The 286,375-nt window shown below is 47.8% G+C and overlaps 4 protein-coding genes, 1 long non-coding RNA gene and 1 pseudogene across 25 annotated transcripts; 3 read left to right on the top strand and 3 right to left on the bottom strand.

Annotated features, from left to right (window-relative positions):
- Positions 1 to 2,541: 2,541 nt before the first annotated feature.
- Positions 2,542 to 57,792, bottom strand: Camkk2 (calcium/calmodulin dependent protein kinase kinase 2). Of its 4 annotated transcripts, none has more exons than XM_036171706.1 (17): positions 57,542 to 57,792; positions 42,006 to 42,530; positions 36,311 to 36,358; positions 34,772 to 34,825; positions 34,128 to 34,179; positions 31,099 to 31,232; positions 26,961 to 26,997; positions 23,473 to 23,494; positions 23,246 to 23,334; positions 21,528 to 21,727; positions 20,229 to 20,282; positions 17,933 to 18,006; positions 17,741 to 17,828; positions 16,015 to 16,143; positions 9,201 to 9,301; positions 8,718 to 8,760; positions 2,542 to 5,230 (listed from the first exon to the last, which is right to left on the bottom strand). In XM_036171706.1, exons 2-17 carry the CDS (start codon positions 42,471 to 42,473, stop codon positions 5,204 to 5,206), a joined length of 1,620 nt encoding a protein of 539 aa, XP_036027599.1. In that variant the 5' UTR covers positions 42,474 to 42,530; positions 57,542 to 57,792; the 3' UTR covers positions 2,542 to 5,203. The 4 variants fall into 4 exon arrangements, with proteins under 4 accessions (XP_036027599.1, XP_036027596.1, XP_036027597.1 ...); XM_036171703.1 differs by lacking the exon at positions 2,542 to 5,230 and adding an exon at positions 5,332 to 5,691 and having other exon boundaries at positions 57,542 to 57,791; XM_036171704.1 differs by lacking the exon at positions 2,542 to 5,230 and adding an exon at positions 5,332 to 5,691 and having other exon boundaries at positions 42,006 to 42,527; positions 57,542 to 57,791.
- A 7,350-nt stretch (positions 57,793 to 65,142) lies between these two features.
- Positions 65,143 to 96,650, bottom strand: Anapc5 (anaphase promoting complex subunit 5). Of its 3 annotated transcripts, none has more exons than XM_036171611.1 (17): positions 96,335 to 96,650; positions 91,145 to 91,224; positions 90,400 to 90,509; positions 89,397 to 89,580; positions 88,065 to 88,131; positions 82,940 to 83,041; positions 81,984 to 82,174; positions 78,823 to 78,904; positions 78,116 to 78,205; positions 76,494 to 76,675; positions 75,331 to 75,466; positions 73,696 to 73,770; positions 70,739 to 70,860; positions 69,193 to 69,300; positions 68,974 to 69,121; positions 65,955 to 66,117; positions 65,143 to 65,477 (listed from the first exon to the last, which is right to left on the bottom strand). In XM_036171611.1, the coding sequence occupies exons 1-17, from the start codon at positions 96,503 to 96,505 to the stop codon at positions 65,266 to 65,268; spliced, it is 2,223 nt and encodes a 740-aa protein (XP_036027504.1). In that variant the 5' UTR covers positions 96,506 to 96,650; the 3' UTR covers positions 65,143 to 65,265. The 3 variants fall into 3 exon arrangements, with proteins under 3 accessions (XP_036027504.1, XP_036027505.1, XP_036027506.1); XM_036171612.1 differs by having other exon boundaries at positions 76,494 to 76,636; XM_036171613.1 differs by lacking the exons at positions 90,400 to 90,509; positions 96,335 to 96,650 and having other exon boundaries at positions 91,145 to 91,196.
- Positions 96,651 to 104,263: 7,613 nt separating this feature from the next.
- LOC118572202 lies at positions 104,264 to 105,211 on the top strand (annotated as a pseudogene).
- Positions 105,212 to 116,326: 11,115 nt separating this feature from the next.
- On the top strand, positions 116,327 to 137,408 carry Rnf34 (ring finger protein 34). Of its 2 annotated transcripts, XM_036172153.1 has the most exons (6): positions 116,327 to 116,480; positions 127,688 to 127,906; positions 129,999 to 130,406; positions 134,434 to 134,550; positions 134,775 to 134,976; positions 136,308 to 137,408. In XM_036172153.1, the coding sequence occupies exons 1-6, from the start codon at positions 116,475 to 116,477 to the stop codon at positions 136,493 to 136,495; spliced, it is 1,140 nt and encodes a 379-aa protein (XP_036028046.1). In that variant the 5' UTR covers positions 116,327 to 116,474; the 3' UTR covers positions 136,496 to 137,408. The 2 variants fall into 2 exon arrangements, with proteins under 2 accessions (XP_036028046.1, XP_036028047.1); XM_036172154.1 differs by lacking the exon at positions 127,688 to 127,906.
- A 2,545-nt stretch (positions 137,409 to 139,953) lies between these two features.
- On the bottom strand, positions 139,954 to 259,528 carry Kdm2b (lysine demethylase 2B). Of its 15 annotated transcripts, none has more exons than XM_036171483.1 (23): positions 259,246 to 259,528; positions 257,857 to 258,001; positions 254,796 to 254,874; positions 252,766 to 252,812; positions 230,189 to 230,367; positions 229,782 to 229,888; positions 218,631 to 218,724; positions 217,566 to 217,719; positions 209,617 to 209,732; positions 203,767 to 203,893; positions 202,352 to 202,824; positions 194,815 to 194,901; positions 157,790 to 158,014; positions 151,825 to 151,968; positions 150,890 to 150,976; positions 150,473 to 150,739; positions 150,156 to 150,266; positions 149,594 to 149,632; positions 148,748 to 149,427; positions 148,019 to 148,182; positions 147,772 to 147,933; positions 146,516 to 146,734; positions 139,954 to 141,413 (listed from the first exon to the last, which is right to left on the bottom strand). In XM_036171483.1, the coding sequence occupies exons 2-23, from the start codon at positions 257,867 to 257,869 to the stop codon at positions 141,232 to 141,234; spliced, it is 3,756 nt and encodes a 1,251-aa protein (XP_036027376.1). In that variant the 5' UTR covers positions 257,870 to 258,001; positions 259,246 to 259,528; the 3' UTR covers positions 139,954 to 141,231. The 15 variants fall into 15 exon arrangements, with proteins under 15 accessions (XP_036027376.1, XP_036027375.1, XP_036027368.1 ...); XM_036171482.1 differs by having other exon boundaries at positions 150,473 to 150,730; XM_036171475.1 differs by having other exon boundaries at positions 259,065 to 259,504.
- A 131-nt stretch (positions 259,529 to 259,659) lies between these two features.
- Positions 259,660 to 272,606, top strand: LOC118572114. The gene is made up of 3 exons (XR_004943466.1): positions 259,660 to 260,287; positions 264,337 to 264,487; positions 272,407 to 272,606. It is a non-coding gene; the product is annotated as an uncharacterized LOC118572114 (long non-coding RNA).
- The last annotated feature ends 13,769 nt before the right edge of the window (positions 272,607 to 286,375 follow it).

Below are 286,375 nucleotides of genomic sequence, written 5' to 3'. Positions count from 1 at the left end.
GGGCTATATTGAAATGACCGAGGACCAACCATTAAAAGAAACGGCTTTTTAAAATCCTTGTCTGTGCGGTCTCTCAGCACGTGAGGTGGGAGCTCTCCTTCCGTTTATGAAAGTTGTCAACATCCAAAGGGAGCCACCGAACAAGAAGGGGTCGGGCTGGGGTGGGAGGTCCTCATGTGGTATCTGCCCAGTAATAAGCTTATGCCTAAACACAACCTTGCAGCCAAGGTCACCTCCAGGAGCGGCCAGAGTTCCTAGTCATCGTTTGGTTGCTGCCCATGGTAGACCTGTGACCAAAGGACATGTGCTTCTCAACAGCCCTGGCCTCAGCCTTCTTGCCTGTCCCCACACAGGCCACCTCTCTCCTGCCCTGTTCCTCTCCACCATCTCTGAATAAACACTCTTCTTTGGAGAGGCCCTGTCACTATCTGACTGGACAACCTTCACGGTAAACTCTTCTGTGGGCCAGTGCCGTGCTCAGAGAGGGGTCAGCTTGCTTCAGACAAGAAATTTTGGGGTTTTTTTTTGTGGTACAAGGAACTAGACTCTGGGTCTTATGTTCTACCCCTCACAGAGCTACAGCTCCAGGCCTCCTTGCTTTTGCCTAAGAACCGTGATTAACTCATTAACACAACTCATTAGGTTGTGTTGCCATGGAATGTACGTATTTTTTCCATCGCTGATATGTTCACATGAAACATCATACAATGACTACTGTTCGGGTTGGGGATTAGCTCAGTGGTAGAGCGCTTGCCTAGCAAGCGCAAGGCCCTGGGTTCGATCCTTAGCTCAAACAAACAAACAAACAAACAAACAAACAAAAAAAAAAACCCACAAAATGACTACTGTTCTATTGGGCACACAATTTCCGGGATGTGACTTACCCTCTCCCTCCTCATTAGTTTCTAAAACTCGCATCTTGAAGCAGAACTGCCTGTATCTGTCTTGCTACAAACTGGGGCTATTTCCAGCCCTGCGGCTTTCACATCATCACACTGGCCTCCTTCTGTACTGTGAAAAGTGGCCCGTCCCTCCCCTTTGTCACTAGTCAATTCACTTCCAAGGACTCAGGAGTATGATAGGTTAGGAATGTCCTATTTCTTCTGGATAAATGGCCAACCTGGGTTTTTGCTTTGAGTAGGTATGTGGGCTGGAGAGGGCCGGGTGGTTAAGAGCCTTTACTGCTCTTGCAGAGGACCTGAGTTCAGTTTCCAGCACCCACATTGGGAGGGTCACAGCTGATTATAACTCCAGCTCTGGAGGAGCTGACATCAGCCTCTTTTTTACAGGCAATCACGTATCATGTGCATATAGAGACAGACACAAGAATGATTTCTTAGGTGCTATTTAAACACAGATCAGACGGAACTGGAAGGTTTAGGAATGCTGACATGGTTACAGTATGTCCCCTCAAATTCACGCTTTAGAAACTCGATCTCTGCCGTGAGGATGAGGAGACAGGGCCTTCAGGAGCACTATTCCATCATGGAAGGGATTAAGTCCCTTATCAAAAGGGCTTGGCAGAGGGATTCACGTCTTTATGCTCTTCCCATGTTCTGAACATCATCCTGGTAGATCTGGCCCTCAGCAGACCCAGAATCTGCTGGAATGGTGATCGTGGAATTCCCTGCCTCCAGAAATTTGGGGGATTTCTATTTGCAAATCAGGCAGTTTGGGGCGCTCTGCTCCAGCACTCAGACTAAAACAAATGCTTTTGTTTGCCATCCCAAAGGCTGCACAATGATGCTACCATCTCAGGTTAGGGTGTGCGGGCGGATGTTTGGGACACGGTTTATTCCACTCACCTGCTTCATCCTGCACTCAGCTGCATCTCTTCTCACTGGCTCACCCCGGCGCCACCTCTTCAGTGGGAGCTGGGAACAGGATCCTTGCACCTCACATGCATGAGTGGGCTTCCAGGACTCCCTGAAGTCTGCATAGTGACGAAGCCTGAAGAAGAGCTTTCCCATAGCCTCAGATCCTCGGTGGCTGTTTTTGAACAGGAACTGCCTCTTGACTCAAGAGCCTCTATGCCTTTCTTTTAGGTAGACTCTCACTATGCAGCCCAGACTGGCCTTGAACTTGGAATTCTCCTGCCTCTGCCTCCTGAGGATGGGGATTATAGCCCGCATTTCTGTAGCACAGGATGGGGCTTTTTCAAAGGGAAGTTCAAAGCCAGGAAAACAATGCCTAGCCACAGGACATGGCTCAGAGCTGCTCACCTGTCCAACCTCACAGAATCCTACCTTTACCTTCAGACTTGGACTTGCCAGTGGCTATCTGGGAGCAGTTTACATGGGACCCTGGAATATGCATTCTGCCCTGCTTCCAAGAACTGTGCGTATGGCTGATCTCAGAATCATGCTTAGTGACACCATAGGACATGCCTACATCAGGGGATCTGCCAGCTGTATTAACTGTGACTTAGGCATCTGACTTGCTGTCGGCCTAAGGGAAGGACGACCAATGTAAGCAGAAACATGACAAAAGGACAGCTACGGATGGACAGACAGACGGAAGAACCCCCCAGGAGGCCCAGGCTTTGCACCATTTTGCTGTCTGTTTATTTCAAGTTTACAGAGAAGCTTATCCACCTGTGGGAAAGAAAGCAACCGCAAGCTTATCTTTTTCTCTTCGGTTCATGGACTTGTGATAAATACACAGTATTTAACTCTGTACACCCGATAAAGGAAAATGCATAGTAGAGAGGATGAGGGGCAAGAAAACAGAAGCAGAGGGCATCGGTCACCAAATAGAAAAGTCCAAAGTCCCACGAAACTTGGCCCACGAGGCTGGAGAAGAGGGGAACCGGCAATCTTCGCTAGCACCTTGGGAGCAAATGGAGGTTCTGGTTCTGCACTGGCAATGTAAAGCATGCCCTCGGGAAGATGGGCGAGGGCTGCAGGTTTAACCTGGTGTCAACTTGTACAGATGTTCTCCTAATTCTAGGAAGGTCCGGGGACAAGAGCTCTGTCCCATAGAAAGGCCAGACCAGTAGGGGGTGGCCTCTGTAGCCCCAAGTGAAGGGGCTCTGTAAGGTGCCTGGGGACCACCGGTAGCCTGTGGGATGTACGGGAGAGGCAGAAAAGACAGAGAAAAAGAGGGTGGGGCTTGTGCTTCCTTCAAGGCAAGGCCAAGGCTGCCCTTAGTTAATGGTGGATGAGCCAGCAGGAAGGAACTGTGGGCATCCTCTTGGCTGGCACAGAGGAGCTGCTGAGCCAGCCTGCCTGACAACGCTTTTGAAAACAATGTTTTTGTGCTCTAATACCCCAGTCTTGGCCGGACCTCTCACACTTTCCACGGCAGCTGGGCAGGATGGGAGAGAGGGGCTGCTCCTTTCCACAGCTTTCTTTGGTGTTTCATGGTTTAAGAAAAAAAGTCACCCATGTGGACCTCTCAACCCCGAGGTGCTACCTGATGGCCGACAACCCACTTCAGACATCTTGGATGGAAAGTTCCGTGGTGGGGAGAAAGGGCATTGCCCGGTAGAATTGTGTAAACACAAGAAGAGTTCTGCAGAGCTCCTGCACAATGCCTGCCCTCCTCAGGCAGGCCAGGGTCCAGGCAGACAGCCTGGGACTGAGCCTCAGGACCTGTTGGCTTTAACTACAAGGGCTTATTGCAAACTAGCCAAACCCCATCTGTGGCCAGAAGGGTTAGAGCTACTGGGTTATTTTTGCTTCAGTTTCAGAGGGAAAAGTGACAGGAAGTCCTTGGTCACAGAGACAATGCAAGCGGGTGAGGGGACCCCCACACACATTGGAGTCTTTACCCTAATTCTAATTGCTTAGGTGAACAGCAGGAAAAGTCTGGCTAAAATGCAGTCAGGAGCTTAAGAAACCCTATGGAAGCCAGGAGCGTCTGGCCTCTGCATGTGGCCAGGCCCTGGGGAACAGGCCTCATGCCCGTCTCTGCAGGAAGACCCTACATGGGGGCTCACCAGACAGAGACTACAGAAAGCAGCCTTCTGAGCCAGGTCATTCCAAAGCACTGGAAAGCCGAGTCTGGAAGCCCCCTTCAACTTCCTGCTTTCCTCTGTGGCCCTGGGTACTCACACCTCCACCAAAGTTCCCATATTGGCCGGAAGTCAAAAAAGGTCCACATTTGCTCTCTAGGCCCCTGGCTAGGAGAAACAAAACAAGAAGATCTTTTGCCCTGAGGAACATCCTGGGTTTTGTTGCTTTTCTCTACAATGGCACCCTGATGTCACTGTACGGTTCTCACCAAAGCTCTGATCCTATGGAGAGCCATTTGTGCCTAAACTGAGCGACAGCCCTGCCCACAGGGAAGTGTGGCCCACGGGAAGGTGGTGTCTCACTGACTCTGTCAACCAGACAGTATTTTAAGAGGAAAGAAACCTTACAGTCTCTAGAATGCGCAGGTAACAGCAGGCAAGCAAAGCTGCTAATATACAGGCACAGGTTTCACGGGCGCTCAGTCCCCATTGCACGGTGGAAGGTGTCAGGCAGCTCCTGGAAGCTCTGAGCAGTGATGTGACTTCCGAATTTCTCCAGAGTCCAGGCTAGTTAGAGACTTTGGGGCTATCCGTTGAAGTCTTCAGCCATGTAATGTACATGAACGTGTAGGCTTTCCCCCCGGAAGTTTCCGCCGTTTTACAAAGAGAAGTAAGGAGCTTAGCGGATGACCTCAGAGACCCACTTGGAGCAGCTCACATGAAGAAATGTGTTCGGTTCTCCAGACAAGCCTTTGCTGCCCAGAGCTGCTGAATGCTTTTGCGAGTGGCAAAATTCAACTCCCTCGTCCAGCATTTCAACTGCAAGCCCTTTTAGTATTCCAGACTATAATTTTACCCATTAAAAAAAAATTTAAAAAGTCTTCATTACAAATAAATACATCGTAGTTCCCTGCAGCTACTGAGGGCTAGCCCTGTTCTTCCATGGGTCTGGAAGGTGCCCCGGCTTCAGGTTTATACGGGTCCATGCTGAACCTTGGACTACCCTCTCAAGTGCAGCCCCAGCCAGCAGGAGTTTCTCCACTTGGGTCACCTCACAGCTCAAACCCCACACACATTTACTTGATTCATCTGACATGGTTCCGAATTCACAATGAAGGTTTTTTTGTTTTGTTTTGGCATAAAAATGTTTTAAAAAGCAATTGTCCCAAAATGCATGTTGGTCTGGGTTTCCAACTCCTCACACCCACTGGTCCGGCCAGCCAGCAGCCAAAGTCGACATCATGGAAGTCAAGTCCTTTTTTTTTTCTTTGTCCCCTTAGACAACAAAGGGAAAAAAAAGAAAGAAAAACCACACACACACACACACACACACACACACACACACACACACACACACCAAAAAAAGGAAAAGAAAAGAAAGAAAATGGAAAAAAAAAATCCCAAAACAAATAAACAAAAACCCAGATAACCAGAGATGACAGTCAAGGCTCTACACACGTGCTTGGTTTCCGTAGGACATGCTGCTATGGAAACGCAGGGTGCAGCAGCCCCGTGCAGGGCCAGGGCCACACAGCCAGGCATGCGAGGTCGGGTGGTCCAGGCAGTTACTCAGGCTCCATCGCCTCCTCGGGCTGCAGCGGAGGCATGCGTGGGGGGGAGCCGGGGGCCGGAACTCCCCAGCTTTCCACGCAAGGACCACCTTTCACAAGAGCGCTTCCTCCTCCCCCACGGGGGCTGGCTCGGGGCCCCGGAGGCTGTCTTCGCTGCCTTGTTTCCTGCTCACCGAACAGAAAATCAGCATTAAGGCTTGGAGAAATGATGGCAGAGCCCTGGCCGGCCCCCCACCTCGGCACGCTCCTGCTCCTGTGGGTCACATCCACTCTTTTAAATGTGCTCCCCATTTCTACTTGCTCACTTAAAATATTTCAAAGCCGACTTTGCCTCCCTTGTAAATGAAGAAGCAAGATTTACCCGCAAAGAGCAAGGAACTATAAAACGGGGCCCAAACTACTTATGGAACACCCCGAAGTGGGGTGTGCTCTCTGAGGTCTACTGTGCTCTCATCCTTATGCTCTAGGCTAGAGATGCCTGTAGGGCAGATGCTGGGACACTTTTCCTGGGGCAGTGGCTGGACCTGTATGAATCCGCCTGGCACATGGAGCCTTCAGGAAAAGCCTGCAACACTCAGCCCATCCTCAACAAACACCCAGCCCATCCTCACCACCCAGGAGGGAAGGGAGGACCACTCCCTTCTCAGAAGAGACCCTCATACCCCACTAGACCTGCCTGGCGTGCCAGCCAGATGGAGTTTCAGCAGATGGAAGGGGAGTTCTAAGGAGGAGGGGACCCAGCCCACGCTTCTTTCAAGCAGAGTACCCCCCCTTGTAGGAAGCCACTGGCCTGGCTACTCACGGCTACAGTCCAACCCTCAACAACGAGCTCCCGGCTGCACCCAAACAGGGGCCTCTGTCCCCACACAGGGAAGGCAAACTGTTGTGTCCCGGGGTTGGGGATTTAGCTCAGTGGTAGAGCGCTTGCCTAGCAAGCGCAAGGCCCTGGGTTTGGTCCTCAGCTCCGGAAAAAACAAAAAACAAAACAAAACAAAAAACCAAAAAACAACTGTTGTGTCCCTAAGGAAGAAACACCTGTGTTTGGGAACTATGTTATCTACTCTTTTATTTTTCCATTCCAGAGGTGAGGTTCCTGGAAAGGAGGCCTGCCTTCAAAGCAGCCCGGGAGCTCCCCGGATAAGCTCTACAAAGTCCCAGCCCTGGCAGGTAGCCCTAGGGTGATGCTGTGTCCGCTGACTAGGGAATAAAGGTGCATACAGCACTGAGGCAATCTTAGTCTGCGGGTATTGTCGTTTTGATCTCACTGAAAACACAGAAACAGGAGAAGACAAACCAAGAACAGACTTTGCTCAGAATCCGGTAGCCTGGGTTTTGGCAGGCCTTACCACAGAGAGAAGAGAAGGCCCATGAAAGGCTTCCATTTCTCATAACACAAACCTGAGGCTACAGGTCATCTGGGAACAAGGTGGCCAACTGTCTAACTGCTAATTTGGACACATCTCTCTGGCTCTCCTCTCAAAAACACCACGCCCAAACAACAGGTGTTCTCTTACATCACACGAGCCCCTGGCTCTGAGGATACAGGTGGCCAAAGAACATCCTTGTATAGACCAATTCCCAATGAAGAGAAAATAGTTCCCACTTGCATACAAATGTTCACAGCGGGCTCATTCGTTTGTGACAGCCAAGAGAGAAATTCCTTCCATCAATGGATCCAAATATTACTATCCATCTAAATACTACTTGGTTATGAACAGGAAGGAAGTACATGTTGTACTGTGGATAAGCCTTGAAAATATATGTGGAGAGACAGAAGGCGGACATGAAAGGCCACTTACAACAACCCTCCAGAATGGACAAATCTGTAGAAAACTGAATGTACATCAATGGATGCTGGAAACTGAGAGATCTGAGTGGAGACAGCTCAGAGGAGGAAGAAGGTGCTTTCATGGGTTGAAACTGTCCTGAGGGCGTAAGTGACTGATTATACTGCACACTTTACAACAATGAACTATGGGGTATTAAATGTCCTATCAGTAAAACTGAGCATTTCATTTGTTTGCAGTTGCAAAACCCACAGCTCTGGGGATGCTAGGCAAGCACTCTACCAGAGAGCTACGGCCTGAGCCTTGGATAAAGTTATCGTGTGTGTATGTACACGTTCACACATGTACAGAAGCCAGAGGTCAACTCTAGGCATTCTCCTCAGGTACCATCCACTTTGATTTTTGAAGCCAGGCTGACTGAACAGTGAGGTCTAGGGATCCGCTTGTCTCCACCTCCCCAGAAAACTCCCGCTACTTCCCCTGGCATTTACATGGGTCCTGGGAAATTGGACTCCAGCCTTCATGTTTGTGTGGAAATCTTTAACAACTGAATGATCTATCTGGCCCCCAATAAAGATATTTTTAGGGGGCCGGGTGGTGGTGGTGGTGCACGCCTTTAATCCCAGCACTCGGGAGGGAGACAGAGGCAGGCGGATCTTTGTGAGTTTGAGGCCAGCCTGGCCTACAGAGTGAGTTAGTTCTAGGACAGCCACAGAGCTACACAAAGAAATTCTGTCTCGAAAAACCAAAAGAAAAAAAAAAAAAAAGGGCTATTTTTAAGAAGAGAAGTGACTGACAGGAACTCCCAATAGAGTTAAGTAGCCTTATCAGGGTCAGTGCCCAGGCACTCCAGGGAGCAGGGTTACCAAACAGGTCCACCCAACAAAAAAAAGTGTTCATCTGCCCTGGAAGTTGTAAGTAGCACTGGCCTACATATGCAGGCAAGAAGGAGAAAGCCCCAACCTGCTAAGGTCAACAGACAGAATGGGACTTAGTTCTAGGTTTTTTAAGCCACCAGAATTGCAGAGGAAGCCCTAGTGAAGAGCCACAGAATGCAGCAGGCCTGATCCGTGCTGTGTGCACACTCAGAGCACAGCCCCAGGGCCACGAGAGACCTTCAGTGCCATTGACGTGCATGGTATGCAGCTCTCCAGTTGGGCCTAAAGACCTGGGTGAGTCCACAGGCATTCCGGGTGGAGCGCCATGCACCGCACGCAGCCCAGCCCACATGCATGACACGCCATGGGACCCAAGCCCCTGGATGCCCCTCACTGTAAACCCAGAGGCCCTCTGTGAGCCAGGCACAGCAGCTCAGGCTGAAGGCACATCTGCCTGGTGGAGATGCCCGCCCCCAGGTCCCAGCAGAGGGGAGGCAGAAGGCACAGGCAGGCAGACAGGCATTACCTTGGGCTCAGACAAGGGCTCCCACTCCCTGGTTGGTTTTTTTCTGGAATTGCCAGAGGAAGGGAAAAGGGAAGTGAGAAGGGACCTCCGGGGATGCCCCCCACACCCCAGAGACAGTAGACCCCTGCCTGCATCTGCCACACAGAGCCTGAACCAGGGTGGTCTTTTTAAGCAGGTGAATGGACACGGGGAGTCCCAGAGCAAGACCACGTGACTCATCCATCACAACACCCCTAAAACACTCCAGTTTCTGGGGCCAGGGATGGATACAACCTAGAATCTTCCAGCAAAAGAGTAAGTCCTCAGAGGAAAGCAGACCTTCACGGTGGGTGTACTGCCAACCGATAGATGCAGGCCGAGCTGAGGATGCTACCAGAGCAAGCCAGGGCCTACTGATGTCCCCAGTGTGTTTCTCCTGGGATGGCCCAGGCCTAGTTTCTAGTATCCCTCCCCAGGACTGGAAGGAACGTGGGGTTCACTCACGTGAGCAGGTTTCCGGGTGCTGACAAGGAATGTTCCTCCCGCCGACTACCCTCAAATGGGTTCCCGAAAGAGCGTTTCCGAATCATGGTCTTTACTAGGATCTGAGGAGGGAGAAGGAAGGAGGCCGTCATGGCTGGGCCCCAGAGGAAGCTTCCATGCACCCTCTTTTTCTCTCTGGTCCCCACCAGCTCCCTGGGCTCATGACTGTCACAGGCCCTTCCTACCCAGGAGCCACCAGGCAGAGCCATTCTGAGCCTGGGGGCGGCTAGCTTCCTGCAGCCCGCTCACTCCCTGGCTGCCCTAAGGTCCAGGCTCAGATGCGTGGCTTGTCATGATCCAGTTCCAGCCCACCCAGCCCCAAGACCCTGTGTGTCCTCTGAGCCATTGCTGGAAGTCACCCGAGACCATTCTACTCCATCCCAACAAGAAACGAGCTATTTATATCATAATTCTGGGGTAAGAGATGGTACATTTTCAAAATTGAAACCAAATTCACACAAGATAAACTCAACATTTTAAGAACCCAGAACCTCCAAGGCTACCGAAACCTACAAGATGTTCAAGCCTCTTAAATGAAGGAGTTCAGTATTTGTATATAATGTCTGCATATCCCCCAGTTTACCTTAGGCCATCTCGAGCTAACTTATAACACAGAGCATAATATGAACACTTTGTTGACAGACCTAACCAGTTAGGGCAGGACAAGTCAGGTTTACATGCTTGGTGCAAGCCCCATTTTCTTTTATCATGTATTTTTGATCAGTGGTCGGTTGAGTTTACAGATGTGGAAACCAACTGTATACAGCGGAGTGGTTTTTAGTATATCCACATCACCTGGATCCAGTTTCAGGTTTTCATCACCCGAAAGAGAAACCCCCTACCTGTCAGTAGGCATTCCCGTGTTCTTCCCCGCAAAGCCCTTAGCACCACAGACCCTCCTGTCTGTATAGATTGACCTATTCTGGGCATTTCCTGTAAATAGAACCATAATGTTACAAGCCTTTTGTGTCTGTTTCTAAATTAATTTTTTTTCTTTTTCTTTTTTCTTTTTTTTTTTTTGGTTTTTTGAGACAGAGTTTCTCTGTAGCTTTGGTGCTTGTCCTGGACTATCTCTGTAGACCAGGCTGGCCTCGAACTCACAGAGATCCACCTGCCTCTGCCTACTGAGTGCTGGGATTAAAGGCGTACACCACCACCGCCCGGCTCTAAATTAAATTTTTTTTAACATGTCATGTGTTTGAATGCTTTACTGGTATGTATGTATGTTATTGGTCATAGTCAGAAAAAAAAGCTAAACAAAGAGTCCAATTCAAAGATCTCTTTGTAAAGAAAAAAGGGGGATATGATACAGAAATGATGAAATCAAAGAGTAGAATACTGATCTATTTTAATCTTGCCAGGCGGTGGTGGCCCACGCCTTTAATCTCAGCACTCGGGAGGCAGAGGCAGGTGGAGCTTTGTGAGTTCTAGGCCAGCCTGGTCTACAGAGCGAGATCCAGGAAAGGCACCAAAGCTACACAGAGAAACCCTGTCTTGAAAAACAAAACAAAACAAAAATAGCTATTAATCTCAAAATATTTTACACTGGCATGGATTTAGTTTATTGATAGAAATTTAAAGTTAATTTTATTATACTATGTTTCTACTCTTGTTTAGGGTATTGTGTTTATGCAGTTCATTAAAAAATATAATGTATGGGGTTGGGGATTTAGCACAGTGGTAGAGCACTTCCCTAGCAAGCATAAGGCCCTGGGTTCAGTCCTCAGCTCTGGAAGAAAAAAAAATATATATATAATGTAAAAATAGGAAATATAGCCAGGTGGTGGTGGCGCATGCCTTTAATCCCAGTACTCGGGAGGCAGAGCCAGGTGGATCTCTGTGAGTTTGAGGCCAGCCTGAGCTACCAAGTGAGTTCCAGGAAAGGCGCAAAGCTATACAGAGAAACCCTGTCTCGAGAAAGAAAAAAACAAAACAAAACAAAAACAAAAAAGAAATACATATTAATAGTCATCTACAATAGTCAAACTTATAGTCATGTTAGGTATGTTTACAAGATCATACACAGATCTATTTAGATAGACAGATGGTCTTCAAACACATCAAAGATCTACAGAATATGGCGTTCAATACATCTAATAACCTAAGGCTTTTCATGGCAGTGATACATGTCTGCTCCTGACAGCACCAATCTACTTCAGAGCAGATGATGGGCATCAAAGGAATTCCATATATGGTTCATTTGTTTATGGCAAAAGCAAGTCATTTGGGCAAAGAAACTACCCTTGCCTCAATTACTGACAGTATACTGTTCAAACTGGACCACCAGGACACAAAAATTGACTGCCAAACTCTGCCAAGACAAGGCAGGGTGATCCTTCAAAATTCCCCGCTTCTCAGAAATGTCTGTCAGATATACTAGGCATGTAGGCCAGAGTTGGATGCCCCAATGTTACAGAAGAACTTTGGACAACTGTCTAGGCAGCTGATGTCTCTGTCATTAGGTAACATTATACCCTTCAGGGGTCATTGATGGAGTTAAAGACTAAATAATTAAACTTACAGTTTTCCTTAGTATCAGAACTAAGGAAATCATAAAAAAGTAAATTAGGTATAAAACGTTAGATTCACAAAGATAAGATAGATAGTATTTTCTCTAATTTTGCCAAATACAAACTGTAATTAATACTTAATAACGGTTTTTGTTATATATAATTTTACTTTGTTAAAGTTAAAACCTTTTTTAGTTAGACAAAAAGGGGGAAATGGGGCTGGAGAGGTTAAGAGCACTGTCTGTTCTTCCTGAGGCCCTGAGTTCAATTCCCAGCACCCACATGGTGGCTCACAACCATCTGTAATGAGATCTGGTGCCCCCTTCTGGCCTGCAGGTCTATAGGCAGACAGAACACTGTATACATAATAAATTTTAAAAAAAAAAAAGGTGTGCGCCACCACCGCCCAGCTTTAAAAAAAGGGGGGGGGATATTATGGAATAATCCTTCTGTACACTGTGAAAATACTTTACTATCGCTGTTAATAAAAAGCTGATTGGCTGATAGCTATGTAGGATTTTCAGGGCAAACAGAATGCTGGGAAGGAGGGTGGAGTCTTGGGAGTGTGAGCAGATACAGAGAAGCAAGATGAACATGCTGTGCTGAAAGAAGGTACTGCCACGTGGCAGAGGGTAGATAAAAAAATATGGGTTAATTTAAAATATAAGAGTTAGCTAGCTGGGCGGCAGTGGTGCATGCCTTAGAAAGCAGAGCCAGGTGGGTCTCTGTGAGTTCAAGGCCAGCCTAGTCTACAGAGCGAGATCCAAGGCAGGCACTAAAACTATACAAAGACACCCGTTTCGGGAAAAAAAAAAGTTAGCTAGTAACAAGCCTGAGCTATTGGCCGTTCATTTATAATTAATAATAAGTCTCTGAATGGTTATTTGAGAGCAGCTGCCAAGACAGAGAAACTCTGCCTACATAAGTATGTACACTGTGTACACACCTGGAGGTGCGAAGAGTGTGCCAGTTCCTATAGAATGAAGTTATGGATAAATGTAGGCTGCCACGTGGGTGCAGGTGCCCTTGGCAAGAGCAGTAAGCATTCCTAACCCCTTCAGCCCCTAAAGAAGTTTTTTTTTTAAATATATGTATAGATGTTCTGCCTGAAGAGACCAGAAGAGGGCGGTGGATCCCTTGGAACTAGAGTTACAATTGTGAGCTTCGATGTGGGTGTGGTTGGCTGAGCCATCTTTCCAGCCCCTAAGAAGGTTTTTAGAGTTTTTATTTGCGGTGTGTGGATGTGGGGGTGCACGTATGCAGAGGCAGAGGACAACCCCTGCTGCTGGGCCTTGCCTCCCACCTCTCTAGCTGTTCACTGCTGTGTGCGCCAGGCTTGTTGGCAAGGGGGTTCCAGATGATTCTCCTGTCTGCCTCACGTCTCCTCGTAAGGGTGTGCTGAGATTAGTCTGACAGTTTACACGGGTTCTGAGGCTCTGAACTCAGGTTGCTGGGCTTATGTGGCATCCCAAGCATGTGCATCTACATATAATCACACGTGCACGCACACACATATACATAGAATTCTTTCAAAATCTTCAAATGTTAGAGGAAAAATAAGCACTGACTTAGAAAAAGGTAGAACTACTCAAATGTCCATCGGCTGGAGAATGTAAAAATGGTGGCACATCTGTACAGTTGAGTATCCAGTCACCAAAGGAATGAAGCAACGCTACCACATGGGTGAGCCTGGGAAATCGGACACTAAGTGAAAGAAGCCGGACACAGAGTGCCGGAGTCCATGGACACCAAATGTCCAGCACAGATCAACAGAGGCAGAAGGCAGATCACCTACGTTGAGGGAGATGGGGAATGGGGGAATGAGGGTTTCTTCTGATGTGATGAAAACATCTCATCAGCAGGGAGATGATGGTACAGTATTGAAAATGTCCCAAATGCCAATGAACAGTTCACTCTGAAATGGTCAAAGGCAAGGAGAGTCACTTGAGAATAAAAGCCATGTCCCCAAGGCATTTATAGTGATCGACAGTCCCCTTCCTCTGGGCTCTGGTAGGGTCCTCCCACACCCTGCACTGGTCTCTGATCCCATGGGAAGGTTGCTCTCTGGGTCCATCTTTCTCAAAACGTTGGAGCCCCGAGAACCGGTACCAGCTCATCTCTGCCATCTCAAGACTGGCATGGCACTCATTATGTGAGGAATGACAGGTACTCAGAGGGGTCTAGACCTCATACTTCCCAGCACTTGCCCCTCCTCCCTGCTCTAGTTCCCCTAATATCAACCCTGCAGGCTCTTCCTGTGTTCTTGGGGTCGAGAATTAAAATAAGCAAATTTCCTTAGGCTTCAACAATGTGGGCTTTCTGGAAGTTTCTTTTTTGTTTGTTTTAAACAACTTAAAAAAAAAATTATTTATTATGTATACAGTATTCTGCCCGCATGTATGCCAGAAGAGGGCGCCAGATCTCATTACAGATGGTTGTGAGCCACCATGTGGTTGCTGGGAATTGAACTCAGGACCTCTGGAAGAGCAGCCAGTGCTCTTAACCGCCCGAGCCATCTCTCCAGCCCCTGGAAGTTTCTTGTTTGATGTTGCCTGTACTGTTCCTCGCTCAGCTGTCTACACCTCTGCTCCCTCTCAGCAGGTGATATCCTGCCACTCTGTGTTCATCCATTTCCTTCTTTTCTAACTTTTATATTACATGATTGAGTGTTTGACCTACATGTATATCTGCACACCACTTGCATGCCTGGTACCTGCAGAGGCCAAGAGGTTTCAGATCCCCTGGAACTGGAGTTACAGACAGCTGTAAGCTCTGACTACTGGGACTCCAATCTGGGTCCTCTGGAAGAGCAGCTGCTCTTAATCACTGAGACCTCTCTCCAGCCCCCTTATCCACGTCTGTAGTGGGTAGCCCTTCCAGCTTTGACCTGGAAATACCACCCTCTTTGATGCTTCGGTAACTTGTCACGCCTACAAGGCCGAGCCGAGAGAGGACCCCTGAAGACCCGAGATCCGAATGGGGGAGCTCTCTTGGTTCCTGGACCCTGGACGCTGGTGGTGTCAGACGTGGGATGGCTACCCACTACACACGTCTTCAGGGAAGCCCCTTTGGATCCATCACAGGGTCTAGTGTCCCTCCATCATCCCCATTATGACATCCGACACGCCCTCCTTGGCATGACCACCTGCCTCCCAGTGAAGGCAAAGAACATGTGGGCTGTGCTCATGGCTGTTCCCCTCCCTGAGGAACCACTTACAGATGGTTCAGGAAGCATCACTCCAGTCACATACACCTACCCCAGACCCCCAGGCCAGATGATGCTTTCCCTCAAGACAGTGGCACAGGGTCAGACCCAGCTTCCTCTCCCACTAGAGGCACAGAACGAGGTGAGTGTGGGTGAAGAGTGGACTAGGAAAGGTGAGTGGGTGTGGGTGAGTCTAGAGAGGTCATGCAGAGCCCCGGGTGGGGGAAGAAGAAACATGGATGAGTGCCCAGCCCTGGAGCCCAAGTTCTGAAGGAGGCACAGGGATAAGCAAGAGAGGGCAGGCGAGTAAAAGGAGCAGGGGCCAATTCCCAGACTCCCCGAAGGGACTCTTGAGGCTGGGGCTAATTTTGTAGAGCCTGGGGCCTACTTGTCTGCTGGGGCTGGGTCCGGCCAAACAGAACCTGGGCTTCTAAGAAGGCTATGGATGCTTAGAGCCTGAACCCTGGGCCTCCCATCTCCCTCCTGGAACCAGACACCCTCCGAGGGGGCTGCCAATGACTACTCCTTCAAGCTGCCTTCTCCCTGAGCCAGGACCCAGATTCAAGGCCATAAAAAGGAGCCCAGTGTCTCCCCAGCGAAACCCTGTGTCATACGATCGGGAAGAGCTTTCTGTCGTGTGTGGTAGGAGCTCTTGGCACTGAGAACCACCCACGTGGCAGATGTGGGACAAGCCAGGTTGCTCTAGAGTCCCTTACCAGCTGGGAACCCTGTCTTGGATGCTGCGTCTCCAGGCCCGCTGCTGACTCTGGTCTGGTTGCCCTCATCTTCCTGTCTCCTCTCCCCTAACACGCTCTGAAAGCAGGAATTCTAGAAGATCCAGGGGTATGATGCCCGCAGGGGGCTACCCATCTCTATAGAAATCTGGGAGCCCCAGGACTACCTGGGCCCTAAGAGTGGCTATGATTCAGGAGTGACTCCCAACAGGATGCTGATTCTCAGCTCCCACATCGGCTTGCTTCCCAGGCATCTGGAGTGTGCCCAGCCCGGCCTCAGGCCCTCTCAGTTCCTGCTCTCGGTCAGTGGGACCTTCCCGCCTTACCACAGTCGCCAGGCTGGGAATGTGTTTGACTGAGTTCTCGACCTCCTCTTCGGTCACCTCGACCAGCGTGCAGTTCTCCTCCTCCGAAGGCAATGGCTCGGCCCCGTGCCTCGTGACCCAAGGGTGCGTCTTCAACGAATGACAGGAGGGGTGAGGGACGGGCGCCACGGCCTCCCACAAGGCCCTGCCAGCGAGCAGTGCCCAGGAAGGGGCATGCAGGAAGGAGAGAGGCCGGGGCCTGGGTCAGGCATGCGGGAGAGCTGGTGATCCAGGCAGGGAGCGTAGGTGAGGTGAGAGGAAATGAGGAAAAGCAGAGGCAGAGAATGGGGGGTGGGGTGGGTGCCACAGAGCTGTGATGTGTGCAGAGGCAGATCTCCATCTGGTCCCTGGCCACGGCAGGAACAACCAGAATCTGGCATCAGCCTTGCCCAGCTGCCCCAGGAACACCCACTGGTCCCCAGCAACTAACTCTCCCTGACAACAGAGGCTGTGCTCTGAACAAGCGCGTTTTTTCCCATTCCACAGGACTGGAAGCAAGGTGTTACGGTGGGGCCAGATGGAAGGGCACACTCTGAAGAGCACCCGGGCCCCCTCTCTGAGGTCCGAGTCCTTATCTGCGACATTTGGACCCTCTTAAAGACACTCTTCCAGTTCAAGCGACCAGGCACCTCAGAAGCCTTGGAGCATATCTCCAGATGTCTTCCTTCCTTTCTTTCTTTCTTTTTTTTGAGCTGAGGATCGAACCCAGGGCCTTGTGCTTGCCAGGCAAGTGCTCTACCACTGAGCTAAATCCCCAACCCTTTCTTTCTTTTTAAAGACACGGTCTCACATCTCTCAGGCTGGCCTCTAACTCACTGTGTTACCTTAAACCTGATCCTGCCTCCGCACCCCCACATGCTGTGACTGTAGGCATGTGTGACCATGTCTGATTTATACAGTACTAGAAACAGAACCCGGGGCTTCATGCACGCCAGTCAATGATTCTACCAACGGAGTGACATCCCAGCCCATCTTGGGATTTTGTTTTTTGTTTTGTTTTTTTTAGGGCCAGATGTGTGTACTTGGTATTGACAGTGGAGTGTGGAGTGGCGGACAAGGCTTCTACTCAAAGCACCTTCTACTACAGAGCAGAATTCAGCAGATGGAGGTTGAACTACCCACTAACTTCCTCCCACCCTCTCTGCAGGTCCTCACCGGCCTACATCTTTGACGGGGCCAAAGAAAGAGCTTGAGAGGGCTGGAGAGATGGCCCAGCGGTTAAGAGCACTGGCTGCTCTTCCAGAGGACCCGGGTTCAATTCCCAGCACCCACATGGCAGCTCACAACTGTCTGTAATTCCAGTTCCAGGGGATCTGACACCTTCACCCCAATACACATAAAATAAAGTTTAAAAAAATATATATATTAGAGAAAGGACTTGAGGTTCAGCAGTCCGAACATGGAGCACACAGAGGCCCCTACCCCCATCACCCTTTCAGGGTGGACACCATCAGTAGGAGCTAATGGGAAAAAGCGCAGGCAGCCCAGCTGCTCGGTCACAGATGCCACAGTGGAAACAACCATCAGTCCCCGCTCCCGGCAACACTCAACAGCCCAGAGGCTCCAGGACATGGGAAGGCAGCGATGCCAGGAGGGTGTGGTGCTGAGGACAGGGCTGAGCCAAACATTTCCAAGCACAGGCCACAGGCCTCAAGTACTAGCTTCTTAGACAGCAGCAGTCAAGTACCTTGATTTCAGGCACCACAATCCTGGACTCTGGGTTCTTGTCCAGCATTCGGGTGATCAGATCTTTCAAGTCTTCGGCTATGTCAGGCCTGGGAGGGGTAGAGACACATCATGGGTAGGTCACAGAAAACTCAGGGACCGGACCGCGAAGGAATCAGAAGGAGGTGATGGTGGACAGACAGGCTCTACTCACTGGTCTGGAAACTCCAGGGCCTGGCTCTTGATCTTACTGTGCAAACACATGATCCGCTCATCCATGAAAGGGCACTGCGGAGAGGCCAGGGAGTATGGTGGTCAGTGGCTGCCACCTGTGTCCTTCAGAGAGGCCAGCTGTGCTGGGTCACTCCTCAGGGACCACAGCAGAGAAATGAACAGCAGTGGCCCAGACAGAGAGGAAGCAGGAACCAACTGCCATCCCCAAATCCGGGAAGTAACAGGAATGTCTAGCTGGTCTCCAGCCCTTACCAACCGCACCACGGACCTGCTTTGTGGATAAGCTGCAGTTTCCTACCTGCTTCCCCACCCACCTACTCAGAGAGCAGTCAGGAAGCTGCGTGTGTGTGCATGCATGTGTGTGTGCGTGCGTGCGTGTGTTATTATCAGAGTTTAGCCTGGCTCAGGTGCCATAGGAGACTCTCTGTGACTAGACATCCAATCCATGGTACCCTCTATCTGGGAATGACCTCCCCATCATCAACAGCATGGCTTGTTCTCTCCAGCCACATCCGACCAAAACTACCTGAGAGGCCTCCCTTGGCTTTCCCTGCAGCAGACCTACCTCCTTCTTGCCAAGCACATCATGCCCCAGCTGGGCACTCAGTCCTGACATCACAGTCACTGACTCCTTTCTACTGAAGCTGTAACACCAGCTCAGGGCTTCCTGGTTAGCATTCTCAGGATGTCTTTGGCACGGTAAAGATCCGCTGAACTAATGAAAACTGAAATTGGTTCTGTCTATCTTCTCAGGGATTGTAAAACGTAAGTACTGAATGGGGGGGGGGGAGGTGCAGCTCAGTGGTACAAATGGTGCTTAGTATGTACAAGGCCCTGGGTTTGACTGCCAGCTGAAGGGGGCGGGGCACAATGATAAAGAGATAGGTGGATACTATAATAGAATGGCAGATTCCAGGTGGCAGTGTTGTGGGTTTTTGCCACAGAATTCTCTCAACTTTTTTTAAAGATGTATTTATTTATTACATATACAGTATTCTGCCTACACACCAGAAGAGGACACCAGATCTCATTACAGTTGTGAGCCACCATGTTGTTGCTGGTCATTGAACTCAGGACCAGTCCTCCTAACCTCTGAGCCATCTCTCCAGCCCAAATTCTCTCAACTTTATATTAAACTAAACATTGTTCTAAAGATATATTTTTTATTTTATATATGTGTGTGTATATATTTGTATATATATGTATATGTATGTATGTGTGTGTGCATATGTATGTATATATATATGTATCTGCATGTAAGCATGTGTCACTTGCATGCAGTTCCCTTGGAGACCAGTAGAGGGAGGAAGATTCCTTGGAACTGGAGTTTGATTCTGTGAGCAATAAAAGCATGGCTCTTTCTTTTTGAGCTTGTGCTCCTGTGGAGGAAAGTTTAAGAATCTTGTTTCAAAACCAGACATAGACAGAGGCAGGTGGATCTCTGAGTTTGAGGCCAGCCTGGTCTACAAAGAGAGTTCCAGGACAGCCAGGGCTACATAGAGAAACTCTATTTAAGGAAACACAAAGACACACACACACACACACACACACACACACACACACACACACACGAAAAAAGAGGTGCCTCTGAACACGAATAATGTTGAGACAGTAGAAAAAAGAACCGGCCGGGCGGTGGTGGCGCACGCCTTTAATCCCAGCACTCAGGAGGCAGAGGCAGGTGGATCTTTGTGAGTTCAAGGCCAGCCTGGTCTACAGAGCAAGATCCAGGAAAGGCGCAAAGCTACACAGAGAAACTCTGTCTCGAAAAATAAAACAAAACAAAACAAAAACAAACAAAAAGAAAGAAAGAAAAAGGAAAGTAAAAAGAACCACAACAAGCAGACAAAATACCACTCCCTGAATCAATAATGCCCCACGGACTATGATTCCCATTCCCATTCTATCCCCAGCAATAGTGGCTAGGAACACTCTGATGAAAAGAACATCATGCCAGTATTAAGTAAGGCTGCAAAGAATGCAGTGATTGATTAGTGCTGTCTGCCTCAGGCTTCGCAATGGAGAAAGGTGGAGTGTTAGTTGTCTGTGCTCTAAACTCATCAACTCTCTAGACTCTCCATAGTCTCTGTTGATCTTTCTGTTTCATTCAAACATTTTTATATAGATGAGAACATCATCAGAGATATGGATATTACAAAGGATCGTTTTTAACTACTCATTCAGCTGTAGAGATACAATTTGCAAATAAAACTGTCTCCTTGCATGGGGACCAGCAACCTACAGCAGTCATAAGATAGGGCATGCCACCCTCTTACCTGTCCAAAGACAAAGCAGTACAATGTCACACCCATGGCCCAAACATCCAAGGCCTGCAAGAAAAAGAGAGATCAGTGTGATACACAACATGTTTTTGTAGGTCTGATAACTAAGTCTCCAACCTCCTTGGGGAACCTCCTGCCTCCTGCTGCTCCTGCTCCTGCTGCTCCTGCTGCTCCTGCTGCTCCTGCCCCTCCTGCTCCTGCCCCTGCTGCTGCTGCTCCTGCTGCTCCTGCCTCCTGCTGCCCCTGCTGCTCCTGCCTCCTGCTGTTCCTGCCTGCTCCTCCTCCTGCTGCTCCTGCTTCCTGCTGCTCCTGCTGCTCCTGCCTCCTGCTCCTGCTGCCCCTGCCGCTCCTGCCTCCTGCTGCCCCTGCTGCTCCTGCCTCCTGCCGCTCCTGCTCCTGCTCCTGCTGCTGCTCCTGCCTCCTGCTGCCCCTGCTGCTCCTGCCTCCTGCTGCTCCTGCTTCCTGCTGTCCCTGCTCCTGCTGCTCCTGCCTCCTGCTGCTCCTGCCTCCTGCTGCTCCTGCCTCCTGCTGCCCCTGCCTCCTGCTGTCCCTGCTCCTGCTGCTCCTGCCTCCTGCTGCTCCTGCCTCCTGCTGCTCCTGCCTCCTGCCGCTCCTGCCTCCTGCCGCTCCTGCCTCCTGCTGCTCCTGCCTCCTGCTGCTCCTGCTGTTCCTGCCTCCTGCTGCCCCTGCCGCTCTGCTCCTGCTGCTCCTGCTCCTCCTCCTCTTCTTTTTTTTTAATTTTCCCCAAGACAGGGTTTCTCTGTATAACCGCTCTAGCTGTCCTGGAACTTGCTTTGTAGACCAGGCTGGCCTCAAATGCACAGAGATCTACCTGCTTCTGACTCTAGAGTGCTGGGAATAAAAGCTAAATCATCTTTTCTTAATCCACACTCTTGGTGTGAAGCAAGCCCCGTCTCCTAGCCTCCTTGGTTGGGACACGACACACTGGCACAGCCAATGAAATCCTAACTCCCCCAGCCATGGTGGTTGGTCAGTTTCTTTGCAGTTGCTATTCGGAGCAAGACGTCTAGCTACTGAAGGTGATTACCCGATGGAAAGCAGTCTGGAGGTGCTGGTGCCTGGCTTACCTGCAGGGAAACCAGTTCAGGAGAAAAGAGACAAAGATGGGGAGATCCCTTGTTTGAGTTCCTGTATCTGCCTGATGAGATTCACCAGCTACGTGACCCAGTGGGCATGCTCTCTGTACATCTCTGTACATCTCTGTACTGGGTTTTTCTACTTAGAACCAAAGGACCCTGATATACAGGCAGAACTCGGCAGATCCAAACTTACCTTCCCTGAGAAGATCTTGCGTGTCTCTGAAAGCGACTCTGGTGCCATGAAGGCAGGTGTGCCTACGGTGTTGGATAGCAAGGCATCGCTGCCTTTGAACTCATTGCTCACACCAAAGTCTGCTATCTTGATGTGCCCGTCTTCTCCCACCAGGAGGTTGGAAGGTTTGATGTCCCGGTGGATGATTTTCTGGTAGTGTACTAGATGAGGAGGATACCAATGGAAGAGAGGGGGCAGGAAAAGCCCATGAGAATCTCTACTTAGCCACTCAGCCCAGCATGCCCCTGATGCCTCACCTCCCCAGCCCCAGATCCCAGCCTCCCTACACATGCTCTGACTGATAAGGGGAAAGTGTATTTAAGGACGTCTAAACCATTCTCAAAACACCAACCATCTACAGCAATTTTTAACCACCTGTCACAGCCTATTTCTGTTGAGTTTGGCTTCCAGCCAGGCACACTGAGATTTGTGACAATCCAATACAGTTTCATTTACCAATGGTCATCATGGTCAGCAAGTCAACTAAGCCAGAGCAGGCTCATCTGAAGTATAAACCACAAAACAGAACGAGGGTATTGGCTTCTCAGGGGATATAAGAAGCAGATAACCCTATGGTCTGAAAGTCCCAAGTGCCGATTCTGGGGTAATGATGAACTTGGTGGTGTAAAAAGACTAATAGAGGCCAGGTGGTGGTGGCACACGCCTTTAATCCCAGCACTCAGGAGGCAGAGCCAGGCAGAACTCTGTGAGTTCGAGGCCAGCCTGGTCTACAGAGCAAGATCCAGGACAGGCACCAAAAGTACGCAGAGAAACCCTGTCTTGAAAAACCGGGAAAAAAAAAAAGACTAATAGTCCAGGGCTTCGCTCTGTGTTAAATGTGTTTCTCATTTCTCCCAATTAACTGTCACAACCATCATCTGTGATAGGTAGGGGGTAAAAGTCACAGTGGCCAACAGGAGCCCTTCAGAACCAGAATCACTGACCGCTACAGGCTGATCCCTGGTGAGACACTTTATGTCACAGGTGAGGAAACCAGGGTACCAGGAGGAAGGAGGATCCCCACCTCGGGCTGCTGATACAAATAGAGCCCTCGCTGTAGTGTCTGGTCTGCATAGAAAGTGCTGGATTTTTAAAGCTCACTATTGGGCTGGGGAGACGGCTCCATCAGTAAAGTGCTCATAGGTATGAGAATGTGAGTTTGGTCCCCAGCACCAGTTGGGGAAAAAAAAAAAATGCTGGGCATGGTGGTATGCATCCCTAGGCCTTACTGGCCCTCATGGTGAAGTCCAGACCAAAAAAAGACTGTCTCAAAAAAAAAAAAATTTTGTCTGTCTTTGTAGTCTATCACAATATAGTAATAAAAAGGGCTGTTCTCATCATAAAAATAAATAAATAAATGTTAAAACAGGTAGAGCGCTCCCGAGGGAAGACACTGAGGTCCTCTGGCCTCCATACGCACGAGCACACGTGTGCCCACATCTACAAAAGCTCAGTGTCACTGCTCTTCATTTTTCTCTGCAGCGTGGAGGGCTTCCATTGCCAAAGCATAGCCCGCCAATCCCCTGGACCGTGTGGGAGAGACCTCTGCAGCTCACACACTCCCATGTTCCCAGCCTCCTCCGCTCTAGCGGGGAAATGAAATACTTTCCATTTACCGCCCACTAATGGGGATGCTAACTACCCCAGAGGTGAGCAGTTCCCACACAGGCCTGGCTTACAGTACTCAATGCCTTTGATCAGATCCTGGAAGTAGAATCGGGCCTGGTCTTCAGAGAGTGGCTTGAGCGTGGGCACTTCCATCACAGGCCTGAAAGGTTGACACAAACGGGTAAACAATGTAAACCAGATCCAGCTAGCCCTGGCTCACCCGCTCCCTCAGAGCCCAACTCCCCTCACTCAGCTTGAAGGTGAAGCCTGGCATTATGCCTGGGAGATAAACACTCACCCTTGGTTGACCAATTCGAACACTGTGGAGAAGAGGAGGTAAATTGTCATATTGAGACACTGAAAATCTGCCTTCCTCCTCCTCACTCACCCCCACCCTCCAGCCACCTCTCTAGATATTCCAAGCACAGAAATGAATCCTGGGAGGGGCTGAGGAGACAGACACACACAATCTACCCAACCAAAGCTGCTCAGTGTTACTGGGTGCCACTGAGGAGGCAAAGGACCTCCTGATAGCCACAGGACCCTACTTATTTCTAGAACTCAAAATAGCCAAGGAAAGCTGTACCTGCTGGTACAGGCTTGTAATCCCCACTGTTACAGGAGGCTCACAAATTCAAGGCCAGCCTGGGCTTCAGAGCAAGGTCAAGACTAGCCTAGCCAACTTAATGAGCTCCTGCCTCAAAAAGTAAGAGGAGGGCTGGGGATATAGCTCAATGATATAGTACTTGCCTAGTATACGTGAGGCCCTAGGTTTGAGCCCCAGGAATGAATGACCACACATGCATGCATTCATGTATCAGAACCAACTTTTTCAGGCTTCCAACACAGACTGAAGACCAGCTGACCTACAGGAGTCCCCAGGCGGTGGGTGTCAGACCGGTACTGCTGAGGAACCCAGCCTTACAGGCTGAGCAACTATACGGTTCTCTCCAGTGTGAAAGCCATTGGCAGTATAGATAAATCTACCATTGATGTGTGTGTGTGTACAGTCTATGGATTCCATTTTTCTAGAGACCCCTGACTAATGCAGCCCTCTAGTCACACCAGGACCCAAGCAGATCTGCTCTTGCCTTGGGCTGTGGTTACGTACTGGCCTTTCATGCCTTGGTTATTTATGTCTTAGCTTGCAATTTAAAAATTCCTCTACCTTGCTTCTCCCCACCCAAGCACCATAAATGGCGGCAGCTGAACTATTCAAACGGGTCTATATTTCAGTCACTGACACTCAGCCACTCTTGGGGTTGGGTGGTTGGTGGAAATTTGTTAGTTTTTTCATGACCAGGAACTGAACTTTGGCCTTGTACATGCCACACAAGTGCTCTGAGCTTCAGTTAATTCTTTTATTTATTTATTTATTTATTTAGGTTTTTCAAGACAGGGTTTCTCTGTAGCTTTGGAGGCTGTCCTGGAACTCGATTTGTAGACCAGCTGGCCTCTAACTCACAGAGATCCGCCTGGCTCTGCCTCCCTAGTGCTGGGATTAAAGGCGTGTGCCACCACCGCCCAGCTCTTCATTCTTATTTTTAATTACAGGTATGTATGTGCGTCTGTGTACATGTGTGCAGGTGCCCTTGAAGGCCAGAGGCATCATAGTTCCCTGGCTCTAAAGTTATAGGTGGCTGTGTACCACCTACCATGGGTGCTAGGAAGCAAACCAGGATACTCTATAAGGACAGTGCATGCTGTCTTCTGGGTTTGTTTTATCACAAAGTCTCACTATGTAGCCCTAGCTGGCTTAGAACTCACTATGTTCACTACGATGGTCTCGAACTCAGAGATCCTCGAACTCAGAGATGTGGCTGCCTCTGCCTCCCAAGTGCTGAGGTTAAAGGTGTATGCCAGCATGCCTAGCTTTTTTTTTTTTTTTTTTTTAAAGATTTATTTGGCTGGGCGGTGGTGGCACGCCTTTAATCCCAGCACTCAGGAGGCAGAGGCAGGCGGATCTCTGAATTTGAGGCCAGCTGGTCTACAAAGTGAGTTCCAGGACAGCCTCCAAAGCTACAGAGAAACCCTGTCTTGAAAAACCAAAATAAATAAATAAATAAACAAACAAACAAACAAATAAATATTGGATGAACATGGCTCCCATAGGCCCATAGGGAGCGGCACTATTAGGAGGTGTGGCTTTGTTGAAGTGGGTGTGGCTTTGTTGAAGTGGGTGTGGCTTTGTTGAAGTGGGTGTGGCTTTGTTGGCGGAGGTGTGGCTTTGTTGGCGGAAGTGTGTTATGGAGCGGGCTCTGAGGTCTCAGATGCTCAAGCCAGGCCCAGTGTCATTCTCTTCCTGTTCACTGCCCATCCTGATGTAGAACTCTGGCTACCTCTCCAGCACCATGTCTACCCTCCCGCCACCATGCTTCCCACCATGAAGTCAGTGGACTGAACCCTGGACTGTCAGCCGGCCCCAATTAAATGTTGCTGCGGTCATGGTGTCTCTTCACGGCAACAGAACACTGACTAAGACATTGTCTATAAGCATACCTGCCTGAGGTGATGTGCACTGTGTGTGTAGGAGCCTGTGGAGGCCAGGAGGCATCAGATCACCTGAAACTGGAGTTTACAGGCACGTGTGAGCCACCAGACGTAAGTACTGAGGACCCAGCTTGGGCCGTCTGGCTGAGCCATGTCTCCAGCACCTGTTTTTCTTTTAATTCCTAGAAACAGAGATGTTTTCTACCCTTTGAACACCTGGCCTTCTGTTGAAGACTTTTTAACACAGCCTCTGGCTGACCTGACACTTGCTCTGTAGACCAGGCTGGCCCGGAAATCACAGAGACAGGTCCTCCTGCCTCTGCCTCCTGAGTGCTGGGACTAAAGACATGTGCCATCACTCCTGATGTCCTCCCCATTTATAAATGAGGTCTCTGAAGACACACCTGAGCTTCTGTCTGGGAGCAGTACCCAGATCTCTGAGTGCCTCCCAGGCTCCAGACGCCCATCCCTGGCTTCCCAAACTCCCCCTTTTTACCCCTGAGTTCTCTCCCTACTTATCTAGTGCCCCCCCTTTAAGTTCTTAAAGCCTTGAGGCCTTTCCCCAGATGTAACACGGCCAAATCCCTGACATTCAGGTGTTAAATGGTCATCTCCTGTATGAGGTGGTCTGTCCACCTTCCCTGACATCACCTTAATTAATCACCCTTAAAATACCTAAAGTTCTCATGTATTCATCAACACTGTCTCTCCTGTCTGGGATATCAGCTGTGCAGGTCCTCTTTCTTATCACGCTGTCCTCAGGGCCTGGAACAGTTCTGAACATGCAACAGGTGCTCAAGAGAGGGCTGTGAGTGCTGGACAGATGGCTCAGAGGTTAAGAGCACTGGCTGCTCTTCCAGAGGTCCTGAGTTCAATTCCCAGCACCCACATGATGGCTCACAACCATCTGTAATGAGAGCTGGTGCCCTCTTCTGTACACTAAATAAATAAATAATTTTTTTTTTGGAGTTGAGGATCGAACCCAGGGCCATGCGCTTGCTAGGCAAGCACTCTACCACTGAGCTAAATCCCCAACTCCTAAATAAATCTTTTTTTTAAAAAAAGAAAAGAAAGGGCTGCAAATGAAGACCAGGAGACCCAGATGTTCAAAGTCCCAGCAAGAACGCTCTCCCATGCCCTGCTTTAAGCCAGGTAGGCAGGCTTCTGTGGGGACCAGCTGGACCAGGAAAGAAGCACCTTGTCCTTGGTGGTTCCGGGACTACAGCTATGCCGAGGGGACACCTGGGCATTGGCAGATGCAGCTACCTCAGTGTGGATAGAGGAAAGCAGTCTTACCCATGTACAGATGGTCCTCGTTGGGGTCATCCAGGACCTGATGGCACAGCCGTCCAGGGACAGGAGCAAGGAGAGAAAGAAGAGATATGAGCGAGAAGTGGAAGTGTGTGATGGTGTGTGCCCACAGGGGGGCGCACTTCCCGTCCTTCTTCCTCGGCAAGGAGGGAGACACAAATTCCCAGAGTGTGACAGCAAAGTCCACCTAGCCTCAAGGTCTGCAACACCCTGAAGAGAAGAACAGCAGGAAGGAGGAAGTCCTCCTCAAGATGTCCCCACACCTGGATGCCAATCCAGCCCATCTCCAAGGAACAGGTCCTGGTTTCGGGGTGAAAGTTCAACCCTGGTCCTGGTTTCGGGGTAAAAGTTCAACCCTGCCGGGGAGATGGTAACACACACCTTTAATCCCAGCACTCAGGAGGCACAGGCAGACGGATCTCTATGAGTCTGAGGCCAGCCTGGACTACAGAGCGAGATCCAGGACAGGCACAACGCAAAGAAACCCTGTCTCGAAAAAACAAACGGACAGACAAACAAAAAGTTCAACCCTACTTGAACTCAAGCAGCCCTCCATGAAGTGAACCCATACCTCCCCACCTTAGCAGGACATGTCTCCATGCCTGCTCCTGCCTCTGTCCGATGGGCAGGTCCCAAGATGTCCACCTTGATTGTCTTGGTGAGGTCTCATACGTGCTGGGCACATAGCGGGTACCGGAGAAACACCTGATATATAAACAGAATGGCCGCTTGGTCTTGCTAAGTTGGGTGGAGAGATCGAATGCACGGGGTCCTGGGGAGAAAAATCTACCCCACTAGGACTCAGGGCTACCTGCAGACCATGTACTCCGGGGCTTCCGCTGAGATGGTCAACTCCAGCATCGGAGAATTGAGATCACAATTGGCATCAGGAAAGAGGGTAACAGCTTGCCGCCACTGTCTCTCTTTTGAGGAGAGGCATGGGCAAGACCCTCGGCTAGACTAGGCCTCATACCTCTTCCACATCACTCACCTTCCCCAGCCACCCAACATTCACAAGACTGCAGGTACAGCTGCGCAATCCATCTCAAGGGAAAGTCAGACCCCGGGTCCACCTAGAGTTCTGGAGCCATGGGCCCAAGGCAAGGATTGGCAATAGCATCCCCCATCTCCCATAGGCAGGGATATGTTCCCCAAATATTGAGGCTCTGGGCCCTGACACATGATGTCCTCTGTTGTCTTTGCTGACCAGGAAATAGTTACAACCACTTCAAAGATCACTTTCCAAGCCCCATTCAGACAGCCAAGACCATCCTTTCCCAGGTCAGGGCAAGCTGGGCCAGAGGTGCTCCAGACTGGATCTGCCCCTCCTGGAGATTCCCAAATCACCTGGGGGGGGGGACTATTAAATGGAAACTATTTTCACTTTAAGACAACAGGGCTGGAGAGATGGCTCAGTAGTTAAAAGCACTGGCTGCTCTTCCAGAGGTCCTGAGTTCAAGTCCCAGCACCCACACCATCTAGAATGAGATCTGGTGCCCTCGTAGGTATATAGACACACAGAACACTGTATACATAGTAAATACTAAAATTAAAAAGCAGACTAAGACAACACTGGCCTTCCCCACTCTCTTTCTCTACTTGCATCCAGTGTCCAGAAGGCACAAGGTAGTACCACAGCGGGCTGAGGGCCAAAGCAGACCGAGAATCCAGATGCCTTTTAGTAAGCCAAACAGTAAGAGAGAGAGAGAGAGAGAGAGAGAGAGAGAGAGAACAACCAGCAGTAAAAGTGTCAAAATAATCCTTTTTCTTTCTTTCTTTTTTTTTTTGGTTTTTTGTTTCAGAAAACAGACAGCCCAGTCGGTAAAGTGCTTGCTTCACAAACACAAGGACGTCACTGCAGTCCCCAGAGCCCATGTAAGAGGGCTGGTGAGGGATAGAGAGATGGCTCGGGGGTAAGGGCACCCACGGTTCTTACAGAGGACGGAGTTCCGTTCCCAGCAACATCATACAGCTCACAACCAGATCTAATTCCAGTTCCAGGGGATCTGACACCTCTGGCATCAGCAAGTACGTGCACATACCCTATCACATACACATACTCAAAAATAAAATAATAAAAGCCAGGTGGTGGTGGCGAACGCCTTTGATCCCAGCACTCGGGAGGCAGAGGCAGGCGGATCTCTGTGAGTTCGAGGCCAGCCTGGGCTACAGAGTGAGTTCCAGGAAAGGTGCAAAGCTACACAGAGAAACCCTGTCTCAAAAAGAAAATTAATTAATTAATAAAATAAAGTAAATCTTTAAAAAAAAGTAATCCCAGTGCTGAGGACACAGAGACAGGTGGATGCCTGGGGCTTGCTGGCCAGACAGCCTAGCCTAGTTAGTGAACGACCCTGCCTCAAATAAACAAGTTAGACAGCACTTCCTGAGAATAGACATCCAAGACTGACTTCTGTTCTCCACATGCACGCACACACGTACACCCACCTACATAAATACACTCATGCACACACACAAACAAAATAGTTACTATTCATAAAAGATATATTCCTCTTGCTGGGCAGTGGTGGCGCACACCTTTAATCCCAGCACTCGGGAGGCTGAGGCAGGCAGATCTCTGAGTTTGAGGCCAGCCTGGTCTATAGAGTGAGTTCTAGGACAGCCAGGCTGCACAGAGAAAGTCTGTCTCAAAAAACAAAAAACAAAATTATTCTTTATCACATATATTGTTTTTCTTTTTTTTATATTTAATTTTTTTCTTATTCATTTTATATACCAACCACATATCTCCCTCTCCTCCCGCTCCTGGGTGATTACTTTTCAATGAATAGAACTTTGACAATTTACATTTTTGTTTTTTGGTTTTGTTTGTTTTGAGACAGGATCTGCAACCGGAGCTGACCTTGAACTTCTGATTTTCTTGCCTCCACCTCCATCATTGGGACTACAGGTATGAGCCACCATGTCCAGCTCTGGTTTCTATTTTAATGGGATACATATGAATAAGTGTAACCAATGAACAGCAGCACAATGAAGTCTGCTGAGGTCAAAAACAGTATGTCCCTTACAGGCTCATGTGTAAGTCCCCAACTGGCATATTGTTCTGGGTAGAGGCAGAGCTAGGTGAATTCAAAGGCATGCATCTTAAAGATATCTTCCCCCTGACTCCTATCTATCTATCTATCTATCCATCCATCCATCCATCCATCCATCCATCCATCCATCTATCTCCTTCCTAGCCACTATGTTTCTGCTCTGTGTCAAGCTCAACACAATGACACCGGAATAACATGAACTGTAAACAATCTTGAGCTGAAATCAATCTTTCTTCCTATGAAGTTGTTTTCCAGGTATTTGTTACAATGACCAAACGCTAACACCAAGTTTTCCAGAATTTAAAGTGCATCAAGCCATCTTGAGACCAAAAAAACCATGAGAACTGCTAAACTGAAGCAAAGGTTGCTAAATATAGGATGGGCTGAATCCAGCTCCTCCAGTGTTTACAAATGAAGGGTTACTATTTCGTTTGTTTGTTTTTGAGACAGGCTCTTGCTACATTGCCCTGGCTGCCTGGAATTCATTCTCTCTGCTGGGTCGACCTCGAACTCACGATCTGGCTCCTCTGCCTTCTGAGAGCTGGGATTCAAGGTTGTTAGTTATCACTGCTGTTGCTGGTCACTATCCTGTGTGTGTGTTTACACTACCACAGTGCAGATGTGGAAGTCAGAGGACAACTTGTGGAGACAGTTTCGCCCCTTCCACCTTTATGTGGGTTCTGGGGCTCGAACTCAGATCACCAGGCTTTCAGTATCAGGCATCAAGGGCCTCTGCCCACTGAGCTATCTCACAGGATTTCACTTGTTTGTATCTGGAGCTGCTTCTGTGTTCCAACTACCTGTGCACAGAGTAGAAAACCCCACCAGCTTCAAAGAGAAAGAAGTCGGCAAAGCGCAAGCCTCGGAACCCTCAGCAGCTTCAACTTTCGCATCTGTAAAATGGGAGTGATAATAAGCAGTCTTCAGGAAGTGACCTCGGGCATGAAGCAACAGCGTGAGGGTATGTGAGGCCACAAGGTCCTCAGCCTCGAGGGGTCTTAGCAATGAGGAGTTTAGATAGGAACAAAGCTGGGTCGGGCTAGGCCATCGGCCTCACCCTCCCTCCTCACCTCCACCAGCTTCACCACGTTGGGGTGGTCCAGCTTCTTGAGGATGGCGATTTCCTGGTACACCTGTTCGATGGGGCCCCTGGGCTGGATACAGCCCCCTGGGGCTGGGCGAGTCCCGCGGGGTGGGGGCCGGCCTGCAGGAAGCACAGAGTTAGGGTAGAGACCTTCTGCAGAGGCCAGCTAATTGGACAAAGAGCAACGGACTTCTGGGAGCTGGGAGCAGCCTTCTCTTCACGCTTCCCCCACTGCTAGAAATCAGGGAGATGGGAGTCCCGGCCCTCCTGCTGTTCACCGTCTATCCCTTTTTCTGGTCACATGCCCAACCCAAAAGGACCGGGGCTCACTAGGTTGGTTCAGCTAGCTTAACGTTCCCAACATCCCAGGACTGCACAAACCAGGATGTGGTGAGGCACCCCTGAAATCTTAGCGCTTGGGAGGGAGAGGCCAGAAGACTAGACGTTCAAGGTCACCCCTGACTACACACAAAGTACAAGGCCAGTGTGAGTTACACCAGATGCTGTCTCAAAACAAAACAAACAAACAAAAAACCAAAAAACAAATCCTCCGGTAAACCAATCACTTCTCTTTGGGATAAAAGAGACGTAAACGTGATCCCTCTCCTCAAGGCAGGAAATGGTTCAGATGTACCAGGAAGCCAGAGAGAAGAAAAAAAACAAAAAAACACGAGTCGATAAGAGAAAATCGAGACAGCTCTGTCAGGATGGCGTGCTACTCAGTCAGTAAGTTGTGAAAATGTGAAGCCCAACTGTGAAAACCGCTGTATCCCACATCCTGTGTGAGGAAGCCTGTAAGGCTAGGCAGAAGAGAAGACAGCTGTGACCAAGCCTGGGCCAGGAGGAGGTGCAGACTAGGCTGTTGAAAGGGGTGTGCAAGGAAGGGCGCTGAGGTAAGCCTCGGTCTGTAAAGTGACCACCACACCTGTCAGCCATCACTGGGGGCTGAGCAGGAGCATCCACGGGTTGAGACCAGCCTGTCTCAAAAACAAAAGTGAGGACCAGACACGGTGGTGGCTGGGATTACAGGCGGCTGCCACACCCACCTGCAGCCTGGCTTTTATGTGAGTTCTGGGAATCCCAACTCCATCTTAACTCTTACAGGGCAAGCTCTTTACCCACTGAGCTATCTCCCCAACTCCCAGTATTATTTTATCTATTTATTTCCGAGACAAGTCTTGCTCTCCTGAAGTTTATTATGTAGACCAGGCTATCAGTCCTACCTACTGCCTGCCAAGTGCTGGGCTTCAAGAAGTGCACTACCATGTCAGGCCCAACATTTGTTTAAAAAATTCAACATTTTAAATGTGTGAGGTTCTGTTTGTTTGGTTAGTTTTTTGAGACAAGATTTCTCTGTACTACCCTGGTTGTCCTGGAACTAATTCTGTAGCCCAGGCTGGCCTCAAACTCATAGAGATACACCTGCCTCTGCCTCCCAAGTGCTGGGATTAAAGGGTGTACACCAACACTGTTCAACTGTTTTCTTTTCTTTCTTTCTTTCTTTCTTTTTAAATTATTCTTTTTCATGGGTGTGCTTTTATGAAACAGGGTCCCATGCAGCTGTGGCCGGCCTTGTATTCCTGATCCTCCTCCCTCCAATTCCTGAGTGCTAGGTTTACAGGCAACGTGCTCCATGAATGCTGATTATTTTAGTAGTTTTTTTTTTTTCTTTTAAAGATTTATTTATTTATTATGTAAACAGAAGAGGGCACCAGATCTCATTACAGGTGGTTGTAAGCCACCATGTGGGTGCTGGGAATTGAACTCAGGACCTTTGGAAGGGCAGTCAGTGCTCTTAACCTCTGAGCCATCTCTCCAGCCCCTTTAGTAGTTTTTAGTACCATCACCACTGGATAACTGCAGAACATTTTTGTTGCTCTTTCCAGAAATCTGATTCCTCCTCCTGCTGACCTACTTTTATCCTCATGGATTTGCATCCCAGTATTTTATATAAACGGCAATATATTGTAAGTGACTTTTTGTGTCTGGTCTCTTAATATGCTTTCAACCAGGGTTGGGGATTTAGCTCAGTGGTAGAGTGCTTGCCTAGCAAGCACAAGGCCCTGGGTTCAGTCCTCAGCTCTAGGGGAAAAAAAAATTAGTGCCCTATGGTGGCTGAATACTAATCTACCAGATGCATATACATGTTAGTTACTCATCGGTCAGGGCCACTAGGGATATTTCCACTCAACGGATACTGTGAATAGTGCTGCTAGCCATGTGTACACCCAAGCTTTTGTCTCTTTTTCCTTCTCTGTGGAGAAGTTGCTGGGTCCGAAAGTGTGATGATTAACTAGAAAGAATCTAGAATCACCTGAGAGATGGCCTCTGGAGGATTACCTTGATTACATTAACTGAGGAGGGAAGGCATATCCACGGTGGGTGGCACCAGTCCCTGGCTGGGATCATGTGCTAAGTTAGTGGAGAAAAGGGGCTAAACACTACCCTTCATTCTTCTCTGCTTCCTGACTGTAGATACAATGTAACCAACTGCCTCAAGCTCCCATCTCGCAAACATCCCAAGTATGAACCAAAGTGAAGGATTTCATCCTAAAGCTGGTTTTATTAGTCTTCTATCAGAACATCAGGAAAAGAAACTAAGACATATGGTAAGCTTTTTATTTATTTATTTTGTTCATGTCCATGCTCAGCTTATTTATTTATTTAGGCATGTATATGCCACAGAATGAACGTGGAGGTCAGACGCCTTGCGGGTGTCGCTTTTCTCCTACCCTGTGATCCCTGGGGATTTAAACTCAGATCATCAGGCTTGAAGGCAAGTGCCTTTACTGATGAGCCATCTCTCTAGGCCTCAAATGCACCTTTTAACCCCTTAAATAAAAAGGAATTAGGACCCAGAGCAGGAAGTTCAGCACTGGGGGGGGGGGGGGGGGGGGAAGCACTGTGTGGGATGTAGTGTCTTCCCCGAGTGTGTCTGCTGGACATCACATTCACCCGACTCTGTCCAATCTCATCTCAGTCCCCACACCTTAGGACATAGCCCACAACACTCACGTGGAAAGCCAGCCTGCCGGATTAGCTTCTTTTTGGACAGCACTTTCATCGCCTGCAGAAGGACAGACCCCCCCAAGTCCGGTTAAAGGGAGCAGGGAGGGAGACAACGAGGCTCTCTCCTCCTCAAGCCTCCCACTGAGCTCCCAGATGCCTTGGGACAAGGCAGTGAGAGCCTAGTGACCAGCGCAGCAAGCTGGTCCTGGCCTATGCGGAGACAAAGACTCCTGGAGTTGTGCCAGGGCCAACCCTGGAGGTTCCTGGTGAGCAGACCCAGCTGGGAACCCCTAAACTCATGACTCCTGCCACTGAGTCAGACAACTGAGCCAGAGTGATGGGCTGAGAAGGGGTACGATGGCTGCTTGCCCAAAGTCATGTTGTTAATGCATGTTAGAACCAGGGTTTGAACCTACACTGGACTGACCCCAAAGCCTCAGCTCCAAGATCACTATGTCCATCTACTGCCTTGTTCTTGGGGCTATGGAAGAGGCAGAAAGGGCAGCTCAGAGCTCAGCCAATCCCTTCCCTGCCCCATTTCTCCATCTGTAAAATGGGGGCACCGCTCCCTTCTAAAGGCCCTGAAGGTAGAATGGGCGAACGCGTAGCCTAACCGTGCTAGGAGCTGTCTTTCGGATGGGGATACTCACGTAGTAAGTATTGTCGTTCTCATTGTATGCCAGCTTGACCACACCATAGGAGCCCTGGAGAAAGGAGAGGCCTGTGACACAGTAGCCAGAGCAGCGCTCTGTGCGATGAGGCTCTGACAGGCTACAGACTGTAGCTCACTGGGCCAGTGGACCCTGAGACTGCGTTCTGTTGGACTTTCCATTTCTGCAGTCTAAATCAGCTACTAACATTTAAATGGAAGGAAATAATATAAAAACCCAAATTTGAAAATCCTGGGGGGGAAAAACAAAAGAAAGCAAAAGAAAAAAAAAAAATAGCTGGACGGTGGAAACACACACCTTTCATCCCAGCACTCGGGAGGCAGAGGCAGGCGGATCTCTGTGAGTTCGAGGCCAACCTGATCTACAGAGCGAGTTCCAGGACAGCCAAGGCTACACAGAGAAACCCTGTCTCTAGGAAAAAAAAAAAAAAAAAAAAAAAGGAAGAAAAACCTGGAAAGTCTGGCCAAACACAGACCTTATTTCCATACAAAACCGGTTTACCACACGCCACCCCTCTCTCATCTCTAGCCTGCTTCACTCACAGAGCCTCATGCCATAGCCTAGCCGTTAGCCCTGGTCTTTATTGCTCTCTGAGGCCTTACAGTCGACCTTGGCCAGTGATATTACTAACACAGCCTCTGTTAGCACTTCAGATGTTAGCCCCTGCAACAATACTAACAAAAAGAAACGAAAAACAGATGGTAAGGTCTCTCGATGAGGAGGGAGGGAGAACCATGGACCGGATGGGCACTATCACCATGGCAATTTTGGATTTCTCTGGAAGTGTTCTGAACTTTTGCAGAAACGCATCTAATTTTGACATTAAATTTAAAATAAGTGAAAACATGAGGTTAGGCGTGGTGGTGAGCACTTTCAGTCCCAGCTCTTGGGAGGTGGAGGCAGGTGGATCTCTGTGAGTCTGAGGCCAGCCTGGTCTACATAGTAAGTCCTAGTCTAGCCAGGACTACATAGTGAGACCATGTCTCGAAAAAGGTATTTTTTAAAATAAGGCTGGTAAGATGGCTCACTAGGTAAAATGCTGGCCACACAATCGTGACCTCAAATCCCTAGCACTGACATAAAAAACGAGGTGTGGTATCACACACCGATCATCCCAGTGCTGGGTGGGGTAGGGGTGGGTAACCACAGAAGAATACCTGGGACCTGATGGCCAGCTAGTCTTGCAGAATCTATGAGCATCAGATTCAGTGAGAGACCGTGTCTCAAAGAATAAGGTGGAGAGGTGCTGGGGAAAGATATGCTGATGTCAACCTTGAGCACGCACACACACATGCACACACATTCACACACACACACACACATGCACACACATTCACACACACACACATGCACATGCTCGAACACACACACGACCATGAACGGTAAACCCTTTCACCCCACCAGCCTTGCTTCCAAAGGTCCCTCTCCTCTTCTCACCCAGCTCTCCTGGTTCCCTCTGGAGTGTCAGGGACACCCCTGGTCAAGGTACAAAGGCAACCCAACTCGTGGGCCATTTACCTTTCCAATTTCATCCTTCAGCGTATACTGATTGAGCTGCACACAGTCCTGGAAAACAATACGGGGCACAGGTGAGGTGACTCTCTCAGGAGCTGAAGGTGCCCGTGTCACAAATAAATGAACAAATGTAACCGGGACTCGAGTCCACAGAGAGTCCAGCAGTCAGGAGGCAGAGGCAGGAGAACCCAGACTTCAAGGCCAGCGTTGGCTACTTGGCAAGCCTGAAAGTAACCTGAGCTACCTGAGGCCCTGTTTCAAAAACCAAAACAGTAATGACTACACAATCAAGAAACACCCCCACTCTCCTGCCCAAAACATCGTTCGTATTGGAACAGGGAGATGGCTCAGGTGGTACAGTACTTGCCAGACAAGCCGGAGGACCTGAACTGGATCCCAAGAACCGACATAAACAAGGCAGGTGTAGTGATACACATCTGCGATCCCAGCCATCGGGAGGTGGAGACAGGAGGATCCCTGGGGCTCACTGGCCAGCCAGCCAAACCAACAAACCCTAGGTCCCTGTGAGAGACTGCTGTATAAGAACAAGACAGCCGGGCGGTGGTGGTGCACGCCTGTAATCCCAGCACTCGGGAGGCAGAGCCAGGCAGATCTTTGTGAGTTCGAGGACAGCCTGGTCTACAGAGAGAGATCCAGGACAGGCTCCAAAAGCTACAGAGAAACCCTGTCTCGAAAAGCCAAAAAAAAAAAAAAAAAAAAAAAAAAGAACAAGACAGCCCTCACCTGTAACTTTACAGGAGGCTGACCTCTGGTCTCCACATGCATTCCCACACACATGCACCACTGTACACATGAACACCAACATACAAAGAGTAATATATATATATATAATTTTTATTATCATAGGGGCACACACTTGGGATCAAATCCAGGCCCTCGTGCATGCTAGACAAACACTTTACCACTAAATTGCACACTCGGCTACAGAGCTAAGGTCCTGTGTCAGAGGGAGAGAGAGGGAGGGGGAGAGAGAGAGAGGAGGAGGAAAGGAGGGAGGGTGGGAGAGAGGGGAGATTCAGAAATTACATATTATACAGACTGAACAGGTTGTATTTATGTATTTAGAAATATATATATATAAAACAACTAAAGAAAAAGAGCCATGAATTGGAGAGAAAGCAGGTTGGGGGGTACATGAGAGGGGTTAGAGAGAGGAAAGGGAAGGGGGACATCATATAATTTCAAAACATAAAAGATTATTATTAGGACTGGAGAGATGGCTCAGAGGTTAAGAGCACTGGCTGTTCTTCCAGAGGTCCTGAGTTCAATTCCCAGCACCCACATGGTGACTCACAACCATCTGTAATGAGATCTGGCACCCTCTTCTGGTCTGCAGGCATACATGCAGACAGAACACTGTATACATAATAAATAAATCTTTTTAAAAAAATTATGATTAAAAATTGAGCAAAAGATCTGAACAGAAGTTTCCTTAAAGATGGATAGATGGCCAAGAAGCATGAAGAGTCACTCACTGAGGAAATGCATGTGAAAGCCAGGCCAGGCCAGCTAATAGAGACAGGTGCTAGGGAGAAGCAGAGCACACACAACTTCCCACATGGCTGCCAGAACGGAAAGTGGGCGAGCGGGCAGCATCTGCTATGTTCCAGGCTGGCCTCAAAGCTGATATTTAGATCCAGAATGTGATGGCGTATGCCTTTAATCCCAGCGCTCGGGAGGCAGAGGCAGGCGGATCTCTGTGAGTTCAAGGCCAGCCTGGTCTACAGAGTGAGTTCCAGGACAGGCAGCGCTACACAGATACACAGACCCTGCCTCAAAAAAAAGTTTGAACACAAGTAGCCTTGCATGGTGGGCAACACTTACCCCGGAAGTCATGGGTTATTTATTATTGAATGGAACGCTCAGTGCTACCTCCCTACAAATTACAGGTCAGAGAGGCTTCAGAGGCCCCTAAGACAACATGGGCTATTACCACTGCCCACCATAAGTATCGTTGAAGATACAACACACCTTGGTTAAAAACAGAGAATCAAGCTAGAACTTCCTCCCTACTGGTTAGCTTTTGCAGTACCTGAAGGTTCCATGCAAGCCTCTCTGGGGGAGAAAAGTATTCAAGGGTGTCATCCAACAGCAAACCCTGCATGCGATAATACTGACCTGTCAGGCAAGACGTGCCCATTGGCACAAGAGCAGTACAAAACTTATGAAGAGCCGGGAGGCAGTGGCGCACGCCTTTAGTCCCAGCACTCGGGAGGCAGAGCCAGGCGGACCTCTGTGAGTTCGAGGCCAGCCTGGGGTACAGAGTGAGATCTGGTCTACAGAGTGAGTTCCAGGACAGGCTCCAAAGCTACACAGAGAAACCCTGTCTTGAAAAAACAAAAACAAAAACAAACAAACAAACAAAAACTTATGAAGGAAACAGACGCTTTCTGACTGGATTTGAAGCCCACTCCACGGGAGGGAATTCAAACTTCATATTGTAAAGCTGGCCAAAAGCTCACTGCTGTGGAGGTCGTCAGCCCTACGAGGGAACCTACTACAACCGTTCTGCTGACATGTTCTCAAACTGCTGCCTGATACTTGTGTTAACACCCGTGCATTAGTGCTGTTCTCGGCCTTGGCCCTAGCCGCTTCTCCCTGCAGTGGGCAGCAGTGACCGCAGAGACTCACAACTGGTCCAGCGCCGAGACTAAGTGGCTGCTGAGTGAGAGCTCAGCCCTAAATGGGACATCCACATCGTCCCTCCCCACCAAGGCTCTGAGAATGTCTCGGAAGGGGACAGAAAACAACGGAACAGCCGGAGGGTAGGGCGGCCACTGCCAAGTGCTGTCTTCAGGATGTAAATTCACGTATTCATGAACTCTCTGCAGCTATGAGTGTTCGCTTAGCATTGCAAAGCCCGGAGCACAAGAGCCATCCAACAAGGTCAGTCAATATTCCAAAAGGCATCACTAACGGGACTTAATGGGTTACGGGGTGGGGGGGGGGGGGGGGGGGCGGGGGGGAACGGGGACACGGGACACACACGACACGACACATGAAGGGGATGGGGGATGTGTTGAGAGCGTATGGAAGGAGTGGGAAGGGACAGATGGGTGGAGAGGATTAAGATACAACGTTGACATGTATGAAACTGTCAAAGATTAAATAAAAGACATTCTGTTAGAAAAATCTGACACTGGGCTGGAGAGATGGCTCAGTGGTTAAGAGCACTGGCTGCTCTTCCAGAGGACCCCGGTTCAATTCCCAGCAACCACATGGTGGCTCACTACTCCAGGGGATCCAACACCCTTACACAGACATACATGTACGCAAAAACACTAATGAACATAAATTTAAAAAGAAAAACCTGACTGATACTTGGCTGGGCTGACCTTGAACTGCTGGTCCTCCTGCCGTCTTCTCCAGGGATTACAGAAGTTCATCACCTTGAGGAGCTAGAGGTTGAACTCCGGGCTTTGCACACGCTAATTGAGCACTCTACCAAGTGAGCCACAGCCTACCAGCTGTTTCCTTTCTTTCTTTCTTTTTGTTTTTTGTTTTGTTTTTCGAGACAGGGTTTCTCTGTAGCTTTGCGCCTTTCTTGGATCTCACTCTGTAGACCAGACTGGCCTCGAACTCAGAGAGATCCGCCTGGCTCTGCCTCCCGAGTGCTGGGATTAAAGGTGTGCGCCACCACCGCCCAGTTTTTTTTTTTTTTTTTTTTTTTTTTTTAGCTGAGGATCGAGCCCAGGGCCTTGCGCTTCCTAGGCAAGCGCTCTACCACTGAGCTAAATCCCCAGCCCGTTTCTTAGCGTATACCTTCCACAGGACCCACCATGCTTCTAGGATTACCCAAGAGAAATGGAAATGATGCTGTGTCAGGAGGAGCCGACCGAAGCAAGGCATGCTGGGTGAGCCTTTAATCCAGCCAGCAGGAGTCAGAGGCAGGTGAGGTCGAGGCCAGCCGGGATACAATGAGATCTCGTCTCAAAAAAAATTTAAATAAATAAGTAAGGCACGAAGACCAAAAACTAGAAGCTTTTGGCCTGGTTAAGCTTTTAGGCTGTTGAGCAGCACAGTTCAGCTGAGATCCATTCAGATGAGGACTCAAGAGTCTCCCAGTCTGAGGAAACCGGATCAGCTGAAGAACTGGTGAGGTGAGGAAGCTGTGGCTTGTTCTGCTTCTCTGATCTTCCAGCATTCACCCCAATACCTGGCTTTTAAGATTCCTGCTACAAATAAGTAAAATAAATCAACCACTAATATACATGTCCCTCAGCATCTGTAGGGCTGGCTGCACAGCCCTGAAGATACCAGGCACGTAAGAACTCAAAGTGCCTTCAAAAAAAACGGCACAGGGACTGGGGCTTTAGCTCAGTGGTAGAGTGCTTGCCTAGCAAGCGCAAGGCCCTGGGTTCGATCCTCAGCTCCAAAAAAGAAAAAGAAAACGGCACAGCACTGGGTTAGCACAGGCTAACCTTTATACAGTCTCCCTCACTTACATTTTGGCACTAGGAAGTTGAGACAGCCCTTCTGGCCTGGAGCTCACTATCTAGATGAAGCTGGCCTTGAACTTGCAATGATCCTCCTGTCTCTGCCTCCTGAGTTCTGGGATTACAGGTGTACCCCACCACACCCAGCCCTCTTCGCTCACATCTTAACTCCTCTGTTTTACTATGTTTGTGTTTGTGTGTCCCCACAGGTCAGGAAAGGGCATCAGGCCCTCTGGAGTTGGAGGTAAAGGTGACTGTGAGCCTCCATGGGGGTGCTGGGAATAGAACTCGGGTCCTCTGTAGGGGCAGCCATCCTCTTCCATTCAGCCATCTCTCTTGCTCCCAAACACACACTCTGAACCATTTCCAAGTTACTTACACATTTAATACAATGTCAGTGTTTTGTGAGTCATAACTCTAGGCCTCGGAGGCAGTAACTATTTAAATTATCATTCAATGACAAGAAGAGATAACCTGCACAGACTCATACAGTTGCATTTTTTTTCTTCTTCTGAATATTTTCAAGGTTGGCTGGATCTGTAGCTACCGGGGCCAAGAGTGTACCCGATGGCATGGATTAATCTCAAAATCATTATGCCGGAGAAGAAAACTGAGCTGAAATAGAGAGCTCCGGCAGTGAACCTACTTACATAAAATCCTAGAACTTGCAAACTAACCTAAAACATTATGGAAAAAAAAAAAAAAAAGGCGGTTCTGAATGCCAGGCGTGGCAGCATACACCTGTACAATGTCAGCATTCAAAGCCAGCCTGGGCTACATAGTGAGATCCTATCTCAAAGACACGAAACAAGCCGGGCAGTGGTGGCACACACCTGCAACCCCAGCACTCGGGAGGCAGAGGCAGGTGGATCTCTGTGAGTTCGAGGCCAGCCTGGCCTACAGAGCGAGTCCAGGACAGGCTCCAAAGCTACAGAGAGAAACCTTGTCTCGAAAAAACCAAAAAACCAAAAAAAAACAAACAAACAAACAAAAAGGCATGAAGTTCAGCAGCTGCTGGGAAAGGAGCAGTGGAGAAAGGTGGTTCCTGGGCCTACAGGAGACACCCTCCCTCGGTCTGCACTGCGGGAAGTTTACCCAGGGGTGGCCAAAGAGAAAAATGAATGTTTGTGCAGTTGAAATGTGAAGGGATCGTGTGTTTCGTTTCTTTTGAGACTTCACGCCTCCACTGTCCTTCAGCTCATCCCCCCCATCCCCAGCGACCCCCACCACAGCTCACGAACCTGCAAACCTGTGATGGAGACGTGGTGTGACTCCACTGTGGGCCGCCGGGGCATCCGGGGGGAGGACTGTGGGGAGCCGGCTGGTGAGCAGGACAGAGATGGGCAGACGCAGCGTCCATTCATGTCCAAGCTGCTGCCAGAGGCTGGCCCACCCTGGGACCGCTCCTGCAGGGACATCTTGCGACCAGCAAGTAGGGGCCGTGCCTCCGATTCCGAGGCATCCAGGGGCAGTTCCTGGTCATCAGCCTGCAGAGGCTGGTCTCGGGCCAGGCTGAGGTCCACACCCTGGCCTGGCTCACACTCAGTGACCACAATGAAAGATTCCATGCCCAAGTGGATGCTTAAGGATGAGAGTCCCCCCAGGGCCTCGCAGGGCTTCTGGCTTTCCCGGCTGAGACCCCCGCTGCCCAGTTCATCCTGGGGGGCCGCCCGGTCGCTGGTGGGCTGGCTAGAGACGCATGATGACATGGTGTGTGCACCAACTTCATCCGCCAGGCTGCAGCACTTCCATGGGCAGCACAGCTGCTGTAGGAAAAAAGAAAGGGTCAGCCAGGCAGGGATAGGAAAGCGAGCCGCTCCTCTGGACCGGGCTAGTGTCTGCTTTCCGTCTCCTTGAAACTTGCAGCCCAGCACGGCGGTGTAACACTTGGGAAGCTGAGGTAGGGATACCACCAGGAATTAAAGACCAGCCTGGGTGACATAGTATGCTCCAGGCTAGCCTGAGCTACAGAGCAAGACTCTGTCTCAAAATAAAAAATAAATAAATGTGCAGCCAGTTGTGGTGGTACATTCCTATAATCCCAGCCCTCAGAAGGCAGGAAGGAGGAGTTCAAGATCTGCCTGGAGGGGCTGGGGAGTTAGCTCAGTGGTAGAACATTTGCCTAGCAAGCGCAAGGCCCTGGGTTCGATCCTCAGCTCTGGGGGAAAAAAAAAAAAAGACAAGCCTTTATGGGCTGGAGAGATGGCTCAGAGGTTAAGAGTACTGACTGCTCTTCCAGAGGTCCTAAGTTCAATTCCCAGCACCCACATGGTGGCTCACAACCATCTGTCATGAGATCTGGCGCCCTCTTCTGTATACATAATAAATAAATAAATCTTTAAAAAAAAAAAAAAGATCTGCCTGGACTATACAAGAGCTGTATTTGAAAAAACAAACAAACAAACAAAAAACTATTGCAAAATAGGATGTGATATGATCTCCCAGTCCATGAAAAAAAAATGTATTCTTTGAAGGTGGGAAAGAATGTTCCATGATTAAGAACACTTGCTACTCTTCGAGAAGACCTGGGTTTGATTCCCAATACTACACCCATATGGTGGCTTACAAACATCGGTAACTCCAATTCCATGGGGAACTGATACCCTCTTCTGATCTCCAAGGACATCAGGCACACACAAGATGCACAAACACATATATGCAAAAGCATTCATACACATTTAAAAAAAAACACAACTTTTTTTTTTAAGATTAAAAAGGGTGGGGGGCTGGAGAGATGGCTCAGAGGTTAAGAGCACTGGCTGCTCTTCCAGAGGTCCTGAGCTCAGTTCCCAGCAACCACATGGTGGCTCCCAACCATCTGTAATGAGATCTGGCGCCCTCTTCTGGCCTTCAGAGATGCATGCGGGCAGAAAACATTGTATACATAATGTATCAATTTAAACAAACAAACAAAAGCAATGTACTCTTTGCATTCCTTATCACACACCATGACAAGGAACCCAAATTCAATTCCTAGAGGAAACAAGTGTAAGGAACCCCAAGAGATTCCCGATGGGCCCTACTGGGATTGGCCGCTGGCTGCAGTACCGTTCAGCAGGGGTCTGGGTCTACCACTGCCTGGCTCCCCAACCCCTCTTTTCTTTCCATCAAGCAAGAATCTACAGGGGCTGAACAGTAGCTCAGTCAGTGGCGGTGAGCTGGCCTTGCATACACAAACCCCTGGGTTTGAACCCCAACACCACGTACAATAGCATGGTGGTACTGCCTGTAATCCCAGCACTCGGAACTGGAGGCAGGAGATCAGAAATTCAACGTCATGTACTTAACTACACAATGAAATTTGAGGTCAGCTTGAAATACATGAGACTGTCATCATGGGGGGGGGGGAGCCAGGCGTGATGGCTCACACCTTTAATCCCAGAGGCAGAGGCAGGCAGATCTCTGAGTGTGGAACCAGACTGGTCTACACAGCAAGTCCCAGGAGAGACCCTGTCTCAGGAGAGAAAGAATAATTAAGTGAGGTCTCTTGATTTTTTGATGTGTGTATACATATATGTTCAGAGGTCAGAGGTCAACCTCAGTTGTCAAAGAACCTTTCTACCTTGCCAGCGGTGTGGCACACACCTTTAATCCCAGAGCTCAGAGAAACCCTGTCTTGAAAAGAAAAGAAACCAAATAAGCAAAGAAAAACCTCTCCACCTTGGTTTTTTTTGTTGGTAGTAGAGGTGGTGATTTTTAATTTTTAAAATAATAATGATAACAACTGTGATTATTATTATTGGTTTTTTGAGACAGGGTCTGGGTCTCTCTGTGTAGTCCTGGCTGTCCTGGAACTCGCTCTGTAGAGCAGGCTGGCCTCAACCTCACAGAGATCCACCTGCCTCTGCCTCTCCAGTGCTGGGATTAAAGGCATGAGCCACCACCGCCTGGCTTTAAATTATGTTATGTGTACGGCTGTTTTGCGTACATTTGTATGTGCACCACATGTCTGATGGGTGCCCAAGAGACAAAAGAGGGCACTGAAACCACATAAACTGGAATTATAGATGGTTGTGAGGTGCCATGTGAGTGCTGGGAATTGAACCCAGGTCCTTTTAACCAATGAGCCAGCTCTCCAGCCCTCCAACCTTGTTTTTGGAAACAGGGTTTCTCAGTAGAACCTGGGGTCTCCAATTAGGCCAGGCTGGCTGGTGAGCAAACCCTGAATACGAGCCTATCTCCGCGTCTCCCCTGCTCTGGGCTTGTGAGCATGTGCTGCCCTGAGTGCTGGGCTCAAGCTCAGATCACTGACTGTGGTATCTCTAAAGCTCCTGTTGACTTCTCTTTAACTAATAAAATTATCTGGGGGGTAGGGATTTAGCTCAGTGGTAGAGCACTTGCCTAGCAAGCGCAAGGTCCTGGGTTCAATCCTCAGCTCAAAAAAAAAATTATCTGGTGCTGAGGAGATGGCTCAGTAGTTAAGAGCAACTACTGCTCCTGCAGAGAACCCGGGTTTGATTCCCTGGCACCCATGCCTCTAACTCCAGTTCCAAGGGATTTGATGCCTCTGGCTGCCACAGGCACAAGACTAACACACACACACACACACACACACACACACACACACACACACACACACAGAGTTGTTTTGCTTTTTTTCAGAGCTGAGGACTGAACCCAGGGCCTTGCACTTGCTAGGCAAGCGCTCTACCACTGAGCTAAATCCCCAACCCACACACAGTTTTTGTTTGTTTGTTTGTTTGTCTGTTTTGGTTTTTCAAGACAGGGTTTCTCTGTGTAGCTTTGCACATTTCTTGGAGCTCGCTCCGTAGACCAGGCTGGCCTCGAACTCACAGAGATCCACCTGCCTCTGCCTCCCGTGTGCTGGGATTACAGGCGTGCGTCACCACTGCCCGGCCAGTTTTTTTAATTAGTAATTATCTGGACTATTTTTTACATGCTAGATAGGCTAAATGAAACCCTTCTACCTGTATCTGCCATGCTGCACTGTTCCATGCCTGAGGCAGATGTCTCCCACGGACTAGTAAGATGTCACAAGCAGCATCATGGATGTGCTACCAGACCACTGTATTGTAAGTGGGTGGGGGCTCCAGGCCAGCTCAGGCGATAGACTGAGACTTTGTCTCAAAGCAAACAGGCTGAGGAGATGGCTTAGTGGTAAGTGTGACTGTCCTACAAGCATGAGAACCTGAGTTCAAATCCCCAGGACCACCTAAGAAATCAAGATGGCTGCCTGCCTGTGGGTGTGTCCTCAAAAAGTTAAGAGACTTTCTACCTGGTCCATCCCTACGAGCACACCCAAACAGCACTAGTCACTGTAGCTGAGGGAAGTAAGTCAGCAGACAGATAAGCAAAATGTGGTCCATAAAATGGAAAACTCCGAAGCCATAAAAGGGCCAGGAGCACTAACCAACACCCATCAAAGCTGAACACATCATGCCAAGGGCAAGGCCAGTCCCAAGAGGCCCTTATGTATTGCATAATTCCGTGGAAATGAAATTTCCATACTAGGCAAATCCACGGAGGAGCCGACAGAGCACTCTGGGGGCCAGGCAGTGCAGGTTTTCATCTTGGTGAAGACGTCTCAGAACTAGACAGAAGTGGTGATTTCACAACCCCATGCATGTAGGAAATGCAATGAACTATTGATCTCAAGAGGGTTCATCTGCCGGGCATGGTAGCGCATACCTTGATTCCCAGCTTTCCAGAGACAGAGGCAGGAGGAGCTCTGGAGTTCCAGGCCATTCTGGTCTACATAGTGAGACTTTGTCTCAAATTTAAAAAGAAAAAAAAAAAGGGGAGGGTTAATTAGAGGGCTGGGGTACAGCTTGCAGCTTGACAGGATTTGAGAAGACCTCTACCCCCAGCACTGTGCCTCCTGCCCCCCAAAAGTCAATTTTATGTCACATGAACTTTCCTATCAATTTGAGAGAAAAGAGACTGACACACAGCTTCAGGTTGTCAATTCTCAGCGGCGCGGGGACAGAATATTAACCTCTGGCTCGTGTGTGTTTGACAAATTCTGGTGGACAAATGTCACAGGCACTGCTGGAGCTAAGTAAGGGCATCCACAAATGGGCCGGCAGTTAGCTGTGTGCTAATCAAGGAGGCTCTCTCCGGGTGCTGTGCAAACAGTGGGTGCTGGCTGAGATGTGAGGGGAGAAAATGGCCTCCTGGGCCACCCAGGTAGAAGAGAACTTTGAGAGGAAGGTGTAAAAGTGGCGTGCACTCGGGGCTCCCTAAAGGACCCCGCTGAGGCACGATAACGTTGCCTCGCCCTCTAGAAATCATCCATTCAGAATCTACTATGTCAGGCAAGGTGGCTGGGAATCCTCCAATCAGAAAAGCCTCGGCATTCCCAGGCCTGACTGACATGTGCCCACTCATGATCTTTAAAAAAAAAAAAAAAAAAAGTGGTAGGTTTTTCTTGTTTTTTATTAATTAAGTAATCTTTTTCAAGACATTTTCCTGTGTAGCCCTGGCTGTCCTGGAATTCACTCTGTAGACCAGGCTGGCCTCAAAACTCAGAGATCCATCTGCCTCTGCCTCCCAAGTGCTGGAACTAAAGGTACACACTACCACCTCCCGGCTGTATATTTGTTTTAAGAGAGAAAAAGAGCATGAAAGTGGGTAGGGAGGAATTGAGGGAGGGAAAAAATGATACAATTATATTGTATGGGGGTTGGGGATTTAGCTCAGTGGTAGAGCGCTTGCCTAGCAAGCGCAAGGCCCTGGGTTTGATCCTCAGCTCCAAAATATATATATAGTATGGAATTTATTTTTAAGAAAAAAAGAATACCGAGTGGTGGTGGCACACGCCTTTAATCCCAGCACTCGGGAGGCAGAGGCAGGCGGATCTCTGTGAGTTTGAGGCCAGCCTGGTCTACAGAGTGAGTTCCAGGAAAGGCGCAAAGCTACACAGAGAAACCCTGTCTGGAAAAACCAAAAAGAAAAGAAAAGAAAGAACCCACAACAAGGAGCTGAGAGGATGGTTCAGTGGGTAGGATTGCTTGCAGCATCCCAGCACACGCATTAAAAGCTGGGTGTCACCTCACGGCACCTGCAACCCCAGTGCTAGAGGGCAGAGACAGGGTCCGCACTGCTTGGTACACCACAGAAGCCATCAGAAGCTGTGGGCCTGCCCTGGCGTCCCTGTCAATGGACCAGTCTCCCCAGTCCCACACTCTGCAGTCTGGCTGCTGTTACTCTATGTATCCTTTTGTGATGCTCATCTTCCTGGCTGGAAGTCCACAGCCTGGGTCTACCCTTTTCCTAGCTTGCCTTAGCCTCTCCCGGCCTCAGTCTCCTCACCTGTAAGATGGACACTGTCCAGATGGTCATGGGGAGCAGATGAGCCCTGCAGTCAGAACACACGACCGAAGTGGTAAAAAGCTATTCCTTCAACACAGCGCCTACAAACAGTGGGGCTGCGTTCCAGACCGCTCTGGAGCGACTACTGTCCCAGTGAGCCCACCTGCTCTTGTGTGGATTCGGCCACCCTGCCCTAGCCACCCTGAGGACAGACAGGCGGCCTGACCTTCTACTCAGAACCACCTCTGTTGGGGCTACAAGTGTTCCTGAAAAGAAAACCAGACTTGGCAGGGCCTTTGAGAATCAATGGAGCTTTTTTCTTTTTCTTGCCAACAGAAAAACAATTGCTTATCGATCTCTACTCCGGGCCAAGGACACCAAGCCGTCCACCCCCAACAAAGCTGCTTTTAATCAAGTCTCCTTGGCCAGCCGGTGTCTGGCCTGGGCCTCCCTCGCCTCCACCTCCGCCTCTGACACAGGCTTGGCCTTCAAGGTCTGAAGAAGGAAGGAGGAGAACAGAAACACCCAGACACAGGCTAGGGCCGCCTGTGAAGACAGGCAGGTCCAGGTCTAGGGAAGAGACAAACGAAGGCCAGGAGGGCTGTGTAGAAGTACCCTGCCCTGTCCCGACCAGTATTCTGAATTGTTTAGGGGCCAGAGACCCTAGGAGAATCTAATGAGGCTACCAACATGTCTCTAGCAGAAAAACTGAACATAAAGACAGTAGATTTAGCATAAAAGACGGTGCTGATATTGCTCTAAGCCCAGCAGGCAGCAGGCGTGGAGTAACTGGGCTCGGTTGTGTAATTCCCGAAGGACAGGCCCTCTGCAAGGAGGGGCAGGATCCGAACACAGGATGGAAGAGGACCTTCCTACAGCGCCAGCAGTCCTGGGCTGGCCTGGCCTGGCCTAGCCCTGCAGTTCCCCATGGGTCACAAGCACTGCCCCGCCCAGAAGGCCCTCCTCCCTCCAGGGCACCCAGTGGAGGCATCAGACCCTTCCTGGAGCAGATGGAGCTAGAGCCCGGCCAGGATGAGAGGAATGTTCCTTCCTGTGCCAGAAAGCCAAGTGGCACAGGCCTACAGGAAATGCCTGGCCATTTCCATTTCCTGGGGGCCGTTTCCAACCAGCAACTACTGCCTGCCAAATGCTGAGCTGAGCTGAACCACTATGGGGCTGTACGGCAACTCAGCGGGTCAGCCTCAAAATCAGGGACCCATCTTCCTCCGAGTCCCTCAGGGTCCTTAGAGCCTCTCTTCCCTGGCACTCCGGGATATAAACAAAGGACCAAGTAAGCTCCACAGATCCTACCAAAATCAGGAATGACGTCATCCCTGCAATCAGGAAAGGACCTAAACAGCCACATCTTCTCTCGCCTGGGGAAACTGAGGCCCAAGGCCCTTAAAGGAAATTCATTCATTTGTTCTTTTAACAAGCAATTAGGGCTGAGGCTTAAATGCAGACCAGGCATGCAAGAGGCCCTGGGTTCAGTCCCCAGCACGGCAAAACCAGGTGGTATAGTGGTGCGCGCTGTGACACTCTGGAGGTAGAGGCAGGAGCATTAGAGACATTCTCACTATACTCTGGTATAGTGGTGCACGTTGTGACACTCTGGAGGTAGAGGCAGGAGCATTAGAAGCTGTTCAAGGTCTCAAGGTTCATTCTCAGTTACATAGTAAATTTTTTTATTATTATTATTATTATTTTTTTTGGAGGGGAGCAGTTTTTACAAGACAGGGTTTCATCTGGCTGTCCTGGAAATCACTTTGTAGACCAGGCTGGCCTTGAACTCAGAGATCCACCTACCAGCACTGGGATTAAAAGTGTGCACTGACGCCACCACCACCACCACCCTACACAGCAAGTTTGAAGCCAGCCAGGGTTACACAGTGAGGGCATGTCTCAAACACAGAACCAAAGGTCAAAGAAAAACTCCAGGTGACTACAGGGGAACTATTGTGTGGTTGCTGTTGCAAAGGACCGACAGCCTGCTGAAACATTTGGTTTCCTTTTGTTTTGTTTGGGAGACAGGGTTTCTCTGTGTAGTTTTGGTGCCTGTCCTGGCTCTCACTCTGTAGACCAGGCTGGCCTCGAACTCACAAAGATCCACCTGGTTCTGCCTCCCGAGTGCTGGGATTAAAGGTGTGTGCCACCACCACCAGGCAACAGATGTATATTTTTAAAAAATTGCTGATTTACCTAGAATCACACAGTACTTTCAAGCAGAGCTAAAATGGGCCAGTTTTGTTTTGTTTTGCTGAGGTGCCTGAGGTGGAACTCAGGGCCCCTGTACATGCAGAGCAAGTAACTCACCGTGGTGCTATAGCCAACAATCCTGGTCTGCATTTTCCAACAAAACAAAACCTAAAAGTTACGGGCATAGCCTTGCAGAGGTCACAAACTGTGTCCTGAGTAAAATACAGGCCGGGTCAAAAGCTTCTCAAAGAGGCATGCATAGGCCAAGTCGCTGCCTTCCTGGGAACCCGTACGAGGGTAGACCAAAGGCAGAGGCCTCCAACTGTACCAAGAACAAACACCCAGACTCGGCAGAGCAACACAGCTTGACTAACTGGAGAGTGAGGCTTTGAATTCACCACTGAATTCTCGGGCCTAGAACTTTCTAGAAGACAGCTGGCATTCAACAAATGTAAGCCGGAGGTTGCATATTCCAAACACCCCAAGGCCAGTCAGAAGGTCAGATGCTGTCTTTAGCTGGCCTAGAGTCCACATTCCTTTATTCTGGGAACACATCCTTTCACGTGAGACACCCCCATGGAGCCGACCCCATCACCACTTTCTGGGCCTCATCCATGACTCAAAACTGCCCAACTAGCCATCAACTACTCTGGCCAGGTGATGGATTCAAGAGAACATACGTGATCCAAAGCAGTCTACGGGTCTTACTCTGCGATTTTGTTTGTTAAGTGTTAAAAGGGGGGCAGGGGTCTTTCTGTTGAATTTAGTGCTGTGAGAATATCCATCACGAGGGTGTGGGGAGAACCCTGCCATAGAATGAAGTCCATCAAGAGAGAAGAACGATGGAGGATGGAAAACTGATTTGGCACCCAGATCCACCCGCGCCCGAAGCCCACGTCCCCCAGTGTTTTCGAGGACCTGAGCCAATAGAGACATCACTTCCCAAAGAACAGACTGACAGGAAGGCTCCTCCGCTAAGTTCAGCTCCTCACACCCCAAGGCAGACCAGACTGCTCCGCAGCTGCCTGGTCCCTAATAACCCAGGCAGCCTTCAGGATGATGGCTAGGCAGAAAACACCACCTACAATGTTTTGTTTGTTTATCTTAGAGAGAGAAAAAAAACCCTCAGTGATGGAGAAGACTTGAGGAGCCGGCTAACTTGGAATTTTAGAAAGGGTACAGGTGGGAACGCACACTACACAAAAATCGAAGCAAATGGCTTCTTCCGCAGCCATGCAGCCAGACTCCCTGACTGCGGACTAGAGAGACAGATGTCTCGGCAGTTAAGAGCACTTGCTGCTCTTACGGAGGCCCTGAGTTCTGATCCCAGCACCCATGCCAGGTAGCTCCAGGGCATTTGATGTTTTCTTCTAGCCTCTGTGGGCACTGGCATACAGATAGCATTTATTCACGCAAACATACACATAAATTAAGAAAATAAAAGCCAGGCAGTGGTGGCACACACCTTTAAGCCCAGCACGGGAGGCAGAGGCAAGTTAATCTTCAGTCTACAGAGAGTTCCAAGACAGCCAGGGCCACACAGAGAAACCTTGTCTTGAAACACTGAAACACCACTACCACCACCCGCCCCCTCAAAAAAAAAGAAAAGAAAGGAAAAACAAAAAAACAAAAAACTCCTTGGCACGTTTTAACTAGTACTAAAAACAAGTTACAAATTTTAATTTTTCTCTTTTTTCTTTTCTTTTGGTCTTTTGAGACAGGGTCTCTTCACATAGCCCTGGCTGTCCTGGAACTCACTCTTTAGACCAGGCTGAGTTAGAGATCCACCTGCCTCTGCCTCCCTCCCCAGTGCTGGGATTAAAAATGTGCAACACCATGATCAGCCTCAAAGTTGAACTTCATTTATTTTGTTTGTTTGTTTGTTTTTCGAGACATGCTTTCTCTGTGTAGCCTTGGCTGTCCTGGAACTCACTCTGTAGACAGGGCTGGCCTCACGGAGATCCACCTGCCTCTGCCTCCTGGGTGCTGGGATTACAGGCGTGCGCCACCACCACTAAGGCTTCAGATCAGAATTTCTAATCTCACCACGATAACTAAACTCTTTCCACTTTCCCCGTTAGCTGAAGTCCAAGGCATCATTTTTTACTAAATTTAAAAAAAAAAAAAAAAAAGGTGAATATAATTTCACATCCACACTGACATATTGTAGGAGTTTACTCACTGCCCACTGCTTCAGTGGCCGGGGGTGGCGTGAGGAGGGGGAAGACAGCTACAGTTAGAGACGCTAAAAGCCAGGGTGGGTGAGACAAGACAGGCCAGCAGGCCAGCAGGCTGATGGCTGGGCACAAACTAGAGCCAGAGGTCCAGATCCCTGCAGCCCAGGGACCAAGCCCCTGAATGACCTGAGTTTCTGAGTCCCTGCTGGCCACTTATAGGGATCTGATGGGTCACATATCATTGAGAGAACAAGACACTCCTATCTGTGGTCAAGCTTTGAAGGCCTTGAAGATACAGAAAAGGACAAACACGTGAGTGAGTACTACAGTGAGTGTTTCGGGGGAAACGGAATGTGAGGTGAGAAGCCTTATTCCTTCCTTGAACTTTTCTGACCTACTCCCTCCCCGTCTGCCACTGAAGCGAAGGAAGAGGCAGAAACAAATGGAAATTTTTTGTTTGTTTGTTTTCCCGAGACAGGGCTTCTCTGTGTGGTTTTGGTGCCTGTCCTGGATCTCGCTCTGTAGACCAGGCTGGCCTCGAACTCACAGAGATCCGCCTGGCTCTACAAATGGAATTTTAATCTGTAAGGGGAAGGAAGAGATCCACTCCATGGATGCACAGCCTGACCAGTCAGGGGTAGGAGCCCCAGCTTGGCACCACAGGCATCCCTGCCTGTTTCACCCACCCACATCTCTCTCCCTCCGTCATCCCTGCTTGTCTACAGACGGTTTAATCCACCTCCGTCCCTCTCCAGCCTCCAGCATACATGCCCCCCCCCCCCCTCCAAGCAGGGACAAGGCTGGAAACCAGGTGTATAGGGCCACCTGTCCCTCACACCAGGCCCCAGAATGGGTATCGAGGTCTGAGATGAACCTAAAGGCAATCTCTCTTTGCCAGATGCTTTGAATGCAATATTTCCAATGTCTTTTTTTTTTTGGTTTTTCAAGACAATGTTTCTCTGTGAAACAGTCCTAGCTGTCCCAGAACTCACTCTGTAGACCAGGCTGGCCTCCAACTGACAGAGATCCACCTGCCTCTGCCTCCGGAGTGCCACCACTGCCTTGTCCCAGTGTACATTTAAAAGCACAACAGAGCTGGGCAGGGAGGCAGATAAATCCAGCACTACAGAGTGAGCTCCTGGACGGCCAGGGCTATGCAGAGAAACCGTGCTCAAAAAACCAAACCAACCAAACAAACAAACAAAAACAATCCAACCAGGGACGGGATGATCCCTCCCGCCGTTCCCCCTTATCTAACCACTCCCTCCCTTTAAGTGTTTCCTAACAGAAAGAAGCACTTTGGCCTTCCCTCAGCTCCACCTCCTGCGGCCTCTCAGGGCAGAGGGCAAGATCCTGGCCTCCCCTCCTCACCCCCACTTCCTGTGGGGTCATCCATCTTTCCTTTCCAGGTTGGCATTAGCATTTTTATCTCTGTCACCGCCATCTCTCGACTATTTACAGCCACCGGGATAAAAAGAGGCACACAAAAATAGTCCCTGTACAGCTTTCAGCATGGGGTGGGTGTGGGGGCACAATAGAATCTTCTCTTTTTCCTTCCCTCCCTTTCCAAAAGGGAGAGAGACGTATGCTGGAATACAGCTCATCTGTTCCACAGGACTCCCCGGCGGCTCAGAGGCTCCCATAGGCAGCAAGGCCCAGCGCCCCTCAGCTCCCCAGAGCACAACTTCTGTTCCCAGAGCCCCCAAACGGGGGATGAAGGTTGCAGAGCCAGGCAGCACCCTGACCAGTTCCTGTCATGCCCAGGGCCTCCTTCCTGCCTTCAGTCCAAATGAACGAAACGAAACAAAACTTAGGCATTTCTCTCTGCTTAAAAATGTTCTATAAAAGGAAAATCAGCTAGGCCTGGTGGTGTACACATGCAGGAGACAGAGACAGGAAGACCAAGAGATGAAGACCAGACTGGGCTACCTAATGAGACCCCGTCTCCCAGAGCAGGGAAAGACAGAGAAGCCTTATACAAGAGACAACACAAACGTCCATCGTTAGGTCAATGAACCAAATGGAGTCCACTCAGACCATGGAATATTATTCAGCCATAAAAAAGGAATGAAGCCTAGAAGCTGTACACAAAAGACCACCTGTTCCGTAAGATGTCACTCACAGGACACAGCCACAGACAGCACACTAGTCCTAGAGACGGCAGATGTGTGGCGCCCCAGGCCTGGAGGAATACTGGGATCAGGCAGTGAGTGACTGTTTATCAGGCACACGACTTCCTTTTGAGGCAATGCAAATGCTCTGAAACTAGGTGGAGGAGAGAGATGCACACCACCCACCGCCAGTGTCCTCAACGCTGCATGAGGACTCCACCTTGGTTTTTTTAAGGGTTGGGGATGTAACTTGTAGAGAGCTTGCTTGCAAGGCAAAAGCCAAAACCCTTACCAATGTCTATCAACAAACAATCTGAACTCTATTATTTATTCACTTAATTTATCTTGAGACAGGGTCTCGCGTAGCCCAGGCTGACCTCCAACTTGCTATGCAGATGAGCACAACCTTGAACTTCTGATCTAGCTTCCATTCCACCTCACAAGTGCTGGGATTATAGGCATGCACCACCACACCCAGTTTATAGACCGCCAGGGACCAATCCAAAGGTTTCATGTGTACAGGCAAGCACCAACCTCGCCACATCCCATCTAAGGATTTTTTTTTTTTTTCAATTTTCAAAGAGAAATCCCTCACCTTCCAAGGAAGAAGTACAGGTGTGATCGGAGAGCTGAGCCACCTTGGGCTCTCTGGCCTACTAATCCAAGGCTCTGACTCAAAGGAGAAATGTCATGTAGCCCGTGTCCACATCCCCAGGACAGTGGGAAGAAATGAGATCCACAAGACCCTGGAGCCACCAGAAGGAGGCATGTCAAGGAAAAGGGGTCCCAAGGGCTGAGCAGCTGCCAGTCTGGGCTCTTCCGTAGGATGGGTTCACGGTAAGGCAAGGGTGACTGGCCACACTGGATTCCGAGCGGAAAGACCTGGTGCAGAGGTTTGACCTGCCCCACCCAGCTGTCCCTTGCCAGACAGCAGCCCTAGGCACTGTCTACATCCAGTGCACAAACTCCCTCTGTTGGGTTGGGTTCCTATTCTCTCTACCTACCCCTCCCCTCCTCAGCCCTGCTTCAAAGGCTTGGCACAAACGATGCCCCCTTCAGGAAGCCTCCGGAGTACACTCCCATCAGAACAGATTTCTCCAGAATACCCCTGGCGGCTATCTCTCCATTTCCCCAGAACTCCAGGCTCATGACATTTTTCTCAGCGTCTCCCTACTGGCATTTAGGGTAGAGACATTCTTACAGGACAATTGGCACTCCTGAGCTCCTGCCGAATAAACAACCTCATTTTGACAAACCAAAAGTCACTCCCACACATTTCAGATGCCCGCCAGGAGGGTAGGACTGCCCCCCTGAGAACTACGGCATTCTTTTTTTTTTTTTTTTTTTTGGTTCTTCGAGACAGGGTTTCTCTGTGTAGTTTTGCGCCTTTCCTGGAACTCACTCACTCTGGAGACCAGGCTGGCCTCGAACTCACAGAGATCCACCTGGCCGGGATTAAAGGCGTGCTCCACCACCGCCCGGCAGACTACGGCATTCTTATTTGCCCACTAACAACTGGGGGGAAAGACAGGCCTGGGTTCTGACAGGGCTGCAGGACCTCCTCAGGTCTATGTCCTCATATGTAGCTTAGTAAACAGGCCTGGGCTCCCCCAAGAAGGTGAGGGAAGCCTTGCTTGTCTGTGTGATCCCAGATGAGTTAAACAACCTCTCTGAGTCTTTCAATACTGAAGGAGTGTTAGGAACCTCAACCTCCTATTCTCGACCATAGTGACAAAACTCCCCAAGTAGCAGGATTCGGGGTTAAGCCTTAAATGAGATAAGGCAGGCAACAAAACAGTATCTGCCACATAGCAAGAGCTCAATAAATGTTCATTAGGGGGTGGGAGTGTGGTTCAGTGGTAGAGGGTTTGCTTAGCATTCTCCTGCCACTGGGTTCTATCCCCGGCATGGATGAAAAAAGTCACTACGATTATCCAAGGCAGGGGGGCTCATCAAATGATCGCTTTGATGAACTGGTTACGAGCAGCTGAATGTCCAGAAGGAAGATGTGGCAAACTGAACTGCTTACGCAGCACCTATTCTGAAAGTGCTTGGGAACAGTGTAGCCCCTGCCACTTCCAAAGAACAAAGGAGCTGTGGGGACACAGAGCAATCCTCCTCAGTCCTGTGGGGGCAGAGTTGGAAGGAGTAAAAAGACATCGTTAATGCCCCAGGGCACCTGAAGTTTCTACTCCGGGACTGGGAGAAATCAAAGCGCAGGCTGGGGAAGGTGGGAAGTTGCATCTAGGGTAATGAATGCGCGGCATGACCCACCCCCAGATCAGAAGGCTGCTTCTTTGCCCAAGGCACCTCAGACGTTCTCCACCCCCAGCTCCATCCCTCTGCAAAGTGCCACCTCTTCATCTCCAAGTGAGAGCAGCCCGGGAGGAGGCTGGCAGAGCTGTGAAAACACCCTGTTCCCCTAAACTGGGCAGCCAGGGGGTGGGGAGAACCTTGGCAAAACCCGGGTGACACAGGGGCACCAGCCCCAGGGCTGAGCCAGGGGAGGGCCGGAGCGTGCACTCTTCATGCACCGCGCGCTGCAGCCCAGAGGTAAATTTAGGTCAAAAGGATCAAGCCGGCCTGTGAGGTCGGGGTGGTCAGAGGGCAGACTCGGGGTCCTGGCACCTGTATCCAAACCCCTAGGGCCGGGGTCGCCCCGTGCCCTGCAGGCTGCGGGGGTGGGACGCTCCGGCGCGCTCAGGTTCCGCACCTGTCAAGCGCCAGCGGTGGCCTAGGCCGTCGCGGGGACCCGGGACCGCCCCTGCCGGCCGATCTCCGTGCGGAACTCCAGGCCGGCCCCTAGCATCGCCCGGGCCCAAGCACCGCCCCGCTCCGGAGGCCCGGGGGAAGGGGGCGCAGCCCTCCACGTGGCGGGGCGCGGGGCGGCGCACGTGGGGTCCCCTCGGGGCCCGCCTCTGGGCTGTGTCTGCCGGCGCTGCGCGCGCCCCGGGACCCGGAGACCCACGGGGCGGCTGCGTGTCCCCCCACACAGCCCGGGCCCGCTTCGGGCCAGCTCACCTGGGCTCCGCGCCGCCACCTCCCGCGCTCTGCGCCCCCGGCTCGGCTCGGCTTGGCTCGGCTCGGCTCGGTCCGGTTCGGCTCTCCGCGGGAGGAGCCGCCCGGGCTTCGGCTCGCGCGCGGCGGCGGCGGCGGCGGTGGCGGCGGCTGCGCCTCGGGCTCCGCGCTGATTGGCCGAGCACCCGGCGTGGAGCGCGCGTGCCCGCCGCAGCCTCGGCCGCGCGCCGGGTCCCGCGGAGACTTAAGTAGCACCGGGGCGGAGGCGAGGTTTGGGGGGGGTGGGGGGAGGCGGGAAGGAGGCGATCGGCGGCAGGAAAGCGAGGCCCGGCCCGCGCAGGGGCGCACAGGCCGCAAGTTTGCGAGTGGGTCTCGGTTCCTGCCAGCTGCTGCACGCCGCTTTGTTTCTGAGCGTGGGGAAGTTCCCCCAAGGCGGCGGGAAACCAGGAGGCTGTCTGGCGGTGCCCTCCCTGGATCTCGGGGCAACGCCCATTTGTGGGGGAAGCCCGTTCCGCAGCCGCCTCCCCGCTGACCACTGCTGCAGGCTCGCCCTAAAATGCATCACTCTGTTCGGCCCAGGGAAGTTCTGAGTCTCCGCAGAAGGTTGTTTAGATGCGTGTGATGAAACACATCCTGTTCTGGCCCAACACTCTTCCCCTTTTTGACGGTTTACTTTACAGACTTAAGCTCCTTTAGTCTCTCCCATTTGGCTAACAACGGAGAAGGAAAAGCGTATTTCAAGGAGTCGCTGACCTGGCGGCCTTCCGGGTGAGCGAGGGTCAGTGAACTCTCAGACTTGGATGTTCACCAGTGGCTGTCCGCAAGTCCCTGCCAGCAGCCAAGAGGGAATGGGAGTTGAGACGTCAAGCTCACTGAGGATTCAAAGCTCTTTGTCAACTGGGTCGGTTTCCAGCCCTCGTTAGTAAATTATTCCAGTGTTTCTAGGCTGCAGGGGCATTCACAAACAATTCCAAGGGCCGGACAAATACACTCAAGGACCGTTCTAATGAGATGGCCACCTCCGATATTGCTCAAGGCGCTCACATTTATTTGTTAGTCATGGCAAATAGAGCGAGACGTGATGGAATAGTACACAATAGTTAAAAGGGCTGTGTTAGATCTACTTGTACCCACAAGAAAAGAGCACAAAGACATGTAGAGTAAAGAGCAAGCTGCGGAATAAATACAGTATCACGCACAGTGTGTATTTTTAAGCCCCGCTCTTGAGTGACTGCCTGGGGAGACATGAACAAACGTCTATTCACCCAAAATAGGGCGCCAACAACAGATCAAAGACCCAGTTCTGTCCAAGCCCGGCTTGGTGGACCAATGAGTTTATTGGGCTTACTCATCTCCAGCATGGATGGTGACCTGCCAAAAGCGACATAGATGGAGTTCTCCTTCGTTTGCCTTCCCCTCCTATAGACTCTAGCGTCTCCCAGGGCCATGTGCAGCTTGGGGTGGGCACCAGAAGGAAGGAGGGAGTGACTGTAACCTCAGGTGAAGGTCTAATAATAGCCTGGGGCTTGTGAGGGTCTCTTGCAGAGGCCAGCACAGCCGCTCTGATTTCAAGAGGGTAGCAGCATGTTCTGTGATGCCCACACGGTGTATGCGTATGGACACATGCTTATGCAAAAAGATATAAAAGTCGGAGAGGGTTGGTTCATGTTAGATTCATGACAGTCTGACACCAAGAAGGAAGTAGGCAGCTAGAGGTAGAGTACTTGCCTAACATGTAGGAGGTACCAGCATGGCATAAAAATAAAGGGAGGGGGCTGGAGAGATGCTCAGTAGTTAAGAGCACCAGCTGCTCTTGCAGAGGACCTGGGTTCAATTCCAAGCACCCACATGACAAGTGGCGACCCTTTGGAACTCCCGTTCCCAGGGATCTGACGCCCTCTTCTGGCCTTCTCAGGCAGTGCATGTACAGACACACATTCATGGGCCTTTAACCCAGTACTTGGGAGGCAGGGACAGGAGGATCTCCACGAGTTCAAGGCCAGCCTAGCCTACACAGGGAGTCCCAGGGCAACCAGGACTACATAGATCCTGTTTCAAAAAAGACAAAGTAGGGTTGGGGAATTAGCTCAGTGGTAGAGTTCTTGCCTGGCAAGCGTAAGGCCCTGGGTTCGATCCTCAGCTCAAAAAAAGGAAAAGAAAAGAAGAGAAAAAAGACAAAGTAATAATAATAAATAAGATGGGTGGTGGTGGCACATGCCTTTAATCCCAGCACTCAGGAGGCAGAGGCAGGTAGCAGGATCTCTGAGTTCGAGGTCAGCCTGGTTTACAGAGCAAGTTCTAGGACAGCCAGAGCTACACAGAGAAACACTGTCTCAAAAAACTAAAAATAATAATAAATAAATAAATAAATAAATAAATAAATAAATAAAGGGAGGGAGGGAGAAAGGGAGAGGAGAGAAGGGGACACCGAGTATAGGAAGATGTTATAATATTTGTTTTAATTCAGAGCGCCACTTGTGTTGTTATTGTTCTTGTTGTTTGTTTTGGTTTTTCTAGACAGGGTCTCACTATGTGCTCCTGGCTGTCCTGAAACTCACTTTGTAGATCAAGTTGGCCTCGAACTCACAGAGATCTGCCTGCCTCTGCCTCCTGAGTACTGGGATTAAAGATGTGTGCACCACTGCCCAGCTTCACTCATAGGTTTTGACTTACCCACGAACTGTAAATTCCTGGAGTCCAAGCAGGTACCACGGGCAGAACATTTGCCTAACGCAGCACAGAGATTGAAAGGCAATGACCCTGGAGTAAGGCAGGCTTCATTCAAGCCTCAAATCCGCTAATGTCCAGCTCTGTAAGCTTGGGCTATTGACTTGATCTCTCCCAGTTCGATTTCCTCAGCCGTCAGATAAAAACAATAATAGTACCCGAGCTCACAGGCTTGGCCTGGGGTTTTAGTACAATAATGTGTGTGAAGATACTGGCTCAGCGCCTAGCACGCAAGTGCTCACCGATGCTAACTACCAATATGCTTTAGCGCAGTGCTAAAAATCCCATCCATTTATGTGCCTTTCTTATTAAAGCAAATTAGAACGAAGTGCAGAACACCGTAATTGCCTGTCATTGCCATTCAGCTCCTCGTGTGCTAGGAGCCATCCCACACAAGGAAACCATTTTCTTCCTACAGATATAAAAACAAGAGTAGGCTTCGAGTTTTCGTCTCCCCCCTCCAAGAACGTCTGAAAATCCTATTCTAGGCAAACAGATCTTGTTGTCCTGACAACACACATTGCCTGGAAAATAAGTAAACAGGGCATCCGAGTCTTTTTTTTTTTTTTTTTTTTTAAGAAAACTTAAACCCTGTGGAGATGGGGAAGGCATGGAAATCTAAGACTTTATCATTTTCTCTCCCATGTGGAGGGCTTCACAACGTCCTTACAAAGCTTTGCCCCTCCTTCCTTAGCTGGCCTGTGTTCTGCTCATGTTGTTCATGGGAATGTTCTGCTGCGTAGGCCTGAGTGTCTAGAACAAGAGAGTGGGATTCTTATCACCAATGAAGTTGATTCACGGGGTAATCTTCAACAAAACAAGAGCTAGAAGAGACCTTGAAAAGCTACGATCTCCCGGCAGTGAGATGAATAGGCTTCTAAGACCTCAATACAAACGGCATCGTAAAAGACAGCATCAGGGTTTATGAGAGCGCTCTTCATCTGTCCCTGCACACATTTGCAAGAAGAAAAACATCCGGACACGGCTGAATACTCAAAACAAGTAGAAGTAGCCCAGGCGTACGGATGAAGGCAAAGACTGCCTGGGGACAGAGGAAAAGCCTTGGCTGTAGAGGCTGCCACATCAAGGACTGGATCTTCTGTCTGGCCCTTACCAGTGACAGGGCTGACAAAGGCCAGTGTCAGGAATTCGGTCTCCTCATTGGCAAAATGGACAGGGCGCTATGCTTAAAGTGTTGGAAATGGTGTGTGAGTTTTTAGTTGTATCTGGTACATCTTGGCTACTGGGAAAAATGACAGGATTAGTCAATAGGAAAAGCATTCGCAAAAACACGGGACCTTCCAGAACAGGGTCTGGGTAATGCAGGGAGGTTAGATCCTGATTCTACAACCTGCTAGTTGCGTGACCTTGGACAAGTGACTTCAGCTCCCTACATCCTAATTTCATCTGTTAAACTGAATTAATGATATTGCCCAGTCTTTAAGACTGTTGCGCCAGGCAGTGGTGGCACACACCTTTGATCTCAGCACTCAGGAAGCAGAGGCAGGCAGATCTCTATGACTTCGAGGCCAGCCTGGTCTACAGAGTAAGTTCTAGGACAGCTAGAGCTGTTAAAAGAGAAACCCTGTCTTGAAGGAAAAATAAAAATGTATTTTTATTTATGTGCCTGCCTAAAGGCAGCCTTGTATCCCCTGGAGCTATAGTTCAATGCATTTGTGAGCTGCCAAATGTTGGGGGTGCTGGGAACTGAACTTGGGTCCCCTGGAAGAGCACCAAGTTGTCTTAACCACTGAGCCATCTTTCCAGCCCCAGAAACATAGTAATTTGTGTAAAGATTTCACAACAGGTCACTCTGTAAATGTTACCTTTTCCTCTTTCCCTTGTGGACAATTTCTGAAGGCCTCTAGGATAGACCCAAATGCTAATGACTATAAAACTTTAATTCCTTTCTCACCAGACCCCTTTCCCATTTAACCAGAAAGTCCATTCTGAGACCTCTAATGTGAATTATGGAATTATGGCATTACATAACACACACACCATCATCAGCTTCCTTCTCCTACCAAAGACTCCATTAGGGAAAAAAAAAAAAAAAAGAAAAGAAAAAGCTGGTTAATGATCACCCAGATAGTTCTGTGTTTTGGGGTCACTCTGATATTTTCACTTTCCATTTGACTTACTATCTCCTCCTGAAGACCAGCCTAGGAGGCTGAGTCACAGACAGCTGGGAACAAGGAGCTACTTGCTAGCTTTGGATTTGGGGACTTCTTCCTTGCTAAGATGAAGTCAGTCAGCTGCGAGCAGGACCAGACAGGTGGCTTTGTGGGTGAGACCAGGCACGCCTGTAATCCCAGCACTCTGGAGGCAGAGGCAGGCGGATCTCTGTGAGTTCGAGGCCAGCCTGGTCCACCCAGTAAATTTTAGGCCTGCGAGGGCTGTATGTATGGTGAGATCTCATCTCAAAAAACCAATGTTGTTGCCATTTTTATCTTCTTTATAGGAGAAAGGACATTGGAGATAAAGCCCAGATCCTCATGCACCACTGAGCTGCAGCCTAACACCAGAAATTTCTATACCAGAAACCACTCATTTTTACTTTTCATGTGGCCCTACAAGTTCCCATCAGTCCCGATTCACCTCAACAGCTCTGGGGTTTTATGCTGATGGACATGGACCTTGTTACTACGGTAACTAGTAACAAGGGCTGGTGGTATAGCTCGGTGATAAAATACATCCTCAGCATGTGTGACAATGGGTCACCCTTAGCACTGTCTTCCCACCCCACAAACAGGTATCAACCAGGTACAGCAGCACACACCTGTGTACTTAGCACTCCTGGAGACTGAGGTAGGAAGATCCCAGTTTGAGGTCAGCCTAAGCTATGTCTAAGAAAGACATAAAGGAAAAGAAACACTCTTGCTGAAGGTTTTTTAGTTTTTTTGTTTGTTTGTTTGTTTTTAACTACACAGCCATTATTGTGATGTTATTTCTACAAATACAACCTCCACAGAAAGGAAAGGAAAGATCTGAAACACCAACATTCCAATCAGTGTCTCTGAGTCTACCCTGAGCCCGTTTCCAGAGCAGCTGTCTTTGGCCAGCAAACACTCCCTGGCGGATGGAGCTGTTTTCACTGCCTCCGAGAGAAACTGTTTCTCATTAGGAAGTTTAAATTTAACAGAGGAGGAGCCAATGACAGAAGCTGCAAAATTTGGTTGGTTCCTTGTGGCTTTAGGAGAGCTGTTTGGGTGTGGGCTGCTTTGGCCTTGAAATGCGGCCTTTCCCTGTGTCAAGGGGAAGAAATTCACAAACACACTATGCCAATTGACTGTGCTTAACTGTAGGGTTGCCGTATGTAAGTCGGGGTTTGAGGGTTTCCAGGTCCTCCCAAGTTTCAGACCCTCTCCCCTACAATCATTTTCCTCGGAATTCCTAGACTTATCCCAATTTATTTACATATAGAAAATCACATGCACGAAGAACAGCAACAAAAACCAGAAAGTAGTTGGTTTTGAAATACGCCGTTGGTCTTAATATCATAAAATAAATAAACTAAAAGATACCTTCTCCTGGTCAGGCGGTGGTGGCGCACACCTTTAATCTCAGCACTCGGGAGGCAGAGGCAAGCGGATCTCTTGTGAGTTTGAGGCCAGCCAGGGCTACACAGAGAAACGCTTTCTGGAAAAACAAAAAGAAGGAAAAAGACACCGACCGTCTCCTTTTTAATCTCTGGGCAGAGACTGATACACGCTTGTCAACAACCAAGACAGAAAGCAGAGCAAACCCAAGACGCATGAAAGCCTGCAGGGGGGTGGGGACAGACGAACATGGGACTGGGCTACAGCTCAGTGGCAGAGCACTTGCCCAGCATGTGCCAGGCCCTAGGTTGGATCCTCAGCCCTGGAAAAAAACAAAAACCACAACCACAAGACCTTTTCATGAGGGGTGTGTGTATGACGTGTCAGAACCTGTGGGCATGTGCATGGCAGACAGAGGACACCTATGTAGAGTTGGTTTTCTCTGTTTTATATGGGTTTAGGAGATGGAACTCAGGATGTCCCGTCTATGTGGTAAGCTCCTTTAGCCAGGCCTAGACATTCTTTTTAGATGCAATTTTGTGGGCACATGTGAATGAGGGCTCGTGTGCTCGTGCGCACATTTTGGGGAGGGGGGTCCAACTGAGGCCAGGCACCCTCCCTGTCACTCTCCGTTTGACTGAGTCTCAGGTTCTCTCACTGGAGAGCAGCTCACAACCCTGCTGTTCTCAGCAGACAGCTTGCTTGGGCAAGCCCCTCGGCCTCCTGAGTGTTGGGACAGTCAGCAGCAGCCATGCCTCCCCCACTCTTATGTGGGTCCTCAGACTTGCATCTCCCCAGCCCTAAGTGTTATTCTCGCACTGTTTACCGTGCACGAAAAACCACCAGGTACAACAAAACCCACTGTTTAAGGGAACAGAAGGGGTGTGCATAGGCCTATGGGATGACTGTGCAGGAAGAGAGGGGAGGATTAGGTGGAACCCGCTTTTACAGGTTCCCCCACATATGCGCATATGGGTTTACATAGCCACGCCATGCATGAGCATAAATTACATGATCACGCAGGGCAGGGATTGGGTAGGACATGAGGCCCTGGGATGATGAAGCATCTTGCCTGGCTACTGGACAGCGCATGTGAGGTCATGTAGCTGAGGGAGTGGCCAGGAATTCTAACACTTAGTTTTACCTTTGGAAACAGGGTCTCACTCGCAGCACTGGCTGGCCTTGAACTCCTATGCAGACTTGGTAGATCCTGCCTCTACCTCCCAAGTGCTGGGATAGGGCCTGAGCCACCAAGCCCCTATAAGCAGATTTCTTAAGAGAATACACATGGTTCTTACAAAGACCCTGGTAATTCCACCCAGAAAGAACCCCTCAGACAAACAGACCCGAACAGTTTATTGACAGGATAACATGTTACGACCACCATTTCAGTGCAGGAAGGGACATGAACATGTCAGAGTGTGACTGGTACCCTACACTCCAGCCAGCAGGGAGTCTTTTCTAGAGATGGTTAATCAGGGGCACCCCATGGGAGGGCAGCTCCTGGTGCAGCTGCCGGAAGACCATGGCACACCGGTTCCTCTCCTGGGTCTTGCCGAGGGCATGGTACAGTCTGGCCTGGAAGTAAGCAACATCCCTGATTCGCTCTCTGCAGTCAACCTTGGCAAAGTAGTTCTTGGCTTCATTGAGATTCTCAATTGCGGCCTCCAGAGCTGACAGTGGGATGGGGGGGAAGCGGGGAGGGAAATCAACATTTAACACTTCAGGTTTCAAAACTTGCTATCCAGATTCAGCATACAGCAAATATTCTTATATTCTCCACTCATTAAAATGTGAAAAAAAAAAAAAAAAAAACCCACCACACTATGGAAAGCTTTGTCTCATTTTTGTTCTAAAAATTAAAATTAAATATTAGAATGCCAGGGTTTGAGAGATGGTTCAGTGGTTAAGAGCACTGGCTGCTCTTCCAGAGGACCCAGGTTCAATTCCCAGCACCCACATGGCAGCTCACACCTGTCTATAACTCCAGCTCCAGGGGATTCATGCACCAGGCATTCAGGTGGTGCATGCAGGAAAAATACCCATACACATAAAATAAATAAATTACAACAATTGGAACACTAGGGCGGGTGGGGGGCAGCTGGCAAAGGCTACTGCCGGCCGAGCCCGACGACCTCCACAGCTCCTACCTTCTGCTTTCTTCACAGGGTCATAGGAAGCGGCTGAAGCCACCTGGCACTTGGACACTAAGAACATGGCACGGCCTTTATCCAGGATCGCCCCATCGGCCAGGATGGGCTCAATCGCCATGTGCAGAAGAGTTAAGGCCTGTTCTGGGATTCCAAGGATGAGCTGAAAGAGAAACAGCAGACATTGCACGCCCGTGTCCTGTGCCCACTACCAAGAGCGGCTGGGTTCTCTGGCTCATCTTCTCCACGACACAGGCCAGCTCATCCTGAACGACACTCCCAGAGAATACAAGCACACCACAGTATGATTTCTAGAAGAGATGCAGCGGGGGAGTGATCATCTGTATTATGGAAAGCTTTGTCTTATTCCTTCTTTTTTATAATGTTTTATTTGGGTTTGGGTTTGTTTTATTTATGATGAGGTCTTACTATTGTAGCCTAGGCTGGACTGCAACACACTACGTAGTCTAGGCTGGCCTCACATGTGCAGCAGTTCTCCAACTGTCTCTCAAGTGGTGCGATTACAGACAGGCACCACCTAGCGCAGTTACATTAAGACTTAGCCAGACTTCTTAGGTGGTAGAAGCCTGGGAAAACTCTCACTCCCTGATCTGACCCGCAGCACCACAGAGAGGAGGGAAGAATGACACAGTCATAGTAATCTAAGCACCACAGACAAGGACTCGGCCAGGCAGTCCTAGGCCCGGGACCAGAGATGCTAAGGCAGGAGGCCACATGTTTGAGGCTAGCCTGGGCTACAGAGACTCTATCTTAAGAACAATGTACACTAGCCACGTGATGTGGTGCACACCTTTAATCCAGCACTTGTGAGGCAGAGGCAGGTGGACCTCTCTGAGTTTGAGGCCAGCCTGATCTACAGGTTCCGAAGCTACAGAGAATCCCTGTCTCGAGAAAAAAACAAAACAAAACAAAACAAAAAACGTGGCACTACTAATATAAAGATAAACATATGGTCAATTAAATACAACTCAGAGTTCAAGAATCAACCTATACATCTAGCATGAATTGATTTTCTCAGAGGTGCTAATATTATTTAGTGGGAGAAAAAGTTGGTATGCCCTACCCCCCACCCCCAAGACAGGGTTTCTCTGTGTAGTCCTGCTGAATTTTGTATACCACACATAAAAAATAATTCTAGATAATTCAAAGAACTGGTCTGGAACAATGGCTGAATCCATAAAGTGCTTGAAGGCAAGCATGAGGACCTGAGTTTGACCCCTGGAACCCCCCTCAGTATCTGTGCCTAACCCTAGCACTGAGGAGGCAAAGGCAGGGCTTGTGGGCTGCAGCCTGCCTGAATCTACGAGCTCCGGGCTCAATGGGAGGTAAGGCGGAGAACAATCGAAGAAGACAGCCAAGGTTAATGTCTGAAAACACACACACACACACACACACACACACACACACTAGTGCAGACACACTAATATACATTTAAAAATTTCAAACCCCTATATATAAGTGCTAAAACTTTAATATTTGTGAAAAAATAAGGAAAAGTCTTTATGCCGTTAGAACTGGCAACCATTTCTTAGACACAATACCAAAAGCAGGAGAAAAAAAAAATGTAAACGGCTACATGAGACCCTGTCTCAAAAAGAAAAATTGCACCGGGCGGTGGTAGCGTATGCCTTTAATCCCAGTACTCAGGAGGCAGAGCCAGGCAGATCTCTGTGAGTTCGAGGCCAGCCTGGTCTACAGAGTGAGTTCCAGGAAAGGCGCAAAGCTACACAGAGAAACCCTGTCTGGAAAAACAAAAAACAAAAAACTAAAAAAAAAAAAAAAGAAATTGCTAAAACTGAATCTATTAAAATAAAAAATTATCAATAGACATGGTCAAGAAGAGACACCTTATGATTAGAGAAGACAGGACAAGCTTGTAATCTAGCACTCCAGAGGTGCAGATCAGTTTAAAGCTGCGTAGTTCGTATGAAGCCAGCCTGGCCACATAAGTCCCTGTTTCAAAACAAACAAGTAACAAGAACTCTTATCCGACAACATCAAAATCAGACAACTCATTTAAAAAACAGGCAGTCACACCTGTAATCTTGGTACCATGGAACTGAAGCTGGAGGACAGCTCCAAGTTTGAGGCCAGCCTGGTTAATATAGTGAGTTCCCAGGCTAGCCTATGCTATATAGCAAGACTGTCTGAAAGTGGGGTAGAGGTAGCCAGGTTTTGTGACACAAAACACTTGAGAGGCAAAGACAAGTGAATCCCAAGTTTTAGGCTAGCCTGGGCTACATAGCAAGATCTTACATAGAAAAAAAAAAGGAATAAAAAACGAAAAATGATCAAAGAAGGCCTAAAGAGAAGGCTGAGTCCTTACGACGTACCACTCTTACAAAGAACCTGAGTTCAGTTCCCAGAAGCCACATGGGGCTGCTCACTACCCTGGGTCCAAGGGATCCAATGCCCACTTCTGAACTCTGAGGGCACCTGCACTCATGTGATAACCCCCCCCACACACAAACAAATAATAATGTTCACCAGCTATCTCTCTCTCTGTCTCTCTCTCTTCCCCCCACCCCTGTGTCTCACAAAGCCCCTCGGGTGTGGTGGCTGCCTGTAATTTCAGCGCTTGGGAAGCAGATGGTTCAATTGTTAAACTGCCTGCCATGAAACCAGAGGGCCATGGTTTGATTCCCAAGCAACCACATAAAAAGCTGGACAGTGACATGTGCCTGCAATCCCAGTGGCAGCTCAGTAGTTAGCCAGCCGAGCTTACATGACAAGCACAGGACCCAGTAGAGAGCCTATATAAAAAAGAAAAAAGGGGTTGGGGATTTAGCTCAGTGGTAGTGCGCTGGCCCTGGGTTCGGTCCTCAGCTCCAAAAAAAAGAAAAAAAAAAAAAAAAGAGAAACTCAACATAAGATGGACAGCTCCTAAGAAATGATATTGAAGGCTGACTTTGGCCCCCACGCACACACACGTGCACTCCATACACATAAGCATAGCACACCCTCACCACCCAGTCCCCCCAAAAAGCAGCTGGCTTACCTGGGCATAAGCCAAGTTGAGCACAGTTTCCGAGGCCAAGTACTGTAGGCGGTACTCTTTGGAGAGGGCCAGGGCCTCCAGGAGCACGGGCATGGCGATGGTCGGTGAGGAGGACCGCCAGTACAGCTCTGCCACCGAGAGGAGGACGCTGGCACAGAGAGGAGGACGGGTGAGAGGGTCCACCGCCACACCCCCGGGACAGCCCCAGAGACCGCTTACCTGATCACCATCTCCGTGTTCTTCAGCTTCTGACAGTACGTCAACAACTTCTGGAGAAGCCTGTGGGCCTCCGTCATCTGGTTCTGAGCCTGCAGGACAACGGCTTTTCTAAAGCCGTCAGAACAAGAGCAGCAATTACACAGATGTCTGCGCGCTCAACGGCGGCCATTCTGGAGCAAGGCTCCATCTCCTCAGCAAGACTGCTATCCTCTGCAGGGAAACGACTGAACTTTTGTTAAAAGAAAAGCAGGAAGGGGAGGAGGAGGAGAAACTGAAAAGCGGAAGCAGCGGCTGCCACCCCGGGTGTGATCCCAGCTTTGGGAATCAGAGACAAGAGGAGCAATTCAGAGACACCCTCAGCTACACACCAAATCGGAGGCTGGCCAGAGCTCCATGAGACCCTGCCTCGGACCAGCAATCCATGCAAGGATGTGCATGTGCACAGAGAGAAGTCTGCCTGGGCCAGCAAGAAAGCCCAACAGGCAAAGGGGCTTCGTCCAAGCCCGATGACCTGAGTTCAATCCCAGGGACCCACACAGTGGAAGAAAAGAACTAACTCCTGAAATCTGTTCTCGATCTCCACATGTGCACTATGGCACACACATGCTCACACAGGTATACACACACAAAATAAGCAAACAAAATATAATAAAAAATTTGTTAAAGTCTTGGGTTATAGCTATCAGAATCTCAGTTACTATCTCTAGGAGATATTCACTTTCTAAACTTCAATTATCTGTTTTTGTTGTTTGTGACAGGGTCTCTCTACATGATCCTGGCTATCCTGAAATTCATTATATAGACCAGGTTGTCCTAGAACTCACAGGAATCCATCTGCCTCTGCCTCCCTGGCACTAGGATTTAAGGCATGTGCTACCACACCCAGCTATTAATTATCTATTTGCTTATTTCCTAAATGAAACAGAAAAAAAGCCTAGACTTTTCCAGTTAAAGCTGAAAGTAAATTAATGCACACACAAAAGTCTAGTAAATAAAAAACTATTAAAAAATATTCGGACAGGTGGCTCAGCAGTTAAAAGCATTTGCTCCTCTTGCGGAAGAGCTGGATTCTGCTCCAGCACCCACATGGTATCCCTAACCCCAGTTATAAAGGATCTCTGACCTCCACTGGCACTAGACACTCATGAGATGCACACCCATACATTCATACAGAAGAAATAGTTAACTAGTTAACTTCATAAATTGTTCTGGAGCCAGTGAGATGGCTGAGCAGGTAGAGCACCAAGCCAGGCGACCTGAATTTGGATCTCAGAGCACATGCGAAAGCTGGGCAGTAGCACCAGGCCTGCAATCCTGGCGGAGAGAGGGAGAAGGGCATCTCTAGGAGCCCTCAGGCCAGCTGGCCCGGCAGAAACAGAGGTGAACAAGAGAGAGCCTGCTTGAAACAAGGCAAAGGGGAGGGCCAGCATCAGGCTGTCCTGACCGACACACGTGTTCTGTGGCCCTTGCTCAAGCACACAGAACGCACACAGGAGAATTTAAGCAAGGGGTTTGTTCTGTGGTGACAGCACTCCAGGTTTCTTACCTGTATACGCCCTCTATGCCATTGAGCGCTGTGATTCCTGTAACGAGTGAATCGGCCAGATGGAATTTGCCATCATTCATTGCTCTGTCAAACTGTATTTTCTGATCACACAGCATCCATAACTAAGAGACAAGAATGAAGGACAAAAAGGAAAATATGCATGTTATTGTTCAATAGCAATATCAAAGTATATTCGTTTGCTTAGCAAACATTTTAATAATTCACATAATTGTGTTTGAGATTATTTATTTGTTTTTTATTTAAAGTTACAAGCAAGAGAGGTTAGGGATTTAGCTCAGTGGCAGAGCGCTTGCCTAGCAAGTGCAAGGCCCTGGGTTCGATCCTCAGCTCCACAAAAAAAAAAAAAAAAAAAAAAAAAAAAAGTTACAAGCAAGAAAAAACGCAAAGAGAAGCCTGTGTTTGTGGTGATGGCAAACACTTGCAATCCAGCACTGGAGAAAAGAAAGCGGGAAGATCTTCGGTTCTACTCAAGTTCTCAGCAAATTCTATTTCCTTCCCGTTTTCCATACTAAACATTTGCTTTGTTGTCTGCCATTCCCATTCATACTTCCTATACTTTTATAACCCTTAAACAATACACAGAATGGGGCTCTTTGGTTTCTAATTTTGAGACAGTCTCATGCATTGGGGCTGGGCCCAAAATATCCATATAGTGCATGCAGGATGACTATGAACTTTTAAAAGATTTACTTTAGGTTTATGTGTATGAGAGTTTTTTTTTGTTTTGTTTTTGTTTTTTGAGACAGGGTTTCTCTCTGTAGCCTTGGAGCCTGCCCTGGAACTCACTCTGTAGACCAGGCTGGCCTCGAACTCACAGAGATCCGCCTGCCTCTGCCTCCCGAGTGCTGGGATTACAGGCGTGCGCCACCACGGCCCGGCTGTGTATGAGAGTTTTGCCTTTCCACACGTAAGTGTCCCCACTTGCATACCTAGCACTCCCGGAGGCCAGAAGAGGGTGTTAAGTCCTCTGGAACTGCAGTTCCAGAAGTTGTGAGCTGCCATTAGATGGTGGGAACTCAACTCAGGTCTTTTACAGCATTGGCCAGTGTTCCTTTTCTTTTGAGCTGAAGATCGAACCCAGGGCCTTGCGCTTGCCTAACTCTACCACTGAGCTAAATCCCCAACCCTGGCCAGTGTTCTTAACCTAAGGTAATCTTGCTAGAACCTGACTATGAGTGTGTGAGTGTGTGTGTGTGAGGCGGGGGTTACTAGAGACTGAACCAGGGCCTTGAAGATGCCAAGTAAGGGTTCTATCACTGAGCTTACATCCCCACCCCATGATTTTGAACTTCTCATTGTCCATCCTACCTCCAGCCCCTGAATCCTGGGATTGTAGACATCCACCATCACATCCAAGTTATGCGGTACGAGGGGCAGAACTCAAGGTTTGTGCATGCTGGGCAAGCACTCTACCCACTGAGCCACATCCCTAGCCTGAGCTTGGTTTGTTTTGTTTTTTGAGGCAGGGTCTCACTATGTATCCATGGATGGCATAGAACTCATTATATAGACCAGGTTGGCTTCACACTCAGAGATCTGTCTGTCTCTGCCTCCCATTAAAAAATATGAGAAAAGACATCCTACTGTGGAATATTATTCGAAGATGTTACATTCGTTTATGCTGTAGAACATTTGTTTAATGATACAAAGATATGTTGCATTTTAAAATAATTTTTTATGTGCATTGGTGTTTTAACTAAATGTATGTCTGCGAGGGTGTCAGATTTTAGAGTTACAGACAGTTGTGAGCTGCCATGTGGGTGCTGGGAATTGAACCCGGGGCCCGTTGGAAGAGCAGCCAGTGCTCTTAACCACTGAGCCATCTCTCCAACCCAGTGAAGCTGTGTTACTTTGCCTGTCTAAAACATCTGATGGTCTAATAAAGATCTGAATGGCCAATAGCAAGGCAGAAGAGAGGACAGCTGGGTCTGGCAGGCAGAGAGAATAAATTGAAGAGGAGCAAGAAAAGAAGGAAGAGGACTTTAGGGGCCAGCCACCCACCCCCTAGCTACACAGCAAGACACAGAGTAAGAATGAGTAAAAAGTAAAGAAAGGTGTATGGAAATAGAGAAAAATAAAAGCCCAGAGGCAGAAGATAGATGGTATGATTTAGTTAAGAAAAGCTGGCAAGAAACAAGCCAAGCTAAGGTTGGGAATTCATAAGTAAGAATAAGCTTCCATGTGTGAATTTATTTGGGAGCTGGGTGGTGCCCCCCAAAAAGTATAAAGAGTAAAAAACAAACAACTACAACATCCACTCCCCACATGTTTTTATTTTTGATTCATTTATGGATCTGTGTGTGGCTCTTGGTACGTGGTACAACTGCCTGCCGAGCATGGAAGGGGCTCTGGGAGTCCCTAGAGCTGTAGTTTCAGGTGACTGTGAGCTCCCTGACATGGGTGTTGGAAACTAAACTCAGGCCCTGTACAAGAACAGTCCATGTTCTTAACCACTGAGGCATCTCTCTAGACCAATGAGCTGCACGTAAGATAAGTAACATCATTTGTACACATCCTTTCCACTTTTCTGCAGTGCCAGGAAAGGAACTGTGGAATGCCTGGCAGATGCTCTACCATTAAACTACATATCCAGACCAACAACTTCCTTTGCAGCTCAATGTTTTTCTGAGGGAAGACTCTAAAATGCTCCACTTTAGAGGGATGCAGCTCAGATGGGAAAATGCTTGTCCAGGGTGCCTAACGCTTTGGGTTTCATCCCAATCATAACACAGCCACTGTGACAGAACATGTCTGCAATCCCAGCACTTGGGAGGGGCAGGCAAAAGTATCAGAAGTTCAACGTTATTCTTAGGTAGAGAGTTTGGAGATTGCTTGTGATATCTTTTTACCATGTCTTTAAAAAAAATCCTACTTGACATCACAGTAAAAGCATTCTTTTCAGAAATAAACCCACTGGCACAACAAAGGTATGCTACCTGGGCGTGCTGACTGTTAGGTGGGAACCGCTCCTTCAAGTGCTTTAATACTTCAGCAGCGGCGGCGAAACAACCCTAAAATAGAAAGGCGTAAGTTGATTGACATACCAAAATGGAGGCTACACCTGCTCACACTTCCAGGAGGTTCACGTGACCTACCTGAGCTTCATTAGCCAGCCAGAAGACAACAGGCACAGGGAACTGAATGTCATAGTAAGGTATCTTTTTATTTTTTTTTTTTTGTTTTTCGAGACAAGAGTTTCTCTGTGTAGCTTTGTGCCTTTCCTGGAACTCGCTTTGGAGACCAGGCTGTCCTTGAACTCACAGAGATCTGGGAGTGTTCCCGAGTGCTGGGATTAAAGGCGTGCACCACCACCACCCGGCCTGTAAGGTATCTTTTTTTTCTACATGTTCTAACAAATTTTATACTTTCTTTTCATCTTTTTTTTCATGTTAAAATGTGAACTTTAATTGTAAAAACTGTTTCCTGTAAATATAGTTATTATCAAACTCTGCACTCAACTTGGTTCAGATATATATAGAGACATGATTTATACAGATGTTATCTGTACCACAGAACAGAATCCATTCAAAAAATGGCTACACTTAGCCTCATTTTGAAGAAGACAGGGTCTCAGCTGGGTGGTGGAGGTGCATGCCTTTAATCCCAACACTCAGGAGGCAAAGGCAGGCAGATCTTTGTGAGTTGGAGGCCAGCCTGGTCCACAAATTGAGTTCCAGGACAGTTAGAGCCATTACACAGAGAAACACTGTCTTCAAAACAAAAAGAAACAAACAAAAAGACAGGGTCTCATTGTAATCTAGTCTGGCCATGACCTCCCTCTCCTTCCTGCCTCTACCTCCTAGGTCCTGGGACTACAGGTGTGCACTACTATGCCTGCTTAAAAACTGTTTTGAATTAGACTGGCAAGCAAAGCTCTTTCTAGAAAGAAAAACAAAAACTTACAATCGGACAAATTACAGCAGGCCGAGATTAAAGGCATGCGCCACCATGCCCAGCCTATTCTATTTCTTAAATACAATAGCCACAACCTCTTGGTCCCTTCACTGATGTCAAAATACTCTTCATTTAAGCTGGGTGACAGTGGCACATGCCTTTAATCCCAGCACTTGGGAGGCAGAAGCAGGCAGGTCTCTGTGAGTTCAAGGCCAGCCTGGTCTACAGAGCAAGATCCAGGAAAGGCGCAAAGCTACACAGAGAAACCTTGTCTGGGGGGATGGGGGGAGAAAGCCCTTCATTTGACGAATTTGGCACATTCCACATTTAGACCATCTCCGTGGGGGATTTCATTCTTCGGCAACCTGTACCAACCAGACCCATCCGACACACAGCTGGTGCTTTTCTCAAGCACTAAGGGAAAGAAAGGCAGAGCCTCCAGTGCCCAGAAGCAAAACTGGTCAGTTCACCTGTGTTGCAGCTGGATTTGAAATGCTCCTCCAAAGCCCACCGGTGATTAACATTTGGTGCACACCCTGGAGGCCATGTTGGGATCAGGAGGTGAGCAGACCTCCACTACCACATGCACCTGCTATGATATACCGCACCTCCTTCCAAGCTGGTTTTTCAGGAATGCTGCCACAGCACCAGATCACAAACTAACCCAAGGGACCCACCTGCTCTGCGTGTAGCTCTGCAAGGTGGCAGAGAGCGACGGCAAAGGACTCCGTGTTGTTCTGCTGGACGCCCGCATTCACTGACTCCAGACTGTTCATGCTTAGCAACATCTGGGCTTGCTGCAGGGCCATGGTGCTGGGTGGGGAGAGGGGACAGTTTCCCTTTAGGGAGCAGACCCAGGCTGCCCCTGAGCCATACTGAGAGTTCTCCTCAGTGGAGACACAAGAAAGTGAACTCTTGCGGCTCTGGATGTGTGGAGCAACTCCTCCCCATGCCAGCTCTCCAGCTTTCGGGCCGAGGAGAGGGAAGCATCCTGGGCGTGCAGGCCCCAAGGAGACGCAGAGTAGGTCCGCACAAGTGGGAGCACTCAGCACCCAGATCCCCCCTCCCCCTCCCCTCCCCGATGTTCCCTGAGGTCACGGGCTGTTAATTAGGTTTCACGGGTAAATTCAGACCCGGTGCCATCCTGGCACCGGCTGCTCTGGCAATGCAGGCAGTGGCCAGTGTCGGCAGCTGTTTCAGAGCACGCCGTGCCAAAAAATTATCTGAAATACAAAAACAAGACTGGTAAAGAGGCACTTCCTTTCATTACTGAATTCCTAGAGACAACAGGCTGTCTAGGGACGGGTGAGACGGGGCTCCAGAGGAAAGTCTGGTTCCGAAGTTTACTTCCGAACCACAGGTGGCTGAGTGGAAACCAGAGCGGCTGGAGGAGCTATTCCAGAGCAAACACTCGACAGAGACACCGTCTTGTCTACACAAGCAGTTGTGGGGAGGGACGCTGGACTTGCACAAGGAGGCCATGCAGCATGCGAACAGGAAGGAGGGGTCTCAGCTCCGGGTCAGGTGATCTAGGTTGGAGCCCCAGCTGGTCACTGGTCAGTTATACTCATGATCTTGAGATCAAATGTGCAAACCAGATGAGGGATCACCCACCGGTTATAGACAAGAGCAGCCAGAGAGAGTAAACCGTGTAGTGGGGCAGACTTTGCCAAGTTCGTGCAGCCTACAAAATGTCTCCAGATGACGAAGCATTTTCTCTAATCCCCTCCATGAACAACTTCCAAAGGGGACAACCTTGCACAGGACCAGTGTGAGAGCTCCTGCTTATCTCTAAAGGCTCCACACTTCCGTGGCTCTGGCAGTCTGCCCGGAGACCTACCTGCGGCCGTACAGCCTCCAGATGGCCGTTTTCTGTGCGATGCTGATGTCAATAAGCTCCGACAGGCTGTGTTTCCAGTGCAGCAGGTCGGAGTCCTTGAGGGCGTCCATCAGCTTGTTGGCCGTCTTCCCAGCAAAAGCTCTCTGTTGAACAAGGGACTGTATTCCCAGGGAGGCGAGGTACTAAGGGGACAGATATACCCACGACCCAAGATAGAGATTACATGACAGAATTGGTTTTGCTCTTCAGAAATGTGGTGGGTTTCACATTTCAGCACATGCACAGTGACAGCTCTGCTTAAAGGAGTTCCTACGGCCTGACCTCAACCCTGACCCATGGAGATGTGTTCCTGAAACTCTAGGGCTGGAAGAGAAGCAGAGGGTACACGGCAAAGAGCCAGGGCTTCGGCATTAGGTGACCTGGACTTAAGACACTGCCTCTGCTACTTACTGTTGACTTAGGGCCAGTCACTTAGCTTCTTAGCTAAGCCTCAGCTTCCTCATCTGTAAAATGGGCATCAAACCTATCATAAAGAATCGTGGTAAGGATTACAATGAGATAATAGAGCAAACAGTGCCGGGCACATCAGGTAACAGGAGATCAAAAAAGGATGCCTGTCATGAGCGACAAGTTATCTTCTTAACCTCTGGAATAATCTTCAAGGGTAAAAAGCTTAACCAAAACAGGCAGTTTAAATCTGTATCAAGAGTGTAGTAAGCCGTCTCTAAAGAGCTACGTCAATTCTGTCCATGTATGTTATGTTCCCTTCCCCGAAGCCATCACACAGGTGATGCACAGATGGAACAGATGTGCACTAAACTGCTCTCAATTTCACGGTCGATGATCACGGACCGACCAGACGCCAAGTCAGAACAATGTTCTTCCATCAGCAGTCAGGACCCCAAAGCCATCCTACTTTCTGCACCCAGACCCCGCCCTCTGCCTGTCACTGAGGCTACAACAAAAACAGATCTTCCTGGCAGGCTTTGCTTACTGTTTAAAACAAGGATCAGCAAACATTCTGGCAAGGGTCAGAGTAGATTTCAGTTTCCAGGCCACATTTGGTCTCTGCTTACTTGTGGCTGGCTGTCCTCCGGCCCCATCCATCTAGACGTGTAAACCTTTCTTAGCAAAGTTCATACACAGGCAGACGGAGCACCAGATTTGAAAAATAGGCTGTAGTTTACCAATCCCTGGTTTAAAATTAAGTCTTCCCAGGGCTGAGGATGTAGCTCAGCGGTAAAGCACCTGCCTAGCATGCATGTGTAAGGTTATGGGTTCTATCTCCAGCACTAAAAAAAGAAGAAAAAAGCCTTTTCTATAATTTTTCTAAGTGAAAATGTACTAACTGTTACTCAATAAACTAAAACTAAACAAAGCTCTCTTATCAAATCAGTAAGTGGAGCTCTCACAGATGTTATTAGGACAAAGAGAATAGAGAGAAACCTGCCCAAAAGAATTTAGTGGTGTGATTAATAATTCAAGTCGTAGGAAGCAAGCAAGAAGGGAAACCACATGTAGAGATACCCACTCTAAGTCTATGCTGGGTCACGGCCAAGGTGGGCGGAAGAAGAGACTCAACACCACTTACTCTAACAATCTCACAGAAAGATGAGCCTTACCGGTAACCCAAAATGTACTGCTTTCTTCACAGAATGCTCCAGCAGAACATAGCTATCGGCTCTCTTCTGCCCCAGCACATAAAGCCAGCTCTGGCAAGAGATAACCATCAAAATGTGTCATAACAATGGCAATGGCCGATGTTCCAGTGCAACATCACTGTGGACATAAGGAAGAATCTAAAGGGACAAAATAAACCCTCCCAAACACTGTCTGTCTCTTGTGACTTCTGAGTGTGAATGAAACCTGTCAGGAATAGCAAAACCTTTAGCAAAGCCAGACTGAGATAAACTTTATCTCTGCCAGCCCCCAATGGTAGGCACTTCAGAAAGAAGCATAAAGCTCCCATGTGGCATTTCACTGAGATGAGAGTCACGGGTGATTGTCAAGTGTCTCAGTACTCCATATACTTGGCAATTACGCTTTAATACACCACTATCACACCAAGTTACGAGGTATAAAACATAGTTTCATTAACGCCAGTATCGATGCAAGACTTGACTCTCTCTTTCATGGCGAGCTGTACAGATAGAAAGTGCTCAAAGCAGGACAATGAGTGACCCTGGGGCCCTGAGGGTGTCTACCTAAATAGTTTCCCCTCACCGCTAAGGACCTTTGCTCCCACTGCAAAACAACCTGGTTAAAACTGGGCCTTCAGGAGGCCAACTCAACCCGTGAGCAAAATCCCCAGACCAGAGGACGGCCTCACCAAACAGTGCTGCAGACACACGTGATCGTTGGACTCCTGGGCAATCCTAATTGCCTCCTGCAGGGCGAGCTCTGCCTGTTGACTAATGACAGACTAGACATTACCAGGCGGTTAGCGATCACAAATATACAAGCGTCAGTAGCAGGAAGTCATGTGCGAGCAGGCTCTACTGCAGCATGGCTATTTATGGACTGCTTTCCCAGTGGCTGCCCCAGCCTCAGGAGCAGGAAACAGCCACTGTGGAGGCAGGGCCAGGGGAATGTGTAGTCAAGGAAATGGCTTTCCTTGCTGCTTCTAAAATGTTTTACCCAGCCGTCCACTGCCAAGAGAACAGCAAGGAAAAGACAAGACCGCTACTTTACTTTTCATTAAGTTATTTTTTGTACTGTTAAAAACAAAATCAACAACCATAACACATTATGAGCAGTTGCTACTTTATCATCATCATTAAAAAAAATCAGTTTCCAGAAGCAATCTGAAGGCTCCTATTTCTGGTAAAATTTTCCCTGCTCACGAACAATTGTTCACTGAAAATCAAGATGGCCTCCGCAACGTCTCAATGAGCATGGCAGCCCAGCCAGCTACTCTCAGCTCCGATGAGCTAGCACCAATGAAAACCCCCCATTCTGCGACACTCCACTAACTACTACTGCGCGCTGCCCTCTTAACCTGTGTTAATTTTATTAACCACCTCCCAAGTGCACAGGCCATGCCTTCCGCTCTGGGTTTCCCAAAGGCAAATGACAGGAAGACAGCCTTACTAATACCGCCAGACCTCCACGTAAGACCCAGAAGTTCCCGACGCCGTCTGCCTCAGCAAGACATGCACACTGACTTCTCTTCCAACACCAGCAACAGCTGCACAGGTGTAATTTAACTAGGCAGTCCTGGACTTTCTTCTTAATGTCTGTTCAAATGGAAAGCCAGGTACGTCTTCACCTGTTCTTTCGAACTGCTTTCCAAGCTGAGCAGAAGGTAATGCCCTAGATCGTGGGCTACTTGAGGAAGCACACACTCACACACAGGGCCTCAGTTAGTATCACACAGTGCTAAGCTAAGGAAAGAGGAGTTGGAGAGAACCATACATCGGGACAACTTCCAACACAGAAACTCCAAAAAAGTCAAGCAAACGTTTTCAGTAAAAGAACCTGGCTTGGTGGCACAGGCCTGTGACCAGGCTAGGCTACATGGGACTGTCTCACAAAGGCTAAAACAGAGCAAGAGGCAAGCTGGTTTCACATTTGACGTGTACTGCGATACCTACTTGGTTTCCCAAGACAGAAGCAATGACCTCCTACACTGCTCAGAGTGGACGCCAGAGTTCTCACGCATGACCAGAAAATGCTGACCCTGTCACCTCCTACTTCTCCTCACATACAGAGCCAGGATGAGCACAGCTCATACCGTAAGCTCCTGCCCTGGACCCTCTCCCTGAAGTGACTATTCCCTCCAAACACAGGCACAGGCCCTTGGCTCCCCTCAGTCTGTCTCCAATCTCGGGCCAGCAGGCTGCAAGCAGGACCAACCCAGACCTGGGCACCTGTGCACGAGCACACACCTGGGGCAAGAGCCTTCCTTCTCCCAGCAACGGCAACTCTAGCAGCAGGGCTCCTGCCGGTCCAGCGTCACCCTCTGTACTACTACCTCTCTCTCCACAGTGAGCGTCAATCACAGCAGGGTTTCCTATTCTCACCTCTGTATCCCCTGACATTCACAAGGGTGCCTAGCAGGAAGTGTATGATCAGTAAACAGTCATCAAAAGTCCATCATTACGGGGCTAGGGACAGGACTGTCAGCAGAGTGTGTGCCTACTTCTAGGTTCATCTCCGCTACCATATAAGCCGTCGTGCTGGTATGCACCAGAAATCCCAGCATTAGGAGACAGAGGAAGGAAGATTACAAGTTCAAGTCACTCTTAGCTATGTAGCAAGTTGGAGGCCAGTTGGAAAACCTGAAACCCTGTTAAGAAAAAGAAAGGTCTTTCGGGCTGGAGCTGTTGCTCAGTGGTAAAGGGGTTGGTTATCTAACATCCATGGGGTCCCGGGTCCCAAATCTAGCACCCCAAGAGGAGTGAAAATCCAACCAACCGAACAAGAAACCACACTTGATCCAAAGGTTATTGAAGAAGAAAAAGGAGTTAGCTATCATAAGGTATTACATAATCGTTGGTTTGGAGTATCAGTCTGTGGCCTGAATCTCCCTGAGGACATCCTCTGGACTGAAGCACCACAATGCTTTTCTGAGGGTCTGCTCAGCAGTGTGTTTTTCTCAGACTGTGTCTGGTAACTTGCAGCCACACTTGCAATCAACCTAACCCTCCTATACGACCTTCTCTACAGGAAGGTGTCCACACACTTGCCCTGACTACAAGTTCTCATGTATTTTCCACAAAACAAAATAAACAAACAATAAAGCCAGGTATATACCAAAACAAAATCAACCAGCTTCACGGCTTCGTGAACTCATGCAAAGGCACACAGCATTTCCAGCAAGCTACGCAGTCTTCTACCAGCAGACTTAACTTTCCTTTAGCTTTTCAAATACTGAAAATAGCTTCCACAGCACCATCATTATGTCCAAAAATCCTTTTGGGAACCCTTGGCCTAATGACCTCATTTCCCCATCCCTAAATGTCTGTTGTTCTTAGAAGTAAAAAGCGCGGATCAGGCACTAAAACATGCACTACTACATAGTGACGCCAGGGGGCATACTACCAAGGAGGATTTTCATTGACTTGTGTTTCAGTGTAGAAAGGTTCACTCTGGAAGCTAGAAACAATCTAGAAAAATCTTAAATCAGTTTCTTTCTTCATTTTAAAATAAAAATTGCTTGTTGTTTTGTGACAGAGACTTCCAGGTAGCCCAGGCTGGCCTTGAGCTTGCAGCTCTCCTCGGACCTCCAACTCTTGAGTGCTGGGATTACAGGCATGTGCCACCATGCCTCAAGAGTGGTCTTTGTTCATTTCTGAGACAGGTCTCACTACAGCCCTAGCTGGCCTGGAGCTGGCTATGTCGACCAGGCTCATCTCCAGGTCAGCAATGCATATGCCTCTGCACGAGTGCATCACTACACCTGGCAATGGATTATGTTTTAAAACACACTTCAGTTAACACCGAGGAGCTGGTCTTCCACGTCCGCATGGACAGAGTCTACGAACTTACTAGTGACCGAAGCGGCAGTGCAGGGCAGCCAGGTTCAGAGCAGCGTATCTCAGGCTCCGGCCATAGCCCTCTTCCCCATTACTTTTGCCCTCAGCTCCAGTGAGAATCAGGCGGTCAAAATAATGAAGGAGGCTGTGCGTTGAGCTGAAAACATCTTGAACACGGAGGTTGTTTAAGTAGCTGAGGTAATGCTAAAACAAAAAACAATCAGTAGTCTCATGGAAGCCAGGGTTCAGCTTAATCTTTTCTTCACAGGCAAAATAAGAGATTCAAGACCCTGGGCTGCACCAGTCCACAGGCGACAAGCAGCAATCCCATTAGGTGTTTGTTCAGGCTTATCCTAGATACACAGACTACGATGGCTGTGTTAGACCCTCGAGCAACACGGAAGGGCAGCACACCTCCCCAAGTAACGAAACCCTGATCCACGTACAAATTTAAGTTAATTCTTCTAAATGTCCGACTGAAGACAGAGTAAGACTAGGAAAAATTAGCTACCAAGTTAATTCTCGCCCTTTGCTCTGAATCACAGACTTAAACCACTCTCCTAGTGGGCGGATCTGTTACTGGAAAACAAAGAGCCGTTGGACGTGAGAATGAAAGCTGATGTCAAATCGAGTATCATTAAGAAGGTCACAGAGTAACACACTCGATAGAGAATTAAATGATTGGATATTTAATTTTTAAAAGTACTCACCAAAGGGAGAAAATATTTTGCTTTAGCCCTAACATGTTTTTATGAATCAGTTACCATCTCCTGTCCAAAGCCGGCCCCACGATGAGTAGAATGCAGTGGCAGGCCTCTGCCCGAGACGGTGGGAGAGCCCTGCAACCCAGGCCTGCTCTGGCCAACAATGTCATTTCTTTTAGAACCTGGAATCTGTGTGGCTATCTGACCTACTGAACAGCACTGACCTTTCTGTGCAACCCAACAACAAATTCTGGGAAAAACTCACTGCTTCAGCAAAATCAGGATTAAATTTCAACAAGTTGTTCAATTCTTTCTGCAAGGAAGCCGGGGTGAGGGCTTTAGTCTCATCGTTCTTCAACAAAGCAGCCTGCAAATGACAATGACAACAGATTGGGAAGGGAAGGTCAACAAACAGGGAGTCCGGAGGAACTGAGGTCACCTGATGGTTGGCGCTCATCGGCCTCAGTCCCTCCTTTCTAAACACAGACTGTGGATGAACCAGCACACACAGGCCTATTCTCTTCCCCTGGACATAGCGGCTGGGCCAGCACTCCTCACCCACATGCTCCTTCCAGGCCCAGCCCACCTAAGACGGTCCCAGTTTATACTTCATCCACGTTCTATCACCCAGGCTAGGCAAGGTCTTGAAGGCCATGCTCCCTTGAGTCCTCTGCACTGCCCCTTCCTGTGGGACCGGCCAGATTATATGTAAACTGTAAACCTGAGCCCTCCCAAGACCACGGACTCATTAGACAGATGTGTATTTATTAGTCCAGACAGATGTGTTTATCCTTCTACCTCCGGCACATGCAAAGCACCTTACCATGTCCCCTGCACTGTCCTCTGCCTAGCTATTTCACAACATGCTACTGTGACAGAGATGCTCAATGGCCCCCTCCAGAGCCCAGGTTGGTCCCTAATTTGGCAGCACTGAGAAGTGCTGGGGACCTTTAAGAGGTAGGTCCCCACACACACACACACACACACACACATACCCCAAAACAATCAATCAAAACCAACAAAACGCCAGGTGGTGGTGGGGCACGCCTTTAATCCCAGCACTCAGAAGGCAGAGGCAGGCGGATCTCTGTGAGTTCGAGGCCAGCCTGGGCTATGAGTGAGTTCTAGGAAAGGTGCAGAGCTACACAGAGAAACCATGTCTCGAAAAACAAAAAAAATAAAAGAAAAACAACAACAATAACAACAAAAAAAAAAAACTAGATTAACTCATGATAAGAACCAGTCATAATAACTACTCAGATCATAAAGGGCCCTTATGAGAATTTGAGAGTTATTCTAAAATCATTGCAAAATCTCAAAGATTCGTTTAAGGATTCCCAAAACAAAACAACAAAAATAGTAGGACCCAGTGGTAGGACCCAGGTCACGGGGGCTATGCCTCAGAAGTGCCCTAGGCCATGCCCCAGTCCCACTGCTGCACAGCTGGAGATGGCCGTTTGTCTCCACAAGTCGCTGTGGTTGTGACTCTGAGAAGCCCAAACCAATGGGGCCGATCAATCTTGGGACTTAAATATCTACATCTATAAAACAAACCCCTCTTTAGCTGAGAGTAGCATATATTTCCTATTTCTTTGGAGTGGCACAAAGCTGGCCAATATGCAATATGTAAAGTAAAAAAAAAAAAAAGTTACAAATAAGTTTTGTTTTTTTTTTTTTGAAACAGAGTTTCTCTGTGTAGCTTTGCACCTTTCCTGGATCTCGCTCTGTAGCCCAGGCTGGCCTCGAACACACAGAGATCTGCCTGCCTCTGCCTCCTGAGTGCTGGGATTACAGACGTGCGCCACCACTGCCCGGCACAAATAAGTTTTTTAAAGACAGTTTTGCTATGTAGCCAGCGTAGAACTTGCTATGTAGACCATTCTGGTCTCACACTCAGAGATTTGCCTCATCTGCCTGCCAAGTGCTGGGATTAAAAAAGTGATCAACACACCCAGCCATGTTAAATGTTTGTACTTAACTGGTTATGCAGCCAATACATTCCAATTATATACAGGCGACTTTTTCTAGAAAAAATTCCCACCCACCCCCCTTTTTAAGATGGTCTCTATGTCCCCTGACTTCACTATGTATACCAGGTTGGCCTCAAACTCACATATTCCATTTTTAATTATTACCAAAAAAAGCCAAAAATATGAAAAGGCTACAAAAGAAATAAGTTAGTAGTATTATATCAGCTAATAATAAGATTATGAATAGTTTCGTGTATCTTTTTTTTTTTTTCTTGAAAGGGTCTGGCCTCAATCTTTCAATCCTCCTGCCTCATCTTCCTAAGTGCTGAGATTACCAGTAAGTATATCACCATACCTAGTTACAGTAGGATATTTTACCCTAGTATTTTCCCCCATGTGTATGTTTACAGGTATGAAGTTGTGTATAATACCCTAATCGTGCAATCTTAGCACTTGGGAGGCAGTTACAGGAGGAACAAGCGTTCCTGCGTCAATACTGAGACTTTGTCTAAAAAAAAAAAAGGTAAGAAAACAATGGTAGCTCAGCCCTGTAATCACAGCATTCAAGGAAAATCCCTGTCAGTTTGAGACCAGTCAGACCTATACAGTGAGACCCAATCTCAGCGGGGGAAAATACAAGGGCAGGGGTAGGGGAAATGGTGCTCAGCGGTTAAGAACACTGACTGCTTTTCCAGGAGCCAGGTTCAATTCCCAGTACCCACAATTCAGCTCACAAGCACCCATAAATTTGAGTTCCAGGGGATCTGCCACCCTCTTCTGGCCTTCACAGGCACTGCATGCATGTAGTTTACAAACATGCAGGCAAAACATCCACACCCATAATGAAATTAAAAATTAAGACAAAATAATGATATAATTTTACTTTCTTTTTTTAAAAAAGAGATGTATTTATTTTTATTCTGTGTGTTGCCTACAGGTCTGTTTGTACACCACATATGTGCAGTGCCCACCCACGGAGGCCAGAAGAGGGTACCAGATCCCCCGCAGCTGGCGTCATAGCCGGGTTTGAGCCGACATGTGGGTATGTTAGGAATCCATCCTGGGCCCCTGGAAGAGCAGCCAGGGCTCTTACCCACTGAGCCACCATCTCTCCAGCGCGTTCTTCTTTCCCATAATGCTGTATCATGAACTCCGTCTCATCATCAAACGCTCTTTGAACAGATTCTAAAGCAACACTGTTGGCTCTTTCACCCACATTCACTGCCGATACTCCCCCATTGTGCTGTCTGCCTTTTAATTAAGTTGGAGAATATGATGATGACATGCAGACATTAAGTTTTATGCTGAAAAACCAAGTATCTCCTGCATGGTTTCTTCCAGAGCTTTTATGTACATAAAGGCTTTCCCCACGCAGAGGCAGTTAAAACTTAATATGTAGCGCCTCCTAGTTTAATTACAGCATCACCTGTTCACACTGAACCCTTTAATTCATCTGCAGGGCACCCGAGTACGAGGAGACTCAGATGACAAACATTTCTGCCTCACAGCTAATGTAGCGAGTCCTCAATTATGAAACCAGGCTCTACAGTGAAGCAATTCTATATGAAATTCACCTGCAGGGGTAACTCAATTATTTTAGACCAGGCTATCCTGGAATTCACACAGACCTGCCAACCTCAGTCTCTCCAGTGGTGGAATGGAAGGCATATACCACCACATCTGCCAAAATTCAAATATTACATCTTTTGGTAGGCAGGAAATTATGAAAAAAACAAACAGGCCAAAAAAGTTAAGATTCTATTTTGTATTAAAATAACACAGGAGAAAATACTTAATTTATATTAGTACAATAATGAAAATCTATGGCTCTTTGGGGTGATTATGGAACCTTTAGGAGATAGAGACTTTCTGGAAGAAGTATGTCACTAGAGGCAAGCTTTTAGTCTTTACAGCCTGGCTCCAATTACACTTCACTTTTTCTGCATCATCTTTTCCTCCTGATCCAGCCACTTGCCTCCCAGTCATTATGGATTCTCCGTCTGTAACTGTAAGCCAAATACACTTTTCCTCTAATAAGTTGTTAAAAAAAAAAATCTATGGCTCAAAGCTGTAATAACACACATCTGTAACAACATACATCAGGATCTGCAACTTGAAATACATCAACAAATAAAAGACCCAAGATCAGTGCCCAACACCCACATCAGGCAGCTCACAACCACCTCTAATTCTAGCTCCAGGGGGTCTAATGTTTTCTTCTGGCCTCTGAGGGCACTGCACCCATGTGCACATACCTACACATAGACACAAATATACACATAATTTTTTTTCACTAAATTACAAAAAAAAAAAAAAAAAAAAGGTGATTTAGGCACACTGGTAATTCCAGCACTCAGGTACTTGAGAAAGGAAAACTCTGCTCTTAATGCTAGTCTAGGCTACACAGTGAACAACCCCTAGTCCTGCTCCAAAACACAAAATCTCATTTTATCTGGATGGAGCATGTTAAACATTTACAAACAGAAAAATCTAACTGTAGAACCCAGAGAGAAATTACATGGGCATTTACTATACACCCCTTTTGCTGGGTGGTGGCTGAAGCTTACAATCCGACTACTTAAAGGCCAAGAGAGGAGAACCGGCAAACGTTTGAGCCAGCCTGGGCTACAGCATGAAATCCCATCTCAGACTAACAAAAAGCAAACGGTGAGCTATGTGTGGAGGTCAGAGGAAAACTTGTGGAGGCAGCTCTCTACCTGCCATGTTAAGTCCCAGGACTGAACAGAGGTCATTCGGCTTGGTGACAGCACCTTCATACACTGAGCCACCTTGCCTGCCTTTCCATTTTTCTGTATGTTTGAAAAATGTCAAAACGACAAGGTGGGTGGGTGTGCAGCCCTCTATAATTCCAGTGCTGGAAGGTGTGAGGGATCCCCAGAGTGAGCGGGCTAGATTAGCAGCTTGGCAAGTTCTGGATTCAACTGAGAGGTCCTGCCTCAATGAATAAGGCAGAGAACTGAGTGAGACGCTGGACTTCAAACTAGGGCCTCCACACGGACATGCATACACGTGGACCCACACACATCAAACACACCAGACATACATACATATAGGGGGAATGTTAACTGGGGACACAACAGGTTGCTCTAGTGTTTGCCTAGTATGCACACGACACTGGGTTCAATCCCCTCAACACTACAAATAAATACATAGCTGCAAAAAGAAAACCACAAATCTAAATTACTAGGGTTTGGGTTGTTGGTCAGACACCATTATCAAATGAACCTGTACTATAATGATAAAAGAAGAATAAAGTGACGCAACACAGGAAGGACCCACGGGTATTACCAGGAAAGATGGACAAGAGTAACAGGCACTACACTTTGCAAATAAACTTTTATGGCAATACAGAACCACAGGACTTAGTAAAAGGAAAAAAACTCATATAAGTTAACATACCTGCTGAGAAAGAAAAAATTCTGCTTGTTTTTGGGACAGAGGACCACTGCAAGATACCTCCTCCTCTCTGGAATATGAAAGCAAAAAAATAAAAATTCAATAACAGCAAAGAATTACATGAGTGAGAAAGATAACATTTACAAATCATGTAGTCTTTGAAAGTTCAAGGTCAATTATGGTAACGTATTTGTGTAATTCCACTGCTCATGAGGCTGAGACAGGAAGATGGCAAGTTCAAGTTCAATGGGCTACATGTTAAGAAGCTACTAAAAAAAAACACATCAAAATGTAATAAAAGCAGGGATACACACACACACACCCGTAGACTCATGTTTACATGGCATTAGGACAGCTGAAACATGAAAGCAACTCAATAATTCATTGATAAACTTTAAATAAGCAAAGTGAGTGCATGCATACAAGTTATGACTCAGCCCTTTAAAAAAGGAGATTCTCAGGCTGCAGAGGTTGATCCGTGTTCGGAGCATGTGTTGCTCTTGCAGAAGACCCAGGTTTGATTCCCAGCACCGACATGGCAGCTCACAACTGTCTGAACCCAGTTCCAGAGGATCTGATGCCCTCGTGTAGAGGCTGCAGGCATCTACACATGGGTGAGCTTCAGAACACTGTGCCATGTGGCAGGAATCTTAAAAGGTCTTATTAATAAAAACAAACTGGAACCAGTTATTGGGGTGAATGCTGGAAGATCAGAGAAGCAGAACAAGCCACAGCTACCTCACCTCACCAGTTCCTCAGCTGATCCTGTTTCCTCAGACTGGAAGTTTCTGAGTCCTTATCCAAATGAATCTCAGCTGAACTGCTTCTCGAAAGCCTAAAAGCTTAACCAGCCAAATGGTTCTAGTTTCTGGTCCTCACACCTTATATACCTTTCTGTTTTCTACCATCACTCCCTAGATTAAAGGCGTGAGTCATCATGCTTGGCTGTATCCTTGAACAGATGGATTTCTGCCTCTGGAATGCTAGGATTAAAGGAGTGTGCCCCACTGCCTATCCTCATGTTTAATATTGTGGCTGTTCTGTCTGTGACCCCAGATAAGTTTATTAGGGTGCACAATATTTTGGGGGAACACAATACCACATTTTTTAAAAAAGGAAAAGGAAAAAGAGAATATAGATGTGAGGTAGATCATTGAGTCTACTCTGAGAAAAAAGATAAAGAAATAATCAAGACAAAAGACATCTTGGGTGCAGGCAGCGAGCCAACCTCCTGGGTCCCCAGGGACTGAAAAGGGACAGCCAGCTCGTACAGTCTGAAGCAAAGCGGGTAAGTTGTGTCACTGGAAAAGGCCCGGCCAGGAACACCCCAATCACCTGACAGACACGTCGAGCTCCTCTTTCTCCATCTGTCTCTCTGCATCCTCTCTATCCATATCAGCGTCTTCCACCGTCTTCTTCTCCCCATTTTGGAAGTATTGCTGGAGGGCAGTGTACAGCTTAAACACTTGACTGAAAGAAAGCTTACTGTAGGCCAAGATCATGTGGCGCAGAAACAGACCTACAAAAGAAGACCAGAGACAGATGGGAGCATTAGCTGACATCCTAACACAGGCAGTGACTACTGGCCAACTCCCCCAGGAGAATCATAGGCATTTGCAGGTGCTGCCCTCCTCCTGGAGGCTTCTTCCCGCATGCTTTACATTCAGGGCTCAGTGCTCTCCCACCTCCATCCCTTCAAGCCTCTGTTTTCTCCACCGCTGTCCAAACTCTCGGAAACCATCATATTTACTATTTGATTCTAATCAAAAACCGAGAAGTGATTAAATTCTCTGATTTACTGATTTACTCTTTACCATCGTCCCCTCTTCCCAGCACAATGTAGTCTCTGTGAGAGGAAAGTCTACATCTACCTGGGCAACAGGAGGTCAATATACAACTGATGCTGAGTAACAGAAAAACGATCATGCAACAGAGCCAGAGGCGAGGAACACAGGAACATTAGTAGAAAAGGCATCGAAGAAAGGCCATGTGTGCACGCACTCAAACGCTGAAGCAAGAGTGTGAGTTTACTTACCTCACTTCCTAAGTCTGGCTGGTGGCCCCACTAACAGTTGCACACTACGGGCAAGTGTCCGCAGGACTGTGAAAAGAGCTGGGAAACCCTAAAGACCCCAGAACCAGCTAACTACCATAGATAAAACAGAGGTGCTTTTCCACAAGCTACGGGTAAATATAGATCCAAACAGTAAATACAAACCACTACATAGCCAACAGCCCTATTCTGCTTGTTCATGTGCACCAAAGGAACGACAGATGCCCCTCGGAAAGCGGCTCCCTTCAGTGAAAACGCTCTCTGCTCTTCTGAGAAGTTTCATACCTACTACACTTGTTTTGTGAATCTCTGGTTCAGTTCCAGAAAAAGAATCTGAAAGGTCATCAAAAAACTGTTCCATATCCTTCAATTCGCCTTCAGCCATCAGTTTGATTCTGAATGAGAAAATTGGGATGCATGTTTTAGGAAGGCCCATTGAACATCCTCCACGCTTCATATTCCTGAATTACCGACAACAATTCTGATTTCAAAGTTATCTCAAGGTTTGTATAAAGCTGTGGCTTGTAAAACAAACTTTATAATCCACTAAAACGCCACTCCCAAATTCCTCAAGAACATCATATATTGCTTCCTTTATGGTCATGACATTTGTCAAAGTAAAAATGGAATTATCTAAGACAAAAGGAGGTAATTACATATAAAATAATACATCGGGGGGAAAGAACATATAAATCTTATGTCTAATGTTATCCACTTAAAAAATTTTAAATAAAGGAACTAAGGAAAACAACTCCTCAAATGAACATAACTTCATTTCTCCATGGATCCCAGCTAGCTTCCAATGTGCTTTACAGCACATTCTTCAGTTCTACAGTTCTTCCTGCCTCTACCTCCCACTGCTGGGATTACAGCTTCACCACTATGTCTAGTTTAAAGTGCCGGGGCTAGAAACCAGGCTTTGTTGGGGGGGGAGGGGGACAGTTTACCAAGAAGCCAAACACCTACCCCCTAACTATATCTTTTTGAAAGTCTTAATGACCACCCACTCCTTTGCCGAAAGAAAGTTTACCTGATCTGCACTGAATTTGCCAGCTGAGGACACGATTCTTCAATTAGCTTGTACAGCTTTGACAGTGTGATATCTGGACCCTGCATAAAGGAGAAATAGGAAGTTAGAGACAATGGCCAAAGACCTACAGACTGACTAAGAACTGCAAACAGAGTCATTTATCAATCATTCCAAACAAGAAATACAGAATCAGGATTTTCCTGATTACCTAAAACACCAAGAAATACTTCACATTTGTGGATTGTTTTTGTTTAGTCAAGGGAATGGTCTAAAAAGAAGGAAAAAGTGAACAGAATTTCTAGGACAAGGATCTCTTTCCTCTGGCACTCCCCCCCCCCCCCCACGCAGAGCTGAGGACCGAACCCAGGGCCTTGTGCTTGCTAGGCAAGTGCTCTACCACTGAGCTAAACCCCCAACCCCTCTGGCACTCTATAAACACAAACCCTGTGGCTTTTCTGAGCCTGTCTCCTTCATTAGTTAAATGTCCTTTGTGGCAAAAGTTGAGTGAACTAACACAAAGAGCTCTGTGCACTGGGAAGCACTGTACAAAGGTGGGCGTGCTAGTTCTCACCAGTAAAGACTGTATCCTTCCCAAATGCTGTGAGCCGCAGAAATATGAAGTAGGAATTCTGCTGACTATGGCAAAGGCTGGAAGAGTTAAGGACTTTTCTTTTTTTTCTTTTTGGTTTTCCGAGACAGGGTTTCTTTGTGTAGCTTTGCGCCTTTCCTGGAACTCACTTGGTAGCCCAGGTTGGCCTCAAACTCACAGAGATCCACCTGGCTCACCACTGCCTGGCCTAAAGTTTCACTGTTTACAAGTGAAGGTTTTTTTTTTTTTTTTTTTTTTTGGCTTTTCGAGACAGGGTTTCTCTGTGTAGCTTTGCGCCTTTCCTGGATCTCGCTCTGTAGACCAGGCTGGCCTCGAACTCACAAAGATCCGCCTGCCTCTGCCTCCCGAGTGCTGGGACTAAAGGCATGCACCACCACCACCTGGCTGGACTTTTCTAGAGGATAAAGCCACGACTCAAGGAGTCTCAGTGATACTGGCTTTTGACTATATTAGCTGTTTCCTGCTGTGAATCTCTTGGATGCTATTGCAGCTTTCCCACTTGATTCTTTTCCCAAGAACTTCTAACAGCGTGGCTGATCATTCTTTGGGCACAATTTCCATATAAAGTGGAGTATTTGGATAACATCCCCCAACTGTGCTGACAGCAGGCACACAGCCAGACCCCTAACTTCAGACCTTTCTGTAATTATTGTCACTAGCAACATCCAGGCAGGACCATCTACAGACCTAAGTATTTTATCTGAGATACTTCCCAGACTTTCTAAAAACAGACTGCAGATAGATAAGCATCCAGACTATCTGTTAGTTCCTAAGAGAAGGTAAAAATTTACACTGAGACAACTGCCCAGACCAGGCAGATGTGCTAATTATAATTAGCTTAACCCTCCTTTTTTCCAAGTGTTATCTCTAGTTCTAAAGATCTCCCTTTAACAAGTAACTCAGACATTTTTTGTCATCAGAGAAATGCAAATCAAAATGACTCTGAGATACCACCTTACACCTGTCAGAATGGCTATGATAAAAAACACTAATGACAGTCTATGTTGGAGAGGATGTGGAGCAAGGGGAACACTCCTCCACTGCTGGTAGGAATGCAAATTTGTACAACTACTGTGGAAATCAGTATGGCGGTTTCTCAGAAAATTGGGAATCAATCTACCTCAAGACCCAGCCATACCACTCTTGGGCATATACCCAAGAAATGCTCAATCATACCACAGAGACACATGCTCAACTATGTTCATAGAAGCATTATTCATAATAGCCAGAACCTGGGAACAACCTAGATGTCCATTAACTGAAGAATGGATAAAGAAAATGTGGTACATATACACAATGGAGCATGAATTTGCAGGCAAATGGATGGAACTAGAAAATATCATCCTGATTGAGGTAACCCAGACTCAGAAGGACAAACATGGTATGTACTCCCTCATAAGTAGATTCAAGATTTAAAGCAAAGAACAATCAGACTGCAACCCACAGATCTAGGAAGGCTACCTAGCTGGGAGAACCCTAGGATGACTGTGGCTTATAGTAAGTTTTGGTTTTACCCAATCACTGGGCAAGCTTTAGTGAAACATTTCACTATTAGGATAAGAATTTGTACTGTACCAAGTTGATGAAAGAATATGCTGGCTGTACTTTAACGAGGGGAGGCTAAAATCTTTTTATTTTTTTGTTTCATTTTTATTTATTTATTTATTTTTAAAGATTTATTTTATTTATTACATATCGTGTCCTGCCTGCATATATCCTTGCAAGCCAGAAGAGGGCACCAGATCTCATTACAGATGGTTGTAAGCCACCATGTGGTTGCTGGGAATTGAACTCAGGACCTCTGGAAGACCAGTCAGTGCTCTTAACCTCTGAGCCATCTCTCCAGCCCCCTATTTCATTTTTATTTTTTATGATTTATTTATTTTTATTTTATGTGCATTGGTGTTTTGCCTGCATGTATGTCTGTGAGGGAGTCAGATCTTGGAGTTATAGACAGTTGTGAGCTGCCATGTGGGCGCTGGGAATTGAACCTGGGTCCTCCGGAAGAGCAGTCCGTGCTCTCAACTGCTGAGCCATCTTTCCAGCCCTAAAATCTTTTTAGATTATGGATTAGCCTATAGAAAATTGTCTGCCATAAATCAAACAGTGAAGGGGAAGGTGAATAGGAATCTCACTTATTCAACTGAAGTAAAACATAGCTTTCTAAACAGATGAAGATAGGTTTCTTCTGTATCCCAGAATCTAATCAATATTTATATGTATAACTCAGCTATTATTTGTCTTTAAAGGGCTTATTGAGAAATGTTATCATTTTTACTATTTTTTACAGAGAAAATATTTTCCAGTTTCAAATAACCCTGGACTTTTGAATTATAACCTGTTTTTATGTTCAAAAAACAAAACAAAACAATTAACTCAGCACAAAAGGGGTTTTTACAGACCAGGTACATCACACTGTGACACAGGTTGCCTAGTTACCGAGTACACTCCCCCCACCCTGCCAGAAAATGGCGCAATGGAGACAAGCTTGGACAGATACGGCTCCAAAGAAAAAAGGCAGTTTTATTTTCAATCTATTAACCGAATTTAACCCTTAGTTAATTCATTCCCCATTAATCACTTCCCTTTTGGGTTGCAAATGACAGCTGACAATTACTGCTCTTTGTGTGGATCTTATCACCCCTCCTTTTGACCCTGAGGGAATTCAAGCCTGGTGACCTTGCCTTGGCCAGAGTATCGCTGATTGCATGGGTATACAACTGAAAACCTCAGAGACTTGGAGAGAACTAAGATGGAGAACCGAGACAGGGGCAAGACTAAGATGGGAGAACCAAGATAAACATAAAGAGAAGAGCAGAAAAATGGGGAGAATCAGGCAAGAAAGGAGCTGAGTATGAGAGCAGAAGAGAGAACTGACTCCGAAGAATAAATGAATGGACTAAAGAGTTTTGTGTATGTAGATTCACTTAACATCCCTTAGATTAATTCACCGCTGGTTACATCTCTTCTGGAACTCTGAGGAAAGACTATAAGGGGCTGGACCTCTATAGTCTTTGTTACCCAAACTCTGGACGGAAAACTGAACCTAGAAACAGTACCTTACGGGGTACAGGGTAACTCAACCTCAGGTTAAAAAAAAAAACTTCTGATAGCTGAAGTAAAAGCAACCTCAGCTATCACAGTTATTATCAAGATGAGGTCTAAAACTGACACACTGCAGCCATTTTAGAAAGTTAACAGTGTCCAGGCCACTTTAGAAGTGGTAACCCAGCAAATCTACTTCTTGGGAAATTGTATTTGATATACATTATTTTAAAAGAGTCTGGCCAGGAGGTGGTGGCGCACGCCTGTAATCCCAGCACTCGGGAGGCAGAGGCAGGCGGATCTCTGTGAGTTCGAGGCCAGCCTGGTCTACAGAGTGAGTCCAGGACAGGCTCCAAAAGCTACAGAGAAACCCTGTCTGGAAAAAACAACAACAACAACAAAAAGAGTCTGTATGTTAAAACAAAGACAAAAAAAAACTTTAGAAAGTAGCAATTATCAAGGTCCTTTTCAAACTACTACTTTCTGGAAAAAAAGAAAGGAAGGAAGGAAGGAAGGAAGAAAGGCGGGCAGGAGGGAACTGGAAAGCAAGGAGAACTGTCTTTCACTCCGTTAGTTGTGGTGGTTTTTTGGTTGGTGTCCCGTCCCGTCCCGTCCCCCCCCCCCCCCCCCCCGGTTTTTCAAGCAATAAAGAGTTTCTCTGTGTAGTCCTGGCTGTTCTGGAACTCATTTGTAGACCAGGCTGGCCTTGAACACACAGAGATCCACCTGCCTCTGCCTCCCTAGTGCTGGGATTAAAGGCCTGCACCATCACACCCAGCAACTCCATTAATTTTTGTTCACTGGATGTTTTTACAACACTATGTGCATCAGTGGAAAGGATAAACATGAATCAAGAAAATCAAATGATAAGTAAAGGAGTTAAGTCTAGTGGAATGTTACTAGATTAATTCTGCGTGTACTTTAAAACTAGTTGGTAGCTGGGCAAAGAACCAGAAGGAATTCCAAATGGCAAAAAAAAAAAAAAAAAAAAAATCCAATTTTTTTTTTTTTTTTTAAAAACAGAATTAAAAAGGGTCTAACGAACTTGCTCCAGTCAATGGAGCTACAATCTAAGCCTGCACAATGAAATAAAACATCTCCAGTGCCCACCACATAGAATAAAAGTTTGAGCGACACTGCTACGTCATTCTTCTATTCATGACACTCCTCTAGAGTGAGGAGCATCTACAGTTCCTCTCCTTGTTCTCCAAAGCTCGAGATTACGTGTACCCCATTTTCCAGAAGACCCACAGAAGGCCTCCCCACAGTCACTCAGGTAGGTGATACAGGAGCCTAAGGAGGCCTGCAAAAAAGAATGCATGTCAAGTACTTGCCCATAGTAGGCGCTCGACAAGCTAGAAGTTAAGCTAGAAGCATTCCCGCAATTTTTCCAGATTCCTCTAGAGCGGAGTGGAGCGAAGAACCCCTCGCCCCAACGAAGGCCCCGGGAAGCCCTTCCCCGCCCCCAGGCCCAGGGCGGGGCCTACAGAAAGCGCACAGAAATGGGCGGGCGGGAGAGGGTGGACGCCTCTCACCTGCAGCAGAGGCAGGAGCAGCTGGTTGAGCTTCCGCCGCTCCACGAGGCTGACGGCGCCTTCTCCCGTGCGGCCCATCTCGTTCAGCAGCACCAGGACCGCAATCTTATAGGGCGTCACCCAGTCCTTAATGCCAAACAAGTTGGCGTGCACGACCCCGTTGGTCATCATGGGGCTGAAGTATCGGCTCCCGTGGACGCTGGCAGTGACAGGCCCTCAAGGCCTGCCACGCGCCGCGCCCACGAGCCGCCTTACGCCATGGCAGCACCCGCCCGGCACCTCGCCCGCCCCGTACTGTTTCCCACAGCAGCGGGTCCTCCGTAGCCCGGCAGGTCTTCGACCAATCATAGACCACAAGGTAGACTGACGGCCAATCAAACTATCCAGAAGGGCAGCGAGGGGGTGGGACAAGCGTGGTGTGACCAGAAATTGGTTCCCTACAGAAACGCTCGACCAAAGTGATCAGGTTCCTAGTCGACGTGGACAGGGATCTGGTAGAAAGGAAGAGGCAAGGCTTGAGGTCAGCGACGAAGCTGCGCGTGTATTCATTTAATTTGAAAAGAGATCAAATTGCATTTCCCCCCCCCCGCCCCCTTTGGCGATACTAGAGGTTGAACACGAAGCCTCGTGTATGCCAGGGACGCTCTCAAACAAAGACCTTCATCTGAAGCTACGCCCCTCCCCTTTTTGAGCCAAAAAAGCTTGCTAAGTAGCTCAACCTGGCTTCGAACTTGTGATCGTCCTACTTGTCGACGACTTCCACAGAGGCTGAGATGATTCGAATGCTCTACCCTGCCTAAATGACATTTTTAAATAATTGTGTTAAAAACCAATGAAATTAAATAGGCATCCTTAAATTATATTTTCAAACTGGATATGGTAGTCCCTACCTCTTATACTAGCACTCAGGAGGCACGGGCAGAGGCAGACAGATCTCCAAAAGTTTGAGACCATCCTGGTCTACAAGTCTACAAAGCCATTTCCAGGCCAGCTAGGGCAGCACAGTAAGACCCTGCCTCAAAAAAAAAAAAAAAAAAAAAAAAAGTTTTTTAAATCTGTTTATCATATTGACTTTATATATATAAAAATATATATATATATATGATGTCACCATGCACCATGCAGTTTGTAGAACCTGCCTCTGCCTCCCTACATGTATCATGCCTGGCCTTATTCTGCCTTTTTTTTTTTTTTTTTTTCTCGAGACAGGAAAGCTCTGTAGCTTTGGAGCCTGTCCTGGACTAGCTCTGTAGACCAGGCTGGCCTTGAACTCACAGAGATCCATCTGCCTCTGCCTCTCAAGTGCTGGGATTACAGGCATGCGCCACCACCGCCCGGCTGGTTTTGTTGTTGTTGTTTGTTTGTTGTTTTTTGTTTTTGTTTTGTTTTGTTTTGTTTTACCATTGCTGAAGACCAAACCCAGGACCTTGCAGTGCTTTACCACTGAGCTAAATCCCCAGCCCCTTATTCTGCCTTTTAAAGAACAAGAATAAGTGTTCTTCAACATCTCACATCAGACAGCTAGGTAAGTTTGCAAGTGCCATATCATCAGTGAAACAGAAGGTCAGCTCAACTCTTTGCGGTGAATATCTGTTTCCTCCCTAATTAACTACAAAGTCCAAAGTCTGGTGAATGACGCCCCTTAAGATCAACCCCCAGCCTACAACATTTTCAGTCTGACTTTTCACAGCGCCCCTTCTATTTATCTGTATCTCAAGACACTTAGTTCTCTGGAGCTTAAATTATTATCATCAGGGATGGAGAGATTGCCCAGTAGCCAAGAGCACTTACTGCTCTTCCAGAGAACCTGAGTTTGTGTTCTGGCATCCACATCAGGTCCTTCCTCACTCTCTTAACTCCTTCTGATCTCCTCTGGCACTGCATACACATGCACATACTTCTACATAGACCAGTGGTTCTCACCCTTCCTAACCCTGTGACCCTTTAATCCAGTTCCTCATGTTGTAGTGACCCCCCCAACCATAAAATGATTTTCTTTGCTACTTCATAACTCTAGTTGTGTTACTGTTACAAATTATAATGTAAATATCTGTGTTTTCATATGGTCTTAGGCGGGCCCTGTGGAAGGATTGTTCGACACCCACCCCCAGGGGTCACGACCCAAGGTTGAGAACCCCTGACATAGACAAACACACTTGATTAAAAGTCTTTTTTTTTTTTTAAAAGCTGAGAATCGAACCCAGGGCCTTGCCCTTGCCTAGGCAAGCGCTCTACCAGTGCGCTAAATCCCTAACCCTTAAAAGATTTTTTTTTTTTTTTTAATTTGGGCCGGGCGGTGGTGGCACACGCCTGTAATCCCAGCACTCGGGAGGCAGAGGCAGGCGGATCTATGTGAGTTTGAGGCCAGCCTGGTCTACAGAGCGAGTTCCAGGACAGTCAGGGCTACACAGAGAAACCCTGTCTTGAAAAACCCTAAGTAAATAAATAAATAGTATAGGATTTGTGAAATAATGGTACTTGCTGTGTAAGCATGAAAACCTGAGTTTGAATCCTGAACATCCATATAAAAGTTGGATGTGGCTGCCCCTGCCTACAATCCCAGCGTCGAGGAGGTGGAGTCAGATAAATCCTGGGAGCTTGCTGCCACCCAGTTTAGCCTAAACTTCACGTTTCCAATCCAGCTCCGGGCTCTCTCTCTCAAGGAAATAAAGCATCAAGTGGTTGAGAAAGACAACTGATGTCTCCAGACTCCCGGCAGGCAACCCAGAGAAAGACATTTGGTTCCTATTGAATAAATTCTAACTTTCACGCAGAGTCTCATAGCTCTATCAATATGGAAATGGCTGGCTAATGAACTGGACTGCTAGAAAAACTTGATCATTAGCCTGATGAGCATGGCTAAGTATTTCCGTACCCAAAGCGCCAGACCAACTCCTCCAACTTGGCTGACCTCACGCCTCGGTGAAGGGATTTCCCATTTTCCTTTCTCCATCCAGGTTAGAGCTCACCATATGCAGCTGGAGGGATTGGTGGACACATTGATTCATTTCTAATGCAAAATCCATTGGCTTGCTTGGACCTATTTTCTATGTCTCACAGTGCCAGCCAGTGAGCTAATTCACTTTGTGATTTTCATGGCCATGATTGTGTTTCCGTACTCATCGATTTCTTTGTCTTCTTTCCTTTCGTTTGGAAATGAAGTCTCACTAGATGGCCCAGGCTGAAGCGAACTGGTAGCAATGTTCCTGTCTCAGAATTATAAGCCTTTCGAACTCTTGGCTGGTACCCTGACTTATTCTCGATATTTGACTTGATGGCATTTTCCAATAGAAGGGAAAAAAACTTATTTTAAAGTTTCAAAAACTTTTTTTTAAAAAGTCCTTTCTGTTATACTTTGCTTTGTGTTACTGCTTGGCGTTGTAAGCTGTGTGGGCTCTGATTTAAAGGTATCTTTCTGTTCTAACCTTTCCGCTTTATTTTAGTTGCCTAACTGTTAGAATGGATAGCCTACCATCCATTCCTGGTGACAGCCTTTTGGGGGTAATGTTGTGGCAAATTGGTCTGACTGTACTAATGCCTCCATGAAAGTAGCTGGTTGCCATCTTTCCCAGATCTTCAGAGGAGTAAATGCTTTTTATATCCATTCTGTAATTACAGGGTTAAAATATAAGGATGTTTGAGTTCTGTGTGTATTTTTTCTCTCTTCTGCCTTCTTGCTTACACAAGATAGTTTACTTTCCAAGGACATTGGAAGCTTGGTTATCTTAGCTAGCTCTTGCAGACTGTAACATTCTATAACTCTCAGATTTTTGTGGGAAGAAGAAAAAAAAAAATACACCGAAGAGCCTGTAGGAAGAAACAAAGGGCACTACAGTTTGCCTACACCTTTGGTAACAGACAAAACATTATTGTTTAACAATATAGGGTTGAGGATTTAGCTCAGTGGTAGAGTGCTTGCCTAGCAAGCGCAAGGCCCTGGGTTCGATCCTCAGCTCAAAAAAACAAAAAAACAAAAAAACAATATATAGAGCTGGGAGATAGCTTTGTTGCAAGTGTTTGCTTTCTAAGCCTGAGGATCTGTGTTCGATGCCCAGGACCACCATTTAAAAAACAAACAAGTAAACAAACAGAAATGGCCAGCTGAGGGTATAAAGTGATACCTGTGGATATCAAATACCCTGTGGTATTGTGTTCCCAAAAATATTGTGCAGGCTAATAAACTTATCTGGGGTCAGAGAACAGGACAGCCACAATATTAAACATGAGTATAGGCAGTGGTAGCGCGCACCTTTAATCCTAGCATTCCAGAGACAGAAATCCCTCTGGATCTCTGAGTTCAAGGCCACATTTGAAACAGCCAAGCAAGGTGACCTACCCCTTTAATCCCAGGGAGTGACGGCAGAAAGAGAAAGATATATAAGGCGTGAAGACCAGAAACTAGAAGCATTTGGCTGGTTAAGCATTCAGGCTTTGGAGCAGCACAGTTCAGCTGAAATTCATGTGGATGAGGACTCAGAAGCTTCCAGCCTGAGGAAACAGGATCAGCTGAGGAACTAGCAAGGTGAGGTAGCTGTGGCTTGTTCTGCTTCTCTGATCTTCCAGCATTCACCCCAATAACCTGTCTCAGATTTGATTTTATTAATAAGAACTTCTAACAATTCTGCTACACCCCCTTTCATGAAAACAAACAAACAACCAAAAATAGGGTCAGCAAGACGAGCAGTCCTTATCCACGGAGCACGTGGATAAAGGCACTTGCAGCCAAACCTGAAGACTCAAGTGTGATCCTGGGATCCACATGGTGGAAGAAAAGAGTGAACTCCTTCGAGCTGCGCTCTGACTCTATGTATATGCTGTGACACACACACACACACACACACACACACACACACACACACAATAAAAAAATTAAAGTTAAAAATCAACTAGGGGATGGAGAAGCAGCTCAGCAGTTAAGATCACTAGCTGCTCTTCCAGAGGATCCAAGTAGTGGTAGTGAGCTTCTCTGACCCCAGTATTCAGAGGCAGAGGCTGTTGGATTTCTGGGGCCATGCTGGTCCAGAACAGCCAGGGCTGTTACACAGAGAAACCCTGTCTGGAAAAATAAACCAAACCAAAAAAAGGACCCCTGTTTCTATTTACTGTCAGTGTATAGTGAGGACTTAAAGTAAAGCTTAATTTTCAAAGACTAACTACAATACCAATCTTCACCTTTGCTGTCCTTGCGTCTCTGCACAGCAGGCTGGGTATTCTACTTGCAAAGCATGATTATGCCTAGGCCTTTGAGTGACATGTGCCATATCTAAGTCACTTTCTACACTGGCTCCCTTGTTTTAGGAAGAAATGTATATTGGAGTAGTTATGATTTATTTGGCATTATAGGAAGCAATCTGGTGCTAAGCATTTTTAAATGGTCGTGCTAGAAAGGCTGAACTGTCAATCTTTTTTTTTTCTTTTTTTTTTTTTGGTTTTTGGAGACAGGGTTTCCCTGTGTAGCTTTGCGCCTTTCCTGGAACTGACTTGGTAGCCCAGGCTGGCCTCGAACTCACAGAGATCCACCTGCCTCTGCTTCCTGAGTGCTGGGATTAAAGGCATGCGCCGCCGCCGCCGCCGCCGCCGCCGCCGCCGCCGCCGCCGCCCAGCTGAACTGTCAATCTTAATTCAAGAACATGTATTCTGATTACAGCATGGGTGTAAACTATTGATAGTGAGAGAGAGGGGCTTGATTAACAGATCCTCTTATCCATGAGCCTTTCCTTGAAAGTTTTTGAAAATGGAAAGATCATCTAGTTTCATTTTCTATTTTATTTTATTATTATTATTATTATTATTTTGTTTTGTTTTTGTTTTTCTTTCTTTTTTTTTTTGTTTTGGTTTTTTTTTTTTTTTTTTTCAGACAGGGTTTCTCTGTGTAGCTTTGCACCTTTCCTGGAACTCACTCTGTAGACCAGGCTGGCCTCAAACACACAGAGATCCACCTGCCTCTGCCTCCCGAGTGCTGGGATTAAAGGCGTGTGCCACCACCGCCCGGCTGTATATTATTTTGTTTTTAAATGAATACATTTCAAGCCCTACAAATGGCTTGTAGTGAACTTCTGCGTTTGAGTTAAAGATTGTTAAACATAAAAAAACGAACTAATATTAGTTAATTAAAACACCCCTATTTGTATTAAAGGTCAGAATATACTGGGACCTTAATGTGAAGCCTAATTTTTTCCTTTTATATGACTTGGTATTTTGCCTGTAGGTATGTCTGTGTGAGAGTGTTGGATTCCCCTGGAACTGGAGTTACACACAGGTATGAGATGCCATGGGGGCGCTGGGAACTGAACCCATAGTCCTCTGGAAAAGCAGTCCGTGTTCTTAACTGCTGAGTCACCTCTCCGGCCCCATAAAGCCTAGTTTTGAAAGGAATAATTAACCAGTTATTGTTTTGGACAGGTGTCTCTGTGTGTCCCTGGCTGTCCCAGAACTCACTTTGTAGACCACCTGCCTCTGCCTCCCTAGGGCTGGGATCAAAGGCCTGCACCACCAAGCCTGGCTAACCAGTTCTTGTCAGGCCAAATTTACTAAAACGGTCCAAGCACTTTCATATTTCCCAGGTAAAGGGTTAGAACTCTTGCTTCTCACAATGAAAAAAGAAAAAAAAAAAGGTTTTATTTTTATTTATCACTGTAAGTGTTTGCCTGCATGTACGTGCACCACCTGCATGCCTGGTGCTTAAGGAGACCAGAAAAGGGCATCAGATGCCCTGGAATGGGAGTTACAGACAGTTGTGAGCCGTCAAGTGGGTGCTGGGAACTGACCCTGGTCCTCTGGAAGAGCAGCCAGTGCCCTTAGCGGCTGAGTCACCTCTCCAGCCCCTCATTTCAGTCTCTTAGTGGTCTACTACACATAAATTAAATTGCCAGAGAAACGCTTTAAATATCTGGCTCGTTTTAAAGTCTTTGAGAGGTATTTTATTTTTAAAGATTTACTTATTTACTATGTATGCAGCATGTATGACTGCAGGCCAGAAGAGGGCGCCAGATCTCATTACAGATGGTTGTGAGCCACCATGTGGTTGCTGGGAATTGAACTCAGGTCCTCTGGAAGAACAGCCAGTGCTCTTAACCTCTGAGCCATCTCTCCAGCCCTTGAGAGGTTTTTTATTCAATTTGTGTGGAGAAGAAAGGAGAAAAACTATCAGTATTTTCATTTGTGTCAATTAATGAATAAAAGAATGATATGGTTTTTGTTTTTGTTTTTTTTTGGTTTTTTGTTTTTGTTTTTGTTTTTCAAAACAGGGCTACTCAGTGTAATTTTGGAGCCTGTCCTGGATCTCGCTCTGTAGACCAGGCTGGCCTCGAACTCACAGAGATCCGCCTGGCTCTGCCTCCCGAGTGCTGGGATTAAAGGCGTGCACCACCACCACCGCCCGGCAAAAGAATGATTTTTTTAAAGATTTATTTATTTATTATGCATACAGAAGAGGGAGCCAGATCTCATTACAGATGGTTGTGAGCCACCATGTGGGTGCTGGGAATTGAACTCAGGACCTCTGGAAGTGCAGCCGGTGCTCTTAACCTCTGAGCCACCTCTCCAGCCCAAAGAATAATTTGTATTTGTCATTACTAGGAATAGATTATAGGGATTCATCTAGACTAGGTAGACACTCTACCACTGAGCTAGATCTCCAGTCTGATGAAAGAATGGTATTTAGTGTACAGTCGTATATATGAGTATGTGTATGTATATATAATATATAATTTGTATATGTATGTATACATGTATGTATGCATAGCCTTCATAGTCTCTATGTTGATGAACACACACATGAACAATGCTATCAAAAATACTTCTTTCAGGGGTTGGGGATTTAGCTTAGTGGTAGAGTGCTTGCCTAGCAAGCGCAAGGCCCTGGGTTCGGTCTTCAGCTCTGGGGAAAAAAAAAAACACCTTTCAGCTTCTTCTTTGGGAAAATACAAAATGGCAGACGATGCTGGAAGCCCAAGATTAAGAGCCTGTGGAGGCTTCTGTGGAGGATCCAGCAGCAGTCTTAGGGGCTGAGGTTGTGGCTGTGGCCATGGTCAAGGCCATGAGGCTTGTGGAAATAAAAGCGAAGACAAGGAGTGGATCCCCATCACCAAGCTGGGCCACCTGGTCAAGGACAGGAACCCAAGATTATTGACCCTTTCCTGGGCACATCCCTAAAAGATGAAGTTCTAGGGGCTGGAGAGATGTCTCAGAGGTTAAGAGCACTGCTTGTTCTTCCAGAGGTCCTGAGTTCAATTCCCAGCAACCACATGGTGGCTCACAACCACCTATAATGAGATCTGGTGTCCTCTTCTGTATACTAAATAAATAAATCTTTAAAAAAAAAATGAGGTTCTAAAGATCATGCCAGTTCAGGTACAGACTCGGGCTGGCCAGCAAACCAGGTTCAAGGCTTTTATCGTTATTAGGAACTACAATGGTCATGTTGGTTGGTCTTGGTGTTAAAGGCTTGAAGGAGGGAACCACTGCCATCTGAAGGGCCATCGTCTTGGCCAAGCTTTCCATTGTTCCTGTGTGGAGAGGCTACTGGGGGAACAAGATTGGCAAGCCCACACAAAGTGACAGGCCACTCTGGCTCTGTGCTAGTCTCTGTTCCCAGAGGCACTGGCATCATCTCTGTTCCTGTGCCCCAAAAAGCATTTGCTAATGGCCAGTATTGTTGACTGCTACACATCAGCCAGGGGCTACACTGCCACCCTGGGCAACTTTACCAAGGCCACCGGTGATGTCATCTCCAAGATCTACAGTTACCTGACCCCTGACCTCTGGAAGGAGACTCTGTTCACAAAGTCTCCTCAGGAATTCACTGACCATCTCATGAAAACCCACACCAGAGTCTCTGTTCAGAGGACCCAGGCTCCAGCTGTGGCTACTACATAAGGTTTGTTTTGTTTGTTTTTCAAGACAGGGTTTCTCTATATAACAGCCCTGGCTGTCCTGCAATTCACTCTGTAGACCAGGCTGGCCTCGAACTCACAGAGATCCACCTGCCTCTGCCTGGGATTAAAGGCGTGTGCCACCATGCCCAGTTTCTTACCAACAGTTTTTGACACCCTTCTCTTATTCTGGGAACTACACATGTCTGACTCAGGCAGGCATTTAAGGACAATTCAAATTTTGCTTTCACAGCAACGTGAAAAACTTGGACTTCTTTAGGAACTGGAGTTTCTGCCCCAGCTTTGAGCCGATTAAGCTCACACGCAGAAATCAAAGTATCAGGAGAAAGTTTCAAGAGCTCTATGGTTAACCCTCACTAAGCTTTCAAGGAAGGATTCGCTCCAGCCTACAATCTTCAGACCCCTCAGTTTGCAGTGAATGCCAAGTTCCCAGCCCTTGGCCACTGCAATTGTTTCTGTGATAAACACATGACCCAGGCTAGCCCAATCAAGGGCAAACAGATCAGATGGCTTTTTGTTTTATGCTAAGGGGAAAGGGACTCCCCACCCCAAGATTGCATAGTTTAATATGGGGATTGAAAAAAAAAAAAAAGAAACGTATCAAGAGTAAAAAGTTTTGAAGGTGCCACGAGCAAACACTAACGCAAAAGCAAAGGAGTAACAGACACTTCTGCCTCATCTGATGATGATGATGATGATGATGATGTGTGTGTAGTACATGTGTGTGTGGGGGTGTGCACTTGTGTTTTCACGGAGGCCAAAAGAAGGTGTTAACTATCTTTCTCTATAACTCTCCATTGGATTACCTTAAGGTAGGGCCTCTCACTGACCCTGAAGTGAGGCTGGGAGCCAGCAGGTCCCTGAGGTCCTTCTGTCTCAGCCTATGCTAGTACTGGGGTTACAGCCTCATTTGTGACCACACACATGTGGGTGCTGAGGACTTGAACCCAGGTCCTCTTGCTTGTGAGCCAAGTGTTTTTACCCACTGAGCCATCTCCTCTTTCTGAACTTGGAACTGTTTTGCCTGAATATTTGTCTGCGTGCCATGTGTGTACCTGATACCCATGAAGGCCAGAAGAGGATGACAGATCCCTTGGAACTGGGGTTACATATGATTGTAAGCCACCAGATGGCTGCTGAGAAGCATCAAGTGCTGAGCCATCTCTCCAGCCCTAATAGTTTCAATTATTGTGACCTTCCAGTTACGGCCTCCACTGCTACGATCCTAGCCTTCAGGAGGTTGACTCAGGAGGACCGTGGCTTCGAGTCCCCTTCCCATCACACACACACATACACAAAAATGTGTCACTTTAGGAGATGCAAGAGTTCAGAATGAGGATAAATAAAAGGTTGGCTTTTTTTTTTTTTAAGAACAACTTTGAGGCTTGTGTTTATTCTTATAAATGAATGCAATGGTGGGTGATCTTTTTGTCCGGTCTGCTTATCTTAGTCTAGACGTGGAATGTTCAAGGAGACTGCTCACATTTGAGCCATCTGAATGTCCCCGTCTCAAATGTTTGCCTTACTCAAACCGCAGTTGACTTAATGGTCGTGTTGCACTGTGTGTGTCTGGCTTGCCTGTAAATGAGTGTGAGCGTCAGCCTGTCTGTCTGTCTGGATTGTAAACGGTTAGCAGGGAGAGGCAGGGTCTGAGCCGATGCGCTCTGTGAATCACTTAGCAGCACACCTAATTAGGGCTCTGATGAACGTGCCGGCTATGATCTTTAGAAAGAGCCGGAGTCCCTTTTATTATCTTCTTGATCCTCCCTGAGCTTCTCAGGTGCGTGGGGGAAAGTTGACTTGCTTTCCCTTTGATAGGTTGTGAACCCCGGAAACTTAGGCTACATAGGATAATTGAGGCCTGCCAGCAGTGTGTATTGGTGAGTGTCGGAAACGTCTTCTCACATTTCATTAACTCTTGGATGGTATTCTGACACAGACTTAAAAACAACTTGAAATAAAGATGTCGTGAAATATCATTCACTGCAGGACGAACTGGCATTCTGTGTGCTGTTCAGAGGGCTGACTTTCAAACATGAGAACCCCAGAGCTTCATCTCAACTGTCACCAGCTATTGTTGGGGTGTGGTCTTCAGACTGTCATTGGGAAGTGCTAGAGATGGTACTCAGGGCCTCCTCCATCATGCCAGACAGACTCTCTCAGAGAGATACGTCCCCAGCCTCTGTTTTTCTTTTTCTTTTTCTTTTTTTTTTTTTGAGACAGGATTTCTCTGTGTAGCTTTGGTGCCTGTCCTGGAACTCACTCTGTAGACCAGGCTGGCCTCGAACTCACAGAGATCCACCTGCCTCTGCCTCCCGAGTGCTGGGATTACAGGCATGTGCCACCCCCCTATCCCCAGACTCTTTAAAAAATATTTTAATTCCATTTATCTATCTGTCATCTATGGATCTGTGTGTGTGTGTGTGTGTGTGTGTGTGTGTGTGTGTGTATGTGTGTGTGTATGTGTGTGTATGTGTATATGTGTGTGTATGTGTGTGTGTATATGTGTATATATGTGTGTGTGTGTCTGTGTGTGTGTGTGTGTTTATGTGTGTGTATATGTGTGTGTGTGTGTGTGTGTGTGTGTGTGTGTGTGTGCGCACATACCATGACCTGAGTGTGGAGGACAGAGGACAGACCGAGGGGATTGGTTTTCTCCTTCCATCACGTGAGTCCTGAAGATGGAACTTACATCATCAGGGATGGTGGCTCAGGTCCTTTACCCAGTGAGACATCTTGCTGCCCCCCACCCAGTCTCTTTTAAGTATTGTTTTGTCCCTGCCCTTTCCCCCAAAGGATTTTAAGTAGAACAGGGCAAGGTTGAATACCTGGAATAGAAATACATTCGTCCTCAGGATGGCAAGTGGTTCAGCAGTAACAAATTGGGAGGAAGCTAGAAGCAAGAGGTCTCAAAAAGCCGGGTGCTGGTGGTGCTTTAATCCTAGCACTCAGGAGGCAGAGGCAGGTGGATCTCTGTGAGTTCAAGGCCAGCCTGGGCTACAGAGTGAGTTCCAGAACAGCTAGACCTGTTACACAGAAAACACTTATCTCGGAACTCCCTCCCCCCCAAAAAAAAAGCTAGGTGTATGCACACCTGTAATCTCAGTATTGGGAGGCAGAGGCAGGAGGATAGCCATAATAAGTTCAAGGCCAGAGAAGTCTATATACCAGGTTTACATTGGCCAACCTATGTAATGAGACCCTGTTTCAAAAACGTCCTCCTCCCAAAAGAGTCTTAAAAGTATTTTTATGCTTGTATTCATATATCCATAGATCTTATCTCTGGTAGCTCCCCTCCCCTCCACCCAACTTTTTTTTTTTTTTCTGAGACAGGGTTTCTCTGTGTATCTGTGTAGCCCTGGCTGTCCTAGAACTCACTCTGTAGAGCAAGCTGGCCTCAAACTCAGAGATATGCCTGTTTCTGCCTCGTGTGTGTGTGTGTGTGTGTGTGTGTGTGTGTGTGTGTGTGTGTAGACTGAACTTAGACCTCAGAGCTTTTGAGGTAAATATCCCAGCAGTTGGGACACTGAGGCAGGTGGATTGCCATGAATATATATATATATTGAATTCTAAAAATACATGTCTGCCCAGAGCCTGTTAACACGAGCTTACTCTGAAGAAGCGCCATTGCTGATGAAAAGGTCTCAAAATGGGGTCGTTCTGGATTGTATGGTTGGGCACTAAGTCAGAAGACAGCCTAGAGGCTGGAGCCAGGCAGCCACAAGCCAGGAATTGCCTGGAACCCCCACACGCTGGGGAAAGGCAAAGAAAGATTGTTCCATCGCTGTATTAGTTTTATCTGGCTGTGACCAAATAACCTATGAAGGAAAGGTCTCATGCAGTCTCAAATTAGAACAGATACGGTCCCTCATGGTGGCGAAGACGTAACAGAAGGTGGCATCATCCATGGTAGAGGAACTTAGGGGCATGCATGGCTTTCCCACATCCATGAAAGCCATGAAGCAGAGAAGTCAGCAGGACTGGGACCCAGCCCTAGCTAGCCAGGCCCACCCACCGCTATAGCCCAAGTTGGCCAGTTAGTCACTGTGTCCACAGTCTCTTAAAACATCACCCCCCCCAGCCCCCGCTGGGATCCAAGAGTTCAAACATTACACATTCAAACCATGGGCTCTGCCAACAAGCAGTCTCAGGCTTCTGGTCTCCATTGCTGTGAGAGAATCTATTTCTGTTGTTCAAGCTACCAAACTTGTAGGTATTCAATGCAGCAGCTGTAAGAAACCAGCTGGGCGGTGGTGGCACACGCCTGTAATCCCAGCCCTCGGGAGGCAGAGCCAGGTGGATCTCTGTGAGTTCGAGGCCAGCCTGGGCTACCAAGTGAGTTCCAGGAAAGGCGCAAAGCTACACAGAGAAACTCTGTCTCAAAAAACCAAAAAGAAAAAAAAAAAAGAAAGAAAAAAGAAACCAACACAGCATTTCTGACACAGCGCTGTTCATCGTGGCAATGTAAACTCCACAAGAAGAGCTGTGTGTCCTTTTGTTTAGGGCTTGGCACCCGGAGAGGGCTGGATATGAAGAGAAAGAGCTAGGAAGTTCACGGGGAAAGTGAACTCGCCACCTGCATGGGAGGCAGATCACTTCCCAATACTGTAGTGGGCTCACACTCTCCACACACCCCTCCTGTGTGAATGGGGATTCCTGAACAAGACTGAACTTGTTTTGCAAGGTTTGCGTCTTTATGAGAAGGATAGGAACATGGGTGAACATGATCCTGCACCAGTATAGGAGGGTTGCCAGGGTTCTAACTTTCATCAGTGAATACCCAGCCTCAGGCAAGGGAGTTCAGTGGTGACTCAGTTTCCCAAGCTATGAAAAGAAGAAAGTCCTTTGCCTGCTGGGGAGGATGGGGGCGGGGGCCACCTGTAAAATCTCCCCTGCCTTCTTTCTTTGACTCTGTGGAGCACCACTACAGTTCTGTCTTTCTGTTTCGCTGGTAGAATTTTTCACTTACTCAGCGAAGCCAGTTGATAATCATGGCCTGCCTCCATTTTACAGATGGAGAAATTCTCTTCTTATAAAATAAACATTTTATTCACTCTTGCACAATCGTGCACGTATATAATACACTTTGATCATGCTCCCTTTTGTCACCTTCTCTTGTCTTCCTGCCCCTTGAAATGAACCCCTTGTACCCAGTGTCTCTTGTACCCTTTTTCATTACATTATGTATTATCTGTGTGTGTGCATGTGCACACACAAGAGAGAGTGGGCATGCACATGCCACTGCATGCACGTGGAGGTCAGAACACAGTTTATATGAGTTGGTTCTCACCTTGCAACATGTGGATTCTGGGGGGTTGAACTCAAGTCATCAGGCTTAGCAGCAAGCCCCCTTTTCCCACCCAGCCCTGATGCTGACCCCCACTGAATAGATTTTTGTTATCCATTTACAACTTTGCCACTTGCAAACTTGGGTTAAACAAGGATTTCTTTGTTGTTTTTTTTCTGTTTTTCTTTTGTGAGAAATCGTCTCGTGTATCCCAGGTTGGGATATACTGTGTAGCTGAGAATGACCTTGAATTTCTGATCCTCCTGCCTCTCCCCTCCCCAGTGCTGGGATTATAGGCCTACATCTCCACACTGGCTTTATGTACCACTGGGGACCTAAAGTAGTGCTTCCTACATGGTAGACAAACACTCTACCAATCTAACCCACACTTTACCTCAGATGAGGGGCGGATGGGGGTGGAGAGTGATACAAGTACTTCAGAAAAGGAAGCAAGAATGGAGCTGGTCATAATCCCAGCACTCGAGAGGCAGAGGCAGGCAGATCTCTGTGAGTTCGAGGCCAGCCTGGTCTACAGAGTGAGTTTCAGGATAGTCAGGGCTACACAGAGAAACCCTGTCTTGAAAAACCAAACCAAACCAAAAGCAAGAATGCAGAGAACCATTAAACTGGTTGAAGGGAACATAGGGACTCACTATTCTATCCATCTCTATCTGTCTGTCTATCTATCTATCTATCTATCTATCTATCTATCTATCTATCTATGAATAACAGGGTCTCACTATGTAGCAGTGGCTAGTCTGGAACTCACTATGTAAATCAGGCTGACCTGGAACTCACACAGATCTGTCTGCTCTAGTCTCTCAGGTGCTGAGTCATTATACTCTTTATTTCACAGGAGTTTGAATTTTTCCAAAATAAAACTAGTCTAGCAAGTTGCTAAATGACTTTGAAGAAGACTCATTTTGTCTTCCACACATGAATTCCTTTTTTTTTTTTGGAGCTGAGGACTGAACCCAGGGCCTTGTGCTTGCTAGGCAAGCGCTCTACCACTGAGCTAAATCCAACCCCGAATTCCTCTTTTTGACAGGGTCTCAGCTCTGGCTGTCCTGGAACTCACTACGTAGACCAGGCTGGCTTCAAAATCAGAGATCCCTCTGCCTCTGCCTCTGCATCCCAAGTCCTGGGATCTAAGGTGTACACACACACACCATGCCCGAACTATGAGCAATGTCCTTAAGAGGGTACAGTGATAAACTAAAAGTAGCTAGCTTTCTACCCCAGTCTTACAAACACATGATATTGAAAGAAATAGATTATTTAGGAACTGGAAAGTGTTTAGAGCAAGACGTTCTGCTGCTTCTTCAAATTATTTATTTATTTATTTATTTATTTATTTTGAGCTGAGGATCGAACCCAGGGCCTTGTGCTTGCTAGGGGAGTGCTCTACCACTGAGCTAAATCCCCAACCCTCAAATTATTTTTTTTAGTCTGCTTTGAGACAGGAGTCCCTGTATGTTCCCAGGCTGGCCTCAGACTTGCAGATTCAAAGGCTCCCCTTACCTCAGCAGCTATAACCACAGGCACAGACCACTGTATCCCAAAGTTGATTGACTTTCAGCCCTTCATAAATTCAAAGAGCCCTTGTGTACATGGGTGTGGTGGTTCATACCTGTAATTTCAGCGCTGGGGGTGTGTGTGCAGGAGAATGGCTGTGAGTTCGAGGCTAGCCTAGGTCACAGCCTAAGGTTCTATTTCTGATAACAGTTTAGGGATTGTTGAGATGGCTCAGTTGGTAGGAGAACTTAGCATGGAGCCTGAAGACCTGATGCCTAGGATGCACAGGACAGGAGAGAAGTGATTCCCACAAGTTGTCCTCTGACCTCCACAAGTGCCCTGTGTCTTGAGTGTGTCCCACCCACCCTCAACAGATCAGTAAGTAAGTAAATAAATAAATGTAGTTAAAAAAAAGACTAGGCTTGAAAGATGTTTCAGTGGGTTGAGGTGCCTGCTGTTGTGTCTGCCTGCCTGCCTGCCTATGTTCCATCCCTAGTACACACACACACACACACACACACACACACACACACACACACACACACAGGTAGGCAAGAACTTACTCCTGGAGGTTGTTCTCTGATCTCCTTAGGTGGACTCTGGTACATTCAGGCACAAGCACACACATGCACACCACATAAATAAATAAAATGTAATAAACAAAATGTAAATAAATATGTACATATAGAAAATACATGACTTTTTTCATTTACACATATATTGACACATTGCAGGTAGCCAATAAATATATTGCAGTTATATTTTTATTTATCAATGAATAGGAATTTAGTTTAAAACAAAAAGCAATAAAATATCTGAAGTCCCAGAAGCAGGGGTGGAGGCCTGAGGGTCTAGGAGTTCAAGACCAGCCTCAGCTACATATTATATTCGGACCAGCCTAGGCTGTAAGAGACCCTGTTTCACTCCTCCCCTCAAAAAAAAAAAACAACAAAAACAACAACAAAAAACAAACCACAAACAAAAACAAAAATATATACAACTGCTCAGAGAACATCCCACTATACCCTAGACAAGTAATTGAGCTACAATAAATTATCCCATGTGTCTTGACAATTCTTTTTGTTTTGTTTTGTTTTTGAGACAAGGTTTCTCTGTGTAACAACCCTGGCTGCCCTGGAACCCACTTTGTGGACCAGGCTGGCCTCGAACTCACAGAGAACTGCCTGCCTCTGCCTCCCGAGTGCTGGGATTAAAGACGTGTACCACTACTGCCCAGCATTGGCAATTCTTTTTTAATCTCTAAAATACAAAGCAGGGGCTGGAGAGATGGCTCAGAGGTGAAGAGCCCTGGCTGCTCTTCCAGAGGTCCTGAGTTCCATTCCCAGCACCCACATGGTGGCTCACAGCCATCTGTCATGAGATCTGGCGCCCTCTTCTGGCCTTCACTCTAAAATACAAAGCAGTAGTTTATCATGTTAGCAAACCAAACTTTCTCAAACTATAACTGGTTCAATTAGTACACAGTTGAGAGAAGAATGTTTTTATATGGAGAACGCAATGAAGAAACATTTTATCATGTGACAAATCTCTTTTACTGAAAGCGTGAAGTTTCAAAATCAGTATCATTAGCTCATCACTATAATTCTAACTCTGGAGACGTGGAGTCAAGAGAATTCCAAGTTTCCTTACCTATATAGCAAGTTGGAGGCCACCCTGGGATAGATACATGAGACCCCCAACTCAAAACAAAACAAAACAAAGCCCCCCAAAACCCCAAAAGGTCTTAGCACACACCTTTAATCCCATCATTTAGCAGGCACAGGCAGTCTGGTCTCTGTGAATCCAAGACCAGCCTGGTCTACATTGAGAGTTCTAGGCTGGCTGGAGTTACAGGATGAGACTATATCTCAAAAATAAGTAACAGACTAGAGAGATCACCAGTGAGTTCTCCACATCTTCAACAAGGTTTACATGTGTTTTGTTCTCTTCGACATCAGAGTAGGGGTGATATCTGTGGTGTTATCTGCAATTCTGAGACAGCTAATGATGGCCAGAATATTTTCATATTCATTCAATAACCCTTGAGGGAGAACTAGTCTTTCCACCGCCAGCAAATCCAGATGGCCTGGAGCTTACTATGTAGACCAGGCTGGCCTTAAATTCACAGAGCTCCACCTGTCTCTGCCTCCCACCTGCTGGGATCAGATGTGTATGCTACCATACCTCGCTTAATATATATATATATATATTTTGTTGTTGTTTGTCTATTCAAGACAGGGTTTCTCTGTATAGTTTTGATGCCTGTCATGGATCTCACGCTGCAGACCAGGCTGGCCTCGAACTCACAGAGATCAACATGGCTCTACCTCCCAAGTGCTGGGATTAAAGGCATGAGCCACCCAGGGCCAGCATTAATTTTTAGCTAGAAAAAAAAGTGTATGGGTAGAGGCTGGATGCCAATGTTGGCTGTTTTCTTTAATTGCTTCCTACCTGACTGAGACAAAGCCATTCATTTGCTGAGCCTGGAGCTCACCAATTAGGCTAGATTGGTTGGCCCGCCAACTCTGGGGATCCTCCTGTCTCCACCCACAGAGCGCTAGAATTAGGTGCCACCTAACCTGACTTTTATATGGGTGCCTAGGATGTAACTCAGGCACGTTGCTGATTGAGCCATCTCCTCAGCCCCATCAGCAAATGTCTACTGAATATTCTTAGCCTGGATGATAAGAATACGTACATTCTTATTAATATTTCTTATTAATAAGTACTTCCTAACAGTTTCTCTTTAATGAAGCTCAGCTGCTCCACTCACATGGGGGATGACTGGCCCTCTGTGTTTTCCCAAAGAAGGAAACTTAGGTTTACTCTAAACAAGAAATTACATTATCTCAATAGAAATCGAAGAAAAATAGGGCTGAGATAGGCCAAGGAAATAGTTCCCTACGCTTTGTTTTGTTTTTTTTTTTAGACAGTGTTTGATTATGACGAACTGGCTGGTCTGGAATTCAGAGAAGTCCACTTGCCTCTGCTTCCCCAGTCCTGGGATTAAAGGCCTGTGTCATGGTGCCCAGCTGGATGAGTGTTCCGCTAAATAGTACCTCTAAGCAGATCTGTTAGAAAGGAATAGAACAGGGCAGGAGAGATGGCTCAGTGGTTAAGAGCGCTGTTACTCTTGCTAGAGGACTTGGGTTTGGTTCCTAGTACCCACACAATGGTTCACAACCATCTATAATTCAGTTCCAGGGGATCCAACATTCTGGCTTCCTTGATCACTGTACACACATGGTGCACAGATACACACGCAGGCAAGATCATACACACAAAGAATTTTAAAGTTTTTTTTTTTTTTAGTAATAGCGGTCAGGTGGTGGTGATGAATACCTTTTATTCTAGCATTTGGGAGGCAGAGGTAGGTGGATCTGTGTGATTTTTTGAGGCCAGCCTGGGCTACTGAGCTAGTTCCAAGGCTACACAAAGAAACTCTGTCTTGGGGGGGGAGGTGCGGAGAGCAGAACTGCCGGAGTCTTTACTAAGAAGGAATTAACATCTTCAAGTCTAAAATTTCAGTTATTATTTTGAAGTGAGAGAAAGAAGTGTAGGAAAACCAACTAATTAAAGCCCTAACCCGGTGAGGCTGAAGAAATACACCATCATCATTTGCCACGTGAATTCCTTCAAAGGGGCAGGATTTGGGTAATTTTGAACATTTAAAAGGTTAATTGGGCCGAGGTGTGGTGGTACCGCATCTTTAATTCCAGCACTTGGGAGGCAGAGGCAAGCGGATCTCTGTGAGTTCGAGGCCAGCCTGGTCTACAGAGGGCAGCGAGAGAAACCCTGTTTCACCGCCCCCGCCCCCAACCCCCATAAGCTGAACAACGGCAAACAAAAGAGCAATTGAAATTCAAAAAACCTTGTGAGTGGTGCGTCCAAGCCTGCGCTACCCTCTCCTGGAAGAGACCAGAGGTTCTCACAATGTGCGAATGTGGGAATCTAGAACACTCGGTAAGCCCCGAGGCCCTGCTCGGCAGGTCGGAAAAGCCTCCAAACCAACCGCGTTTCCCAAAGGTCACCACAGTCCTTTCTGTCTTCCGGAAGGGAACCTAGTCCCTCCAAGTGGGAAGTCCATTGCGCCCCAGCGGCTTCTCCAGGGAGAGCCGCTTCGTCGGCCCCGCCCAGCCTCGCCCAGCCCCGCCCCTCTCCGCTCTCGGGGCTGCGCCCGAGGCCCCGCCCCTTCCCCGCAGTCCCATTGGCTCTGGTGACCGGCCCCCGGAAGAACTGCTTCGGATTGGTGGGCTCGGCCCGCCGCTCGGCGTCTTCCCGGGGCGTGAGCCGAGCGTGGCCACGCCCCCGACGTCGGGACGCTCAGTCGGCCTCGGGAAGCGCAGCCTCCGCCGCCTTAGAAGGAGGGAGGTCCGTTGTGTGAGCAGGCTGCAATGGTGCTGAGTTCCCGGGTAGAGCCGACCGAACCGAGGCGGTCGCGGCCATGAAGGTGAGGGGCTGGTGGAGCCGGGAGACCCTCCTCGCCTCTCCCGTGCGCCCGGAGCGCCTCCTCTGGCTCCGTCTCCGCGGTTGCCTGGCGGGTCCTAGAGAGACCACCACTGTCGGGGCGGGGGCGCCCCGACCGCTTCCAGCCGGAGAGGCCGGGCTGGCGGACCCGCCCGAGCTGCCACAGCGCCCCGCGGCGGCCTGGCCGAGGAGGAGGAGGAGGCGAGTGGCCCCCGAGGTCGCACGCAGCCCGCTGGGCCCTGTTTCCCAGGCCCTGCGCCGTTTCTCGGGGTCCCGAGCTTTTCAGACCTCGGGCCTCGGTGCTTCTGCCCACGGCCGTGCCCTCCGCCTCCCCCGAGTCCTTGAACTAACCCAGATGTCGGGGGCATCCCGAGACAGACGTCAGAGGGAGCGGTGCGGGGATTGATGAGGCCGGGCGGGGGCGAGGGGCAGGGTAACCCGGCTAGAACAGCCAGGGGTTGGGGGTCTCCCCCCACCACCCAGGAGTTCTTCCGTGGGGTTTAAACGCTGTGGCCGTGACCTAGAGCGCTAGATGCGTCTGCCTCGCCGCTAGGTACGCAGCAAGTAATTTGGCAGCCTTTCTCCCGGGTGGGAGTGAGGGCGTGGGAGTTATCACTGATAGAAGTTTCAGAAAAAGGGGAGGGGGTGTGTGTGTGATTCTGGCCTACTTTGGGGGCATTTTTTTTTTCCTCACCTTCATCACGGAGAGTTCTAAAGAGTCTGTGTGCAACCATCAATTTAGGCATCGATCCATTTGCCAAAATCAAGCCCAGTGGCGTGAGTCAGGTGATGATACCTCTCCCGACAAGAGGTGGTTGTAGTCATCTCATTGAAGAAGTGTGTGTGTTGGCTTTGGGCCGCCCGATTATCGCGACCTTCACCGAGTGTCAAAGATTGACTGTGGACCATTGAGAAGTGTCGAGTGGCTAGAGAAAGTCGGCAAGTGTTTGTCCAGTTTCCTCTTTGTATTAGTCAAGAGGGAGTAAAAGTAATTCAAAATATAGTCCCCCCTCTTTAGGAAAGAGTTTGCCAGTTAAAAGAGACAAGGTAGGCGTGGCGGCACAGGCCTGTAATCAGTGTTTGGGAGGCTGAGGCAGGAGAATTGAGGCCACCATTTGCTACAAAGCAAGTGCTTTCGTCAAAAACCAAACAACAACAACAACAACAAAAAACCCCAGACAGATAGAGCCCAAGTAGCCACATTACAAACCACAATAATATTAAGGGTGTTGGTGTGTGTATGTAAATAATTCTCAGAAGCAAGAAAAATGGTGATACCTTCATTGTTGCTTAATTGTAATCCCAGCATTTGGGAGGTACAGGCTGGAGTCAGGACAATTAGGAGTTCCAATCTAGTCATGGCTTCATAGTAAGCGTGAGTGAGGCCTGCTTGTACTATATGAGAGTCTATTTCAAAACAACAAGCCCTCTTGCTACCGGAAGCAAGGAAGATTTTTGAAATAGGTAACTTCTCTGTTTTGAGAGAGGGTCTTGCTGTGTGTCTCAGACTGGCCTGGAACTGAATATGTAGGCTGTCCTTGAACTGGTGAGTGATCCTCCTGAATGCTTGGATTGCAAATGGTCTGGAATGGATAACACTGGAACTAACTTTAAGGGTGAGGATACTGTGAGAGTTTGTAAAAAACTGTTCAAAAATGTTTTTAGGATTGTGTGTATGAGTGTATGTATTTATGTGCACTATCTGCATGCTTGGTGCTGACAGAGGTCAGAGATGGCATTAGATCCCCTGAACTGGAGTTACCAGTGGTTGTGAGATACCTTGTAGGTGCTAGGAACCCAAACTACGTCCATTGTAAGAGCAATCAATGAGTTCTCTTAACTGCTAAGTCTTCTCTCTAGCCCCTAAGGTTTTTGTTTTGTTAAGTTTTTAATTTTTATTTTATAGGTATGAATGCATCATGAGGTCTGTGCACCCTGAGCACGCCTGATACCCATGGAGTCCAGAGGAGGGTGTCAGAGCCCCTGGAACTGGGATGAAAACTAGTTGTGAGCCCCTATGTGGGTGCTGGGAATCAAGCCCTGGTCCTCTGGAAGGGCAGCCAGTGCTTTTAACCACTGAGCCATCAACCCTGTGGGAGCGTTTATTCTTTACTTCCCAGTGTAGTTATAAAATATCACTGCAACTTAGAAATATTTTTGATTTTTCAAGGTGGTTTCTCTGTGTAGCCCTGGCTGTCCTGGAACTCTCTTTGTAGACCATGCTGGCTTTGAACTCTCAGAGATCCTCCTGCCTCTGCCTCCAAAGTGCTGGTATTAAAGGTGTGTGCCACCACCACTCAGCTAGAATACTTTATTAAATTATCTGGAGGTAGCTCTGTTGCCTGAAAATCATTATCTTTGCCGTAGGAATCAAAAAACAGTCTTTATTTATCAAGGAAATTAGATTTAGAAGGAGAATTGGATGTAGGTGCTGTGCCCAAATGTTTAAATAAATTGTTCAAGAGCAAGTGGTTTTGCATTTAAGTGGAATTCTCTGTCTCTCTGTCTCTCTGTCTCTCTCTCTGTCTCTCTGTCTCTGTCTCTCTGTCTCTGTCTCTCTGTCTCTGTCTCTCTGTCTCTCTGTATCTGTCTCTCTCTTTCTGTCTCTCTCTGTCTCTCTGTCTCTGTCTCTCTGTCTCTGTCTCTCTCTCTGTCTCTGTCTTTCTCTCTCTGTTTCTGTCTCTCTCTCTCTGAGATACTAAGGACAAAGGTGAGAATAGTGCTAAGAACCAAGTATATTCCTTTTTTTCCCTGTTTTGAGACAGGGTTTCTCTGTGTAGCCCTAGCTGTCCTAGAACTCACGGAGTTCAGCCTGCGTCTGCCTCCCGAGTGCTGGGATTCAAGGCATGCGCTACAATGCCTGGCCAAATATTCTGTTTTTAAAAAGACAAAAATCATTTGTGTATCGTGTCTCACACACATAATCCCAGCTCTTGGTAGGTGGAAGCAGGAGGATTAGTTCAAGGCCATCCTCCCCTGCATAGCAAATTCAAAGCCAGCCTTGTCTGTGTGAGACCCTGTCTCAAAAAATAAAAAAGGAAAAGAAACAACCTAAATAGAGAAAGGCAACATGTTATAGAGCACATATTTAGTATTAATTTAGACAGATGGTGGCGCACGCCTCTAATCCCAGCACTTGGGAGGCAGAGGCAGGTGGATCTCTGTGAGTTCGAGGCCAGCCTGGGCTACCAAGTGAGTTCCAGGAAAGGTGCAAAGCTACACAGAGAAACCCTGTCTCCAAAAACAAAAACAAAAACAAAATAAAACAAACAAAAAAATTGTTTTGAAGCAGCAGTTTCAGTAAGAAATAATTCTAAAGTTTGCATATTAATTGTCTTTTTCTTTTCGTTCTGTAAGAAAGTTTAACTGAAATTTAAACCATTTATATCACTGTTGCTAAGATTCGAAACATTCTTTCAACACAAGGACATTGGAATTTTAGTAAATTGAAATTTGTCTAGAATTTACAACAAAAACGTGTAGTCTCTGAAGTAGATGGGTTCTTTGAGGAAGCTTTCACTGTTTCAAGAAGAGAATCCCAAGTCAGGTGTCATGGTGCAGGCCTTTGATCCCAGCACTCTGGAGGTAGAGGCGGGCAGATCTCTTGTGAGTTTGAGGCCAGCATGGTCTACAGAGCGAGTTACAGGATAGCCAGGACCCTGTCAAAACACTAAAAATATAAAGAAAGAAGAGGAGAATCTGTCTGGTTCTTTTGTAGCTTCTTAGAGTATTTGATAAAAATTAATATTTTGCATATAAAAGTGCTAAGTTCATTCTTTACTAGACAATATTTATTATTATTATTATTATTATTATTATTATTATTATTATGTTTTTTGAGACAGGGTTTTTCAGTGTAGCTTTGGAGCCTTGTCCTGGAACTCGCTCTGTAGCCCAGGCTGGCCTCAAACTCACAGAGATCCGCCTACATCTGCCTCCCGAGTGCTGGGATTAAAGGTGTGCGCCGCCACCGCCCGGCAACATTCAGACTCTTAGTTACTGAGCCATCTTTCCAGCCCTCTTGAGATTCTTCTAATTGAAGGTGAAGGACAAAAGTAGGCATTGGGGTTTTTTGTTTTGTTTTGAGATAGTGCTTCACCATGTAGCCTTGGTTAGCCTGGAACTTGCTATGTAGACCATGCTGGTTTTGAACTCAGATCCACTCACCTGTTCTCTGGAATGCTGGGATTGAAGACGTGTGCACCCAGCTACCTCAAAATAAATTTTTTTTTTTTTTTTTTGGAGCTGAGGATCGAACCCAGGGCCTTGCGCTTGCTAGGCAAGCGCTCTACCACGGAGCTAAATCCCCAACCCCTAAAAATAATTTTTAACAGTGTCTGTTCTTGACAGACTCAGTGACTGTTTTCCTGGTGTTGACGATTTCACACAAGAAAACAGAGAAGTGTGGTAGAAAATAAAAGTAGCTCCAGGATGATGGTGTACAACTTGTATCTCATCATTCAGGAGGTAGTAGCAAGAGAATCTGAGTTCAAGGCCAGACTGGTCTCCAGAACAGCCAGGACTGCACGGAAAGACTCCTCCCGTCTTGAAAGGAAAAATGAAAGAAAACAAAGTGGGGAGCAAAGAGTAAGTAAGATGAAAGAGGTCCCCATATTTCCGTAAGGGAACTAATTTGAGAGTCAGCTCAGACTGACAGCACCTCAGCTGAGCATTTCTAATCTGGCTACTTAACCTTCCTGAAGGAATTGGGGAGCTGTAAAGGGAAGTAGGAGTAGAGGCACACCCCCAACAACGAGCAAATGGAGACACATCTTGGGTGAGCACATGGCTGAGATGTTACCCAGGCTCCTGCTCAGGAATCTTGAGGATTGCTTTCTAGCCAAAACTGTTTGAGCAGGAAGAAGGAATCTTCACTCAGGCCCAGAATGTCTTGACCTTGTAAACATTGGCTCTATCAGAATCATTTGGGAGTTAAAGAAAAAATTTTGTTGCCCAAACTCTACTCTAGAGTAGCAAAATCAGAAGGCCCCTGTAAATTACATTTTTTTTTTTGCAGGCGGTGGTGGCAAAAGCCTTTAATCCCAGCACCCAGGAGGCAGGGGCAGGTGGATCTCTGTGAGTTCGTGGCCAGCCTGGTCTATAGAGCAAGTTCCAGGACAGCCAGGGCTACACAGAAAAACCCTGCCTCAAAAAAACAAAAACAAAACAAAACAAAAAACCCACAAGGGGTTGGGGATTTAGCTCAGTGGTAGAGCGCTTGCTAGGCCCTGGGTTCGGGCCTCAGCTCTGGCGGGGGGGGGGGAACACCCACAAAAACAAAACGAAAATGACGTTTGTTTATTTGTGCATGTGTATCCCACAGCACTTGTGTGGCATTTGGAGGATCCCTTGGAGTTCGTTCTCTCCTTCCACCATGTGGGTCCCAGGGATGAAGTTCAGGCAGGAATAGTTTTCAAGGCTTTGTGGTGAGTCTAAGGTGTGAGAACCACAGTCTGGGTCAGTTTCACAGATGGAGGCAATTTCTTAGCAAGTGACAGAGCAGCCACAGAGGTAGGGAGCTAAACCGCCTGCTCCCCAGAACAGGGGAGGTCAGAGTACTAAAGAAATTACTTCAGCTCTGGGGTGTCAGAAAGCACAGGGCTTAATATAGAAGTGGAAATTATGTCTCTCCTATACTCTGGGTGGGAATGAAGGAGACCGCAGACAGCTAGTGAGTGGATACAGCCCTGTCTGAACTCTGAGCTGTCACGTAGGTTGGACGGGTGCAGATGCTGTTCTCAGAGAAAGGAGCAGTGTGGGCTTACCCTGCCTGTGCTGCCAAGAGGGTTCTCTTAGTGTAAGAGCTGTTTTCTTACTGGGTGTGTTTGACTGAAGGTCTCAGATCCTAATGAGGCTACAACCTAGATTTCCCCTCTTTTCTACCTTCTGCTGTGGTTTGTGGCTGAAAACAGTACTATAGATCTGCCTTGGACTAAGGGTTATAGCACCATATTTTTGACTGGGAAGCTATGGGACTTTTGTTTTTATAATGAGATATTTAAAGTTAAATGTTTTTGTTCTCTGTGAGTTTATGTGAGTGTGTGCATGTGGATAGGCTAGAGGGAACTTTGGGGGTTGTTCCTCCTGTGTGGTGGTTTGGATGAGAATAAACCCCGTAGGCTCATAGGTTTGGGTGCTTAGTCACCTGGGATTGGCACTGTTTGAGAGGATCAGGAGGTGTGGCTGTGTTGGAAAAAGTGTGTCACTGGGGTTGGGTTTCAGGGTTTCAAAAGCTATGCCAAGTTCAGAGTCTCTCTGCCTGTGGATCAGGATGCAGCTCTGAGCTACTGCTCCAGCACCTGCCTGCTCTGAAACTGTCAGCCAGCCCCAGTTAAATGCTTTCTTCCGTAAGAGCGGTCTTGGTCATGTGTCTGTTCGCAGCGATAGAACACTGACTAAGACACTTTGTGACCTGGAAATTGCCAAGAAGGCTAGGCGGGTTGGCCAGCAAGCCCCATGGATCTGCCTGTGTCCTCCCTAGTGCTGGGATTGTAGATTCACCATATGCCCAGCTTGTTCACTAGATAGTCCAGTTATTTACTTAATATTTTGGGACAGAGCCTCCTGTAGCCCAAGCTGGTCTCAAGTTCACTACAGCTGAGAGTGACTTTGAGCTCCCAATCCTCCTGCCTCCACCTCCCAGTGCTGAGCTACAGGCTTGTGTCCTCATGGCCTCACGTGGGCTTGTGTGTTGGGTTGGGGAGGTTCTTGTGGTAGAATGTAGCTTCTTGTGCTGTGCTTGTAGGCCAGCATTTTACCAACTGAGTTATCTCCTCAGCTCTCAGTGTTCTTTTTTTTTTTTTTTTTTTTTTTTGCTCTCAAAACAGGGTTTCTCTGTAGCTTTGCGCCTTTCCTGGAACTCACTCTGTAGCCCAGGCTGGCCTCAAACTCATGGCTCTGCCTCCCAAGTGTTGGGATTAAAGGCGTGCGCCACCACAGCCTGGCTCAGTGTTCTTTTGATTATTTTCTTTCTGGAGGATGCAAAGGAAATTCCTGCTCTTCCATAGAAACATGAGGGGATGGGTCTATGTTGTTTTTATTTTATTTTTATTTTTATTTATTTATTTTTTTTGAGACAGGGTTTCCCTTTGTAGTTTTGGAGATTGCTCTGTAGACCAGGCTGCCCTGAGTGCTAGGATTAAAGGTGTGTGCTACCGCCGCCCAGCTGTGATTATATTGTTTTCTTCTAATAAAGGTATCTTCTACCTAGGAATTATACATATTTTCTCCAATAGGTTCTCTGTTTCCTCTGCTAGAACTATATAGTTTATCTTTTAATTAATATTTTTGGTGTATTTTTACACATGTGTATGTATTTAGAAGCCAGAGGTTGACATTGGGTGTCTTTTTTTTTTTTTTTAAGATTTATTTATTTATTATGTATACAGTGTTCTGCCTGCATGTGTCCTTGTAGGCCAGAAGAGGGCACCAGATCTAATTGCAAGTGGTTGTGAGCCACCATGTGGTTGCTGGGCCTTGAACTCAGGACCTCTGGAAGAGCAGATGGTGCTCTTAACCTCTGAGCCATCTCTCCAGCCCCCTTTTTTTGTTTTTGTTTTTGAGATAGGGTTTCTCTGTGTAGTTTTGGTGTTTCTCTTTGATCTCACTCTATAGACCAGGCTGGCTTTGAACTCACAGAGATCTGCCTGGCTCTGCCTCCTGAGTGCTGGGATTAAAGGTGTGCCCACCACCTGAACCACCACCTGAACCACCACCTGGCTCGGGTCTTTTTTTTTTTTAAATGACTTATTTATTATGCATACAGTATTCTGCCTGCATGTATGCCAACATGCCAGAAGAGGACATCAGATCTTATTATAGATGGTCGTTAGCCACCTTGTGGGTGCTGGGAATTGAACTCAGGACCTCTGGAAGAGCAGCCTGTGCTCTTAACCTCTGAGCCATCTCTCCAGCCTTCAGGTGCCTTTCTTGATAGCATAGCTTTCCACCATAACATTTTTTTCTTCTCTCTGTCTCTCTCTCTCTCTTTTTTTTTTTAAGATAGAAGATTTAAAAAAAAACTTTGCTGTGTGTATGGTTTTATACACCTTTAATCCCAGTACTCAGGATTTCTATGAATTGGAGGCCAGCTTGGTCTGTGTAGCTAGTTCTGGGCAAGCCAGGGTTACATAATAAGACACTGTCTCAAAAACAAAAAACCTCAAAATAAATAAATTAATAGAGCTTTCTTTGGGCCCAACATGGTAGCATGCATCTTCAATCCCAGCACTCAGGAGGCAGAGGCAGGGAAATCTCCTGAGTTCAAGTTGTCTTGGTCTACATAGAGAGTTCCAGGGTAGAAAGGACTACATGGAGAAACCCTGTCTCCAAGAGGAGAACGAGAGCGCATGTAGCTTTCTTTGGAAGACTGCTGATAAATTCTTTTCTTTTTCCTTTTTAGTTTTTTGAAATGATTTCTCTGTGTAGCCCTGACTGTCCCGGAACTTGACCTGTAGACCAGGCTGGCTTCAAACTCCCGAGTGCTGGGATCAAAGGCGTGTGCCACCATTCCCCACCAGTTTTCTTTTTTCTTGAAGGAACAATCACTGTTAGTTTTGCATCTCATGCTTTTGTGTATAAGCAAACCATGGCTCTAGAGTCTAAGATAGGAGCTCTTCATTATTTTTACTTGGCTTTTGAAAGTAGCACTATCTTGAATTACTGACGAGAAGCCATATAATCCTTAAATTAGTGATGAAGGTACTTAGGCAGTTGGACGGACCTTGTATACCACTGTCTTTCCTCTTCACTTGAACGACTTCTGGATAATGAGAACAGTATCATCATTATTAGAACTCAAAGTTGCCTTTTTAAGGTTTTTTTTTTCCTTTTTAAGCTAGTTGAGCAAATAATATTTGACAGATAAAATAAATGGAATCACATGTGGTATTGTCTGGTGATATTTAGCTAACACCTCAGGTACTTTGGCTTCTACTGTTTATCACATTGCTTAGGTTCTAGAACATGGGAGCCAGGCGGTGGTGGCACATGACTATATTCTCAGCACTCGGGAGGCAGAGGCAGGTGGATCTCTTGAGTTCAAGGCCAGTCTGGTCTACAGAGTGAGTTCCAGGACAGCCAGGGCTACACAGAGAAACCCTGTCTTCAAAAACCAAAAAGGAAAAAAAAACCTCTACTGGTCCCAAACACTGTATCTTTTATTCTTTAAGCATGGGAAAATGGCTTTGGCCTCACTTTGGAAAGTTTGTATCTATTTCTGACAGGCTTGCTTATCCCATTCTGAGACTAATAAAATAGGTACAAAGGAGCTATAGTTGTAGCTCTCTGGGACAGTGTTTGCCAAGCAGGGGTCCATTCCCAGCAACACAAAACTAAAAATAAAACAAAGATAAATTGTTATAGGTGGTATAGTGATAACCATATTCTAAATGAGAATAAAGAGGCAAGAAATAAACAAACCCCCCCCCCCCCAAAGAAAATTATTTGGAGAGGCAAGTGTCCTTTATTCTTTGTGAGGTCAAGCGTTTTGGCCATTGGAAATGATGCTTAGTGCTTTTGTCCTAAAAAACTAGAGTAGCTCTGTTTTAAAAGTGCTTTCCTGGGGCTAGAGAGATGGCTCAGAGGTTAAGAACACTGACTGCTCTTCCAGAGGTCCTGAGTTCAATTCCCAGCACCCACATGGTACCTCACAGCCATCTGTAATGAAATCTGGTGCCCTCTTCTGGCTTGCAAGGACACATGCAGGCAGAACACTGAATATGTAGTAAATAAATAAATCTTAAAAAAAAAAAAGTGCTTTCCTTAATGTCAGATGAATATATTCTTTATAAAGAATGTGGGAAATGTAGTAGAGGAGGAAAATAAATGCACGAGGTATTTTAAAATCTAGAGAGCTGCTGGTGTGTGTGGTGATGCACATTTAATCTCAGCACTCAGCTGATTTCTGGGAGTTTAAGACCTGGTCTCCATAGCAAGTTCCAGGACAACCAGGGCTGTATCAAGGGACCCTATTAAACAACAACAACAACAACAACAAAACCAACTAAACAAAAAAGCCAAACATATTTTTTTAAGATTTATTTATTTATGTATATAGAAGAGGGCGCCAGATCTCATTGCAGATGGTTGTGAGTCACCATGTGGTTGCTGGGAATTGAACTCAGGACCTCTGGAAGAGCAGTTGCTGCTCTTAACCACTGAGCCATCTCTCCAGCGCCCCCCTGTTGTTTTAACAATAAAAATTAGCATATTATACTCAACCAGTGAGACATTAGGATTAATGAGAGAGTATGGTCTTATATCTTTCTGTTAAATAGTAGCTGGAGCTATTAATAGCATGTCTCCAACGTCACATAGGACATACTTGGCTGACAGAGTCAGTGTGGTGGCTACAGGTTCCAAATTTGAGACCTGGGCTTCTAGACACTTTTGATCCCCCTGCCCAGACTGTTTCTCTTTGTAGCCTGGCTGCCCTGGAGATCGCTCTGTAGACTGACTACCTCTTCTTCCAGAGTGGTGTGACTAAAAGCGTGCCCCCCCCCCCCCCCCCCTCAGCTTCAATTTTTTTTTTTTTTTTGTCATGCATCTTTTGTTTGGAAATATGGAAAATTGTCTTTCTAAATGACTTGCAGTTTTGGTAACTTGAATGTCCCTTATTAGGGATGTTTGAAAATAGAAGTACTTCAGATTTTTGAGAAATTTGGAATATTTACCTTCAGGTAAACATTTGAAGTTTATTTAGCATTGTGTTATTGATGGCAGATTAGAGACTTCCTTTGATCTCAAGGTTACTTAAGGAAATCTTACCTCTGAAAAGTGGCAGCTCACATTCCCCCTGTCTTTATTTATTTATTTCCTTTTGAGACAGGGTCTTTCTACATAGCGTTGGCTGTCCTGGAACTCACTTCGTAGACCAGGCCTGCCTCTGCCTTCTGAGTTCTGTAATTAAAGGCATGTACCACCACTCCGGGTTTATTTTATTTTTAAACTTTATTTATGTGTTTGGATATTGTGCTGGCATATGTGTCTGTGTACCATGTGTGTGCCTGGTGCCCTGCTAGAAGAGGTCATCAGATGTCTGGGACTGGAATTACAGGCAGTTGTGAGCCAGCCTGTGGGAACTGGGAATCAAACCTGGGTCCTCTGGAGGAGCAGCCAGTGTCCTCAACCTTTGGACCATCTCTCCAGCACCTCTGCTTGGCCTTAAACTATGCACTGTGTTTCTTTCAGGCGGGTGCGACTTCTATGTGGGCTTCATGCTGTGGGCTGCTGAATGAAGTCATGGGAACTGGAGCCGTCAGGGGTCAGCAGGCAGGATTTCCGGGAAGCAGTGGCCCATTCAGATTTACACCAAGCTCTGACTTCCCCACCTACCCACCAGCAGCTACCGAAGGGCCCAATATAGTTTGCAAAGCGTGTGGCCTTTCATTTTCAGTCTTTAGGAAGAAGGTGAGTTTGAAATACTGCATACAAGTAACACGTGGGGGAAAAAGAGTCATAGCTCCTAATTCTTGGTTGTCAGTTATGTTGAGGTTGACTAGGTAATCCATTTAGTAAAACTATTAGCAGGTCCCATTTGGAAGCCTGTGCGGTAAGATTCTAGTTCTGACAGTTTCTGGTTAGTCTTTGCTGTTTTTCCTTCTCGGTGACCTTTACTTCTGAGCCCTCGTTCCCCACCATACTCTTTTTTGAAGCAAGAGATTGAATTGCTGTGCAGTTTTGTTCAGCAGCCATTGATTATAGCAAGGTACCATGGTTTAAAAACTTTGTTCCTTGGGGTTGGAGATTTAGCTCAGTGGTAGAGTGCTTGCCTAGCAAGCGCAAGGCCCTGGGTTCGATCCTCAGCTCAAAAAAAAAAAAAAAACAAAAACAAAACAAAGCTTTGTTCCTAACATTTTTTTTTTCTTTCAGAGCTGGTAATGAAGACTAAGGCCTTATTATACATGCTAGCAAGTGCCCTCTCTACCACCCCCTAGTCTCTCCACTGCTCCCTAGCCCATCCTTGACCATGTTCTTCCTTTTTTTTTTTTTTTTGGTTTTTGAGACAGGGTTTCTCTGTGTAGTTTTGGAGCCTTTCCTGGATCTCACTCTGTAGCCCAGTCTGGCCTCGAACTCACAGAGATCCACCTGCTTCTGCCTCCCGAGTGCTGGGATTAAAGGTGTGTTTGCCTTCGTGAATGTCTGTGTGAGGGTGTTAGATCCTCTGGAACTAGAGTCACAGACAGTTGTGAGCTGCCATGTGGGTGCTGGGAATTGAACTCGGGTCTTCTGGAAGAGCAGCCAGTGCTCTTAACCATTGAGCCATCTCTGCAGCCCCTGACCATATTCTTTAAAAAAAAGTGTGTGTGCATGCATGCCCCCCATGTGCATGCAGGAACACTCAGAGGCCAGAAGAGGGTGTTGAATTCCCTGGACGTGGAGTTATAGGCAGTTCTAAGCTGCCCAGTATGGGTGCTGGGAACCAAACCCAGCTCCTTTGGAAGAGCAGGAAGAACTCTTAACCTGAGCCATGTCTCCAGTTCTCTGATCATCTTTTTTTTTCTTTTTAATGGTCGTGTGTGTGTGACTCTGCAAGTGGATATTGCAGGTGTGCCTGGGGAGGCCACAGAGCATGAGATACCCTGGAACTGGAGCTGTAGGCTTTTGTGAGCCATCAGACATAGGTGCTGAGAACTAAATTTGGATCTTGTAGAAGAGCAGCAGCCAATGCTTTTAACCACTGAGTCATCTCTAGCACCAGTATTAAGTTTTAAATAAGGCAGTTGGGTGTGATTGGCTCATACCTGTAATCTCAGAACCGGAGAGGCTAAGATAGGGAGGGTCACTGCTGTAAGTTCAAGGCCAGCCTAGGCTACATAGAGTATTCTAGGCCAGTTTGATCTGCATCGAGAGGACCTGTTGGGGTGGGAGGGTGGTGATAACCTCATGTTTGTGGAGATTTTATGGAAAGCACTCAGGCTGAAACTTACAGGTCATTGTGCAGTCTGACCAGTATACTACGTTGAAGTACACGGAGGAGAGTGTTAGCTTGTGGGAGCCATGCACTGAGCAGAAGGGGACACTCCGAGTGTCCTCTTGGAGGTTCTCTTCGGAGATGGCTTAGATTGTAATTGGGCCACGTTGGCTTCAGATTTCTGCACTAGTGGGGTCTTCTGTGTCCTTGGGTTAAGTTGGAGAGGTCAGTTTCCTTTCTTTTGGTATTAAGCTTTTATCTTCCTCTTTGCTGAGGAAGTTATCCACATAGGAAAGGACCAGAGAGAGAGAGCTTTGTGCTTGTGCTTGCTGTTCCCGTGGTTCAAGTCAGCTCAGTTCCGCTAATTACACGTTTGTGTCAAGGGGTGGAAATGTTTTAATTCACTAACGCAAGAGTGTATATTTTCCGCAAGTGCTGTGTTTGAAGTCTCGTGAATCGAAGCTGCCCGAGCGGAGATTGGCTTCGTGAAACTGGCCGCTGCGGTGGGGACTGCATGCGAACCCGGGTTTCAGATTTAACACGAGAGGGTGTCCTCACAGTGCTTATGCGTGTCTGCTCTGTCCGCAGTGCGTCTGCTGTGACTGCAGGCAAGACTTCTGCTCCTTCTGCTCGGTCTCACAAGGGAACCTCCGCAGATGCTCGACATGCCACCTGCTCCAGGAGACAGCCTTCCAGCGCCCTCAGCTCATGCGGCTGAAAGTGAAGGACCTGCGGCAGTATCTCCGCCTCCGAAACATCCCCACCGACACCTGTCGGGAGAAGGCGGACTTGGTAGATCTGGTGCTGTGCCACCGTGGACTAGGTTCCGGGGATGACCTGGACTCAAGTAGCCTGAATTCCTCACGGTCCGAGACTTCTAGTTTTTTGACACAATCCTTTTTTTCAAATTATACAGCCCCCTCTGCTACTGTATCCTCCTTCCAGGGAGAGCTCGTGGACAGAGATGGGACCCTCCGGTCAGAAGTTCTGGCACAGGTAGGATGGTGTGGAGGGTGACCCCAAGAGCCTGGTGTGTCCCCAGGCATTTTAATCTCTGAGCTTTATCCCCAGGCCTGACTTTGAACTTCTGGTCTTCCCAGCGTCACCTCTTGAGTCTTGGGGTCAAAAGTGTGCATCATTATAGCCTGGTTTTAGGTGGTGCTAGGGGTTGAACCCAAGAGTTTGTATATACTTAGCAGGCACTCTTTTTAGGTTTTCAAGACAGGGTTTCTCTGTGTAGCCCTGGCTGTCCTGGAACTTGTTCAGTAGACCAGGCTGGCCTAGGACTCACAGAGATCCGCCTGACTTTGCCTCCCGAGTGCTGGGATTAAAGGCCTGTGCCACCACTGCTCAGCCTAAGCAAGCATTCTTAACAACTGAGCTATATCTCCTATTACAGAATTACTTAAATAATAAATGGCATTTATTTATTATAATTCGAATACTATCTCAGGGGCTGGAGAGATGACTCAGAGGTTAAGAGCACTGGCTGCTCTTCCAGAGGTCCTGAGTTCAATTCCCAGCCACCACATGGTGGCTCACAGCCATCTATAATAGGATATGATGCCCTCTTCTGGCATTCAGGTATACATGCAGAGCACTTGTACATAAAATATAAATACAATCTCAATAAGGTTCTTGAGCATCATAGTTGGATAACATGCAGGGCTGACAACTCAGATGGTTGTATGTGAATGACTCTGAAACGCTAATTAAACTGAGTGTTGTGGCGTAGTTCCAGCTACTAGGGAGGCAGGCATAGCAAGATCTCATGAACTCAGGAGTTTGAGGCTAGCCTGGGTAATTAGCAAGGCTCCCACATTAGAAACAACACAAAACCCCTAAGACATAATGGGCCATGGTGGTGTCCGCCTTTAATCCCAGCACTTGGGAGGCAGAGGCAGAGGCAGGTGGGTCTCTGTAGCAGGCCTTTTCAGATCTCCAGCTCCAAATAATGACACGGAGACTTATTAGTTCTGAATGCTCGGCCTTATCTTGTGCTTGTCCCATGAGCTCTTATAACTTAATTTAACCCGTTTCTCTTCACCTATGTTTGGCCTTAGGGCTTTTTACCTTTCTTTCATTCTGTATGCCCTTCTCTGTGTCTGTCTGTCTGTCTGTCTCCAGCAATCTCCTTCATTCACTTCTCAAGCGGAGCTTCCTCCTCTTCCTCATTCTCTCTGCCTGCCAGCCCTAAGTATTCTTCTACTGCCTAGCTATTGGCCATTCAGCTTTTGATTAGGCCAATCAGGTGCCTTAGGCAGCAGAGTAACACAGCTTTACATTGTTAAACAAATACAGTGTAGACAAATATAACAAACACATCTTTGCCTAGTGAAAGTAATATTACATGTACAACATAAACCTTTGTGAGTTCAAGGACAGCCTAGTCTATAGAGTGAGATCCAGGACAGCCAGGTCTACACAGAGAAACCCTGTCTCAAAAACCAAAATAACAACAACAACAAAAAAGCTTAGATATAAAATATTGAGCTGTTGCCGGGTGGTGGTGGTGGCGGCGGCGGCGGCGGCGGCGGCGGCGGCGCATGCCTTTAATCCAGCACTCGGGAGGCAGAGGCAGGCAGATCTCTGTGAGTTTGAGGCCAGCCTGGTCTATAGAGCAAGATCCAGGACAGGCACCTAAAGTACACAGAGAAACCCTGTCTGGGATATATATATACACACACACACACATTACATATATGTATGTATATGTATATATATGTATATATATCTGTTTTGAAATTGTTTCCCCCCTTTTGAGGGATGATATTATTAAAAGTAGATGTGTGCTGGGTGTAGTGGCACATACTTTGGGGGTGGGGGGCGCACTTTTGATCCCAGCAGTTGGGATACAGAAACAGGCCGATCTCTGTAAGTTGTAGGCCATCTTCGTCTACATAGTGAGTTCTAGGACAGCCAGGGCTACACAGTGAGTCTCACAACAAAAAACGGGGAGGTGAGGGGCTGGGGAGCTAGCTCAGTGGTTAAGAGCACTTAGCACTCCTGCAGAGGACCTTACTCTGCCTCCCTGGACCCACACTGCTGCTTAACTATGGTAACTCCAGTGTTGGGGGGGTCTGATGTTTTCTTCTGTGCTCCTCAGACAGTGCATGCATGCAGACAGCCACTCACATACATAATATAAAAATACATGTACATACATGCAGACAACCATTCACATAAAAATAAATCTTAGAGTCATGACTGGGCATGGTAGTGTATACTTAGATCCCAGCACTTAAGGGACAGAGGCAGGAAGATTGATTTAGCTGCTATCCAAATATTCATAACTTAGATTAAGACCAAGACCAGAGTTTTATGATTTTCTCAAATGAGAACTTGCATGATTATATAAACAGATATATCTGACTTGTACCACTTTTGGACTATATGACACCATTTGGGGGAGATGTACGTGGCACAGTAATGCAGTGTGGTACCTATAGGGTGAAATATGTGATACTGAAACCAACCTAGACTATTACATGCTGTGGTCAAAGATATCATTAAGAGTGGTGGTATACACCTACAATTCCAGCATTGGAAGATGGAGGCACGAAGGAAGTGAGTTAATACTAGCCCAGGATAGACCTTGTGTCAAAAAAAAAATATGGTGTTTAATTTTTATTTTTTAATTGGTATTTTGTCTGCATACATGTCTGTGTGAGGGTGTTGGATCCCCCAGAACTGGAGTTACAGACAGTTATGAACTGCCTGCCATGTGGGTGCTGGAAATTGAATCACTCTTAACTACTGAGACATCTCTCCAGCCCCAAAAGAAAATATTTGAAAGATGTAAAGATGGTATATAATCCAAAATGGAAGAAATTTTTGTTTTTCTAAAGAAAACTGTTGATTAGTAAGGAATTTTTTGGTGGTGGTTGGTTTTTTTTTTTTTTTTTTGAGACAAGGAAGATTGTCTCACAACTATGGTAACTCCAGTGTTTGGGGGGATCTGATGTTTTCTGTGCAGCCCTGGCTGTTCTGGAACTTTGTAGCCCAGGCTGGCATTGAACTCAGATCCACCTGCCTTTGCCTTCCAAGTGCTGGGATTCAAGGTGTGTGCCACCACTACCTGGCTTATTAAGGACTTTAACAAAAAAAATTTATTTATTGTATGTATGCCTATTTGCATTTGCTCATGCCCTGGTAGGCAAATAGATGTCAGAGGACAACTTGTTAGTATTCTTTCCACAATGTGGGTTCAAATCAGGTTGACAAGGCCGATGGCAAGCACCTGTCTGTCCTCACTGAGCCATCTCCAGTTAAATGGCCCTGATGGTGCAGGGCCACCCTGCATTCTTATTCTTAGTGGCTTTGTTTTAGGACCTCCCTTAGGCAGTCAATACTCAGACGTGTTTGACAAATTCACACATACGGAGGAATTTGTATTTTCAGGTAACTTCATGGAAGGTGAGTTCATGTAGGGCCCAACTTCTTGCGAGAGCTAACCAACATACAGTATCCAAAGAAGACACGATGTATGCTAGGCTTTGAGTTTAGTTTTATTTTTTATTACAATTTTATTTTGTGTAGATGGGTGTTTTGCTTCCATGAATGTCTGTGCACCACATGTGTGCCCTAGTGTCTATGGAGTTCAGAAGAGGGTGTTGTATGCCCTAGACTGGAGGTAAAGATGGTTGTGATCTTCCATGTAGGTGCTGGGAACTGAACCCAGGTCCTCTGCCAGAGCAGTAAGTGCTCTTAACTGCTGAGCCATCCCTCCAGACCCAGTCTGCCCCCCACCCCCATTTTGCGGCAGGGTCTCAATATGTACCCTTGCCTAGATGGCTGCCCTGGGAGTCGCTTTGTAGACCAGGTTGACTTATTACTCACAGAGATCCCCTGCCACTGTCTCCCTAAGTGCTGGGATTAAAGGAGTGCTCTGCTTGCTCCATCAACCTGCCCCTGAGGTAATCTTGAGGAAGATCAGTGGATAGTTTTTCTTGAGAAAGAAGTAAAAATTGGTAATTAGAAAAGCCTGATGATTAGTAATCAGTTGGATCTGTCGTGTACATAGGTACAAAGTGAAATAGCTTCAGCAAACACAGATGATGAAGAAGATGATGATGAAGAAGATGATGATGAAGAAGAAGATGATGATGAGCAAGAAGAAGAAGAAAACTTGGAGGAGCAGGTGAAACTCATTTAAAATGGCTTCCCTGATAAATGCGTGTGGCAAAAAGGGGAGATGCTGGACCTCCTCCAGTGAGCACAGCATGGTCTCCAGTTCAGCTGTAGAGCACTGTAAACACACTTCAGGGAGCTGAGGAGTCTGGGCAGAGCATCCGGGCTAAGGGACCAAAACCAGAGAGGCATCTGCACTTGTGGGAACAAGGGTAACGGATGCTCTCATTTCAGAACCCAGGGCTCTCGAAGAAGAAAGTGAGAGCCTCGCTGTCTGACCTGTCGAGCCTTGAGGAGGTAGAAGGGATGAGTGTGCGCCAGCTGAAGGAAATCCTGGCCCGCAACTTTGTCAACTATTCTGGCTGTTGTGAAAAGTGGGAGCTGGTAGAAAAAGTGAACCGGTTGTACAAAGAGAATGAAGAGAACCAAAAGTCATGTAGGCTTTCTTTTCCTTTTTCCCTCCCAAGTCTCCTTTCCTGAGCTTTAGAAATTGGATTGTTTCTTGTCATAATTAAGCCAGATTTAGCTAGCATGGCATGCATGTCTGTGGTCCCAGTACTCAGGGATCTAAGCCAGGAGGGCAGCTAGCTGCCAGACCCTGTCTGAAAAATAGCAGTCATTGGGGCTGCAGAAATGGCTCAGTGGTGGGGAGCGCTTGCTGCTTTTCCTGAAGACCTGGGTTCAATTCCCAGTCCCTACATGGCAGCTCACAACTGTCTGTAATTGCAGGGGTTCTGACATCCTCACACATAGACAGACACATGCAGGCAAAAACACCAATACACATAAAATAAAAAATTATTAAAATAGAAACCATTAAAAATAAAAAGATTTGGGGCTGGAGAGATGACTCAGCAGTTAAAAACTGCTGGCTGCTCTTCTAGAGTGCCTGGGTCAATTCTCAGTACCCACGTGGAGGCTCCCAACTCTGTTATTTCACTTAAGGAGACCCAGTGCTGGTATTTAAGTGGCATACAGACAAATGTAGGCAAAACACCCATAATACCTAAAATGAAATAAATCAATCTTTGAGAACAGCAGTATACCTTTTTAGTCACCGAGTCAGCTATGTAAGCCTGTACAGAGCTGCTAAGTAGTCTAGTACGTGACATAGGCTTTGAGACAACTATTGCCAGGTAAACTAGTCAGTCATTTGTTGAATCTAGTTTTTGTTATTTGTGGATTAAAGACCCTCTTACTGAAATGAGACCGTCCCATCTTCATGGCCACACAGCTGGAACATCCAGCTAAACTTACACTTGTGGCCTGACTACTTAGTGGCCCAAATGAGGAATGTGGGGTGATGACAAGGTCTCCCAGACTAGCCTCAAATTCACTCTCTAAAGATGACCTTGAACTTGTGATCCTCTTGCCTCTGCCTTTCTAAGTGCTAGGATTACAGGCATGTACTGTTGTGCCTGGTTTATGCAGTGTTGGGGATCAAAGCAAGACTTCACACACTCTGCTGCCAGTGGAGCCACATCCCCAGCCTTGGTTTCTTTCTCCTCATGACAAACCCCTTCTGTTTGGAAACAAGTAGCCAACATTTCTACTTTCTATACAACACTTTTTAGCTGGTCCTAAGCCACATATTTCTTCCAGAACCCTGAGGTAGGCATCACATCTAGCAGAAGTGGTGTAGGGAAGTTAAGGGACTTTTTTTGTGTATAGCACTGGGGTGGTTGCTCACAAGAGGGCTGCTTGGCTATGGGCACGGGAACAAGTCCAGTGGCCATGTCCAGAGCCCAGCTCTCCATTTCCTTTCAGATGGTGAACGGATGCAGCTTCAGGATGAAGAAGACAGCCTGTGCCGGATCTGCATGGATGCAGTCATTGACTGTGTCCTGCTGGAGTGTGGGCACATGGTCACCTGCACAAAATGTGGCAAGCGCATGAGTGAGTGTCCCATCTGCCGGCAGTATGTGGTGCGAGCTGTGCATGTTTTCAAGTCATGAAATTGAGGCCCCCCACATGGGACACTCCTCTGACTCTATCCCACACATTTGAGTGCATAAAAGGGACTGGAAATTTACTGTTCCAAGGCAGAAGCTATTTTTAAAAATTATTTTCCTTACCGACTGGGGACAGAAAGTTCATTCTACGTTGAAGAAACCAGGGCTGTGCCATAGGCCTGTCTGCCTGTGGACACACGGCTTTGCCAGCGTCTGCTGGGTTTTATCACTTGTCTCTCCTGAGCACTAGTTGCTGAAGTCAGACTGCTCAGTGTGGGCATTTGCTCTTGCTCTCGAGGCTACTCACCCTGTCTCTTATTTCCCCATTATCCTGCGTTTGAAACTTCTGTTCTCTTCCAAGTAAACTTGCTATTCACACTGAGCAGTGATTGCTCTGAATGTTCACTTTATTAGTCGTGTATATTTTCAATGCTAATATTTAATGAATGTAAGTTTCCACACTGTTGCTATCTCTGCATTTAAACATAATTGGGAGATAATTGCCAGGGCCTCAGATAAATATGTCAATTTTTGTTCAGATACAGCTTTTAATAGCAAGGGCTGCATCTAGCTTCTTAGAAGATTGTGTGTGCTAAATTCTTTATTAATATGTAATCAATTTACACTGTTTTGTATAGTGAAGGTGTATTTTTAGTGCTACCTGCTAGTGATTTTAACTTTAGGAATAAAATTAGATTAAAAGGCTGCTGTAGTTTCAAACTAATTTGCATTAGCATAAACAAACAGGCACCGGCATCCTGGTCTAGCACCTCTCTTCAGAAGAGATGTGAACGCCTTCAGAGACCATCTTTGTTGCTCACTTACCATAGTCGTGTTTACTGTGACAAGGTATTATTAGGTGCTCTATGGTTTACTCGTTCCTTACAATCAGTCTAAAAACGATACTGCTGCTATACTTGGATAGAGAACTCTGTTAATAGCTTTGTCTAAAATCTCAGGTACGAAGTGTGTGTATTGTATCTCTGTATACACATATATGTTTATAGTACTGAGGGCATAGCTCATGGCTAGAGATCATGCTGTTACTAGTAAGCCCCATGTTACATCACAGCACTGGGATGGAGGAGGGGACAGACGACAGATTTCAAGTCTAACTCTTAACGCTAAAAGTTTTCTTTTTCAGCTCTTTGAATACATATAGCAAATGAGAATTGGTGATCAATAATTTATGTAGAAGGGTTCTAAGGCCAGCTTGAGTCAGGGTTTGCTTTTGGTTGAGAACAGTTGTTAATTCACCTTACTTTACATTGTATGAGGTATTGTAAGTCATCTGGGTATGATGTCCAATAGATGGGATTATGTATACAAGGTATTTACAAATACTATACTATGCACATGACTTAAGCATGTGTGGATTTTGCCATCTGTGGGGCAGGGTTTTGGAGCCAGTCCATGCACAGTGAGTGAATACCAGGGATGACTGCTTACTTTTTTTGGCCGAGGGTAAATGTTTCCTCTGAAAGCTGCATATTTTAACTAGCATGCCATACCCATAACATATGTCAAATACGTTTTAAAGGTTCACAGCAGAATAGAATGAGATCTCCTTATTCTCGTCTTCACAGTAGAAAAGAATGTCATTTGAGGCACCATGGTAGTATCTTCTGCAGGCATCAGGTTCCCTTGATGGACTGGTGCCTCACTTTCTGCTCTACAAGTTCAGACTGACCGTAGCAAGTACATTCACAAAGTTATGGTCTTTCTGCTACTTTACCAGCTGTGGGGTATGATCTTGGAGCACCCGTTTGTAGCATGTGATTTACACTGGCTTCATTTGAAGTTTGTGTAAAACTATAGGGGCTCTTGAGATGGCTCAGTAGGTAAAGACACTTGCCATGATCCTTATGATCACAATTAAGACTTACTTTCCACATGGTGGAAGGACAGAACCAACTTCCTCTGACTTCCATACATGAGCCAAGGGGCATGCACATCACATATAGAAATAAACGTAACAACACAAATCTCCAGAGATTATAGGTTGTTTTAGGTTATAATCTTCTTGGTGGTTCAGTACTCCTTGGGCAATGTTGACGGTGACCTGTGTGTTAGCGATGTCATGTCTTTGCTGTGTGCATATCATGGTGTGAAGCCAGATTTTTAGCAGAGACTGTGTGTATGGGGGAAATCACCCTGAAAGCAGTTCTCAGAGAAGATAGCTTTTCTTTCCCCTTTTTTTTTTTTGGGGGGGGGGGTTTCCTCTATGTAGCCCTGGCTGTCCTGGAACTTGCTCTTGATGGACCAGGCTGGTCTCGGACTCAAGAGATCTGCCTGGCTCTGCCTCTCAAGTGCTCGGATGAAAGGCGTGTGCCCCACCACCGCCGGACAGATGGCTTTTCTAAACATCAAGGTGTAGCTGTTTGACATGGAGGTTTAGAGAACTAAAGCTGCCACAGAGATGGCCTTTACATCAGCATTAACGAACCTTCGGGCCAGTAAAGTCAAACTGCCTTTTACAAGTAAACAACAGTGTGAACCAGTCTGAATTCTGTTATGTTACTCCCCAGAGTTGAACACAGAGTCATTGTCACTAGAATTTGAGTCAAAGCAAATGCTTTAGATGAGCTCTTTCAAAACTGGAGTGTTAGCAGGGCCAAGATCTTTATTTACCCACCTTTAGAGTTATTTCTATACATGGACATCAAGTCAGAACTGTCTAAAAATGTTCTGTGACCCCAAATTCTAACACCTTATTCTTCTAGCCCCAAGGCCACTGCAGAGAATGCAACCTCTTTGAGTTGTCTCCTTGCCCCCTACATCTGGGAAACTTACAGGAAAGAGTAATGTTACGTAGCTGTGGTAGGCTGTGCACGCCTATAATCCCAGCACTCGGGAGGCAGAGGCAGGTGGATCTCTGAGTTCGAGGCCAGCCTGGTCTACAGAGCTAGTCTAGGACAAGCTCCAAAGCTACAGAGAGACCCTGCCTGGAAAAAAACAAAAAAGTAGCTGTTGGTAGCCCTAGTCTCTGCTTGGTGGGACTGTTTGGGAAGGATTAGGTGATTCACCACTCCTGCCAGGTGGTGGTGATGCACACCTTTAGTCCCATCACTTGAAAGGCAGGGACAGGTGGATCTCAGTGAATTCAAGGCCATCGTAGTTACACAGAGAAACCCTGTCTTGAGAAACAAAAACCCTCACCATTCCCAGTGTGCCTCCCAGTTGTGGATTGATCAAGATGATAGCTCTCAGCTGCTGCTGTAGCTACCTACTTCTCTCCCTGCTGCGCCTGACTGCATCATAAATCCTAACCCTCTGACGATAAGCTCAGTTAGCCTTTCTCTTGTAAGTTGCCTTGGTCCCACGTTCTGTCATGGCAGGAGAACCAGTAAAACAGATTGGCCATGCGTGGAAATTACTTCTGTGCAGTTGGTGTAGTAGGAGACATCCAGTCAGACAGCTGAGTCACTACTCCTAATATCCACAAGTGGCCATCACTGTAGCATAGTTCTTTCCCATTACCTTTATTGGTCAGAAACAAATCTCTTTCTGTAGGAGGAAAAAAAAAAATCATGTGTCTCAGGGCTGCTGCATTTCTCAGATGACAGAGAAATTACATAGTTGGGGTGAAGAGTCCATTTACCTTGGCCATTCCAATTAGATTTTTACCCCTCTCATAGAAACAGAAACCCTCAAACACCAAGAGTGGATTTTTTTTTTTTTTGTACAATTGTTTATACAAATCCAACAAAGGTAAAACTGCATCAGGGAAAGTCTAGGAAACACCACCATACAACAATGGCACTTATGGATGCAGAACTTCACAACTAGAAAATAGCCTGGTTACCAACTTCAGGGAGAACTGAACACTTCAGAGGAAGGGAAGGCCGTGGGGCACATGTCTTCTACTTGATTCATGGTATAAATCAGATCTGTGTGGATAGGACAGAAGACCTCATGCTTGGAGCAAAACCCTCCTGAGTGTAAAGGCTGAAATCTGAATTGTAAAATTAAGGAAAAGGTAAACTCTGTATTGAAACTTGGCCAAGTGTTATACCTGGACTATACACTTATCCACAACATGCTCGTGTAACTTTTGACATACAAAGTAGACTCTCAACATCCAGTTAAACATGCTTTTAAGTGGAAGGTCATAGCCCCCTGTCACACCTGGCTACATTTGTAGATGGGCTCTTTATGTTGATGAAGTACAGGTTTAAGTTCTTCCTACCTGAAGGAAAGTTGGCAATCTAAATAATAAAAACACTGGTATGCATTCAAATCTTGCATAAATAATTTTTAAACAATTTATACAAAAATAGTTCTGCATAATGTAAGATGTAACAAAACCAACTAAACAAAATGTGTCAAGACGGCTGCAGATGGTGTTGTGGTCCACTCTATGTTGACACTGGAAGCCTTGGCATTGCAAGAACAGGGTGCCCCAAACAAACTACCAACAAAAACACTAAGCTCAGGCTTCTAAGAGGATTTCTCCAAAGCTCATCTTCTTTTCCAACTGGAATGTCTTCTAAAGGCCGCCTTAGAAATGGTCCGGAAAGCAGAGCAGTTACGATGCAGAAAGAGCAAAGGGAAACATCTGGCTCACTCATCCCCAAATGGGTAGTTGAACGGCTTCTCCCTTGGCAAGACTTGCGAAACAGAACTGAGTCCCGTGGTCTCTGGTTCCGAATTCCAAGGGAAATAGAAGCCCACTTGTTTTGCAGTCCTCTCCCTCCCGGCCGTGGCCCACCCTCCATCTCGACATCCTTGTCCTGGAACTAACTTAGTTTCTGCAGGAGCTTCTCTTCCACTTGCCCAAACTGAACGCTCACAGACATTTCGGCTATGAACTGCTCACAGCCTTCCTTGGTGACTTGCTTGCAGTACCTCAGGTCAATATGACAGATATTTCCACAGCGTTTGAAGAAGGACAGGCACTGGTCAGTGACCTTATTGCAGTCTGCAGGGAAGAGAAAACCATATGAAGGGACAGAAGACACACAGCCCAAGGCCTATAAATTCAGGTATCCGGTAGCAGAGATAGAACACAGCTAGACAGTGTAGTCGAGTCCTTGATGTCCCCCAAATGGGAGGGATTTCACCTACCCAAAGCTTGATAATGTATTCTTGGAAAGTATTTGGAGTGTTTTGCCAGGCATGTGAAAATATAGTTCCATTTGCAACACTGTCCCCCAAGTCAGACTATCAGGCAGAAATCACTTGACTACAGGGCTGCCTCTTAATGTATAGTTACATACAAGATCAGTGTATCTTACAAAAAGGGTCACAATGTGTGAGGGGCTTGTCTGATGGGAATACAGTTAGGTTTGCCTCAGTATTGTCCCCTTAACTGACTATACTGTTCAGATAAATATCCTACTCAAAATGGCTAGGTTGATGAGGTGTCCCTCATGTCATCTTGGGAGCATTCTACTTCACACCCCAGTAAATTGTTGACACACAGCCCACATGTGGATTCTTGTGGTCTCCACCCTCCCCCAGTCTAGTACGGAATATCTCCAGGAAGCCTGTGCCAAAGACCAGTATGCTAGAAGGGACTGGAAAAAAGCTTTGTCCACAAAAAAAGAATTCACCATATCCTGTAGACATAAATTGTGCATTTTTAGAATTATTCTGTACTTTTCTTAACCTTACTTTGTTTTAGAATTGAATCTATAATCAACTGGCTTAAATGTTAATCAGTGTCCAAACTGAGATCAAACAAGACACATGACTTCTGGGTGGATTATATGGATGAGAAAATGGTTGTTATTTTCCTGTCGGGGATATTGATTTTGAAACTTCTGAATAAAAAAACAGGGCCAGAGGAAGGGCTTGAACTTGCCTCTACAGGATGTGCCTCCCAATGGGAGGCCTTGCCTTCTTGTGTGTGGGGGGGAGATAGGGTGTGGCTTGGGAAGAGGCCTGGGGGGTCGGGAGGAGGGAAGGGGATCTTTGATTGGTATGTAAAATAAAACAAAATTCTTAATTAAAAAAAAAAAAAAAAACGGCCAACTAATACTGTGTGCTATCAAAGGGACAGTAATCAATGCAGGCACTGACCACCTACACACTGTCAGTCCGGCAAACAGGAGTCTCTTGCCAACAACAAAGCCCTGAACATAGATATAGATGCTCACCAATTCTTGGATGCGTAATTCAAACTATGTGAGGATAACTCAATCTCACAAGCATAGTCGGAATCCAAGCACTTGGAATAAACAGTCTTAGGAAGCTGAGTAATGTGCTGAGCCACTGACATATGCAGGTGGGAAAGACTGAAGGGGCAGAACTCTGAGGACCCCAGTAAAAAGATGTTTCCAAACACCCAGTTCTTGAGTGTTGCTGCTGCTGTTTTGAGACAGGGCCTTTTCATGTAGCCCCGCCTGGTCTGGAACTGAAGATGTTCATTCCCATACCTGGTTCTGCTAATCTGCTTTATGAATCTTACTGAAAAATAAAAAATGCAAATGATGCACATGTGCAATGACTTTAAAAAGTCATTCCTTTTATAAAAAGTTGGATTCACTTTATAGAGAATAGAGATTTTGCTGGTATAAAAAGCACTTTCCACACTCCTGCATTTTTTTCTCACTATGTTATGTGAAGCCTCATATTGAATTGGGTCTTTTTTATGATATTAATTTATCCTCATTACTTTCAATCAAAGCTGGCTGGCTGTAGGCTGTCAGGGATCATCCACCGGCAGGGCAGTGCCTGTCTGCAAGGTGTGAGGTACCAGACTGTGAAGAAGTTTAATGCACAACAAGAACCAAGAGACACACAGAAAGGTCCTTCCCTTCCAATTTCCTAGGTAGAGGGGTCTTTAAGCAAAAAGCAAGACTTTCTGTTGTTTAAACTAAGAGCTGAACAGGATTCACCAAACAGCAAGTGCTGCCTGCTCAAAGGTCGACTCAGAAAAGTAGCCATCTGGAAATGCCAGCTAGTCTCACCGCTGTAAAAAGGTAAGTGCTAAGACAAGCATGCGTATAGCTAATGGCCTCGAGACACAGCAGTGTGCCAGCTGGACAGCAAAGTCCTCTGGGTGAGAGCTGCTTGTAAGAGGCCAAGGAGAGACAGGAGCTGTCAGGCTCCTGTCTAGATGTGAGAGACTGTTGTTTGCCCCCCACCCCCCCAAAGTGAGACAGACTAGAGGTAGGAGAGAGCAGTGCAGGAGCTTCAGGGGAATGAGCTATGCTCTGGAGTTGGAACTGCAGATTATCTGTTAAAAGGAGAAGGTTGTTAGAAGGGTCTACGTACACCCTAAAAAGGTTCCTAAGATGGTAAGCAAACATAAGGGTGCCATTCTGTCCAGTGCGTTTACTCCGTAACCACATTTCCATGCCGGTGAACTCACCTAGAGACCAAAACAATTGTTCTTTCATAGCAGGGAGACAAAGTACAATTACTGCAGGGAAATTTTCTTACCAAAAAATGGATAACTTAATCAAATTTATGACCTTAACCTGGAGTTCACGGGAGACAAAACTGGGTGGAGAACAAGCTAAATAATACCATGAAATTCACTAACCTCGAATGGGAAACATTTTGTAAGTGAATGGAATATGAGGAATAGAAGACTTCTTAGAAGCCAATGTTACAAGTTTCTCTTGCCTTCTAAAGGTAACTGGGGGTTCTGTTTGTGTTTGTGGTCTTGGGATAGAATCCAGGCAGGGACTTGTTAAATGTGGTAAGTGAGTGCTTTATCACTGAGATACATTCCTGGTCCCTTATCAAGGACTACTGATAACAAAACAGGGGCTGGTCAGCATGGGGCCTCAAGTCACTGTGAAAAAAGGAAGAAAAACACAAAATTGTGTGTTGGACCTGGCAAAATTCCTGTCCTATTTATACTTTAAAGACCTTTGAGCCAGGTGGATCTTTTGAGTTCGAGGCCAGCCTGGGCTACATAACGAGATCCAGGACAGGCGCAAATCTACACAGAGAAACCCTGTCTCGAAAAAAGAAAAAGAAAAAGAAAAAAAAAAATCCACACCCCAACTCCTTTTCTAAAGGATAGCAATGAAACAATCACAGGCCGTGCAGAACATCACCCAAAATCAGTAAATTCAAAGAAAATGGTAAAAACTACCGAAGTAAACTAAGAGACACAAATGGGAAAACATTCCAGGTTCCTGGGTTAGAAGACTTAAAATATTAAGATATTACCACTGTCAAAGATGTGACATCCAAGTGGTTTTTCAAAAACAGAAAGGCCCATCCTAAAATTTAGTAGTGGACTCCAAGCAGTCTGAAAAGTTTGAAGATTCATTTAAAACTCTATTACAATAGCTAAAGCAATCAAAATTGTGATGGTGACATAAGGCAAAGATTGTTATATCGTTAATAATTCTCATGTAATAAATTTATATTAATATACACGTAAATTATGAATTATAATTAATATTTTTATTATTATTTTATTGGGAGACAGGGTCTGTCTACATAGCCCTGGCTGTCCTGAAACTCACTCTGTAGTCATGCAGGAAAGGAAGTATACTCACGATACATTATTTGGCTTACTTAGTGACCAGAATGTACACGATCACAAGGTCAATATTAGCAGCTTTAAATGCAGTCACAGTAACTGGACAGAATAGTAATAAATCCTTGTGTTGTACACACATACCTGAACAGACATGGCAGCACATGCCCACTATTTAGTAATACATGGATGTAAAAACTGGATAAGAGATCAGGTCTAGGGTTGCCCCAAGGGGTAAGGATCAGAGAAAGGCCAGATCTGCCTGAGCACCTAATATGTCTAGGATGAAATGCACACGCAAAAGCAACTCTAGATCCTCCAGCCACATGGCCATCATGTGACACTTAAATTTATCATTACTTCAGTTATACTAATAGGAGATAAGTACAAAACAAGGAGAGATTAGGTACAGAGACATGGGTTAACTTTTTTGTTTGTTTTGACATGGGTTGTCATTGTGCCCCAGGATGGTCTTGAACTTGTAGTGTAGCAAAGGACTAAAATTTAGATCTTAATGTCTCCATCTTCTGGGTACTTTAGGCTATGATACATTCTCTTAAAAAAAAAAAAAAGAAAGAAAGAAAAAGAAAAAGAAAAAAGGCTGGAGAGAGGGCTCAGAGGTTAAGAGTCCTGCCTGCTCTTCTGGAGGTCCTGAGTTCAACTCCCAGCAACCACATGGTGGCTCACAACCATCTCTAGTGCAATCTGATGCCCTCTTCTGGCGTAAAGTTGTACATGCAGATAAAGCACTCATACATAAACAGTAATAAAAAAAAAATCTTAAAAAACAAAAAGGAATGCCGGTGTATGTGTACTGAGATGAAAAGATGGCCTCCGTGTCATAATGGAAAATTAAATGTAGAGGAGCTATACAAACACTCCCACATATTTCCTGAACCGCACTGCATATCCATAACAACTAGAACACAGGAAAAGATATAATCAAGCGCCTAGAACCAGATGCCAGAGCTCTATCACCTTTCAAGTCTCAACTGAGCCAGCCTCGTGCTGGTATATGGTGGTGAAATCTCACTTCAGCACAGCCCATCGCCTCCGTTAGTGGCTCGATTCCTGCTACCAAACCTTGATAGTGAGGAGGAATAGCTTCTGAGGACCCTAGGCAGAGAAGGATCCCAAACTGTCTTAAACCTCCTATCCCACCTGGTGTGTGGCGTGGATATGGATGTAAAGACAGGTAAACAAGGAAACAACGGGAATCCTAACAGCGGATCATAACGCAGTTGTCGTCAAAATGTAATTTTAGGGTTGGGGATTTAGCTCAGTGGTAGAACGCTTGCCTAGCAAGCACAAGGCCCTGGGTTCGATCCTCAGTCGTCTCCTCACCCCCACCCCCGCCAAAAAATATGTAGTTTTAGTGAGGTGAGGGGATCTGTTTTCGTTTTTGTCCTGGATCTCGCTCTGTAGACCAGGCTGGCCTCAAACTCACAGAGATCCACCTGCCTCTGTCTCTGAAGTGCTGGGATTACAGGCATGCGCCACCACCGCCCAGCTAGACAGTTCTTGATAAAATATCCAGCTCACAGCTGCCCCTCACATGCGGGGATCTCCCACCTCACCTGATAGGTTAATCTCTGTCAGAGAGTCTCGGGTGGTAGTGCCGACTGCAGTGAGCAGGTTGATGGACTGATCAGTGACGTGGTTACAGTAACTGAGGTGGAGCTTGGAGAGCAGGGGCATATGGCGGATAATGAGCCGCAGGGAGGCATCTGTGATGTCCAGACCAGCTAGGCGCAGTTCTACAATGTTCCGGAGCTTGCTCCGATTGTCCATTTGACCTGATGGGGCAGACAGGAGAGAGGCAACCAGAACATCAGCCTCAACAGAGAAATCAAGTTCTACTGCTGATGTTACTTGAAAAGGTCCCCCTGCTAGGTGGGTGCAACCTTCGATTTCAGTCATGAGGCATACCCTACCCTAAGCCAGAATTTTAGCATTAAAAATCAGAAGCTTGTCCGGCGGTGGTAGCGCACGCCTTTAATCCCAGCACTCAGGAGGCAGAGGCAGGCGGATCTCTGTGAGTTCGAGGCCAGCCTGGTCTACAGAGTGAGTTCCAGGAAAGGTGCAAAGCTACACAGGGAAACCCTGTGTTGAAAAACAAACAAACAAACAAAAAAAAAGCTTCCACATCAGAATCTGTATCTCTAGATGAATTCATGAACGTGGTTGGAGGCCCGTCTCTGAGCTGTGGTTGGCGGGACTACGTTTTATTTTAGCCCGCTGCCCTTGTCTGTGCACTCACAGCACACATGCGCCCTTTAAGCTTTGGCTGGGGTAGGGGTGTGTGCTTGTGGCCGAGGCAGCTACCTAGGAACATACTATGCTTTGAGACCTCACTCAACTACCCTACTCCTGAAGCCTCAGAAGAGAAGATTAAGGAAGCAGTCAGACTCTGGGACAGCCCCAGGACTGGAAGCGTGTAAGTAGAGGAAAATTTGCCTTTCCTTGTAACACTCATACCCGCTGGGCAGTAGTGGTGCACACCTTTAATCCAGCACTCAGGAGGCAGAGGCAGGTGGATCTCTGTGAGTTCGAGGCCAGCTTGGTCTACAGAGCAAGATCCAGGACAGCCAGGGCCACACAGAGAAACCCTGTCTCGAAAAAACACAAGAAAACACCCCACTCACACCCAAAGCAAGCTGAGAACTCTCTGCCCCAAGTGTTCCAGCAACGAGCAAAGCGAACGACACACAAACCACACGGGAGGAGGGCTGGGGAGGGCCATGTGCTCGAGACCAGAACCGGACATGTCAGTCACGCCACCTCCATGAGACAGACAGACCCCTTAGGGTACAGCTCCAGCCTGGTAACTCACCTGGCCTGTTGTCTGTGGGTGGGGAAAGGAGATCCCGCATCTGGGCATCCTTTAGTCCTTCTACCCACTGGACATCCAGGGTCCGGAGCAGGGGACAACTGGAACTACAGAGGGCTGAGACAGCGATCCATGAGCAGCCTGACAGCACCAAGTCTCGGAGCCCTAGAGATGAGAGGAGAGTATGAGGCAAGTGATACCACCCAGGCCATCATGACTGCACATCTGGGATCCTTACCCAAAAGCTTACCAGGCAACCGGTTGATGAGCCAACTCAGCTGCTTCTTGGAGATATTGGTCCAGCTGAGGTCAAGGGAGACAGGCTGTCGCCGGATGATGCCACTCAGCATCAGGGGCGTGATGGACTTGCAGTGGTTCAGGTCAATGCGGGTCCACAACCGCTTATCGCAGCACCTGAGAGCCAGGCCAGGCAGGGAACACATCATCATAGTTAGCAGCTCACCTGGAGAACCCGTGTGGCTATGGTAACTCTTCCTCACTTGCCATCTCGAGGAGAACGTTCCTTTAAGATTCAGCCCTCTGCAACCTACTTAGCATCCATCCTGCCCACATCTGGGCACCTTTGTTGATGGTCACATGGTTACATAGAAGACGCCAGCAAGAACTCTCCATAAAATCTCCTGGGCCTTACTATGCCTCCTAACGACCCCTGTGGAGACCCTGGATCCTCCTATTCATGAGGGAGGCACAGAGACTCAGTTAAAACTAGAAATCTAGAAAATGTCAGGCTGAAATTAGTGAGTACTGGTCACCGACACTCAACTTCAGCTAAAGCTAAACAAGGAACTCCACGTGGTCCTTAGTTTTCCATATTAGAAAAGCAAATGGGTGCTGCCCCTCCTGAGGCTGGACCTCTCTAACAGGAAACTAATCTCTATAAGCAACTCAAGCAATATATGCTGCCATGGACTACCCTTAGCCCCAACCTAAGCTCTACCTACACAGGGCTGTCCCTCACCAGCGGTTCCAGGTTCTGCAGACCCGCATGCAGACACACAGATCTTGGTGGCTGAGGTAGCTGAAGACTGCCATCCACACCTCCCTGTGCATGACATGGGCTGCTCCATCATCAAGGGGCAGCGAGTCAGGTGGGGGGCTGATGGGTGGCGGCCGGATCACATGACGCTCCATCTGGATGCACTTAGGTGGGGACGCAGAGGATGGGGGCCGGGAGATAACACGAGGTGGGCTGCGCAGACCAGGTCCCAGTGGGTGCCGCAGCTCCCGAGGGGTGCCGTTGAGCCCCTTGCTGAAGCGGTGGGGACGGTCGCAGTGGCTTAGGGGCCTCTTTGGCTCCTCGTTCTCGCTCTCGGGCTCTGACTTGATGGGCTGGTGGTTCTCGTGGGCCAAGGTGCTCTCTGTCTTTTGGATCTCATGGTTGAGCTCCTTGCTTAGCTCTTTGCTCAGTTCCTTGTTGGGAAGCCGCCGTTTCCGGCGCATCTTCACCTTTTTCTTCTCTTCTGGGCCTTCAGCCCCTTCAGTACTGGGCCCAGCGGTGGGTGAGCTGGAACGTGACTGGTCACTCTCCCGGGTCTTAGGAGGTGCCTCAGGCAGATCGTCCTCTGGTTCCTGCTTGAAGCGCCGAAGGGGTTTGTTGGCCAGTGCCAACCGATCCTCAGCGTTCTTCCAGGACCGCCGCTGCAGGAGAGAGGGAGAGGTGAGGATGGGTGGCTTGTGATTAACCCATGCAGTTTAGGGTATCGCCCACCCCAGACTTCCCAAGCCTATCATGGAATATGCAAGGGCCACCATGGTGTTGCCTACAGCTCCAACAGCATGTACATGAGGGAGGGGAAGACAGTACCTTTTTCCTGAAAAGTTTATCTTCTTTGCCAGGTTTTAGCTGTCATAGGGGAGAAAGGATACAGAGTTTGCTGCTGGGCTGGAGGAACATGGTCCCCTTTACACCCCACCACACCGTGAGCCCAGTCTCTTCAGCAAGGGCTAGGACATCTTCCCCACAAAGCCATGTCCTTTCACAGCTGACTAATGACAGCATAGTTCGGAGGACAGTCAACTGTTCCCACCCAGCTGACCCCCACCTGAGACAGACCAGAGATGGCAGTTGCCCATGAACAGCAGCCCTGGCTAAAGGAGCCCAGAGCTAGAGACCAGGCAGGAAGCATCTCCAGCCAAGCCCTGCGGGAGCTCCTCTGCGCCACCTTGTGGCTACTAAAGGCAAGGCCCATTAGCAGAGCAGCGCCAACAGGATCTTCCCAGCTGCAGCTCCCCCAACCAACAGAGGCTTCTCAACCTCAAGAGCGAGCTTCTCCAGCCAGGCTACAGGAGCATCTGTAGCAAGGGACCAGGGGTCCTGGGGGGTGGGGAGGGGAGGACAGCCTCGGGAGGACGGGGCGTGGGAGCACCTGCTGCTGGAAGTAAGTGAGACTGGATCTCCACCAGGGGCTGAGGCTGCTGCCTAGAGGGGGCCTCGGCGAGAAGTGAGAGGAACCGGGGGACGTTTGAAGCGTCGAGGCCTAAAGGGGGTGGGAAGAGGAGTAACTTCGCTGTTTTTTCTCTTTCTTTGGGCCAGGCTCTCAGGATTTGGGTGACCTGCTCAGGGCAGCCAGCTCTTAAGAGGCCAGGATCCCGAGTTCTAGCCATTAACTGGTCCCCACCCTCCACCCCACACCTAAGACCAGCCACACCACCCTTCTGTTGCCCAGGGCCTCCCGGTTCGTACTCGCTTGCGTCCACTCAGCTCTTGGGGCTTCTCATATTTCCGCTTCCTCCTTAGGTGCACATCATCAGACTTTCGGCGAAGGATGCTATCTGCGGGCACCTTCTTGGGGTGTTCGTCTGACCTGCGTCGGGGAGCCTCTTCACACTCACTCCTCCGTTTGGCAGGCTCCTGCCCTTCCTTGTCCCGGTTCATCTTCTGCTCCTTGAGTAGGGAGCCGGGCAGGTTGGAGGCATACTTAAAGCCAGGGCCACGCTTTTGCTTGTAGGCCAAAAAGAGAGAAGAACAATCCAACTATATATCTATGAACTTGCTCTTTCTCTCCCAGCCCGCCACACCCCACCTGACTGGCAACTGGCAAGGCCCAGCCCGTCTCTTTCTGCCAACCCGACCCAACCAGTGACTGGAGCCCGCACTCACTTTCCCGGTCTTGCCAGCATGGTTACACTTGGGACACTCCCAGCAGTTGGGAAGCTCATCGTTGACCACACCCTCTGATTCCTTAATCTGAAAGGACAGGACAGGACTCAGTGGGCAGGGAAGGGTGCCCAGAGGGTCCACAAGGATACAAAGTCTCTTCAAGGCCCAGTCTGCCTCAGCATTCCCAACCCCTCCTCCCCCAAAGCATGTCCATCTGTGTCTAGCCGAAAGGATCCACCACGTGGTTGTGTTATTTACCTTAGCTGAGCACAGGAGAAAAAGTGGAACAGTAACTACCAGGAGTGGCTGGTTTCCAAAGTTATAGATGGCACAGCACCCCCATCGGGTGGGTATGATAAGGGAATAAGGGCCAAAACAAAGGCCCTCACCCTTGCAGCCCACAGATGTGAATGAATTCTGGGATAGAGACGTGCCAGCATAGAATGGTTTCTTCCTTTCCAAGGTGGAACCAGCCACCTGAGCCAGGCAGACACAGAGGTCACCCAGAAGGCAGTCCTGCCCTAGCATATCACAGGAACCGGTTCCTGGTGCAGAGGCACAGTCGGGAAACCACCTATTGTTCAGGGCCCGCCCTCCCTGGCTCAGGCTCTTTTCTTCCAGAAGCCAGGAGTCAGGATCCTTGTTTTCTGTCTACTAAGATGCTGTGGATCCTGCTGTAGTTCTGAGTACTGGGTGTTCAGAATGAACTTAATTTATTCACTTAGGACACTATTCCAAACTCTTCCTGCCCTGGGCTTATCACCTGACACAGACTACCCTAGACCTGAGGGTCCTCTAGGAATTCAGCATGCCACCTGTATATCCTCACCACCTGAGCAGCACTCTCTAGGGAGGGAACCTAGCTGCCACATAAGCATCAGGCCCTGAAGCAGGGGGGTTGGGGTGTGGTGGTTTGGGGCCCCTAGGGATGCTACCTTCAGGCATCCAGGGTGGATGATCTCGTTGCAGATGGAGCACTCCATGAGCATGAGGTTAAACTTGCCTTCTTCCTCGTCCACTGTGTCCTCCTTCCCTGCCTCGCCACACACAAGGCACACGGCGGTGTGGGGCAGCACTGGCTGAGGACCCAAGAAACATTCAAGTCAACAGGGAGTGAAGACAGACCCCAATGGAGACTGGACCTGTCAGGAGTCAGAAAGCTGGTCCAAGCAAATCGCTGTTTACATTCTATCAGGACATCTATGTGCCAGGTACTCTCTAAGAACTAAGAATAGAGCAATGAACAAGACAGATCGAAACCTCTTATACCCCAAGCTTATCTTCTGGTAGGAGGAGGCAGACAACATGAAGAACATACTCTGTTTATGTTGACAAACTCAAGTGTAGAGTCAGGCAAGGCTCCACTTGGAAAAGACCAGAAAGAAGTATGGCCGGGCCATGGTGGCGCACACCTTTAATCCCAGCACTCGGGAGGCAGAGACAGGAGGATCTCTGTGAGTTCAAGGCCAGCCTGGGCTACAGAATGAGATCCAGGACAGGCACAAAGCTACACAGAGAAACCCTGTCCCCCCCCCCCCAAAAAAAAAACCAAACAAAAAAAACAAAAACAAAAAAGAAAAGAAGTATGTCCACAGAGGGCTGAAGTTCATCTTACCATTGGAATCAGGGCACAATCAACAGTCTGTTTCCAAGACCTTAAAAGAGGGCTGTGGGGTCATAATAAGAGCAAGACATGATTGCCTTCTGCAGCAACAGTACAAAAGCATGGGTGGGTGAAACTGTTGGGGTCTTCAGTACTAGATAGAGGCCAGGTCTTACCATCTAGGCAATTAGTCTTTGATTATTAACTTCATGAAAACCTCAACCCTTGAACACACATCCTTTTCACACAGGAAGTATGCACAAAATACTTCCCCATGCTGAGGGACTGTTATTAAAGGAAAAGTGCATGTGACTAACTTGTGAGCTCAACTAACCACCAGGTTCTCCATAGGACATCTTTTATTTTATTTTTGTCTCATCCATCCACCCACCCACCACCCATCTATCATCTGTTTGTCTGTCTAGAGTCAGGGTCTCACACTGCAGCCCAGGCTAACTGGAAACTCATGACCTACCTGCTTCAGCCTCCCCATTACTGGGACTACTGGTGTGAGCTACCATGTCTGGCTTAGAACAAAATTTTTATTTGAAAGAGTAGAAAAAATAGTAGCTGCTGTTGCATTTTCTTGAAGACTTAAAACGTGATCCTGTCATTTGCAAAAAGAAAACTGCCAATTGGTACAAATTACAAAATTCAAGAATCTAAAAGCAAATGAAGTTTTCCTTCATCTGGTAGTCTTTCCATGGCCAGGAACAAGTTTTCTTATCAGAATGATAGTAATACTATCAAATGTGATTATGTGTATCTGCATAGAGTATGCTGCAATCTTTGGGAAACTCGGCCTCAGTGGCCAGTGTGTAATGTTAGAACATAACTGGAGGAGCAAGACAACTTTTAATGTAACAGCATAAAAAAGCTGACTGATACAGGTTCAGATTCCATTTTGCAACTAACTTTAAGAAGCTACTGAAGGGTGGTGGTGGCCCATACCTTTAGTCCCAGCTCTGGGGAGGCAGAGGCAGGAGGATTGCTATAAGACCTGCCGGGTGGACAAAGCAAAGCTAATTCAAGGATAGCCAAGGTTACAAAGAAACTCTGTCTCAAAAAAAAAACAATAAATAAAAAATAAATACAAAGTGAGTTCCAGGACAGGCTCCAAAGCTACACAGAGAAACCCTGTCTCGCAAAACCAAAATAAACAAACAAATAAACCAATAAATAAATAAAAGCTGCCACCTGTGGGATTGTGAAGGCTGAAAGGAGCCAGGCTTATGGGCAGAAGTTATTACCATGTAGCTCCCTTGCCCAACTATCTGTGGGAGGCTGAATTTCCTCATCTGCCACCCAAAATATCTAACAGGCGGTATATAGAAGCAGATATGAAAATACAAGCCTTAATAAGCCAAATACAAGAGATTTATAGAAACATGAGACAATGCCACTCTTTCCGCTTACTGGTACTCATAAAAACATGTCATTTATGAACATGCTTACTTTTTTATTTTCATTTATTTTTTTATTGGTTTTTCGAGACAGGGTTTCTCTGTAGCTTTGGAGGCTGTCCTCGAACTCGCTCTGTAGACCAGGCTGGCCTCGAACTCACAGAGATCCACTTGCCTCTGCCTCCCCAGTGCTGGGATTACAGGTGTGTGCCACCACTGCCTGGCTGAACATGCTTACTTTTAAAATGAACTTAAAATATTTTTTATTTCTCAATTGTAATTTCAAATATAGTACTAGTAAACAAATAACACAGATAAACAATAGTTTTCTGGGGTCCTTATAATTTCTCAAGACCATATAATTAGAGAATTGCTATACATGATAAAGAGTGAGGTCAGGGGCCAAGGCAGATCTTCAGCCTTCTCGTGACAACTAGTGCCTAGTACACAGGGGAAGTACCATCAGTTTAAATTGCTCCACAAGGACCTTAACATAAGCTGGGATACATATATCCCACAGAGAAGTTCAGAAGCCTTTGTGAGGCTGGGAACAATGACAAACACCTTTATTCCCAGTACTTAATAGCAGAAACAGAGGCAGGTGGATTGCAATGAGTTTGAGGCCAGCCAATGCTGCACAGAGAGACCTTATCTCAAAAACAAACAAAGAGCAACCCACAATTTTAAGGAGTCTGACTGTGGAAACTGCTGGTTTGAGAAGAGTGTCACCAGGACCTTGGCACAACTGGAAGTGACCTGTGCCTAGTACCTTTGCACAAGTAGAAAGACACGGGAGCCTGTGTGATGATGTACCATCTTATCTCTGTAGAAAGACACGGGAACCTGTGTGATGATGTACCATCTTATCTCTGTAGAAAGACACGGGAACCTGTGTGATGATGTACCATCTTATCTCGGTAGATGCCTGACTAGGTGCCTCCTTGCATGGCCTTGTTAGCAGGGAAACACTTTTGACTCCTGCTTTCTCTGTCCCCACATAGCTTCTTAAATTGGCAAAGACATTGTATTCTGTAGTCCAGTCTGCTTTGGCCACTGCTGCATTCACAACAGGCTGGCCGCACACTTCTGTCAATCCTGCTTCAACCTCTTTGAGGGTTAGTCTTCCTCTACCTGTTCCCTTTACCGGCCTGTGGCCCACACGCCCCGCCCCTTCCCCAGCCCTTCTTCTGATGTGTGGAGTCCTCATCCTTGGGCCCCCTGTCTCCAGGTGGCTTCTCACAGACACTCCCCTTGCTGCCCAAGCCCACCTCCATGCCAGGGTCTGAGGAGCTTCACGTCTGGTGCCTTGGGATCAGTCTCCATCCTCAGATCTCCCCTTGCTTCTCCGGGCTGTTCCCAGCAAGCCTGCCCCATCCTCTTGAAGCCATGGCTGAGCTCCTTGTTTTATGTGCCCTGACCCACTCCCAGACTGACAATTTCCTGTGCAGTTTCTCTGACCTGGTTCACCTCATCAGTGTCCTCTCTGCCTTTTCTTGTCCTCCAAAAACCAGCCTTTGCTGCTTCGGATAATCCTGGAACACAAGTTTTCCTTGGATCTCAGCCAGCTGTCTCTATTTTCCCCGAATACCAAGGTAGCCGATGTCTCCTCATCCCACAACCCTCCTCTTTCATAAAGGCTTTTTTTTTTTTTTTTACTTTTCTAAAAAAGACAGCTCTCTATATAGCTCTGGCTGGTCTGTAACTCTATGTAGATCAAACTGGCCTTGAACTCACAGAGATTTGCCTGACTCATGAGTGCTAAGAATAATTAAAGTCATGATGTAGGTTCAACTCCCAGCACGTATTTATTTGGTGGCTGACAACTACCTGAAACTCCAGTCTCAGGGGACCTGATAACTTTTTGTGGCCTCTGTGGGCATCAGGCATACACAGTGGTGCACAGATATACACGTAGGCAAAACACGCCTACAACACATGCATATGCTGTGTACACATGCTGGCAAAACAGTCATACATCTAAAACAAAGTAAATAAATCTTAAAAAAAAATAAATAAAACCACCAAAAAACAAAAACATTTGCACTTGATTTTGAGGGATAATATGCAGAATATATAAAGAATTTCTACAACTCATCAAAACAAAAGACCAAAAAAATCCAACTTAAAGATGGGCGAAGAACGTGGAAGTAGTGAAAACGGCTAACGTACATGGAGAGGTGTTCCACATCAACCATCATTAGGGCAAGAAAATAATGTGGCCAAAGATACAGAGAAATGGAAACGTGAAATTATCTCACCCCTATGGAAATCACTCAACAACTAAAAACAGAATTATGATCCAACAGTTCCACTTCTGCCCACAGAGGCCAGATCTCAAAAAGGCGTTCCTGTTCACTGCAGCGTTACTCACAGGAGGTATGAGGTAGAAACCACTCAAATACCTACACTCAGAAGAAAAACTAAAAAAGGTATGATGTACATTTAATGTAACATTATATATCTAATATTACTCAGCATTAACAAATTTCTGAGCCAGGTGTGGTGGCACACACCTATCACCCCAGCATGTGGCTGATGCAGGAGGATTGTCTTGAGTTTGATGCCAGCAGGGCTACAAAGCCACACCATGGCACAATAAACGAACATACACACAACATTTTAAATGAAAACAATTCTGTCACGCATGACAACTGTATCTTTGAGCATATTATGCTATGTAAAATATACTCATGACACTAACCAACTTCTCTCTCTCTCTCTCTCTCTCTCTCTCTCTCTCTCACACACACACACACACACACACACACACACACACACACACACGCTATCTACAGTGGTTAAACTCTTAGAAACTGAGCCGGGCCGTGGTGGCACACGCCTGTAATCCCAGCACTCGGGAGGCAGAGGCAGGTGGATCTCTGAGTTCGAGGCCAGCCTGGTCTACAGAGCGAGTCCAGGACAGGCTCCCAAGCTACAGAGAAACCTGTCTTGAAAAACAAACAAAACAAACAAACAAAAAGAAACTGAAAATGCTGTTGTTGTGGTTTCTAGGAGTTGGAAAATGGCTGGAGTTTTGGTTTGGAAGACGGAAATGCCCTCTAGATCAGCAGCACAGACGTGCACAAAATTAGCACTGGTGTGCCATATCCTTAAAAACAGCTAAGTTGGCAAAGTTTAGGTTGTGTATGTTTTTTTAACCACAAGTGACAAACAATAAGACAGTGTGCGCACAGGGAGAAAGGGAAGGTGCCCAAGCGGGGCAGGCGGCAGCACTCAGAGAAAAAGCTCACTCACCCAATACCGTGTTGGACTTATGGACCAGTTCACCAGGGTGGAGCAATCTGGTTACCCCAGCTAAGCCAGCTTTTCAGTGGGGCAGGAGGAAGACCACTGGGCCCAGGGAGCAGGGCCTCAGGGAAGGCCAAGTCAGAGTGTGCAGAGGAAGGAACTAAAATTGAACCCTCACAAAGAAGTGTGAGGTGTCTGAGGGGCTGGCCAAGCTCTCTATTGGCCCAGCTCCCCTATGCCATGTATCATCTTCCTTGTCTAAAACAAAACTGACCTTCCACCCAAACTTCTATCTATGAAGAAAGGACAGGAAGGAAGGGCCCACAATCATATGAACTGGACCATTAATGTTGGCAACAGGGTCACAGTCAAGACAGGCTGCCCTGACCTCTTTAATAAGAGGGACTTCAAAGTACTCAGCCATTTCAAGAAGGGAAGAGTTATGGACCACCAGATGACAAATTGGAGCCTAACACATGGCAAGGCTACCCTACCCCAGTACAACCAGGGTGGCTGAAAAGAGCATCACCTGAACCCCCTCATCGCACAAGGAGCTCCTCTCGGGCAGGACAGAGCAGCAAGCTGGAAGCAGGGAGGCCCAGAGCCTGCAGGGAAGAGCCCTACCCATGCCTCCTGTGCACTCACCGCGATGCACTGCCGCATGATGCAGCTCTGCTTCATGCGTCCGGGGCCCCCAAACTTCTTCATGTCCTTGCAGAAGTGGCACTCTCCACACTCGGTCCGCAGGCAGGCCTCGCACTTGCGGCATCGCGTCCGGCGCCGGCGAGCTCCTGCTGTTGTTCGGTTGGCGGCCAACTTCACTGCTGAGGCTGGGCCCAGCTTGCCCTTAGGCCGGCCCACCACCCGGTTCTGGTGGAGAATAGACAGAACAAATGAGATGGGAGGCTCCGGGGTAGTCAAGCACCTAGGAGAGGGTGTCAGGTTGAGCTGAACACTCAAGCAAGAGAAGCCTCAGTTGGCAACCTTAACACCACAGATCAGTTGGCAACCTTAACACCACAGAAAGTGACCATATTGAGGTGGGATTCAGGGCAACTAGGTTCAAGTCAGATGAGCTCCAACTGTACGGCGGGTAAACTTTTGAAGGGAAACTTGGATACAGGCAGACATGCACAGGGAACAAATACGAAAGACACGGGAGAGCACCAGCTGACTGGCATCCTTCTGGAAGGCACGAAGTACCAGACTACAGACCAAGATCAGAAGCCAGACAAGGAAGGTTCCTCAACTTGAACCTCTGAAGCAAGCTTGGTCTCAGACTTCTGGGAGTAAAGGCCTGTAGTTGAAGCCCTCTGCCAGCACGGCTTTAGGTAACTTAACGACTACTGGATGCTCCCTGGCTGTGCTCACAACTGCCCTGACCTCCTGCCCAGAGTTCAGCGACATTTCCTGGGAAAGGGGGCACACCAGGCCACTGTCTGCTTCTGATACCTGTACCAGAACACCAGCCTTCTCTTCTCCAAACTTGGCTGAGAAACACATTGCAATGGGACCAGTTCACACACCTTTGGGGGGAAGCTCAGTGGCCCAGCACTCATGAGAGTGTTTGTCTCAAGCTGGTTGTCCTCTGAGACAAGGCACAAAGAGCTGACATCACAGGGATCTCACACAACGCTGTATGGCCGTCAGATAGATTCCTTGCCACCCAGATACCCAGGGAGAATTGAGCAGTACCCTGAAGAGGGCTCTCTGACTTCAGAAACCCTCCCTAGCTGGGCTTCAAGTGTATTCTTCCTTATGACTTGGAAAAAACAGATCAAATAGAAATAAAGCAGTGCTCAACAGCTATAGTTCTTTGCCTTAGTCCCCAGCCCCAGAGCCTCCTGGAAACCCAAGGTGCATGGTGGCCCTGCCAAGGTAACTAGTGGGGGCCACTGTCCACCAAGGCTGAGACAGGAAGGACAGCATGGAAGACCGCACTGTCTAAAGCAGTGGTTCTAACCTGGGGCCAAACAAACCTTTCACGGGGTCACCTAAGGCCATCGGAAAACAGATCTTTACAGTACGACTCATAACAGTAGGAAAATTACAGTTATGAAGTAGCAACAAAGTACTTTTATGATAGGTTGGGGGTCACAGCAGGAGGCATTGTATTAAAGGGTGGCCACAGCATTAGGAAGGTTGAGGACGGCTGGTCTAGAGCACCCTTTGTAGCTTGAGTTTACTGGCACAAGTGTAGTCCTCTGCTAGGGAGGGCACTGCTCATATTGAAACCCATTAGCCGAGCTGCCACCTAATGTTTAAAGTCACTCTTCAGGCACCTGCTTGTCCTCAGTAAACTTCTGTAGTCTGTCATACTTGACTCTACATAAGAGACATCTATCCCACAGGCCTGAAGAGCTTGCTAGCTTCCAGGGACCCCTTCCCATCACACACAATTCCCCTGACCTCAGGGGCTTTCAAGGACACCTATCCATATTAGGAAGAAAAGGAGTCTACCTTTCTCCATGAACACAACCACATCATCAGTCACTAACTTTTCTCAAACACGCTTTCCTAGCAGCCTCTAACATTCAAGGAAGTTATCAGGCCTCTCCAGGCACAGGTGCTGAGAGTAGGACTGTAATACTCCTACTCTATCTGCTCTGAACCCCAATTTACTTTTGCAGGGTTTCTGGCCCATGCACCCTCACCTCCCCTGTAATGGGAGTAACAAGGATGAGCAGGGCTCTAGTATAGAGGGGGTACCCACCCACTAATCACTTTTCCTTCAAGTAGCAGAGACCCTCTTTGTCCTTACAATGAGTCTGGGCTTCCCCCAAACACACATAAGACCGGTTAGTTCTATCATGCTCACATCTTTAGTGGGACACAATAGCCTTTATACTGTGTATGTCAAGCCAAGTTAGGTCTGCTATCAAGTAAGTACATCATAACAGTCAGTGTCCAGAGCCTTGTGAATTTGAGACTATGGACCTGAGTTCTAAGAACTCAGCAACTGCCCAAACAGCAACAACAGAACTGCTTAAAAAGCAGAGCCCAGAGGGTGTCTCCTCCTCACAGCACACTATGCCTTTTGCGGCTTCTGCCAGGGGCCAGTGTCCTCACAGCTCACACACATCAAACTCTTACAAATGTGGCAGTGACGTGAATCTTTTTCGGGAGCTCCAGGTTAGGTACAGAGAAGGGTAGCACACAATCCATCTCCAAGGGAAAAACCAAGGAGGAGAGCTTATCTTGGGCCCTTGGTAGAGGAAATTCCACAGACTGGTCTCTTCCGTGAAAAACTAAAGAAATTCAGTCCAAAGTTATGTTACATTGGATGCCAAAGGCCAGCTAGGCCAGAGAGGCTTACCTTCCTTTACTTTTCAAAGCAGACTTGCATCTAAAAGCATACTTCCTAACTAGCAGAGACATCCTGGAAAATGACAGAGTAAATGGCAGAGAACATCTTCAGAGAAACTGGTTCCCAGGATCTTGATTCCTGTCCTCTCTGTAAGTCTAGTTAGAGGAAAAGCCTTGGCTATGGTTACCAGCTGGCACGTTAAACGGAAACCAACTAGGCCAGGCGTGGTGGCGCACACCTTTAATCCCAGCACTCAGGAGGCAGAGACAAAGGAGGCAGAGACTCTGAGTTCGAGGCCAGCCTGGTCTACAGAACGAGTTCCAGGACAGCCAGGGCTGTTACACAGAAAAAGACTGTCTCTAAAAACCAAAACCAAACCAAACCAAACCAAACAAACAAAGATTAAAAAAAAAAAAAAAAAGTCAGGCAGTGGTGGCGCACGCCTTTAATCCCAGCACTCAGGAGGCAGAGCCAGGTGGATCTCTGTGAGTTCGAGGCCAGCCTGGTCTACCAAGTGAGTTCCAGGAAAGACACAAAGCTACACAGAGAAACCCTGTCTTGAAAAACCAACACACACACACACACACACACACACACACACACACACACACACACTTTAAAGGGTTCTTTCCTCAGGACCAATTCAAAAGCATCTCCCTTAAAAAGAAATGTCTCACTATGCAGCCCTGGCAGGCCTCAAACTCTAGAGAAAAGTGGAAATCCACATACAAAAGAATGAAGACAGGACCCTACCTCACACTACATATAAAAGACAAGCCCCCAAACGGATCAGAACCCTAGGCAAGAGTTAACAGAATGACAAGTGTGCAAGGCCCCGGGTTCGATCCTCAGCTAAAAAAAAAAAACAACAACAACAAAAAAAAAAAAAAAAAAAAAAAAAACACCTCTAAAAAATACCTGCATATCATCTAAGCAGTAAAGGGCTAGGATAGAGGAATAAAGAATTTTTAAATTTAATTTATTATTTTTATTTATTTATATGTATACAGTATTCTGGCTGCATATGTCCCTGCAGGCCAGAAGAGGGCATCATTACAGATGGTTATGAGCCACCATGTGGGTGCTGGGAACTGAACTCAGGACCTCTGAAAGAGCAGTCAGTGCTCTTAACCTCTGAGCCATCTCCAGGTCCCAGGATAAAGAACTCTTAACAACTCAATGATAAAAAGACAAAAATGTTAACTTCAAATTGGGCAAAAGGAGAACTGGAGAGATGGCTCAGTGGTTAAGGGCACTGGTTCAATTCTCTGTACCCACAATTGACTTAACCACCTGTAACTCTGTTCCAGGGGATCTGATGCCCTCTTCTGGCCTCTATGGGCATTGCATGCATATGGTGAACAGACACGTGCAGGCAAAACACACATTAAAAAAAAAAAAAAACTTTCTTTAAATGGACAAAGGATTTTTAATAGCTATCTCTTAAAAAAAAATAAGACACCCAAAGGCCAACAAACAAGGACAAGATGCTCAGCATTGCTAGCATCAAGAGTCTGCCATGTACACTGGGGATTCATTCAGTAACCCCTCATTCACATATTCACCCACTCATCCACCCACCCAAGTGTTTTCTGGCTGTAAATTATGAACCAGATTCAACGCTAAATTCTAGGACTACGAAGATGAGTAAGCTGTGTAGCCTACTCGTAAAGACATTACAGTCTGGAAGGAGAAATACAGAAACCACATAAATGTAACATGATGATACTACAAGCTATCTCTGAAGTGCTAGTCACTTTTTAATATAGCTCTATCAATGGCTTATGAGGCAGGAATTATGATGTCCATTTACAAATATGCAAACTGCAGACAGTGAAGTTAAGTAACTGCCCAGTGTCACATTGCTGATAAACGAGAACACTAAGCCATGAGTCGAGGTAGCGACTCTAAAGCCTGGACTCTGGTATGCAAACTCAGAAGAGCTGCCTCAAAGTCCGGGAAAGGCAGGTTGGAAAGGCCAACCCAGACCGCATCAGATGTGGTGACTCCATGGGCAATAGAGGGCGAAGAGAACTAGACAGGACAGTGGGGGAGGGGGGCTTAGGGATCGGACAGTCTAAGCAGAAAGAAGAAAAAAATAGAGATGTGAAAGTACATGACACATTCAAGAACTACAAACAGCTCAGCACAACTTCTGGAAAAGAGCCCTGAGGTAGAAGGAACCCATTCTGCAGGACCTCCTAGGCCACATTAAGGAAACACACCCTGTATGTACAGGACTTCACACACAGGAGCAGCAGGACTATGTTCGGGCAGTACTATGGGGAATAGAGATTTCACGGGCAGTGAGCAAGACAAAATACAGCCATCAGCTAAAAATTATGAGGGTATGAACAAAAGCAACACGTGATGACAGCAAGGGACAGACAATTCAGGACCCTGGTAAAGGGTAGAACATAGGAGTGCAGACAGGATGAATTTCTGGCTAGCTTGAGCAACAGGCAGAGCAAGGAAGCCTAGGAGGTGGAGGAAACAATGAGGTTGTGGGAACAATTTGCAGAACCTAGGGAGCAAACCAAAGCAAAGATACACATTGGAATCAACATCTCGTTAAGTGAACCCAGGTGAGACTGATCCCTTCAAGAATGCCAGGACAGCAGGAAAAGCAGCAGAAAGCTGCTCTCATCAAGAGCCAGCCAAGTCTCAAGAAAGGAATGGCCAAGAGTTTCTACAGTGGAGAGATGGCTCAGCGGCTGCTCTTCCAGGACCTGCGTTCAATTTCCAGCACCTACATTGGAGTTCACAACTGTCTGTAACTCCAGTTCCAGGGCACCTGACACCCTCATAAAAGCATACATGTAGGTAAAACACCAATGCACATAAATAAGAAATCTGCTGGGCAGTGGTGGCACACACCTTTAATCCCAGCACTTGGGAGGCAGAGGCAGGCGGATCTCTGAATTTGAGGCCAGCCTGGGCTAGAGTGAGTTCCAGGACAGCCAGGGCTACAGGGAGAAGAGGGGTAATGGGGAAAGGTAGTCAAGTGAGAAAACATAATAAAATGTAGCTAAATGTTTCCACAATGAAGACAAGTTTTACAGGCCTGGTGGGCGCATCTACTTGGGAGGCTGAGGTAGGGAGAGCAAAAGTTCAAGGCCTGTCTGGGCTACAGAGTGAGCCGAAGGACACCTGAGAAACCGAGTGAGACTGTCTCAAAAGAAAAATTAAACAGTAATAAAGAAAAATGAGATAAAAAAAATAGAGGAAGTGGGCAAGACAGCTTAGTGGCTGAAGACGCCTGCCACGATGCCTGATATCCTGTGTTTGATCCCGAGAGAGAACCCACTCCCACAGGTGGCCCTCTGACCTCAAACATGCAAGTACGTCCACACACATGTGTACACACAGAACAAATGTAATTTTAAAAGGGAAGACTGGGTATCTCAATAGTAGAGACCTGCCCACTAAATTCAAGGATCTGAGTTTAATCCCCAAAGCTGAGGGTAGGGGGCAGGTCTAAGTTTCCCATCAATCTACCACAAAGAATACCACGACTGTTTATCCCTGTGTTTTTTTTGGTTTTTTTTTTTAAACATACTAATATTGTATCCTGCTGCACAACACAGCCAAGCTGATATCAAGAGCCCATGCCTAGCCTTAAATTTCTCAAGCATAATGGACATGCTAAACACAAAAAAGTTAGATATGACCAGTGCTGTGGGCCTTGGGACACATCATACCTGCAGGCTACAGGGAAGGTTCTCCGTTTGTTTATACTGGGGTAAGAAGGAAGAGGATAAAGAACACCCAAAGAATGGAGGGGACCTCTGGAGAACCTGAGGACTTTTCTTCTAGAAAAATACACACAACCACAAAGTTGCCAAATTTGCCCATACATCTTCAGATAGGTTCAGGGACCTGCCCTGCAATTTCACTATTGAGCTGGGTGTGGTGTAGTAGCCGACCCCTATAATTTAAACATTTGGGAGATGAACAGAGTAACCCCAAGGTCATTCCTGGCTACCAGTGGAGTTGGAGGCCAAGAAAGAAAGGAGAAAAATGAAGGGGGAGGGCAGAGGGAGGAAGGGAGAAACAAAAAAGATTGAAAATATTCACTATTTAAGGGCTAGCAAGATGGTTCAGTGAGTGAAGGTGCTTGCTAAGCCTAGTGACCCGATCCCTTACCTGGGATTGCCCCCTCGGGCCCACATGGTAGAAGGAAAAGACCAATTCCCACAGGCTGTCCTTGGAACTCTATACACACACACCCAAGAATGTCAAGGCATATAAATGCAGGTTTACTGGCATAATCCCATTACTCAGGAGGCTGAGGCAGGTGAATCTCTGAGTGCAAGGCCAGTGAGGCCTACAGAGTTAGTTCCAGGACAGCCAGAGCTGTTATAGAGAAACTCTGTCTTGAAAAACCAAAACCAAACCAAACAAGCAAACAAACAAACAAAAAACCAACCACCTTTGAATCAAACCAAAGCAAACCACCACCACAGAACAAAAACAACCTACACAGTACAATGGGTGATACAACAACAATCACTACATATATTTCTGAGAGTTTTGCTCTCACTGGGATGGAAAATAAAAACTATTACCATTTACAGGACTAAAATAAATAGTCCAAGACAGAATAAAAACAGAGAACGTTTTTTTTTTTTGTTTTTGTTTTTGTTTTTTTTTTTTGGAGACAGGGTTTCTCTGTGTAGCCTTCCGCCTTTCCTGGAACTCACTTGGTAGCCCAGGCTGGCCTCAAACTCACAAGAGATCCACCTGGCTCTGCCTCCCTGAGTGCTGGGATTAAAGGCTTGAGCCACCTGGTTCTGACAACTATTCTTTAAGGGGCACTTCCTCAGAGTGGAAAGCAGATCTGAGGAGTTCCCCGATGCATTCTGAATGGGAGACACAACATGGCACACAACTGAAGTTGCTCTCTGGCCATCACTTCCTGACAGTCCATAGGCTGTCACACTAAGGGAAACGTGGGTGGCTGATGAAAGATGTCAGACAGATGTTAACCTAGTACCACAGGTGGGTGGGTCAGCCTAGTATAGGCCTGGGTGGTGGTGGCACACACCTTTAATCCCAGCGCTCAGGAGGCAGAGGCAGTCTGATCTCTGTGAGTTCGAGGCTAGCCTTACAGTTCCAGGACAGCCAGGGCTACAGAGAAACCCTGTCTCAAATAAATAAATAAATATAAATAAATAAGTAAATAAATAAATAAGAAAGGAAAAGGAAAGGGGGGGCAGAGGAGCAAAAACAAAGCCCAATACTGCCCAGGCCTGGATGAGAGTCTGGGGCAAGCGGAAGTTTTTGTGGATTAACCAGAACTATGACAAGGGCTGTGGCAGCTCTCTTTCCAATTCCATCACTGGAACAACTGCTCCCCAACAAGGCCTCCCTCCATGGGGTGCTCTTCCATTCTGCAGGTGGCCAAATGTGTAGGATACCTATACGTCAGGACTTCAGCACCCTTCTCATGAAGGGTCTTTTCTTTTGGTGCCGCAGACATCCAGCTAGAAGGATTAGGTGCAGGGAAGGAGAACTCAGAAGAGCTGTGGCCTGGTACTGGCAAGCTTACAAGTCCTACATGGTTCGGGGTCCCTAGAACAATCTACTCTTCTAGGCTACAAAGAATCCCAGCTCGGAGAAAACTGATGAAAAAATGGAGTGGTAGGGGAGGCAAAGTGCACTGAGCCCTAGCCTAAAGTGTCCGCAGAATACGAAGTACCTGAGCTGCCATCAGCTCTGCAGGGACGGAGAAAACCACTGCTCAAAGCCCAGGCTCAGAATACTGTCTGCCTAGTAAACACGAATGGAGGGAAAATCTTTAGAGTGTAAACGAAACCCTGGCGAGAATTCCTCTTGCTAACTGCTCCAGAAGTGCTATTCCCAGCCTGACCCCATGCAAAGAGGAAAATCGATCTGGCTATAAGACTAGGCCTCTTCCAAACGGCAGCGTCCCTCAGAAAGAGCAGTACCTGGAAATGTGCTCTAGAGCCCAGAGACAGGCTGGGTGTGGTGACTCACACCTGCACTCTCCGCACTTGGGAGGCCGAGGCAGGGAAATTGCTGCCAAGTAAGAGGCCACTCTGGAGTACCGAGCTATGTAAAGAGTACTGCAATAATTAATAGCCAGACACTGTCTCGGGAACCGAAACAAAACCAGCTCAGAGATGATAGTCTTACCCTGTCAAAGACGTTGGACCACAGGATATAATCAAATTGGAGGAAGAGGTAAGAGGAACCTCAGTCCAGATGGACACTACTGAATACGAAGCTGTTCTTTTGCCATGGTAACGGTAAACTGTTAGGCAGGGTTAGGCAGACCTAAACTGCACCAGGAGTCGAGGCATGAACTATGTAACAAGAATTTGAGAGCCCGCTCTCACGCAGGGAGAGCTACCTGAGGCACAGACCTTCCAAACCAAACCCTCCTGAATTGTCCCTGGGTTCATCCAACCAAAAAACTTGGGAGACTCTTTAACACTCGGAGGGTGGGCATGCCTACAACCGTGCAGCAGAACCAAGAAACCACGACACCGAATGAACCCTGCCTCTGTTGGATAAAACTACAGAACAAGACGCACAAGACGACAAGGGGAGCCCTGCAACTTTACTTCCTCAGTGACGCCTAAGGGTGTGTGTGCTGGGGGGGGGGGGGGGGGGGGTGGGGGGCGAGTTCCGATAGTTTCGCTTGAACATCTCTATTCCACTAAGGAAACGCAAGGAGCATTTGAACAAGCATCTCATGCACACAGGCCGTCCAAAGCCCACACGATAGATAGATAGATAAGGTGACCCATCCCCGTCCTCGTTCCGTGGACACGTCTACCTGGCCGGCCTGGCTGACTTTTGCAAACGCTATTTCACACGCTGGCGCCGGGCTTAGAAGCAGCGGCCCCTCAACTTTCTTCCCGGGTGTGCTAAACACGAACCTTGGGGGCAGATCTCCGCGGTCAACACACCCAGAGCTTTGTTTTACACGCAGGGTTCTCTCCCTCCACCCCTCCTGCTCCCTCCGCGCGCCGAGAGGTGCTGGTTCTCCCGGCCGCCCGGCCGCCGAGGCCGAGAGAGCTCTCGCCGGGTTCCGGATGGCCCGCGCCGGCCGCGGCTCGCACCCCTTCCTGTCTCGGCTGCCCACGGCGGGCGAGCGCGCGGCGCCCAGACAAAAGCTCGGGGCCGTCGGCCCACGGGGCCCCGCGGGCGTCCTCCAAGCCCGGAGGACGACGGTCCCGGGGCAACTTTGCCCGCGGGAGGCGACGAGGCGCCGGCGCCGCCGGGGCCCGCCGAGCCCCGCAAGCGCGTGGGCCGCGCGGGGTTGCCGAGCCGAGGAGGGCGCGGCGCGCCCCGCAACTCACCCGCGGGGGGCCCCGGCCCGCGCCACCCGACGGCCAGGCCCGCAGGCCCACATTGTCCGCGGCGGCCGGCCGCGGCGCCGCGTCCCGCCGCACACGCCCCCTGCCCGCGGCCGCCCCGGGCCCGCCGGCCGCGGCCGCCACCAAACTTTCTCCTCCGGCGCGGCGTCGCGGCCGCCTCGGCGCGTCAGGGCAGGAGCTCGCCGGGTCGTGCCGCGGGTCCCTCCCTCAGCCCCACCCCGGGCCGCCGACCTGGTCGGGCTCCGATTCATAGTCGTCGTCCTCGGCGCTCACGGACATGGCCATGGCTCATGGTGGGCCCAGACTGGCGCGCGCTGACATGGCTGGAGCGCCGCCGCCGCCGCCCGCGGGGAGCAGGCTCGGCTCGCCCTGCCTAGCGCTCGGGCTCCCGCGCGGCGAGGAGGGAGAGGGAGCCACAGCCACAGCCGCCGCCGCCGCTGCCGCCGCCGCTGCCGCCGCGCGCCTCGCACGCCCGCGCGGGAGGGGGCGGGGCGGGGCCGGCGCTCATGCATATGCATGAGGCGAGCCAGGAAGGGGCTGGCCCCCCGGGCGGGCGGGCCAATGGCGGGGCCGCGGCGCTCGGCCCGCACACAAAGGGAGCCGGGCCTGGGGTGACACGGGGGCGGGCCCGTGGAGGGCCCGCCGCGGGGCGCGCGTAGACGCCGGGGGACTCGGGCTGCGTGGGGGCGTGCCCAGCGCCCCGCCCGGCCGGGTCCGTGTGCGCTGCGGGGAAGCACATAGGTGGCTCCGCAGGGCGCCGCCGCCGCCGCCGCCGCCGCCGCCGCTGCTACAGGAAATGGCCTGGGGTGGGGTCTTTTGTGTAGTCCGTAGGGGTGTCTCGTGAGTCCCGGGTGCACCGCTCCCCGCCACTCCGGGGAGGCCCGCCCTAGGTGTGCGGTGCCAGGCACGGGTTCTCGGGTCTCGTGCATCAGGATGTGCTTGCGCTCGGAGATCGGGGATCTGGTGCCAGCCAGTCCCGGAGGCTCCCCCCTGTCCCCAGAGCCTGCAGGCCTGTCGGCCTCAGTCAGCAGAGCCATGGCCAGTTCCCGGGGCGCTGGACCCACGAGTCGCTGATCCTCCCTGCTCTTCCGTTTGCCTTTCCAGGTGGAAAGCCAGCGTCAACTCTGAGCTGTCAGAGAGAATGCCCCAGAGGTGGGCGCCCCACCCTCTTCCAGGGAAGCTACCACTCTCTAAGTGCCCAGGAGCTGACCTCAGAAAGGTTACAGGTGTTACTGCAGCCCAGAGCTCAGCAATCCTAGGAGATTGGCCGGGAGGGTGTAGGCATCTGGATTCTTCCACCGTGAAGAAGTCTTACCATGTAAGTCCAGAAACAGTCCAACGCGGCAGAAAAATCGTTGCTAGAAATCCAGACTGACCTTCATTCCAACAGAAAGTCCTACTGGCATTTATGTCAACATCCCCTTCTCCCCCTGAAAGATCAGTTCGTGACTTTTAGCCCAGATGACCAATGTTATTACAGGCGGCAACATTACTGAAACACGAACCACCACGGAGGATAGCCTAGCCGGACAGTTTGGGCGCACACACCACACTGCCATCCAAGATGGCACTGCGGATACCCATACCTGCGGCTGCTCCATCTATAAAATGGGAAGGATTGACTGTGAGGCTTTCTCAAAACTGCTGCCAAGTCAGATGACCAACTTGTGGGCATCCAACTGTTAACTCTCATCTAGGCCAGGACCTCCACCGTGGGTACAGGAGGAACCGGCGAGTATGTGATGGCCTGGGCTTGCCACGAAGGCAGGATGTGTGGTGGAGACCTTATAAATGAACACTCAGGAGGCTTCTAGCAGAGCAGTCAGGGCTAAGTAAGCAGGATGTCACTTTTACTGAGTGGATTTTAAGAGTCTCTGAAATGTATACACCCACCGACACCACAGAAAGACTCCCAGCCAATTTTTCTTTACTGAACACATCTTCGCTGAATACCCTCTTCCATTCTGTAGTTTTCACAATCCAGTCAAGGGCATACAAAAAAAAGTGATCTCCCAACACTACAAACTTCCCTCCACCGACAAAGCTGCCCATGTATGAGCCCTTAGGAGATGCTCCTCCACCCAGGAAGAAACCAGGTAAAGAAATTATGAGCAGGGATTTGGGGAAGGATGCTAAGGATGGGTCCGGGTGCAGCTTAGTGGTAGAGTGTGCCTGTCCAGGATACACAGGCCCAATCTTTCCTGCCCAGAAGAAGAAGAAGAAAATGCTTCTCTTTCTTTGTCCCTGAACAAACTACAAGGTCAGAGACATCCAAACAGCATAATACACCAATTATAGTAGGAAGTAGGATTTTCCCCGCTCCTCACCAGTCTCTGTTAAGAATGCCAAGCACAAGTCTATTTAATAGGACTGTCTTTGGGTTGATTTCCTGTGAGGACTCTCAGGAAGATCACTTTTTTATTTCAATAAGTAAAATGGCCCCGTTCTCTTATCATGGCTGCCACCCGAGCTGCAGGGAACCACCAAAATCACTCATCACGCCAGTTTAGAGCTGGAAGGGGCCTTGGCAGGGGGGAACATGGCCGTCAACTGAGAGAGTTAGAGAACTGTTATCTACCATCGCCCAGAGAAAGTCCCCGTGCAAGTGCCGTGCTGAGCACACGAAGATCATGATCTCATTTAAGGTCACAGAACGGGCACAGTTTACAGGCCCACGAAACGTGCGCCACTTGGGAGATGAAGAAGCTGAGGTGAGATCCTGCTAGGAAGCGAAAGGAATCCATTTGATCCTGGCCCCAAGAAGAGGATGCAAAAACCCTCAACAAACTGGCTTGTTTGGGTGGCGCTTATCTCCCAGTTTAACACTCAGGAGGTAGAGGCGGGAAGATCTCTGTGAGATTGAGGCCAGACTGGCCTTACAATAGAGTTCCAGGCCACCCAGGACTACACAGTGAGGCCCTGTCTCAAACACAAACAAAAAGATTGGTTTGTCACGATCCAACTGACATGCTGACTGAAGCAGAGCGAGGAAAAATCTTCTTACTAGAGTTTTGTTTGGTTTTGTGATGAAGTCTTTTTTTTTTTTCCTTTATGACCTTGGTTCACATAAGCACTTGTGATTTAGCCCAGGCTGTTCTCAAACACTCAAGAATCCTGCTGCCTCAGCCTCTGGAGTTCAAGAATTCCAGGTGTCCATCAATACAACCCAATCCCCCTAGATTTTTTTTTGTTTTTTGTTTTTTGGAGACAGGGTTTCTCTGTTTAGCTTTGTGCCTGTCCTAGAACTCGCTTTGTAGACCAGGCTGGCCTCGAACTCGCTTTGTAGACCAGGCTGGCCTTGAACTCACAGAGATCTGCCTGCCTCTGCCTCCCAAGTGCTGGGAATACAGGCGTGGGCCACCACCGCCCAGCGATTTTTATAAATTGTGAATTCTTGGTTTAAATGCACTACCAAGCAGGGCAGATTAGGAAGCTGGCCAAGTAATTTCTGTGCTGGGTTATCGTCTAAACATAAGAAGGCACTTGCCAGCCATAATCTACAATCCAAAAGCCTCCTAGGGGATCCTCTCCTGGTACTTTTAAGGGGCTTCTTTCTCTCTCTCTCAACCAAGTTTCCTTTTGCTAACTGGTGCAATTATCCAACATCTGTTTTGTGTTGGTAGGGTTCCAGACTGTATACAAGGAGACACCATGATACCCCTTACCCAGCACAACTGACACCTTCAATTGTATTGCTTCCACTGAGCTTTGGCTGGTCCTTACTTGACACTGGCCTCTTTGGGAGTGACCCTGAAGAATTGAACACTCTCCCTGCCAGATCTTCCTTCTGTTCTTAGAAAGTTCTTAAGGCTGATGCCACCCAGGCAGACGGTGCTTGCCCTGAGCCAACAGAAGCCCGAGCTTTCACCTTGTGATGAGTAAATAAAAAAATAATAAAACCCAAAACACCTGATGCCAAGTCCTCCCTGGTCACAGGAACCACCCACTTTCTCTCTGGGTGTCACTGGATATTCTATCGATACCTATTGGATCTTGAGACCTCAGGAATGGCCTCTCGTTCTGCCCAGACTTAGCCTCATCCTGGGGCGGGAAAAAGGCAATGGGCTCCGTGAAGAGCTGAGAAGAAACATATCAAAAGGGGAGGCGGCCACATGTGAACGGCAATATACCCACGACCTAGTATACAATGCAGAAGCAGGACCTACCCGTCTATGATTTATAACTGAACTTTATAAAGCAAGCTACGGAAAGGTGTGTGCAGAATATATTGTTTAGATTGAGCTTGGTGGTATATGCCTAGAATCCCAGCCACTTGGGAGGCTGAGGCAGGAAGATGACAAATTCAAGGTCAGCCTTGGCTACATACATAGTTCAAGGAAAACCTGAGCAAATTAGCAAGAGCTTGTATCAAATTTAAAGGCATATGTCAATTGGGCATGGTGGATCATGCCTTTAAGCCTAGCACTGCAAGCTGAGGCAGGTGGATTCCTGTGAGTTTTAGGCCAGCCTGGTCTATCTATCATTCTAAGCCAGTCAGAACTATATAGTGAGACCTTGTCTCAAATAAATATTTTAAAAAACTAGAATTATAAAAGACGGAAGAAGAATATGGAGACTCATGCCAAAAACACCATGACCTGGGAGGCTGAGGAAGGAGGATTGAGAGCATTTCAGGCCAGCCTGGGTTACACAAGGTTCTGTCCCAAGAAACAACAGTTACAAAACAAGGGATGGTAATGGAAGGCTCACCTTGGCCATTCCATAACGGTCTGCCCAGCCATCCTACAGGTAGGTAGACATTTCCGAGATCACACAGCTTTTAGTTCATAGTGCTCTTATGGGCCCGATCTTTCATTTTACTACATGTATGTGGATTGGTTTATACATGATAACCAAGCACACACTCTATGAAGGAGCTGTACCCTGGCCCCTCCAGGTTTATGCCTTACCATCTACTCCCAGGGCTATATACCAAAGTCCCATCATCTCCTTTTATACAGTCTTAAGGCTCAATGAATTGCTTATAGTAAAACTTCAACTGATATTTATGGGTTTGTTTAATAATGAATTAAAGAAGTGAACAGTAAAAAGATAATAATGCAGAGTGCTCTCTCTTTTGTTATATGGTTATTTTTCTCCCAAAGAACCCAGGGTCTCACTCCTGCTAACCAAGTAAGTATTCAACCACTCACCATACTCCGAGCCCTGATGCCCATTCTGAACCATCACCCTCAACTTGCCCACTTCTGGAAAAGGGCAGAGGGAAGTCAGACTGGGATGTATCCACCTTTCACCAGGACTCTGGGTACTGTTAAGGCTAAGGAGAAGGTCCTCCCCAGTGTAAAGCCCCTTTCTTTGTGTCCGTATCCCAAAGGCCATGGATAAAGCTTAGGAACATTTTTTTTACAGACCCAGTAAAGGAAAAGAGTACAGTCTTCGAGAGCCAATTGCAATGAGTCACTGGTACCCTCCTGAGCCAGTGCAAAGCATCTGTGAACATGCCTGTTAGAACAAACAGAAATGGCAGAGCTTGTCCACAGAGGGCCATCCTGATCCAAGGTGTCATTTTGTTGTTTTTTGGTTTTCTTTGTTTTTTTGAGACAGGGTTTCTCTGTGTAGCTTTGGAGCCTGTCCTGGATCTCACTTTGTAGACTAGGCTGGACTCAAACTCACAAAGATTCACCTGGCTTTGCCTCCCGAGTACTGGGATTAAAGGCGCACCACCGCCTGGCCAAGGTGTCATTTATGCTTAGCAGCAATAAAGAATGCCCATTCCAGTTGTCCTGTTTTTTTTTTGTTTGTTTGTTTTGTTTTGTTTTTTACCATTTGCCTCTCTCTAATAACTCTTGCCTGGCTGAATAGTAAAAGCAAAATGTCTTGCTATGTTGCCCAGGCTAGCCCAAAACTCACGATCCTTTTGCCTCAGCTATCCCAGTACCAGGATTACAGGCCTATACCACCATGCCACCCTAGCAAAAGGTATTTTAGAGAGATGTTCTTAATATATAAGGAAAATAAAAGGCATTTGTGAATCTTGTCACATGCCAAGTTGGGAGTTGAGGATTACCTGGTAAAACAGGTTATAAGAGCATCCTTTTGACAAATCAAGGCTGCAGTAATTTCAGCTAAAGAAATTACTAATGCTACTTAATTACTTTTTATCCCCTCAAGATACATTCCACAGCATTGAAAAACCACATATATTTATCATATGGGTACTCTCAATAAATTGAGCTTTCTATTAAATGGAGGTTCCTTTCCTACTTTAAATAAAATAAACCTATAAATATTTACATGTGCTGGAAGATTTCAGACTATGTACAAGATTTTTTTTTTAAGAATTAATTTAGCTGGGTGGTGGTGGCACATGCTTTTAATCCCAGCACTCGGGAGGCAGAGGCAGGCGGATATCTGTGAGTTTGAGGCCAGCCTGGTCTACAGAGTGAGATCCAGGACAGGCACCAAAACTACACAGAAAAATCCTGTCTTGAAAAAACAAAAACAAACAAACAAAAGAACTAATTTAACAGCTGACTGGCACTGACCTAAGCCCATCATCTATCCCAATTCAAAACCCGGTCCTGACTTTTAAAAGTCACTTTTGGGGGCTAGAGAGATGGCTTAGCTGTTAAGAGAACTGGATGATTTTTGTTTTCTTCCATATGTAAAAGCAAAGAGCCTTTATTCTCTTCAAGCTCCAGGGCTTGGTCCCTCTGTCTGTCTGACACAGCAGTGAGATCAGAGAGCCCTGAGCCCAGGTGGGGTAGAGTTTTTATCATAGCAAAGGTTGGGCTGAGGGGATTTCCAGGGTTCAGGCCCCTGATTGGCTGACAATTGTCTAGGGTATCTGTAAAACAAAAATAGGTGTGTGCTAGACTGAGGGACTTCTGGCCACTTTATCTAATGATTGGAATGTTTGAGATGTCAGGTACTTCCCCTTAGATGGAGGCCCTGCCTGGGTGGGGTCAGCATATGGCTGTTCTTGCCAGTATACCGGTCACAGGCTGTGTCTGGGCCCCTAAGCCTGTTATGGTCAAGCTGTTTTGAGGTCCCTCTTACACCATTATGTTAAAAACAAAAACAAACAAACAAAACAAACAAACGCAACCTTTCCAGCCATCCTAGAATGTACTTTACACAGCTCATTCCCACCTGAGCCATTAAGCCTTCCTTCCTAAAGGCCAGAGAACTGGCTGTTCTTACAGAAGACACAGATTCAGTGCCTAGCTCCCACATGACATCTCGCAAAAACATCTGTAACTCCAGTTACGGGAGGTACAATGCTCCTCTTCTGGCCTCCACAGGAATGGGGCATGCACACTGTACACCAAGGTACAGGCAGGCAGAACACTCACACACATGAAATTAAATAAATCTCACCCCGCCCCCCCAACAGGGTTTCTCTGTATAGCTTTGGAGCCTGTCCTAGAACTCACTCTGTAGATCAGGCTGGCCTCGAACTCACAGAGATCCACCCACTGCCTCTGCCTCCTCGGTGCTGGGATTAAAAGTGTGGTCCTTTTTTTTTTTTTTTTTTTTAAGTTACTTTCCTTCCTTTTTGAAACAGGGTTTCACTCTGTAGCTCAGTTTGTCCTGGAACCTACTACTTAGTTCAGGCTGAACTTAGACTTGTCTTTTTTTTTTTTTTTGCCGGAGCTGAGGATTGAACCCAGGGCCTTGCGCTTGCTAGGCAAGGGCTCTACCGCTGAGCTAAATCCCCAACCCAGACTTGTCTTTTAAATTTGTTACATTTTACTAATATATGTGTGTGGGGGGGCACGAACCTTCAACAGTGCCCACCTGGCGGAGGTAAGAGGACATGACTGTGGGGGAGATTCTTCTACCACATGGGGCTAGAGTTCAGGGATCAAATTCAGGCGTAGCCTTGAAGGCTGGTACTCTTGCTTTCTTTTGTTTGTTTGTTTTTGTTTTTTGGAGGCAGGGTTTCTCTGTGTAGCCTTCAACTCAGAGACCCGCCTGCCTCCGCCTCCTTGAGTGCTGGCATTAAAATGTGCGCAGCCACCACCACCCGGCAAATGTTTGTGATTTTAAAAAGGTTTTCTGCTGGAGTGGCAGCTCATGTCTGCAATCCCACTACTCAAGAGGCTCAAGAAGGGCTGGAGAGATGACTCAGCCTTTAAGAGCACTACTGACTGCTCTTCCTGCTCAGAGGTCCTGAGTTCAATTCCCAGCAACCACATGGTGGCTCACAACCATCTGTAATGAGATCTGGTGCCCTCTTCTGGCCTGCGGACATACATGTAATCATAATAAATAAATCTTTAAAAAAAATAATGAGGCTCAAGTAACAGGGTCACCATGAATTTGGGGCTCCCCCACACTGCATACTGAGTTTTCGGCCAGCCTAAGCTACAGGATCAGCAATCTAAATACTTCTGTGCCCATCATGGCTTCCGCCTGTCATACGGGCACTTGGGACGTGGAGGCAGGAGAATCCACGTCAGCCTAGGTTGCATACTGAGTTTAGGTCAACCTAGTTACATGTGACCTTGCCTCAAAAAGAAAGACTGTAAGGGGCTGAGGAGATGATGTAGTAAAATGCCTGCCGTGTAGCCATGAAGACCTGAGTTCGATTCCCAGAACCTAAGTGTTCGGTCTGGGTTAGGGTTAGGGTTCAACCTGGGACAAATGGCTGAGGTGCCTATTTGACCAATCGAAGCGGACACTGGCCACCAGGTTCTCTGTGCGTCCCTCTGTCCCTACCTGTTACAGGGCCCTCCAGGCTGGCACACCCCAGCCCCACCCTAACCTCCGGCCAGAACTTCAGAGAAAGCCTGTCTTGGGGGTCAGGGTGGGAGAATAAGGCTGGGGAACACACAGTTCTAACCACTAGCCTCTTATCAGTCTTGTTCTACATCTTGAAAAATGGCTCCACGGAGCCAATTTGCATCTCCTGAACCAACGAAAATCCATGAAGGTATCATCACACCCAAAACAGGAAACAAACAAACAGGCAAAAATCCAGAAACAGTTTGACCAAATTCATGTAGCAAGGACCATTAATCCAAATTCATAATCTTGTCTTTTTGAAAGGGGTCTCACTGGTAACCCTGGCTGGCCTGGTACTTAGAAATCTACCTGCCTTTTCTGACTGTTGAGATTCAAGTTGGTATACGGTACACCAAGACACTGGGTTTTTTATTTTGATAGATCCACATGAGTCTGTCTAAGGGGGTAACAAGGACTTGATCAAGTAATAAAAGGGAAGATACATTCACGAACACAGAACCAGGTGAACAGTTGCTGTCCGTTCTACCCGGAAGTGAATTGACCCAGTCCTCTGAACCCACCCCAAGAAGAAAACAAGGAGGAGGAGGAGGAGGAGGCCGTGACCCCACCCCTCCTTTTAAGGGATCACACTCTAAGGCTTATACCTCAAAGCTAATTGGTGGAACAATTTTCCACTACACTATCCCTTTCTGTCTAAATAAGAAGGTTCTAAATGTAATATAAAACTACAGGGGCTGGAGAGATGGCTCAGAGATTAAGAGCACCAGCTGCTCTTCCAGAGGTCCTGAGTTCAATTCCCAGCAACCACATGGTGGCTCACAACCACCTGTAATGAGATCTGGTGCCCTCTTCTGGCCTGCAGGGACACATGCAGGCAGAACACTGTATACTTAATAAATAAAAATAAATCTTAAAAAGAAAAAAGTTCTTTAAAAAAAAGCATTATATGCCGGGCGGTGGCGGTGCACGCCTGTAATCCCGGCACTCGGGAGGTAGAGGCAGTTGGATCTCTGTGAGTTAGAGGCCAGCCTGGTCTACAAAGCTAGCCCAGGACAGGCTCCAAAGCTACAGAGAAACCCTGTCTTAAGAAAAAAAAAAAGTATTGTATTTATGGGGTTGGGGATTTAGCTCAGTGGTAGAGCACATCCCTAGCAAGTGCAAGGCCCTGGATTTGGTCCTCAGTTCCGAAGGGGGGTCGGGGGAGAAAACTATATACAATAAGAATTTCTAAAAAGAAAGCAGGCTGAGCAAGCCATGCTCAGCAGTAAACAGCACCCATCTGTGGCCTCTGCATTAGCTCTGCCCCTAGGTTCCTGCTCTGAGTTCCTGTCCTGACTTTCTTCAAGGATGGACTATAATATGGAAATATAAGCCAAATAAACCCTTTCCTCCTCAAAAACAAACAACAACAACAAGAATGATTTCTAGGAGAAAGCAAGGGTAATAACGTAAAGAAAAACGGGACTACGACCAACAAGAACATCATCAAGCAGGAAACACATACTAGATGTTCAGAATATAGGTAAAAGGCAAAATACAGAGACTCCAATAGCTCCAATAGCTGCCCCATCCTGAAGACTCTAACGCCAGTACCTGATACGTTCTTGGCTCAGCTACAAGACGAACATAACTACAACCATCTGGTCTTTTTTTGTTTTTAACCTTATGAGATGGGTTGCACACCATAGCCCAGCAATCCTCCTGCCTCAGCCTCCCACATAGGAGATTACAGGTATGTGAGGCACCAAAGTACTTCAAAAAGTGGCTGAACCAGTAGACAGAGATGTAAAGACATCTGTAAAGTTTCTGTAAAGGTACAGAAACAAATCTCCTTTTGCAAACCAGAATTGCTGTTTAGCGTGAGTTTTTTCCCCCAGTGGAAATAAGACAGAATGTGATATTCATGATAATTCAAGGGGATGATGGTAATGATAAGAGGTTTGTTCTAAGAATAAAGAGTTGACCATGTAAGAGAAGAGGGGTGGGGGGGGGGAGAATTGGCATTACAACTTTATTTTGCATGTAGGTACAAGCATGCCATGGTGTGGAGATGGGAGGACAATGTGTGGGGTCACTACCTTCTTCTGCCATACAGGTCTCACAGAGGAAACTCAAGGTGTGAGGCAGCAGGTGCCTTTATCTACTGATCCATCTTACTGCTCTGCAAAAGACATTTAGACCTGGGTTCGGTTCCCAGCACCACATGTCAGCTCACAACTGCCTTTAACTCCAGTCCCAGCAGATCTGATGCCTTCTTCTGACCTCCTCAGGTACCCAGACAAGGAACATGGTGCCCACGATGCAGGCAGACAAAACGCTCATACACATAACATAAAAAAAAAAAAAAATCTCCAAAAAAACTACTGTGGTAAAAGAAAGCCAAGTGTTCTTTGGCAAACAGTTAAACAAAATGATGTGTATATAAAAAGTGGCATAGATACACACAGTGCAGTTCCATCCAAAAAGGAAATTTGGACTCATTACCTTAAATGAAATAAACTAGCCAGTAAATTAGTGGTGGTGCAGGACTGTAATCCCAGCATTTGGGGCATGAGGCAGAGGCTAGTTGATGATCCATAGTGAGTTTCAGGCTAGCCCAAACCAACTAACCCTTTTCTCCACACCTTCGCGCAAACCCCCCCCCCCTTTTTTTTTTTGGTTTTTCGAGACAGGGTTTCTCTGTAGCTTTGGAGCCTGTCCTGGACTAGCTCTGTAGACCAGGCTGGCCTGGAACTCACAGAGATCCGCCTGTCTCTGCTTCCCGAGTGCTGGGATTACAGGCGTGCGCCACCACCGCCCACCCCCCCCCCCTTTTTTTTAAGACAAGGGCTCACATTATAGCTCTGAACCTCCTCAGGCTTCACTCTTGCTTCCAAGCCTTCCCTAATTTCTTCACATGCATCCCCGAGCAGAAACACTCAGCATCCTGCCTTGGCCCCAGGAATCAAATCCATTTCACCCAGTCTTGCCCTGTTTTTTTTTTCTAGATTTCCTAAAATTGGAAGGCTAAGTTATCTAAAGGCACCGTGTAGCCAAACATTCCTAACCACAAATTCTAGAGGAGGAGGAAGTGGAGGAGGACAGAGCGGGAGGGAGGGGAGGAAGGAAGGAAAACTCACTGGCAATATATGATGGCATCTGACGACACAAGTGTGAAAGATTGGCCATTGTTCTGGAAATAGAACAGCAGCGGTGGACAAAAGATTACTCAGTCAGTGCCTGCCAGACTTTCTAATGGCTTCACCAAAGGCACCAGCCCTTAATATCGCCATTGCTTTCCAAGAACATGTCTGAGGCGTTGTTATTAACACAGCCGAGCAGGTTATCAGGCTCAAAGAGAAATCCTTGGCTACAGACTTTAATTGCAGGTTATTTCAGCTAAGCACTGTCTTAAGGTTCCAATAACGTGCTTCTAACGGACACAAACGCTGACAAACGCCAGCGTGGCAAGATCTTCCCAGGGGTGAGGATGATGCAGGGGGCTGCCTCAATCTGAGGGACAAAGGGGACAGGAGAGGGTTGGAGTCCTCATCCTTCTCTTTCAATTAGCGTTCTTCTAGCAGCTGGCCAGGACTGAGACGCGGGAGTGCAAGACAGAAAGAAGTCCATTAGGTCACGGCAAGATTCAAGTGTTTGGTGAGCAGGTCCGAGAGAACAAAGAGATGAGACTAAGTGGCTACAGCTTTATCTTTGGAAACTTCTGCTACTGGGTTCATTCATGCCACAATTATTTCCCAGGCTCTTGGCATCTGGAATAAAACCTGGATTCACCAGAAACAAAAAGGATGAATCAGGCATGGTGATGAATTCCTTTAACGTCAGCACTTGGGAGACCGAGACAAGCAGGTCTCCGTGAGTTCAAGGCCAGCCTGGTCTACAGAGCGAGTTCTAGGGCAGCTGGAGCTAAGAAGAGAGACTCTATCTCAAGAATCAAATAATCGATGAAGAAGAAATTAGTAAGACTGTCCAGTGTCAAAGGGCTGGTGGAGGCAGAGGCCAGAGGCCTGCTGTAAGTCTGAGGCTAGCCCGGCGACACAGAGAGTTCAGCCTACAGTGCTGAGGGAGAGACTGCCTCAACACAAAACCAGCTAACTCTAGGACAAGCAACATCATACTCAACAAAAAGGTAGATTACAACCTCAAAGCCCAGAGGGAAAGAAATCGGATGCGTCTGTCCATCAGGACGTTGGTAGGAGATGAACGCGAACGGAACGGTGGTCAGAGAGGAGGTACACACAGCTAGAGCAGACAGCATGGCCTTCAGCGGCTGCAGTCAGCCAGCAGCAATGATCCCACAAGGAGAAAGCTGGGCAATGCAATAGCCCTAGCCTGATCTTCAACAACTTCCCATCTCCTATGGATGCTTCCAACTCACTGAGCCCAACAACAGACTCGAGGACGGGGAGCCCTCTGGTGATGCCAGGAAGGCTGGAGTAGGGCCCGGATGTCTGACTAGGGGATGCGCAGCCGGGGAAGCACTCTGGTGAAGCGGGGGCCAGTCTGGCGGGCTGCAGAGATTTGTACACGGCCAAGAGAGGGGAAGACGCAACGATGGAGGCCGGCAAGGTGATGGAAAGCCGGAAGGGACATGGCTCTGCTGCGATGGCACCGAGAAGGAACCATCTGGAACTTCGAAGACTCAGCTAGCCGCAGGTGGAGCCTCAGGCCTCCAGAAATGATAATGAGTGGCTGTTATTTCGGCCCCAGAGTCCGTGGTGCTCTGTTACTTACTGTGACCCCGATGAACTAACAAGGAGTGGAATGGACGAGTTGAGAAAGACAGATGGGAGCCTAGAGGGACTTGAGCCTGGAGGCAAAGGGGGTAAAACCAAGACCAGGACGCTGGAAATCGTTATGGTCCTGCTTCCAGGGAGAAGCGAGGTCACGAACCCCAAGTCCTCCTGCCTCGGTAAATGCAACACCTCCGACATTTCTCTTTGCCCCAACAACAAATCAACTGCTGAATCATCCATGCTGCTTCCTCTCTTGAAAATATACCTATAGCCAGGTGTAGTGGCGCATGCCTTTAATCAGGAGGCAGAAGCAGGTGGATCTCTGTGAGTTCGAGGCCAGCCTGGTCAACAGAGCGGAGTTCCAGGACAGCCTCCAAAGCTACAGAGAAACCCTGTCTCGAAAAGCCAAAATAAAAGGGGGGGAAAAAATATGTCGCTGGGCGGTGGTGGCACACGCTTTTAATCCCAGCACTTGGGGGGCAGAGCCAGGTGGATCGCTGTGAGTTCAAGGCCAGCCTGGTCTACAGAGCGAGATCCAGGACAGGCACCAAAGCTACACAGAGAAACCCTGTCTTGGAAAACCGGGGGAAAAAAAAAAGCCTACAGTCTGGTCTCTTTACTGATATGGCTAGGCTTTTATCCACACCCTCCTAACTACCAGCTTGCTTCCTGGTGCCCCAACTTTTTAAACTCGTCTTTAAGAAGTTCGGTTGAGGAGGAGTTGTGGGAAAGACAGGGACATCAGTCATCAGAGTGCAGGTTTCTATCTGTGAGGATGAAAATGTCAGAGATGGACGGTGGTCACAGCGGCGGCACAATGCTGTGAGTGTCAGCACTGCCCAATGCAAATTTAAAAACAATTATAATGAACGAAACGATACAGAAGCGGAAGGGTCCTAGGTTCGAAGTCAGCCTAGTAAGACCCTGCCTCGAAACACCCAGGGCTGGGGAAGCATGGACAGAGCACATGCTTATCATGCACGAAGCCCTGGGGTCATTCCCTGGCACCCACAGAAAATGAAAATGGTAATGTGTTTGTGTGTGCATGCACTCATACATATTCATGCATATGCATGCAAAAGCCAGAGGACCACCTCAGGTGTCCTCCTTTACCCTCCACCTTATTGTTTTGAGACAGAGCCTTTCACTGAAGCAGAAGTTCACTGATCTCACTAAACTAGCTAGACCACAAGTCCCAGGAATCCTCCTGTCTCTCTCCCTAGTGCTGGGATTACACGTATGAGCTGCTTCTCCCCCTCCTGAGCTGGTAGTGACGATGTGCGCTCAGGTCCTGTGACCGCATGATGAGCACATCACTGTCTACCCACCCCCAGGATGTTAACTTCTGTGCCACATACCCTTCACCACAATTAGGAAAACCCACCCCTCCAAAGAGAAATCTTTCAATGATTCCCTCAGACACTCCGCATCAAACCTGAATTCCCTTCCGTGCCCTCCAATATTCACTCGCTCCCCTAGACCCCACTAGACCTACCAATGTCCGTGTCGGCCCCAAACCTCTAATCCTTCATTCCCAGGTCCCTCCCTCATCCTCTCCCCTCCCCCAATCCAAACCAGTCCCTCACACCACCATTAGCCCAGCCCTTGTTCAGGGTCCCATGTGGTACTAACCCAACTAACCACTAATTCATCTGTGTCCGCTCTAACCTATAGGCTCCAAGAAGACAAAGGATAAAACTGCTTTTCTATGTCCCGCAGCCTGTACAGGGCACCTGTTCTCTGTCCAACAAACAGAGAGAAAACTGACCCAAAACCACTAATACTCCCAGGCGAGAAACGGGGCTAGGTCCCTTCTAGCCTCTGGCCACATCTTCCCCATTCAATCATGTCATCCATCAATTCCTTAATCAACATACTGAAACTTTGCTTAAATGTAGTTCTGTTTAGAGACCCCTCGGTAGTATATACGGTTGACTCATGGCCGCTGAATCCATGGCCTGTAGGAAGCTCATCTGATGCATATTTTCTTGACATGTCACAACCTGTACTCCAGAACAAGGACAGTATTGCAGCACTGTGCTTGGGGGCAACTTACAAAGTCAGAGAGGCTTTGGCAGACCTGAGCTAGGCCATCCCACGACCCAGAGTGGGTCCTAGGGGAGTCACCTGCACTGTGGCTAGACTTGTGTAAAGCTGCGGTTCCTAGGGGGAAAATGGACAGAAAGCCTACAGCCTGACCAGCAATTCACCAAAGGGTTAAAAAAACGAAAGTCGGGGGCTGGAGAGGAGGCTCAGAGGTTAAGAGCACTGACTGCTCTACCAGAGGTCCTGAGTTCAATTCCCAGCAACCCACATGGTGGCTCACAACCATCTGTGATGAGATCTGGCGCCCTCTTCTGGCCTGCAGTTATACATGCTGTATACATAGTAAATAAATAAAACTTAAAAAAAATACAACAACAAAAACAAAAGTCAGGGAGGTACAGGTGGTCCCCAGGGTACCTCTTTTAGAAGGTGTCCCAGGGTACGAGCTGCCCAAGCTGCTCCTCTGATGGGGTGGCCTACAAGTGAGGGCCACACATGGTGACTGGAGGTCTCATGCCGAGCTGTGGATTTACCTGTCTCCCCACTAATGCTCAAAACAGGTAGACTTTGGTGGATACTGGGGCTGAGTGTACCTTAACCCATGGCCACCCCAAGAGCATCAGGGACAGCTGGCAACAGAAGGTGCATCTGGAGATAAGACAGTACAGGTAAGAAAGACTAAGCTGGTACTTGGGATGGACTGTTATTCCCTCCAAGAGGATATGGTGTATGTTTCTCCACTGCAAGCAAACATTCTCGGGTGGATATCTTGCTAGGCCATACCCTGTACACCACCTAAGAGCACACATGATGAAGTGAGTTCTGCGCGGTCAAGGCAGGGTGGAAACCTGCAAAATTGGCCCCCTGAGTAGGGTGGTGGTGTTCACACAATACAGACTGCCCAGGAGCCATGATGAAACTACAGAAACCCTTAGAGAATTAGAAAGGATCGAGATTATTCAGCCACTTCAGAGCCCTTTCAACAGCCCCAAACGGCCACTGAAAAAACAGATGGCCCCTGGAGAATGTCTGTGGATTACAGAGTGCTAAATGAGGCAGCCTCCACCTGACCCCCATCCACATGGCTCTAACAACCAGCACCAGCCATGGGGTCTTTTCCACGCTGTCTTTGACCTTGCTAATGCATTTGCTAATATTCCTTTGGCTTCTGGGTCCCAACATCAATTTCCATTCGTGAGGAATAGTCAACGACATTCAGAGTACTTCTACAAGGTTACGGTCACAGACAGTCCCACTATTTGTCATGGGAGGGTGGCCTGAGACCTTGCTTTGAGGGAAAGAGGATGGGGGCCAGGTGGTGGTGGCGCACGCCTTTAATCCCAGCACTCGGGAGACAGAGCCAGGCGGATCTTTGTGAGTTCGAGGCCAGCCTGGTCTACAGAGCGAGATCCAGGACAGCCTCCAAAGCTACACAGAGAAAACCTGTCTTGAAAACAAAACAAAACAAAAAAACAAAAAGAAAGAGGAGGAGAGAGGATGGAGACCAATCCACAGAACATGCAAGGGCCAAGCACAGCTGTAAAATTCTTGGGGGGCGGATTATGGTCTTGTAGAATGCATATGATACCTGACTGTTATTGGCAGAATCCTGCAACAGCCTGTGCCTGTCAAGGAGCTGCAGGCATGGGGGGGGGGGTGGGGGCTGGGGCAGGGTCTTGGGATATTGGCAGATTTTCATCCCCCATCTTGCCTAAGCAGCCCGTCCTCTGTAGAACTCGATAAGGAAAGGCATTATGTGGGATTGGGATTGCTGGCTCCGGAGGCTTTGGAACAGGCCAAGATCCTTGTGGGACAGGTGCAACAGCTGTGTGCCCCACGACCTGAGCGTCCCTTCCAATTAGCAGTCACCGGAAGTTCAGAAGGCTGGGGGCTCCGGCTAAAGCCAGCGGAGCAAACGGTTCCGGTGGGGGCTTTGGTCTCGGTCACGGAAAGGAGCAGAGCTGGGTGCCCAGCACCAGGCAGCAACTGTCGGCAGGAGACAAAGCATTGCGACAGGTGGCATCTATTACTAGGCCCACCCCGGTGGTTGTTAAAACAGCTGTATTTTTTTTTTCCTGGAGCTGAGGATCGAACCCAGGGCCTTGTGCTTGCTAGGCAAGCGCTCTACCACTGAGCTAAATCCCCAACCCCAAAGGGCTGTATTGAAGGCCTCTTGGCCAGTCAGTCCCCTCTCTGGTATGGCACAGAAGCACACTCTCCAAAGGGGGCATGCATACTTACAACAGCGAGGCATGGTGTCTACCAGCGCCATCACCGATTGCCATGCGGGCTCTCCTGGGACCAGTGAGTGTCCTTTAAAGCCACCGAGCATGCCCCAGTAAAGGAACCCACAGCTAAACCAGTTGAAGTCCTGGAAGGGATACCAGCCACCCATGTAGATGCCTTCATAGAGATGGTACCAGTAGACACCCCAAACAGAAATGGAGAGCTGTAACAATACACATAGACAGGATGTGACTAGAAAAAGGAGAAGGAAAAAGTAGCTAAGGAGCTGAGCTAAAAGCAGTATGGGTAGCAATAACTCATGAGACTTGGCCTGCGACAGTCTATACGGACGGGTTGTATATAGAGGCCTCGCTTGATGGATGGCCCACTGGAACAAGGAGAACTGGCAGGTGCTGGGTCGGGCACCATGGGGGCAATAAATGTGGACAGAAATATATAACAGACTTTAATTGGAATCCGTGGTAGTTTTCCATGTGGCAGCCCACAGCTCATTAAGTCCCCCTGGTCATTAGGAAGGAAGCAAATGCCCTTACCAAGATACGGGTCGTTTCACCTTGGGTACCCTTGGTTCACATAAAGTTTGGTCAGAGGAGATCCAACATAGGTTGGAAAATAGCTAAGACTGCTGGCATTCCTGTGCAATAGTCTGATATTTTTCACGCTGTCAAAACATCTGAAGCCTGGGGCTGGATAGCTGGCTCAGTGCTTAAGAGCACTCATTGCTCTTACAGAGGACCCAGGTTCAGTTCCCAGCACCCACAAAGGTAGCTTGCAACTGTCTGTAACTCCAGTTCCAGGGGACCCAAAAACCCATGGCAAACCCTAATGCACATAAAAACAAACAAAACCATCCAAGGCCTGTTTATGGTTACAGCCTCGACAAAGGGATGCTCTGAAGGGACACGTACATAACCTGTCCCATGAGAGATTGTCAGGTAGACTTTTGAGCACCTATACCAGTAAGTGAGGGATGCAAATATGCCCTCTTCTGTGTGAGCAGAACCACAGGCCTCTTACAAGCATTTCCATATAAATGTGCAACAGGGAAAGCCATCGTTAAGGGTCTCGCCCAACTCAGTGTTAGGTATGGGTGACTTAGGTGGCCATTTCACAAACATTAATGTACAGAATGGAGCTGAAGACAGCCAGGTACTTTCAGCTACCTTACAACCCAACTGGGGATAGGTTAATTCAAACAAACAAACAAACAAACAAACAAAAAATGGGTTATTAAACAGCAGCTATAGAGTTTAAACCTAAATGGTTCCCTACAGTGGTGGGAAAAGACACCCCCAGAGGCTCTAAGGTTATTCGATGAACACCCCGGTGCCATTGGGCTGTCAGCCAGAGAAGCACCCCCTCCCAGGCCCCACAAACCATAAAAGCTATTGCTACTGCGGCTGGTTGTATGCCAGAACTAGAGGGTAAAACCTTATCGCTGAAGACACTGCATGTGACCGTAAGACATGAAGAAACTAAGTTAGGGCTGAACTTGGAAACTCCCACCCTGATGCCTGCCCTTCACAAGTGCCAGAGGGGCCTCACTGGCGGCTAGAAATGGCTGCCACTGTGTCTGCCTGGCTATGGATCCTGTGTGCTGAAACACCAACATGCCGGGCGGGATGTGCCTGCTTGTGCCATCGTGGCTCAGTTATCACAGGTGACCGACAGCCTCCCAGTTGGGTTTAAGACCTACTCCACAGCTCGGAGTTGGTGGTGCACGCCTTTAATCCCAGCACTCGGGAGGCAGAGGCAGGAGGATCTCTGTGAGTTCAAGGCCAGCCTGGGCTACCGAGTGAGTTCCAGGAAAAGACGCAAAGCTACACAGAGAAACCTTGTCTCGAAAAACAAAAAACAAACAAACAAAAGACCTGCTCCACAAGAGGGAGGGTATAGTATTAGGGTATTGTAAGCCAGAACAAAAACCTACGGCTGGGGAGGTCAGAGATCCCAATGGGTAAGCCACTTCTGCGTTTTTTTTCTAGATGGGTGTGATATGCCTGTCAAAGGGCCTTCTAAACATGTGTTTACAACTATAGGTCACTGTCACGCATTATCAGCCTCAACTCACACCCACTGGCGAAGCTCCTGAGAACAAGTGACTGTTACTGTAACATGGTGGCCCATTTCTTAGCCGTAGCTCTATAGTCACCCCCTCCAAGGCTCAGGAGTCAAGGGGGGCAGGGGGGAGAAAGGAAGGAAAGAAGGAAGGAAGGAAGGAAGGAAGGAAGGAAAATGTAGATCCAGAAAAAGGGATGGAGTGTTGTTTAACAGTATCTGAGTAGAGGTTGGTTACCTAAACAGATTAAAATATCCCATCCTAGGGACTAGATAGAAGGCTTTGTGGGTTTAGAGCCCTGGTTTGTCTTCCCGAGGACCAGGGTTCAACTGCCAGCACCCACATGGTGGCTCACAACCATCTGTAACTTCAGTCCCTGGGGATGCAATGCCCTCTTCTGGCCTCCAAGGGTATTGCATGCACATGGCATACAGCTAGCCTTGCAGGGTAAAACCATATACATAAAACGAAAATTAATTAAAAACAAGCAAACAAGCCGGGCGGTGGTGGCGCACGCCTTTAATCCCAGCACTCCTGGGAGGCAGAGGCAGGCGAATCTCTGTGAGTTCGAGGCCAGCCAGAGCTACAGAGTGAGTTCCAGGACAGGCTCCAAATCTACATAGAGAAACCCTGTCTCAAAAAACAAAAACAAAACAAAACAAAAAACAAAAAACAAGCAAACAAAAAACCTACTCCATCCTACAAGAAACTCCTTAAGCAGGAAGGTAAACGACTCAACAAAAGCTTCAGGAAGTCCCTGAAACTGACCAGATTCACTAGGCCCCACCCTGCCAGAGTAAGCAATAAAAGCTGAGAGTACAACTCAGGAAAAAGACTCACACAGACAAGCCAAGCTGCAAGGAAGATTCTCAGACAGATCAGCCACCTGGAAGGAAGCAGCAGAAACCAGCCACACTGCCTGGAAGAGGTTTAGATCAACTGAGACACTCAGAAAAGGGCAGACTTTTGGTCCACCGTGGGTTCCCATCTGGGATGAGCAGACATGCCCCGTTGCGTCTCCCAAGGTAAAGTTTTGTCACAGTGTGGGAGTCAAGGCTCAACATTAAGTACTTCTATCAATTGCTCTCCTCTTCCTTTTACATTATTTTCCTGAGACAAGGTCTCTCCTACTGGAGCTCACACTAAGCTGGTGAGCCCCAGGCTTCATGTGTCTTAGCCTCCCAAAGGAGACTAGTGCTGTGTCCAGCTTCCTCCATGGAACCTTCTAGAGAACAAACTCCGGTTTGCACACTTGCACGGCATGCACTTTACCAACCGAGCATCTTGCTTTCTCTGCCCGTCTGGGCCCCTTGTCCAGGCCAGCAGCTTCTGTCACTGACTCCCATGCTGCAGTGGGAGCCACCTAGCGCCTGACAGGGAGTTGCTGCCTCATGGGGGCTTTTACAAAGTCTGTCTTGCTCCTAGGGAACTGCACGGGGCTGGCCAGCTGACTCTCTTGGCCTTTGACACCCTCTCCTCAGACCTTGACTTAGTGGCATGGGAGCTTTCAACTCAGCTGCCTATGGGCCCCAGGGGCGCATTCTTAAGAAACAGCGCCACTCCCCAATGAAGAGCCTGGGGTTTGTTTCTGCTAGGGCGAAAAGGAAGAGATAGTCCATAGCTTCTTAAACCAGTCTGTCTGTCCGTCCAGCCCCCCCCTCCCCTAAGACACACCAGCTCATTTCAGCAAAGCCCTCAGGACGTCACAGAAATTAAGCTGCAGGGCTCAGTTATGGTGAGGCGTGCTTACAATTCCAATTCTACTTGGGAGGTAGATTCTGGGGGGGGGGGAATCAGGAATTCAAGGCCAGTTGACTACCAATTGAATTTGAGGGTAGCCTGGGCTATATGAGATCCTATCGCAAAAAAAGGGGGGGGGGAGATCAGGGGCAAAAGAAAAAAATAAGAGAAAAAAAAAAAAGCAAAGAAAAACCACTGCTCAGCACAGGTAACTCAAGAATGGGCAAACCCCCCACACCTCCTCTGGGTCCTCTGCTTTTTCTTGATGCTTGGGAGACAGGGTCTTGCTCTGTAGCCTAGCCTGGCTTTAAACTCACTCTTCCGATCAGCCCGGGAGTGCCAGGACCTCGGGTGTGTGCAGCTATGAAGATCATCCACCTGTGGGTGGGCTGGTTCAGGGTTGTCAAGTAGTTACGTCACAACTGCATAGAGCTAGAATGGCCCCCTGACCAATGGTCTAATGTAGAGGGTCTACGTCCTTGTTCTTGTTTGTTTGAAGCTGGCCTTACACTTGCTATGCAGCCGAGTATGATTCTAAACTGCTGATCAACCCCCTCCTCTACAGGTATGCCAGACATGGTCTTACCATACAGGTACTTTACAGATGGTATCTCGTAGCAACCCTGCCGGAATCACACTGCTAGCCCCTTTTACAAATGAATAAACTGAGGCTTAGACTTACCCAGGAGTGCACAGCTAGTCAGTGGCAGGGCCAAGTGGTGCCAGTCACCATGTCTGACTTTGGCCTTAAAGCACATGGCTCATGCACTTGGAATAATCTGGAAGTTTTCAGAAGCAAGGGCTTCCTGGGGCTCACTGGGAGCCTACTGAACTTTCAGTGTCAAGGGCAGGACCCAAGACAGCCCATAAAAATATGTAAAATTAAATTAAATTAAGGGAAAAAATTTGTCTAGTTAGTGTGTGTGTATATGTGTGTAACAGAGTGAGAGACAGACAGACAGACAGTGTATTTGTGCCAGAGGACAACTTGCAGGAGTTAGTTCTCTCCTCCACCATGTGGGTTCTGAGCAGCAAACTCAGGTTGTCAGACATGGCAGGAAACTCCTTCACCCCCTAAGCCATCTAACTTCTTCTGAGACGAGGTTTTGCTTTGTAGAAGAGGTTTTGCTTTGTCCCTCTGGGTAGGTCACTATGAACTTGCTAGGGAGCCCAGGCTGGTCTTGCTACCTTTTAACAAGTTTCCCAGATGAAGCTGATGTCCTGAGCCTCGGGATACTGCCTCTCTAGGAAGTGACAGAGCCCTCCCCATCCGAGGCTGATAATGAACCACCACTGGTACCAGCGGCTTCACCCCAGCCCATCGGCCATATTTCATTCATTTAATTACTCTGTGACTCAAGTACAACGCAGGAAGTTCTTGGCCCTTTGACGGAGGGATCTGTCCTTTTCAGGGACAGCCTGCGCGTCACACCCCAAGGACCCCAGCCTCCCATATCTAACCTATCTGCCAAAACGCAGAGGAAGGGGAAGAGAAACAAAGTAAAACCACAGGTGACATGGGACCTGTGTCACTTCCTCTCACATCCTGCAACCGTCCTGTAAAGTCCCCAAAGAGCCCAGTGGCTCGTGACTTTCATCCCCTACTACTACTGGCCAGTGGTGGTGCACAGCTTTAATCCCATCACTCAGGAGGCAGAAGCAGGCGGATCTCTGAGTTCGAGGACAGCCTGGTCTACAGGGCAAGTTTCAGGATAGCTAGGGCTACACTGAGAAACCCTGTCTCACAGCTTCCCCCCACCCGCAAAAAAAGGGGGGTGGAATTAAGAAACAGGAGGCTTCAACAACTAACTGTCTTGTGGAGAGGGGCAGCTGCACCTCAATCTCCTCTTTGGGTGGTTTCCTTTGAGAATGTACCAGGCAAGCCAGTGGCTTCAAGTGTCTGGCTGGTGAGCAAAAGTTCAGCTCCATAATAAGGCCAAGGTCAGAGGCTGGGATTCAAACAAGCCTACCTAAGGTCCCCACAAGGCCCTCCCCTTGCTTCCGGGGTCACAGACAGGACCCCCAAATTCCACCATCTGGCTATAAAAGGAAGCAGCCAGGGTGTAGACAGATCAAAACAAACCCAATGTCACCCATGGAAACTGCCAGTTGGGGGGAAAAGTGATAGATGGTGAGCAGTGGGATCCTGGGGCTAAAGGACACGCCACCAGAAAGGACCTCACAGCACCTAATCAGTTCCAGAAAGGGGCTTTGTTCTCCTGAAGGGAGGTGGGATATCAAAGCATTTCTTGCTAATCACCCTAGAGCATTAATTACCTGTTGGGTAACCAGACCCAGAGCAGACCCTGCTCCCTGCCCTGCATCCTGGTGGCCTCAGTGAGCACCCTTGATCTTTGAACCCCACGGGCATCAAATTGGAAGGAAGCTAACTGCAAACCTGGGAACCCGGGGACCCCGTGTGGCCCGGGCAGCCGGTCGTTCAGTCATCCCTTCCTTTCCTGTTAACTTTTTAACCCTACCCGCCAGGAAATGCTTAAGGGTGGCGCTGCCCTCCCCCCACCTCCCCTCTGCCACATTTCACTCAGTTCTTGCAGAAATGCTCGAAAGCTGTGTGGCCTGAGGCACGTGGTTCATCACCACAGAGCATTACAGAGATAGCACCCACCACCTAGCTTTGTTGGAGGGACAAAGAACAAAATCTAAAAACCTCTATTGAGGTGGACAGGGGTAATATGATGTGCAGAAACAAAGCTGGGAGACTAAAAGCATTTTTCTTTTTTTAAATGAAGCTGAGGACCGAACTAACTTTATATATATGTAAATTAAAAATTACTGGCCCCAGGTCTTGGCTCACTTGGGCTGTAACCCTGGCACTTGGAAGGCAGAGGTGGGAAGACTGTCATGAGTTTGAGGCAGCCTGGGCTACCTACAAAGTGAGTTGTAAGAAAGCCTGAACTACAGAGGGAGAGCTTCTGCCCTGAACACCACTGTTCACAACAGTTTCCCTGAGCCTCCCTGCCACATATTCTGAGACTACAGTGGACAGTAGCAAGTTTCTCTCTCTCTCTCTCTTTTTTTTTTTTTTTTTGGTTTTTGACAGGGTTTCTCTGTGTAGCTTTGTGCCTGTCCTGGAACTCACTCTGTAGCCCAGGCTGGCCTCGAACTCACAAAGATCCACCTGGCTCTGCCTCCCAAGTGCTGGGATTAAAGGCGTGCGCCACCACCACCAGGCTAAAGTTTGTCTTTTTTTTTTTTGAGCTGAGGATCGAACCCAGGGCCTTGCGCTTGCTAGGCAAGCGCTCTACCACTGAGCTAAATCCCCAACCCTAAGTTTGTCTTTTTGAAAACCCCTGCTCGGGGTTGGGGATTTAGCTCAGTGGTAGAGCGAAGGCCTTGGGTTTGGTCCTCAGCTCTGAAAAAGAAAGAAAAAAAGAAAAAGAAAAAAGAAAATCTCTGCTCTGTAGGTTTTCCTTCTTCCCCTGGAGCCCCAGCTAGACAGGATGAGGGCTCCATCAGAGTCTTCCTTTGCTATCTAGAGCCACACAATCCCAGACCCAGCTAGGAGCTTCAGGACACTGTCTGTGAGAGCTCATGGACTGAGACACAGAGCGGGCCGATAACCCTACACGTTCCTACCAAGTGGGGCAGATCTTAGGGGGATCCAGTTTTTGATCTCTTAAGCTTCACTAAGTTTTGGGGAATTCAATAACCCCCCTGAGGAAAGGGTGCCCTTTCCTCAACCAATCCCACATTTGGGAACAGAGGCTTGGGTGATTAATCAAACCATGAAAAGAATCATCAGTGAATGCACCCTTTCACAGAAGTAAGAAGTGAGCCACAGAGGTACTTCTGAGTTTTTCCCTCCAGTGCTAAAGTCCCAATCTTGAATTCCCTCCCACTAAGCCATAGCCTCAGCTGAGTCAGGATCTTATGTAGCCCAGGCTGGCCTCAAACTGCTATGTGACAGAGGCTGCCTTCAAATTCCTCCTGCCTCAACTTCCGAAGTGCTGGATGACAGGTGAGTAAGTATTGTGTGGTCACCATTTAAACAAGTGAGCCATGCATGGTGCCACGTGCCTGTAAACCCTAGTACTGGGCAGAACGAGGCAGGAGGATCTCTAGGAGTTTGAGGCCAGCATGGACTAGGAAACTCTAGGGTATGCCTGGCTTACAGAGTGAGCCCCTGTTACAACGCACACACGGAATTACCCTTAAACCTTAATAATCCATCCAGTTAAACTGCTATCTCAGAAAAACTGTCATTTGACTAGTGTCGCCAGATTTACCAACTAAAAATACAGCGCGCCTAAAACAGAGCCTTTCTTATATTTTTGGTTGTGAGCCTAGCCTTTAACAGGGCTGGAGAGATGGCTCAGAGGTTAAGAGCACTGACTGCTCTTCCAGAGGTCCGGAGTTCAATTCCCAGCAACCACATGGTGGCTCACAACCATCTGTAACGAGATCTGGCGCCCTCTTCTGGCCTGCAGTCATACATGCTGTATACATGATAAATAAATGATTTTTTTTTTTTTAAAAAAAAGAGCCTTTCTTGTGATACCCAATGTTCTGCCACTGAGCTTAATTTATTGAAATAGGGTAACAGCATTGCTCTAGAGGGCCTTGAACTAGCCTCGTCGCCCAGGCTGGGTTTAAACTCTACTTTTTCTTAACTCCTTGAGTGCTGGAGTGTGTGCCACCAGGAGCAACAGTGTTCAAAGACACTTTCACAGGGGTCGCCTAAGTCCATCCTGCATATCACACATTTGCATTATGATTCATACAGCAGCAAAATTAGAGTTATGAAGTAGCAACAAAAATAATTTTATGGCTTGGGGGGGGGGGGCACAACAAGAGGAACTGTATTAAAGGGTCCAGCATTAGGAAGGTGGAGAACACTGATTTAGACGTTGCTGACGGTGGGCTAGCCCTTGTCCCGAAAACTGTGTGTGCCAAATCACACACACTAAATCCTCAGAACCATTCCAGGTGCGGGGCTCAACACATACGGAAATGTTTACAACTTGTACGTCCAAACGGGGAAGCAGGGTTGGAGGATGGAGCGAAGCACGGTCGCTAGAAATCTTCCCGCCTGTCCGACCACGAGGCCTTTATCAGTTAACCCCCCAGTTTAGACAGTTTTATGTGAAATGCCGATTCGTTTTATGATGAGGGAAGTTCCTATAAAAGGGAGGGGGGACAGTCCTCGGAGGAACAGGCAGGGTACAAAGCGAAAGACAGGGAAATTTGAGACAAACCACTTAATGACAAAGCAAGTCTCACTTCCGCAGCTGACAGGTGGCCACCAGGGGCCACTGCTTGAAGTTTCCCTAGCTAGTGAAGGGAACACTTTACAATGGAAAGCATTTGCAGCCAACATTTCATTAAAACCATCCGTGCTAAGTGGGGTAAGCCTCTCTCGCGGGAGCCAGGGCAGAACAGCTCCTGACTCCCACCATACAGGATGGGCAGAAGGTAGTGAGACGTGGTCTCCCGTCTGTGAGCAATCTGGGTCTTACCTTTGGAGTCTTCTTGGGCCAACTGACCACAGGGACCCCAGTGATGGCCAGGCTGGGGTCATCATCCACATGTTCCTTCAGTACATTCTGTAGCCAAACAAAGGATCCATATTAACCAGGGTTGAAGGGAAAAATCTCCAAAGGAGGCAAAAAAAAAAAACCTCAAAAATTTGCAAGCTGACCCTTCCCCACCCACACACAAAATCACTGCTTGCCACCATCTACCACCCTACAGAAACCAAGTTACTCAGATTTCATATGGACTCAGAACATATAACATTCCTCTTCCCAAAAATGTTTTGAGACATGATTTCACTTTGTAGTTCTGGCTGGTCTAGAACCTGCAGAGATACTCCTCCCTCTGCCCCCAGAGTGCTGGGATTACAGGCCTGTCCCTCCGCACTGTCCTCCATTTACTAACCACTGATGCAACTTATGGCATCCAACCCTTGTCCAGAGCGTCACAGACTCTCACACACACAGTGGACTTTGTGTCTGCAGTGTACACTCACACGTGTGTGGTGTGTGTTGTCCTCAGAGAACTCAGAAGCCTTGGGAGGCCTCCACTGTCATGTTCCACCTCAGTCCTTGGAAACCAGAACCTCTTTTTATTTTTTTATTTTTGGAGACAGGGTTTCTCTGTGTAGTTTTGGAGCCTGTCCTGGATCTCACTCTGTAGACCAGGCTGGCCTCGAACTCATGGAGATCACCTGCCTCTGCCTCCCGAGTGCTGGGATTAAAGGCGTGAACCACCATTGCCTGGAGACCAGAACCTCTTGATGAAAAACACACAGCTCATGGATGTTGAGCTAGGCAGGCCACCAGCAAGCCTGAGTGAACCTCCTGTCACTGCCCACCCCTGGGATTCAGCCCTGGGATTGCAGGCATGCACAAAACCATGCCCAACTTTGATGTGGGTGCTGGGATCTGAGTTCTGTTCCTCATGCTTATTCAGAGAGCTCGGGCAGCAAACATTCTTAATTGCTGAGCTGTCTCTCCAACCTGGTCTCCCTTCTCAGCCAGGGAAGCAGGGATATGAGCAGCTTAGACCGCTAAAGCCCACGAAGTCAACTGTGTTCTCAAAGAGACAAATAAAAGCCAGCCAGGCAAGGGGGTTTATACTTGCAATCCCAGCTCTGGGAAAGGAGAGGCAGGATGATCAGGAGTTCAAGGTCGTTCTTTGCGTTCTTTGCTACACAATGAGTATGACACTAGTCCTCACTACATGAGACCCTACGGACAAGAAAAAAAAAAAATCAACAAGGGCTGAGCAGTGGTGGCGCACGCCTTTAATCCCAGCACTGGAAGGCAGAGGCAAAGGCAGGCAGATCTCTGTGAGTTTGAGGCCAGCCTGGTCTACAAAGTGAGTTCGAGGACAGCCAGGGCTACACAGAGAAACCCTGTCTTGAGAACCAAATAAAAAAGAAAGAAAGAAAAAGAAAAATCCATGGTCAAGGCTCAGCAGAGGTCAGTGACAAGCTGACAGGTCTGAACCCTTAAATACAGGTTTTGTATCTTGTTTCTTTTTTTTGGTCCCCCCCCCCCCCCAGACAAGGTTTCTCTGTAGCTTTGGGGCCTGTCCTGGAACTCACTGTGTAGACCAGGCTGGCCTCGAACTCACAGAGATCCACCTGCCTCTAACTCCCAAGTGCTGGGATTACAGGCGTGCGCCACCACTGCCCGGCATATCTTGTTTCTTTTCCTTGGTGTCCTATAGACACAGTCATGTGTGAAGAAGTTCATGGGTGGAAGGTCTGGTCTAGAGAGCAGAATGCATCCTCCCACAGTGGTACCATCCCCAGCTCTGACACCATCCTAAGCCTTTCTCCCCACAACTGCGCATGAGAGATAATAATCCAGTGGTGTGGCTTCTTAGATAGGAATGAGGGTCTAGAGTTGCTACGCAGAAAGCTAAGAGTCTGTGTCAACCTTAGGAACCTGCAAATTGCTCACAAGACAATGAATACAGTGTGGTATGTTGGCATCCCAGCTAACACATTCAAATACAACTGATTTTCCTGCCAGCGCTTATCCAGATGGCCAGCTGAAAGCATTCTTTCAGTGACATTTAGGAACAGGGCCGATCACAGAGCAAGACTTAATATAAAAACAGAAGAGCTCAGAAGATAAATGTAAGTGAAGACTATTTTACTTAAAAACAAAAATTAGCCGGGCAGTGGTGGCACACGCCTGTAATCCCAGCACTGGGGAGGCAGAGGCAGGCGGATCTCTGTGAGTTCGAGGCCAGCCTGGTCTACAGAACTAGTCCAGGACAGACTCCAAAGCTACAGAGAAACCTTGTCTCAGAAAAAAAAAAAAAAAAAAAAAAAAATTAGTGTGTATGTGTGTGCATGTACACACTAGGGCAGGGGCACACATGCTCATACATGCTGATGCCATGGTGTGCATGTGAAATTCTGAGGAGAACTTTGTAGAGTCAATTCTCTCCCTCCACCTTGACGTGTGTTCTAAGGTTCCAGCTCCGTCTGGCAGGACGGCAAAGGCCTGCATCTGATGAGCCATCCTGATGGTCCTCAAGATCATCTCAGGGCATCTTCTCGGATCTGTAATCACCAGGCGGGACTCTGGTACTCTAAGCCATTTCTAACAGACACTACTTATCGTCCTGTTTCTTGGTCATCCCTGGGTTGACTAGATGGCAGCCCGAGACAGTTTCCCCACTCCCCATGGGAGGCAGCCAACAGCAGAGCTCACTTGGGCTGCCCGGGGTTTGATTCTTTGCCCTAAAAATCCAAGGTCAGCGGACGATTGCTATTTTTAAAATACCTTGACTGAGCTGGATAGTGAGAGCTCACACCTTGAATCCCAGCGCTCAAGAGGCAGAGGCAGGTGGATCTCTGTGAGTTCGAGGCCAGCCTGGTCTACAGAGTGAGTTCTAGGACAGACAAGGCTACACAGAGAAACCTTGTCTTTGAAAACCAAACACAGAAAACAAGACACAACAAAACAAAACCAAAAAGCCAACCAAACAAACCAACAACAATAAAAAACAAACAAAAAACCCACCAAAATATCTTGACTATGTTACGGTTTGCGTGAGCTGTGTCTCCCAAAAGCTCATGTATGTCAACACTTGGTCCCCAGCTGGTGAGTTTGAGGAGATTAGAGAACCTTTGGGGCATGGAGACTCCGTGGCAAGGATAGGGCAATTAGGGGGAGGGGTGTTAGGGGGTACGGGCGAGCACAATTTCCTGCTTGCACTGAGTCCTGACTGCTCCCAAGACACGGTAAGCCGTACCAGAGGCTGCCATCAGCATGCCTGCCCTGACACGGCGGACAGATGGCTTGTGAAACTATAAACCTGAACACTTTCTCCTTGAAGTCGCTTCTGCATGAGACTCTGTAAGCCCCACATAATGACTATAAAAAGCTTCCCGCAGACAAAATTCAGGACAGAAGGCTGTACTGGGTAGCCATTCCAGCCTTTGCCTGGAAGTTCCAACCCCCATTGAAGCTACGGTAACGGTCATGGGCCAAGAGAGGACGCTGAAGACCCAGGATCCAAATGAGAAGGAGCTCTTGGTGCCCAGACCCTGGACGCTGGAGGTAGACCGAGCAGAGTTCTCCAGGGAACACCGCTGGGCTGCGCCATACCTTTGCCAGACCCTGCAACCTACCTATCCCTTCATTTGTAAGTTGCCCGGCAAAATAAACCTCCCTTTTAACTACGTGGAGTGGCCTTAATAATTTCACCAATAGAAGGCTTCGAGCCTCCAGGAAAAGGTCATGCCACAAAATACCTGACCAGAGCCTCCCACAAACTGCCAACATCATAAAAAACCAGGCACGTCTGAAAAAACTGTGCATCCAAGAGAACACTGAGGAAATTAAATGTAATGGGGTGTCAGGGATGAGATTCTGGGACAGTATATTTAGGTAAATACTGAGGAAATCAGAAGAAATGACAAAACCTTTGTTTTAAGGACAGTGTCGAATGCATTATATTAAAATGGTGGGGTTGGGGATTTAGCTCAGTGGTAGAGCGCTTGCCTAGCAAGCGCAAGGTCCTGGGTTCGATCCTCAGCTCTGGAAAAAAAAAAAAAAAAAAAGATGGTAACAGGGCTTGAGATGTTTTATTTGTCTGAATTTTACAGAAACCCAAAACTTTTCTTGCTGGGTAAAGGTTTGCAGGGAGTGAGTTCCAGCCACAATTACTTGATAAGATAAACAATACCATCTACAAAAAAAAAGTTGCAAAAAGTAAGGTATATTAATTAAAAATGTTTTTTTTAAAAAAAGATTTATTTATTTATTATGTACACAGTGCTCTGTCTCCATGTGTCCCTATAGGCCAGAAGAGGGCGCCAGATCTCATTACAGATGGTTGTGAGCCACCATGTGGTTGCTGGGAATTGAACTCAGGACCTCTGGAAGAACAGCCAGTGCTCTTCACCTCTGAGCCATCTCTCCAGCCCTAACAATGTTTTTTTAAAGACATGACTATCTAGTTCTGTTTGGCCTTGCTCAGAGATTTGCCTGCTTCTGCATATATATTTATATATTTAAATTTTTGAGACAGGGTTTCTCTGTGTAACAACTCTAGCAGTCCCAGAACTCACTCTGTAGACTAGGTTGGCCTTGAACTCACAGAAATCTACCTGCCTCTGCCTCCCAAGTGCTGGGGTTAAAGGTGTATTCCACCACCACCTGGCTCCTTTTCATTTTTTAATTTTATTTTGTTATTTTATTTATTTATTTATTATGTATGCAGTGTTCTGCCTGCAGGCTAGAAGAGAGCACCAGATCTCATTACAGATGGCTGTGAGCCACCATGTGGGTGCTGGGAATTGAACTCAGGACCTCTGGAAAAGCAGTCAGTCAGTGCTTTTAACCTCTGAGCCATCTCTCCAGCCCTCCTTTTCTTTTTCTTTCTTTCTTTTTTTTATTTTTTTAAAAAAAATTTTATTTTATTTTATTTTATTTTTTTTTGCCGGAGCTGAGGACTGAACCCAGGGCCTTGAGCTTGCTATGTAAGTGTTCTACCACTGAGCTAAATCCCCAACCCCAGCTAATGTTTTCTTTTTTTCTTTCTTTTTTTTTGTTTTTTTGTTTTTTGGGTTTATTTTGAGACAGGGTTTCCCTGTGTAGCTTTGGAGCCTGTCCTGGAACTCACTCTGTAGACCACGCTGGCTTTGAACTAACAGAGATCCACCTGGCTCTGCCTTTTCATATTTTAACGATATAGTTTTAAAATTTTCCCAAGGTGCCTCACATACCAAAGAAAGCCAAGTTCCCATCTGTGTATGGCACTTTATGGCCACCAGGGGGCACAATGGAACTTGTCTTGCGGCAAAATTCTTTTGCAGAGGCAAGAAAGTTAGGGGAGACATAGCCTAATGGGAGATGTTTGTCTCAGAAAAAAGAAAAAAATTGTGCTGGAGGGAATTGATGTCACAGGATTCCTTAGGCTCTGTCTGAATTTATACATTCCCGGGAACTGTTGGGCGCCCAGACAGAAAGAAGGCTGTGCGTCCGCACTGTCCGCACTGCCCCAGCCCCTAGAGATTATACCCTATAAGCCTGTGTACAGGCTCTGGCAAACCTAGGGCAGGCTTCCTGCAAAAGCATGGAGCCACCACCAGGGTTGTGCTACCGGAAACTGTCTCACGTGTGACCTACCAAAGAAACCACATGCTGGTGAGGCCTTGGCACCCCTTCATGCCAACCTCTCTCAAAGAATTGAGTTTGTTAACAAGTGATTTGGGTTCCATTGCTCCCCAGGGCGGGGTGCTAATCACTGGAAACCCCATCTAGGCAGTGACTAAAAACACCAGTAACCAACAAGGCAGTGTGGCTGGAGTCAGAAAAGCAACACCAACTCAGGCGCTGCTAAGAGGGTGTATGACACGGCCCGAGATACTTGCTCTGGAGAACACCAGGTACCAGTATATTTGGGCCGTCTCTGATCCTCTCCGTCCATTCCATCTGCACCTGAAAAAGACTCATTTCTAGATTTCATTGTGATCCTCCTCAGAACAATGTTCGTCTTAACTCTAATACCCGCAAATGGAAATTTCCAATCTTACGTGGAAAAGACGTCTCTACAAAGTACCCTAAATCCTGTGGCTACCTAGAGTCACCAGGTACGGATCTGCCTGGGTATCTGAGAGGGAGTTCTTCCCCTGCTGTCCCTTCATTCTCCTGAGGTTGTACATGCAAGGGGACACAGTACACATGGTTCCTTCTCTGTGGCCACGCTGGAAGCCAGCCCCGGGCTGCTCACTTCCTGACTTTTGGGTCCTCTGAAAAGGCTCCTTTCAAGTCGGCAAGAAAGATTTTACAAAGTCATCAGGGCTGGAGGTGGAGACTCAGGGGCTGAGCACCAGCTTAAGATGCAGAAGTTCTGCCGGGCAGTGGTGGCGCACATCTTGAATCCCAGGACTCGGGAGGCAGAGCCAGGCAGATCTCTATGAGTTCAAGGCCAGCCTGGTCTACAGAGCTAGTCCAGGACAGGCTCCAAAGCTACAGAGAAACCCTGTCTCAAAAAAAACAAAAAAACAAAAAAACAAAAAAAAAAAGTTTTCATTTACAGGCTCTCACAAATTTAAAAAAAGAAGCCACATGACAGAATCCTAAGGTTGCCATTAAGAGATCAAACTACAAAAATACCCAGTATAAATGAGACATGGGTAAGATGGTAAAGAACCTGCCCAGGATGTGTGATGCTCTGCATCCCATCTGGTACCATAGACAATAAAACCAAATTAGTAAGTGAGGTGCACTCGGATTAACGATTTTCGTTCAACGGTTCCATATACTGGTTATACATTCCTAACAGTTACCTGACCTGAGCTCCAAAGTTTCACACACTCCCAACCCCCCACTACCTCACAATTCCCAATTTATCCAAGTCCCTGAGCCCCTGCAAGGGGCTAGATAAACTACCAATTCCCAAGGAATAAACTTGAGTTCAGTTTCTAAGGCCAGTAGACCCCCAACTCCACTGCCCCAATCAGACACTGGAGCAGTCAGCGGGGGATTCTCCTAACTTCGTATGCTATGAGAAGCAGCTCTATTATCCTTGTAGATCTGCACTACAAAAAGCATTCACACAGTGGCATGTCCAGCAGGCACTCTAGCATCTCTCCTGGATCCTCATCCTAGGTCTACCTGACCTACTTCCTATGCAAATCCAAGTGAGACCATGGCAAGTTCCCAACCTTAGGCTGCTGCACTGTACCTATAGTCAATGGTTAGTAAGAAGGTCACCAGCTCACACACCTAGATTCATGCTCTCGGCAACCAACCCAGAATGGCAAGCTCTAGGGAAATCAACCCCATCAGAACACTGTCGCAACACACACAAAACCTCCTGCGGAGGAGCCCTGAGATCCCCAAAAAGCATCAAAGGAGCTGCTGTCACGCACAGAGCAAGCCTCCACCCAGCTGCTAACTGTGGTCCCAGAGTCCATAACCCAGTTAGGCTTGCCTAAACCGAGTACCATCCCAACACCTGGACCCACCCTAGAATAGAGGTAGCCACCCTAAGCCCGACCCAGCTTTGGACCCTGCCCACCTTTACACCTTCCAGGAGGGCCTGGGGGTCCTCGATGCCCTCAGGGACACACTTCTTATTCTCTGGAAGAGACTCTAGTTTTTCCACCAAGGCTTTCAGGCCCTTGAGTTCAAATTCGGTCAGGTGGGTCCACTTGGTAGAGGCCTCAGTGGAAGGGGAGCCTGTGGGTGTCTTGGGGTAGTCTACGGGCGTCGCTGTGGACTTGACGCTTTCCTCTGACTCATTGGACAAAGTCCTCTTGAGGAAGCGCATGGCAGGGGCTTTGGGCTTCTTCCCTGTGTTCTCCTGTTCCTCCGAGGGGGTGCTGGTGGGGGAGGTGGGGTCATCGGCTGGTGGCTTGGGTGTCTTCTCTGCACCACCCCCCTCCTCCTCCTTCTCCTCCTCCTCCTGGGGCTGCTGCTCACAGGACTCCTCCTCCATCTCCAGCCAGGAATCAGATGAGAAGCCGTCTACACTGGCTTTTCTTGGGGCATCTGTGGGGAAGATCATAAGATACAGTGACGACCGCTTAGCCCCCCGGCTAGAAGCTCTGTGGATTCCACTCACCCTTCCCACAGAGAGCAAGGGTCTGGTTCAGATCTGGCCTGTACAAGGGCAGCAGTCAGCCACACACAGGTTCGAATCCCAGCTCTGCTCCTTCCCAGCTCTCTGCACCCTCATGTGTGGCTTTACCACTGATAATATGCCTGGCATTTTATCATATGTCTACAGGTCAGTTAATGGCAGGGATAAAGAGACAGTTCAGTGGACCTAGGTTTGGTTCCCAGCACCCACATGGCAGCTCACAACTCCCTGTAACTCCAGCTTCAAAGGATCTGATGCCCTCTTCCGGACTTCACAGTGATATCCATACACACACTCTTAAAATAAATAATCGTTAAAAAAAAAAAAAAAATCAGTCAAAGACTATCAGGACGGTTTAGTGGGTAAAGGCACTTGCTGCCAAGGCTGACAACCTGATTTCAATCCCTGGCCACGCCTCTCTTCTGAGTACACTGGGCCTGAATTATGGGCACTAGCTGTATAATGGGAGTCTACTCCTGTAGGGGCAGACCCCCAAACCTCAGAGTATCCTAAGACAAAGCAGGTGACTACAGAGGAACACAGAGAGCTTGAGTTCTTCGTTCTGTTGGATGGCCCTGTTTTAGCAGCTGTGCTGGTCACAGGCTCCTCCACGTATCTGCAGTTATGAGAAGGGGGGATGACAACTGTGTTTCTTCTGGGGGTCACGGGAGCCTTTTCTTGCCTTCTGTGTTCAAGGTGGGAGAGTCACAAGCAGGGCTATTTCCTGAGAGGTCTCCTGCCCAGCGTTCTGGCTTTGGAGAATCCCAAGGGACCCAGGGCTCTCGCGCAGGCTCAGTGACAGAAAGGCTCTCTGCCCTGGCCAGGTTCTGTGCCACGCACGGGTTACTCACCAATAAACATTAATTCTCTCTGGTATTCCTGAGTGAGGTAGGAACGCTGGGTCACACAGTACACATATCTCTCCAAGACATACCAGCACATCTCATAGTAGAAGGGGTAGCGGAACTTGGGCTGAACCTGAAAGCAAGGAGCAGGCAGGCAGGCGAGAGGTCAGTCTCCAAGAATGAGGGAAGACGCAGGGCAGGCGGCAGGTTCCCTCAAGTGTCGCCCATCATCTTAGCAAGAGCATAAACGGGCAAAGGGAAAAACGGGAGGTGTCACTGGCGGGGAGGCAAGACGGAGGCCTGGAGCGGCAGGTGCCAGCAGCATGCATGGATGAGGCGGAGAGAGGCCTATGTGAGGCATCAATTTTTGGTCCCTGAGCTACCCATCCCGGGAGGTCAACAGGCCAACACTGTGTGCAGAAAAAGGATTTCCCTGACCTGCTGCCAGCACTACGGATACCTGCAAATGGAAGCCCTGCCTGATCTCAGATGCAACAGACATGGGCTCCTCATTCTAGAATATTCTTGCATGGACTCTGCTGTTTCTCCCCTCCCCTGAAAAACAGAAGTCCTCTCCCAATCCTTATGCTTCAGCGAACAAACTATTATACGTCCTCCTGAATTCTGGGAGGAAGGCCAGGAGGGGAAGACCACCGTGGTACAGTCTCATCCACCTCCCAATGGCAGGGCCCTTAGGAGCATCCACAGTGTCCTGCTCCCCACATGTACCTACGATACCTGCTTGTGTTTCCACTGAGGGCTCTAAGGGATACAATTCCCCAGTGTAACCAAGGCAAGACATCTTGTCACCAGAGGTGACTCTGGGGTCTGGTGGCAGGGTATCAGTGGAGAGGCCTCTCGGCTGTTTACAGGTAAAGAAGCAGTGACCTAGGATCAGGAGAACTATACAATGTGTGGACCGCAAGGAATTCTGATGGGTGGCAGCAGTTCAGGGTCTAGAGAGAGGAACCGGCAATGGAAAGAAGGACAGACTAAGACCATTATCGATGGCCTCAGCATGGAGGAACCTTCCGGAAGCTACATCCTGAAGAGGCATGGAAGCGGTAAGGTACAGTAAGGTACTTCATCTCCCATCGTGGGGCATGCTTGTCTTACACATCCCCACACACCTACTCATCTCTCCCTTTTTGCAAGGGTGTATCTGTGAAGGTCAGAGACTCCCTCCTCACCTTCCTCATCCTTCAGCAAGCATCCCCTACCCTCCAGGTGCTCTTTCTACACTGACAATATACAGTGCCCTGGTACCTTTCCAACAAAATCAAGTACAAGCAGACTCGAGTCCTCCATCGCCTAAAATACATTTAGCTTGTATTCTCTAAGTACCATCCTGGAAAAACCTCCTCACCTCTGTCTTCCATTCCTTATCTACCTCAGCTAACTCCTCAGCTTGCAGGCCCTTTTCCCACTCCCTGGGTCCACCTCTTCCACCTGTGAACTGGGTCCATTTCATCTCCCTGCCTCTGGTGGATGACGTGCTTAGGGATGAGATCATGGTTCGCAGCATGCTTTTCAGCTCCTCCGGGAGATGCATGGAGTTGGGAGAATAATCTGGCGTTTTCCTTGGCTCCAGCTACTTTCTGAGAAGCCCACTTTCACTACCAGAATGATGTGACTCCTTTTTTTCAGTTACTGATCAGCGCCCCCTGGGCTAGAGAGGGGCTCTTGAGTTTGAAGCTGACCTCGACCTCCTATGATGGAAAGGTTGAGGGATGGAGTTCAGCCCCATCCCGATTCCAGAGACCGGGCCAAAAGATTTGGAAACAAATTGCCAATCCCTAAATTGCAAGCTGAGGAAAACAGACCCCCATTCATAACTCCCAAGAGGGGACTTGATGGATCAAATACTTTCAACTTTGGACTTTTCCAAATGTTTGACACGCTCCATGCCGCTGTGCCGGTGACGGGCACTGTGACACCAGAAAATACATCTAGATTAGGGGGAAAAATTAGAGGAAGGGGCTGTATTCAAGAGGGGGTGGCAAATCTCCCCTCTCTGTCGCTGAACCAAGGGAAACTAGTTGGGTGAAAAAAAAAACACAAATGAATAAATTCAACTTGGTTTGGCCTTTTCTGTTTGGTTGGTTTTGAGGGTTTTTTTGGGGTGTGTGTGTGTGTGTGTGTGTGTGTGTGTGATAATTTAATTTGGTTTTTGGTTTGTTGTTTTTTTTTTTTTCCAAGAGAGAACTGCAGGAAAAAAAAAATGTAAAAATTGATTTACAAACAGGTTGTTGCCTACGACCCTTCGCCTTCAAAAGGTTCCAGCCACATGCCTGGGAACATTAAACACACGATTGCTCAATATTATGTGCTGACAAGTTGGAGTCTCACCAAATGGAGTTGTTAACCAACGTCTGTCCACAACAAATGGCAAAGCAGTCACAAAAAAGGCCCTGGGCCCAGCCTAGGGGGCAATTCACCAACAGTGGATCTAGGGGTCCGACTGGAGTTCCAAAGGCCCATCTAAGTGGCACCCGCCTGGGCCCTTCCTCAGAGACCAGAGTCATCCAAGAATTGGAGGAGAGTTGAGGAAGTCTCTGTGCACCTAGGATGCTCAGGTCTTGAGAAATTAAAATGCGAAGGTGGGCGGGAAGTCTCTGAAATTTTGTTTTTCTCCTGGAAAAAAAAAAAATTTTCAGTGGGAGAGGTAAAATAAAAATCCAATGGTAGGAGGGAGGAGAGAGGAAAGGTAAATAATTTGCGGTTTCCAAACAGAGTCGCTGGCTGCAGAGGAGGGGGACATAAGGGTGCTGGTATTACCTTTTCTGGGAAAGCTGTTTTCATTAGAGCCATTAAGGGGAAAGAAAAAAAAAAAGATAAGCATAAGACAGACAGCAGTTTGATGAGTGGTCGTCTGGGCCATCCTTCCGACCCTCAGTAGCTAACTGGAGCTAAAAGTATGTCACGCTGTTGTGACGTAATCCTAAGAAGCATGCAGCAGTCCGTTCTGGTCTAGATACTGTGATCTTTATAAAGCAGGAGATTCACAGAAGGAACCCGCCTACCAGTCCTTAGTGGTCTAGACCTGTCTGCACTGCCTTATGGGGGGGGCCCACGACACAGCGGAGTGAGGTCACCTAGTATCTAGCAGAGAAAAATGAAAGTATTTTCTAAATGTGGGAGAGGCTTAGGGTGTTAGGGCTGGATAGCCAATCCTACCCCCACATAACATAGGCAAACTCCTTTTCAGGACTCCCCTGCTGGGTTTCCTCTGTCCAGCCTCCAGCCTTTCTTTCCACGTAAAGAAAGCCATGTTCTAGAGCACTCCGTGGAAAGCTATTTTTAAATGGCCATAACCTTCTTAAAGGAGCTGATAGGGATGGAAGAATTGAGCTGTATCGGGCTGACAAGTAGTCCTGACATTTTATCTGGCGTCCAGGACTCTCTCTAGGGCCTTTTGTCTGCTCTGGCTCCTAAGGCAGAAACAATTGGGCCTGGTAGCCAAGCCCCTCTCCAAAGACCAGAATTCAAAGCAGATTAAAATGCCTGCTGTAGCTTGCAGCTTGGCCTGCCGGCCATGCCACCCCACCACACCCCACCCCCACTCCCCAGCCATCCTCCCTCCAGCCCTAGAGCCTACAATCTGCTTCAGAGAAGCCAGATGGGTGCCCCCTCAGGGACTCGGGACAAGGGGCCTTGGGGGAGGGAGCCGATATACATCTTGATGTGATGAGATACTACACCAGTGCAAACAGAATGATGCCATAGGGGATGGGGAGGTTAGGGGGTTCCTAGGCTCCTAGGGGTCACCATGGGGGGGGGGCACAGATGCTCTGAGATGCACAATCAGATTCCCATGGGAGGGGACAGCTATCTAGCAAGTTGCCAGAGGAATTGAGAAATCCCAGTCTGGTTTTGGCTTTCAGGAACTGCCTGGAAAGCCTGGGCCTGACCTCTCCTCTAGAGTACCAGCTTTCCATCCACACCTGCTGGTCACCACTCACAACAAATGGCCTGTTTTTCAGGGCTGGCCAAAGAACGGTTGGCTGGAGTCCAGACATCATTGGACTCGGACTGAAAAGTGACCGTTTGGGCCCAAACGGTGTCTCTGTCCTGAACAGCACAGGGCACGTGCTCCAGATCTGGACTAAGTGCACCTTTCTACAAAGGTGAAAGATGCCCATGAAACAAGGCCTCTGCGTAGGACCTTGACCCAGGACAATGTAGACGTGGGCTCCACAAGACAGGAAGCCCACAAACTGGAAATGCAAGCATGCCCTGGGCGCCCTCAACCTCACCCCCCCTCCTCACTATGACTCCGAAGTATCATGGTGTGGAAACAAAACCTAGAAACAAGACTGGAAAGTTACAATCTGACCAGAGCAGCCTGAGGTGTTTCTTTACAGAGTTCAAGCACACCAATACTTCTCTGGGGCCGAAAAGCCACTTTCTGAGGCAAATCCCAAGTAGAACTGCCATGTGGTCTGTTTGGACAATGGAGTTCTTCTACACAGTCATGAGATGCCCTGGACATGCACTACAACATGGATGGACCTTGAAAAGGTACATCATGCTGAGCGGGAAAAGTCCAGATGTAAAAGGCCACACATCACATGATTCTATGTATAGCGAATGTCCAAAACAGGCCAGTGCATAGACAGAAGGTAGATTAGAGGTCACCAGGGTTGGAGAAAGAGGGAATAAGGAATGGCTGCTAATGGGTACAGGGGTTCCTTAGCGGCGGCGGGGGGGGGGGGGAATGTGCTAGAATTAGTGGTTTTGGCTACATACTAAAAATACAGAACTGTACATTTCAAGTGGTGAAGTTCATGGTACATAAGTTGTATCTCAATTCAAAGAAATATTTAAACAGTCACATGAAAAACATTAGAGGGAAAGTGGCATATAATATAGGCCCTTTTTGGGGTTGGGGATTTAGCTCAGTGGTAGAGGGCTTGCCTAGCAAGCACAAGGCCCTGGGTTCAATCCTCAGCTCTGGCAAAATAGATAGATAGATGGATGGATGGATGAATGGATGAATGAATGAATGAATGAATGAATGAATGAATAAATAGGCCCTTTTCATCCCAGGTCTTGAGTTTTTCACCCCTGAACCTGTCTCAAATGCCTGGGGACGTGTGGTCAAGCCACAGCATTGGAGAGAGAGTGGCCAACTCCCAACCATCAAAGGTATTCAGGGAAAACTCCGGGAACCAAAAGGCACATGTGGCCCTGAGAAAGCATCACAGGGTCACAGGGAAGCCTCACCCCCAGAGGGTTTCCCAAAGGCCTAGGGGATGCGCGCTCAGCCACAGGACTAGACACACAGGCTTCCCTTCATCATACCTCAGTTTCCCAGGTGAATACATAAGAAAGATGTGACTGTGGACCAGGCTGGCCCCTTTTTAAGCCTCCCCCCCTTCACCCTGCTAACTTCAGCAACAAGAACACCACAAGGCCTGTGTGCCCTTTCTACATATGCAAAGAAGGCCTGGCCCCTCCCACTTGAGGCTGCTCTCTCAAGGTAACAATGCACAGACACTTGCTCAGGTACAGAGACACAGACACTGGTCCCACAAAGTTTTAGTTTGTTCTAAATGAGAAGATGTAGCTCAGCCTGGTCCCACTCTCTGTAGCCCTGGCTGGCCTTCTGATCCTGCCTCCACTTCCCAAGAGCTGAGATTTTAGCTATGTACAATCATGCCCAACTGTCCCACAGAGGATTCTGCCAATGGTCTGATGGTGAACAGAACTCCAGGGGTTTGGGGATGGGTTCTTATGGAGGATCTCATAGCTCCCTCCAGAACCCAGAAGCAAGGCCCCAGTTTGAGACGGAGCAGAAGCCAGCTCAACACCCCATCCCACCCCCCCCCCCAGAGAGAAAAGGCGCCTTCTTACCCGGGTTCTGTCCTCAATCTCATAGATCCGCAGCTGCATGGGCACGTTGAAGCTGTGCAGGATGTTCCCGCCGAACACCAGAGAGTCCACAGGGGTATACACTGCATGGATCCAACCTGAGCGGGTAGGGCAGAAGGAGGATGAACCCTGGCTCCTCTTACAAGACTGGCAGGAGGAGAAGAGAGCACGTGGAAGGGCACAGGGGGCACCCATATGCGAGGACACGTGACGCAGATACCACGGCTGGTTCCTGGACAGCCAGAGAGACTCAGCCAGAAGCTCCTAGGAACCCCAGTTAACTCAAGGCAGGTGCTGGGACGCTGCAGGCGAGGGCCTGTCTTGAAGACACTGATGGCCAAACCTTCCTCCCAGGACTTGGCTGCAGCCAGGAACAGAACGCCCTGGTCCCAGCATCCATGCTGAGCCAGGGAGCTGGAGGCCCCTCCCAGGCTGTACATCCTTCCTCAGCCTTCTTAGTCATCCCTCTGAACATCCCAGAGTAATGACTGCAGAACCCAGACACCTTTTTGTGCAAAGCACATCCTGCTGGCATGGAATTCTCCAAGCCCCTTGTCTAAGTTAATCTCCTTAATCACAGGATGCTGGTGTCCCATCTCAGCTTTTTCTTCCTCCATTCTTCCCCATGTACTAAGGGCTGTGGCAGACGTCCCTTCTACACGCTGCAACTTTTTTTTTTTTTTTTTGAAGATTTACTTATTTATTATGTATACAATTTTCTGCAGGCCAGAAGAGGGCGCCAGATCTCATTACAGATGGTTGTGAGTCACCATGCAGGTGCTAGGAATTGAACTCAGGACCTCTGGAAGAACAGCCAGTGTTCTTAACCTCTGAGCCATCTCTCCAGCCCCACACTGCAACTTCTTAGCAGTGTGGGTCACTCAGGTGCACTCTAGGGGCTTTCCAGGTCTCGGCTCAGGAATTCTTACAGAGGTAATCTCTTTTCAACTACAGCTCACAGGTGAAGCAACTAAGCCGAGGTGTGTGAAGGTGAAGTCATCTGTAAGTATGTGCACCCCCAAAGTTAGCCTCCGCCTGGTGTGTGGAGATGTCATTCAACAATATCACACCTCCACTGAGACGGTCACACTGCCAGGGCAGAAAATATCAACGCAGCCCCTGGAGATGGAGCTAGGGGGTATACAGCTTGCTAGAACTCCAATTTGCAGATGCTAAAACAGGCTCAGAGAAGAGTCCTTGGTTACCGGGAGGTGGTGGCACATGCCTTTAATCCCGGTACCCGGGAGGCAGAGGTAGGGAGATCTCTGAGTCCAAGGCCAGCCTGGTCTGCAGAGCAAGTTCCAGGACAGCCAAGGCTACACAGAGAAACCCTGTCTGGGGGGGGAGAGGAGGGAGTCCCTTGCTGAATGAAGCCACAGCTGGCAAGGGAGAACAGCTGTTTCCGACAACTCTGCATTGCCCCAGCAGTCCATGAAACAGGCATGGGAACACACGAGGAAGCGAAAGAGAAAGACAGTAAGAAGTAAGGACAGAGGCAATGACAAGGACAGGCTGCGGGGACACTCAGAGTGGAAGACAGAGGAGCAGAGGACAGAGAGCAAGCAAGCAGACAGACAGACAGACAGACAGACACACACACACACACCCCCCACACACCTCTCTTCCCAAACATGTGATTAACTATATTTCACTCAAAGGAAAACTCTGGAGACTCAACGGAACTCTCTGCCCAAGCAGCTCTGATCTCTTTCCCAAGTGAGCTGAGACATCGGCTCTCAGGCTCACAGTCTGCACCTGCTGCAGGGAACAGAGGCACCACCTGAGGAGGGCACCTGGCTGGCCACCTGGCAGATCCAAGGCCACTGCTGGACACAGCCACCAGCCCTCCTTGCCAGCATGGGCAGAGCTAACTATTGTCAGAGAAACGTAAGAAAGACATCGTCACCCATGGCTGGACACTGCGGGGGGGGGGGGGGGCAGGAACAGAGGTTCTGTTTTATTTTCAGGTCTCTGGCTAAGGCCATCAGCTGCTCTGGGACCAGTGTGCCCCTGGAGGAAACCATCAAGCAACCTGGACCTTTCTGCCCTCTGGGGAAGACAATGGCTGATGTCTAAAGTGTCTTGACGTCTGCATTTGCTTGGTGGGACTCTATCAGCATAAAAATATCCACACTCACTTCTGTACTATGGGAGGCAGTGTATGTACATGTTTATGAATGTGCACATACACCTGTGTGTACTTGCGCATGGAGGCCAGAGGTCAACATCAAGTTCTCCTCCTCAATCACTCTTCACTTTACTTTTTGCAACAGGGTCTTCTCACTGAACCTGGAGCTTCCTCACTGGCTAGACTGGCTGGCCCGTGGGTTTCCAAGATCTTTTGTCTCTACCCCAAACCTCAACCCCCAGTGGTGAAGTAACACGCAGAAACTGAGCAGCTGTATATTGTAAAAGCAAACCAAAGGCATCTCCCACCTCTGCTACCTGTCAGCAGATCTTTTAGAACCACATTTCTGTGTTTTCACCAAACAGAGCTACGCTGTCTGCTACTGCGGTCATTACCACATTCAAACGCTTCCTAAGACTGGGCTGAGGATGTCTGGACCTCCAGGTCCTGCTCCTCTCCTCCACACGCTCACCTTTCCCTCTCCCCAAGCCTGAGCTCAGGGACCTTGGTTCCAGACTCTCCCTGATCTGGCCATGTGCACCCACCTGGAGAAGACTATTGCCTCCCTGGTGGGGAACTTGGTGAGCAAGAACTCAATTGCTACAAGCAATTGCCATTGATGTCAGTTTGGAAAAGGACGGTGCCCACATTATTATGTATTGATTAGCCCAGACTCTCCCTTGCAGGCAGAAATGGAGGCACACCTGACTTACATCTATTACCCTGACGTGTGAACAGTGGGAAACCAAAGACAGAGGCCACTGTAAGTAGGCAGGGAATCTGTATGCCCGGCAAGCTATTCAAGGCATTCTAGAAGGTTCTACAAATTTCCCTCCTCTAGGGCATCACAGGTGGATCGGCAGACTCCCTTGGATTAAAATGGCTGCTAAGTTCCTTTCCAGCCCTGCTTACATTTGCTTTCACGGTCTCAATGATGCCCTTAGGAAGAAACAGGGAGGGAGATGTGGCATTCGAAACCCCATCCTTTCCCATTCTCCTGAGGGCAGCTCATTCACGATGACACTCTGGGAAGCTGGTGTCCTGGGCTATAAGTGGGCAGGAGAGGCACCTGCCATCAGCAATACGGAGGCAATAAACAGCTTGTATTCAGGCCAAGCAACCAGGGACAGATGCAGCCACAGAAGGAACATGGTGACCCACAAAACCCACTGCAGAGGTGATTTCTGGGAGCCCAAGGGGGCCCAGAACAACAGAGGCACACGGAGTCTCACCCACAACCCCGGTGCTCAGAATGCAGTCTCCAAGCCCCTTGGCGCACTGGCCTCCATTTCTGCAGCTGCTGTAAAGATGACCTCGCAGATCCCATGCCTACCCCACCATGACGCCCTGGGCACCGTGGCTACCAACCAGCAAGCTACAGGCTGCATCTGATCCAAGGGTACCTTAAGTTTGGTCTACCTCGTATTACCAAGTGGGGAGATTTCACCTGAGAAGCCAAACGGCTTCCCTCCTTACAACGAGGGAAGATACACAAGGCAGGCCATGGTTCTGTCTGGTCCTGAAGCCCCAGCGCCATTTATCAATTGCCCATGCCTCCAGCACTCTCTACAGATCACCTGCTTCATCTGACTGCTTCCCTGTTCTGTACCCATTTTACAGGTAGACTACCAAAGGCCCCATCATGCTACGCTGTCAAGGACTCAGAGTCACCATTACTGACTTACTGGCATCACCAAGTGGTTCATGTCTCTCATTCTGAATTTTTGTTTTTAAAGGCAGGGTCTCACTGTCTAGCCTTGGCTGGCCTGTAACTCCCTCTGTAGACCAGTCTGGTCTTGAACTCACAGAGATCCATCTGCCTCTAAGTGCTGGGATTAAAGATGTAACCGTCACAACCAGCAATACTTTTTTGAGACAAGTAACACTGGCCATCCATACTAGCCTCCTCTTGCCTCAGGTCCCCCAAGGGATGGTTCTTACTCCAAAGACAGGGAATACTTATGATCAGCCTAAGTCTCCGGATTGCAGAATTCTTCTCAGACATTTCCAACCTTCAGGTATCCCTAACAGGCCCCTATACCGGGCTACCAACATGACTGCCACCTCGCTGGACCCACACTCAAGAGGGAGGGATTGTATCCCATGTCCCCTCAGCCCCCCTCTCTCACTGCCTGAAACCAGTCAAGCTCCAAGAATATTTGCTACATGAGAGCTTTTAGTCACGCAATTTGAGAGGTGAGGAAGAGGATCCTGAGTTCAAAGTCGTTCTCCTCAGTAACATGTTTGAAGCCAGCCTGGACCACATGAGACCCTCTCACAAAAACCAACCAACCAATTGAATAAAGGTATTTTCTTGTTTGTTGATTGGTTTGAGTTTTTGTTTGGTTACGTACGTTTCCCAAAGTCATATGGCCAGGAAGGGCAAACAGAATGAAGGCTATCAGAGGGCCAGTTTTGAAGGTATAAAAACTAGGTACACCTGGCTACCTACACCTGACCCAGAACCTTGTGAATTGAGGGACAGACCTTTGGTCAGGTATCTTTAATTTTGGGAAAGGGCATGGGGGGGAAGAGGGGCTGGCTTAAGTTTTCCCTTATACGTTGACAACAAAAAAAAATCAGTGAATAGAGAATGTTTCCTGCTCAGAATTATTACCCACAACTCACCTGGACTAGTGTGGCCAGAGGGGGAGGCCGAGGCCACAAATATTGCCAGAACATTAGAAAAAGAGATGCCCCTTGGCTTATTCTGATGCTGCCCCTGATTTGCTATTGCTTGACATCCTTGCTTCTAATAAACCCAGTAGTCTCCTCCTGACTAGATGCTCCTGGTACCCTGACACCGTGTTACCATTTCCTCTGCCTCCATGATGGCCAGCAGATCCACAGAATAAACCCAACAAGCCCCCTTCTCTGGGTCTTCCCACTCTTGGTCATCTTCAATGGTCTTCCTCTTCCATGGAGCTTTCCTGGCTTGTCCAGGGATAGAGACCAGAGAGCCACCGGCCTGGAACCATCCATGGCTCCTTTGCCCTCAGACACAGGAAGAAAAGGTGATATATATACACTGTAGCACTCCGACCCATTAGCCTCCTATGAGCTTCCAAAGAACCGGAGACCTACTGAGAGACAGAGGTGGGACACTTGGGGCTCACAGCAGCAGAAAACATGTCTAAAGTCACTAGGGTGGGTTTGAAGTGTCACAGTTCATTTGGTAGAGCACTTACCCAGTGTTTGTGAGACCCTGTGTTTATTCCTCAACATAGACAATAGACAGACAGACAGACAAATTCACTGTGGAGGTTGGTCATTGTGGTATGCGTGTGGTCCTAACATTTGAAAGGCAGAGTCAAGAGGATCATGACATCTAGCCCACCCTGGGTTATCCATCAAATCTGTCTCAAGCTTGTTACGGTGTCACATGCCTATAACCCCAGCACTTCGGAAGTAGAGGCAGGAGGATCAGGAGTTGAAGATCCTTCTCAGCTACACAGTGAAATTAAAGCTAACCTAGGCTGGTTCAAAACTCCCCACCCCCATATACAAAAAGGTTGACTAAAAAAGAAAAAATAATAAAAATTTATGGTCTTGCCGGGTGGTGTTGGTGCACGCCTCTAATCCCAGCACTCAGGAGGCAGAGGCAGGTGGATCTCAGTGAGTTCGAGGCCAGCCTGGGCTACAGAGTAAGATCCAGGAAAGGCGCAAAGCCACACAGAGAAACCCTGTCCTACATAGCAATTCACAGCCATCTTTAATAACTCCGGTGGTGGTGCACGTCTTTAATCCCAGCACTCGGGAGGCAGAGCCAAGCGGATCTCTGTGAGTTCGAGGCCAGCCTGGTCTACATAGCTAGTCTAGGACAGGCTCCAAAGCTACACAGAGAAACCCTGTCTCGAAACACCCCACACACACACACACAAAAAAATTTTATGGTCTTGTGAAAGACACAAGAATTAGATTCTCCAACACAGAACCACTCCTATGAGAAGGCTATAAAACCTCCTGGATTCCCCAAGGCTCTCTCCATACCAACACACAAGCAGACTTCCATACACCGCCAATGTGTGTGTCTGCGGACCAAAGGGTTTAGATGCTGGAGAGTTTCTAGGTCCCGAGAGAACCTCAAGTATTCACCTAGGTCTCTGACATCCAATCTTAGGGCCAGCAAGATGGCTCAGCAGGTAAGGGTACTTGGCCACCAAGCCTGATGACTTTGAGTTTGATCCCTAGGACCCATATGGTGCAAGAAGAGAACCAACTTCCTCAAGCTATCCTATGGCCTCCAAATGCTACTCCCCACCCCCAACACACACACACACACACACACACACACACACCCCAAATATAGAAATAAAATTCTTATCTCTTAATGTTGCCTAGTAGCAACAAAGTAAGAAAAATAAAAGATAAGCCAGGCAGTGATATCGCATGCCTTTAATCCCAGCACTTGGGAGGCAGAGGTAGGTGGATCTCTGTGAGTTCGAGGCCAGCCTGGGCTACAGAGTGAGTTCCAGGACAGGCACCAAAACTACACTGAGAAAAAAAAAAGAAAGAAAGAAAGAAAAGAAAAAGAGAAAAAGAAAGAAAGAGGTAGATTTTCAGACTCAAAACTATCAAGAAAGCACTACCGTTTCTTTGAAATGTATTCCTATCAGCCCTGCTCACCCACACATCATACTGCTTCTATGCAGTCAACCCACAAATGCCCCTGGTGCGGGCGGGGAGTGATGGACTGTTTCTTTAATGACTATACACAGACTTTTTTTCCTTGTCATTCCCTAAATACTACAATATAGAAACTCTTTACACAGTGTTACATTGTATCAGATCTTACTCCTGACTGGAGACTGTTTTTTTGTACCTACAAGGCATATTAGAACCAGCCTCCTTGACCTGGTCATTTACAAACCAACATATCTTTTTCAGGTACCCAACCCAATTCTTTAAATTCGCATGGCTCAACAGTTTCCTGTTGCTCTTTCTTCTGGTTGACATATCTTCCAAAGTCTAATTACCAAGAGATACACAAACTCCCACATGTGAACTTGAACACACATACACACACACACACACACACACACACAAACTCCCTGATCCTAGGTCACTGGCCACCTAAAAACCCTCTGTCTCTTACAAAATTAGAGGGAGCAATCTGTACTCATTAGGTCCACACAACCCAGGCAAGTTCTTGCTCCATTTTCAAGGTGGGAACACCGAGGCAGCAGAGCCAAAGTGCCAACTAAGAGGGTTCATCACCCTTCCCAAGAGCTTGCATCCAAGTCTGTGGGGTACACTCATCCTCAGTCCCTAAGATACCTTAGTCACCTTCACACAGGTATCTGTAGGCCAGTGGTTCTCAACCTTCCTAAAGCTGTGACCCCTGAACACAGTTCCTCATGGTGTGGTGACCACAACCATGAAATTATTTTCGTTGCTACCTCATAACCGTAATTTTGCTACTGTTATGAACCATAATGTAAATATCTGATATACAGGATATCTGATATGCAACCCCCGTGACGGGGTCCTTCCACCCCTAAAGGGGTTGGGACCCACAGCATGAAAACCACTGTTCTAGAGGAAGGCCCAAGACAGACATTCAAATGTCCCCAGAGGAAGGACCCGAGGCTTCTCCAAGGGACAAAGAAGGTTATATGCCTTCTCTGTAGCCTCAGACCCACTCCCCTCAGGGTATACCAATGGCTCATCTAATCCCAAGGCCCCCAGAAGCCCTCACATGGCCTCCAACCCTGGCTGAGACCAAAGGGAGGCAGGAGGCTGTTCCAAACGCCCGGAGGAGCCAGTGGTTGACCGACCCCAAGCCAGCCATAGAGGAACCTACCAGAAGGGATGAAAAAGGTGTAGCCTTGCTTCAGCTCAATTCTTTGGCATCGTTCCACGCGGTCTCCCAGAAAGATGTCACTCTGTTTGCCTGACAGCACCCACTCCTCATACAGGGCCAAGTTGTGCAGGGTTGGAGGGATCAGCCAGAAGATCTTGGGAGGCGAAGGAGGCAGTTAGGCCAAAGTCTCTGGTTTCTTCCAGGCTTACAACAAACCCCAAAGAGACCCACCAACTTGGGGAGGAACAAGGAGGGTGGCAAATCCATCTGTCTGGGCTCCCCAAGCAGGGCTCATAGGGTCCCTGAGCAGGCAGGGAGGGTTCTGGCTACCTGTGGGGTATCTCCATTCCAGCTGAAATACCAAGGCAGAAATGTTTCCTGTGCTGTGTGGAACATTTTTTCTCCTGAGCCACAGGCTCGTCTGGGAGGTGGGAAAGGAATGGAAGGGAATTTCCTAAGATGTATGATAAAATGGCCCAATAAATAAACTCAGCCTGTGCTCACTCTGGTCAAGGAAAAACATCTGGGATCAAGTGGGCTGACTTCCTCCCAGAGTCTCTCCCAACACTGTCGTTTAAAAACGGATGTCCACGAAGACCCAGATGAGCCAGGCACACATGGGCATTCTCAAGACACACACACCTGCATCACCTACATCCATGCAGGGACATCACCGCACAAAAGGAGACCTAGCGAAGCACCCTGAATATACAACCCACTACTTCCTTTTCAGAGTGGTGTCTATCCCTGGTGTAAAATGTTCTTGCTCAGGCAGGCAGTGACTACCATCTCTACTCTGAAGCTAAAAACAAACCAAAACAAAACCCGGAGACAATGCTGAGGAACTTCATGCTGGTGGTCCTTAGGAGTTGCTAACTGGCCTAAAGTACTCAGACTACAAGACAGACTAAGTAGGTATGAATAGGTGATCCTCCCCCTCCAGAAGGAAACAGAGAGCCAGGTCCCAGGGGATAGGGTGGCCCTGGGCCAGGGGGAAGAGAGATCAAAGAAGGGAAAAGCCAGCCTCTCTGTACGCGGAGGCGTACAAAAGTTACAGATACTCACCTTCCCACCTCGGAAAACATGGTACCACACAGAAGTGCCTCCAAAGTCAATGTGGAAATCAGTGAAACAACCCTTCACGCTCATCAGACAGTACCTGAAGTACAGAGAAGCAGGAGTTGGGGGTGGAAAACACAAGTCAACCCCAAATCACAGGAGGCGAGCAAAGCCTCACAGCCACCTGACCTGACGCCCTTTTATAAAGGTTGCAGATGGGGAATTTCCTCCTCTTTTTTTTTTTTTTTTTTTTAAAGAACTGAAATCTAAGTTGAGTTTCCCTCTCGGGGGATGCCCCTGGGATCAGGTGACAAATCTCAAGCCTGGGTCATCCACCCAGAAGCTCAGAGACCAACGCCTTGGTTTTCTGAGTTCCCAAGAGAACTGGCAACCCACAGGCCGCGCTATCAGTTTCGACCCGACCTCCCCGCCCCCGCCCCAACTCGGAGGCTTCCTCTCTGCTCCTCTCCACAGCTCTGATAGCTGCAGCTCTCCGGAGCTCCCTTTGTAGCAGCTGGGCCCCCTGGAATTCGGTAGTAAACCACCTGCGTCATTTGCCAATTACCAGTCCCCATTCATCTCATTCACTCAATCAGTAGTCCTGCCCAGGAATGGAGCAGAGCACCGAGAGACACCCGTAAGAATGCAGACGATCCCAGCCTGCCCTTGCTGACGACCGCCTTGCAGTTGAGGGTTGGTTACACAGATGGAAGTGAAATGAGGGATCGGCTTGCCAAGTAAGCAATGAAGCTAGAAATCCCACCCAGTGTGAGTCCGCATATACGAAACGTCCCAAGTCAAGGCAATCCAAAGAGGAAGCACACGGACAGATTAATGGTGGCCAGGGGCTGGGGGATGACACTAATGAGTATGGGGTTTCGTTCCGTCACGATGAAAAAAAAAAATCCTAAAATCGGCTGTGTGGTTCCTGTGAACACACTAGAAAACGCTGGGTTGCACACTTTTTCTGTGTGAACGGTATCTCAACAAAGCTGTTTTATTTAATTAATTAATTTATTTATTTTTAAGTAGAGGGAATAAAAGGTCTTGGGATCAGAGAGGGGTGAAGAACTCTGGCAACAGACGCTGGATCACAGGTTGTGCATTTAAGGAGAGAAGAAATCCACAGCAGCGTCCCTCCCGTATAAGCACTAGAAGAGACAGACAGCCCAGTCTTTCCCGCAGGGAGACAGCCGTCTCCTGTTCCTCCCGCTACATGCTACCGGCCCTGGGGGTGCACAGAGCCTGAGTAAGAAGGGGCCCCCCACTGGCTTCCAAGTCCAGACCTGGCCAACAACAGTGTTAGCTCCCCTACCACTGACCCCTACCCACAAGAACCCCAAGGGGGCACAAAAGAGCTACCTGCCCTTCCTCGTGCCCATCCTGGCACCTACAGAGGCCCGTGCACACGCTTACCCCACTGACCTCTTTTTCCCCCGCTGCACTTTGCTCTTCCGTGGTTTGGGGAAGAGGGATGGAATGGGGCGGGGACCTGCAGGGAGGAGCCAGCAGCAAGCCCTAGTGGAGGGAATGGGTGGGTAGGTGGGTGGGGGCGCGTGGGATTGGACTGGCTTGAAGGTTGGAGCGCTCCAGGAGCCCCTCCTTCTGGTTGTCTTTTGCACCTCTCGTTCAGGTGGACCCGGGGCTCAGCAATATGCAGGCAGCGTGCCCCGCGTCCCTCCTCAGGATAGGCTGGAAGGAGCTTTAACCATGTGTCTGCAGGAGCCTGACGAATCACAAGGCCTCCCGTACATCAGAGCCCTGCTGCCTAGCAACCCCATCGGAGGGGTGTAGTTGACAGCCCAGGACTATCACGAAGCTGGCACTGGGTCTGCTCAAGTCCTGACTGGGGCTCCACACCCCGCCGGCCCGCTCACCCAAGGCGATGCGAACAGGTCCCCTGACTTAAGACCTGAGAGATCTTCCCTCCAAAGAATGGAGGGTTCCTAAAGCCCTACCCCTACACCCCACCCTCATGGACCACACTGGCCTCTTTTCTCTAGGCGCCACTTCAAAATATTAGTCCTCATTTCCCTAAAACCAGCTCTTCCTCGGGTTTTATTTTCTCCTCTTTTTTTAAATCTAACCTTGGTTTCCACCCCCTTCAGGCCTCAGCTGAGCAGAGACTAGAGAAAACAATTTAAGTGTACGGGGTGGAGCCAAGAGAAGGAGCTTCCTTCAGCCTGCAACGAAATGCCCACATGCCGACGGGGCACCTACACCAAGGAAAAAGGACCAGGGTTGGGTTGTCCAGCTCTAGGATCCCTGGGTCTGCTTGGCCAAACGGGTCACTCCCCCTTAGCCCATCTTCCAGCCCCTCCTGCGCCAACCCCTCACGTAGAAAACTAGGGTTCTCTGGATGTGTGCGCAGGGAAAGTTCTCCAAATGCAGTCTGTGTCTGATCTGCCCTCAGGGGCCCACTGTGTGCTAGAACCCTACTTCCAGACCAGCCTCTTCTAATGTGGACCCCCTCCTTCCAGTGCCCACTCTACCCCTCCCATCCTCAACACCCTCATTAAGCCGAAGGGGCTGTGCCAGACCGGCTCTGTACTGGCCCCTGCAGTCCAAAGGCAACCCTCAGCTTGCCACCCCAAGGCTCCCCACCCGCTCTGACTGGGGGGGCTCCCTCCTCGCTCCTGCTCGCTCTGGCATGACGCCTTTGCACTGACCTCTACAGCTTCCTCCTCCCAAGCACACAGCAGTCACATGGGCACCCCGGCTCGGCTTGGTGCCACAACCGCTAAAGCTTCCCCCTCCGCCAGCCCGCCAGCTAAGCAGGCTTCCGCAACGGCAAGGCTGGACAGCCACGCACGCGACACCCCCAACCCCCACCACCATCACACCAGGTGGCTTCTATGCATCCTGCAAGTTAGCAGCTGAAATTTGCTGAAAATCTGTAGCCACGGAGCTCAGTCCTGGAAGGGCTGGAGGCCCGGGATGGAGGAAGGCACCAGGTATTAAGGGGGCGCTGCACCTGCCTCACCAACTTTGGGGGCGCGGCCTTGGGGTCTGCAGAGGCCAGGCGGCCCCACCTCGCCCTCCTCTCTCCAACTTCCAGAAACTCTCCCCGAGGTGGCCCAGTTGGCGTCCCCTGGGGCTAAGGTCTCATGGAGAGACCCAGGGAAGCTGGCGACGGGTGGCAGGGCTGGAGGCGCCGCGCGGGCGCGAACGTACACGCCCCACACTTCCAACCCGCCCCGGGGAGACACAAAGAACAGCTCGGCGACGCCGCCGCCGGCCGTGCATCCCGCGGGCAGGAGGCCACCCACCCCCGCCCCACGCGCCACAAAGGAGGTTACCCTTGGCGGCCGGGGAGCGGCTCCCGGGCGTCCCCTTCCGCAGAGGCTCGACGCGCGCCAGATCGGCGAGGCGACGGCAGCCGAGCCCCCTCCACCGCGCTGCCAGGCCCCAGCCCAGGACGCTGGGGCCCTCTCGCGCTGCCTTCCTTCCTTGGGGAGACAGGCGCAGCCTGCGCTCATCCCCGGCGCTGAAACTGAACACCCGCGCGGCGCCGAGGCCGCCAGGGAAGTGGAGAGGCCGCGGCGACACCGAGATGAGCACCGGGCCACACTAGGGCACGCGCCGTCACACACAGCAGCCCTCTCGCCCACTCCTGCGCTCCCAGGCAGTGGCTTAGGGACTACTGGGTCCAGGTTTTCCGGAATGTGGACGCGCACCTTTGCTGCCCAGGTGGTGACCTAATAAGGCCACCTCTCTTAAATATTCACCCTCTGGCACAGCTGGAGGGAGGACCAGAGTTAAGCTTTCTAGGGAGTCCATGATTGGGGAGGGGTGAGGTTCTGAGACTAGCTGTGTGACCTTGGGCAACTTCTTTCCTCTCTCAGGGTAATTTCCTAGGAGGTGATAAGCTGAAGTTTAGATAGGCATTCTAGAAGACTCTTCCCTTACCTGCTCTTCCATCGCCCTGTCACCCGAGGGACATAGAAATTACTGCGGGAATTCATTGAGATAAATATCCATTAATTAGAAACTACATTGTTCAACTCAAATTTCCTACACCGTAAGCTCGTTCCCACCATTTCAGATGAGGAAGCACCCATGTTCATAACTACAGCCCCTTATCCTGGACACTAGCCTAGAAGTGGCCCATCTCCCAGTTCCACCCAGATCTACCTGGCAAATCCCAACTCTAGCCACAAAATTTGAATACACAGCCCAACTTCAATCATTTACTAACTTTAGGCAAAAAGAAATGTTCAACTCAACTCAAAAGTCACCTCAGGATCACCAGGGGGAAGAGACTCTTCCAACCTTGACCTTCCTTCCTCCCAAAGCCACAAGGAGGCAGGAGACATCTGAATGCCTCTGAAGAAGCAGAAACCAGATTGCGTTCTTTAGTCAAACACTGTATACAGTGAAAAGCCAGCAACGCTAATGGGTTCTAACCAAAGTGTTGACAGTAACCATTGGTTATACTCATGATCCTATAAAGCCAGTGTAGACTGTATGTCACCCTTCAACCCCATCACCCCCACTTTAAGTACAAAAACACTGAACCCATTCCCAGGTGCTTAATGACTCAGGCAGTACCCCTCTGTACCTCCCAGTGTTCTTCTATGAGCTTAGATTGCAACCAGTTGGATTTTTTTTTTTTAAAGCAGGTATGTTTTTCCTGTTGAAAGGTAAAAATAAAAGCCCCAAAGAATGTTCTCTATCTTGGGTGTAAGCAGCCTTCATTGGGGAGTTGTCCTTGAGCAAGAAGTTTTGTCTTTGGAGTTAAAGAAATCTGTCAGAGGAGACCACTCTGGTATCTCGACTAGGCAGTTCAAATGAGATGATGATGATGATGATGGTGATTATTATTATTTTCCTTTTTTTTTTTTTTTTTTGGAAGCTTAGGATCGAACCCAGGGCCTTGCCCTTGCTAGGCAAGTGCTCTACCACTGCGCTAAATCCCCAACCCTATTATTATTTTTTAGGTACCAAGAATCTTGAGGTCTGGAGTCCAGTATCTGTTCTTGGCTGACACTTGTCCTACCTGCTAAGACATGTGTGATCACTTATGATGCCAGCAAACGTCTGAACTGAAAGGGGAATGTGGCTGTAACTCTGAAGGAGGCTTGGCTGAAAAGCAGAGAACTTCTGATCCCCAAAGGCCACCTGTGCAGACTTCTCATCCTACCTACGGACGAGACTCCACATTTCACATCTGTGGCACACTCCTGTCTTCCCACAGTACAAGGGAGAGGGCAGGCCAGGGCAAATGAAGCGTCCCTACAGAAGGCCGAGCTGTGTCTCCCAACGAAGAGGAAAGGCGTGCGCTGGCCTGACGCCTAAGCATGCGGTGAAACTGTCGCCCTGTGTTTCGGCTTCTCCCTCCCATGTATCCCCCAGATTTTCTTGTCACCAGAGCAAAAAAACATATAGTAAAATTGTGGGGGCAGGGAGGGAGTCAAGTCCCTTCACAGTCATCTGGGCTGCAAACACATGCTTTACTCGAAGCCCGCTTTTTGTTGGGACTCTGAAGTCCTTGACTGTCTGAGTGTCCACAGCCCATCATTACACTAGCAACACTCACTGCCAAAAACCCTTCTCCAGCAGCCGGGAGTGCGGAGACCCACTAATCCCTTTCTGCGATGCATCCCCACGCCCAATCCTCCTCTGTGGAAAAAGTGCACACATGCCCAGACCTATCGGATGGTTGGAAGCTTCAGAACATGCCCTGGGATTCCTTCAGGCTGGTAGAGCTAAGTGAGCTAGGGCTGTGGCTCAGTGGGAGAGCACTTGGCTGCCATGTGCCGGGCTCCGGGGTTCCACCTCAGCACCAAAGAAAGAAAGGGGAGGGGAGAGTTGAGCATGAAGTTCATGTCGGCAGAGTGTTCATCTAGCAAGTATAAAGCCCTGAGTTCAAACCCCAGCATGACATTCAAAACAAGTCTGGGGAGGGCTGGAGAGATGCCTCAGTGATTAAGAGCACTTGCTGCTCTTGTAGAAGACCCAGGCTTGGTTCCCTGTGCACACATAGTGGCTGACAACTGTTTGTAACTCCAGTTCCAGGAAACCAAATACCCTTTTTTGGCCTCTGTGGGGACGTATAGTACATCATACATACACAAGCAAAACACTCACTCACATAAAATACAAATAAATTTCAAAACAAGCCACGGGACCACATGCCTGCAACCCCAGCAGTCCTGAGGTTGATGCAGGGGAATCAGAAGCTCAAGTCATCTTTGGCTATACCGCAAATTCGAGGCCAGCCTGGGCTACATGAGATCTAGTCTCAAAGAAAGCACCATCCTTCCAAAAAGAAAAAGAAGAAAAAAAAAAAAGAGAGAAGAGAAAAAAGGAGGTAGAGCTACATCTCTATCCCTTAGAGTACGAGCTGGACTAATTAATGAACACAACAGAAGTCAACAGGATATGACTTTCAAAATTAGGTCATTAAGAGCACTATGGTCTTCCCAGCAGCACTCGCTCTCTGGGGAACCAGCTGCCACGCCATGAGGGCATTCAAGCAGCCCCGGGGAGTGGTCCACATGATGAGGAACTCAACCTCCACTGGCTGCCTGCCTGCCCACAGCCATGTGAATGCTCCATTTCAGAAGCCTGGACCTAAGCCTTGACGGGAGCTCCCAAGAGCCCTTGATCATAGTGGGTAGCCATCCCAGCCTTGGCCTGGAAGTTCTAACCCCACTGAGGCTTCGGAAATGGTCACGCCCACAAGGCGGGGCTGAGGGAGGAAGTGGAAGACCCAGGATCGAGAGGAGAGGTCTCCCTTGGTTCCAGGACCCTGGACGCTGGAGGTAGACCGAGCAGAGTTCTCCAGAGAACACCGCCGGACTGCGCCATACCTTTGCCAGACCCTACAACCTACCCCTTCATTTGTACGTTACCCCACAAAATAAACCTCCCTTTTAACTATGTGGAGTGGCCTTAATAATTTCACCAATAAGCCACCCTGCTACTTTTAGAGTCCAGACCTGCAGAAACTGACATCACCTTTGGCGTCGTAAGCGTTGGGTGTGTGTGTGTGTGTGTGTGTGTGTGTGTGTGTGTGTGTGTGTGTGTAGGGTGAACCAGGTTGTTGTTTTAGCCTTGAACTCACAGCCATCCTCTTACCTTCGACCTTCAAGGGATGGGAGGATTGCAGGCATGAGGGAGCTACCACACCAGAGCCCGCCTTTTTTTTTTTTAAGGCTGTTAAAGTTAAGGACAATGGCTGGGCAGCGATGGCACACGCCTTTAATCCCAGCACTCTCAAGGCAGACCCAGGTGGATCTCTGTGTGTTCGAGCCCAGCCTGGTCTACAGAGTAAGATCCAGGACAGGCTCCAAAGCTACACAGAGGAAACCCTGTGTGTGTGTGGGGGGGGGGGGGGGAGACAGTTAAAGACAATGGCTAAGCAACAATAAGCAACCAAGTCAAGGATGCACCCTAGTACTGTCACTGATCAGGCAAGACTTTTCCAAGGTGACTAATTCTCAAGAATCAAAGCATCTCTGCAGGGTAGAGCTGAGGGGGAGGCGGAGACGGCAGAAATGCCGGGTGGTACCAGCATTCATCCATCCACCCCTTCGCTCTTGTTCTCTCTTTTATAGCCTCCTATTCGTTCTGTTCCATTGAGACACGTTAATTACCTCATTTCCTTGTTGGCTTGTCTGTCTTGTCCGCACTACAATAGATGCTCCATGAGAATGCGCATGTGGCTAACTTCGAGTGGCCCCTGGCACCATAACTGATACATTAACATCCCCTAGAAATCTTTCACCCCTTCGGTCTCAGGCACCCAGATTCCATTCTCCTTCCCCTGCCTTAAGAATCTCAACTGAAACCTATTAAAATTCCTAAACCTCTGACCACAACGAAGCAGCATCAATCCCAGAGGCAGGAAGAAAAAAAAAAAAAAAAAAGCCTAGTATTTGTCACAAGTCCCCTTCCATGTCGCAAACCTTCCTTCCATTCAGGAGGGCCGTCAGCTGTCTGCTCTGTAGGCGCCTCCAGCAAGGAAGCGCTGTGATTTCCAGAAACAATGTCATTTTAATTAAATTCCACAGAACCATTCCACAGTCCCAGAGGACTCCATCATGGTGGGTTTTTTTTTTTCCACCTTGCTTATGAACATTTGAAATCAGCCTTCTTTTCAGCGGAAAAAAATGGACTAGCTCCAAGGTGACCACGTCCTTCCTAGCAAGGTTCAAATCCTATAGTAAGTTCCCATGGCCACTGACAGAGTTTGGAAATTGATTTGAAACAGTCTCACCAATACATCTGAGACACATGGGCCTAAAAAGTCACATATTTATGCCCCATTGTTTTGGTAACTAGACAGTCCCTAAATGTGCATATGGCTATTTAAAGGAATCTCTCCAGAAAGTACAGACAATACCAAAGCTCTCAGAATGGCAAGGCAGACCTTAACAGGCATTTATATCACCCAGGACTATTTTACTTCCTAAATATATGCCCAGGTGTGATCACCTCTTGTCTACTGAAACGTAGGCCAGGCAGCAGCCTCCTCACATCTCTAATCTACACAGCAGGAGCATTTGCAGAATGCAAACCCACACGAATGCATCCCGCTCTGCTTAGACTACCTCCAGGACTAGAGAGGGGTGGGGGGCGCACGGTGCGTGTATGTGTGATGAAGGCCGCCCGTATTCCCAGCACTCAGAGAGGGTAGGCACAAAGATCACGAGCTTTCAGCCCAGCCTTGGGTTATCTATGGAGACCCTCTCAAACCACACTCCCCCCCAAACTAGGAAAATTGCTCAGTGCTTTTTTTTTTTTTTTCACCTGCCAAGCAAGCATGTAGACCAGAGTTCCGATCGCCAGACTCACATAAATTCCAGGGTGTGGCAGCCTGACTGTAAGTCCAGTACCCCAGAGACCAAGGCAGGGGAATCCCTGGGGTGGCCTGGCTAGCTAGACTAGGTGTATTTGGAAGCTCTGGGATCAACAGAAAGAAGCTCGCCAGATGATTCAGCTCAGAGCAGTACCAAAACTTCTGGTACTATGCTTTTGTTGGTGGTCCCATCCCCAGGTCAGCTTCCATGTATTTCTGTCGCTGCTGGATGAACATCTGCCTCTCTATAAACTGAACATTCCATTAGGACAGAGACCTCATTAGGGTTCTCCTACCCTGTGTCCTCAGCACCACTAAGATGCTCAATTCGCAGTGCTGAATGAATGAATGGGAACAATGGCTGGAGCAGTCATCTGCTTCTTCCAGCTCTGTCTTCACCTTCCTCAACCCCTCCCCAATAATCCCATTTCCTCCGCCCTCCAAAGCCCAGTTTAGAACCAGAGGCAGCCTAAGAGGTAAAGAAAGCACTTAGTCCGCATGCCTGGCCACCTGAGTGTGATCATTTCCCGTAAAACACCTGACCTCTAACTTCGGTATGCACATTCTGGTACACGCTCGCCAACATGCATCACAGACACGCAGTAACCACCACCCATTGTTAAAGAAAAGTAGTCAGGCGCGGTGGCGCACGCCTTCAATTCCAGCACTCTTAGGGAGGCAGAGGCAGGGGGATCTCTTGACTTCAAAGCCAGCATGGTTTACAGAGTTAGCCGGAGACTATGTAACGAGACTCTGTCTCCAACAAAATAAAGAATAAATAAACCCCAAGTTAAATGCTGCCTGCCCTCCAAGAAGCGCCCTTGAGACCAAGCGCTCAAAAGGATTTGCCTGCCTGGTTTTGTTTCTCTTTCCTTAGAAACATGACAGCTTATGCTACACGGCATGCTCTGAACAGGGTGAGTGAGGACGGAGGTCCTCGGTCCTGTCCGTCTCTGTGTCTGCCCATCTCAGAACACTATGCTGTGATTCAATCAGAAGAGAACAGAATTGGAAACAAGCCCTGCTCCCCTCCCCTCCCTGCACCTGGACCATATTCTCCGCCTTTGATAAAGCCCAGATCCAAGGAATACATTGAACTTTAGCTTAGAGGGGAAGAAAAATGTCCATGAATTAATGAGGGAGAGAAAGTGACACAGAGAGAGAGAGGAACGTTGAGAAACACAGGGACAGAGTGCTAGCCTGCCTTACAAAGCCTGGCACGCAGTCTGCATTGGATACAGGCTGAATGGAAGGTTGAGGCAATGAGGAGTTCACGGCTGAGATTTCCTGGGGGCATTGCTGGCAGAAGGGCAACCACAGATGCTAATGGAGCCAGGCTGCCAGCACCAGTCTTTCTGGGAAGCCAGCATCTCCTTCCCACTTCAGGGGGAGAAACAGAGGGTCTGAAATGGCAGGAGTATCCAAGGTGACTTCCTCCTCCAGATGGCCCATTATTCAAATCCCTTAATATGAAAGGACCCCCAAGTACCCCTGTCCATGCTGAACAGCAGACTCAGAAAACATGCTGGTCATGTGATCCGGAATGAGGTCTTTCTCTGCCCTCAACTGTAGTTACCTTCCTCACCCTGGCCACCCTCCAACCCACAGGGCACCATGGAAGGCACATCATGTGACCAAGCTGACACTGAGCTCTGCTTGGGGGAGGTGCTTCCGGATCAGAAGTTCTAGGTCTCAACCCCGGAGAAAAGAGAAAGAGGATGGACAGATGGCTCTGTGGTTAAAAGCACTTGCTCCTCTCACAGAGGGACCAGGTTTGGTTCCCAGCACCCACATTAAAGGTTCCTAACTCCTTGTCTTTCCTGGGGATCGGATGCACCAGGCACACACGTGGTGCCCATATACACGGGTACTCACACACACATATTAAATAAATCTTTAAAGATAGAGAGATGCTCAATTATCCCAAGTCCCGTGTTGCTCGAAAAGCAATGTCCTGTCCCTCTGAAAATGCCATTCCTGGGACACTGCCACAATGAGGGTATAGACCAAGGTTTCAAGAACAGATACTATGTACCCATGCACAAACACGGATGCCACAGGGAACACTCTCAGAACTCCAGAGTAGCTGTGTACAGACTCCAGGGCCAACAGGAAGGAAGGCCCTGACCCATCACAGGGCCCAGAGGCCTACCTCCCAGGGAGATGAGAGGCCCGTTTGTCCACACCCAGGGACTCCTCTCTCCAGTCACCACTGTACTCCAGCTGGGGGTCAATCCCTCACCTCTGAAGCAACACTGAGACCCCCATCGAGGACCAGGAAGTCCCCTGTCAATCCCCACAAGTTTGAGGTCCACCCCTGCCCAGTCCCACCACCAGCCAGTCAGTCTTACTTCTTTACTTTGGGGTATTTCATCTCTGCAAGGGCATTTGTGGCTTCTGTCTGCTTTTCCTTGAGGTGCTGGGGCCACATGTTGTCCACCCAGTCCACCAGGTCCACCTGAAAGCCAGTGTCCACTGTAAGCACCCCCCCCAGGGGTCTCCTGCAGACAGTCCAGAAAGAACTACCCCTCTGCCTGAGGAGCCCCTGGGTGCCTTCAGCTAGGTTGCCTCACCCACGCCACCCTGCCAGGTCCTGGATTCTGCCTTTACGTTTCCCCACCACACCCGAAGGGACTAGCCTCAGCCATGCCCGCCCAGCCGCTCCGTCTCAAGAAACAAGCAGCTGGGTGCGGGGCCTCACGGGAAGCAGGTGGGTAGCAGACAAGGATAGAAGGGGCCACGGAAGGCCTTGGCATACCACAGTGGGGCGCTTGACGAGATGCTCCAGCTTCGTGTGGCTGAACTCGAGGCTGATGACATTGTACAGTTTGTCCCGCTGTGCCTCTGGTGTCTCATAGTAACGCACGAACTGGGACATGCTCATCTCGGTCCCCTTCTGGGTGTTCACATCCATCACATCCACCAACCGGCGACTCCCTGGGGATAGGATGGACACACTGTTCACTGTGACCAGCTTACAACTCCAGACCCCAGGAGGAAGCACCGTCCCCCACACACCGAACATCTGCTTCTCCTACAGAGCTCCCCACTCTCCTTACCTCTCCTCCAAGTCTTAGGTCAACCTGATACAAGCTACAGTCATCAGAGAGAGCCTCAACTGAGAAAAGGCCTCCGTAAGATCGATCTGCAGGCTGCTCCACAGGGCAGCGGTTCTCAACCTTCCCAGTGCTGCGACCCTCGTGTTGTGCTGACCCCCAACCTTAGAAACATTTTCACTGCTATTTTATGACTGCAATTTTGCTACTGGTAAGAGTCCTAATGTAAATATCTGTGTTTTCTGACGGCCTTAAAGGACCTGCCTGAAAGGCTCATTTGATCCCAAAAGGGTTGTGACCACATAGGTTGAAAACCACTGCTATAAAGCAATTTCCTAATTAATGGTGGTTGTGGGAGAGGGCCATGCCCACTGTGGGCGGGGCCGCCCCGAGGCTGATGATCCTGGGTTCTATCAGAAAGCAAACTGAGCCAGGTGATGGTGGTGCGCGCCTTTAATCCCAGCACTCGGGAGGCAGAGCCAGGCGGCTCTTTGTGAGTTCGAGGCCAGCCTGGTCTACAGAGTGAGTTCCAGGACAGCCAGGGACTACACAGAGAAACCCTGTCTCGAAAACAAAACCAAAACCAAAAGAAAGCAAACTGAAAAAGCATGGGGATCAAGCCAGTAAGCAGCACTCCACACCATGTTTCACGACAACCACCTTTAATTGTAGTTCTACAGAATCTGATGCCTACTTCTGGCCTCCACAGGCACATGGTACACATACTGGATGCAGGCAATACACTGGTACACAGCAACACATAAAAACTAATTTTTAAAATAAAAACAATGGTTTCTAAAATAAATAAAGTCTTATTTGGGGCTAAAGAGATGACTCAGTTTGCAAAACTTTGCACGCACGAAAACGTGAGTTCCATCCCCAGAACGCACCTAAAAAAGCCGTGTGTGATGGTGTGCCCTTGTAATCCCACTGCAGGGCAGGCATTCTGGCCAGCCAGCTTAGCCTACATTCACTGAGCTCCACATCAATGAGAAGCTCTGCCTCATAAAAACAAGGTAGATGACTCCTTAAGAAAGATACCCACGGTTGCCCAAAACTAGAAATTTGGCTCAACTGGTTAACATACTTGCCTAATACACACAAAGTGTGCCAATTCCAGGCTCAAGTATCTCATCAACCAGGGAGGTGACATACACCAGCAATTCCAACACTCGGGAGGCTGAGTGAGGCAGGAGGACCAGCGTGAGTTCAAGGCCAGTATGTCTTACGCAGTGAGTTCTAGGCAAGTCTAGACCTTAATACAAGACCCTGTCTCAAAAAAAAAAAAAAAAAAAAAAAAAAAAAAAAAAATCTCATTCCCTAGTCTGTGAAGTTGGCAGATAACTTGGTTTCTTTGAACCTTGGTCTTCAACTTGTCAGACCTTCTGCCAGAGAGACGATGGGGAAGAGAAATCACATGATTCCTAACTAACTGGCACAGGGTCCAGAACGACGATGCTCCATTACCCCCAGCACTGACGGTGACCACTGAAGCGGATACTGTTCTCCTGCCTTTCTTCCCGCTGGTCTGCTAAACACCATGGGTGCAGGCACCTCACCGTTCTAACAGGAATCTGGAGAAAGGGGCCTGGTACGTGCATGAGCTAGGAACACCATGTCACCTATGAACGGGGGTACAATGTAAAGAGCAAGTGCCTCCTGGCGAGGACACTCCAGCCTTCCATCTCGGCCTCTCACACCACCCCAGAGAAAAGCTCTGAACAGAGACAGAAACCCTCCCGGTTAGGCTTAGATCCTTCCAACAAGCAAACCTTTGACCTGTCTTCGCTCATCTGTGAAATGGGAAGAGGGATGTCTCTGGAACTTCAGCCCTGGAGGAGGAAATGGCTGAACCTTGAAGAGGGAGAAAACAGACGCAATGCAGTCCGCCAGATTCTTGGTGATTTATGAAGGAGGCTAGCAGCTCGGGCGTGATACACTCAAAAACGATCAGGACTGCGGTGGGAAACCCACCATCTCGCCTGAAAGGAGCCCACTTCCTCACTATCTCAGTGACAAATACATGTTGCGTGGAGACAGAAACACTCGACAACAACCTTTATTCCCTGCAGCCCCCAAGGTCACAGCTCCATTCACCACACAGCTATCTCGGGGCCATCCGCAGAGCCAGCCCACGGCCTGCTCTTCTGCTTGGTTTGGATTTTTAAGCCAATGTCTCCTGTAGTTCAGGCTGGCCTCAAAAATGCAGCCCAGAAGGAACGTGAAAAGTCTTAATCTCTCTGACTCTGTCTCCCAAATGTCGAGATCACAAGCATGAAGGATATGCCAAGCTTTTTTTTTTCCTCCCAAAGACAGATCTCCCTACACAGCCCAGAATGATCCTGAACTTCAGACCCTCCTGCCCGGCTCTGGTTCTGCTGCTTTCTTGGCCTTTGTTTGTTCCTTTTTAAAAACAGGATCTTGCTATCTATAGCTCTGCCTGGCCCCAGAACTTGATATGTAGACAAAGCTGGCCTCAAAACTAATGACGAGGCCAGGCGGTGGCGGCGGCACATGCCTTTAATCCCAGAACTCAGGAGGTGGGGGCAGTTACATTTCTCTGAGTTTGTGGCCAGCCTGGTCTATAGACACGGAGAAACCCTGTCTCAAAAAAAAAAAAAAAAAAAAGCTGTGATAAAGGAGTGCATAGCCACACTCAGCTCCTTTAATTTTTTTTTCAATCCTTGATTTATTTTATTTTTGAGACAGGGTCTCACCATGTGACTGACTGGCCTTCAACACACAGGGATCCACCTGCCTCTGCTTTCTGGCTGAGACTTAATGTTTATTCCTCTAATCTAAAAGCTTCACATTTATCTCGCTTTCTGACTCTGCATGTGCCTTCAACACTTCCATACCGATTTTCTGCTCCTTCGTAATGAAAGCACACTCCATCCCGTCACAGACACACACATGTTCTGTGGCCTAGACAACTTCCTACGAACCTCAGGTCTCCTAGCAAGAAGTGCTCAAAGTCTGCCTTTGCACATAGCAGCATGCAGACTTCAGTGTTTTCCTGACCTTCTCGGTATAAAAGTAAACAAGCCTATTACCGGGGTGTGGGACAACCTAGTTTTCTTTGTATTGCAGGAAGCCTTACAATGATTGCATGTCTAAGGCCAGGCCATTTCTGAGCGCCTCTGAGCACCGTCCCCAGAAGAGCATTTTTGACATTCTTCAATGCAGTGGTAGACAGGAAAGAGCATTTCACAATTGTGACAAGGATTGAAATTTGAATTCCTGAGTTCACACAGAAGTCTGTCTGGCACAGACCAGCAGCCACTGGGTCCATATCACTCAAAGCTACAGTGACAGAGCTGAGCGCCTGTGATGGACAAGAAAGTCCATCGCCCACAAAGCCTTGAATATTTGCTCTCTGGTTCTTTCCAAGAAGTCCGCCGACCCTTGCACCAACAGCTCTCAGGAACCTGAACGCTGATTCAAGCTAACAGCTCCTCATTTTCAGCGCTTCATGCCCAGCTCCAGGTAGAGAACTGCCCTGTAACAGCCCAATGGCTAGTATGGGGAAATGCCTCTTGGGAAGTAGAAGCTATTATAAAAATAACTCCTCAAGCACATAGAAGAGCTCCGGTGTTCTTATCTCTTGGATTCAAGGTCTGGTTTTCACAGCAACCCTGAAGGAAAGTAGGGCCAACTGCTTTACAAATGAGGAAAGCATGGCCACACATGGAGCGATGACTCCTGTCCCCTGGAACATGCTCTTTCCACCAATTACCCTAACTGCCGTTGGCTGAGCTCGCCAGCACAGACACTCCCGCCCCATGGCCATTTTCATGGCCATTGCTCTGTGAGACAGAACTCCAATTATACTCAGTGGACGCATGAGAGACTGGACGCTTGGACAACTTAACTTGCCCAAGCATGCCCAGTCAGTACACAGAGCTGAGATTTGAAGCTAATTCGAGGCAACACCAGGCTCTAATGCCATCTCTGCAACGCTGCATATTTTTATCGCATGCCAAGGTTGAAAAAGATTACCCTGGCCTTCCAGGATTCCAGTTTCCAGTGGCTAGTGGCAGGCCTCAAGATACCAGGAGGCCGGTCCAATCTAAAGGAGTTGACTATTTGCACTGGGAAGGTGCACATCCACCAGGGGGCATCCCTGGTCTTTGCTGAAGATTCAGGCCACACTTGACACAACCTGGTTTCTTCCTCAACAGCCAAAGGGCCTAGACCAAGTGACCTTCTGTTAGGTTTTCTGAGAGTTCCACTTGAGCAAGAAACGGCTATTGGCACCCACAAATCCTCTTCTCCCGCTTCAGACAGCCTCCCATTCTGTCCACCTCTCCACCCTAACCTCGCTCAGGATCCAGTTGGTGGGTATTTGCTGGGAAGCAGGAGAAGGGATACAAAGTGTCACCATTACAGCCCCTGAGGCTGGTGGTGCACTTCAGGCCAAGGTGAGTTACTGAATGTGAACGCGGCACAGACATACTGTAGACAAAACATTCATACACATAAAATAAACAAATGAATAAAGTACAGGGCTACATAGAGAGACCCTGCCTCAAATACTGTCAAAGCTGGGTGTGGTAGTGTATGCCTTTAATCCAAGCACTTGGGAGGCAGAGGTGGGCAGACCTCTAGGACAGCCAAAGCTACATAGAGAAATCCTTTCTGGGGAAAAAAAAAAAAATCAAAACAATACATTGTATGCAATTCTCAAAGAATAAAAAAAGTCTTCTTACTCAGAACTACACAGGGGGCCAGGAACCATTAATTCCAATGCTTGAGAGGCAGAAGTGGAGGCAAGTAGATTTCTGTGAGTCTGAGACCAGTCTGGACTACACAGGGAATTCCAAAATAGTCAGGGCGACGTGGGTAAGTACCTGCCTCAAAAAATAAATAATAAAACTTCACAATGGAAAGTATATAAAGTGGTGTGTTACGTTTGATAAGCTTCAAAGAATGCAGTTGAAAAAGATGTGGTTATAAATGAAGTAGGACTTATGGATGATGTTGAGCCAAGGTGATGAGTACATGAGAGTTTATCCTTTTTTATTTCTCTCTCTCTTTCTCTCTCTCTCTCTCTCTTCCTTCCTTTCTTTCTTTCTGTCAAGATTTATTTATTTATTATGTACACAGAAGAGGGCGCCAGATCTCATTACAGATGGCTGTGAGCCACCATGTGGGTGCTGGGAATTGAACTCAGAACCTCTGGAAGAGCAGTCGGTGCTCTTAACCTCTGAGCCATCTCTCCAGACCGCCTTTTTTCTTTCTTATTACTTAGGATGTAGTCTAATGGTGGTGTCCTTGTGTAGTATAACATTCTTAGACTAAGAATGAGATTCAACGGTACAGTAATCTCTGCACATGCATAATCCCCAGGTTCAGGCTCAGCATTAAACAACATTTTTTTCCCCTGTGTTGGCAAGATGGCTCAGTTGGTAAGTGCTTATAAGCATGAGACCCTGAGTTCAGAGCTAGAACCCATGTAGGGAAGAGGGGAAAAAAAAAAAAAAAAAAGGCCAGGTGTGACAGCCACACAGTGGCTTACACCCATCTGAAACTCCAGGTCCAGGGGATCTGATGCCCTCTTCTGGCCTCTGAGGCACCAGACATGGTACACAGACATACATGTAGAGAAAACCTACTCACATAAAAAGTAACAGGTAAATAAGCCAAGTGTAGTGGTTCCTGCTTGTCATCTTAGATCCTAGTACTGTGAAGGTAGAGACAGACAAATTACTAGGACTCAATGGCTGGCCAACCTAGTCTACTTGACAAATTCCCAGCAAACAAGAAACTTCATCTCAAAAAAAAAAAAAAAAAAAAAGACGGTGCCTGAGAAACAAAACCCAGGGTTATCCCTCTCACCACTACACACACTAAACACAAGCACATATACACATATACAAACATTATTTACTTATTGGGGAGCACACAGGATGACACTCATGTGGAAGTCAGAGGATGGCTTCCAACTGTCGTCTCGCACCATCTGGGTCCCAGGCATGGAAGTCAGATTGTTGGCTTGGCAGCCATGTTTTAACCATGATCCACCAAGTATCACCTGGGCTCTTGAACTCTGTGAAGGAGGGGAAGGTTGAGTCCTTATCCTCTTGCCATCCTGTGAGTCATGAGACACCTTGGAATGCATCCAGGACCCCTCTGGACACCTGACACAGTACCAGGAGCCTTGGATAAGGTTATGGTCACACCAACCCAACAAACCCTGCTGCAGGGCCCAGCTCCTGCCAGGGAAAAAAAGTAAGAAGTTGACTGTCACTTTTTTCCTTTACTAAAGAACTCTTCTGGGGCTGGAGAGATGGCTTAGCGGTTAAGAACACCGACTGCTCTTCCAGAGGTCCTGAGTTCAATTCCCAGCACCCACATGGTGGCTCACAACCATCTGTAATGAAATCTGGCGCCCTCTTCTGTATACATAATAAATAAGTAAATCTTAAAAAAATAAAATAAAATAAAATAACTCTTTCTTCAAGGAGTACATGAGTCAGATCCGCAAATTAAAAACAAGCAGCCCAGGTCTGTGTAGGACAAGGAAGACAGAGTCGGAATTCAAACCAAATTCCTGGGATTTCCCTTGGAAAGCCACTGAGTGAGGTCATCTGTGTAGCGACCTCTCTTAGGGCCGACATACTCCACTCAGCTTTCATTCCTCAGCTCATTTCCCGTCAGCGTGACGAAGGGAAGTTGGAGTAGAGAGGTAAAGAGGCTTGAGGGGCCACTGGGGACAGGACAGTGTGTCAGTCAGCCTGAGCTGGCTGTACACCTGCAACCCCAGCCTTCAGGAGGATGAAGAGTCTGAGGCCCACATGTACTACATAGTGAGACCATGTTTCAAAAAGAAAAAAAAAGCGGGGTTGGGGATTTAGCTCAGTGGTAGAGCGCTTGCCTAGCAAATGCAAGGCCCTGGGTTCGATCCTCAGGTCAAAAAAAAAAGCAATTACCTATTTTCCCAGGTTCACGCTCAGATCTGCCACATTAGCAAAAGAGCTGGGTCTCTGAGGACGAGTCTCAGTGCTAGAAATGACAGTACCCCGAAGAGACAGAAAAGGAGGTTCAGCCACAAGTCAGCACTAGGTGACAATGCTAGGTTGCCACTGGAACCCAAGGAAGACAGAGCCACGTTATAGAACTGATCTCAGACAATGGGTTACTAATACCAGCTATCTCCTTCCTCTACCCTCTCTCTGGGTCTCATTGGCTCTCTGGGCGCACAGCCTGCACATGAATCCAACAGATTGCAGCTGCAGAAATAAATCCGTACGTCGCCCTGTGGCCCCTGAACTGAAGGCTCCATCCGTCAACTCCAAGTGTCATGGGCTCACAGCCAGGAGGCGGCCACCTACCCAAAGTCACCTTGACATTAACAGGAAGCACATACAAGCAGTGACCCCAAACTCCCCGAGAGCCCCAGTCTTTAGAAGGGATGCAGATATGTTCCACATCACAGCCTCTGAAACACCATTAATCACCGGGAGGGTTCAGAGTTGGGTTTTCTGCTGCTCCTAGAATTACCTGCTCATCCATCTCACATGGGCAACATTTACTGGATGGGACAATAAGTGCGGGTTTGTACCCTCCTCTGTTCCAGTTTCCAACAGTGAGACCTCAGGCACGTTCCTGAGCCTCTCTGGGCCTCAGGTTCCTCTGCTGTAAAAGGGGAATACTAGGAGCACCCCTCCTGTCCTGACAGATTTATCAAAAGCACAGGGTAAGACCAATAGTGGGGGACCCACTATTCTGTTCCAAACTGAAGAGTGTAGGAAAACAGACTGGCCATACAGACCAAGTAGGACTCAATACAAGTCTCCTCAGATCTAGGTATCTGTGAAGTAAGATGGATGCAAAGGTCCAGATACCCAGTCTTCTGGACATTCATCTTGACTCCTGCAAATGACCTCCACGACTGTTCCCATGCCTCAAAATTCTGACCTTCGGCCAGGCAGCAGTAGCACACGCCTTTAATGCCAGCACTGGGAGGCAGAGCCAGGTGGATCTCTGTGAGTTCGAGGCCAGCCTGGTCTATAGAGCAAGATCCAGGACAGGCACCAAAACGACACAGAGAAACCCTGTCTCGAAAAACAAACAAAAAAATTCTGACTTTCATGGACAGCAGGCATAAGACCTAAATCCAAGGCAGGCCAGATGGCTTGATGGGTAAAGGAACTTGCTGCCAAACTATATACTCTGAGTTTGATCCTTGGAACCCACATGGTAGTGATCGAGAAAAAAGAACTAAAAGAATTGACTCCAGAAAATTGTCCTCTGACGACCATACACCCATACACAAACAAAATAAAGTTTAAAGTATTTTTTTAAAAAGGAGAAACAAAGAAAAAAAAAAAAAAAAACCCAACATACGTACCTAGACAGACTACTCAACAAAGCTGATCTAAATGTAACCAGGCAAGGAAATCAGAGAAGTTACCCCAGCCAGCAACAAGGAAGCCTTCAGGATGACGGAGGCTAAGAGCCAGCCACAACACTTGTGCAGAGGTTATGAAAACAGACCGGACGACAGCAATCTCAGCACTTAGAGCCTGGGGCAGGAGGACCTCCACAAAGTCAGGGCTATCCTAGGCTAGGAGACCCTGTCTCAAAAGGCAAAAGAACAAAGCGAACAAAAAGCAAAAACAAACTAACAAAAAATCCTCAGCCGGGCGGTGGTGACACACACCTTTAATCCTAGCACTCGGGAGGCAGAGCCAGGCAGATCTCTGTGAGTTCGAGGCCAGCCTGGTCTACAGAGTGAGATCCAGGACAACAAAAAAAACCCCTCTATGTTCACAGAGATATGCACAATCTTGGTTCTTCAACTCACTGGTTGTTTGATTAGGGGCAAAAAACTCTGAACCCTCAGATTTTTTTTTAAAGTTTTGTTATGCTTGGATTTACATGGAGTAGGTAAGTACTCTTACCACTGAGGTATAACCAACCCTGAACCTCAGTTTTGACTTCTATCAAGTGGGCATGAAGAAAGATATTGCTCAGTGCTTGCCCAGCAAGTTTGAGGCACTGGGTTCCATTCCCAAAACCAGGAAAAAGAGAAGCTGGGAGAGGTCCTCGGCTCATAATATTTCTCCGTCAGTGGTAGATAATAAGGTTACTCATGTCAGTCTCCAACTTACGGTGACTAGACACGACTTGTCTGCTTTGTGACAGCATAAAACAAAACCACGTTCAGAAAAAAAAAAAAAAAAAAAAACACTTTGAATTGTGAGTTTTGTTCTGTTCCCAGGCAGTCCAATACTTCTTGGAAGGCAGCTACAGCCTGCCAAGGCTCCCACTCAACCCTGTGATCACGATGCTGAAGGGCTGGTACCCTACAGCGTGCTGTTGCTAGGCAGTGATGTTCAGGAGCACAGATACAGTAAACGCATTATAGACTCTTACTTTCCTCTTACGATGCTTTTATGACCCCACGATACGTCAAGAAGCACTGTGTTTATTATGTAAGGAGCTACCCCTAAAGGCCAGCAATTCATGCTGGGAACAAACAGTAGGAGGGTATGTGTAGTTTCTCTGGAATCGGACTATGATTATGGATTTCACTTCATAGCAAACCTGGGAGACGGGTGAAGATAAACGGGAAGGAATAAGACCCTACAACCCTCCTTGGGGTCATGATTGTGAGCACGCCTGCCTTCATGCCCTGCCCGCCCTGCATTTCTACCCTCCAGGACAGCTGGGACTCCCCACAACTGCTTGTCCTGTCTTGACTTCTGTCTTGAGCTCAAATTTAATGGAGCTAGAACCAAACAAAAGCCTCGTCTTCCGCACACCGAAATTCAAGCCCTCATCTGAAGCAGATGGCCACAGACCATCTGAGCAACTGGACGGGCAGAGAGCCAGTCCTCGGGCCTCATTTGTGAACTGTGAAGGAGGACTAGAGGAGGGCTCAGAGCCTTTCCCCAGATTAAACCTGGAAAAAGACGCTGCCGGCAGTGCTGAAGTGTTTGCCTGGTACTCCAAACGATTGCAATTTCCATCCCCAGCATATCGGGTAATAAAAGAATCAACAAACAAATAGAAAAAGCCTACACCAAAAGAAAAAAAGAATTCTTAATACTTTTATTAGTGTGTGTGTGTGTGTGTGTGTGTGTGTGTGAGAGTGAGAGAGAGAGAGAGAGAGAGAGAGAACGCACACACACGTGTCTGCACCAAGTAAGTCCTAAGGATTGAACTCTGTTCATCAGGCTTGACAGTAAGTGCCTTTACCCATCTTACCAAAGTCTTTGTAAATTTTTTTTTAATTAAAAGAAAAAAAGGGGGGGTAGTGGTGCACGCCTTTAATCCCAGCACTCGGGAGGCAGAGGCAGGCGGATCTCTGTGAGATCGAGGCCAGCCTGGGCTACCAAGTGAGATCCAGGAAAGGCACAAAGCTACACAAAGAAACCCAAACAAAGAAACAAACAAACAAACAAAAAAAAGAAAAAAAAAAAGAAAGAAAGAAAGGAGAAAGACTAGACATAACACGTTTTTGATTCCAGCACTCGGGACAGAGGCAGGCAGATTCTGTGGACTCTATCCAGCCTGGTCTACAGAGTGAGTTCCAGGACAATCTACATAGTAACACCATCTCAAAAAAAGAGGGGAAAGAAAAAAGCAGTGGTGGCACACGCCTTTAATTCCAGCACTCAGGAGGCAGAGGCAGGTGAATCTCTTTAGTTTGAAGCCAGCCTGGTCTACAGAGTGAGTTCAAGGACAGCCAGGGCTACCCAGAGAAACCCTGTCTCAAAAGAACAAGACAAAACAAAAACAAAAAAGGAAAAAGAAAAAAAGGCAGGAGGAACACCAGTTCACAATCATCTTCTGCTACACAGTGAGCTCAAGGCTAGCCTGGGCTACATGAGACTATCTCAAGTAAGTTAATTGTTTCCTTTCAAAATAAGTAAAAGGTGCGGCTGAAGAGATGGCCAGGTGGGTACAGTGCTGGACGCACAGGCGTAAAGAACAGAGTTCCAACTCTACCCACGGAAAAGCCAGGGGAGGGCTGAGTGACTGTACACCCTGCTTGAAGGTGGGAACACGAGGTTCTGGGGGCTTCATAGGAGCTGGTCCGGGCAGCTGGTGAGCTCCAGGTTCGGTGAGAGAAAAAGGACCAGAAAGAAAATGGATGGCTAGTGCCATGGCTCATCAGGTAAAGGAGCTGGCTGCCATGCCTGATGACCTGAGTCTGATCATCGGGGTTTCAGTCACGTGGTTGAAAGAGAGAAAGGTTCAAAGTTGTCTCTTGTCTCCACATTTGTGCCATGGCCCACATTCCTACACATACAATAATGTCATTTTAAGGAAATAAAAATGACAAATACAGTGGGAAGTTAAATAAAAAAACACCCAACATTGACCTCTGGCCTATGTAGCCTCATGGGAGCCTGCACCCGTACATATACACGCTCATATATACATACACAAACACACAAAGAGTTCTAAGGATAAGTCAGCCACCTCGGGTGACCAAGTTAGAGAATGTATAGTCTTTCCCATCGAGAGCAGAGCCCACATCCCTGAGCATCACTAAACCACTGGGCACAGGCAACACAGAATACAATAAAGGTTGGAGACACAAGTGAACAGAGAAGGAAGCCAGACGAAGAGCCAGAAGCCCGCTCTACTGTCCCCGAGCAATGTCACTGTTTCCTCTGAGCCTCAGGCTTCCCCACCCGGCATAGTGAACAACTCATTCACAGAATTACAGGCAGAGGACAGAATGAACTCAAATTGTAAACATTCAGTAAGAGACAAGTAGATGTCACCATAATTAGGTCAGTGAATACCGAGTGAAATAATTCTCCTGAAGTTTGTTGGTTTTTGGTTTTGTTTTGTTTTGTTTTGTTTTTTAAAGGGGCCAAAGAGCATCTGTTGGCTCCGACATCCCTTTAGAGAGGAAGCTAATACAGACAAAGGCAAGCTCCTTAATCATGAAAACCTCATCCCTCCAAGACCCAGTCCCTTTCCTGAGAAAGTACCTGGGGTTAGAGTTTGGGGTGGGGGGCGGAGGTGTGATATCAAACTTCTTTAACTCTGAAGGCAGAAACAAGGGAATCTCTTTGAGTTCAAGGCTTTTCTGATCTAAAGACCCTACCCATCAATCTTCAGAATTCTGTTCCCAGCCCCTTTAGCCCCTGAATTCCCAAATACTAGATGTAAAAATAGCCCCCAGTGTTTTAAAATGAAGTGCCCAGGATAGAGACCCTTAGGCCAGATAACACCCTAGGTTATGGTGGTGTGGTGTGATGGGAAAACCAGGCTTCTCCAAATGCATCCCTTGGTTAACCAGCAAGGGTCCAGAGTCTCTAGGACTCAAATCAGTTAGAAAAGAAAGCATCAACACACTCTTGAGAACAATCATAGATTCCTATGATCAGATTCAACCAATCTCAGACTGAAAACATTTCAGGAAAAAAAAAAAATTCTGGGGGTTGGAGATTTAGCTCAGTGGTAGAGCGCTTGCCTAGCAAAGCCCAAGGCCCTGGGTTCGATCCTTAGCTCCAACAAAACAAAACAACATTCTGACTGGGCATGGTGTGACTTTGGAATTCAGACCTATAACCTCAGTAACCAGGAGGTAGAGGCAGGAAGATCAAGAGTTCATGGCCAGCCTGGACTAGTTAAGAGACCTGGTCTCAAAAACACTTGTGCTGCACGGCTAAAAATTTAGCTTGCCTAGCACTCGGTGCCCTATGTGGGACCCCTCAGCACCCCCCAAAAAATTTAAGTAAATAAAATGTCCATATTGGATGTGTTCACACTTATTTTCAGTCAGTACATTGCATTATGACAAATCTGTCACGACAACTACTTACATGGCACTAACATTGTATTAGGAAATTAAAGTCCAGGAGCACATAAAACTGTATGAGAAAATATACATAGATTAGCCACAAATACCATACCATTTTATACATGCATGCAGATTAAAGCATCTTCAGATTTTAGTGCCATTGGGGGCCGTCTAAACTAAATCCTCCTATACGTTCAAAGGGACAACTGTAAAGGCAATGTGTGAGCCTTAACTATACGCTAGAATAAAAGAAAGAAGAAGTGCTATAAAGAATATTTTGGGGACAAAATTGTTCACTACGTATCAGTACAGCATCAATGTTAAGTTCCTGAGTATGATTGACACTTCCACTCAGGTCCTGTAGGAAGATCTTTGGGTTCTTAGGAGATCTCTACTGGAGTATTTAATAGTAATAGGTCATGATGTCTGCAACTAATTCCCAAGAAGCTCAGCAAAGTATGTGTATGCCTATGTTTATGCAAAGAGTATTTTTTCTGGAGTTCGAAATTTTTCTGTATATAAAAAAAATTAATATCCCTCCTCCCCGTATACCTTAGAATCTTTTTTTTTTTTAAATCAGCGTTTTTATTTATTTATTTATTTTATGTGTACTGGTGTTTTGTCTGCATGTATGTCTGTGTGAGGGTGTCAGATCTTAGAGTTACAGACAGTTGTGAGCTGCCATTTGGGTGTTGGGAATTGAACTCAGGTCTTCTGGAAGAACAACAATCAGTGCTCTTAACCGCTGAGCCCTCTCTCCAGCCCCAGAATCTCCTTTGTAAACATCAAGAAAAATAAAGGGAGCTAGAAAGGTTGTCCAGTGACAGATCACTTAACTAGCATGCCTGATGCCCCTGGGTCTAATCCCCAGCACCATGCATGAAATGGGAAGGGAGGGATATGGGGTCTCCCTGAGATGGCTCAGGAGTGCTGGTGCTCTTGCAGAGGATCCAAGTAATATCCCCAGCACACACATGACAGCTCAGAACGATCTGTGACTCCAGTTCCAGAAGATCAGATGCTTTCTTCTGGCCTCAGCAGGTACCAGGCATGTAGGTGGTGCACAGACATACATGCAGGCAAATACTCACAATAGAAAATAAAATTAAAATAACCGCTGGGCAGTGGTGGCGCATGCCTTTAATCCCAGCACTCAGGAGGCAGAGCCAGACTGGAGAAAATGGGAAGCTGCTCTCTCAGGAGAGAAGCTGTCTTAAGATAACAAGGAAGAGACCGACAGAGCACCTGCTATCCTGCTCTGGTCTCCAAATACTCAGTCATGGGTACTCATATCCACCCCTGTGTATGCAACCCGCACACATAGAGAAAAAAAAGGCCATTACCTAGGGATAGATCTAGTAAGAATTGTCGGTTGTGGTTGATTAATCTTCTCTTTTTATTGTGATGATTAATCTCACTGTCAATTTGACTGGATTGAGAAACATTTAGGAGGTGAGTAAAGTGTTCCCCTGGGTATGCCTGCAGGAACATTCCCAGACTCCCAGGATCCTGAGGCTCAGAGGACTGAATGAGTTAACCCACTCAACATGTGAATGGACTTCTGGAAGAACTGAGAAGGTGAGGCCTGACTGAAGACCTGGGTAACTGGAGCCCATTCTTGGGAACTGCACGTGGTGTGGTCCCTTCCCATTACAGGCACAGACTTCTTCCAATCCCCCATGAGGTAAAGAAGCCCCCTACCACCCATACCCCACCCCCACCCATTTTCTACCAACACACCAGGCCATTCGATCATGGACTGAATCCCCTGATACTGTGAACCAGTCTTTCCCCCTCAAGTTGTGTCCTCAGGTAATTTGGTCACAGCTACAGAAAAGTAATTAACAACAAATGCCACACATTACGATGTTATGTTCACTGAGTAGAAAATTCAATGTTAGAAAAAGTCCGTTTTCCCTTTTTTTAAAAAAAAAATTTTCAGACGTATTTAATTTTATGTTGTATCTTGCCTGCATGCATGTATGTATGTATACCATACATGTGTGCCAGGAGCCCCGGGAGATAAGAAAGAGGGCAATAGATTTGTGAACCAGAGTTGTGAATGGTTGTAAATTACCAAGTGGGTGCTGGGAACCAAACCCAGGTCCTTGCAAGAGCAACAAGTACTCTTAACCACTGAACCATCTCTCCAACACCCAACTTTTCCTTATAATAACAACCGTGTTTCTTTTTGTCTAGCTTTATTTGCTTGTTCATTTATTTATTTTGAGGCAGGATCTCAAAATGTAGCCTGTGTTGGCCTGGAACTCTCTCTGTAAACCAGGGATGTGTCAAACTCACAAGAGATATGCCCACCTTTGCCTCCCAAGTTCTGGGACTAAAGACATGACCACTACTCCCTGAATGTAACTGTTTTTTCGTTCTTTTGTTTGTTTTTTAGGTAGCCTAGGCTGATCTGGAATTTCCAATCCTCCTACCTCGGTTTCCTGTCGGGCTAGGATTACAGAATGTGTACCACTACATGCTACCTCAGCTTTTACCAAAACATCAAGATGATCTAAATGTCATATAGAGAGCCAGGGTATGTACAGTTCAATGATGAAGCATTTGCCAAGCATGAGGCGGCCCTGGGTTGATCCTCACGTGCAAAATAAATAAAATTAATATGGAACCGCCAAGGGTGATAAGCCAAAGCGATCTGGAAAAAGAACAAAGGAGCCGGGCATGATGACCCACTCCTGAAATCTCAGTACTTACGCTGAGGCAGGAGGATCGATCACCAAGAACTCAAAAGCCACTCTGAACTACTGAATAGTGAGTTGAGGGGCACCCCGGAGACCAAGTGAGATCCTATCTCAAAAAAGCAAAAGCAAAAGCAAAAAAAAAAAAAAAAAAAAAACCAAAAAACTAAAAAAAAAAAAACCACCCACAAACAGGCTAGTAAACAAGATGACTCAAGGCGAAAAGCAGCTTGCTACCGAGCCTGATGCCCCGAGTTCATCTCCAGGACCCACATAGTGGAAGGAGAGAACTGATTCCAGCAAGTTGTCTTGCCATGCACACACTCCCCTGGGCATTCTCAAGCCCATGCACACACAAAAAGTAAGTAGTAAGTATGCGCAAAATAATTAAAAGGACAAAAAAAAAGTGGAAAGACTGGTGCACATCACGTCCTCTTACAAAGTTACCAACAGTGTGACTGTTAAGTTTCAGGTAGGCCTGCCAAAGGAACAGACCCGTGTGCCTAGAAACAGCCTGCAAGTAAACACAGGCACCTGAGGCCGGTGCTGCGGAGAGAGGCTACCTTTCATCCACATGGAATTTTTTTGTTGTTTGTTTTTTAAAGATCTTGACCCCTATCTTTTACCAAACACAAAAAATCAATTCCAGATGAAGTCAAGATGTAAACGTGAAAGTCAATGAGAAAGCTTTTCAGGAAAAAAAAATATATATGAGCATCTTCATGACCTTGGAGAAGGTTGAAAAAAACTCTCAAATATGATGCAAGAGGAGCTGATATATGAAGCTAAATCATGTCTGTAAAAACAAAGAACTGTGGGCTCTGTTGACAGTACTGTAGTCCCAGCTCCTTGGGAGGTGACAGGATCACTTGAGCCTAGAATCTGCAGACAGCCTTGGCTCCCCTCTTAAAACCAACTGTACCCTTTTTTTGGGGGAGGGGAGGGAGCTGAGGATGGAACCCAGGGCCTTGCCTTGCTACCACTGAGCTAAATCCCTAATCCCTCCCTTTTTTTTTTAAAAGACAGGGTCTCACTAGTAACCCTAGATGATCTAGAATTCGCTATGTAGATCAGGCTGACCTGGAACTCACAGAGAACCAACTGCTGTCAATTCATGAGTGTTAGGATTTTTTTGTTGTTGTTGTTTTGTTTTGTTTTTCGAGACAGGGTTTTTCTATAGCTTTGGAGCCTGTCCTAGACTAGCTCTGTAGCCCAGGCTGGCCTCGAACTCACAGAGATCCACCTGCCTCTGCCTCCTGAATGCTGGGATTATAGGCGTGTGCCACCACCACCAGGCAAGTGCTAGGATTTTTAAAAGCATGCACCACCACACCTAGCCAAAACATCATTTTTAACTATGTAAAAGACAATACAGTCCACGGTACCTGCCTAGTCATCTCAGCCGTGAGAGGCTGGAACAGGAGCATCATGAAGCTGAGGCCAGCGTAGACTAGACGAGACCCTGTCTCAACAAAACAATAATACAACCGAGGGAAATTTTAAAAATTGTGCAGGGCACAGAAACACATGTCTGCAATTAGGACACTAAGGCAGTGGAATGCCAAGTTCAAGGCCTTGCATACCTGTGGCAGCATAGCTAAAATGAGCACGAAAACCCTGGCTATGGAAGAGGGACCATCTAAAACCAAGACAATAGCACTGACCAGAACGGAACCAACACACAGCTGCATGCCCAACCGTCTCCAAATGCTAGGACTGGAGGCATGCATCATTCATTACACGTGGCTTACATACAGCTTTTAATCTAGCAGCTACCAGACTGCCTGTCAATCGGTATCATAAACAAATCAACTGGAAAACATTCACTCCATGGGAACCTATACAAGCAGCGAAATACATCTATGATCACACACAATAAACATTATGAACTGCCAAAGTAAAAGCAGCCAAAGGCAAGCCGATATCCAGTTTGATTCCGTGGACAGAAAGTAAGAAAAACGGGCAGGACACAGCTGTACTGTCTAAATAACATTGGCAGAAAGAGTCTGAATGGGAGCCGGGCGGTGGTGGTGGTGCGCACGCCTTTAATCCCAGCACTCGGGAGGCAGAGCCAGGCAGATCTCTGTGAGTTCGAGGCCAGCCTGGTCTACAGAGTGAGATCCAGGACAGGCACCAACACCACAGAGAAACCCTGTCTCAAAAAACCATTAAAAAAAAAAAGCGGAGGGTTGGGTCCTGGATGGGAACATAGGAGAGAATTTGGGGTGCTGCTCCCCATGATGTGTTTGGGTGTTTAAAATTGGTCAACACTATTAGCATATGCATACTTCAATTTGAAAAAAAAGTTTAGTATAGAAATGAAATTTTTCATTTTTTATCGTTTTTAAAGGCAGGTCACTGCAGACAATCACACGGGCTTATATAGTCACAGCAACTTGGGAAGCTAAGGCAGGAGGAATGCCCAAGAGTTCAAGGCCAGCCTGGAAAACATACTGAGATCCATTTCTATAAGTAAAAGACAGGGCTCAAATGAGGAGCAGATGGCCAGTAGACAAAAGCTTGATTTTAAAACAGTAGAGGAGTCTCCAGCCAGAGTTGCAGCCTGGACAGCTGGTCATGCCTCCCCAACCCCCACCACCACGTACGTGTGTGTGTGTGTGTGTGTGTGTGTGTGTGTGTGTGTGTGTGTGTGGATATGTATGTGGAGGCCACAAGTTGGTATCACATATCCGCCTCAGTTACTCTGTACCATACCCAGGGAGGTGGGGTCCCTCACCTGTACCCAGAGTTCACCCATTTGCTTCGTTTCGCTACCCAGCTTATCCCAGAGATCCTGAACACTCCTGAGTACTGGGATTACAGACAGGTCCCACACCTGCTCAGCACTGACGTGGGTGCTGGGGATCCAACCTCAGGCCCTCATGTATGCTTTAAAAAGCTTTACTCAGCTGGATGGTGGTGATGCACGCCTATAATCCCAGCACTCGGGAGGCAGAGGCAGGCGGATCTCTGTGAGTTCGAGGCCAGCCTGGTCTACAGAGAGAGATCCAGGAAAAAGCGCAAAGCTACACAGAGAAACCCTGTCTCGAAAAACCAAAACCTTTACTCATTGAGCCTCCCCCACCCCCCTCCCGAATTTGTTGGTCCGCCAACCCAGCGAGGCCCTGCTAGCAGAAAGCCTGAGTTCATGTTATGAACACGTCTCCGACTCTGAGAAACCCTGGAGAACTGTTTCCTCACTCTTAATCTGCCAGGACCGTCAGCCCCTGGGACTTATTATCCCAAGCTACCAGCTTCAGGTTTGCCACGGTGCTAAACTACCCACCAGTCCAGAGACATGACATGGACTTGTCTGCGGGCAGTCAGGACGAAGGACTCTGTGGTGGCAAGGTGTTTTTATCTTCACAAGGGGCGGCACTGCCCAGAACACGTCAGGAAAAGGAAGCAAGGAGGAAAGAAAGCAAGGGCCAGCGAGGTGGTTCGGCAGAAAGGGCGCTGGCCACCAAGCCGGAGGCAAGGGGTGACCTCTTGAGACAACTTCCTCTGGGATAGATTTAGAACACCTAGGTCTGTATGTGCCCAAAGGTTACAGCCTGGATAGATCATCTAAACCAACTATTCTGTTCTGCTTAAGCCAGTCTGAGTTACATCTGTCACCTCTGTGATAAGTGCGCCTGTTTCCACGCTCTGGAGCCTGTGCGGACGAAGACCACAATGGACAAATATAAAAACCCAGGAGAGGGGGTTGGGGATGTAGCTCAGTGGTAGAGTGCTAGGCAAGCGCAAAGCCCTGGGTTCGGGCCTCAGCCCTGGGGCGGGGAAAAAAAACCCAGGAGAGGTGCAGCCACCAACACCATTATCATTCAGTGTCCAAATTCCCCACACCTTCCTGAAGCATTGACGTACACAGGCTGTCTGGACATGACGGCTCACACCCATAATCCCAACATCTAGGAGATAAAGGCAGACGGATTAATGTGAGTTTAAGGCTAGCCTGGGCTACAGGGTAAGATCTTGTCTCAAAGGGAGAAAAAAAAAATATTGACAGAGATGGAAGCAGGTTAGCTAGCTTATACAATTCTAGTCTGACGGATGTTGGAACCATCTAACTGGAGCTTTCTGCTTCCACCAGGAGATGTACAAGGCCCAAGTGAAAGAAGGGGTAGCCTGGAACATAATATAGCCATCCATAAAAGGCATGGGAAGTTTATTACCAAGTCCAGGCTGAAGCAGGAAGATCACTGTGAATCCAAGACCAGCCTGGGTTACGCAGTTAAGACCAAAAAAAAAACAACTGTACCAGTTATTCTGACCTAATTGACATGCCATTGGCTAGCCGGCTTCATCTTCCACATGTGTGGTTTGTGTGGTTTCCATAAATTTCAATGCAATCACTCTAATTCATACTCACTGGCATGGCCATCATCACAGATGGGGTGTAGTAGCACACACCTGTGATAACAAGGCTGAGGCAGGAGAATGGCAAATTCTAGACCAGCCTGGACTTTATAATGAAACCCTGTTTCAAACGAGAATAAACACAAAAGCCCAAGACACAAAACTAGATAAAGAAAATACTTAGAGCCAAAAACAAACTAAAAACCAAACAACACAACAGACCGTATGAAACTCGAGTGTAGATGAGGTACAATCTAAACATTTGCTCGTATGGAGCTTACCAATATAAAAAATACATTTGATGGAGGAACAGGTTGGCAGCTAATGGTCAGTTGCCTTATACTTCTTATGAGTGTCTCCCAGAAATTTACATGTTGGAAATTCAGGATCTCTGTGCTGAAGGTGGGAAGTGGGCCTACCAGGAGGTATTTAGGTGTTGAGGGTGGACCCCGTAGGAACGGATAAATGTCTCCAGGGACTGAATGTGTTACCATGATGTCAAGTTGCTATAAGGCAAGAGGGTGCTTGTGTTCAGCATGCCCTAGCTGGGTCTTTCTCTTTCTGCCATGAGCCAGAGCAGCACTTACTGGACAGACGCCTACACTATGCTGCTGGACTCGCCAGTCTCAAAACCATGAACCGAAATAAACCTCTTCTTCGTACATTACTCAAGGGTCAGGTAATCTGTCAGAGCAATAGAAAACACATGAAGATGCCCTAAGACCCAGCAGTTTCACCCCTCAGACTCAAGAGAAATGGATATTCATAAAAACTTGGACCATAAATATTCATTGCATTATTCATAACCGCTAAAAGGTGGAAACAAACAAAATGTCCATCAGTGGATAAATGGAGAAACAAAACATGGTCATTCAATACAAAGGAAACGAAGGGAAAATACAGTCAGGAGCTGCAGGGTTTGTGTGGGGGGGGAGATAGTAGTCTAGAATTAGATAGTAGTGATGGTTACAAAACATTGATATTTAAAAAAAAAAAAAAAAAAAGAAAACCCAGGTTGGGGATTTAGCTCAGTGGTAGAGTGCTTGCCTAGCAAGCTCAAGGCCCTGGGTTCGATCCTCACCTAAAAAACAAAAAAAAACAAAAAAAACCCCACCAAACCGTATACCATAAATAGGGTGTTTTGTTGCATAAATTTTATTTTAACTAAAAATAAAAAAAGGAATATAGCCCAGCTGGTAGAAAACTTGGCCTGCATGTGTGAGGGCCTTGCTTTAATCTCCAGTGCCACAAATTAATTAATTACCTAGTTAATTAATTAATTTCAAAGCGTCAATAACTCCTAAGAAAATACATCACATAGGTTCACCCTCACCCTAGTTTTCAATTTCCCAAGGCTTCTGGTCACCCTAAATCGCCAAATCCACATTTCCCCAGGGCCTCCCAGGCCCCGAAGACGTGGCCCCAGGGGCTACCGACTGCTCTCCTACCACTTTCTACCCTGCCATTTAAGTCGAAGTGTCTACTTTGTCCCCCGGGCTTTGTCCCTTGTTCGTCTCACAGCCAAGGTTATTATTTTCCATGGCTGGCTCTTACAGATAAACAATTATTTTTTTCTCATTTCTGTCTCTTTGTGTATGTACGCTGGTGCAGAGGCCAGAAGAGGGGGTCAAATCCACTGGAGTCGGAGTTACAGGTGGTTGTGAGCAGCAAGGGCTTTTTACTACTGAACCGCCTCTCCAGGCCCCTCGAGTTGATTGTTAGCACTCAGGTATCTGTTCAAATGCCTTCTCTCAGCCCGAGAGCACTTCCCTGATGACCCTGTCCATAGCCCTACCGTGCTCTACCCATCACCCTGCTTTATTTCTTCCAAGTCTTTTCGATCGCTGGAAAGATATCGGTTAACTTCTTTTTGGCCTGTCGTCCTAGCAAAGAGGGCAGGGGCCATGTCATGTTAGTCTCAGCCTACCATGTACTTTCTTCTAGAAAGAATGGAGTTAGTGAAGGGCTGTCTACAGTATCTCAAACACCATCTGCTACCTGGAGGAAGGCACAGCTGGACTCCACAGGCTCTCAAGAGTTAATAGGCATGTGCTGAAGACAGAGTGGCAAGCCCCACTGGAGGCCCGTCTAGAACCGTGAGGAAGGCGGCGGCATAACCATTCCCCCTTGAACACATGAAAGTCTTTTAGGGGTCATGAAGCACCCAGTGTTTACCCAGCAACCCACAAACAAACACCAAGGAGAGATCTGAAATTGCATTGCTGACGCCTGAGCTAGAGACTGGGTCCAATCGCCTCATAAAAACTGTGCTGGCAAACATCCTCTGATTCAGCTTCTCAGGACTCTGCAATCTGACCTGTTCTCCAGAATCAGACAGATGCAGCTTACACCTGCTCCAGCCTCCTCCAGGGAGAACATTCTTTCTAAATGGGCAGGTAGTGAAGACCACCCCGTCCCTTCTCCTACCCCACCTGGCAGCACTTACCCACAAGAAGCTTGACGTCTCTGACTGTGAAATCAGGGTCTGGCATCCTGCAGAAAGATAAGCGTGAATGTTTGGTTACAAAATAAATAAATAGGGGCTGGGGAGATGGCTCGGCAGTTAAGAGCACTGGCTGCTCTTTCAAAAGACCTGGGTACAATTTCCAGCACCACATTGCAGCTCACAACTCCAGTTCCAAAGCTTCTGACACCCTCACACAGACATTATGTAGGCAAAACACCAATGAACACAAAGCGAAAATAAAAATAAATTAAAAAAATAAACCACAGAGCTAGACTCTACCCTGAGGACAGGGGGGCAGCATTTTTTCAAAAGGGGTTCCTTGTTCTATGCAGAAGAATATAAGATAACCCAGAGGGCAAATCTGGAAAAGCAGGTAAGTACCTCAAGGGAGGTCACCTAGAATCATTGAGTATGCCCCCTACTATAAAAGGAAGACCAAAGCTGTGCCTCAGGGGAGGATGGGACATCATTGGCTAACTCTACAGCAGGGAAAATTGAAGCGTGGTGTCAAGGATCAAATGCCTGCTTTAATTTAGGTGTCTCTCTCTCTTTATAAAGTACCTTATGGGGCTGGAGAGATGGCTCAGAGGTTAAGAGCACTGACTGCTCTTCCAGAGGTCCTGAGTTCAATTCCCAGCAACCATATGGTGGCTCACAACCATCTGTAATGAGATGTGGTACCCTCTTCTGGCCGTATGTACTGTATACATAATAAATAAATCTTTGGAAAAAAAAAAAAGAAAGAAAGAAAGAAAGAAAATACCTTCCAGCTGGGCAGTGGTGGTGCACACCTTTAATCCCAGCACTTGGGAGGCAGAGGCAGGCAGATTTCTGGAGGCCAGCCTGGGCTACAGAGGGAGTTCTAGGATGGCCAGAGCCACACAGAAGGAAGAAAAAAATTTTTTTCCATACAGAGTAGTATGAAAAACAGGAGAGACCAATTATTCCCAGAGGGAACATTTTGAGGATTCAAACAGGAAGACTGTGAGTTTTAGGCTATCCTTGGTTACACAGCAATAAACTATCTCAATTAATTAATTAAAGTCAGAGTCAGAAAAGGGCACGTCACACCTTTATGGACTGTGGCATATGCCTACAATCCCAGCACTTAGGAAGGGAAGGCAGAAGGAACACAAGATCAAGGCCATCCTTTCCCACATACTTAAGTATGAGGCCAGCCTGAGCTCTCAAAACGCAAAAACAAAACAAAACAAACAAACAAACCAAAAAAGAAATACTGAAAGGCATACATGGTGTCACAGCCTTTAATCCCAGTACTCAGAAAGAGGCAAGAAGATCTCGGAGTTTGAGGAAGTCTGGTCTACCTAGCGAGCGGCAGGCCAGCCAGGACTGCATCACGAAGATGCTGCTGAAAGTTTCATGCCTGGTGGGAACATCCATGAACAAGCCTGGCAACAGATGCTGGAGAGGGAGGCGGCCTATTCTTTCCTATCCTTGCCCAAGGAGTGGAACCTGTTCTTCCAGCCTGCCTCCATCTTTCCCCAACCCAGAATGTTGGCAGTTCCCCTCCAGAGTATGAGGTAGACAGAGGCAGGCAGGAAAAGGGGGGGAGGGAACACACACACCCTTCATAGAAAGGGACCCAGTTCCCACACTTTGGGAGTATGGTGAGAAAACACGCATCCTGGTGCTCCAGTCTAAGCTCAGCGGATGGCCAGTCCCTTCACTACCCACACTCTGATTTAAGGAGGAGAGGAACAAGGCTCGGTAGAAGCTGCTTCAGTGACCAGGAGAGACGGGGACAGGGGAAAATCCATCCCTGTTTAAATGCCCTAGGACTTCTCTCTCCGATTCCTGAAAAAGACCATTTTGGACAGTTTTTCTCCTCAAGCAGATCTTGAACAAGGAGAAGCTGTTCTCTGATTTTAGGAAAAGGTCCTTCTGGAAGTGCTGAGTGGGGAGAAGAATTCAGGAGAGAACCCATCCCAAGCTGGAAACCATGACGGAGGAGGAGGATCAGGGAAGAAGGGGTTAATTTAGCAACTTACTTGATTCCTAGTCCGTCCTTGTCCCGAAAAACCAGGGGAACCCGGAGAGCTTCTCTCTGTACGTACTCATAGTTAAAATCTGTTTGGATATTTGAATTAAAAAACAATTGTTTGGTTAAGTTATTGAGGAGCAAATGACCCACAACCCCATGGGTGAGGGGAAAAACGATAAAGAAGTCATATACACTAGATATAGGTAACGGTTAGATGGAGAAAAATAAATAAATAACCCTACAGAGAAATAAGATAGATAAGGCGAAGCCAAGCGGTATCCTCCATCGGCTCCTCTGCCTTACTCATTCTCTGCATGCCCCACGGGTCCCAACTTGTCAATGAACGGCCCAAGGCCAGCCAGGGCTGGGGAGGAGATTTATCAAGAACTCTATACTGAAAACTCACCAGCTACTGTTGAGAAACAGGGACAGACAAATACATCCCAGGCTGAGATGAGACCGAAAAACGACAGCAGAACTGAAGCATGCTACCTGGGAGGAGCTGAAGCCCCATAGAGACCAGGAGGAGGGTTCTCATTGTAGCTGAACATCAGTGAAAATCTTATTGTAATATCCTGCATAGTGAAGGGGAGGGGGAAAAGCTGGTTTCCCTGGAAACTATGTATTTGGTGCCAAAATAACTAGAGAACCGGGCACAGCTTTGTTGTCTTCCTATAGTGAAAATCTGCTGGAGCCCATCATAATACTTGCTTCAACTGGATAGCCAAGAGGGATGAGCTGGCTAACTGTAAAGACAGAGCACAGGAAGCCCCCACCCTCACTCACACCCCAAAAAATTCACCAGACAGTTTTCTATTTGCAGTTTGCGTGGTACAGACTCCCACCCACAACATCCTATCCAAAGCTCCCCCATCCCACGCCCCCGTTTCTTTCCTCCCTCAATGCCCAAACCAGTGTGGCTCTGACCCAACCATATTGCTGACCACGGAGATAAGGGGTGCTGAGACACACCCTCTTTTCTCCCCAAATCAGCTGACTAACTCAAGGCACCAAGATTATACAGGTCCTCTCCCATCTGGTCAGAAAGGAGAAAGACCTAGAATTCTAGAGTCCTGGAGCCACTGAAGCCTCAGCCCCAGGGAAATAGTTCACCAGGGCAGCCTTGGGGGAGGAGGAGGCCAGAGCCACAGGCTCCGAAGAGAGAAAGAACAAAACCCAGATCGGGAAAGCCCTGACCCCGCAGGCTCAGATCCCCAGGGGCTCCCAGTGAATGGGGATTCCTCCGGATTTAAAGGAGGAGATGTTTGCAAAGCTTCTATTTTGAAGCCATGCTAAGGGTTCCCTCAGTACTTCAGCTCCTCCTTCCAGTTTGGGGGTCAGAGCTGAATTAACAAGCAAAACCCCGAAGCCCTCTTCCTTTGAAAGGAGCCAGGACAGCAGCAGAAGGATGTAGAGTTCCCTAGATGGTAACCTTCCCAGCCCACACACCCCTCACTCCCCGCCCACCCCACCCCCAGTTTCAGCTTCCACAAATGGGCCTGAGAAAAAGCTCCCAAATCCTGGCCTGAGGATTCCTGACTAGGAAGAGTTTGCAGACTGTTTCTCCTAGGTTCTGTCTGCCAAGCTCTGTAAAGCGGAGGCAGAAAAGGAGAATTAAAAATCCCGTTTATACAGAGAAAATATAAATGCAGTTGGGGCTGGCACCCTGCTTTTGGGTGAAATTTCTTGGGAAAAAATTTTTTTTCTTCTTCCCTCCCCCCACTTCTCCCTAACTCCACCAGAGCCCCAGGAGGCGATGAGCACAAAAGAGAAACTTCAAAAATGCAAAGCCGGGACAGTCTCCTCCAGGGCTAACTCTAGGCCTCAGCCACTCAACCAGAACCTGCAGGAGGGAGGCACTTCCCCTGCTGTCGGCTCACTGAGAGGACAGGGGTTTCCAAGGGGGATGGGGAAACACAAAATGGAAAATGAGTAATTGAAGGGAAACTTAAAAAAAAAAAAAAAAAAAAATCCATACACCCTAGGAAGGCTTGGGCAAGCAAGGGCTGCTCCGAAAGCCAAAAAAAGGTTCTGGGACCAGGGTCCACATACGCCCCCCAGGATGCTGGCTGGGGTGGTTCAGGGCTCCTAATCACCTCAAACAGAAGCATCATGAGGCACATCTAAGAAACAATCCCAGCCATACCGTCAGTAGGAGAGCCAGGGAGAAACCCAAAGCCAGAAGGTCCCCCTAAAACCGGAGCTTGCCCAACTTCTGCTGTACCCGGAGAAGAGCAAACAGCGCTCTCATCTCAGGCATGGAAAAAGACCCTGTTTTCCAGAGAGGTACCTAAGTCTTCCATTCAAATTGCCAAGGGGCAGAGATTTTTATCTTTAGGCCTGATGGGGTAATTTATCACATTTATAACCCAGACCCCAGTATTCAGACAGACTGTGGTAGCGCTAGAGGCCTCGAGCTTGGGAATTAGGGTGTAGTGCCAACAAGTCCCAACAGCCACTTAGTCCCTTCTCCAATCCCGTAGGGCAGGGCCCAGGGAGGAAAGGCGCTACCCACCCAAGGCTCAGACCCGAAGCCTCGAAGGGGCGTAACCCCAACCGAAGGTGCTGCTTGCTACCTCCAGTCCCTAAGCCCGTTCCAGTACATAACCCTCAGGGTCCAGGATGACAGGGGCTTGTATAGGTGGCTTCAAGCATACAGCCCTCACCCTGATGTCCCAAGGACGTCGAGAAGGCCGCTGCCAGGCACTGCATCTCTGGCAGCGCAGAGAGCGCAACCGGCTTGGGAGAGGAAGGATGCTGCGCGCACTCCCTCAGTCCCAGTATCTGTCCCCGGGTCCCCCTCAGTCTGCTAGCCCCTTGGCAATGACCACCCTAGTGCTAGTGATGGGTACAATCAGGGCCTAGGCCCACATCAGGCCCAGCCCTCTTCCTGCCTGCCCTCCCTCCCTTACCACCCCCCCCCCCCCAGTGCTCGGTCTCGTTTCGTCACCGGATCCCCTGGAATGGGGGACGCGGGCGCGAAATACGAACCCAGCCACAGGCAGCTCCCTCCCCACGTGCGCGCTGGCCTTCTGCACAGAGTGCAGCCAGGAGAGGGGGCACCTCACCTTTGCCCTCCATGGCATGCACGAAGTCCCCCTGGTACAGCTGGCTACGTAGCTTCTCCTCCAGGCTGAAGCCACGGACGCTGACGATTTCCTCCACGTCCGACAAGTCTTCGTTTTCGTCGTATCTCTGGCGGTCAATCGCACGCTGCGGGGACCCAACCAGAGAACCCGGGACATTACTGAGAGGACTTGGGGTCTCCTCTCACCCTGGGCCCACCACAAACAGGTGCAAGAGCCGCGCGCCCACTGCACCCCAGCATTGCAATCTGAGCAACTTTGCGCAAATGCCAAAGATGCTCAAAAGCCGAGAAAGGGGCTCACACCCCCCAAGGCCCAACTGTCTGTACACGAAGCACTCCCTTCCTGCATCTTTGGAAGCCGTGGAAATGCTATTTGGGGGGCTTTCCTTTGCCCCCACCCCAGTGATGTCCTGAGCTTTGCCCGCTCCACAGGGAGCCTGGTTATGTAACCCCTGAAGGGGGCTCGGGGCATGAGCTGGCGGGGCAGATGTAGGCCCCGAGAGAAGCCGTTGCAGCGCCCGGCTCTGCGGTAACAGCAGCCCCGGCGGACACAGCGGCCAACCCGGGAAGCCGGAACCCGGGGCCGGCGGCATTTCTAAGGCTGGAGCCGCTCCGGAGCCACAGAAAAGCTGGAAAGCTGAAACGGAAGGGTTGAGACCCTAGCCGCCCGCGCCGACCGACCGCTAGTACGAGAGGAGGAGGAGAAGGGGGAAGGTTAAGAGCTTGGGGAGAGAGAGAGGCAGCTGGCCCACCACAAAGCTTCCATCAGAGACCCCAAAACGCACCAGCAGCTGCCTCATCTCCCCACAAGCGCGCGCGCACACTCACTTCCTAAGGAGTCTCCCCCACCACTCCCCGCATCCCTCTTCCTCCTCCCTCCGCCGCCCAGCACCGAGCCCCGCAGCCCCCCAGATCTCAGGCGAACCCCGAGCCCGCTCAGCCCCCTCCACGCCTTTCGGCGTTACCTCCTCCCCACTGAAGTGTCTGAGACCCTGAGCCTCACAAGAGACTGGAGGAGTAAGCTGCTTGCTTCCTTTTGCATGCAATTTATTATTTTTTTCCGGTCCTCTTGCAAAATACAGAAAAGGAAAGGAAAGGCAGCAAGAAACAACCAAAAAATAAAAATAAATAAATCGATCATATATCAGATACAGATTTGGGTAAAAAAAAAAAAAAAAAGCTACACACCAATCTTCTTCCAGAGTCTTTCTCTGCCTCCATTTTTTTAGGAGAGTTCACCAATTAATTGTCAACACTCCTGCCCCCTGCATTTTGGCGGAGGGGGGGAAGGAGGGAAGACAAGAAAAGAAACCAAAAAATAAATAAATAGAGCAAGCCAGAGCCGATATCTACAAAGTTTTGCACCAACACTTAAGCAGATCCGTTTGCAAAGTCCTAGGAAACCATTTTCAGCAGTTGTGGGGGGGGAGGCGTCGACGTCATAATCCCCGGAACGTAAACATTGTTGCCGATCGCGCTCGGAGCTCGCGGCCGGGCTAGTTGGGGAGAAGGGGGGCTTGGGTTGGGGGTGTCGGGGACCACAGCCGTAGGAGGTGTGGGGCCAGAAGGGAGCCTGGGACGCACCCGGCGCCGTTAGCGCCTTGGCATCGTTGTTTTGTTGTTGGGTCACGAGTGCGCCTCTGCACGCAGGCGCCGCCGCCGCCCGGGAGCTGACTTTTGGAGGGCTGAGTTGCAGGCGGCGGGCGCATCCCAGAGATGGCGGGGCAGGGAGGGAGGGAAAGAGAGGAGGGGGGGGGGAGGGAGGTGCAGATTTGCACGGATGGCCTCAGCGGGAGGCACGGAAATGCTAGCCGAGCCTGCTGGCGTGAAAGCCCCCGGGGCCTGGCACCCCCCAAAACGACCCCCCACCTCTGCCCCTGCCCCCTTACTCGGATTACCCACGGCTGCCCCTCTCTTCCTGAGTCTACCCCTCCTCATTACCTGTGCTGGCGACCTAAATTCAAAGCATTTTGTATGTATAATTTCTTTTTCTGTTTGCTTTTTCTACTGTATGACTGGGGGGGGGAGGGGCCAGCCTGTCCAGACCCCTATCCATTTGCGAACCTGCCATATGGAGGAGGCATCTGAGGGGCTCAGGGAGAAATTAGCGCAGCTCTCTATCTGTATAGACTGCCTAACTTTTAAGCTCCCGAGGCTGAAATAATAACATGGGCACACAGGTACAGGAAATACAGCCAGTCCACAGCCTTTTCAGACTGCATCTGACCGGAAGACGGCCTTTCATTCATTCATTCATTCGGACAGCCTTGGTTGAAGAGCCATGAAATAAGTTGGGCAAGAAAAGAAAAGAAAGTCTCTACACTCGCCGAGAAGAGATAAATCGATACTCAAGAGGGAAAGAGAATCGGAGTCAGCGTCTCTAACGCAGCTCACAAACAGGCAGGCGAAAGGTAAGCTCCTTGTGTGGCAATTTAAGAGTGAAGTGGTGGGGATGTTCGTGAGATAGCACACCTAGATTAATCCATATTGTTTCTCAGCGGAGGTAGAGGCACCCTTTGAGTATGTACAGAATATCAGATCCTCCAATGCTCCTCTGTCCCCTGAGTTGTGCTTGTGACTGTTCCCAGAATTGGTCCTGAGTGATCCTGTAATTCCAAAATGGACAAACCAGGTCCATTTTAGCTATGAGAAAAGCTGGCCCTAAACTTAGTTCCCACCCAACCTCGTGTGCCCTGCAAGGCCTAATGACATAGCACCAGAGATACTCTGAGCCATCGCTCAGATGGCCAATGGCAGCTTCTTACCCAGGGCACTAGTTAAAGCAGTGCAGTTTGCATATTGGGAAACCTAGCTTCAAGGAATTATGAATCTGGGTGGTTGCTCTTTGTATCTTGCCCCAGTGTCAACAAGTGCCAGCTCAGACAGATGTGGGGAGGAAGTGGCCTTGCCACCTGAGATCAGCTGTGAGCCACAACGCAGAATTGGTCACCCTAAGAGATAACATGCTCCTCCCTTCCTCACGTTAGAATTTCCTACCCAAGCATGCTGTACTTTTTTTCTGCCTGTCCCCAAAACTAATCTCTGAAGTTTGTTTTAATTCCATCGACACAGGTTAGCGGTAGAAATCTTTTACATTGCGATCCAGCAACAAACATCAAACTTTGTCAAACTGAAATCACATTTCCATTGGTTCAGCTTTCAGCTGCATCCAGGAGGCAGGCTTTCTAGCCACCCCTCTGTTGAAAACCAGGGACCTGCTGGGATGTAGTTCAGTGGTGGAATATTTGGCCTAGCAACCATCAGGTCCTGGGTTCCATATTAAACACCAAAAAAAAAAAAAAAAAAGGACATGGATCATTTTATTTGCCTCTTCTTAAAGAATCTTTTAAAGGAAATGTCTTCTTGATTTGTAGCTCTATTTTGTAAACCAAGAAGCTGGGATCAGGAAGGCGAAATCATTCACCCATGATCACATAGCCTGCTTCAAATGTTCACCAGCTTCATTTTTGCTTCAAAATGAAATAGACCTGGCTTAAAGGAGGGGCTTGGGTTGAGAATCAGTGCAAGCATAAAGCAAAACTGTCGAATAGGACACTTGAGAGCACCCTCTGTCGTCTTCTCTGAGCCTCTCCTCTCTCCCCCTGTGGCTTCCTGGAGTCCCCGTCCTCCCGCCACCCCCCAAATGCTGGCACTAGGAAAAAGTCTAATGTTAGCCACCTTCATATAAAAGCAGTTCAGTCCATCTATCACATCCATGGGGGGTTCTGGCTTGGCGAAGAGTGGGTTGTTGACTAGTCACCTGATTTAATCCCTTCCTTTACAAACCTCAAACCTCAGAGAAGAATGGGCTAGCCAGCAGTTTGTTCCCCTTTGACTCCCCCAGAATGCCCACCCCTCTGCTGGGTCCCAGTGGTCACTCAATAAACGTTGGGCCCTTGATGGATCACCTTCTGCAGCATATTTGCATTTTCTCTTTATCAGTAATTGGCAGATGAAAGGCTCTGTCCTCGGTTGAAAGAATTCCAAGCATTCGCTCCAAGTGGGGGAGGAGGTTATTTTGGACCAAAGGGGGAAGGGTCAGACCCTGGAGCTGTAACTTTGGCTGATTGTCCCCCAGGAGCTTCGAATAGGTAAAGTGAGAGAAAAGATGCACTTTTAATGCAGGAAAACAACCAAGTCAGCCCCACTGGAAACAAAGTAACAGTGACTTCCTGTACCTCCCTGCTTGGTCTGGTAAAAGGCGCAGTCAGAGTCTACCTGTTTGTGTTACACTCATTCGATTGTTTCATCCATCCTCACAAGCTAGCTAAGCAGCTCTGTGTCCAAAGACAGACAGACAGACAGACACACACACACACACACACACACACACACACACACACACACACACACACACTCACTGGGCTGGCTGGGAGTAGACCAATGGTTTAACAAGATGATGGCTGATGCTGATGGAGCCCTCAGAAGCCAGGGCTTCTGGACTGGGAAAAAACAAACTGTTATCATACCATTATACTAGCTCTTGGCTTTCCTCCTTGTAAGACAGATTCTCTACCTAGTCCTAACTAGCCTAGAACTTGCTGGCTGTGTAAACCAAGCTGATCTCCATCTTTCCAAGAGCCTCTTGCCTCTGTCTCCTAATTCTTCAAAACCTGGAGCTTCTAGCTTCAGGCTTTGAAGAATTTACAGTGTCTGTGTGCACAGCCCTTTATATCTGCTCTCTTTAAATCTTTGCCAATTTTTCCCCCTTTATAGCTAAGGCTCAAAGAAATGCTAAGTTATTTAACCACAATGATACTATGGCTATAGGATTTGAACCAAGAGCTTGTAGGAATCCAGAGCCCACGTGCCTGGCCACTATGTAAGCCTGCCTATGGGACTATGATATAGAACAGATAGGAATGTTATATACCTATGCTATCAATTACAGTTGCCCCTCATGTGTGTGCATGCGTGCCCGTGCACAAGAGGTGGAACCTAGCTACTCCAGAATAATAACCAAGAACTCACTCTACTATTAAAATAAACTTGTAGCAAAAATACTCAGACTTAAGCTGGGCATGGTAGTGTATGCCTGGGCAACATAATGAAAACTTGTCTCAAGAATAAAAAATGAATGGACTAGGGTTATAGCTCAGTGATACAGCGCTTTCCTAACATCATATGCAAGGCCCTGGATCCAATCCCGAAGCTGCAAGCAAACAGAAAACTTAAAAACAATAAAGCCTTGGGGTATTTTTCTCTATTGCTCTTAAAGTGCCACCAGGCTATTTATGCATGAGTCAACGTCCAGTTTGGCTTAGCATCTCCGTAACCAACTACCCTAAAACATTAACTGACTGTATGAAGACCCCACGGAGGCAAATATATCAGCAAAGGTTGTAGGGAAGAGTACATATGGTACAATGTGAACTCTAAAGCCTTAGGCGTCAAAGCGCTTGCTCCTAATGCCTGAGAGCCTAGTTGGGTACCAGATGGCAAAGACTGACCCACCTGCTCACATCTTAAAAATAACTTAAAGGATGATATACATCCTATGGATAGACTCAAGGACCATATACTGTAACTCAAAGCTTGAACAAGGCATGATAGCATATTTCTTTTAATCTCACTATTTGAGAGGCTGGGAGGCAGAGGTCAAGAATTCCAGGCCAATGATGAGGTCCTATCAAAAACACACACGAAAAAATTAAACCAAGGTGCTCAGTTTGATCTTCCGTATTGAAAAAAGAGAATATATACTTACATGGAATGACCTGTTGATATCCTTAAATAAAAACAAGATAGAGAATACTAAATTTTGATCACTACTTGGATAAACCAAAGATGATTTATCTAGAGGTCTATACTTTTTTTTTTTCTTGAGACAGGGTTTCACTGTGTAGCCCTGGATGTCCTGGAATTCGCTCTGTAAATCAGGCTGACCTCCAACTCAAAGAGAGCCACCTGCCTCTGCCTCCTAAGAGCTTGGATTAAAGGTGTGTGCCACCACTGCCCTGCTATACTTAACCATTTATATGCATTGAATTTTCTTTGGAAAGACACAGCAATGGGGAAAAGAAACATGAGAAGTTATTCTTGATACACTCTAAAACTTTAACCATGTGTACATATGCATATTGCCTGACTCAGATCCGAGGGATTTAATTTCGTTCTATATGCTACAGTGCCTTTTCAGCTCTGTACCATGGAGATGTGAGACCTACTCAGAAATGAATTCCAGGTTAGTGGTATAGCTCAGGACTAGAACTCATGCCAGCAATGTAGAGGCTCTGGGTTCAATCCACAGCATGCTGGGGTACTAGGCAGGGGAGGGAGGCATAAATAGAAATTAAAATACAGTAAAAGCTTGTGTGTACAAGACCCAGCACTAGCAAATCTTAGACGAGTTTTTGTTCCATTTTGTATTACTTTTGTAATTTAAACTACACTTTGTTCTAATCTATCAGCAGACCCAGCTGTTTCTGTTCAAGTGACTGTTTATTTTGTGTTTTAAAAGTCTCGTGTGGATTAAAGTCAAAAAGGAAAAACAAAAGTGTCCAGAGACTTTCAGACCTGACCCTTGGGGGAAGAGTTTAATGTTCTACACAGAATCCTCCTCTTCATACTGTCTCTTCCTGTGTAAGGATGGGAAGAACCCTTAACCACAGGTGAGTTAAAGGGTTAACGCTGGGAAGAGTCATAAAAGTTCAAAGAGTCTTTCAAAACTTGCATCTTGGGGTTGACAGACACGTATGGTAGCCAATGGAAATGAAAGGGCAGGCATGACTTCATCATGCTCAGCTGTCACTGGTTGACAGTCTCTGAGGGATGGACAAGAAGGCTGGCAGTTAACCCTTGAGGGCCTACCGTGCCCTGTGCATTTCTTTTACTTTGCAAGATGGAGCAGAAACAGAAGGGCCTCCGAAAGCCTGCCCACCCTCAGGTGCAGTCTTTGGGTCCAGCCGCTGGAGACAGGATCTCTCCCACCACAGGAATACCAGGGAACAGATGGCCTGGATGAAAGTTTTGAACTTTTTTTGAAAGACAAGGAATCAGCTGACCTCGCTGAGTAGGAGGCCTGGGGAGAAGTTTGGTTCACTTTGTGTGCTGTCAGAACACAGAACCATGTTGGAGACATTTCCATTAATCTTGTAAAGTGATCAGTCACTGGAAGGATTGAATAGCATTTCCTGCCCCGAAGATGTGGAGACAGATGACCTTTGCAGCCGCCCTCAGACCCCCAGTTCACAGCTGGAGAGAGGATGTCAGCATTTACTTTCCAGGCTCACCCAGCCCTTTGTTCAGAACTCAAATGCTCAGGCTGCTGCAGGGGATTTTGTAGTTGTTGATGCAGGGTTTTCCGCCCCCCCCCCCCCCCCATAACTAACCTCCCACTTCTTACAGCTTCTGAGAAACAAACTCTGTTTGGCAGAAGATGGTATCTAAGAGCTGCCCCAGAGGGAGAACCAGAATAGATGGGGAATTTTGAGATGCCGCTTGGCCTTCTGGCAATAACCACTGCCCTTCCCTGGGTTTCCTGATTCCTACAGGGCTGAAGTAGAGGGAGCCAGAAGTCCAGCCAATTCATAATGTCTCGTGTTTAGGTGGCTCTATTTAAAAAAAAAAAAAGAAAGAAAGAAAGAAAAGAAAACGAGGCTTTTATGTACATTGTCGCAAGTCGAAGGCACTGCTAGAACTAAACCACTTACATAAAGGAACCTCTACACAGTACATCCTTGTAAACCTCTAGACAGTACATCCTTGTAAACCTCTACACAGTACATCAAGATAGAAGACTGGAGAGTCTGTTGCCTCACCTGCAAAATGGAGGTTGTGAGAAGAAACACACTCTAGTCACAGGGGTACTGTGTGAGCCAGTGTTAGAAAAGGGTTCATCCAATGATGCCATGCCAATGAAGCTGGTGTTCTGGGCACCGTAACCCTAACAGTTTGCCTCCTTCCAAGTTGAAGGTTAGGGGAAAGTCACCTGTAGAAGATGGCTGTTTCCCCAGCCATAGTCACTCCGTAGCCTGACCCCATTGCCCTAGGTATTTTGAGTCCTTTGACTAAACATCCTTGCCTCCTCCTGGCCTTTGCACCTGCGGGTCCCTCCATTCTGCATTTGTCCTGCTAACTGCCACCTCGCTAACACCCTTCTCCTAGAAGATGCTTGGGTATCTTACTTCCTGCCACCTTCTCATGCTCGGCTCATTAGATTGTCCTGAGGTTTCCTCAGGGAATGAGACTCGGGACTCCACAGAGTAAAATGCAAGGCTACTCAAGTCCTGTAAGGGTGGTGTTTACATAGAGCCCCCATCCCCCACCCCATCCTCCTGATATTATTGGAATTATTTGAACACCTGATACTTAATTGCTGAGTAAATAGTTGTTACAGTATGGTTGTGTTGTTTAGGGAATAATGACAAGGCAGAGAAGATGGGGTGGTGGAAGGGAAAAAATGGAAAACCCTATGAAGTATGGGCTTTTTTTTTCCTCCAGTGCTGGTGACCCCAGGGCCTTGCACATGCTAGGCAAGCATTCTACTACTGAACTATGTCCCCAATCCTTTTTCTCATTTTCTTTTGAAACTTAGCCTTCCTAAATTGCCCAGACTAGCCTTCCACTTACGATCCTCATCCTCAGCTGGAATTATAAAGCCCAGCAGGATGGAATTCTTTGTGTTGTTGTTATTTTTCTTATTTTACATTTTTATTGGCTTTGGTTGTGGGGCGGGGGCAGTATGTACCACAGCGCATGTGTGGAAATCCGAGGACAACTTGAAGGAAGGAGTCAGTTCTCTCACTCCACCATGTGGGTCACAGGGTTCAAACTCAGGCCATCAGGTGTGATGGAAGGCGTCTTTATTCGCCCAGCCATCTCACCAGCCCCTGGTTCGTTCTTTATCGTTGTTGTTTTAAGACAGAGCCTCCCTGAATAGCTTTGGCTGACCTGGAGTTCACTATGTGAACCAAGCTGGCCTCAAACTCAGAAAAATCCACTTGCCCTCAGCCTCATAAATGATAGGATCACAGTCATAAACTAGCACACCTAACGCCAAATGGACTTCTTTCAAATATATTTTCTGAGGTTGGAGATTAAGTGTTTAGCATGTGTGAGGCCCTACGTTCGATTCCTAGGTCAAAAACTAATAATATAAATAGGGGCAGGAAAGGTGGCTCAGTGGTTAAGAGTGTTATTCCTGAATTTGGCTCCTAACACCTACATAAGCTGAGCCTGATCTTACTCCAAAACCATGTAGTGGTAGAGACAGGATTGTTGGAGCATACCAGCTGCTAGCCTATCTGAGAAACATGAGCTTCAAGAGAGACCCTGCCTCAAAGGAATGAGATGAAGAAGGAGGACATCTTATGCCCTCCTCTGGTCTGTGTGTGTATGTGTGTGTCCCCATCTGCACAACACACACACACACACACACACATCATCATCATCATCATCCAGTCCACAAATGCCAAACCTGTGGCAGTGGAAGAGCTTGACGTATCTTGTTACCTCTGCTATGTCACCAGATCGCCCTGATCTCAGGGCGAGCCTTCCCCAGGTGCGTGCCTGACTTTATAGTGCTGGGGATTGAATGTGGATTGAACATGGCTTTGTGAATGATAGGCAAGCACCTAGCTACATCCCCCCCCATCCTATCCTTGTGTGTCACTTCAATTCAGTTCATATCTCAAACAAGACCTCTGTCCATTTACTCTAGAAGGACAGCTCAAATGGAAGCCCAGCACCCCACACCATTCCTCCCAAATGCCCACACTCTTCTCCCTCCCACGGGGCTTAAGAGTTTCCTTTCCCTGGATAAAAAAAAAAAAAAAAAAACTTGTAATAGCTTTTGCAGGTGGTGCCAGGCACTTTAACCCTTTTCAAAGTTGACGCCCATTCACAGATCATTGCTGAAACATAACCTTGATACGCGCACACACAGCAGCCCTTACAGGAAACCCTCCTTCCCATGCCCCCTATTTATTCCTGGTAGAGAACAGGCTTTCCCCCTGGGGAGAGTGGAAGGCTCTGAAAAAGGAGAGTTGACCTTTCTCCCCACCTCTAAGAGAAACTCTCAGCCATCTAACATCTGCCTCTCATGTGATAAGTAAAAATTCCTTGCAAAGACAGACCTTGATTTCAGCCCCTTGGATCTGGCCCACAAACTCCACATTTAAAAGCTGGAGAGATGGCTCAATGGTTAGGAGCTGAGCTGAGTGGTGGTGGTGCATGCTTTTAAGCCCAGCACTCAGGAGGCTGAGGCAACTGGATCTCTGTGAGGTCGAAGCCATCCTGGTCTACAAAGGGAGTTCCAGTACAGCCAGGGCTGTGACACTGAGAAACCCTGTCTCAAAAAACCAACAACAACAACAAAGAGAACTTGACATTCTTGCCAAAGGACCTGAGTTCGGTGCCCAGCAAGGACATGGCTCACAAGCATCTGTAGGCACATATGAGGTATACATACACGCAAGAAAAACACTTATACACATTAAGTATAAAAAGAGAAATATTTAAAATACATATAAATAAATCTTTTTGCCTGTTTTGAGGCAGGATCTCTCCATATATATAGCCCTGGCTATCCTGGAACTCATTCTGTAGACCAGGCTGGCCACAAACTCATTGAGATCCTCCAGTCTCTGCCTCCTAAGTATTGGGATTAAAAACATGTGCCACTTTGCCTGACTATTTACAAATATATCTTTAAAGAAATTTAGAGTTGCTGGGTGATGATGTGCACGCCTTTGATCCCAGCACTCAGGAGGCAGAGCCAGGAGGATCTCTGAGTTTGAGGCCAGCCTGGGCTACAGAGTGAGATCCAAGAGAGGCACCAAAACTACACAGAGAAACTCTGTCTCCAGAAAAATATAATTTGGAATTACATGGAACTGGATGTGGGTATTTGCTTTTAAAGAGTACCTTTAGCGGGGATGGGGGTGGGAGGATTATGCAAGTTCTTAGGGGCCTTCCTCCCTCTCTCTCTCTCTCTCTCTCTCTCTCTCTCTCTCTCTCTCTCTCACACACACACACACACACACACACACACACACACACAAAAAAATATGGGGGCTGGAGAGATGGCTCAGGGGTTAAGAGCATTGGCTACTCATCCAGAGGTCCTGAGTTCAATTCCCAACACCCACATGGTGGCTTCAACCTCCTGTAATGAGATCTGGCGCCCTCTTCTGGCCTGCAGGGACACATGCAGACAGAACACTGTATGCATAATAAATAAATCTCAAAAGCATGCCAATGTCGAGCATGGTGGCTCACACCTTCAGTCCTAGCACTCAGGAGGTGGAGGCCGGAGAATCACTGTGACTTTGAGGCCTGCTTGATCTATGTAGCAAGTCCCAGGCCAACCCGTGTCTTACCATAGTAAGACCCTGTGGTAGTCAATAGATGCTAGCTAGAAAATTACAATTCAAATGAGTTACAATAGAGAATGGCCTACAGTTCCCAATTGCCTCCTATGTGGTTACTGCTTTCAGGAATTTACAATGTAGTCTGACTGTCTTTTTTATTTTTACCATTATTATTTTTTATTATTAAATATGTTTATTAAAATTTTTTTTCCATTTTACATACCAACCCCAGTTCCCCCTCCCTCGAGACTGTCTGAGACTGTCTTAATAGTTGTACAGATCAATGGAACATTGCAAATTGTAAATACTGCAAAGGTGTGTGAGTGTGTGTGTGTGTGTGTGTGTGTGTGTGTGTGTGTACACAAGCACTGAGGATCAAGGCGATTCCTCTCAAATGCTTGGCAATCATTATCAGCATGGTGCTATGCTTTTTACAGGTACATAACATAGGGAAGACTGACCCAGTCTGTGGTTGGGTCCAAGTGAGAGAAAACCTCTAAGGAATGGGTGTGGAGAGCCTTGGAGAGATGGACTCTAAGGGAGAGAGAAGCTTAACTAAGCTGTGTTGGGGAAGTGCCCTCCACAGATGCTGATGTAGCAGATGGACTTTTGCTGGGAGAGCAGAAAGAGGGCCCATCAGGCCTAGCTGTAGGGAACTGAGGATGGGGTTGGCTGTGAATATAAGTAGGCACTTTAGAAACGGGGTGATGGCCGGTGAAGCTGGAAGTCCATGTAGCCTGGGATCTAGCAGGCTTACTGCTCAGCACATTCTGGAGAAACCCTGGTAAGCAACAAGGGTGCACCATAGTTCCACTTCACTGCCAAGAAAATAGGAACCAGGTCAAATGCTCGTCAGTGGGAGTGTGTGTGAACTGCTCCGCATATCTTAGTTTGGATTCCACGGAAAGCAGACAGAATGCTAGATGCCCTGGTAGGAAGATCAGGAGTTCAAGGCCAGCCTTGGCTACAAGAGACTATCTCAGAAAAGGAGGGAGAGGAGAAACTGATAAGCTTATGCTGTACAACATAGGCTTTTGGGGTCTGAATGAAAGGGGAATGAAGCATGGAAGGAGAATAATTTGATGGGAAGGTATTAAGTCCCTATTTACAGAGGCATTTAAAGACAGAATTCACTTCCTGGTTCCTAAGGAAAGGCTTGCCCCACTACCCTACCTCTATATATAGTCATCAAAAACTATCCCCTGGCTGGGGATTTGTCTCAGTGGTAGAGCACTTGCCTAGCAAGCGCAAGGCCCTGGGTTCGATCCTCAGCTCAAAAACAAAAAACAAAACCTATTCCCAGTTCTTCCTTCCCACATCCCTAGTGGTACCCCATCATTCTGTCTCTAAATTTGACTAGTTTGGAGACTACAGGAACCATACTGTATCTTTTTGTGTCTGGCTTAATTTCCTTACCATATCTTCAAGATTCATCTAGTTGTAACATCTGTCAAATCTGCTTTTTAAGGACGATTTAATATATAATCATCAGTTTTTTCATTTTATTTTATGTGCATTGGCGTTTTGTCTACATGTACGTCTATGTGAGGATGTCGAGTCTCCTGGAACTGGAGTTACAAGCAGTTGTGAGCCGCCATGTGGGTGCTGTGGATGAAACCCAGGCCCTCTGGTAAAGCAGCCAGTGCTCTCAACCACTGAGCACTCTCCAGCTCCAGTAGAGTCTTTTAGTTTTGTAAAGATTTATTTATTTATTATGTATACAGAAGAGGGCGCCAGATCTCATTACAAGTGGTTGTGAGCCACCATGTGGGTGCTGGGAATTGAACTCAGGACCTCTGGAAGAGCAGTCGGTGCTCTTAACCTCTGAGCCATCTCTCCAGCCCTCCAGTGCAGTCTTAACACATAGCTGAGACTTCCTATCCTCCTGCCTTGGTCTCCCAAGTGCTAGTATTCCTTTGGAGGCTGAATAGTCCATTGACTTGGTGGTTTGGGGGTTTTGCTGCTTGGAGTTTTGTTGTTGTGTCTTTGTTGGTTGTTTCTGTTTCTGAGACAGTCTTCCTCTCTTGCTTTACTACATAGCCCAGGCTAGCCTTGAACTTACTCTGTAGCTCAGGATAGCTTTAAACTTATAGTTATCCTAGTCCGTTGGCTTCTGGAGGGCTGAGATTACAGGCATGGCCCTTTGCCCTCTGTCAATTATTCCACGGCCAGCAACACGCCCCATTTTACTTTCTTCTTTTAATTTTATATATTGCCACTTTGTTCAAAGTGCTTATCAGTTCCAAGAGTTTTCTTATGGAGTATGCATTTTGTTTGTTTGTTTTTGTTTATTTATTTAGAGCTGAGGCTCGAACCCCGGGCCTTGCGCTTGCTAGGCAAGTGCTCTACCACTGAGCTAAATCCCCAACCCCCATTTTACTTTCTTATTCATCCACTGATTGACACCTTTTGTATTTCCACCCTTGGGGCTATTGCAGACCATTAATATCTTCTTTCTTAGATTGATGGAGATAAATTATTTTTAGACCATACACATATGTTTATATTCTAAGCTTTTTTCTTTAAGCTTAGCACTTGTGATATTTTGAAATATGTGCGATCTTCATCCCAGTTTCCTGGCTTACAATTTCAAAAAGCTTTTGGATCTCCAAAGTGGTTTGTCTTTTTATATGCTAATAAGTTGAGTGCTGCCTGGCAGCCTCCTGGCAGCTTCAGAAATGGGAGCTAGGTGACCAGAATCTCTAAAGCAACATTAAAGGGTGGGGACTTTCAGCCCCACCTGCTACCTCAGGACTGGGGACCTGGGACAGTGTGCTGAAGGTAAAGTTGACCACCAATGACAAGTGATTTTATCAATCATGGGTATGCAAAAAATCACCGTAAAAACCCAGGAGAGGCCTATGGAGGGGATACAGCTGCTTGTTTAGCATGTTCAAGGCCCTAGGATCCATCCCCAGCATCACAAAACAAAGCCCCAAATAAAGTTACTAGAAAGTAGTACCCAGGCTAGGCAGTGGTGGCACACACCTTTAATCCCAGCACTCAGGAGGCAGAAGCAGGTGGATCACTGTGAGTTCAAAGGCCAGCCTGGTCTATAAATCGAGGTCCGGGACAACCAGAGCTACACAGAGAAACCCTGTCTCAGAAAACAAAACAAAAAACCAGACAAAAGAAGAGGTCAGTCTCTTCATCCATAGTCTGTCTCCTGTTTTGTTTTAACTTTGAAACATTGATTTGCTTGCCTACCTCATCCTTAGGAAAATAGAGCGCTATGGAGTGAATGTCACCCTGAGGAGACCGTCTTCCTTTGGTCACGGTGGCTCCTGGTTTCATGGCCTCAGCAGCCTTCCTTGAAACACTCTACATCTTTGTTCTTGGTCATGCCCTTGGTAACCAAATGGTGAATGCCAGCAAGCTTTGTGAATTAAGAGAGGTGTAAGAACCCTGGTTCGGGGAGTGGGGTGTGGATTGGGAAGGAGAGGCTGGGGGGAGGGGGCGGGAGGAGGGAAGAGGGGGATCTTTGATTGGTGTAGAAGATAAATGAAAAAAAATTCTAAATAAATAAATAAATAGAACCCTGGTTTGCAGTGGGTCCTTCAGAAACACGGGTAAAACAGCCTGGGACTCAGTACAGGCATCACACATCAGCTCAGGGACTGAGCTCTCACAAATGGGGTCTGAAGTGATCTCCAACTATTAAAGATAGTCTGATTTTGTTTATGTTGTGTTTTGTTGTTGTTTTTGTTGAGAAAGGGTCTCTTTTGTAACATAGGCTGACCTAGGACTTGCTATGTAGATCCGTCTGACTTTAAGCTCTGCCTCCCAGGCACTGGGATTACAGAAATATGCTACAACACCCATTTTGTTGTTGTTGGGACTTGATTCTTCCTCTTCTGTGGTACAGGGGATTTAACCCATGTCAAGCATACCCTCTACCCGTCAGTAATACCCCCAGCCTGTAGAGTGTCAGAACTGAGTTAGTGTGCCCTGTCGATTCTGGAGAATTGACTGGTTGGTTTATTACTTAGGAGAAATTCCCACACCTTGATGACCAGAGGTCACAACAGTTTCCTATCTGTGAGAATCTAGGGGAATGTGATGAGTGTTTCTTCCTGTCTATAATCTCAGAACTCCATTGTGCTCATTTCCGATTGTGCCCACATTTGCACAAATTTTTATTACTTTGCTTGACAATAATCCCCCAAAGTAAGGGGTTTTTTGTTTGTCTACCTTTTCCTAATTTTTCTTTCTTTCTTTTTAGCACTGGCCTTTATGCATGACTAGGAAACACTCTACCAGTTTAGCTATACCTTCTATTTGAGAGGAGGTCATAGGTAACTGAAATTGCTCTTGAACTCTGTATGTAGCCAGGAATGACCTTGAATTTCTTCAGCTGCATCCTCCCATCTGCTGGGATTAACTGCATACACCATAACGTCTGGCTTCAAAGGTAACCCATTGTCCCAATTTGACCACAATGAAATCCTGATGAGCAGTTATTTACCAAACACAACTGATACATGGTTAAGGTTGTCTTTATAAATGATGCTCTAAACTGACATTTTACAGATAAGACCACAGTAAATGGCAATGTAGAAACCAGTGGGTTTTGTTTCCTTGTCATTTAAAAAGGTGGAGAGATGGCTTGACAGTTAAGCGCATTTACTGTTCTTGCAGACAACCTGAAGTCAGTTCCTGGCATCCACATTAGGCAGCTCACAACCAGCTGTAACTCCAGCTCCAAGGTTCCAGTGCCCTCTGCTGGCCTCCACAGGCATCTACACTCATGTGCAAGTACACACACACATACACACACACACTTTATACATAATAAATGAAGGCTGGAGAGATGGCTCAGCAGTTCAGAGCACTTGCTACACTGGTGGTGTTCTCTTCTCAGGGCCTACAGAGCAACTCACAGCCATCTTTTTTAATAACTCTGGTGGTGGTGGCGCACACCTTTAATCCCAGCACTCAGGAGGCAGAGGAAGGCAGATCTCTGAGAGTTCGAGGCCAGCCTGGTCTACAGAGCAAGCTCCAGGACAGGCTCCAAAACTACACAGAAAAATCCTGTCTCAAAAAAAACAAAACAAAAACAAAAACAATGAAAAAAAAAAACAAAGACTAAAATATGAAAGGAAAAGATTAAACAAGGTGTGGTGGTATGTGCTTATAATGGTTAAAACTACCTTTTATGTTATGATATGCATTTTTTACTTTTTTTTTTTTTTTTTTTGGTTTTTTTCAAGTCAGGGTTTCTTAGCACTAACCTATAATCTGCACACTCAGGGAGACTGGAGTTTCAGGCCAGGGCCAGCAAGCTGCCTCCGGTGAGAGCACTTGCCACCAAGCCTGGTGACCTGAGCACTATCCCGTGGACCCACATGGTGGAAGGAGGGAAGCCAGCTCCCACACGCTGTCCCCTGACGTCCGCACAAGGAATCTTGGCAAGGACACACTCACATGCATGTCCACAAATTGTATTATTTTGGTTTTTCAAAACAGGGTCGCTGTGTAGCTCTGACTGTCTTGGAACTAGCTCTGTAGACCAGGCTGGCCTCAAACTCACAGAGATCCACCTGCCTCTGCCTCCTGTGTGCTGGGATCAAAGGCATGAGCCACTACCACCAGGCCAAAAAACAAAATTAAAGACAGGGTCTCAGCCAGTGGTGAGGATTTGATCCATAGCCATTTCTATGTACAGAGCTGGTTCTAGGACAGCCCAAAAAACTACACAAAGAAACCCTGTCTCAAACCAAACAGACAGGATCTCATTGTGTAGTCCTGGCTGGCCAGGAACTTACACAGATCGGCCCTAACCTCTGCTTCTCAGTGCTGGCATTAAAGGCTTGCACACCACAGGTTCAGAGAGAGACAGGGAGAGAGGGAGAGACCAGGAATGGGAGGATGGGAGGTGGTGAGAATCCATGCCAGCCTGAGAGACCTTGTCTCAAGGCAGAGGCTAGGACTCAGTGGTAAAACACACATCCATCCCTAGTACCGGTGGGGGCAGGGTGGGGTGGGGGTTCAAATGGTGCTAAAGCTTTGTGAGTGTGGTGAGGATTTGACTCGTGGCCACTTCCATGTACACCTAATGTATTAGCCCTAATTAAAATTTCTAATTTCCCAGGCTGGGCAGATGGCATGGCTGACAAGGTACTTGCCTTGTGAGTATGGGGAGGACCAGGGTTTGGATTCCCAGTGCCCACATAAAAGCCTTGCTGGTGTGGAGGACTACCTAAAATTCCAGCATTTGTGAGGCAGAGACTAGATTCCCTGGGGCGAGCAAACGAGCTAGACTAGCCAAATCACAAACGCTGGGTCCAGGGGGAGAGCCTGCCACAGTAAATGAAGAGGAGAGAGATCCCCCGAGACAGAGGACCTCCACCTCTGGCCTCCACTTGGAGGTGCGCAAACACACGCACACCACACACACATATAGAAGATCGCCTTTTAAATTCACCATTATGAAAGTCAAGGGATGGGATTGTGAGGAGGAAGAGTTAAATCCTTCAAAGCAGGGAAGTCGGGCCAAACACAGGGCGGACGGCTTTCGGCTCTCGGCCAGCAGCGCCAGGTTTGGAGCCCAGCTGCTGCCCTCTTGCCTGATGAATAAAGTAGTGACAGCCTGTGGGAGAAGGTGGCAGCCATGAGACCTCAGGCCCCGAGGATGGAGGTGTGCTGCAGGCAGAGTCCTTCTGGGACACAAAAGACCAAGAAGCAGGTAAAGCAGACCCTGTCTGACCTCAAACCTTCAAAGGGCCATTTCCCAAGTGAGAAGATAAGTCCCATAGAAACTGGTACCCAGCAGTACGAGGAGATAAGGGTCTCCAGCACCATGAACACACCCACATCACAGCCTTTTTTTTTTTTTTTTTTTTAAAGATTTATTATGTATACAGTGCTCTGCCTGCATGTGTGCCTGCAGGCCAGAAGAGGGCGCCAGATCTCATTACAGATGGTTGTGAGCCACCATGTGGTGTCTGGGAATTGAACTCAGGACCTCTGGAAGAACAGCCAGTGCTCTTAACTGCTGACCCATCTCTCCAGCCCCCAGCCTTTTCATTGCATGTTATTTATGTACAGAGCACTTCAAGCATGAAGACCAGAGAGCCTGCCTTCAGACTGAAGTATACTGAACTACTGTATACTCAGATACTGATTGGGGACATCGGTATCCAGTAGATGTTTGGTAACTATACAGTACATTTGATGATGAGCTCGGATCTAGCATTTAATGAGTGTTCAATAAACACTCTTCTAACTGAATAGTAAACAAATCACTTGCACCAAGCTTACAAAACAAGCTCCTTAAACTCTTGACTGCTTGAAGGGATACTCTGAAGCATAACCTGAAGAAATTCTGAATTTTTGGAACGTGCCTTTTCTTTTTCTCTTTTTAATTTGTTTTTCAAGACAGGGTTTCTCTCTGTAGCCCCTGTTGTCCTGTAACCAGGACCAGACTGGCCTTGAACTCAGAGATCCACCCACCTCTGGCTCTGGAGCACCACAGGTGAAGACAGTATCAGAAATTCAAGGTTATCCTCAGCGACAAATTTGAAGCCAGCCTGGACTTCATGGGGTGCCCCATCTTGAAACAAAGCCATCAGATTCAGTGTCTGATGGCAGCCTGCTCGCTTCTGGTTCATTGATGGCATCTCCTTACTATGTCTTGTAGTAGGAGAGAAAAATGTAGCCGGGGCGGTGGTGGCACATGCCTGTAATCCCAGCACTTGGGAGGCAGAAGCAGGTGGACCTCTGTGAGTTCAAGGCCAGCCTGGTCTACAGAGCTAGGATAGGCTCCAAAGCTACAGAGAAACCCTGTCAAAAAACAAAGAGAAAAATGTTCTCTGGGCTTTTTGTTGTTGTTGTTTTTGTGTTTTGTTTTGTTTTGCTGTTTTGTTTTTTCGAGACAGGGTTTCTCTGTGTAGCTTTGTGCCTTCCCTGGAACTCACTTGGTAGCCCAGGCTGGCCTCGAACTCACAGAGATCCAGCTGGCTCTGCCTCCCAAGTGCTGGGATTAAAGGCGTGCGCCACCACTGCCCGGCTCTGGGCTTCTTTTATGAAGACATGAATTCCAATCATAAGGCAGAAGACAGGACTCCATCAGATAAAGCTTCCCAGATGAGAAGCTGAAAAACCACTAAGAGGCCTTCCACAGTATAGTAAACTAAATAATGGCCACATTCCCTGGAATCTATGACCATATTATCCAAATGAGAAAGGCTTTACAAAGAGGAATATTCTCTCTCTCTCCCTCTCTCTCTCTCTCTCTCTCTCTCCCCCCCCCCTCTGTTTTGTTTTTGGAGACAGGGTTTCTCTGGGTAACCCTGGCTGTCCTTGAACTCCCTTTGTAGACCAGGCTAGCCTCAAATTCAGAGATACGCCTGTCTCTGCATCCCAAGTGCTGGGAATTAAAGGGATGTGCCACTATGCCTGGCATGCTGTACCTTTTTGAAAGATTTTCTGGTTGCTCTTACAGAATGGGCTCTAGGAGAATTAAAAATAGCCACAGAAGAGTTGGACAAGAGACAGCTGACATCCGGGTGAATGGGGATTGCTGTGGGATGTTCTGTATGTCAAATATGTTGCTCTGATTGGTTAGTAAATAAAACACTGATTGGCCAGTAGCCAGGCACAAAGTATAGGCAGGACAAGCAGAGAGGAGAATTCTGGGAAGTGGAAGGCTGAGGCAGAGAGATAATGCCAGCTGCTGCCATGACAAGCAAGATGTAAGGTACAGGTAAGCCACGAGCCATGTGGCAATTTATAGATTAATAAAAATGGGTTAATTTAAGATAGAAGAAGTAGATAAAAAGAAGGCTGCCACAGCCATACAGTTTATAAGTAATATCAGAGTCTTTGTATTTATTTTATAAGTGGGTTACAGGACTGCTGGGCTTGGCAGGACCTGGAGAAAAACTAACTACAGGGGATGGTACCCTGGATACAGTGAACAAGAGGAGGCTGGAGGAAAGAGCTCTGATTTTTGTTTTAGTTTTTGTTTTTTGAAACAGGAATTTCTCTGTGTAGCATTGTGCCTTTTCTGAAACTCACTCAGTAGCCCAGGCTGTCCTGAAACTCACAAAGATCCACCTGCCTCTGCCTCCCGAGTGCTGGGATTAAAGGCGTGCGCCGCCACCGCCACCCCCACCCTGCAAGAGCTCTGATTTTAACGACATGTTGAGGACCAGAATTGGCCGGGAAATGTGAGGGAAGGACACCACGAAGGAAGGGGTTGGAGTGTCTCCTCAGGTAGCTATTCCAAATACCCCACTGCTCCCAGGACCTGCACTAGAGGGGGTGTTCCTGGGAAGCAGGGTATTTTTATGTGATTAGCCAGGAATAGTTCTCTGAGACATAAATACCCTTAGTCTAAAGGGTTTTTATGAGCTAGGGCAGAGGATTAAAGGCAGTCAGGCTCCAGAGAAATCCCAGGGTCAGGAGACTGCAGGGTACGGAGACTTTTAATCTAAACCTTAAAACGTTTTGATTGTTCACGCCCTGAGCTCCGCGTGTCACTTCAAATATGTGTTTGGCAACATCGACGGATCTATTTTTCTTTTTAATTATACAAAGAAAGATCCTGGAAGTGGCCCAGCTCCAGACTGGAGGAGGCAAGGGGAAATTTGGCAACAGCAGCTGAACGCAGAGACACCAACCCCAAAAAAAAAAAAAAAAAAAATAGATTTAAAATCTTTTTGAAAGAGCTGTGAGACCAAACTCCCTACTACCCTGAACTTGGTGTGGTCAGCCCTGACTCAGGACTTCTAAAAGGAGTTGGATGGACTCACCAGCTTAGAATGGACAGAAGACAGATGGACGGGTGTCTGGATAGATAAAAATATCTCCACGCTAATGCTGGACTTGTACCTTAGTTTACTTTGGGCTCCCGTCTTCCCCTTTTCCTATGATCAGCAGACAGCTGACTCCTTTAGCTGGCACTGCCTACTGTGTGCCAGGCACTGGGCCAAACTGGTATGTGTTTGTGCACCCAGCTACCTGAGTAGATACTATCTTTATACCTGATTTCTTATTTTGTTTGTTTTTTTTTTTTGTTTGGTTTTGTTTGTTTTTTGAGACAGGTTTTCTCTGTGTAGTTTTGGTGCCTGTCCTGGATCTTGCTCTGTAGCCCAGGCTAGCCTCGAACTCACAGAGATCCGCCTGCCTCTGCCTCCCGAGTGATACACCTGATTTATGATGCCGCAGAGGTCCATACAACTCTACACCCCACTGCTAGGCCTGCAAGTCCACCCCCATCCTCTTATCCTGCTTTGGTCTGTCTGCATCACTGGGAGCCATCCAATGGCTGCGCCATCAGCAGGCTTTCTGCACAGACCAGACCAATGAGAGACAGCACCAAGAGCCCATCGTGGGACCTCCTGGAAGGGAGGGCGGCTACTGGGTCTAACCTTCAGGGGCTCTGGCCCCCCAAGTTTTCCTTCTCCACGGGCCTTTTCACTTCCTTCAAGGCAGTTCCATATCTGTTCCTTTCTTCTGGTACCTGTTTTTCCTGTTTGGATTCTCTCAGAGATGAACTGCCCTTGGTAAATACAGATTAGCCAATTCATTAGCTGTGAGACGGGCCTGCCTTTACTCTTTGATCCCAGCACAGCCCATGAGAGGGAGAACCGCCACCATTTATTGAGCATTGTGCTGCCAGCCAGACAAATGTTCTGTCACAAAACACTCGTAGCAACCCTGGCTGCCTGGTGCCATCATCACTCCCACTTGACAGATGGAGCCTAGACAGGTTGGGATGTCTGCCCAAAGTAGCAGAGTTACACACTGATGAAAACTGGAGTCCAAATCCAGGTGTAGCTACCTCCCCCAGGGCTCTGTGATTTCCCTTATTTCCGAGTGTACTTACAGCCCCCTGATAAATAAGGATTCCACCTCTCTGGTTGGCTAAAGCCTCCTCTTTAGGGCACTCTAGGGTCCTGAGATTTATCTCTTCAGGCTGCTGTTAAGAAAATACTGCAATCTACGAAGTTCAGAGATCCATTCATTTATTTTTTTACTTAAGGTCTAATTATCTAGACCAGGTTGCCCTCAAACTCTCATCTCCTACCACAGCCTCACAAATTCTGGGATTTTAGGGGTGCCCTACCACACCCAGTTAACGGATTTATTGTCTCAGTTCTGGAGGACGGAAGGCAGCCAACAACTGTAGCCATATCACTCTGATGTCACCTGATCTCCTCAATGTGTCAGGAGGAATACCCTTCTCTAAAGGTTTCAGAGGAAGATAAGTTTCCGGCTTTTTGTCCCAGCTTCCGGTGCCTTGTGTGGACTTCATCTGATAAGACAGCTGGCTTCCCCGTGTCTCCTCACATTCCCCTTCAGTGGACGTCTATGTGTGTGTGTTTTAGATATTTTAATTTGGTGTGAGGGGGTAGTTTTTGTTTTTGTTTGTGTGTGTGTGTGTGTGTGTGTGTGTGTGTGTGTGTGTGTATTTGCATCATGGGAGTACCCAAGGAGGTCAGAAGGAGGTGTCTGAAGCCCTGGAACTGGGATTAAATGGTTGTCAACTGCCATATGGGTGCCGGGAATTGAACCCAGATCCTCTTCAAGAACAGTAAGTGCCTTTAACCAACGGTCCATCTCTCCAGCCTGTGTCTTTTTAGGACTTGATAGCCCAGGTTGGCCTAGAGGTCACTATGTAGCCAAGGGTGGTAGCTTGGAACTCCCAGCAATACTCCTGCCTGTCGTGTGCCAGGGTTAGAGTCATGAGGCACCAAGCTAGGGTGGTGTCTCAGGTTTCCTTAAACCACCAAGGTTCTGAGAGTCGTTTGCCCAAGGTCACACTGCCACCGAGCAGACAAAAGTCCAAGTCTTAAGCACATAACAGACTCACAACACTTAAATGCTAAAGATGCTGGTTGAATGATTCCCAAACCACCTGAGAACTTGCTAAAATCCCCCCACCCCCCAGAGCTGAGGACTGAACCCAGGGCCTTGCGCTTGCTAGGCAAGCACTCTACCACTGAGCTAAATCCCCAACCCCAGGAACTTGCTAAAACCTTAATAGCTTCGATGGCTTCTTTTTAAAGATTTTATATGTTTTTAGTGTGTAGTGAGTGTTTTGCCTGCAAGTATGTGCACCATGTACATGAAATGCCCGTGGAAGCCAGAAGAGGGTGTTGGATCTCCTGGAACAGCCAGTTGTGAGCCACTGTGTGGGTGCTGCAGAACACACCCTGATACTCTACTAGAGCAGTAAAAGCTCTTAACCAATGAGCCAGCGCAGGGTTTCTCTGTGTAGCCCAGGCTGGCCTCGAACTCAGAGATCCACCTGCCTCTGCCTCTGGAGTGCTGGGATTAAAGGAGAGCTCCACCCCCACCTGGCAGGTGTGAACTTTTTTTCTACCCTCAGGAGGAGAATGTTGCTACCTCCTAGGCAACTCATGCAGCGGCGGCGGCGGCGGCGGCGGCAGCGGCAGTGGTCTTTAATCAGCCCCAGGCTATGACCATTAGTCCCAATGGATCTCGCCATTTTCCTTTCAGGAGGGGTCTCTACATTCTCATGCACAAAACTGATTGGAAAAGAAAATTTGTATGTAGCTTTTTTTTCAGATACCAACCCCAGAGGTTGAAAGCTTACCTTCGGGCGACCTGAGGGAACCGCAGGCTTCCTTGGGGACACTGATGAATCAGGATCCTGGGGTTCAACCTTCCCTGTCCCCCAGGAGCATGTTGCACATTTTTTAATACGGCGCCTTCTCACTGGAGCCCGAAGTTTCCGACGTGTTGAAGTGGAGGTACGGATGGCTTTGCGGCCACTCATGGTCCTCACTGGATCTAGGAAGGGAGACCAAGGTCACTATGGGCCCTTCTATACTTTGGGGTCAGCAGCTGTGCTTAGGAGCCTTCCCTCCACCCAAGGTCTGGATTTTTTTTTTTTTTTTTTTAAATTAAAGACAGGGTTTCTCTGTAGCCCAGGCTGGCCTCGAACTCACAGAGATCCACCTGGCTCTGCCTCCCGAGTGCTGGGATTAAAGGCATGTGCCACCACCGCCTGGCATTGGTTTCCTTTTTTGGTGCTAGGATTGAACCCAGACCTACATGCTGAGCTGTTTTCTCATCTCTACAGATGGGCTGCTTCCAAATCAAATTCAAAATCAGCATGGGGGCTATGACGTGGCAATGAGGAAACCGTTTCCTCTGTAGAGGTCCCTCTACACACCACTGCTAGACCTCGACACTGCTCTCAATCAGTAGGTCCTTCTGCTTTCCAGACTTTCCCCTCTAGACCTCAGGCCCTCTCTCGAGCAAGCGGTTTCTCTGGACCAAGGGCATTGGTTACCTTATTCATGAACCTGTTTCTATATAAACACACTCTACGGGTTTGCTCATGCTTTAGTGGGGGTCAGATCAATACACAAATCGGTTGGACAATTTCAGAGGCTGTCCTAGCATTGCTGGGATAAAGACCAAGACCAAAAGCAACTCAGGAAGGAAATGGTTTATTTGGCTTACTTTTTTGGCTTCCTAAGTCACTCTATACCAGGACAGGAACCAAAGCAGAGATCGGATAGAAACGCTGCTCCCTGGCTTGCTCGGCCTGCCTTCTTATAGAGAGCCCAGGATTACCCACCCACCTGTCCAGAGACGCACTCAGAGTGGGTTGGGCCATCCCACATCAATTATCAATCAAGAAAATATCCTGCAGACTTGCCTGGAGGTCTATCTGAAGGGTGCATCTTCTCAATTGAGAGTCTCTCTTCTCAGATGACCAAAAACAAAACAGCCCAGCACAGATGCTATCATGATCAGAGCTATGGGAGGAAAGATATCGGGGTGACCAGACACGTCCTGGCATGAGGCTATGTAGGCAGAAAGGGAAGGTCTTTTTGGAAGTGATATTTGAGCCCAGATGCAGATGGTAATCAAGAGTAATAAGTACAAGCCGGGTATAGTGGCGCACGCCTTTAATCCCAGCACCTGGGAGGCAGAAGCTGGTGGATCTGTGAGTTCGAGCCCAGCCTGGTCTACATGGTGAGTTCCAGGACAACCAAAACTACATAGTGAGACTCTGTCTCAAAAAATTGCCCACTTACAAAACAAACCCAGTGAGGTGAGACTTCAAATTCCACGTCCTCAATATTTTGTTGTTGTTTTGATTTTGCTGTTGAGACTGGGGTCTTTTTATGTGGCAGTGGCTGGCCTAGAACTCATAGACTTCCACTTGCCCTGCCTTTGTCTCCCTAAGATTAAAGGCATGTGCCACCCTGCTGGCTCCAAGTTTCTCATCCTTTTTTGAGTTTGTCTTAAACAGAAGCTCTCTGGAAGAGGCCCCTGATTGGCTCTTTAGGAAGTGTGAACTCGTGTGGGGCAGTAGGGAGCTATCAAAGGTTATAGACAGAGGCGTGACATGAATAATGTGATAGTGATGGTAGAGGTGGTTATTATGCAGCTTCTATTGTGCCTGGACCCAGCCTGGACTCCCTTCTTCCATCCTTGTAGAAACCTCACAGAAGCTCTTAGGAGATCCACACAGGGGACGGAGGGCTCTTAGCGGCTCAGATCACCAGCTATCGGAGCTCAAGTTTTGGTGTGTCTAAGTTGAAGCTCCCCCCCCCACCCCCCCAGCTGGTTAATAACCAGTCCTTTGGAGTCTGCCAGATGCCCAATTCCGCACGCAAGATTTGTATGCCGGGCTGTGTATAAATGGAACTCTGCTGAATGTCCCCAGAGGAGGTTGATATCTGCCCAGCAGAGAAGCCTTTTGTGAAACTTCGCAAGTGCCTGCGGCATGTTTCTGGAATTCTCAGCTGGGAACAGTGAGGGGCCTCCCTCCCCTTGATGGGTCCCTGACTGCTAAGGAAAAAAAAACTCTTCTGAAGTAAGTTTCCCAAGGCAGCGCTCTCTTGCTGTACACTGGGTAGTGAGAGAGAATAGTCAGAAGAAAACGGAATGTGGGGGTTGGGGATTTAGCTCAGTGGTTGAGTGCTTGCCTAGTAAGCACAAGGTCCTGGGTTCGGTCCTCAGCTCCACAAAAAAAAAAAAGAAAAGAAAAGAAAAGAAAAAAAAGAACAGAATGTGAAGTTAAAATGTAAATCAGCTGATTTCTCTGACATCTGAGGGCCTTATAATGTGCTTCTAGAAAGTGACATTTCAGACAGATAGGACCACAGCCAGACAGTGTTGATGGTTTTTGTTGTTGTTTTTTGTTTTTGTTTTTAAAGAGGATCTTTGTTATTTTTGTTTCTTTGAGATTGGGTCTCTCTATGGCCCAGTCTGACAGGGGTACCCTTAATCCTCCTGCCTGATTAAGTGTCCTGAGTGCTGGGATGAAAAGCATATACCACCATGCCTGGTTCCGAAGAGGAGGTTTCTCTGTATAGCCCTGACGATCCTGGAACTCAGCCTGTAGACCAGGCTGGCCTCAAACTCAGGGATCCTCCTGCCTCTGCCTCTTGAGTGCTGGGACTGAGTGCTAGGACTAAAAGCATATGTCACCATACCTGGTGAGAAAAGTTTTTTTGTTGTTGTTGGTTTTTTTTTTAGTTAATTTTATGTCATACAAAGTGATGAGTTTCATTATGGCATTTAAAAAAAATTTACTTATTCTAGCCGGACAGTGGTGGCACACACCTGTAATCCCAGCACTCGGGAGGCAGAGCCAGGTGGATCTCTGTAAGTTCGAGGCCAGCCTGGACTACCAAGTGAGTTCCAGGAAAGGCGCAAAGCTACACAGAGAAACCCTGTCTCGAAAAAAACCAAAAAAAAATTACTTATTCTTTATGTACATTGGCATTTGGCCATGGGTGTTGGGTACCCTGGAACTGGAGTTACTGACAGTTATTAGCTGCCATGTAGTTGGTGGGAATTGAACCCAGGTCCTCTGGAAGAGCAGTCAGTGCTCTTAACCACTGGGCCATCTCTATAGCCCTCATTATGGCATTTTCATTCATGTGTCATTAGACTTTGATCAGTCTACCCTCCCCTTAGGAAGGATTCTTATGTGTGGCTATTATTTGATAATCTTCTTTAGGGAGTGTTGGTCTAACCCTAGGGTCAGCCAACTTTTTCTGTCAGGGCGGTGTCGTTTTCCAGGTAACTATGGCACTCTGTCATTGGCCTTAAATGACATATGAATTAATGGGCATGAGGGGTGTAGGCCTATAAAACATTATATATGTCTGAGAGCCCTAGTTGATTAGCCTCTGGCCTGAACTTTGGTCTCCAAACTCTACTAACACTTGTTAGTGCCAGCCTTACTAATTTTCATTTGTTTGGTCTTGAGACAGGATCTCACTATGTAGCCCTGGCTAGCCTGGAACTAACTATGTCGATCAGGCTGGCCTTTAACTCATAGAGATCTACCTACCTCTGCCTCAGAGTGCTGGGATTAAAATCATGCACCACTACCCCAGCCTTGTTTGAATGTTAATAAATAATATATACATTCCAATAAAATAACTTGTCAAACAGAGGTAGTGGCACACACCTTTAATCCCAGCACTCAGGAGGTAAAGGCAGGAGGATCTCTGAGTTTGAGGCCAGCCTGGGCTACAAATCCAGTTCCAGAACAGCTAGGACTGTTACACAGAAAAACTCTATTTCAATAAATACAAAAAGAAAAAAAAGATACTGTGTCATTAGAAGCATACCTACAAATAAAAAATAGACAAGTTAAAAGGTGAGGCTAGGCAGTAGTAGCTCATGTCTTTAACCCCAGCACTCAGGAGGCAGAGGCAGGCAGATCTCCGAGTTCAAAGCCAGCCAATAATACACAGGGAAGAAACCTTGTCTTTAAAAAGTGAAAAAAATAAATAAATAAATAAAGATGGACATTGGGGTTCATGCCTGTCAGTCCAGTGCTTGGGAGCGAGAGGCAGGAAGATCAGAAGTTCAAGGTCATCCTTAGCTATATAGTGAATGTGAGGCCAATCTGCCATACATAAGACCTTGTCTTGAAAAGGGAAAAAAAAAACAGTTCTTGTTTTTCTGAATGTACTTAATTGACACCAAAGAAAAGTTAAAGGGATGCTTGGGGCTGTAGCTCAGTTACAGAACTCTTGCCAACATGCACAATGCCCTGCATTTGAATAACAGCACCACAGAGAAAAAGTGCTCAGTATGCACCCAAGAAACCCAGACAGGAGAGCTGTGAGTTTGAAACCAGCCTGGGCTACACGGTAAGACCTTGGCTCAAAAACACCTAAGCGCTGGTGCTGGAAAGTTGGCTCAGTGATTAAAAAACACATTGCTGGGCAGTGT

This window comes from Onychomys torridus, chromosome 22, assembly GCF_903995425.1.
Source record: "Onychomys torridus chromosome 22, mOncTor1.1, whole genome shotgun sequence".
In the NCBI taxonomy this organism is placed as follows: domain Eukaryota; kingdom Metazoa; phylum Chordata; class Mammalia; order Rodentia; family Cricetidae; genus Onychomys; species Onychomys torridus.
The sequence above is the reverse complement of the archived record's forward strand: the minus strand, read 5'-3'. Positions and strand labels throughout refer to the sequence as shown.

Excerpts from the sequence above, each read along its gene's own strand:
- Camkk2 (XM_036171703.1), bottom strand. The coding sequence starts at position 42,473 with ATGTCATCATGCGTCTCTAGCCAGCCCACCAGCGACCGGGCGGCCCCC. Across the intron at positions 23,495-26,960 it reads CGAGGACCATCTGTACATGG|TGTTCGAATTGGTCAACCAA; the intron begins GTAAGACTGCTT and ends TCTTCTCCACAG. Across the intron at positions 8,761-9,200 it reads GCACCCGGAAACCTGCTCAC|AAAAAAACCAACCAGGGAGT; the intron begins GTGAGTGAACCC and ends TGGCAATTCCAG.
- Anapc5 (XM_036171611.1), bottom strand. The coding sequence starts at position 96,505 with ATGATGACCAACGGGGTCGTGCACGCCAACTTGTTTGGCATTAAGGAC. Across the intron at positions 75,467-76,493 it reads TGGAGGCTGTACGGCCGCAG|CACCATGGCCCTGCAGCAAG; the intron begins GTAGGTCTCCGG and ends CTCCCCACCCAG. Across the intron at positions 66,118-68,973 it reads TCAACTTGGCTTATGCCCAG|CTCATCCTTGGAATCCCAGA; the intron begins GTAAGCCAGCTG and ends TTTCTCTTTCAG.
- Rnf34 (XM_036172153.1), top strand. Across the intron at positions 127,907-129,998 it reads TTTCAGTCTTTAGGAAGAAG|TGCGTCTGCTGTGACTGCAG; the intron begins GTGAGTTTGAAA and ends CTCTGTCCGCAG. Across the intron at positions 134,977-136,307 it reads TGAAGAGAACCAAAAGTCAT|ATGGTGAACGGATGCAGCTT; the intron begins GTAGGCTTTCTT and ends ATTTCCTTTCAG.
- Kdm2b (XM_036171475.1), bottom strand. The coding sequence starts at position 259,097 with ATGGAGGCAGAGAAAGACTCTGGAAGAAGATTG. Across the intron at positions 203,894-209,616 it reads AGATTGAGGACAGAACCCGG|GTTCAGCCCAAGTTCCGCTA; the intron begins GTAAGAAGGCGC and ends CCTTGCTTTCAG. Across the intron at positions 202,825-203,766 it reads GAGAGAATTAATGTTTATTG|ATGCCCCAAGAAAAGCCAGT; the intron begins GTGAGTAACCCG and ends TCTTCCCCACAG.